At 38.4% G+C, this 243,793-nt stretch overlaps 1 protein-coding gene and 1 pseudogene across 2 annotated transcripts; both read left to right on the forward strand.

Annotated features, from left to right (window-relative positions):
- The first annotated feature begins 41,645 nt into the window (after positions 1-41,645).
- On the forward strand, positions 41,646-42,377 carry LOC113902833 (annotated as a pseudogene).
- Positions 42,378-56,762: 14,385 nt separating this feature from the next.
- Positions 56,763-239,869, forward strand: DNAJC1 (DnaJ heat shock protein family (Hsp40) member C1). 2 transcript variants are annotated; one of them, XM_027559990.1, is made up of 12 exons: positions 56,763-57,438; positions 129,566-129,667; positions 130,151-130,197; positions 136,311-136,476; positions 137,312-137,409; positions 138,354-138,447; positions 148,315-148,405; positions 157,732-157,895; positions 205,124-205,243; positions 235,768-235,816; positions 237,106-237,500; positions 239,640-239,869. In XM_027559990.1, exons 1-12 carry the CDS (start codon positions 57,238-57,240, stop codon positions 239,706-239,708), a joined length of 1,596 nt encoding a protein of 531 aa, XP_027415791.1. In that variant the 5' UTR covers positions 56,763-57,237; the 3' UTR covers positions 239,709-239,869. The 2 variants fall into 2 exon arrangements, with proteins under 2 accessions (XP_027415791.1, XP_027415790.1); XM_027559989.1 differs by having other exon boundaries at positions 56,767-57,438; positions 237,073-237,500.
- Positions 239,870-243,793: the final 3,924 nt, after the last annotated feature.

Raw genomic sequence — 243,793 nt, forward strand, 5'->3', positions numbered from 1 at the left:
CTCTCTCTTCTACTTAAAAAAAAAAAGTGAAAGTGTTAGTTGCTCAGTGGTGTCTGACTCTTTATGACCCCATGGACTGTAGTTCATCAGGCTCCTCTGTCCATGGGATTCTCCACATAAGAATACTGAAGTGGGTAACCATTCCCTTCTCCAGGGGATCTTCCCGACTCAGGGATCAAACCCAGGTCTCCTCCATTGTAGACAGATTCTTTATTGTCTGAGACACCAGAGAAGCCCCTCTTCTACTTGTCTGGCAGTTAAATGAGGAGAGAAATCAAGTCTTTTTGCTCACTCCAGGCCTAGAAGCATACCTCACATGTATTAGCACTCAGTAAGTCTGTTGTATGAATAGCATGAAAATAGCCCCAAATATCAATAAATATAGGTACATTTATATGAATTGAAAAGTGTAGATACAAAGTTACTATTATGCATGAATCCAACTATTTTGACAATGAGGAGAAAAATAGCAAAACTTAATTAGGCTTTTGTTTGTTTACTGGGAAATCGTAAATCATTCAAAGGGTTGTTTTAACTAAAATGGTTAGTTTTTCATGCCATCCCTGAATATGAAATGATCAGACTATGTATGTCAATCTCAAACTCCAATGACATTCTTTTTACCCTCCAAAGTTAAAAAATTTATTGGTTCATGATTTTGAAATATTAAAGGGATTTTCAATTCTGGCTTTGATTGAGTTTTACAGCTTTTTTTAAAAATAAGGAAACTACTACCAAAAAATTAAAATGGAAAGTGTTGCTGATGGTTACATAGTAGGCAAGATAGCAACAGTTTAAGAAAACTAGGAGTATTGTGCTCTATTTTCAGGTGGTTTCTCATAATTTATGTTTCTACTTCAATAAATATTACTGTTTGGGAATTTTTCCTTGCCTGGACTTCATGCAGGTTTAAATGTGTTTAAAAATTTGGGTAGTTAACTTTTATGGTCAGAAACATTTGATTCTATATTTATAATCCTTGGTGCTTTTAGTGAGGTAGACATGTGTGAACAGTCTGGAAGAAAAAATTCCATTACCACATTGAATAGAAATGGAATTAACTCCTTAATTTTCTGTGCAATCTTTTTTTTCTCTGAGCAGTCTTTGTGGGGAATTTCCTCTAATAGCTTGACTTTTCAAACAGAAAAAATTTACCCGGGTCAAATGTTAGCAGTTAGATACTTTGGTGATGTAGCAAAGTACTCTTTAAAAAAATCATGCTAGTGAGTCAGACACGACTGACCAGACTTAGGAGCAGCAACAGCAGTGATTTAAGAGCACTTCCTGTTTTTTGTTCAGGGGGATCCATATCATCCGAAAATAGTGCCTGGCACAGCATGGGCATTTAATATTTGTTGAGTGATAAAACGTATATGTAAGTCTAATTTTAAAAGCTTGATTAATCTATAACATAATAAATCTTTCACTTTGGGAAATTAATTCTTAATTCAGCTAATCTTAATAGCTTTGCAATAAGTAGACCTTCAGGCTCTCATGCTTCAGAGAAAATGGAGGCATATTTCATTTGTAAAGAAGGGAAATTCTTTTCAGTGAGTTTTTAATGTGTAAAAGAGGCTGTGGGCCAGAATGAAATGTTCAGTTGCTTGTGGTTTAATTAATATTCAGTTTATTCAAAGCTGTAGATTCAACTTATAGAAATTGATGTTTTATTTATAAATCTAACACTTGTATGTTAAAATACAGAATGATGATTTTAACTTTTTCTTTGGATGATCTCATAAACTTGACACTTTAATTTCTCCTCGTCTTTTCAGTCAGTCAGTCAGTCAGTTCAGTCACTCAGTCGTGTCCAGCTCTTTGTGACCCCATGAGTTGCAGCACGCTAGGCCTCCCTGTCCATCACCAACTCCCGGAGTTCACTCAAACTCACGTCCATTGAGTCAGTGATGCCATCCAGCCATCTCATCCTCTGTCGTCCCCTTCCCCTCCTGCCCCCAATCCCTCCCAGCATCAGTCTTTTCCAATGAGTCAACTCGGCAGAAGGTGAAGAGGAACTAAAAAGCCTCTTGATGAAAGTGAAAGAAGAGAGTGAAAAAATTGGCTTAAAGCTCAACATTCAGAAAACTAAGATCATGGCATCTGGTCCCATCACTTCATGGCAAATAGATGGGGCAACAGTGGAAACAGTGTCAGACTTTATTTTGGGGGGCTCCAAAATCACTGCAGATGGTGATTGCAGCCATTAAATTAAAAGACGCTTGCTTACTCCTTGGAAGGAAAGTTATGACCAATCTAGATAGCATATTAACAAGTAGAGACATTACTTTGCCAACAAAGGTCTATCTAGTCAAGGCTATGGTTTTTCCAATGGTCATGTATAGATGTGAGAGTTGGACTGTGAAGAAAGCTGAGCACCGAAGAATTGATGCTTTTAAACTGTGGTGTTGGAGAAGACTCTTGAGAGTCCCTTGGACTGCAAGGAGATCCAACCAGTCCATTCTAAAGGAGATGGGTCCTGGGTGTTCTTTATTTATGTTTAAATATCAAAGGTGCAAAGAATGACAAAGTACAAACTGATGCCTGCCACTGGCTTAAGAAGTAAAATATCACAGATAACTTTTGAAGTTCCCAAACTTCTTCTGAAATGTATTTTCTATCCCTATACACCACCACTATCCTGAATTACAGACTATAAATGTTTACTATCTGTAATACAGTATATTGTTTGCATGCTTTAAAGCTCTATGAACAGTATATCACAGGTTGGGCTTTCTAGAAGCAGACAGTGAAAGTGAGTGGCTTGTGGCTTGTCTGTGACTTGTCTTTTCATTCTTTTTTTTTTTTAATGTAGACTTGTTTGCTAGATAGAAGTTTTTTTTACCTTTTAATATGGTCAAATTTGTCAGTCTTTTTCTTCACAGTTTGTATTTTTTGCATCTTATTTTCAAAATCTCTATCTCAAGGTTATAAATATATTCCTCTACATGTTGAAGCTTTCTTGCTACCCTTTATATCTTTAACTCCTGTGATGGTTAATTTTATGTGTTAACTTGGCAGGGTCATAGGTACCCAGATAGTTGGTCAAACATTGCTTTTGATGTTTCTGTGAGGGTATTTTTGATGAGATTGATATTTAAATTGGTGAACTTGAGTAAAGCAGATTGCCTTCTCTAATATGGGTGAGCCTCAACCAATCAGTTGAAGGCTTGGGTAGAACAAAAAAGCTGGCCCTCTCCTGAGTAAGACAGAATTCTCCAGCTTACTGCCTTTATATTTCATCTGCAACATACGCTCTACCTGCATTATGGCCTTCGAACTGGGACATCAGCTTTCCCTGGGTCTCCCATACCATTGGCCCACCCTGAAGATTTGGAGCTTACCAGTGTCTGTAATTGTTTGAGCCTATTCCTTATAATCTATTTATTTATCTATCTACTCATCTATCTGTTTGTCCATCTATCCATCCATCCATCCATCCATTCAGCTATCTAACCATCCATCCATCCATACAACTATCTGGTCATCTAACCATCCATCCATCTATCTATCTAACCATCAGTCCATCCATCCAGCTATCCACTATCTAATCTGTTTGTCTTTTTACCTATCTACGCATCTATATCTTCTGTTGATTCTGTTTCTCTGGAGAATTATGAGAAACATAATCCCCCTTCAACCCAAGTAATTTTTGTGTGTGTATAGTAATTTTTGTGTATGTATAGTAATTGTTGTGCATGTAGTAATTGTTGTGTATGTATAGTAATTGTTATGTATGTGTAGGAGGTACAGATTCAATATTACACTTTACAAACAGAAAACCAAGTGTTCCATCATCATTCATTTTTATTATAATTTCATTGCACTTTATTGATTTGGAGAGGATTGACATATTTATATGACTACATTTTTCTATTCTTAAATTTATTTAGGCTATAAAGTTCTTATACATCTGTTTTTAATATTTATTCATAAGGACTTTTATTTTCATTCCAAGGTTCCCTTTGTTGCTAGTGTATAGAAATGGCATTGATTTTAAAAAAATAATTGATTTGCTTTTTCTATATCTACTGAGATAAAATTTAAATTTTTCCTTTAGTATGGTAGAATGCATTAATTGATTTTTCTAATGTCAAAGTGGTTTTGCATTTCTAAAATTATCCCATGTTGGTCATTGTATGTGTTACTTATCTTTTGCTCTATAACCAGTCATCCCAAAATATAGCAGCTTATTTATTATCTCATACTGTTTCTATGGGTTGGGAATCCAAGAATGGCTGAGCTAGGTGATTCTAGCTCAGAATCTCTTCTAAGGTATCAGTCAAGGTGTTAGCTGAGGTTACAGACATTTGGGGGCTTGACTGGAGTGAAGGATCCACTTTCAAGCTCACTCACAAAGCCCTGGGCAGGCTTAGCTCCTTCCCATGAGAGATGCTCATGACACAGCTGCTGGCTTGACACAAAGTGAATGATCTGTGAGGGAGATCAATAGTTAGAAGCCATGACACCTTTAATAACCATATCTCAGGAGAGACACTGTATCACACTTACTGTACTCTGTTGGTAACATCCGCCAACCTTGATATAGTGGAAACTACCTGGAGGTGGGGATCATGGGGGATCCTGGAGGCTGGCAGTCATAGTGTTTTATCCTCTCTATGTATCACTGGATTTCATTTTGCTAATATTTTACTTCTATATCTATATTCTTCAGTGAAATTGGACTATAATTTTCCTTTCTCACTACCAAGTTTATACTAGCCTTGTAAAGTGAGATTAGTAGTGTTCTGTCTTTTCCTATTCTCTGAAGGAGTTTGTTTATATTATCAGAATAAAATGTTCAGAATATCAGAATTATTTATTTCTTCACTGTTAGAATTTGATGGGGAGTCATTGAGTCCCCTTATTTTCCTTGATTCAGTTTCTTCAACTGCATTGAAGGATCATTTGGATTTTAAAACCGCTCAATTTGTCTATTTCTTCTTGAGACAGTTTATGTAAATTGTACTTTAATAAAATTTGTTCATTTAATCAACATTTTAAAATTTATTGGCATAACATTTTCATAATGACTTTTTATTCTGTATTCGGTATTCCTAGCTTTTATACTAATGTCCTCGTTTTCTGATATTGGTTATTAGTGCTGTCATTTTTTTTTTTATTGGCCTCATTAGATGTTTGTTAAATTTATTAGGTGTTTTTTTTTCCTTAATCAATCTTTGGCTTTGTTTTGATCCTCTGTGTTGCATGTTTTTGTTTATTTTGTTGGCTCCTGTTCTTATTTCTATAATGTCCTTTCTTCTACTTTCTTTGGGTTTATTTTGCTTTTCTTTTCCCATTTTCTTAAATTTTATTCAAGCTTACTAATTTTTAGCTTTTTGCTAATATGACATCTTAGACCATAATTTTTCTAAGTATTGCTTTAGCTAAATCTCTTAAGTTTTGATATGTACTATTTTAATTATTTCTCAGTTCAAACTATTTTTAAAAATCAACTATGATTTCTTCATTGATCCATGAGTAACTTGGATATGTATTTGATTAATTTCCAAACACACAAAAATTTTCTTGATGTATCTTTTGGTGTTGTTGATTTCTAACTCATTGTATTAGGTTAGGGAAAAAAGTACTTGTGTTATTATTTCAATCTAAAGCAATTGTTTAGGTCATATAAACACCCTCTTCCAACAACACAAGAGAAGACTCTACACCAGAACATCATCAGATGGTCAATACCGGAATCAGATTGATTGTATTCTTTGCAGCCAAAGATGGAGAAGCTCTATACAGTCAGTAAAAAGAAGACCAGGAGTTGACTGTGGCTCAGATGATGAACTCCTTATTGCCAAATTCAGACTTAAATTGAAGAAAGTAGGGAAAACCACTGGACCATTCAGGTATGACATAAATCAAATCCCTTACAATTATTTGTAAGTGGAAGTGAGAAATAGATTCAGGGGATTAGATCTGATAGACAGAGTGCCTGAAGAACTGTGGATGGAGGTTCGTGACATTATACAGGAGGCAGTTATCAAGACCATCCCCAAGAAAAAGAAATGCAAAAAGGCAAAATGGTTATCTGAGAAGGGCTTACAAGTAGCTGAGAAAAGAAAAGAAGTGAAAGGAAAAGGAGAAATGGAAAGATATACCCATTTGAATGCAGAGTTCCAAAGAATAGCAAGGAGAGATAAGAAAGCCTTCCTCAGTGATCAATGCAAAGAAATAGAGGACAACAATAGAATAGGAAAGACTAGAGATCTCTTCAAGAAAATTAGAGATACCAAGGAAACATTTTCTGCAAAGACGGGCACAATAAAGGACAGAAATGGTATGGCCCTAACAGAAGCAGAAGATATTAAGAAGAGGTGGCAAGAATACACAGAACTATACAAAAAATATCTTCATGACCCAGATAACTGTGATGATGTGATCACTCACCTAGAGCCAGACATCCCGGAATGCAAAGTCAAGTGGGCCTTAGAAAGCATCACTACAAACAAAGCTAGTGGAGGTGGTGGAATTTCAGTTGAGCTATTTCAAGTCCTAAAAGCTGATGCTGTGAAAGTGCTGCACTCAATATGCCAGCAAATTTGGAAAACTCAGCAGTGGCCACAGGACTGGAAAAGGTCAGTTTTCATTCCAATCCCAAAGAAAGGCAATGCCAAAGAGTATTCAAACTACCGCACAATTGCACCCATCTCACATGCTAGTAAAGTAATGCTCAAAATTCTCCAAGCCAGGCTTCAATAGTACATGAACTGTGAACTTCCAGATGTTCAAGCTGGAGCTAGAAAAGGCAGAGGAACCAGAGATCAAATTGCCAACATCCGCTGGATCATCAAAAAAGCAAGAGAGTTCCAGAAAAACATCTACTTCTGCTCTATTGACTACACCAAAGCCTTTGACAGTGTGGATTGCAACAAACTGTAGAAAATTCTTAAGGAGATGGGAATACCAGACCACCTGACCTGCCTCCTGAGAAATCTGTATGCAGGTCAAGAAGCAACAGTTAGAACTGGACATGGAATAACAGATTGGTTCCAAAAAGTGAAAGGAGTATGTCAAGGTTCTATATTTTCGCCCTGTTTATTTAATTTATATGCAGAGTACATCATGCAAAATGCCAGGCTGGATGAAGCACAAGCTGGAATCAAGATTGCCAGGAGAAATATCAATAACCCCAAATACACAGATGACATCACCCTTATGGCAGAAAGCAAAGAAGAGCTAAAGAGCCTCTTGATAAAAGTGAAAGAGGAGAGTGAAAAACTTGGCTTAAAACTCAAATTCAGAAAACTAAGATCATAGCATATGGTCCCATCATTTCATGGCAAATAGATGGGGAAACAATGGAAACAGTCAGAAACTTCCTTTTGGGGGGCTCCAAAATCACTGCAGATGGTGACTGCAGCCATGAAATTAAAAGATGCTTGCTCCTTGGAACAAAAGCTGTGACCAACCTAAACAGCATATTAAAAAGCAGAGACATTGCTTTGCCAACAAAGGTCCATCTGCTCAAAGCTATGGTTTTTCCAGTAGTCTTGTAGGGATGTGAGTTGGACTGTAAAGAAAGCTGAGTGCAGAAGAATTGATGCTTTTGAACTGTGGTGTTGAAGAAGACTCTTGAGAGTCCCTTGGACTGCAGGGAGATTCAACCAGTCCATCCTAAAGGAAATCAGTCCTGAATATTCATTGGAAGGACTGATGCTGAAGCTGAAACTCCCAATTCTTTGGCCTCCTGATGCGAAGAACTGACGCATTGGAAAAAACCCAGATTCTGGGAAAGATTGAAGGCAGGGGGAGAAGGGGACTACAGAGGATGAGATGGTTGGATGGTATCACTGACTTGATGGACATGAGTTTGAGTAAACTTCAGGAGTTGGTGATAGACAGGGAAGCCTGGTGTGCTTCAGTCCATAGGGTCACAAAGAGTCGGACACGACTGAGCAACTGAACTGAACTGACTGAGGTTGCTTTAATATTGAGTATATGGTCAATTTTTTATAAATATTTTCAATGTGCTCATTATATGCAGTATTCAATATATGCTTATTAGGTCAAACTTTAGTAATTATAATGTTTAAATCCTATATATTTTAAAGAATTGTTTTTCTATTTCTCTATCAATTACTGAGTGGTTATATTAAAATACCATATTATGAATGTGGATTTGTCTACTTCTTTTAATAATTCTATCAGTTTTTAAGGCTAAATGGTTAGCTACACAGAAACTTAATGCTGATGCATCTACCAGTTGAAATGAACCTTTCATAATTATAAGTTACCTCTGTTTATCCTTAATAATGCACTTTGTCTTAAAGGCTATTTAGTTTAAAAGCAATTTGGCTTTTAATCTGGGCCTTCTAGTTTTCCATTTATAGTGTGGTGGATTCTCCTGGATTCTCTTCTTTCCTTATGTCTTCTTTCTACAGTAAGCTTCAACTTTAGCTTATTTCACTGTTCTTTAGTAAAAAAAAATGTTCATCTCTTTCTCCTTCTCTTCAAGTAAAATTGAATCCCACAGGCCTAGTTGTTGCTCTAAGTAATGAATAAAATTTCAGAGTTGACTCTTAAAAATGCAAGTCTTCATAATTACCAAAATGAGCCCAGGAAACATTTAGGAGAGGTGCTTTCTCCCTTGCAGCTACAAAAAAGTGACCATCCTTGTGTCATAAAACATATTCAGAGAATCTGATCTGATGTGGTATTGGGACTTGCATGAATATTTATAAATATATTAACTTGTTCTCTTCTTTATTATTATTATTATACATTTATCCTTGGAAGGATAATACAAACAAAGACTCTGGAAGTAATTGCTGTGTTCTCAATCTCCAAAGTGCTCTATAATTCTGATAAATTGTCTTACTTAATAATCTGATGCTCTCTAGATGTCATGTTGGACATTTCCATATTTCTATACAGTATGAATACTTATAAGATTGTCCTGTCAAACCAGTAGAAGGTTACTAGCATTTTTTTCCTTCCCTCACCTATATGATGAAAAGAGTAAATGCCCATAACTCCATTAGATTCCTATTTAACAAAGAGATCGATCGTCTTGCTCATTTACATTAACCAGCCTAATAGCTGGGCTTCAGTGTTTTTGTATTCTGTGTACTGCCTTTTTCTTGCCTGGATTAGAAGTTCCCAGACCTGAGCATGGTATCAGTTGGTGGGTTTGCTAGACTTTTGTCTTTGTATTCGCATCTATGGTTGTGTTTTAAGAACTGAACCAGATTTTATTTCACCTGCTGCTGCTGCTAAGTCACTTCAGTCGTGTCTGACTCTGTGCGACTCCATGGACTGCAGCCTACCAGGCTTCTCCATCCATGGGATTCTCCAGGCAAGAACACTGGAGTGGGTTGCCATTTCCTTCTCCATTATTTCACCTAATCAGGTGTATTTCTATCTACTCTCATGGGGAAAGGGGCATTGGGGGAGGGAGGAAGCCTACATCCTAATTATGCCTCTAATTTGTACCAAGTCTTTAGACTGTCAGAAACTATTAGCTCTGATGGAGCATTCTGTTGTCCTCTCTTTATCCACCAGCCACATCCCAAGCTTTCTTCTGACCAAAAGGAATGAGCAATGCAGGGTTTCTTCCAGTTCAAGCTAAGACACTATTTGTGTATACATCAGAAGAGGATGGTTTCACATGGGACTTTCCACCTACCATCTGTATTTCCACTAGTTTTTTAATTTTTTCAATCAAAAAATGTTTATGGAAGTATAGTTGATTTACTGTTGATTCAGGTGTACATCAAAGTGATTCAGTTATACATATATTTATTCTTGTATATATATATTCTTTTTCAGATTCTTTTTCATTACAGGTTATTACCTTCTTCTTGCTGTTTACTTTTTCTTTCTCACTCTTGCATCTGCAAAATCTGCCTAAGGATTCCTACAACTTCTGTCTCAAAATAATGCTTTCAAATAACATGGAGGAAATTTTTGCCTCCCTCTAGTTTTATAACTGTGTGTATGTATGGCATTACTCTGTCTTATCATTTGTTAAGATTTTAATGTGAGGGAGAGGGAGATTCTGTGGTCCTGCCATTTTTTCACTGGAAATGAATACATAGAATATATATGTGTGTAATTTGATTTTAATAAACTCTATATAAGTCAGAGTTTTCCAAAGAAACAGACCAATTGGATATAAAAGGAAATTTATTATGAGAAATTGGCTTACGCAGTTATAGAGGCTGTGAAGTCCCCTCACCTGATATCCCCCAATCCAGTCAAACTGACACATAACATTTACTATCACAAATTCTAGAAAAAAATACAGTCCAAAAAAAGAGTTCAGAACTTTTCCCAGATGGCAGTTTGCCAATTATTTACCAAAAGTTTTTGACTGAATAATTTTACAATAGGAATTTATTCAAAAGTTATACTTGCACAGGTTTACAATGGTATAGAAGTAGGGTACTTTGCTGCAGTATTGTTTCTAACTGCAAAAGATTTTTAAAAATATAAGTATGCATGAAGGGCTTCTCTGGTGGCTCAGTAGTAAAGAATCTAGCTGCCAATGCAGGAGACACAGGTTCAATCCCTGGGGCTGAAAGATCCCACATGCCACGATTCAACTAAGCCTTTGTGCCTCAACTGTTCAGCCTGTCCTCTAGAGCCCAGGAGCCACAGCTACTGAAGCTTAAGCACCCTAGAGCCTATGCTCTATAACAGGAGAAACCATCACTCCCAAACAAAACAAAAACAAAAGAGCACAAGGGAATTGGGACGTTTATTACCTTGATTGTGGCGCTGGTATCACATGAGTTTGCATACGTCCAGACTCTTCAAATTGTACACATTAAGTATGTGCAGTTTTTTGATATATAAATTATACCTCAATAGCACTGTTTTTAAAAAAAAAAAAAAAAAAAACTAGAATATTATCTATATGATCTTTTCTTCCAGATAAGTAATCCAAAATTTTCTAACATTTTACTTTACTATTTCTAAAGGTAGGAGGTGGAATTATGTATATATTAAAGACAATTATGGGGCTTCCTTGGTGGCTCAGTGGTAAAGAATCCACCTGCCAGTGCAGGAGATACATGTTCAATCCCTGGGTTGGGAAGATCCCACATGCCATGGAACAACTAAGCCGTGAGCCACAACAACTTCTGAGCCTGTGTTCGAGATCATGGAGCTGAAATTGCCAACTCTACAACAGATTGGATCCAAATCAGAAAAGAATACGTCAAGGCTGTATAGTCACCTTGCTTATTTAATTTATACACAGTACATCATGAGAAATGCTGAGCTGGATGAAGCACAAGCTGGAGTCAAGATTGCAAAGAGAAATATCAATAACCTCAGATATGCAGATGATACCACCCTTATGGCAGAAAGCAAAGAAGAACTAAAGAGCCTTTTTAAAAAAAATTATTTATTTTTTATTGAAGGATAATTGCTTTATAGAATTTTGCTGTTTTCTGTCAAACCTCAACATGAATCACCCATAGGTATACATATATCCCCTCCCTTTTGAAACTACCTCCCCTCTCCCTCCGCATCCCACCCCTCTAAGTTGATACTGAGCCTCTGTTTGAGTTTCCTGAACCATACAGCAAATTCCTGTTGGCTATCTATTTTTCATATGGTAATGTAAGTTTCCATGTTACTCTTTCCATGCATCTCACCCTCTCCTCCCCTCTCCCCATGTCCATAAGTCTATTCTCTATGTCCGTTTCTCCATTGCTGCACTGTAAATAAATTCTTCAGTACCATTTTTCTAGATTCTGTATATATGTGTTAGAGTATGGTATTTATCTTCCTCTTTCTGACTCACTTCACTCTGTAATAGGTTCTAGGTTCATCCACCTCATTAGAATTGACTCAAATGCATTCCTTTTTATGACTGAGTAACATTCCATTGTGTATATATACCACAACTTCTTTATCCATTCACCTCTTGATGGACATCGAGGTTGCTTCCATGTTCTAGCTATTGTAAATAGTGCTGCAATAAACAATGGGATACATGTGTCTGTTTCAATTTTGGGTATATGCCTAGGAGTGTGATTGCCAGCTCATATGGCGGTTTTATTCCTAGTTTTTTAAGGAATCTCCATACTGTCTTCCATAGTGGCTGTATCAATTTACATCATTTACCAACAGTGCAAGAGCATTCCCTTTTCTCCACACCCTCTCCAGCATTTATTGTTTGTAGACTTTTTGGTGAGGGCCATTCTGACCAGTGTGAGGTGATATATCATTGGAGTTTTGATTTGCATTTCTCTAATAATGAGCGATGTTGAGCATCTTTTCATGTGTTTGTTAGCCATCTGTATGTCTTCTTTGGAGAAATGTCTATTTAGGTCTTTTTTTCCACTTTTTCTTTGGGTTGTTTGTTTTTCTAGTACTGAGTTGTATGACTGCTTGTATATTTTGAAAATTAATCCTTTCTCAGTTGTTTCATTTGTTATTTTCTCCCATTCTGAGGATGGTCTTTTCACCTTGCTTATAGTTTCCTTTGCTGTGCAAAAGCTTTTAAGTTTAATCAGGTCCCACTTGTTTACTTTTGCTTTTTTTTCCATTACTCTACGATGTGGGTCATAGAGGATCTTGCTTTGATTTATGGCATCGAGTGTTCTCCCTATGTTTTCCTCTAAGAGTTTTATAGTTTCTGGTCTTACATTTAGGTCTTTAATCCATTTTGAGTTTATCTTTGTGTATGGTGTTAGGAAGTGTTCTAATTTCATTCTTTTGCATGTAGCTGTCCAGTTTTCCCAGCACCCCTTATTGAACAGGCTGCCTTGCCCCATTGTATATTCTTGCCTCCTTTGTCAAAAATAAGGTACCCATAGGTGCATGGGTTTATTTCTGGGCTTTCTATCTTGTTCCATTGGTCTATATTTCTGCTTTTGTGCCAGTACTATACTGTCTTGATGACTGTAGCTTTGTGGTATAATCTGAAGTCAGGAAGCTTGATTCGTCCAGCTCCATTCTTCTTTCTCAAGACTGCTTTGACTATTCGGGGTCTTTTATGTTTCCATATGAATTATGAAATTTCTTGTGCTAGTTCCATGAAAAATGCCATTGGTAATTTGATAGGGATCACATTGAATCTGTAGATTGCATTTGGTAGTATAGTCATTTTCACAATATTGATTCTTCCTACCCAGTAACATGGAATATCTCTCCATCTGTTTATGTCATCTTTGATTTCTTTCATTAGTGTCATAATTTTCTGTGTACAGTTCTTTCATCTCCTTTGGTAAGTTTATTCCTAGATATTTTATTCTTTTTGTTGCAGTGGTGAATGGGACTGATTCCTTAATTTTCTTTCAGATTTTCCACTGTTAGTATATAGAAATGCAAGTGATTTCTGTGTATTGATTAAGTATCCTGCAACTTTGCAACATTCACTGATTAGCTCTAGTAATTTTCTTATACTATCTTTAGGGTTTTTTATGTACAGTATCATGTCATCTGCAAACAGTGAGAGTTTTACTTCTTTTCCAATCTGGATTCCTTTTATTTATTTTTCTTCTCATATTTCTGTAGCTAGGACTTCCCGAACTATGTTGAAAAACAGTGGCAAAAGTGCACACCCTTGTTCCTGATTTTAAGGGGAATGCATTCAGTTTTTCACCATTGAGAATAATGTTTGCTGTAGGCTTATCATATATGGGCTTTACTATGTTGAGGTATGTTCCTTCTATGCCCATTTTTGGAAGAGTTTTAATGTTAAATAGGTGCTGAATTTTGTCAAAGGCCTTTTCTGCATCTATTGAGATTATCATATGGTTTTTATCTTTCAATTTGTTAATATGGTGTATCACATTGATGATATGTGTATATTGAAGAATCCTTACATCCCTGGAATAAATCCAATTTAATAATGGTGTATGAGCTTTTTGATGTGTTGCTGAATTCTGTTTGCTAAAATTTTCTTGAGGATCGTTGCATCTATGTTCATCAGTGATATTGGCTTGTAGTTTTCTTTGTGTGTGTTATCTTTGTCTGGTTTTGCTATCAGGGTGATGGTGGCCTCGTAGAATAAATTTGGAAGTGTTCCTTCCTCTGCAATTTTTTGAAAGAGTTTTAGAAGGATAGACATTAGCTCTTCTCTAAATGTTTGATAGAATTCTCCTGTGAAGCCATCTTTTGTTTTTTGGGAGATTTTTGATCACAGCTTCATTTTCAGTGCTTGTAATTGGTTGTTCATAATTTCTATTTCTTCCTGGTTCAGTCTTGGAAGATTGAACTTTTCTAAGAATCTGTCCATTTTTTCCAGGTTATCTATTTTATTGCCATATAGTTGTTCATAATAGTCTTTCATAATCCTTTGTATTTCTGCATTGTCTTTTGTAACCTCTCCTTTTTCATTTCTAATTTTGTTGATTTGATTGTTCTCTCTTTTTTTCTTGATGAGTCTGGCTAAGGGTTTGTCAATTTTATCTTCTCAAAGAACCAGCTTTTGGTTTTTATTAATTATCACTACTGTTTCTTTATTTTCTTTTTCATTGATTTCTGCTTGGATTTTTATGATTTATTGCCTTCTACTAATTTTGGGATTATTTTTTTTGTTCTTCTTTTTCCAGTTGCTTTAGGTGTAAAGTTAGATTGTCTATTTGATGTTTTACTTGTTTCTTGAGGTAGGATTCTATTGCTATAAACTTCCCTCTTAGAACAGTTTTTGCTGTATTTCATAGGTTGTGAGTTGTCATGTTTTCATTGTCATTTGTTTCTAGAAATTTTTTGATTTCTTGAGTTTGGTTTCTCCAGTAACCTGTTGGTTATTTAGAAACATGGTGTTTAATCTCCATGTGTTTGTGTTTCTTACAGTTGTTTTCTTGTAATTGATATCTAGTCTCGTAGCACTGTGGTCGGAGAAGATGGTTGATACGGTTTCAATTTTCTTAAATTTACTGAGGCTTGACTTGTGACCCCAAGATGTGGTCTATGCTGAAGAATGTTCCATGTGCACTTGAGAAGGTGTATTCTTCTCCTTTTGGATGGAATGTCCTGAAGATATCAATGAGATACCTTTCATCTAATATATCATGTAAGTTTTGTGTTTCCTTATTCATTTTCTGTTTTGATGATGTGTCCATTGGTGTGAGTAGGGTGTTAAAGTCTCCTACTATTATTGTGTTACTTTCAATTTCTCCTTTTATGTCTGTTAGTGTTTGTCTTATGCATTGAGGTGCTCCTATGTTGGGTGCATAGATATTTACAATTGTTATGTCTTCCTCTTGGATTGATTCCTTGATCATTATGTAGTGTCCTTCCTTATCTCTTGTAATATTCTTTAATTTAAGGTCTATTTTGTCTGATATGAGGATTGCTACTCCAGCTTTCTTTTTCTTCCCATTTGCATGGAATATATTTTTCCATCCTCTCACTTTCAGTCTATATGTGTCTTGAGGTCTGAAGTGGGTTTCTTGTAGACAGCATATATATGGGTCTTGTTTTGTATCCATTCAGCCAGGCTGTGTCTTTCGGTTGGAGCATTTAATCCATTTACATTTAAAATAATTATTGATATCTATATTCCTATTGCCATTTTCTAATTTTTGGGGGTTCATTTTGTAAATCTTTTTTCTTCTCTTGTATTTTTTTTACTATATAAGTCCATTGTAGGTGCCCAATATGCTACTGGAGATAAGTGGAGAAATAATTCCAGAAAGAATGAAGGGATGAAGCCAAAGCAAAAACAATACCCAGTTGTGGATGTGACTGGTGATAGAAGCAAGCTCCGATGCTGTAAAGAGCAATATTGCATAGGAACCTGGAATGTTAGGTCCATGAATCAAGGCAAATTGGAAGTGGTCAAACAGGAGATGGCAAGAGTGAACATCGACATTCTAGGAATCAGAGAACTAAAATGGATTGGAATGGGTGAATTTAACTCAGATGACCATTATATCTACTATTGCAGGCAGGAATCCCTTATAAGAAATGGAGTAGCCATCATGGTCAACAAAAGAGTCTGAAATGCAGTACTTGGATGCAATCTCAAAAACGACAGAATGATCTCTGTTCGTTTCCAAGGCAAACCATTCAATATCATGGTAATCCAAGCCTATGCCCCAACCAGTAAAACTGAAGAAGCTGAAGTTGAAGGTTCTATGAAGACCTACAAGACCTTTTAGAAGTAACACCCAAAAAAGGTGTCCTTTTCATTATAGGGGACTGGAATGCAAAAGTAGGAAGTCAAGAAATACCTGGAGTAACAGGCAAATTTGGCCTTGGAATATGGAATGAAGCAGGGCAAAGGCTAATAGAGTTTTGCCAAGAAAACGCACTGGTCATAGCAAACACTCTCTTCCAACAACACAAGGGAAGACTCTACACATGGAAATCACCAGATGGTCAACACCGAAATCAGATTGATTATATTCTTTGCAGCCAAAGATGGAGAAGCTCTATACAGTCAGCAAAAACAAGACCAGGAGCTGACTGTGGCTCAGACATAAACTCCTTATTGCCAAATTCAGACTTAAATTGAAGAAAGTAGGGAAAACCACTGGACCATTCAGGTATGACCTAAATCAAATCCCCTATGATTATACAGTGGAAGTGAGAAATAGATTTAAGGGACTAGATCTGATAGACAGAGTGCCTGATGAACTATGGACGGAGGTTTGTGACATTGTACACGAGACAAGGATCAAAACCGTCCCCATGGAAAAGAAATGCAAAAAAGCAAAATGGCTGTCTGAGGAGGCCTTACAAATAGCTGTGAAAAGAAGAGAAGCGAAAAGCAAAGGAGAAAAGGAAAGATATAAGCATCTGAATGCAGAGTTCCAAAGAATAGCAAGGAGAGATGAGAAAGCCTTCCTCAGTGATCAATGCAAAGAAATAGAGGAAAACAATAGAATGGGAAAGACTAGAGATCTCTTCAAGAAAATTAGAGATACCAAGGGAACATTTCATGCAAAGATGAGCTCAATAAAGGACAGAAATGGTGTGGACCTAACAGAAGCAGAAGATATTAAGAAGAAGTGGCAAGAATACATAGGAGAACTGTACAAAAAAGAGCTTCATGACCCAGATAATCATGATGGTGTGATCACTCACCTAGAGCCAGACATCCTGGAATGTGAAGTCAAGTGGGCCTTAGAAAGCATCACTATGAACAAAGCTAGTGGAGGTGATGGAATTCCAGTTGAGCTATTTCAAATCCTGAGAGATGATGCTGTGAAAGTGCTGCACTCAATATGCCAGCAAATTTGGAAAACTGAGCCATGGACACAGGTCTGGAAAAGGTCAGTTTTCATTCCAATCCAAAGAAAGGCAATGCCAAAGAATGCTCAAACTACTGCACAATTGCACTCATTTCACATGCTAGTAATGTTCAAAATTCTCCAAGCCAGGCTTCAGCAATACGTGAACCGTGAACTTCCAGATGTTCAAGCTGGTTTTAGAAAAGGCAGAGGAACCAGAGATCAAATTGCCAACATCTGCTGGATCATCGAAAAAGCAAGAGAGTTCCAGAAAAACATCTACTTCTGCTTTATTGACTATGCCAAAGCCTTTGACTGTGTGGATCACAATAATCTGTGAAAAGTTTTGAAAGAGATGGGAATACCAGACCACCTGACCTGCCTCTTGAGAAACCTATATGCAGGTCAGGAAGCAACAGTTAGAACTGGACATGGAACAACGGACTGGTTCCAAATAGGAAAAGGAGTACGTCAAGGCTGTATATTGTCACCCAGCTTATTTAACTTTTATGCAGAGTACATCATGAGAAACACTGGGCTGGAAGAAGCACAAGCTGGAATCAAGATTGCTAGGAGAAATATCAATAACCTCAGATATGCAGATGACACCACCCTTATGGCAGAAAGTGAAGAGGAAGTAAAAAGTCTCTTGATGAAAGTGAAAGAGGAGAGTGAAAAAGTTGGCTTAAAGCTCAACATTCAGAAAACGAAGATCATGGCATCTGGTCCCATCACTTCATTGCAAATAGATGGGGAAACAGTGGAAACAGTGTCAGACTTTATTTTGGGGGGCTCCCAAAGCACTGCAGATGGTGACTGCAGCCATGAAATTAAAAGACGCCTACTCCTTGGAAGGAAAGTTATGACCAACCTAGACAGCATATTAAAAAGCAGAGATATTACCTTGCCAACAAAGGTCCATCTAGTCAAGGCTATGGTTTTTCCAGTAGTCATGTATGGATGTGAGATTTGGACTGTGAAGAAAGCTGAGTGCCGAAGAATTGATGCTTTTCAACTGTGGTGTTGGAGAAGACTCTTGAGAGTCCCTTGGACTGCAAGGAGGTCCAACCAGTCCATCCTAAAGGAGATAAGTCCTGGGTGTTCATTGGAAGGACTGATGCCAAAGCTGAAACTCCAATACTTTGGCCACCTGAGGCGAAGAACTGATTCATTGGAAAAGACCCTGATGCTGGGAGGGATTGGGGGCAGGAGGAGAAGGGGATGACAGAGGATGAGATTGCTGGATGGCATCACCGACTTGATGGACAAGAGTTTGAGTGAACTCCGGGAGTTGGTGATGGACAGGGAGGCCTGGCGTGCTGTGGTTCATGGGGTCGCAAAGAGTCGGACATGACTGAGCGACGGAACTGAACTGAACATTTGTTGTAAAGCTGGTTTGGTCGTACTGAATTCTCTTAACTTTTGCTTGTCTGAAAAGCTTTATGTTTCTCCATCAATTCTGAATGAGATCCTTGCTGGGTACAGTAATCTTGGTTGCATATTTTTCCCTTTCAGTACTTTAAATATATCCTGCCATTCCCCTCTGGCCTGCAGAGTTTCTGCTGAAAGATCAGCTGTTAAGCATATGGGGTTTCCCTTGTATGTTACTTGTTGCTTCTCCCTTGCTGCTTTTAATATTCTTTCTTTGTGTTTTGTCTTTGTTAGTTTGATTAGTATGTGTCTTGGCGTGTTTTTGCTTGGGTTTATACTATATGGGACTCTTCGTGCCTCTTGGACTTGATTGGCTATTTCTTTTCCATGTTGGGGAAATTTTCAACTATAATCTCTTCAAAAATTTTCTCATACCCTTTCTTTTTCTCTTCTTCTTCTGGGACCCATATAATTTGAATGTTGGTGCATTTGATACGGTCCCAGAGGACTCTGAGACTGTCCTCAGGTCTTTTCATTTTGTTTACTTTATTTTGCTCTTTAGAAGTTATTTCCCCCATTTTATCTTCCAGCTCACTGATTCATTCTTCTGCTTCAGATATTCTGCTGTTGATTCCTTCTAGAGTACTTTTAATTTCAGTAATTGTGTTGTTTGTCTCTATATGCTTATTCTTTAATTCTTCAAGGTCTTTGTTAATTGATTCTTGCATTTTCTCCATTTTGTTTTCAAAGTTTTTGATCATCTTTATTATCATTATTCTGAATTCTTTTTCAGGTAATTTGCCTATTTCCTCTTCATTTATTTGGACTTCTATTTCTAATTTGTTCTTTCATTTGTGCAGTATTTCTCTGCCTTTTCTTTTCTTTTTTTTTAAAGTTATTGTGTTTGAGGTCTCCTTTTCCCAGGCTTCAAGGAAAGTTGAATTAGTTTCTTGAAGAAGGTTAAATTCTTTCTTCCTTTTGGTTTCTGCCCTCTTAAGGTTGGTCCAGTGGTTTGTGTAAACTTTGTATAGGGAGAGATTTGTGCTGAGTTTTGGTTTGTTTGTTTTTCCTCTGATGGGCAAGGCTGAGTGAGGTGGTACTCCTGTCTGCTGATGATTGTATTTGTATTTTTATTTTGTTTGTTGTTTAGATGAGGCATCCTGTACAGGGTGCTACTGGTGATTAGGTGATGCTGGTCTTGTATTCAAGTGGTTTCCTTTGTGTGATTCTCACTATCTGATACTCCGTAGGGTTAGTTCTCTGGTAGTCTAGGGTCTTGGAGTCAATGCTCCCACTCCAAAGGCTCAGGGTTTGATCTCTGGTCAGGAATGAAGATTACACAAGTGGTTTGCTATGGCATTATGAAGTCACTCAGTCGTGTCCAACTCTTTGCTACCCCATGGAGTATAGCCCACCAGGCTCCTCTGTCCATGGGATTTTCCATGCAAGAATACTGGAGTGGGTTGCCATTTCCTTCTCCAGGGGATCTTCCCAACCCAGGGATTGAACCCAGGTCTCCTGCATTGCAGGCAGATGCTTTAACCTCTGAGCCACCAGGGAAGGGAGAGTAAAATAAATATCCAATAATAAGAAACCAAAGATGAACCCCAGACAAATGGCAGTTACAAAATCAGGCAAATGATAATTAAAATAATGGACTATACACATATACATATATACCCATGAGCAAAGTGAACACAGTCCAATAAAGTACTGTAGATTGATCTGGTGAACAAAGGAAATAAAAAATTATATTTACCAGTTAAGAACAAAAACTCACTTAAGCACAAACTGGAAAACAATACTAAAGCACGGTGCCAATGAAAACAAAACTAACAAATATGTTGAGAAGAAAGGAAAGAAAGAATAGATATACAAAGTTAAATAGAGGTAGATGAAGATTTATATACATTAAAGAGTAACTGCAAGGGGAAAAGAACAGTAGGAAATGCAAATGAAGGAATAAATGTAGAAAAAATAATAATATGTTTAAAAAATTAAAATTAAAAAATGAGAAAAGAAAAAAAAAGAGGAAAACTTCACAGAACTGCAAAAGCCCAATGTAGAGGCAGAGGTTTATGATAACAACAAAAAAATGTGTCTGAGGAAAAAGAAAAAAAAAAGCTCAAAAGCTTAATTGGATTTCTTAGTGCCAATAAAAACAACTACAACAGAGGGGGCAAGAAAGGGGGAAAAAATCCAAAAGAATCTATAGAACAAGTCAAAAAATAAGATAATAAATGTTTTTCTTGAGTCACTGCTGTCAGAGTCCTTTCCCTCGCTGGGAATCACAGTCCACCTTCCCTCCCTAGGATGCCCTCCAACACTGCTGGTCTCTGGACCTACTCTGGAGCCTGCTCACATTCTAATCTGGTCCTACTCCTGTGTGTTCTTGCCTCCAGTGTCCACAGCTATCAGAGATAGTGCGTTTTCTTTTGTGCGAGCTCTCAGTGGCCTTTTATATATTCCATAGACACAGAGTCTGCTTAGTTGATCTTGTGGATTTAAATCTTCTGGATTTAATCGTATGACTTGTACAGCTGGTGGGAAGGTTTTGCATTGTCTTCCTTAGCCACACTGCCCCTGGGTTTCAATTGTGGTTTTATTTCCACCTCTACATGTGGGTCGTCCACTGGGGTTTAGCTCCTGAGGCTGCCCTAGAGGGCTTGGGTTTGCCCCTATGAGAGCCAGGTGTGGAAGTGGTGCAACTGCTTGGGTCACAGGGGTTCAGGGGGGTTGGTGTCTAGGGCAGCAGGAAATATAGTGCTCTAGAAGGGTATGGCAACCAGTATGGGCCAATATGCTCCAGTATTCTTGCCTGGAGAATCCCCTCTCTGACAGGGAAGCCTGGCAGGCCACAGTCTACAGGGTCATGAAGAGTTGGACAGGTCCGAAAGGACCCTGCATGCACAGATGCAAGATTCTTTTTTTTTTTGCCTGTAGCAGCTCTGCCCCAGTGAGGGTTGAGCATGAAGGTGGTGTAGCTACTTGGCTTGCAGGGACCCTGGCAGCGCCAAGTGTGCAAGGACACAGACTGCCTCCGCAGCAGGAGTTACGGCCCCATCAGTCTTTTTTCGAGCCTCTTGTAGCTGGTGATTGGAAGGCTCTTTGGCGAGTCTTTCTCTGTAGCTCTGCCCATTCAAGCACTTAGAGGGATCCCTTGCCTGGGGTCCTTCTCTGTTGTTTGCCAGGTCAGTCACTTAAAGGGGCACTCTGGGTACAGGGAGGGGGGTCCTACTCTGTAGTTCCACTCATCAGTCACTGAAAGGAGCACCCTGTGTGGGGTTCTACTCTGTAGTTCAGTGCGTCAGGTGTTTGGTGGGCCAGCCTCTCTGTTGTTCAGCTGCCGATGCTGGTGTGTGGAGAGACAGAGGCTATGGTGATGGCTTCACCCCTTACGCGTAACTCAGCAGTATCGCCTTGCTTCCATGGCTGCCTGGCTTTCCTCCACAGGCATTTCCCACCACAGTCTCCTCCCTCACATCCCCTTGATCTGTCTATTCACAGTTAACAGCAGCCCTTGCCCTGGGATTGCTCCACAATCCCTAAACTCCAGCTCCCAGCCATTGCCCCTTCCAGGAGACCTGTGTTCCTGCCTGGTGTTTGTATGACTGCGGCAAGGACTGTCTGATTCTCATTCCATTTAGGCTGCCACAGATCAGCTGTTTCACTCTCAGCCTTAAATGTTTCTCCTCTGACTCAGACAATTGCCCTGCTGTGGGGATCGGACCCCTGCTTCAGTTCCCCCACCCGTGGAGGGCAGGTCCCGTCCTACTAACACTCCTGATTTCCCCCCTAGTTCCTTCATCCTACTGAGTTTTGTGTGGTTCTATATATTCTTTTCCACTGGTCAGATACTCCTGTCCACTCTCAGCTGGTAGTCTGCATGCACTTCCTTGTCTGAAGGTATATTCCTGATGTATCCGTGGAGAGAGATGTACCACATGTCCACCTACTTCTCTGCCATCTTTTTCTCTCCTAAAGAGCCTCTTGATGAAAGTGAAAGAGGAGAGTGAAAAAGTTGGCTTAAAACTCAACATTCAGAAAACTAAGATCATGGCATCCAGTCCTATCACTTCATGCAAGTAGATGGGGAAACAATGGAAGCAGCAAGAGACTTTACTTTTGGGGCTCTAAAATCACTGCAAATGGTGACTGCAGCCATGAAATTAAAAGACTCTTGTTCCTTGGAAGAAAAGCTATGACCAACCTAGACAGCATATTAAAAAGCAGAGACATTACTTTGCCAACAAAGGTCTGTCTAGTCAAGGCTATGGTTTTACCAGTAGTCATGCATGTATGGATGTGAGAATTGGACCATAAAGCAAGCTGAGCACCAAAGAATTGATGTTTTTGAACTGTGGTGTTGGAGAAGACTCTTGAGAGTTTCTTGGACTGCAAGGAGATCCAACCAGTCCATCCTAATGGAAATCAGTCCTGAATATTCATTGGAAGGACTGATGCTGAACCTGAACTCCAATACCTTGGCCACCTGACATGAAGAGCTGACTCACTGGAAAAGACCCTGGTGCTGGGAAAGATTGAAGGTGGGAGGAGAAGGGGATGACGGAGGATGAGATAGTTGGATGGCATCATGGACTCAATGGACATGAGTTTGAGTAAGCTCCAGGAGTTGGTGATGGACAGGGAAGCCTGGCGTGCTGCAGTCCATGGGGTTGCAAAGAGTCTGACATGACTGAGCAATTGAACTAACTGACTGACATGCCACAACTACATAAGCCCGAGTGCCCTAGAGCCTGGGCTCCACAGTAAGAGAAGCCTATGCAGCAAGGAAGACCCTGCACAGCCAAAAAATAAGCAAAATTATATATACATGTAAAAGAATATCTTCTATTTCTTATTTGTTATTGGGGGTAAAGCTTAATAAAAGCTTCTGTGAACTATTGTTATCTATTGTCATTCTAGAACCAAACTCTGTGGTCTGGTCCAGCCCAGTTCATCAGGTCTTAGTTAAGGCATAGGGAATTTTAGTTGAGGCATGTGGGGTCTAGTTCCCTGACCAGGGGCCGAACAAGGGCCCCCTGCATTGGGAGCACAGAGTCTTATGCAGTGGACCACCAGGGAAGTCCCTGATCAAACCCATTCGTCCATTTACAAATCAGAAACTACACACAGTATGAATTTACATCATGACTTCAATCCTGAAAGCAGGCAGATCTGAGCTGAACTCTGACCTTACCACATACTGTTTGGGTAATCTGTAAGAATGACTTAATTTTTCTGAAACTTTATAAAGTTCTTCTTTATAAAATTGGGACAGTAATGCTTACCTCATGATATGGTTGTAAAATTAATTATATCTGTGTAAACTGGTAGGCCCTTAAGTACTCAATATTTCATTAGTTACTTTCTCAACTTGTAGTTAATTTGTAGAGCACAGTATAATCTTAGAATTTATATATATCATATAAATTATATCTCTAGTTGTATGTGTGTGTGTGTATATATATGTATATATATATAATATGGAAATATATATATATAGAAAATACTTTCAATTTATATATATATATATATATAAATTGAAAATATTTTCCATTCTTGAACCTGAATAGTGGTAAAGTTTAGATAACTGCTACCAGTTCTTCTACTTTATTATTAATTCTCTTTTTTTCACAAATCATTTTTTTAATGTTTATTGCTTTATTTTTAAAAACTAATAATAGAGAGAGAATATAAAGAACATTTATTTTTATTTTCTAACATAAGATTACCTTGGCCACAAATTTTAAAAATAAAGAGTTCTGAGTTTTATTTATTTTCACATTTTCCAAAAATACTTTTTCTATTGTGACGTGAAACAAACAAAAAAATCCACCCAGAATTATCTCTTCCTGTAATCAGGTAAATAGAATGGTGCTCTGACTGACATACAAAAACAGACTAGAATATTAATAGGACTATTCTTCAAATCAGGGTCTTTAGAAGCTGACTGAGGTCAGTTTCCCTGGGAAACAGACTCTGAGATGAAGACTTGTGTGTAGTAATTGTTAGTGAATCTTACGGGGTTGAAGTGAATCTTACCTGTGGGGAATGGGGAGGAAACAAGATTGACTGAGGGAGAAGCTGACAGGTGGTGGGGTCTCACAGACAGCTCTGGCGCTGGGAAGGCCCTTCGTGAGGCAGTGAAGTGGGTCAGCGTGGCTCCATGTTGTCCAGTCCTCAGCTGTGAGCCATCAGGAAGGTCGGGTGGTTCTTTTTGGCTGAGGGCAGTTCCCAGGGAGGATTTAGCTGAGAGCTGGGGAGTGGGAGGTGGTGTGAGGGGTTCCTGAGTCACTCTCTGCAGCATTCATTCACTGCATGCTTAAGTCAAAATATATTCAGACTTTCTTCAAATCATATTTTAGATGTGTACTGCAAATTACTGTCTCCTGAGTCACAGCAACAACCAAGTTCAGGGCAGGGTACCTTTCAAAATAATCTAGAAGGGGGAAAAAAAAGGAAAATACTAGAATAAAATCCTCATTTGTTTGGAAACAGCCTTTTGTGAACAACATCATTGGTTTTTAAGTTTGTTTTTTTTTTTTTTAATGTGGACCATTCTTAAGGTCTTTATTGAGTTGGTTACAATATTGCTTCTGTTTAATGTTTTGGTTTTCTGACCACAAGGCACATGGGATCTTAGCTCCCTGACCAGGGACCGAACCCACACTCCATGTACTGGAAGGCGAAGTCTTAACCACTGGACCACCAGGGAAGTCCCAACATAATTGTTTAACATACCAAATATTTTTAAAAACAACAACCACAACCCAGAAGACTGTTTCTGAATATACAGGATCCTCTTAGTGGCCTGTTTCTCTTACTGTATCTCCTGAGTATTCAGTTCTAGGGTTACATTACTCGCCACCTCGTAATGCCCTGAAGAGAAGCACATATTCGATGTATGTGACTACAAGTCCTGGGGCTATTCATGCAGAATCTCTGACAGTAAGAAGGCATGAGACTTTCAGTGACAGGTGGGGTATTTCAGAGTCCATGGGAGATGACCTTGGGCTAAACTCTAGTGCAGGAATTGATCACTTTCTTGAATCCACACTGAGAAAGAAAAGCAATAGATGAGGGTAGGAGACAATTGGGGAAGAAGAGAGGGAGAGCTCTTTACAACGAAAAAGTACAGAAAACTGTGACAAAGACTAATCCCCTCCTCCAATATTTATTTGCCCCCTTTCCCCCTACAGAAGTAGAACTGCTGAATTTCAAGTCAGCAAATGACCACCCAGAAGAAAGATGTGATACTTCACCCCTTCTTGCCATTGGTTTTGCAGTAATGGGATTAGTTTTTAATGAGAAGTGAGTGAAAATATTTTGTACAATTTATAGAGTAGGGATCAAACATTGTCCAGGTCTCCCACATTGCAGGCAGATTCTTTACCAGCTGAGCCACAAGGGAAGGCCAAGAATACTGGAGTGGGTAGCCTATCCCTTCTTCAGGGGATCTTCCAGACCCAGGAATCAAACCGGGGTCTCCTGCATTGCAGGCGGATTCTTTACCAACTGAGCTTCTTCCCTGATGGGAAGCCCTTACAATTTATAGAAAGTGTCCTTAAATATGGGTTTCCCCAGTGGCTCAGTGGTAAAGAATCTGCCCACGATGCAGGAGACACAGGAGATGCAGGTTCTAACCCTGGGTGGGGAAGATCCCCTGGGGAAGGGCATGGTAACCTACTCCAGTATTCTTGCCTGGAAACTTCCAGGCACATAGGAGCCTCGAGGGCTACAGTCCATGAGGTCACAAAGAGCTGGACATGACTGAGCACAACTAATACACACAAACATTTATTCTAAATTAATACAAGAAAAGTACTCAAGGGACTTCCCTGGTGGTCCAGTGAGTAAGACTCCACATTCCCAGTGCAGGGGGCCCAGATTTGATCCCTGGTCAGAGAACTCGATGGCACCCCACTCCAGTACTCTTGCCTGGAAAATCCCAGGGACGGAGGAGCCTGGTAGGCTGCAGTCCATGGGGTCGCTAAGAGTCGGGCACCACTGAGTGACTTCACTTTCACTTTTCACTTTCATGCAATGGAGAAGGAAATGGCAACCCACTCCAGTGTTCTTGCCTGGAGAATCCCAGGGATGGGGGAGCCTGGTGGGCTGCCGTCTGTGGGGTCGCACAGAGTCGGACACGACTGAAGCGACTTAGCAGCAGCAGCAGCAGCAGCAGAGGACTAGATCCCCGCATGCTGCAGCTGAGAGTTCACATGCCGCAACTAAAGATCCTGCATGCCACAACTAAGACCCATCACAACCAAATAAATAAGTTCTTTTTAAAAAGTTCAGTTCAGTTCAGTTCAGTTGCTCAGTCATGTCCGACTCTGTAACCCCATGAACTTCAGTACTCCAGGCCTCCCTGTCCATCACCAACTCCCAGAGTCCACCCAAACCCATGTCCATTGTGTCAGTGATGCCATCCAACCATCTCATCCTCCGCCATCCCCTTCTCCTCCTGCCCTCAATCTTTCCCAGCATCAGGGTCTTTTCAAATGAGTCAGCTCTCCGCATCAGGTGGCCAAAATATTGGAGTTTCAGCTTCAACCTCAGTCCTTCCAAAGAACACCCAGGACTGATCTCCCTTAGGATGGACTGGTTGGATCTCCTCACAGTCCAAGGGACTCTCAAGAGTCTTCTCCAACACCACAGTTCAAAAGCATCAATTCTTCGGCACTCAGCTTTCTTTATAGTCCAGCTCTCACATCCATACATGACTACTGGAAAAACCACAGCCTTGACTAGACGGACCTTTGTTGGCAAAGTAATGTCTCTGCTTTTTAATATGCTGTCTAGGTTGGTCATAACTTTTCTTCCAAGGAGTAAGCGTCTTTTAATTTCATGGCTGCAGTCACCATCCACAGTGATTTTGGAGCCCAGAAAAATAAAGTCAGCCACTGTTTCCACTGTTTCCCCATCTATTTGCCATGAAGTGATGGGACCAGATGCCATGATCTTCGTTTTCTGAATGTTGAGCTTTAAGCCAACTTTCTCACTCTCCTCTTTCACTTTCATCAAGAGGCCCTTTAGTTCTTCTTCATTTTCTGTCATAAGGGTGGTGTTGTCTGCATATCTGAGGTTATTGATATTTCTCCCACCAATCTTGATTCCAGCTTTTTAAAAAGAAAAATACTCAAAAAAGTTCTCATTTTCAGAAACTTTTAGAGCAGCAAAAGTTTAGTAAATACACTTTTATTTATTTAAACTCAAAGATTCATAGATAATAAAATAATTTGTTGAACAAATTTGAAACTACCCTGTGCCAAATGCTGTTCTAAACATTGCTGATACCACTGTGAACAGGACACACAAAGTCTGCTTTTGTGACCTTACATTGTAGTGGCGAGAGGCATTCAGTCAACAAATAAACATGAAACATGGCAGAAGGTGGTAGTGTGACCCCCAAGTAGGATAAGAGAGTTAAGGAGTGGCAAGAAATGCTTTCCTAGCAAGATTATATTTGAGCACAGACCCGAAAGAAGTAGTAAAATCAAAAACACTTGGTTATCTGGGAAAAGAACATTCCAGAAAGAAATACCAATAAATATTAAGTGGGAGCAAGGTTGACATGTTTGAAGAATAGTGAGGCTTTGTGGTTGAAGCTGAGGAAGCGAGGAGAAGAATATAAGAGATCCAAGGGTTTCTGTGGTAAGAGCTTAGGGTTTTCTCTTGAGTGGAGTGATTAGAAATTTTTGAGGGACTTCTCTGGTAGTCCAGCGGTTGAGAATCCAGTCTTTGAATGCAGGGGACATAGCTTTGATCCCTGTTTGGGAAACCAAGATCCTACATGCCATGGGGCAACTAAGCCCGAGTATCTTGCAGTGAAAGATCCTGCATGCCACAGCTAAGACCTGACACAGCCAAATATACGAGCAGGAGAAATGAAGTGATCTGAGTTGTATTTTCAAAGCATCCCTGTGGAAAACAGACAGGTCAGGTGGGAGCAGAAAGACCAGGTGAAAGTTGATGGTGGCATAGATCAGGGAGAAGTGGTCAGATTCTGGATATATTTTGAGGGTAGAGAGGGCATGATTTCCTGCTGAACTGAATGTGTGGGGTGAGAGAATAAGGAGTGAGGACTGACTCTAAGATTTAGCCTGATAGGTGCTGTCTTGATAAAAATCCTGCTCACAAATTCCAGTGTGGAGGCAGAGACTGGGGGAAAGGGAAGGCTTTATGGGAAAAAGGGAAGGCACTTTTCAAGACGTTCTTTCTAGTGGTAACTAAATTCACGATGACCTTGCACGTGCTACACTTACATGTATTCCTTCATCTTATTTTCACAGATATCCTGTGGAATGTCTATTACCATCTCCGTTTCACAGATGAGGACATGGTTGTAAGTGGGCTGCATAACTTGTCCAAGGTCACACAACTAGTGAGTGGCACAGTCCCTATTTAAACCCTGACTCCAAACGTGGGTTCCAAACCACTCTGTTACACAGACTTCAGTGTTTCTACTCTTTCATCCTTTTAGAGTAGGGCTAACACATTAATCTCCACAGGCCAAATCTGGCCTTCTGCCTGTTTTTTTATAGCTCATAAGCTAAGACTTTTTTTTTAATCAAAAGAAAAATATTTCATGACTGTTGAAAATTATATGAAATTCGAATTTCATTATCGATAGATAAAGTTTTATTGGAACAGAGTCATGTCCACTTGTTTACCTAATACCTATGGCTATTTTCAGGCTCCAGTGACAGAGCTGAATAGTTGCAGTAGAGACCATTTGACCCACAAAGCCTAAAATATTTACAGTCTGGCCACATACAGAAGACATTTGCCAACCTCTGGTTTAGAGACTGATTTCTGTCCTAACTTTTATGAAACGCCTTTCTTGTGAAACATTTCTATTGAGTTAATTTCTCTAGTGTCAGGAAGGTACCCCTCTGTGGAAGTTTGTTCAGTAAAAGATTAATTACTCATGTCGTTTTAAATTGAAAATGCAATACACGGTGGAAGTGAACCCAGAGTCAAAATAATGGTAATAGCCTTGATGGTTCGCTCTCTCTCTCCTTGCTGTCTCTCTCTCTCTTTCTCTTGCTGTCTCTTTCTCTCCTCTCTTCATCAAATACGGGCTAAATACCACTCAAATAACCTGTACACTTTGAGCTTCCCAGATGGCACTAGTGGTAAAGAACCCACCTGCCAGTGCAGGAGATGTAAGAGAGAAAAGTTCGATCCCTGGGTCAGGATGATCCTCTGGAGGAGGGCTTGGCAACCCACTCTGGTATTCTTGCCTGAAGAATCCCCATGGACTGAGAAGCCTGGCAGGCTACAGTCCAAAGGGTCACAAAGAGTCGGACACAACTGAAATGGTTTGGCACAGCACAGCACAACTTATACATTTCAGGACATTGATAACTCCTGCTATTTTGAAATTATTAAAGAATTTAGGGTCTCTTTTTGAAAGTTTTAAGTTCCCAAATTTCTAGCTTTGGAACTATATCACACACTGAGATATGGACCCAGTCAAGTTTCCTTCTACTGAATGCCAAGAGTGAATAATCCTGATAACATCGATCAAGGGACAGTAGTCTATAGATGAACAGTTACTTTATTTCCACCAGAAACGAATTATGTGAGGTCTACAAATATGGTTCTCCCAGCAAAAAGCTTTGTAATGATCTAGTGTACAGGGAAATCATACAGAAAACAAGATAAGAGCTACATACGGAAGGAGAGTGTTCAATCTGTGCCAAGAACAGAAAGGCTCTCTTAGTCACAGTTTTTATCTGTGAATCTAGAAGCAGCTGATGTTGTGAAGCCCAGCGTGTTTGTGTATTGCTATGATTTTTCTGGCTTTCTCTTTCAATAAAAATCTATTTTATCTGAATTGAGCTGAAACAGCTTTTCATCCATGCCATTTTTGACTCAGAAAGAGGTGATAAATCCCATCCTTAGACTAGACTTGAAAAGAGACTTACCTGAATTGCATTCGAATGTGAATGGTAATGTTACAGACTCCTCAGAGAGCAAAAACACGACCTCTGTGGTCATGCCCCATTGCCTCTTGTCACGCTCAACTATATCTTACATATAAACCATAATGTAGACATTATGTGTATCTACTACTTTTTCATAACGTTTTCTTTGGGACCAAAACTTTTGTTTAAAAATAATTGGACCAGTCTTGGTGTGGGGGGAGGGTGGGGGTTGCGTACGGTATGATTCCATTTATAGCTGTTTAGTTGCTAAGGCATGTCCAGTTCTTTTGCAACCGCATGAACTGTAGCCCGCCAGGCTCCTCTGTCCATGGGATTTCCCAGGCAAGAGTACTGGAATGGGTTGCCATTTCCTTCTCCAGGGGAATCTTCCCGACCCAGGGATCAAAACCCACATCTTCTACACTGGCAGGCAGATTCTTTACCACTGAGCCAACAAGGAAGCTCCATTTATATAGCATTCTCTTTCTTGACAGCTTTTATTGATACATAATTCACATGCCATACAATTCACTCATGTAAAGCATACAATTCACTGGTTTCTAGTAGATACAGAGATGCACAGCCACTGCCATATTGACACTTAGAACATTTTCATTAACTCCCCCCAAAAAGCACTGCACCTTTCAGCCATCACCATCCTTTCCCTCCCATCCCACCCAGCCCTAGACAATCACTTAATCTACTTTCTGTCTCTATAGATATGGCCATTCTGGACATTTCCTAAATGGAATCATCCAGAATGTGATCCTTTGTGGTTGGCGTGTTTTCAAGATACATCCACGTTGTGATGTCAATACTCTTACTTCTTTTTATTGCTGAATAATATTTCACTGTATGATATAGCCTGTGATACTTTTTAAATGACAAAAATGATAGACCTGAAGAATAGATCAGTGGTTACCAGGTGTTAGGAGTGGTGATTGTGGGGGCAGGGGACGCTATGACTGGCTATAAGAGGATAGCATGAGGGGTCCTTGTGGTAGAACTGGTAGTTATCTTGACTGTGGTGGTAGTTACACAGATCTACTGATAAAATGTTATAGAATTAAATACACACACGAGTACATAGAAATAGTAAAATCTGAATAAGATCACTGAATTGTAGCAGTATCATTTTCCTCCATCGGATACTGTATGCTAGTTATGCAAGATGTTATCTTGGGGAGAAACTGGATGAAAAGTATACAGGATCATTGCATTATTCTCTATGACTGCATGTGACTTCACAATGATCTCAAGATAAAAATGGAAAAATAATAAAAATAGAAATATGCCTTCCAAGAATGCAGAGTAAGGACCTCTGAAAATTCATTCCTCTATAAAAGGAAAAAGATCACTAGCAAAATTGGTCAAAATCAACTTTTTCAGAACTCTAGGAATTAACCAAATGCTTGTAACAATTTGAGGAGTGCTTATTCAAGAAAAACACTCAATCGTGGTAAAAGACTTTGAGTTTTGTGGCACTTTAACCTACTCTCTTCTCATCCTCCTCTCCCCAGCTCCAGGGTAGCCTTGAAAGCAAACAAACCTGCAATCATGATGAAAAGCAATAGCAGCCACTGAAAGGGATAAAATGTTGGAGCTTCCCCAATGCTCCATTGCCAAACAGCTGTCATTATGTGACCTGTCGGGCAGTTCCCTGGAAATTCCCACTCACAAGCCTTCTTTTTTTTGATGCAGCTGATATTAAGAGACTTACTCCCTGCTCGTCTTTCCCTAAATTCTCCCCCCAGCATAATCTGATGGAGAAACAGATCTATTAGACATCCTGATAATGGCCACAACTCAGGTCGTTTTTATTTCAGTCTGATTCCAGCATCCTGTTCTCGTTCGGTGGGCAGGCAACTGATCCCCTTGAGCATTCTGTGCTCCCCATGGCAGCCACATATCCTGACGCAAGAAGCTGAGGCTGCCACAGATTCTAGAAGAGTGCTTGGGTTGTGGCACATGATTTCAGTATAAACATTGGGTTCAATTAACTGCTGCTAAGTCACTTCAGTCGTGTCCGACTCTGTGCAACCCCACAGATGGCAGCCCACCAGGCTCTCCTGTCCCTGGGATTCTCCAGGCAAGAACACTGGAGTGGGTTGCCATTTCCTTCTCCAATGCATGAAAGTGAAAAGTGAAAGTGAAGTCGCTCAGTCGTGTCTGACCCTCAGCGACCCCATGGACTGCAGCCTTCCAGGCTCCTCTGTCCATGAGATTTTCCAGGCAAGAATACTGCAGTGGGGTGCCATTAACTGCCCACCCATTTATTCAATATGCCTTTGTTGTACACACTCCGCATACACATTGCTTTGTACAAGGTGATGGAGATATGAAGAGGAACATGATGGATGGGGGATCCTGGCCCTTATAGACCTTTCCTCTGGAATGGAAAGTTCTCTGCCCCTGGGGTCACTACTTCACTTCTAGAGTGGAGCTGGTTGTCGCTCTCAAACCTCATGTTCCTGAGACCAGAAGGATGGGAGAGTCCTCCTTGCCCCTCAGATGCCATCTCCAGGCTTTATCTCTCCCACCTTCCTCCAACGGTCGTATCATCAAACACCTTGCTGTCCAGATCATTGCGCCTTAGTCACTGATGACTTTAATACCTGCCTCATTCTCTGTTCTTTCATCTCTACTCCTGTTTTTACTTTTTGACAACTTATTCTGTAGGCTCATGGATAATGCATCTGAGACAGGGTGAACCTCTAATTTCCTGTGTGCTTTCCATAAATTTCTCCCCTCTCTTGCCCTCTCTAGAAACTTGAAGGCTGTTTTTCTTTCTCACAGCACACAGCAAAGAAGAAGCAGACTCCAAGGAGCATCTACTGCACATGTGAGACAGAAAGATCCAGACATGTTGTTGAGTATGCTGGGGCTCCAGGAAAAGGAAAGAGAAGGTATGCGGATGGTTCACAAGGAAGAGGAAAGTCTAGGAGGAGCAGAGTTCTTGAAATGGGGAAAGAAAGACCCTTAGTTGAAAGAAAAAGGAAGTGAAGTGGACAGGACTTGGTACTGAGCCATCCTTACATGGGAAGGAAGCTCCCACCCACCGGGGCATCCTGCTGTTCCCAGGCTTATATTGTATCCTGGAGCAGAAGGTGGGGAACTTGTTCATCTTGTATGGGGACAGAGCCATAGAGGGAAAACGCATACCTACTGACCAAGATGGAACCAAAGAGGATCAGATTAGACTTTCCTAAGCCCTGTGCAGGTTTGCCAGGTGGCACTAGTGGTAAAGAACCTGTCTGCCAATACAGGAGACATAAGAGATGTGGGTTCGATCCCTGAGTCAGGAAGATCCCCTGGAGCAGGGCATGGCAGCCTACTCCAGTATTCTTGCCTGGAGAATCCCACTGGGCAGAGGAGCCTGGAAGGCTACAGTCCATAGGGTCACACAGAGTTGGACACGACTGAAGTAACTTAGCATGCACATACACAAGCCCTGCACAGCCCTGACACACCCCACTGCCACATGTTTGTGTCATGGCCTTAGTTCCTTGACCTCTCACCGCCAATGATCACTTCCTCAGCGTACTTCAGATGCCCACTATCATGATGACAGCCTCATCATCAGCCAAGACCAAACCTGATCCGCACCCTAATATTCTCTTCCTAGCCATCACCACGCACACCTTGAAATCCGCATGAACTTCCTGGTCTCTCCCTCCCTCTGTTCTCTAGGAAAGCCCCAGCCTAATTAAAACCAACACTCAGCCTGATTTGTGCCCATCCCTGAGCAGCGGAGGAGTGCTGGAGAAAAACATACATCCCTGCTAAATGAAGAGTCTCACTGCAAATCATAAATCACAAATCACAAAAGGATACCCTGCACTAACCAGGATCTTATTTTACATCCCTGGTGTATCTGCTTTCCCAGCTCCAAAATGGCTGTTTTCTACCCTCATTCCCGTCAAATTCCCTGTGTATGCCCCTCCCCCACCTCACTTCCTCTCACAAGCATTCTCTCAGCCTTCCTTCACCAAAGCGACTGTCTTCTCTGCACACACCTCACCCCACCAAGCTCCCTGCTAACTCATCCTCTTGGGCCCCAGATGCCACCCTCTTTCTTGTTCTCAAGGGCCAGGCTCTCACCATTCCCCCAACTCTTCTAGACTTTTCCTGCCAGCATCCAAACATGCTGTGATCTGTCCTATGAAAAATAAAATCAAAACACCTCAAATGACCCCAGAATACTTTTCAATTCCCCTCCTGTTTCTCTGCTCCCCTTCAAAGCAAAATACTTTGAAGGCAGTGGTTATAATCACAGCATTTCCACAACCTCTCCTCAACACACTCCATGCAGTTCCCGTCCACAGCATCCCACCAAGACCCCACCATGACCCCGCATGGCCTCCACATTGCCAACTCCACCATCATGTCTATGTCTTCATCTTACTTACCCAGCACTGGATCCAGCGAACCACGGCAGCTTCCCTCTGCCCTTCGGAAGTCTGAAAAGATAATGTCAGAGCTTCTACTTTCATCATTTTCTTTTCCCCAAAGTAAGGAAGAAACTAAGCTTTACTATTAGGTAACACCTATTTTTATATTGGTGCCCCCACTTGGTTGCTATATCAGACAATTAAGTGCTATACGTGTATGCTATATCAGACATACACATATGCTGCACAGGGAATGCTAGGGGATGCTCCATAATCAGAGAGGTTTCTGTAGGCTCTCATATATTTGTGCACAGTTGATGGGTTTACAGATTACATTATCTTCTTTTATTTTTTTTTTCTAATTTTATTTTTAAACTTTACATAATTGTATTAGTTTTGCCAAATATCATTATCTTCTTTTAAAAAGTGTTTTATTGTGGTACAGTACTCTTGCCTAGAAAATCCCATGGACAGAGGAGCCTGGTGCAGGCTATTGTCCGTGGGGTCGCAAAGAGTCAGACATGACTGAGTGACTTCACTTTCTTTCTTTCTTTATTGTGGTAAAATAGACACAACATGAAATTGACCATTTCAACCATTTCATTTATTTGTTTAAATTTTTATTGGTGTATAGTTGCTTTACAATGGTCTGTTACTTTCTGCTGTACAGGAAAGTGAATCAGCTATCCATATACATATACCCTCTTTTTTGGATTTCTTTCTCTTTGGGGTCACCACAGAGCACTGAGTGCTTGAGTACATAGCACAGGAAACTTGACTGAGCTCCTGATACAGTAGGTTCGCATTAGTTCTCTATTTTACACATAGTGGTGTATACATTGCTCTTAAAATGCCCCATGTAGTAGCATTAAGTGCATTCATATTGTTGCACTATTATCACCACCATCTATCTTCAGACCTTTTTAATCTTCCTCAACTATACCCAGTAATTGAACTTGTCCTTCTTTCCCCTTAGCCCCTGGAAACCATCATTCTAATGTCTCTCTCTCTCTCTTTATTTGACTACTCTAGATACCTCATAAGCAGAATCATACATTATATGTACTTTTGTGACTGACTTCACTTCACCTCATAATGGTTCACTGTAGTCCATATAATCCAGTGGATAAGCATAATGAATAAGATTTACCCATATTGTAGTATTTATCAGAATTTCTGTCCCTTTTCAGGCTGAATGATATTCCATTTAATTATATGTATATAGTACATTTTGGTTATCCCTTCATCTGTCAATGAATATTTGCTTTGTTCTGGCTTTTGGCTACTGTGAATAGTCCTGCAGTGAACATGCTGCACACATACCTGTTGGATCCCCAGTTGCAGTTCTTTTGGGTATGTACCCAGACGTGGAAATTCTGGATCATGTGGTTTTTCTATCTTGAATTTTTTGAAAATGCACCATACTGTTTTCCACAGCAGCTGCACCATTTCACTGTCCTATCAGCAGTGCACAAGGATTCCAACGTCTTCACATTCTCACAGTTACTTTGGTTTGTGTTTTTGGTAATAGCCATTGTAATTGGTGTGAAGGGGTATCTCACTGAGCTTTTCATTTGCATTTCCCTAATTACTAGCAATATTGAGCATCTTTTCATATACTCATTGGCCATTTTTGTATCTTTTTGGAGAAATGTCTATTCAAATCTTTTGCTCATTTTTGAAGGTCATTTGGGTTTTTTTTAGTTGTTGTTAAGCTGTATGAGTTCTTTATATATTCAGGTTATTAATCCTTTATCAGATGTATGATTTGCAAATATTTTCTCCCAAAATGTGGATTGTCTTTTCATCCTGTTAATAGCATCTCTGATACACAAAAGGTTTAAAAATTTGATGAAGTCTAATTTAACTATTTTCCCTTTTTTGGCTGTATTTTTGGTGTTATAGCTAAAAAATCACTGTCAAATCCAATATCATGAAGATTTTCCCCCAAGTTTTCTTCTAGAAGTTTTATGGTTTCAGGTAATACTTTTAGGTCTTTAATCCATTTTGAAATAATATTTTATGTGTTGTAAGATAAGGGTCAAACTTCCTTTTTTTAAATTGGTGGTTGTTCAACTGTTGTGATTTGGCTGTAGTCATGAGAGGAAGTGAGCTTAGGGTTCTTCTACCCTGCCATCTTGTCTCCTGAATTTTCCAACTTCTTTCTTTTGCACCTGGATATCCAATTTTTGTAGTCCTGTTTGTTGAAAAGACTGTCGTTTTCTATTGACATTACTGTCAAAAATCATTTGACCATATATGTAAAGGATCATTTGTGGTCTCTTCTATTCTGTTAACCTGTATGTCTGTCTTTATGCCAGTACCACACTGTTGAAATTACTGTAACTTTGTAGTAAGTTTGAAATCAGGAAATATGACACCTCCAGCTTTGTTCTTTTTCAAGATTGTTTTGGCTATTCAGAGTCCCTTGAAATTCCATATAAATTTTAGAACAGATTTTTTTCTGTCTATAAACAGCAAGGTTCTAATGTATACTGGAGTGGGTAGCTGTTCCCTTCTTCAGAGGATCTTCCTAACCCAGGGATCAAACCCATGTCTCCCACATTCCAGATGAATTCTTTACCAGCTGAGCCACCAGGGAAGCCCAAGAGCACTGGAGTGGGTAGCCTATCCCTTCCCCAGTGGATCTTCTTGACCCAGGAATCAAACTGGGGTCTCTTGCATTGCAGGTGGATTCTTTACCAACTGAGCTATCAGGGAAGTTATTGGGATTTTGATAGGGATTGCACTGAATCTGCAGATCAATCCTAGAGTTTAGGTAGTATTGATATCTTAACAATATTGCCTTTCAATTCATGAAGACAGGATGTCTTTTCATTTATTAGTGTATTCTTTAATTTCTTTCAGCAATGTTTTGTTGTTTTCAGTGTACAAGTCTTTCTTTCACCTGCATGGTTAAGTTTAATAGTAAATATTTTATCCTTTTTGATGCTATTAAAAGTGCAGTTGTGTTTTAAATTTCCCTTTCAGATTGTTCAGTGTATAGAAACACAACTGATTTTGTGTGATGATTTAAAATCCCATGACTCTCCTGACTTCATCTATTTGTTCTAACAGATTTTCATTGTTTTGTTTTTTGTGGATTCTCAGGTTTTCACTTATTTTTGAGTCTTCCTCTTCTCTCTTGCTCTCTTAAATCCTCTACATGCAAACAGTCACCAATTCATTTCAGTTTGTTTTGATTTCACAATGTTTCTAATATGTGACACTTTCTTTAGTATCATTAAAATCCAGTGTGATTGAATGAGTATTTGTATCCACAATGTCTAGGGCAATGTGTGAAGAAATTATTTTCTAAAATAATCCTCTCATCTCTCTTTCCCACTCAAACCTCTAGGAGCTCCATATAGCAGTAGAGGCTCTAGCCTTCTCACCTATCATCTCAGAGGCAGCACTGAAGCTTTGGGTTCAGGAAAACTTAAGGTGGAAGCAGATATGCTGCTCACTAACTGTGTGACCATAGGCATGTAATGTAGACCCTCCTTGGAAACTGATGTTGATAATAATAATAATCTCAGAGGGTTGTTTTGGAGGTATCTTAACCCATTTGGGCTGGTGTAACTAAATATTGCAGACTGAGCAGCTTATAAACAACAAGAATGTATTGCTCATAGTTCTGGAGGCTGGGAAGTCCAAGATTAAGGTGCCAGCATGGTCACATTTTGGTGAGAACACTCCTTCTGGTTCATAGCTGTGTCTTTCTCTGTCTTCACGTGGTAGAAGGGACTAAAGAACTCTTTTATAAGAGCACTAACCCATTCATAAGAACTCCACCCTCCCAAAGGTCCCCCCTTCTAACACTGTCTCATTGGTCCCCAACCTTTTTGGCACTAGGGACTGGTTTGTCAAAGACCGTTTTTCCATGGACCAGGGTGGGAGGAATGGTTTCAGGATAATGCAAGCAAATTATATTTATTGTGCACTTTATTGTTACAACATTGTCATGTATAATGAAATAATTATATTACCATAATGCAGAATGTGATGGGAGTCTGAGCTCAGGCTGTAATGTGAATGGTGGGGAGTGGCTGTAAACACAGATGAAGCTTTGCTTGCTTGCCTACCACTCACCTTCTGCTGTGTGGCTCAGTTCCTAACAGGCTATGGACCTAGGTACCAGTCTGTGGCCCAGTGGTTGGGGACCCCTACACTATCACATTGAGCATTATTATTCCAGCATGTGAATTTGTGGAGAGCCACACAGACATTCAGACCATAGCAGGAGGCTTAAAAAGGATGATGAACATAAAGCACTTAGTAAAACACTCCCCTTTTGCCTTCTCTCTTTCTCTAAAGCCACAGATAGGATCAATCTCCTGAATCCTCTTGTCTTTATTGCTCCTTTGGCTCTTACCATCTATTACCTTGTACTGTTTATTATCTTTTTATGTATATCTGTGTTATCTTCCCCACAAAATTTATAAATTCTCTAGAGGCTGAGAATTTGTCTTTTCTCTTTTTCCCTTTTCTTGTGCTTGCGTCATGTTGTAATACAATGCCTTATACATGGTAAATGCTTAGTCAATATTTGCCTTTTAATTATTTGACATAATGAAATCCTTTATTGCTTGGTTTCCATTTTATTTCATGGAGTTCTCCCCTCCACACTTTGATTTTAAAAAAGCTGACAACTTTTAAAAATAGCAAACAAAAAAGTAATGAAGACATCACTATATCCTGGAAGACTACGTATATATCAACCAATATCTCTATCAAAAGTGGGAAAAACAAAGGTAGACTAGGGTTACCAGATAACATACCCAGTTAAATTTGAGTGTGAGATAAAAAGGAAATAATTTTTGTTAGTATAAGTATGTCCCATGTAATATTAGTTGTTTATCTGACATTAAAATTTAATTAGGTGTCTTACATTTTTGTTTACTAAATATGATGACCCTACCATGAAGGCTTTAAATTTTTTTTAAAAAATTGTGAATAAGCATTATTCTATGTTAAATGAGAATATTCCCATGTGCTTAAAAGAAAATGTTTTGTTAAAAAAAAAGTGTTTTATGTTAAAAAAAATACAGCTTGAGACATCATTATAAAACAAACTTTAACCACAGCTGTGATATTATGTGGACAAGATACGTGATGAAAAACCTAATAAACAGTAACGTTAACTGAAATATCAACACCCATTGCTTTTGAATATAAATGAAAACAGTGATGTTTCCATAAAATGCAACTCTATACTAAATAAAGAATAGGTTGGGCTTCAAAATCTTTTATAGTGAGTGTATAAAATGATCATATTTGCATATCTAAGCCTTCTTGGAAATACTATTGCTCTGCATGTAAGACTTAGAACTTACAGGACAAATCTGGAGGAAAATTAGAATTATCAGTGGCATGAACAATGGACTGGTTCCAAATTGGGAAAGGAGTGCATCAAGGTTGTATAGTGTCATCTGCTTATTTAACTTATATGCAGAGTACATCAATGTGAAATCCTGGGCTGGAAGAAGCACAAGCTAGAATCAAGATTGCCTGGAGAAACATCAATAATGTCAGATATGCAGATGACACCACCCTTATGGCAGAAAGTGAAGAGGAACTAAAGAGCCTCTTGATGAAAGTGAAAGAGAAGAGAGAAAAAGTTGGCTTAAAACTCAACATTCAGAAAATGAAGATCATGGCATCCAGTCCCATCACTTCATGGGAAATAGATGGGGAAACAATGGAAACAGTAACAGACTGTTTTCTTGGGCTCCAAAATCACTGCAGATGGTGACTGCAACCATGAAATTAAAAGACACTTGCTCCTTGGAAGAAAAGCTATGACCAACCTAGACAGCATATTAAAAAGCAGAGACATTGTTTTGCCAACAAAGATCTGTCTATTCAAAGCTATAGTTTTTCCAGTAGTCATGTATGGATATGAGAGTTTGACCATAAAGAAAGCTGAGCACCGAAGAACTGATGCTTTTGAACTGTGGTGTTGGAGAAGACTCGTGAGAGTCCCTTGGACTGCAAAGAGATCCAACCAGTCCATCCTAAAGGAAATCAGTTCTGAATATGCATCAAAAGGACTGATGCTGAAGCTGAAGCTCCAATACTTTGTCCAACTGATGTGAAGAGCCGACTCATTGGAAAAGAACATGATGCTGGGAAAAATTGAGGCAAGAGGAGAAGGGGACAACAGAGGATGAGATGGTTGAATGGCATCACTGACTCGATGGACATGAGTTTGAGCAAGCTCCAGGAGTTGGTAGTGGACAGGGAAGCCTGGAGTGCTGCAGTCCATGGAGTTGCAAAGAGTCAGACATGACTGAGTGACTGAACTGAACTGTCCTGTCACTACTTGCTGCTGCTGCTAAGTCGCCTCAGTCGTGTCTGACTCTGTGCGACCCCATAGATGGCAGCCCACCAGGCTCCCCTGTCCCTGGGATTCTCTAGGCAAGAACACTGGAGTGGATTGCCATTTCCTTCTCCAATGCATGAAAGTGAAAAGTGAAAGTGAAGGCGCTCAGTCGTGTCCGACTCTGTGCGACCCCATAGACGGCAGCCCACCAGGCTCCCCCGTCCATGGGAATTTCCAGGCAAGAGTACTGGAGTGGGGTGCCATTGCCTTCTCCGTATCACTACTTAGGTGAACATAAATATAAATTGTACCTGTCAGCTGTATTTATTCAAGATGTCAGTGAGAATTTTTGTAACACTGAAGAACTTTTGGACCTAGTCTTCATTTTGGTGCCACGTTAGAGTCTAATTTGTTTTTAAAAGTCATTACTCCTCTTTTTCGTGGCGCCTCGGAGGCTATCGGCTGCTTCAGAATGAGCTTCCCGGCCACTGGCTGCCGGAAGCTCATTGAAGTGGACTATGAACGAAAACTTCGTACCTTCTATGAGAAGCGTATGGCCACAGAAGTTGCTGCTGACGCTCTGGGTGAAGAATGGAAGGGTTATGTGGTCCGAATCAGTGGCGGGAACCATAAGCAGGGTTTCCCCATGAAGCAGGGTGTCTTGACCCATGGCCGAGTTCGCCTGCTACTGAGTAAGGGGCATTTCTGTTACAGATCAAGGAGGACTGGAGAGAGAAAGCGCAAATCTGTACGGGGTTGCATTGTAGATGCCAATCTGAGTGTTCTCAATTTGGTCATCGTGAAAAAAGGGGAGAAGGATATTCCTGGACTCACTGATACTACAGTGCCTCGTCACCTGGGTCCCCAAAGAGCTAGCAGAATCCGCAAACTTTTCAATCTCTCTAAAGAAGATGATGTCCACCAATATGTTGTGCGGAAGCCCCTAAACAAAGACGGTAAGAAACCTAGGACTAAAGCACCCAAGATTCAGCGTCTCGTGAGTTCTGCAGCACGAACGCCGGCGTATTGCTCTGAAGAAACAGCGTACTAAGAAAAATAAAGACGAGGCTGCAGAATATGCTAAACTTTTGGCCAAGAGAATGAAGGAGGCCAAAGAAAAACGGCAGGAACAAATTGCCAAGAGACGGAGGCTGTCCTCTCTGAGAGCTTCTACTTCTAAGTCTGAGTCCAGTCAAAAATGAGATTGTTCTAAGACTAACAAATAAATAAGATCAAACATCAAATAAATAAATAAATAAAAGTCATTACTCGTTTATTATATACTGATCAAAATGACTAAGCATGCCTACAGTGTCCCTGGTGAGTCAGTCTTGCTTTAGACTTATGACCCAACCAAATAGTTGCAACCAGTGTAGGTCAGTTCATCCCATCCTCCCGCATGAACTGCTAGGTTCTACAAGGTGAAACATAAAGCTTGTGATGCATGTCGTAGCTTGCCTCAAGAGCTGGCTATTCTCCTATGGTTTGAACTTAGGCATTTCTCCAGTTTGATTGTTTTGTTTTAGGAATCTGATCCATAATACAGTAGGTTATTACCCTCGGAGAAGGAAAGGAGTTTTCTTTTTCAATTCAACCATATTTATTGAAAACTTAATATGGGCTAGGCACTATTTGGAGAAATGAGCTAGACAGACAAAATCAGGCTCTCATAAAGCTTTCATTCTAGTGACTGAAGTCACACAAAAGAAACAAATAATGAATGAACAAGGAAGATAAATAACTAAGGGACTTCCCTGGAGGTCCAGTGGTTAAGACTTCACCTTCCAATGCATGGGGTGCAGGTTTGATCCTTGATTGGGGAAGTAAGATCTCACATGCCCTGGGGCCAAAAAGCCAAAACATCAAACGTAAGCAATACTGTCATAAATTCAATAAAGACTTTAAAAAATGGTCCACAAAAAAAAGATCTTTAAAAAAATAAACGGAGATAACTGAGATTGGTAAACGCTAGGCAGAGGGTTGAATGGGGGGAGGGTGATGTAAAAGAGAGCAGCAGGGCGCCCTTTTAGGTTAGGATCAAGATAAGCCTACCCGAGGCAGTAGCAGCCATACAAAGATCTAGAAGAGTTCTGGAGCAAAGGGAGGGTGAAGGTCCTAAAACAGGATGAGCCTGGTATGCTCTGAAGGAAGATCAGTGTGATGAGAGAGAGGATGGTATAAGGTGAGGCTGCAGTTAGACAGAGGCCAGATTACGGAGGACTTTTAAAAAATGAGAATTTATTCTTAGTGTGATGGGAAGTCATGGGATTTTCCAATCAAAAAATAAATAAACATACAATATCATCATTCAAATAAAGGAAGTGTTTTAACAATGAGGAAAAGTTAAATACTTTGAAATAAAAGTAAGCAATGGATAAAATACTTTTAAAAATTAGCCTTAAAACCAAAGCACTGATTAAATCAAGATTTTCTCCAAAAAAATGAAGAATATTATCACTGTCTATCTTTATTGAGAGAGATACTGTTAAAAATTATGTGTAAGTTTAGAAATGTGGCTGAACATTATGTGATAAATTAAAGGGTAGATTTTAATTTCAATTTGTATGAATGCTTAGTCTGAAGGATGTCATAAGTGAGAAAGATTCTTCACAAAGTGTAAGTAAAATGTAAAGTGTTAGTCGCTCAGTCATGTCTGACTCTTTGTGACCCCATGGACTGTAGCCCACTAGGCTCCTCTGCCCACTCCTCTATTCTCCAGGCAAGAATACTGGAGTGGGCTGCCATTCCCTTCTTTAGGGTATCTTCCTGACCCAGGGATCTAACCCAGTCTCCTGCATTACAGGTAGATTCATTTACCGACTGAGCCAAGAGAGATAGATCCAGATGCAAGAATTCTTGTGTATGGTTGGGTCTGCTATAAGTCATAGGCTCTTTTTGCATTTCCATTAAGCAGTTGTGCAGAGGTTTTTGCTAAAAATTTAGCTTAGTAATTCTCAATCCTCTCTGATGTCAAATAATTGTTCTTGGAAGTGAACTGAAAATGAAAGGGTTTTTATATTTTTAACAAGTGGATTTTTAAATCCAGTGAATATCTACATTTGGAAGATTTAAAACCAGTTCTCAAGTGTCTAGATAGGAGTACTTTTATTAGTGACACGTAGCATTTTGGGCAGAAGAAAAAATATCATATTCGTATAATGATGGGAATATTTCCAAACGCCCATTTCCCTACTTTATCTGTAGTATGAGCTTCTTTCTCACTGTTCAAATATTGTCTTTACCTTACATAAAGATTCTGTGTGGTTGAAAGGTTTTTAGAAAATTGCAGGCAGCGTGCTACTGAAAATAGTTTGCTATTACAAAAGGAGATGAGAAAATTTGGCCCAAGTCAAGGTGCCTTCAGGGCGCACCTGTGGGAGGCTGGTTGAAGCTGCAGGTTAGTTTACACCCAAGGACTTGACAAGATGCACCGTTTCCTAACACAGGCTGTCGCATATCAGAGTGAAAAGTCGAGCCTTCAAGAGCGGTCAGTGGCTGGGCCACAGCTTGAAGACACACGAGAAAGAAGGAGTCCGTCAATTTACATTAAAACAAATAAAAGCAAATTGACAACAGAAAATATATTGCTTTATCTCTACATTTCCCTTTATCACTAATATGAAAAGGGTGGTCATAGGATGTTCCTTTAGTGTGTGCCTCTAAATAAACCCTGAGTGCTGACCTTTTGCAATTTCTTTTTCTCCTTAAGTTTGTGGTCAGTATTTATTTCTATATTTTATTTTATCTGGACAAAAATATTCTGTAGGTGAACATATGGTGGTATCTGGTCTAATTCTGCATCCCCTGGAGATAGCCCTGGTGCCTGGAGGCTGGCAGTGGAGATGGTGACCAGGCTCCGGGGAGCAGTGGAAGGAAAGAACAGTAGCAGATCTTACCAGATCACTGTGGGGTCCCTTCTACCTCAGGCCTGATTTGAAACAGTGGCATTGTTATCACCAATCGATTCAGGGAAATGTGGTCTCAGCAGGTACTTAGAAGCAGGAAGAGGAGATAGAAAATAAGCCAACTGGAATAAAATGTGGTGGTTTGCCTACACCACAGATACCTCGGTTTAAAAACTCTCAGTTTCGCTTCTGTTACCGGGACTTTTATCAACGTACAAGTGAGAAATAATCAAATACGCTGAAATTTCAGAATATAGGACTTGCATGCGTTAGACCAAAATTTTTGAGCAACTGAACTGACTGACTGACTGAACAGTTTACTATACCAATACTTCTGGTTATTGTCTATAGGTTATTTGTGAGTCTGGTACTCTCCCAGCAAATTCAGGGATATCAAGGTCTCAAATGAGATAATTGATGAATTGATGTGCTTATCAGTTATTTATATAATTTTAACATTATAAAATTAACAAATGGCAAAGTATTAATCAAGTCAATGAACCTGATTTTAGAAGAAGGTTAAGACCTGAGTTTATCAGTTAGTCACATTGAGTTAACAAAAAAGTAGAGCCAAAATACATGCTTAGGAAACCATTTGTCAAAAAATATTGTAAGCCAAAGCCATTGAAAGGCCAGCATGCTGCTGCTGCTGCTAAGTCACTTCAGTTGTGTCCAACTCTTTGTGATCCCATGGAGTGTAGCCCATCAGGCTCCTTCCTCCAGGGGATTCTCCAGGCAAGAACGCTGAAATGGGTTGCCATGCCCTCCTTCAGGGGATCTTCCCCACCCAGGGACTGAACACTTGTCTCCTGCAGCTCCTGTATTGCATGCGGATTCTTTACTTCTGAGCCACCAGGGAAATGTGTGTGTGTGCTAAGTCATCAGGGGAACACAGACAAAGGCTAAATTAGTATTTCAAAAGTTCACATTATTCTTTTCTTCCTCTTGTGCAAGGGTTTCCCAGGTGGTGCTAGTCTATGGCGCTGCAAAGAGACAGACATGACTGAAGCAACTTAGCATGAACACTTATGCAAACACATGAAAGAAAAGGGAGGTGGAAAATTTTTTAAGTGTCTAAAAATGATAGTAAATGAAAGGGCACTTGGTTAATGGTAATGTATAATTTTTTCTTTCATAAACATAATTCTTCCTTAACCTTGAATGTTTAGGTTAGTATGTATATCTCTAAATTTGCAGTTGTTGAAATTTTAACAACAAAAACTGTGTTCATGCAAGGTAACTCCTTTCAAATGTCAAAAATAATCTTTGCCTGTAAGCATGTTCTTTGCCCCCTGGTGGTGAAATTCTTAGTATTTAATTTAATTTAATTTTATTTTATTTTTTTAGTTAAAAGACTCATTATGGAGCCTTGGCACTAAAAATCCTTCTGTGGTTTACAAAAAATAAGAGAAGATTATATATTGAAGTGGAGAAAGATGAAGCTAGGCCAAAGGTATAGTTAAAAAAAGTGTTTTTTAATTGCTCCTTTCTGGGGTCGCACAGAGTCGGACACGACTGAAATGACTTAGCAATAGCAGCAGTACCATTTGGAACTAAGCTTCCTTTAATCTGTCTCTTCTTGCTTGCTTGTTGATTGCTAATTCAGTATTTTTTTAAAACACCACCTCCTTTTAATAAATTTAATAGTAAGCATTTCTAAGACTTGGCATTTCTAAGTGTACCCTAATGCCTTCACTGTGTGGCATGTTGGCCGAGGTGATCAGCAACTTTGTACTGTCTCCCTTGTGTTTCAGTTTGGCATCACAAACAATATTAGTGCTCAGCGGCAGAATGCCAAAGCCAGGCTGTTCAGCCTAGAAGAATAGATGATGAAGAGGCCTGTTAAAATTTTCTTTTGCAGACTAATTGGTGCTTTTGTATATGAGGAAAATACAACAATTGCTGTGCTGGGGCTGAATTGAGGTGTCAGTAAGAGAGAATATCCTTCTTGGTTGGTTAGAGGAAAAAGGAGAGAAACTCATTTTCAAATTTAAAAAGTGATTCATGTGAGTTGATGGACACCTTTGAAAAATGAACGATAATCTTGGAATTGTGTCAGATGTTAGAAGAAAGAAATTTTTACATAAGAGTCTACTGAGGCATGTTCAAGTCTATGTAAAGGAGAAAACATCATTATCTGAAAAGACAGAGCTGTTTCAGGGAAAGACAACCACCAGTGAGTCTTTAATGACTTCATCAGTGAATGTGAATGTTTTCTCTTCCTTTTGTGCATTTGGGTAACATGCTTCTAATTAGGTATCTATTGTATGTCCTTAAGCCGAATTTAGCAGGAAAATCACAAATAATATGTTATATGGAGTTGAAACAGAAAAGGAAACTGGCTTTGAGGACTAGTCATTATTTTGTAAAGGTGGTCTTGTTTCTCACCATCTGGGGCAGATAAGTGATTGCATACACTTCCGGTGAAGTGGGCCTTCGCAGCCTAAGTTTAATAACAAATGACTAAAGACAAAATTTTGGAGAAGGCAATGGCACCCCACTCCAGTACTCTTGCCTGGAAAATCCCATGGACCGAGGAGCCTGGTGGGCTGCAGTCCATGGTGTCACTAAGGGTATCGGACACGACTGAGCGACTTCACTTTCACTTTTCTCTTTCATTGGAGAAGGAAATGGCAACCCACTCCAGTGTTCTTGCCTGGAGAATCCCAGGGACAGGGGAGCCTGGTGGACTGCCGTCTATGGGGCTGCACAGAGTCGGACACGACTGAAGTGACTTAGCAGCAGCAGCAAAGACAAAATTTAAACATTTAAGAATAGATAAGCTTTATTTATGGAGCCCTTAATACAAGGTAGGTGGAAGTGAAAGTGAAAATCACTCAGTCATGTCCCACTCTTTGTGACCCCATGGACTATACAGTCCATGGAATTCTCCAGGCCAGAATACTGGAGTGGGTAGCCTTTCCCTTCCCCAGGGAATCTTCCCAACCCAGGGATCAAACCCAGGTCTCCCACATTGCAGGCAGATTCTTTACCAGCTGGGCCACAAGGGAAGCCCAGAAACTTTCCATAATCACAATGGTAATTTTTTAATAGCAATTTCTATATGCATACATGTTTGGTTGTGTCCAGTTCTTTGGGACGCTATGGACTATAGCCCACCAGGCTTCTCTGTCCATGGGATTCTCCAGGCAAGGATACCAGAATGTGTCGCCATGCCCTTCTCCAAGGGATGTTCCCGATCCAGGGATGGAACCCGCATCTCCTGCAGCTCCCACGTTCCAGGCGGATTCTGTACCACTGAGTCACCAGGGAAACCCAGCAATTACTATATACCAGGCTCTAATTATCTCCCCTAACTCTTACAACAATTTTGATAGTATTTTATGGTTTTGGTAGTATTATTTCTTTTTTAGTTGATTTATTTATTTTTGACTATGCTGGGTCTTCATTGCTGTGGGGGCTTTTCTCTAGCTGCAGTGCACTGGCTTCTCATCGCAGTGACTTCTTTTGTTGCAGAACATGGGCCCTAGGGGCTCAGCAGTTGCGGCTCCCAGGCTCTAAAGTGCAGATTCAGTGGTTGTGATACACAGGCTTAGGTGCTCCAAGGCATGTGGGATCTTCCTGGATCGAGGATTGAACTTGTGTCACTGAGCCACCATGGAACCCTGGTTTTGGTAGTACTATTATCCTATTTTCAGAGGAGGAAACTGAAACACAGGGGTCCCCCGGTTTGTAGTAGAGTCAGAATCCAAATTGAATCAATTTGGGCTCTGAAATCTGTATTCATTTGCACAATGAGATTATTTGAGTAAACAGTACATTATCCAGAAAAGTAAAATCCATAGTGTCAATATAATAGAAATACATTGATTATTTATAACATGAAGAAACATCTGTATTTATTTATAAGGACCTTCAAAAGATTAGAATTCAGTACTGCAATAAAAAGGGATTATTTTCAAGGAGGTTTTCCCCCAAAATACTATTTTTCTAACGTTTGTCAGCTCAGTGTAAGACTGTGAATGCTGTTTGGGTAACTAAATTACTGAGTGAAGATAATGTTCCATTAGAGAACAATGATATCTTAAAAATTTAAGTCCATGTATTTGAGAAATAGCCAATAGGTGGGCAAAAGAGAAAATTTCAAGATTTAGTGAGAGCCAGGCATTTCAAAATCACAGGATTTAGAAATGGTGATTTTAAGTGAGATTTAGATTTTTTGCTGTTATAAGTATTATATTCAAGTTTGTTTGATGTAGTTAGATTGGATCTTACCCAAAAGTGAGGGATAGACCACCTCTTTGAGCCCCACTGGTCTATGAAATTACCAATGATGTTTCCTGTTGCCACCTGGTAAGGCGTGGTCATTTTGATGTTCAGGTCCATGTATAATAAGATCAAAACTTCTTCTATCACCCTCTGTGTGGATAACCATCCAACACTCTAGGTGCTCCCTGCTTCCCCATTCCCATGTGTGTGTTAGTCACTCAGTCATGTCTGACTCTGCCATCCCATGGACTATAGCCTGCCAGGCTCCTCTGTCCATGGGATTCTGCAGGCAAGAATACTGGAGTGGGTTGCCATTCATTACCAGTGGTATTCAATATATTCTTACAAAGCTTCTTGGCCACACACTATCATGGTCACACCGTGAACCTTGAAAATACCAGAACCTACAAACTGATAAAAATTTTTAAGAATTCTTCATATAAGGGTTGATATAAGTCCAGCTGACTTGCAAAAGTGTCATGTTGAGAATGATTAGGTGTCCTTATTCAAACTTTAATTCTTTGTTTACTCTGTGGTTATTTATGTAACCCCTTATGTTGAACTGGAGAAGGAAACGGCTCCCCACTCCAGTATTCTGGCCTGGAGAATTCCATGGATTGTATAGTTTATGGGGTCGCAAAGAGTCGGACACGACTGAGCGACTTTCACTTTCACTTCACTTATGTTGAACATTTGGCTCACTAATTTTCTGTCTTCCTTCTTTAAGACATTTAAGGCTAAAAATGGTCTTTGAAGTTATTGCCTTCAGTACATCCCACAAACTTTTCTATAGTTTCACTATGATATACTTAGGCATGATTTTTTTTTGTTTGTTTATTTGCTTTGCATTTATCCTAGTTGAGGTTTGCTAAGTTTATTGTATCTTTCTTTTTCTTTTTTAAACAGCCTTATTGAGATATAATTGACAAACCACACAATTCATCCATTTAAAGTATACAGGTCAAAGTTTTTTAGTATATTCTCAAGGATATGCAACCACCACCACAATCTAATTTTAGGATATTTACATACCCCCTAAAAAATTACATATTCATTAGTAGACAATCCCCAAGCTTCTCCACTTCTAGTCCTCAGTAACCAATAACCTACATTCTGCCTTCGTGGTGGTGGTTTAGTCACTAAGTCATGTCTGACTCTTTGCCAATCCATGGAGTGTAACCCGCCAGGCTCCTCTGTCCATGGGATTTCCCAGGCAAGAATATTGGAGTGGGTTGCCATCTCCTTCTCCAGGAGATCTTCCCTGACCCAGGAATCGAAGCCAGGTCTCCTGTATTGCAGGCAGATTCTTTACTGACTGAGCTAGAAGGGAAGCTTGAACATTTGCCTATTCTGAATATTTCATATAAATGGAATCTTACATGGTCTTCTATGTTTGGTGTCTTTCACTTGGCATAATATTTTCAAGGCTTGTCCATGTTACAGCATGTATCAGTATTTTCTTTGTTTAGTTGCCAAATAATATTCCATTGTATGGATGTACTACATTTGTTTATTCATTCATCAGTTGAATGGACATTAAGTTTGTTTGCAACTTTTTGTTATGAATAATGCTGCTATGATCATTTGTATACAAGTTTTATGCTTTTATCTTTTTGTGTATATACCTAGGAGTGGAATTGCTGGGTCATATAATAACTGTATATTTAGTTTTTCAGAAACTGCCAAACTGTTTTCCTAAGGGGCTGCATCATTTTGCATTTCCACCAGCAATATATGAGGGTTCCAATGTGTATGTCTTCATTAACTTCTTTTTTGTCTCTCTTTTTAATTATTGCCATCATCATGGCTATAAAGTTGTATTTCTTCGTAGTTTTGATTTACATTTTTCTGATGGCTAATGATGTTGTGCATCTTTTGTGTACTTGCTCGCTTTTTTTATATCTTCTTTGGAGAAATCCATTGCCCATTTAAAAAAATATTGAATAGAATGAATTCTTTGCATTTTCTAGATATAAGTCCCTTATCAGGTATATGATTTGCAAATATTTCTACCATTATCTTGGATACCTTTTCATTTTCTTGATGGTATTGTTTGTGACACAAAAGTTTTAAATTTCTATGTAGTTCAAATTATGTTTTCCTCCATCACGTGCTTTTGCTGTCATATCTAAGGGACCACTGGCTAACCCAAAGTCATTAAGATTTACCCTTATTTTTCAAAAAAAGAGTTTTATAATTTTAGCTTTTATCTTTGGGTCTATGATCTATTTTAAGTTAATTTTTTTCATGTTGGTTTCATGTCTTTCATTGGTTTTGCAAAATTCTTGTCCATTGTTTCTATAATTATTTCTTCTGTTTCATTCTCTCTCTCCTTTTTTTCTAGGGCCTAGTTATATGTGTTTTGATTTATTCCCACATGCCTTTTAAGTTCTGTTCTCTTTCTGTCCTTTTTTCTCTCTGTGCTTCAGTTTGGATATTTTTTTCTTGACCTGTCCTCAAAGTCATTAATCCTCTGTTCTGCTGTGTCCAGTCTGCTGTTAAACCCACCAAGTTTTTTTTATTTCAGATATTATACTTTGAGATTTTCCATGGATTCCTTTTTATGAATTCAGTTTATCTGTTAAAATTCTGCATCTTCTAATCCATTCTGTACACTTTTTCTTTTATTTTATAACCTTGTTGTAGCCACGCATTCCAGGAAACAAACTCACTCAGAAGGACAATGCAGATAGTGGAGTGCAGTTTATTACACCGGCGGGCCCAAGGCAGAGTCTCCTCTTAGCCAAGGACCCCGACCAGCATCTGTGAAAATCTTTTATACCCCATGTGTACGTGTCTGAACCCACCACTCCAAATCCTTGAGACTTACATAAACCAAGGAAAATACAATCCTAATAACCCCATCATTCACGTGCTATGTGCTCATGTGCTCAAACAGTCAAACAATTAGCCAATAATCAATAAACCCGAGGTTACACTCCGATAGACACAGAAAAATTTATGGCCTGTCTGGAGGAAGGGGTGATTAGTGTATGTTTTCTCTTAGGCGATGAGTAACCTAGATACGATCTTCAAGGTTCCCCTGTCTGGAGGGGGTCTTATCCTCCTGTTGTTTTCATAGGCACTAAACACAGAGTTCAGAGTCCATTGGAAAGGTGGCCGAGCATGATCAGCATGAACAGGCCTAAGATGGAGTCCGGGCCCTATGAATTCCATCTTCAACCTATCTATTTTATAACAGAAATTTTAAAGTCCTTATCTGGACTCCAGTAGCTGGCTTACTGTAGGTCTTCTATTATCTACTTTTTTCTCTTCATATTGGTCAAATTTCCCTATTTGTCTCACATCTCATAATTTTTTTGTCATATACCAGACTTTTATATTAAAAAATAGGCAATAAAGATGATGATATTTTCCCCTACAGATGAAAATAGACAAATGGGGTGAGGATCAGGGATTGAACTGGGTTGGGATTGGGTTAGAGTTTTGGTAAGATTCACCCAACTTCTGGTTTCTCTGTTTCTTAGGTGTGATTCCTCTGGGATTTTGATAAGAGAGACTGCAAGGTTTCTATCTCCTCAACCCAGCAGTTTTAGTTCTGCTTTTCAGAGGTTTTAAACTTAGATCTTTATCCTCCTACTCATACAGCTTCAGAAATATTGCAGATGTCTTGAGGGGGAAGACTACTTGTATGTATGAAGCAGGCTCCCCTTTTTAGGCAGAGTTCATTTTGCTTGCACTGGTAGAATGTGGGGAAATTTCACGCCTCCTACCCTTCAGTCCTTTGGGCTTCTGCACTACCCCAGGACTCAGCAAATGTTCTGTGGGAAAGCTGGCTGGAAGTTTGAGGCTCCTCTCTACATCTCCAATCCATTACACAACTCACATGACTGTTAAACATTTCACTGGCTTCTCTCTTCCTGTGTACACTGCCTCCACCCAGACTAAGCTTCATCAGTCAATGCCCAGGATCATTAAATGTCACCAGATAAGAAAGCAGCTGTCCATTGGGCCCTCGCTTAGTTCTGGCATCAGCAAATGATTCATTCAGTTGCATTGTCTTTTAGGGCAGGGGTTCCCAAGCCGCAGGAACAAGGCCACACAACAGGAGGTAGGTGGCTGAAACTGAAACCACTGCCACCGCCCCCACCCCCACCCCCACCCCTGCTCCCAGCCCCTGTCAGTGGAAAAATTGTCTTCCACAAAACTGGTCCCTGGTGCCAAAAAGTTTGGGAATTGCTGCTCTAGAGGACAAGACAGAACATGTGAATATGCCAAACTAGAAGTCTAAATGTAAATATCACTGTGGTCTTTGCAGAGACCTAGACCAGAACAAGTAAGGGCATCGTTTCAGAGTGGACCAGTGTTACTGGAACTGAGTAGGAAGAAGCTTCCAGAGCAAAACATCATGGCAGTGAGAAACAGTAACAGTGTTGTACTGAACAGACTCCAGTTCTACTTCAGTTTGGCCTTGGAAAGAGAACCATTCCCTTTAGATGGAGGAAGTCCTTGGGGTTCTTCGACAACGTAAGAATAGAGCTCAGGAGGGAAATATCAGATTGCTAAAATATCAATGGCAATATGGCACAAGTTTCAAATGTTATATTGCACTTAATTTAATGGTCAAATTAGGAGAAAAGATGAATGTTGGGATATTGTGTAAAAGTAGTGCTAAGATCGGAGAAGGCAATGGCACCCCACTCCAGTACTCTTGCCTTGAAAATCCCATGGACGGGGGAGCCTGGAAGGCTGCAATCCATGGCTTCGCTAAGAGTCGGACACGACTGAGCGACTTCACTTTCACTTTTCACTTTCATGCATTGGAGAAGGAAATGGCAACCCACTCCAGTGTTCCTGCCTGGAGACTCCCAGGGACGGGGGAGCCTGGTGGGCTGCCGTCTATGGGGTCGCACAGAGTCGGACACGATTGAAGCGACTTAGCCGCAGCAGCAGCAGTATTAAGATTATTGCTCTCATTTTATTTTTTTGCTTTAGTCATTGAATAAACAGTAAGATAACTTAGAGACTTAGTAAAGTTGCCTTTCATGTTAAGAAAACTGATCTATCAAAAATCAAACTAAAAAACCGTAGGGGGAGAAATGAAGGTGGGGAAGCATTCACAGGATTCAATTCAACTAATTGAATGCTGCTGCTGCGGCTAAGTCACTTCAGTCATGTCCGACTCTGTGCGACCCCATAGACGGCAGCCCACCAGGCTCCCATCCCTGGGATTCTCCACGCAAGAACACTGGAGTGGGTTGCCATTTCCTTCTCCAATGCATGAAAGTGAAAAGTGAAAGTGAAGTCGCTTAGTCGTGTCCGACTCATAGCGACCCCATGGACTGCTGCCTATCAGGCTCCTCTGTCCATGGGATTTCCCAGGCAAGAGTACTGGAGTGGGGTGCCATCGCCTTCTCTGAATTGAATGCTAGCATGTGTTATGTATTGTGCTCAGTACTGGGGAGAAACAGAAAAGGTGATGTCCCTTGCTATGGACTGAATGTTTGTGTCCTACCCCAATTCCTATGTTGATGTCCTAATTCCCTATGTGATGGTATTTGGGGTGCAATTTTTTTGGGGTAATTAGGTTTAGCTGAGGTCATGATGGTGGAGCCCAAGTTGTGGGGTTCAGTTCAGTCGCTCAGTCGTGTCCAACTCTTTGTGACCCCATGAACTGCAGCACGCCAGGCCTCCCTGACCATCACCAATTCCCGAAGCTTGCTCAAACTCATTTCAATCGAGTCAGTGATGCCATCCAACCATCTCATCCTCTGTCGTCCCCTTCTCCTCCTGCCTTCAGTCTTTCCCAGAACCAGGGTCTTTCCGTTGAGTCGGTTCTTTGCATCAGGTGGCCAAAGTATTGGAGTTTCAGCTTCAGCATCAGTTCTTCCAATGAATATTCAGGACTGATTTCCTTTAGGATGGACTGGTTGGATCTCCTTGCAATCCAAGGGACTCTCAAGAGTCTTCTCCAACACCACAGTTCAAAAGCATCAATTCTTCAGCACTCAGGTTTCTTTATAGTCCAACTCTCACACGTGACTACTGGAAAAACCATAGCTTTGACTAGACAGACCTTTGTTGGCAAAGTAATGTTTCTGCTTTTTAATAGGCTGTCTAGGTTGTTCATAGCTTTTCTTTCAAGGAGCAAGCGACTTTTAATTTCATGGCTGCAGTCACCATCTGCAGTGATTTTGGAGCCCAAGAAAATAAATCTCTCACTGTTTCCATTGTTTCCCCATCTATTTGCCATGAAGTGATGGGACTGCATGCCATGATCTTCATTTTTTGAATGTCGAGGTTTAAGCCAACTTTTTCACTTTCTTTTTTCACTTTCATCAAGAGGCTCTTTAGTTCTTCACTTTCTGCGTAAGAGGAAACACTAGATCTCTGTCCCCCTCCCCCACACTGCCACCATGTGAAGGTATAAGAAAGAAGTCCTCTGAAACCTGGAAGAGGATTCTTACCAGAACTTGACCATGCTGACACCCAGTTTGTGGTATATTGTTACAGCAGCCCTTGAAGATTAAGATACCCCTGTTCTTGTATCTTTGAAAGTTAAGCCTCACAATGAATTTAAAATAGGATTAATTCAAGCATTATATTGTATTATTTTTAAGTATTCATAACTATTTAAAAATATTTTTTAAACTCTACAGTAATAAAAGGATTTAAGTAAGATTTACCTCCTGGATACTGTTCTTCTAACCTCTGTCAAACACAACCCTTTTTACTATGAAAGTTTTATTATTATCCTATTGAGCTTAATTCAACTGGTGGGATCCAAAAGGAGAAAAAGGAGATCAAACTTTCAAAACTGCTGAAGCATCCTGAGTTATACAAGCAATTTATTTGTTTCCTTCTACTTCCTCAGCAAGAGTAGGGAGTCAGGGAGGAGAAATGTGAGAAAGCTAAGAAGAAAATAAGCTTCACACAAAAGAAAGCAAGAGTGGTGAGGGGATAAAAAGAATAGGAAGTGAGACACTGGTGGGAAAGAGAGAAGGTTTTTAGCTTAAATGTCTTTGAAAATAGACATCAATTGGAAAGGATCACCAATTGTAAATGGGCTAAGGTCGATAAGCTTCACTTACCCCTAAGATTTTGAATGTCTGTTATGCTTATTACTTTCTACCTGGTTGTCTATTTTGTAGTATTATGCCTGTAAATATTATTTCATTATTAGAAGTATACTTTTTGTCTTGGTTCAAATTTTATTTCTTCTTCACCTCTCTTAAAAGGAAACTTCAGACTGCTCACTAGATTTCCCCCTTTCAAGCCCTGCGTTCTATTCCTCCTTTATTTTGGGGGTATGGAATAATGAAATGTATGAAACAGAGGCTGTAATCAAAAATTCAGTTTTCAAATATGCTTTTAGTTTTCAATATCTGGGGGAGGATAAGAAGGTAGCTGTTTCACGGATACTTGGGACGTTCCAGATAGATGCGCAATGTCTGTAACTGTCCACGTCTCTTAATCTGTGCCAATATCCGTATGGCTCCGCGAAGCAAGTCAGTGACTGAGAAGCAGTTTGCTGAGGCCCAGGTCTGGGGCTCCGGCTACCCTACTTCCGGCCCCGCCTCCTCTCCCGCGGTTGCTAGGAGACGTTATGTCACCGGAAGCGAGGCCTGGGATAGGCTGAGGCGGGGGAAGCCTCTCCCCCACCCCTCGCCGCGCTACCTAAGCGCCGGGCTCTGGCTCGCCAGCTGTTGGTAGGCCTGGGTAAAGGGTGAGGGTCCGCGGAGGGTAGGGCCGCCCGCGGCTCCGTCCGCGCTCTCACTGGACGCAGCGTCCGCCGTCTTCCGCCGCCTCTGCCTTCTGTCCAAGACCGGCCGCTGGGCGGGAGAGTCCGGGGCGGCTGCCCGTGCTTCTGACTGACAAGCAGTGTTCCCACAGTCCGCGCTGCTCGCCACGTCCCCGGGTCTCGGCCGGCGGCTCTGCGCGGCGGCTGACCTCACCGAGCCCGGAGCGATGACAGCGCCTTGCTCCCGGCCGGCCCGGCTTCCTCCGCGCCGCCGGCCGGGACTCGTGCCGTTCCCGCCGCCGCTGCTGCTGCTCCTGCTGCTGGCGGCCGCGGGGCCGGCGCACGGCTGGGAGAGCGGAGACCTGGAGTTATTTGACTTGGTGGAGGAGGTGCAGCTCAACTTCTACCAGTTCCTCGGGGTGCAGCAGGTAAGTGGGGCCGCCCGCTCGCTCGAAGGCTGCATCTCCCGGGCAGAAACATGCGGGTCGGGGCGGAAAGGAGGGGGTGGGGCCGGCTCTGACCCGGTTTTCTCCGAGGGAGCCGGGCTCGCGGGGCAAGACTTGGTCGTCCTGGGCTCGGCTGCCGTCCTCTGTCCGATTGACCACGGTCTTCTCCTAACCTGCTTCAAAGGGAATGGCCTGCCTTCCCCAGTCCCTCACCGCCCGGCTCCCCTTCTCAAGTTCCGGTCTCTGTGACAGGCTGGACGGTGCCACCAGCCTGGGGTGGGGATACCTTCTCTTTCCTCTGCCATTCTGGGGGAGATCCTTGCAGCCTGCTGTGCTGCAGGAAGGAGGAGTGGTGGGGGTAGATCTTGTACTCTTAAACCCTTTCTCTTCCTGCCTCTCTGATTGTGGAAAGGTAGTCGTGTCTCCCTCTAAATTTTCACCTTCCCAGTTACCCTTATCCTTTTAAGAGCCTCCTTTCCTGTCTTTCCGGAAAGGTAGGAATGCCTCTTAGTTGCCGTCTGGGTTGCAGAAGTTTTTCTCGCGCTGTACTTTGTAATGTGTTTAGCCTGTTGGATTAGGCAGTTGTAGCCCCGTTTAGAAATCTGCAGGAACTTGAAGCCTCTACCGTGTTGTTCGGGGAGTCGGGGAAGGAGCCATGAAGTGCTGGGGCAGTAGAAGCACTTGGGGTGCTCCAGGAAGAGGAGCTCAGCCAGTAGCACAGGATCGTTTTCTTTTTCTTTTCGTTTCGTTTTCTTTCCTTCTTCAGCTCGACTTTTTTTTTTTTTCTGATTGCTTTCTCTCTGGGAGTGCTGAATGAGTCCTACTGAGAAGATGCCATTTCACTGGTTTAACGATTATGCGGTGAAAGAATTTGAGACCTTCTGATTGAGCCCTTCATAAAAATGCTTTGAATAGTTAGGGGGCAAAAAGGTATTAATGTTTACCCACAACTGTTATTCGGGGCACACTTGCCGTGACCAGAGGTGAAATGTACATTTCGCCCCAACACGTTATCATAGATGTGTGTGAACTGTTCAGCTTAACACCAAATGGAAATTTACTTTTCAATTCAATATAAATGAATATAAAAATGCTGTTGCTGCCGCACCCTGACTTTAACGAATTGCAATTTTGTAAGAGCTATGAAGTAGTGTAAACATTGCACACTTAAAATTCTTACATGCAAACAATTTTGTGTTGTTTGTATTCATTATTTTAATCTGGTGCCACTTACTGCTAGAGACAAAGTGTACCTTATTTCAAAGTAAATAGTGATGCAATATGTGTAAGAATCATTAGTGAAATATAACTCTGAAGACTCTTAAGAATGCCTTTAATACTGAGAATATTTTTATTAGAATTTACCAAAATTGATTACATTCTGTAGCTAGAGTCTTATGCAAAACCTATCCAAAGATTTTGAAAGATATTTTCTAGTTACTCAAGGAAACCTTTTAAGAGCCCCTTTAAGAGGATACAGAAACTTAGTAGCAGTGGTTCGAATTTTAGATTATGTGATCTAGCTTGCATGTGAAGTCTCTCAGAATTTTCATTTATAAACTCATGCAGTTAAATTTGTAAAGATGGGAAAATAAGCATAAATAATTGAGAAGATTCCATGTAGAGGTTGAATTGAGTAGAAGGATCCAGAAAATTGTTTTCATCTGTGTTTCTCTACCCAATTGTTTTGAAATTGAAAATAATGCAGAAGAAACTTTGTTTTACCTAAGCAAAGAACCTGATTGGAACAGGTTCTTTACATTGACTCCTAATTTTCTTGGAAGACTTTCAGGAGACCAAAAATTTGGTAGAGACAAATGCAGCCTGTCTTAGGTCCATAATGTGTAATTTTCAGGCCAGAGACAGCCAATCTCTCTTGACTAGCCAGACATGAAGAACCAGAGCTAAGTAGGTAGGTTACTCAGAAGTGGTGACCGCATTTAATCAGTTTGGTCGTCATTCATTCAACAGAGATTTAGTTCATGTCTACTAAATTTTAAGCACTGGGAATTGGCCAGTATATAAAATAAAACCCCTGAACTCAAATAAAACTCACGTTTTGGTAGGGGGAAACAGATAGTAAACAACCAAACAAGTAAATGTAAGTGTCAGATGCTGAGAAAAGGCCTCAGAAGGAAGTAAGGGAGTGAGCCATGTGGATAAATTCATTCAAGGAAGGCAACCAGTTAAATGCAGAGCTCTTGGAGCTTGCTTAGTATTGGAGCAGGGTATATGGTGAGGACAGCAGTAGATGATATTAGAGTCATGGCTGGTCAGGGAACAATCTTCTAGGGCTTCAAATGTTATTATAAGGACTTTGGCTATTATAAGTAACTTGGGGATGGAGTGGGGGTTTGAACAGAAGAGGTACATGATTTGACTTAAATTTCAAGGTGATCATTGAGTTGGAAATTATATGTATGTTGTTAATTATTGGATAATTGTGTAAAATATACTGAACCTGTGTGGTGCAAAGTGGTCAGATTCCAGATATAATTTGAACATAGAGTTGACAGGATTTTGCTGATTGTTTGCATGTAAGGTGCGGGGGTTGATAAGTTGAAGATAATTGGAAAGTTTTTTCTAAACCTCAGAAAGTCAATAAATATTTTGTCTAATTGCACTTGTCGCTTATGGAGATGGAGAATCTGGGAATAGAAGTAGGTATGGTTTGGGGGAAAAAATCAGTAATTGAGTTTTGGTCATGTTAAATTTGAGGCGTCTAATAAACTTTCAGGTTGAGGTGGTGTGTAGGCAGTTGGGTACCCAAGTCTGGAATTGTAAGAAGGATTTGGCCTGTAGTTAATAAATTAGGGAGTCCCTGGCACTTCGTAGGTAATTTAAAGTCACAAAACCAGGTAAGTTCACCAGGGGTGTGTGTGCTAAGTTGCTTCAGTTTGTGTCCGACACTGTGCGACCCAATGGACTGTAGCCTGCCAGACTCCTCTGTCCATGGGATTCTCCAGGCAAAAATACTGAAGCAGGTTGCCATTTCCTTCTCCAGGGGATCTTCCTGACCCCTGCAGGGATCATCTCCTGCATTGGCAGGCAGGTTCTTTGCCACTAGTGTCACCAGGGGAGTGAAGGTAAAACAAAGAGAAAAGAGGGGTCTGGGAGTTGGACCATGAGGGGAACCAACAAAGGAAATGGAGAAGGAACAGCCAGTGAAGTTGGAGGCAAACCAAGGAAAGATCGTCTTTTTCTCTTTCAGGTGGAGAAAGTATTTTAAACAGAAGAAAGCAATCAGCTGGGTTAAATGCTGATGGTAGTTCAAATAAGATGAGCTCTAGATGTTGAGTTGAACAGCGTGGAGGTCATTAGCTACCTCTTCTAAAGCTGTTTCAGTGGTGTGATGAGATCAGTAGATGTGTTGTTTGGGGTAAGGAGAGAAGGACAATTGATAGAAAAATCTTTTTGTGATCTCCATACCCCGAACTAAACGCCAGGGATGATTAGAGGCTGAATGTGGTGTCCATTTTATCCTCTTTTCCACCAGGTCTGAAGTAACTTGCTCAATCACTCCCTAAAATCTATAATTGGAATAATCAGTGTCTTTTAAGAACTTGAACCAAACCATTTACTCACTTATGACCTTGTGAAGTTAGTTGCCTCATTTTTAGGACAAATGGTATTTTCTTTATTTACTTCATAGCACACACTTAAATATTTACTGAAAGAAAAATATAAACATGGTAACTAAAATTAAACAGTAATTCACTGAAAAAGTAATTGCTTGACAGTTTTTATGTAATGGGTTATGTTTATTAATATATGACCTTTTATTGCTCTCATAAAGCGAAGGAATTCCTTTCGATGTATTCCTAGGTTTCAAATTGGTTCTAAAAGATTTCAAAGGGATTCCAGAAGTTTTTAGTGGAGGGATGTTTATAGGTGACATGCCAGAAGCTCACTATATTTTAGAATGACTTTAATTGTCCACAAGGCTTTTGTATTTGGATATTGCATCTTTTTAGAGGATACAGGGTAGAAGATTAGAGGAATGTAAGGGGGAAAAGTGTTTATATCTTTCATTAGTAATTAAAATTCTAGATCCCAAACAATATTTATATCTCCTCTAACAGCTCCTACTCCTTGGACACCTGTATTTCTTGTGGGGTCAATGGCAATTCTGCATTTTTTTTTTTTTCATTGTCTTTGGGACCATGACTTTCTTTATACTTTGTACAGGGTTCTAGCCAACAATAAGTACTCCATAGTCATTAAAAAAATCTTTGAATTGAAATTTTAACAGGCTAAGTTATCTTAAATTTTGCAGTGTTTACTTTCTGATGAAATCAGAGTACTTGGTCCCAATCATTACAGATTTCTATTCAGAGAACTAGAAAATGTGTCTCTTTCTCTTATAAATTTTTAAGTAACTGCATCCTTACATTCAGATGAACACTGAAACCTGATTAAAAGAGGAAAACTTTGAAATAGCTCAACTACCTCCACAGGAAAAAAAAATAAAAGAGGAAAACTATTAAGTGACATATGTTTACAGAATGTTGGACTTTAGGTTTTTATTCAGAATTAATCTTTTAAGCTCTTCCAGTCTGTATTTCAGATACACAGATGTGTAAATGCACAAAGTAGCAGCCTGTATTAGGGAGGGACAGTTACATTGCACTTATCCTATATATATCTCCAAGGGGAGCATCTTCCTTAAAGAAACACTGATGATCTCTTGACCCATCTCTTTAATCTTTCCATGGATGAGTGAGTTACCTTGTTGGAGGGTGATGGCCTTACCTCTGATTGGGGTGTGTCAGTCACTCAGTTGTGCCCTGCTCTTTGTGACCCCAATGGACTGTACCCACCAGACTCCTCTGTCCATGGAATTCTCCAGGCAAGAATACTGGAGTGGCTAGCCATTCTCTTCTCCAGGGGATCTTCCTGACCCAGAGATTGAACCCGGGTCTCCTGCATTGCAGGCAGATTCTTTATGGTCTGAACCACTAGGGAAGCCCTTTGATTAGGGAGAGCTAACTAATTACAAAGCTGTAAGTAACGAGGCTCATTCTCTTCTCTGCCCTAGACCAGTAAGAAAGTTATTATCTGGCCCAGACTTCTCTTGAGTGTACTGTCTCAACGCCTAGGATGGAGATGGAAGGGCAAAAATTGCTAGCAAGCCTCTTTGGCTCTCATATATAATCTCAGTTCACCAGTAGCTTTTCATCAGTAAAGGTGCTGTGTGATCTCTATTTGCCTGACCTGTGTGTTCAGGTTTTTGGGTGGGAAAAAAGTGCAGAGTCATTAAAAGGGACTTCTCAAACCCCAGTACAGTGCTTTGTAGAAATAAAGAGGAAGATTTCTTTCATAAATGAGTGGTGAACCCATACTATATCAGTTCTCTCCAGTGATTCTTGTGTTAGATTCCACTGATCTTGTGGTGTTAGTTGAATATAGTTCAGTCTGTCTCTAGTGAGTCTGTTCCCTTAGAAATCTGTCAGGTAATAATCACTCTCTGATTTTCATTGTAGAGTCCAAAATTATTAATTTGGAGAAAGATATAATACAAAATCTGGAATGGTAGATAAACTTCTAGTCATTTATATTTCTGATGTAAAGCATATCATGTCTAGAGTTAGAGCTGAATAAATATTTGTGCAGTTGTATACGTATTTGCCTCAGATTGGACTATTGTAAAATTGGTTTTTCTTATGTACACACTGTTTAGTGGAGATTGCCAGGACATACTTTATGGGGAAAAAGCAAGTCTGTTGGGAAACTCTTGCCACATAGTCTAGAGCTGATCGAACAGAAATCCTCGTTTAATTGTTTCTTTTTTCTTTTTATGCTATTCTTTTCTTTTTTTAAAAAAAGATTTATTATTTTTAAATTATTTTTGATTGCACTGGGTCTTTGCTGCTGCTCATGGGCTTTCTCTAGTTGCCGCAAGTGGGGACTACTCTTCGTTGTGGTACACAGGCTTCTCATTGTGGGGCATGGGCTCTAGGCGCATGGACTTCAGTAATTGTGGCTCATGGATTCTAGAGCATGGGCTCAGTAGTTGTGTTTCATGGGCTTAATTGCTCTGAGGCATGTGGGATCTTTTCATTCCAGTCCCAAAAAAGAGTAATGCCAAAGAATGTTTAAACTACTGTGCAGTTGCACTCACTTCACATGCTAGCAAGGTAATGCTCAAAATCCTTCAAGCCAGGCTTCAACAGTATGTGAACCAAGAAATTCCAGATGTACAAGCTGGATTTAGAAAAGGCAGAGGAACCAGAGATCAAATTGCCAACATCTACTGGATCACAGAAAAAGCTAGAGAATTCCAGAAAAATATCTGCTTCATTGATTAAAGCCTTTGACTGTGTGAATCACAACAAACTGGAAAATTCTTAAAGAGATGGGAATACCAGACCACCTTACCTGCCTCCTGAGAAACCTGTATGCAGGTCAAGAAGCAACAGTTCGAACCAGATATGAAACAATGGACTGGTTCCAAATTGGAAAAGGAGCACATCAAGGCTGTGTATTGTTAGCTTGCTTATTTAACTTATATGCAGAGTACATCTTAAAATGCTGGACTGGTGATGCACAAGCTGGAATCAGGATTGCCGGGAGAAATGTCAATAACCTCAGATATGCAGATGATACCACCCTTGTGACAGAAAGTGAAGAACTATAGAGCCTCTTGATGAAGATGAAAGAGAAGAGTGAAGAAACTGGCTTAAAACTCAACATTGAAACAATGAAGATCATGGCATCTGGTCCCGTCACTTCAGGGCAAATAGATGGGGAAACAGTGCAAACAGTGACAGACTTAATTTTCTTGGACTGCAAAATCACTGTGGACGATGACTGCAGCCATGAAATTAAAAGATGCGTGCTCCTTGGAAGAAAAGCAATGACAAACCTAGACAGTGTGTTAAACAGCAGAGACATTACTTTGTCGACAAAGGTTTGTTTAGTCAAAGCTATGGTTTTTCCAGTGGTCATGTATGGATGTGAGAGTTGGACTGTAAAGAAATCTGAGTGCTGAAGAATTGATGCTTTTGAACTGTGGTGTTGGAGAAGACTCTTCAGAGTCCCTTGGACAGCAAGGAGATCGAACCAGTCAATATTAAAGGAAATCAGCCCTCAGTATTCAGTGGATGCTAAAGTGAAAGTTGGTCAGTTGTGTTGTACTCTTTGGGACCCCATGGACTATTCAGTCCATGGAATTCTCCAGCTGAAGCTCCAGGATTTTGGCCACCTGATGTGAAGCGCTGACTCACTGGAAAAGACCCTGATGCTGGAAAAGATTGAAAACAGGAAGTGGAGGGGCAACAGAGGACGAGATGGATGGATGGCATTACCAACTCAATGGACTTGAGTTTGAGCAAACTCTGGGAGATGGTGAAAGACAGGGAAGCTTGGCTTGGTGCAGTTCAGGGGTTGCAAAGAGTCGGACACAACTGAGGGACTGAACAACCACCGCATGTCGGATCTTCCCAGACCAGGGACCATGTCCCCTACACTGGCAGGAGGATTACTAAGCACTAGACCACCAAGGAAGTTCTTTCCCCTCACCTTTACACTAATTATGAGAACAATCCTAAAATAGTTTGTCTTTTATTTAGCCACATCACTCAGCACGTGGGCTCTTAGTTCCCTGAGCAGGAGGGAAACCCAGGCCTCCTGCCCTAGAAACTTAAAATCTTAACCACTGGACTACCAGGGAAGTCCCAGTTTGTCTTTTATTACTCATAGACACACCCTAAGCTGAACAGGGAAATTGGAATTGTCCTTTATTGCAATTATTCATAGAGATAGATTCTAAAATCTTTTCATAAAAGTCACCACCTTACCCAGTGATTGGTGTGATGTGAATTGTAACATCATATGTTTTATTAATTGTTGGGACTGATACACAGGGGGCTTCCCTGGTGGCTCAGAGGATAAAGCGTCTGCCTGCAATACAGGAGACCCGGGTTTGATCCCTGGGTTGGGAAGATCCCCTGGAGAAGGAAATGGCAACCCACTCCAGTATTCTTGCCTGGAGAATCCCGTGGACAGAGGAGCCTGGCGGGCTACAGTCCACGGGGTCGCAAACAGCCGGACACGACTGAGTGACTTCACTTCTTTCTTTTCACTTTATTGCTATTATTCATAGAGATAGATTCTAAAATCTTTTCATAAAAGTCACCACCTTACCCAGTGATTGGTGTGATGTGAATTGCAACATTGTATGTTTTATTCATTGTTGGGAATGATATGCAGGATGGGATAGAGGTGAGGGTAGATACTTGATTGCCCAGAGGAGAACTTCTGTGGCAGTTGTAAGTAACACCAGGTGATAAAATCCTAGTGTCTGTATTAAGCCTGGTCTCAGCTCTATGTTTTCTATCAATGAACTACGTACTCTGCAGACTGCTACTATATGGTCTTGGGAATCTTTTTCTAAGTCAGGCCTTACTGGGTCTATTTGAACAATGATGACATTAATTAATTTCACCCAGAATTAAAAACACCTCCAAAGCTTTTCTTGTATAGAGGTGTGCAGAGATGGAAGTAAAGGAGTTGAAGTGGAAAGAGACTTCTGATTCGGTGAAGCAAGACCCCATACCCTTTTATAATGAATCCATAGTCCTTTCTTTATTTTCATCAAAACACTTCCTTGTGAAAGATGGGTCCTGCACTAATGGATGTAAAATATGATTATGTTTTAAGTAACATCATAGTATGCCATTTTAAGAGCTAAATTTTTTTAAATATAAATTCAGTAAATTTATATTTACTGAAATTTTTGTGTAATCGTGTCTGTAGGATTTAATTAGAAATTTAATCTAAAATTTGTGTCTCATTCTCAATACTACATTAAATAAGGTTAGGACTCATTCACTTAACATTTCTGATTACCAACATCCAGCAACTGGAATCTTGTATGTAATCAGACATGTTGCAAAAGCAAGGGCATGCCGCAGTCAACATTTCTGTTTAGAGAGAATATACGCATAAAACAATGTGCTTCATTATCAGGCAGACTCCTATTTTAGTGCCAGTGAGGCAGTGGGCATAAACTTATGTGCAACTACACAGTCAGCTAATAGAATTTCAGTTAAATATTAAAAGAGTCTAAGATCAAGAATTAAATAAAGGACACGTCATGGTATCAGATCAGATCAGTCGCTCAGTCACGTCCGACTCTTTGCGACCCCACGAATCGCAGCACGCCAGGCCTCCCTGTCCATCACCAACTCCTGGAGTTCACTGAGACTCACATCCATCAAGTCAGTGATGCCATCCAGCCATCTCATCCTCTGTCGTCCCCTTCTCCTCCTGCCCCCAGTCCCTCCCAGCATCAGAGTCTTTTCCAATGAGTCAACTCTTCGCATGAGGTGGCCAAAGTACTGGAGTTTCAGCTTTAGCATCATTCCTTCCAAAGAACACCCAGGGCTGATCTCCTTCAGAATGGACTGGTTGCATCTCCTTGCAGTCCAAGGGATTCTCAAGAGTCTTCTCCAACACCACAGTTCAAAAGCATCAATTCTTTGGCTCTCAGCCTTCTTCACAGTCCAACTCTCACATCCATACATGACCACAGGAAAAACCATAGCCTTGACTAGACGAACCTTTGTTGGCAAAGTAATGTCTCTGCTTTTGAATATGCTATCTAGGTTTGTCATAACTTTCCTTCCAAGGAGTAAGCGTCTTTTAATTTCATGGCTGCAGTCACCATCTGTAGTGACGTCATGGTATAAGCAGCAGTATTAAAATGGAAAAGAAGCAGTACTAAATAATGCTGCTGAGGGCAAACACTAGAATTCTAAAAGGGTGTAATTTTTTAATTTTAGTTAAAAAAATTCTGGAATACATGCCACTCCTGGTTATAGAAAACACAAGAATTTTCTACCTGAGACCCCACTGCGATGTGTAGTGAGCAGTTGTCAAAATGAGTTGAAACCAGAATAATTTTTGTTGTCGTTTATTGGGACCATCTAAACAGACCATAGAAAAATCCTAGGGTTCATATACATGCCTGCTAAGGAGGGTAGATACTTCATATTCTAGCCAATACTTAAGGACTTCATACCATTAAAATGGATCAGGTTAAGAACGCTATCCCATGACCAATTACAAAGAAGCCTCTGACTTTTTGGGAATGAAAAAAAAAAATTAAAACTTATTAGCAGTTATTTTTAGCTCCCAACTTTTAGTTAACAGATACAAGATTAGTGTTTAGGTTCTTCTCTGACTTAGAGTAGTGTTTTGTGTTAACACTGGTGAATAAATTTGATTTAAGGAAGTGACTATATGTATGTATAATATAGGGCGACTGGAAATTGTTGCTTGTACTTAAGTATGTCATAATGTTCAGATGATTGTCACGCTGTGCAGTTCTACGGTAGTTCCACAGAGTTAGTGTGACTTTTTGTATTATACCTTTGGAAGTATATAAGGTTTAACTCAGAGTTAATTAGATCTGGAAATCAGTTTTTGTGGAAAGCTTCACAGGCTTTCAACAGTGCTGCCACTTCCCAAAACATTGTTGAAACTTATTTTGAATTGCTTTCAAAGCCTGTAACATATTTGGCAGTGTCTTCATTAACAGTGCATCTTTAAGATGAATTTGACTTTTGCCTATGGCTAATAGTCATTTGGAGCCAAACTTGGTGACTAAGTTGGGTTAACAAGCTGGGGTAAGTACCCTTTAGATTGATAAAGAGATCTGAAAATAAATTTCCAGTAAGGCTCATAAACTGTTTTGAGGACTGTTGTCAAAGAAGAATTCCAGGGAAGTTTGGAGGGGTATCAACGTGAAGTATTGGGTTGACTAAAAAGTTCGCTTGGGTTTTTCTGTATGATCTTAAAACCCAAACGAACTTTTTGCCCAACCCAATAAATATGTTGCCTTACAAAGTAGCAGAATGTATTCCAGTAAATGGCTTTTGGAGTACTTATTACTTGGCGGGTAGCAAATTTTTAAAAGAATTCTTACCCATTGGAGAAAAATACGTAAATAAAAATTAATTTAACTTTAGAGGTGGGAAAATATTGAGCTTAAACTATTCTAATTATCTGCCTGCTGTTAATATTTAAAATAAGGGTCATAAAAGTACTCATTATATTTATCTAATAATGCTAGTGAAGGCTGGAGTGGCAGAGGAGCCAGTATAAATGTTAGGGATAGAGACAGTAAGTGAGAATATCACTGAAGGAGAAATAAGACATATACAGAGAGAGGGAAATGTACATGGGAAAAAAAACATCAGTATAAATACTCTGATGGAGTAATATCTCCATCTTGTGGCCTTTTTCGTATATTGTTGTTAAAAATGTTGAGGGGTTGTATTTTCACAACTGTAGGCATAAGTAAGAATAAAATATAAGTCAGATGAAAACAAAGTATGGGTCAGAGATATTTTGCAGTGTTTTGCGAGGCCCTTTGAGCCCAGGCCTCCTGGTGATGTGCAGTAAGCCCGTGTCTTCGGACATTGATGCCCTCCCTGGAGCAGCCATAAGTTAACTTGAGTGTCTTTCAAATGTAATTTTCTTTGAAATGCCATGGTATGGAAAAGGTTGGAAGAGCACTGTGAAGGCAGGCAATTACAGTGTTTTTCTTCTATGGAAAATTTATAAGCCTGTGTATATATATATATGTGTGTATACATATAAACGTAAAATTGTCCTATGTAATTACTCTCATCAAGATCTTTGCTCTATTAAAGATCGTTGTTCAGCTGTTTAGAACCAAAAGCATTACTTAACATATTGGTACAAGAATCCAGATTTAAAAGACATCATTGAATTAGTGTCTTTTCGTTACTTGGTTACTTACTCTGTATGGTGGAATGACCATTAAGCATACCCAGTTTGTAGTAACTCAGAGGAATAGTTTAATGATTTGTAACAATCTTCTGTGTGAAGAGGATACACATGTCTTTGGAATGTATAAATACACAAACTCTGAGTAGACTGAAGTAATATTTTGAGATAAGGAAGTATTTTACTTACAAATCCTGACTGACATATATTTCAGGTTTTAGACAGATGACATTCATTTTAAAGTCGTTGATGTCTTAGAGCACTGTTCAATACATAACACACAAGCCACATGTATAACTTAAAATTTTCTAAAAGCCACATTTAAAAAGTAAAAAACAGGTAAAATTAATCTTAATATATTTTACTTAATCTCATGTATCAAAAATTTTTGAACATGTGTTCACATTTTTTTAATTATTGAGACATTTTACACTTTGGCTTTTTTATTAAGACATCAAAATTTGGTATATATTTTCACTTTACACTGCTTAGCACACTTCAATTTGAATATTTAATTTTGATTGAAAATACTTAATCTGTATTGAGATTTCATAGAATGTGCAGCTAACAAGTAGATTCATGTACTCAGGCTCTTCCAAACATACTTTAAAAAGCTTTACAGTAACTGAAGCAAATGACATTAAAAAAATTTAAATATAAGTGACTCAAATAAAAAATTTGATTTCTGATTTACACTAACACATTTCAAGTGTTCAAATATGGCTAATGACTACCACATTGGAGATCACAGCCTTAGAGAATGAACGTTTCTGTGTTGTATATACCTACATATTTTTGGATAAAATCACTGATTGCTGTTTCCATTTTGTCAGGGACATCATTTGTGAGTTTTGTTTTTGTGTTTTAACTCATGGTAGTTGTTGTTTTGCTTTGTTTTTAGATTGTTCCAGTTGTGCTAGATATCATCTTCCTGTTCTGTCCGATTTACCCGTTCTTCTCTTTGGCCTGTAGAGGCTGTTAGTATAGTCTGTGCTGCTCTTCTCGGGACAGGGGGTTCAGAAGGTCACGCATAGAGGTCTGTTTGCTGAGGGTGTTTTCAGTAATCAGCTTCATTCAAATTGGTCATTTACTTTTGCTGACTTGCCTGTTACATTTTGTAATTTTTTAAAGTATTATTAAGTTAATATGTTAGGTCTTTAATGACACTCTGACCAGGAAATCACCAGTGTTCCTACTTTGTAATTTTAACTTTGAGGTTGCCTGGTCTCCCTAGTTACTCTGAAACTCACCCATCAAATACATTATTAGCTATGAAATATTCAGTACATTCTCTACTGTCAGCTATTTTGATTATTATAATATCTTTCATTAAATAATTTAAAAAGGGATTTCCAGATGCAGTTCTGTTTGTGCCATTCTTTTTGCTCTTTATACTATCAATTAGGGATTCCAAAGGCATTCATGTCCACTGGCCAGCCGCCTTTGCCACCACCACATAGCTCCTAAACATACTGCTTTATTTTGGACTGATTAACTAATTGCTGATCCTTTCCCCTTTTCCTTGGTAATTTCATAAACAAGTAAGGAAAGGAAGTAGATTATTGTATTAGTGGTTCTTATACGTGGCTATTATTGTTTTAAATAGTCCTGGCATAGGAAAGAAATTGCATTGGAGTCAGAGATACTAAAAACTCTATGCTAAGGGGAAAAACAAAAATTAAAGAACCTATATAAAATCCTGAAGTTAAAAGAGACCTCAGCAATATCTAACCTATTTCTTCATGTAGCAGTCTCTTTCTGTAGCTCTCCGAGAAGATGATCATCCATTCTGTTTTATTTATGGCTAACAATGGTGGGAGGGATTATGAAACAACCTGTTAAGTTTTTGATGAAAGTACTCAACAGAAATTTTATTATGTAAAGCCCAAAATCATAATTCTTACACCCACCTTCAACTTTATTTACTGTCTTCTTTTGGAGTACCCCTGAATACATATATATATTTCCTCTAAGTTCTTTTCTTTAATGCCTTAAAATAAAATGCACAAGAGAAATAATTACCTTTGATTCTCTCCACAACAGTAATTTAAAAAAAAATGAACAAACCACGGTTCTTTGTATAGCATTTATACCTCAATAAAGTTGGGTTTTTGTTTTGCTTTGTTTTTTAAATACAGGCAAGCTGAGAAGCCTACTTGATTTCATAATCTTTAGGTATGTTTTAAATCTACCCTGGAGAAGACCCGAGCCACTGTTGTTCCAGTTGTCTTGGAACTACACCAAGCGTGATTTGAGGTTACTGTAAATAATTCTCTGGGCTCATCAAAGTCAGCAACAGGAAATTTCTGAACGTTGTAAACATAAGATGGCTTCAGGTGTGCCCGCTCTGATATTGTGGACCACAGGGTTAGTTTAGTTGTGCCAGAAGTCTCACAGTGAGACCGTGCGTACACCTGTGCAGGTTATGTGTCTGCGTCAAACCTATCAAGACATAAAGATGTTTTAGACTGAGGTTTTTATGAAGAATGACACACAGATAATTAAACTGAATAGGAAATAATTTCTCTTTCATAATTAAAATGTTGTATTTAGGTAGAATTTTAGTTTTCAGGTCTATCCTGAGTAGGTGTTTCTCTCTCCTTTCTATTCACCTGTCCTCCCTAGAGGCTCTGTAGTGGCTTTTACTTCTTTCCCTGAGATACCTAGACAAGCCTCAGGTCTTACATAGGCAGCTTAGGGCTCCCTCCTGAGGCCATTGCAGATCCAGATACCAAGCCTGCAGATTGCTTGGCCTGGTTTGAGCTGTTGTGCAGAAACTGTGGTCTCTTAATATCTCAGATACATAATATTTTATGAGCTGCAGCTTCAGACGGTGGCTTTCTCAACTTTTTACACCTTTTTCCACAAGCGGTGGAGTCCCACTGCACCCCTTGGTTTCCGGCATCATCCTGGCTCTGACCCCAGGCCTTTTGTAGAAGTACTTTCACCCCTCATTGCTCTGTGGAACACAGAGTTTTCACTTCTGCCTACTTCACAGGTGTGGAGTCCAGGCTGTTAGCTTAAGCTCTGTTTGTGGCTACAGGTTTCCATTAGTTTTTGTCTACAGAGATACTTGACTAGTTTTGATCATGGCTGTATGGTTAAGATTTTCTCTTCGTTTCATCTAGATACATATTCAGAGTAGGGTTTAGGAGGAGATCCCTCAAGTATTTGCAGTGCTACTTTGACTCCTGAATATTTTTAAAGCTGCACTTCTTTTAAAATTATTACTATTTTTAATGCCATTTTCCTTTTACCTAAGAGCCTTTTACCACTTGTCATCCAGAAATATAGTCAGGCCTATTATTCACAGCAGTATAAGAGCTGTTAGTTAGGCATTAAAAGGAACAGTAAATCATTCAGTTGTGTCCCTCTTTGTTCACTATTCCTAAGCTTGATCCAAGTCTGGGTGCTAAAACAGGCAAGTAACATTTCTAAAATAATCAGATACGACAGGTTTGAATATGGTAATAAGTAGGTCCGTTTCTTCAGAGTGATGTACATGGCCCTGTTACTGGAAATGTTTGGAGGAGAGTCCTGAGCTCTGTCTTGAATCTAGTTAGATTCAACTGTGCCAGGTGGGGAAATAGTTATTGAAACTCAGGTACATGTCAGAAAAACCACTTCTGGAGGAAATGAATGGTTCTGAAGATATATACAGGTAATTTTATTTTTGATGATTTAAATATATTCCAATCTCATACCTCTTAAAAAGACTGTCTTTTTCTGGATGTGAATACTATTATGTTCTCTTGTGGTCTTCAAAATGCACAAAACAAAAAATAGGACAGTGAGGGTTAATCTCACTGAAAACATTTTTGTAACCAACTTGGTGGACAGTACTAAAATCAAAGAGTTTCAGTGGATGTTAGCTTCATGCAGCATATTTCAAATAGAGTGTTCTTACCTGTATGAGGAGTTGTTCTTTAAATAGGTTTTATTACTTTTTTTAATGTAAAAGTAAAGAAAAGGGAAATTTTAAAAATCCAAAGAAAACCACTTTTTGATGTTTTTAATTATATATCATTTCAAATGTTTTTCCTCATATATGTATATTTTTTTTTACCTCAGTAACTGCTCATACTATTGACTGCCTAAAATTTCTTCCACCTCCAAAAGTACTCTATATGAGTACTTTTATATGAGTAGAGCATGCTAGCTGCTTTTTAAAAGATTGTGCATAACCTAAATATGCATAACCTAAAATTCACCATTTTAATCCTTTTTTAAGGATTGGCATTAAGGAGATTCACAGTGTTACACAACCATCCTCACTATTGATTCCTAGAACTTTTTCATCATCTCAAATAGAAACTATATCTATTTTCTAAAAATGACTTAACCCATTCCCTCTTCTCTCAGGCCCTAGTAACCTCTGATCTATTTTCTGTCTCTAAGAACTTACCTTTTCCAAATATCTCATATAAGTGGAGTCATACAATATTTATTCTTCTGTGTCTGGCTTGTTTCATTTAGTCTTCAAGGTTAATCCATGTTGTAGAATGTCCCTGAATCATATTTCTTTTTATGACTGAATACTGTTCCATTGAATATATACATCACATTTTGTGGAATATATACATTGATTTGTTGATAAACTTGCTTCCACCTGTGGCTAATGTAAATACAGTTGACCCTTGAACAACGTGGGTCTGAACTACCAAAGTTCATTTATGGATGCTTTTCATTAGTAAATAGTATAATATTACATGATCAAACAATTGATTGAATCTGCCAATGTGGGGGCTGAGTATAAGTTGTATATAGATTTTTAACTGCTCAGAGCATCCATGCCCCTAAACACACACCTCCCCCAACCCCACCAAACATTGTTCAAGGGTCAACTGTAATGCCACCTTCAACACTGGTGAATAAGTATTTGAGCCCTTGCTTTTAATTCTTTTGGGATATACCTGGAAGTAGAATTACAGGATCATATGGTATTCTATATTTGACTTCTTGAGGAGTTGCCAAACTCTCCCACCATAGCTGCATCATTTTCCATGCCCACAAGCAATGAAGAAAGGTTCTAATTTTCTCCAGAGTATCACCAGCATTTATTTTTTTATCTATTGATAATAGTCTTCATAATGGATAAGAAGTGGTATCCTTTTCTCTAAATGATTGATGATGTTGAATATCTTTTCATATGCTTGTTGACTGTATGTATATGTTCCTTGGAGAAAAGTGTATTCAAATAATTGGCCCATTTTGGGGGGACTGTATTTTTGTTGAGTTATGGGAGTTGTGGACATATCTTGGGTATTAATCCTTTGTCAGGTACATGATTTGTGAACAGGGATTTTTTTTACTCTCTTGATAGTGTACTTTGATGCACAAAACTTTTAAATTTTGATGAAGTCCAAATTTATCTTTTTTCTCTTTTGTTCCCTGTGTTTTTGGTGTCATGTCCAAGAAGTAATTGCCAGATCCCACTTCAAAAAGTTTTGCAATGTTAGCTCTTACCTTTAAACCTTTGATCCCATTTTGAGTTAATTTTTGTGTATGCTGTAATATAAGGGTCCAGCTTCATTCTTTTGCACCTATTTTTCTGCTTCCTGCTTAACTGTATATATTATCTTATTTAATCTTTAAAACAATTCTGTCAAGTTAGATATTTAATCAGTGAGGAAATGGAATTTCAAAGACTTCCCCAAAACTAATCATTGATGGAGTTAGGATTTACACTCTTATCTTTTAGGTTCAAAAATTATAGCCATTATTCTGTATCATTTCTTACTGTTGAAATGCTATCTCTTCTTTAAAATCTAGCCTAAATTTAATCCCTTTATTAAGATTTTCCCTACTCTTCCAATCAAATATGACCACTCCATGGCAGATTTTTGTATAGACTCTTAATTTGTAATAGTACACTGTGAATGGTATGTATTTAGTGCATGGTGAGTGAGTTTTAGAATTGTGCTTCAAAATAACCTAACTGGTACCCTTACACATAAAATATGAGCAGAAACGAAAAGGGTGGAAATAATCACAGAAAAAGGTAATTCAGTATTTTCCTTTTAAAAATCAATTGCACAAGTATAAAATGGGAAGATCTAATTTGTCTCTAGTAAAGATAAATGCTGAAGTTTTAGTTGATTGCAAACAGGCATCAGGCCAACAGTATTATGCATCTGCTTTTAAAAACCAGTTCTAGGTTGCATTAACATACATACTTGATCATACAAAGTGAGAAATATAAAGCAATCTAAAACAATATATTATGTACCTTCCTGGTAATAAATGGAGCTTTTTAAAAGTGGAGCTATAGTATAGTAGGAGTTCTGGGCATCTTGTCCAATGAAGAACATATTGAATGTGAAAAAGAAAGGCTAAGGGGGTGTATGATCTCTGACTTTGAATATTAGAATTAAGAGATACATAAACTGTTGACTTATGATCTTTCATTTTGGAATAATTTTACACTTAATGAAAAAGTGGCAAAATAATGCAAAGAGTTCCCTTATACCCTTCTGCTAATTTCCCCAAATGTCTTACATAATAAAATGATCAAAATCAGGAAATTAAGATCGATACAGTATTGTTATAGAATCTGCCTGCAATGCAGGAGACCCCAGTTTGATTCCTGAGCCAGGAAGATCTGCTGGAGAAGGGATAGGCTACCCACTCCAGTATTCTTGGGCTTCCCTTGTGGCTCAACTGGTAAAGAATCCACCTGCAATGTGGGAGACTTGGGTTTGGTCCCTGGGTTGGGAAGATCCCTGGAGAAAGGAAAGGCTACCCACTCCACGATTCTGGTCTGGAGAATTCCATGGCCTGTATAGGGGTCACAAAGAGTTGGGCATGACTGAGCAACTTTCACTTTGACAGTATTGTTAACTAATATCATAATCTTATTCAGATTTCATCAGTTGTCCTACTAGCATCTTTTTTTCTGGTCCTGAGTCGTAACATTTTGTTCTTATCTCATTGATATTCTGAACTCTGGGACAGTTCCTTAGTCTTTGTTGTTCTTAACTTTGATACTTGTCAAGAGTATTGGATTAGTTATGTTTTAGAATGTCCCTCAATTTGTTGTTGTTTAGTCGCTGTGTTGTGTCCAACTCTTTATGCCCCCCTGGATTGTAGCCTGCCAGGCTCCTCTGTCTGTGGGATTTCCCAGGCAAGAATAATGGAGTGGTTTGCCATTTCCTTCTCCAGGGCATCTTTCCCACCCAGGGATCAAACCCACTTGGCAGGCAGTTTCTTTACCACTGAGTCACCAGAGAAACCCATCCCTCAATTTGGGTTTGTCTAATGTTTTTCCTTAACTAAACTCAGGTTATGCATGTTTTGCATGAATTCTATGGAAGTGACGTTGTACCCTTTTCAGTGGAACTTATCACCAGGCCTATGATGTCACATTACAGATGAGCTTCACTTTGATTTCTTGGTTATGTGTGCCAAATTTTTTCATCGTAAGGCTATTAGATTGGTACAAAAGTAGTTGCAGTTTTGGACCATGAATTTTATATCATTATAACTAGGCTTAAACACATCTTTATTAATCAAAATAGGAACCATTACAATCAACACATTTTTGCCAGTGAGAAATGTTTCTTCCTGTAGCGTAAAAATCCATGCTTCAGCATTTGACAAACTCTTGGAAGCATTTTCTTTGCAAAAAGTTGTTGAGATGCTTGAAGAAGTGGTTGGCGAGAAGTCAGGTGAATATGGCAGATGAGGCAAAACTTTGTAGCCCAATTCGTTTAACTTTTGAAGTGTTGGTGTGACATGTGGTCCAACATCATGGAGAAAAATTGGGCCCTTTCTGTTGACCAATGCTGGCTGCAGATATTGTGGTTTTCAGTGCATCTCATCAATTTGCTGAGCATACTTCTCAGATGTAATGGTTTCAGTGGGATTCAGAAAGTTGCAGTGGATCAGGCAGGCAGCAGACTATCAAACAGTGACCATGACCTTTTTCTGATGCATGTTTGGCTTTTGGAAGTGCTTTGGAGCTGCTTCTTAGTGCAGCCACCGAGCTGGTCATTGCCAATTGTCATATAAAATCCACTTTTCGCTGCATGTCACAATCTGATCAAGAAATGGTTCATTGTTGTGTAGAATTAAGAGAAGATGACACTTCAAAATGACAATTTTTTTTGATTTTCAGTCAGCCCATGAGGCACCCACTTACAGAGTTTTTTCACCTTTCCAATTTGCTTTAAATGCCGAGTGACCATAGAATGGCTGATGTTGAGTTCTTTGGCAACTTCTCAGCTACGATGATTGCTCTCAATTGTCATTGTCTACTTCCAGTGGCCAGCCACTACTCCTCATCTTTGAGGCTCTCATCTCCTTTGCAAAAATTCTTGAACCATCAGTGCAGTGAACCTTGGTTAGCGGTTCCTGGGCCAAGTGAATTGTTGATGTTGCAAGTTGTCTCTACTGCTTTACGACCCATTTTGAACTTGAATAAAAAATTGCTCAAATTTGTTTTTGTCAAACATCATTTCTATAGTCTAAAATAAATATAAAATACACAGCAAGTAATAAGTAATTAACAAAACAAATCGAGAAATGTACATTAAAATGATGTTTAACATAGCCACATTTATTTAAGACTGTATTCCAATATTGACTGACAAAGTTCAACAGTGTAAAACAGCAATTACTTTTGCACCAACTTAGTACTATTTTCCCTTTATTATTTTTCTTGTGGGAAAATACTTAAAGATTATGCAGATATCTTATTTCTCATCATTCTTTTGCCCAGTAATTTTAGCATCCATTGATGATTCTTGCCTGTGGTCAACATTACCATGCTACTATGGTATTTACCAAATGGTGATTTTTTTTTTTTTTTGTCTCCATTATTCTTTCTATATTATAAGCAAGAGCTATCCCTTCTCACTGTTTGGTCCGTTACTTATGTCAGTATGGACTCATGAATATTTATTTTAATCTATGGGTTATGCTCCATTACTATCATTTTCTTACTCATACCACATTTAGCCATTAAGAACTTCTTCACATCAGATCCCTTGTCCTTTGTCTCACTTCTCTGTGGTGTTTTTCAGGGCATTTATTTTCTGGCAACACAGGATATTCCAGATTTATCTTGCACTTTCGATACCCCAGGCCTGGCATCAGTCATTTCTCCACAGAGCTCTGGTTCTTTTTATTAAAGACTCATATTTAGAAACCAAAATATGGGCACCAAGTGTGCTTGCTGCTTCTGCGGTGTCCTTGTGTCTAGTATTGCTCATTGGACAGACTAGGAGATATATGTACATATGGTTTGTCAGTATCTGGATTTTGTGTCTTTTTTGTTGTTTACTGCTTTAACATTTAGCACACTATTTATCACTGTGGTTAATAGATATTTGTAACACACAATATAGAAGGGATTCCTCATGTATAGAAGGTTAGATAGATAACTTAAGGACTTTCCAGTCCCATAAATCTGTTATGTTTTGATTCTGAGAAAGGTAAGCTGGGGAATTAGACAAAAAATCGATTCAGAATAATGAAAATCAAAAGCTATGGGAGAAGAAAGTTTTGATTATTATCAGAAACAGTCAAGGAATTGAAGGCCTAGAACAAACTCTGCTCAGCGTAGTAGGTAAGCAAGAGAAGATTGATAGTCCTTTTATCCATTATGCGTTTTTGACTGACTTGAATTGCATCAGTGAGCCTTGAGACAAATCCTCCAAGAAGCAAATGAGGATCTCCTCTTGACTAGAATTCTGTCTTTAATTTGCTTTCCATTATTTTCTACTTTATCCAGGTGGACCAGATCTATTAACAGTTATTTAATACCATATTTGGCTTCTCCTTTTGCAAAATCAGCCCCTTGAAAGTAACAGATTTTTAGGAGAAATAGGATTGAGTAGATCCCTCAAAATCGATGGAACTTTATAATAAGCACTAACGAAAACAAAAAATACTTAATTCCCACCAGCATTTGTATCTAGCAGCCAGTTTTTAGAACTCTTTTAAACCCTTTTGTTCCTGCTCTGTTATTTAAAATGTACATTTTTTAGGTCATTTGAATAAAAATTCAAAATATGATTCAGAGCAGAATGCTTTTCATTGATATACAGGTTGAAAAATGGAGGAAATGTGCTTCTTCAACAATATTCATAGCTTCATCAGATAGCTTTACATAGTTGAAATCATAGATGTTCTTAGAGCTACTAAACTAGGTACTGTTACGTGCTAGTTGCTTAGTCACGTCCAGCTCTTTGCAACCCCATGGATTGTAGCCTGGCAGGCTTGTCTGTCCATGGAATTCTTCAGCAAGAATACTGGAGCAGGTAGGCATTCCCTTCTCCAGGGGATCTTCCCAACCCAGGAATTGAACCCAGGTCTCCTGCACTGCAGCCAGTTTCTTTACCATCTGAGCCACGAGGTGTTCTTCTCTGATGGCTCAAACTAGGTACTACTTACATTAAAGGGAGACATTTCTGTGAATTTTTAGCTTTTATTTTTTTTAAAGTTCTTCATAGGTTGCTAAGGCTTTAATTGCAAGACAGCTCATCTCCATTTAAAAAAATGAATGAGCTGGTTAGAGATCAAATTGGGCTAACACAACGTCTGCAGTATAAGGACATCATACCACTCTACTAATCACATAGAAGGTAGTTCAAGGTAAAGAAGCACATGTCAGCAGTAATTAACCTGCAGTAAACTTAGTAATTGATTGCTAACAAAAGTGCACTTCAGTGACAGTGTTTAACCAGAGTTGATATTTGCATTTTCCTATAGCCGTAGATGTTTCTGATACAGTCTTTGAGTAGAAGATGGCCCTGTGATGTCTGTAGTACTTTAGCCTTCAGATTCTCGTGTTTTAGAAAGGTGCTTTTGGATTCTGGTTTTGTATTTTTCCACAGTCTTTTATATTCCTTTCCCTTTTGCCTGTACCTTCTTCCGTCTATTCTATTAGTCCCTGGCACTGTGCTGGTTTTATGGAATCTTTGAAAGAAGTATATAATGCCTGCCTTTAATAGAGAGGAGGTAAATTCGGTTGCATTTCTAGACAAAATATAACAGCTGATGGACTGCTCTGAGATGCGTGTAAACAGTAGGCCAGCCTGTGCTCTGGCATTGTGTAGTTTGGCTGAACATACTTCAACCTTAAGAAGTTGCTTACCCCAGTCTGACCAGGTTCTGAGTCAATCCTTTCACTTGCTGATTGACTTTCCCACTTAACAGAGAAACTTTCTGAATTTTGTAAATTACTGTATCAGTATGCGAGTACAACAAAATCTTGCTTCAATACCTAATGGAAACTCATGGAGAGTTTGCCTGTTTTATTTCTGTCCTTTACTCCCTATTAAAATTTCCCTCCCTAATGGAGATGTGTTTCCAGGTCGCTACTGGCCTTTTATATTTTACATTTTTCAGTCTTCTTGAATATTGTATTACCTATTAAAAGTTAATGAAAATACTGAATTAATATTTGGTTGGTGAGAAAAGAGAAAGGTGGAAAGTCTTGAAGTAGAAGAGCTTTAGAAAAAAAACTTTTGATGTTTATCTAACTTACAAAATAATCCAAATGTTCCTATACAGAAACTAGACAACATTTAAAAAGAAAACTTCTGCAGTTTTGTATTATCTAAATGTTGACTTGATGTACACAATGTAGAAAAATAACTTGGGCATGGATCTTTTCCCTTGTCACTTTGAAAAGTATTTTCTTCATTTATTTATTACTTCCCTGTAGATTTTTCAAAGAATTTTTATATTAGATAACCTTGTCATTTTTCCAAAATAGAGAAAAGACTGATTATCATTCCTTATTATTCCAGGTGGGGACATGGACATCTATAGTCATTAAGGACTGTTTGTAGGGTCAGTACTAGAACAAAACCTTGACTTAAAAATGTTATATTGGATGTATTAAGGTGTGTTTGTTTTATTTAAGGTGAAAAAATCATCATAACTGTCTGTTGTCTTCTGGGTATGTATCATTTTGGTCCCATGTACTGGGGATCAATTCTAAACTCAAGACCAAAATTGGCTCCAGAGATTAGAGGTTTCAGAAGAGAAACAGGAAGAGAGATTTGTACTTCTTTAAATCACACAAATACTTGCTTGGGCTAAATTAATAATTACTACTTTTGGAAACCATTTCTCATTCAGAATTTTATTTTAATCATATTATAGTTTATGTGTTCATAGAATAGAGAAGTCAGTTCCTGAAGAAAACCTAATAATAGTTGTTTTAGAGAAACTGAGCTTTGTAAATTAGACTGTCTATATTTCCACTTTAAGCTAAATGGTATTTACATGATATAGTCTATTTCATTTTTCTTTTACATTTGGTGATTTTCTTTTTAAAAAAAAATCACTTAAGATAAAATGTTGAATCTTGTCTGGCATTGAAGTACTAAGCACTGTGATTTACACTTCCGAGTGTGAAAATATGTGGAGGGAGTAGGAGGCCTGCTGTGTGAGTGACCACCACATTCACTCCTACCTACAAAGAAGTGTCCTGTGCCCTGGCTCACTCCTGAGAGCAGATTTGGAGTTGTCACTGCTCCTTACCACTGGCCCCGTTTCCCCCTCTTTGATGATGCTGGTCTCCATGTGCTGCTTTGCAGTGGCTGTGTTGTTGCTTTTATGGAAGAAAAGAGAAGTAGGGAAACCTGGCCTAAATTCAGGAACAGACTTAGAGAAAAGCAAAGCCTGCTAGCCCTCTCTTCCTCCACTGGTTTTATCACAACTCTTCGGTGAACAGCTGCCGTGCTAGATGAGGGCCGAATTCTCCAGCCCTTGCCTTTTGTTACCCATTGAGAAGAAACGAGAAAAGCCAGAACTGGGAAGGGTCCCTTGCTCCCAAAAGCAAGTATAACCTTTCAGACGGGTATTGATCTTTGTTAGGTTAGGAAATAAAGTATGTATTCCTTTAAACCCCACTTTAAAACCATCTGTTGGCATTTCCCCAGTATTCAATTAGCATTTAAAAAATTACTGCTATTGAGATTCGGTGATAAATAACATGGCCAGGAGAAGTTTGGCATGGAATTTTAACTAATAGTGGGATGATACTGGTACCTTCAGGAGCTAGGGGTAGTAGGGAAAAGAGTGTTAGGATTAATGAATAAATATTTATGTAAATTGCCTTAATTTACTATTCAACAGTACAGTTCTGTACTTTTACCATTGGCCCTCTTTATCTCATAGAAGCAAGACCTTTTACACATACTAAACAGTTCACAACGTTAGTCATTACCAAATATTTGCATGCCTAGTATATGATACTTTTCATAGAGTATTATAGAGTATGGAAGATATTAATGCGATCCTTGCTCTCAAGTATCGTTTAAAGAGGATACCTGGCTGTATTTTGGAATCGGGAAGATGAATACAGTTTCCAGTGATAAAGATATTACTGTCTTTAAAAAAGAAAATCCTATTTTATAGCCCTTCAAGATACAAAGTTTCCCTTCCAGTAGTAAATTATAATTACTGATACAACTGCTTATGCAGCAGCCAGTTGATTTGCAAACCCCTTCAGTGTATTTCTCTATCACATTTTTACCCATTTAAATATGTTACTTTTTTCCTGATTTCCCCCTAATTTGTCCAGAAAAAATTTGAAGTGAACCTAACCTAAAAAAATCCTTTAGGCCAAAAACCCTGAGTAGTAATCAATTCATAGTTTAATAAAGGACATGTGTACTTTGAATTTCTGGATAACCTCTCTTCCTTTGAAAGTGTTCCTTAATTAAATCCAGATGAGAGTAGCAAGGAAGGTATTCAGAACACTAAATAAAATGGATGTGCTTCATGGAATTCGCAGAATTCATCAATACATGTAACAGTGATTTATAATTGCATTTGGCCCTAACACATATCAGTGTAGATCTGACAGAGGCACAGTGAGTAAGATAGCTAGTGTAAAACGCTGAGGTGAAAGGGTTAATTGGCCTTGCACAGTTCAGTTTGCCACTCTAGTGGCACTTTCTGTTGTCTGTGTAAACACAGTTGCTAAGTACTTTCCCGCTATGCTGCCACCCTTTTATTTATACAGTTGACCCACCAGTGAGGAATGGATCAGTTTACCAGTTGTTAGGCCTTTTCTTTCTGCCTTTTCAGCCCACTTCATCCTTTCCCTCTACACACCCCACTGCCCCCCAGCTGTCTCTACATACTTCTCTAATCTTTCCTCAGTTTTTATAATTTTTGTGAGTTTTTTTTTTCCCCTGCTTTTTCTTACTCATTGATTCAAGTGTATGGGTTTGTACACCTGGTTCTGCTCAGCTGTACCTCATCCTTTCTCATCCCTACCCCCATTCATTCATTCTATTCCAATTGCTATCTTAAAATTTTTTTCAAGTAACATTAAAATATTCTTTAAAAATTTAAACATTATGTATCTAGCTAAAGGCTTCTCTAGCTGGACTTTACCTTCTAACCCCGACCCTGCTGTGAGTTAATATATTAATATACATATACTCCTAGACCATTTTAGTTATTTGACATATGTATGTATACCTATCCATAACCAGAATATGGTATTGTTGGTATCATTTATGGAATTTGCATATTCTGGAAATACTGTTCTGCTTGTTGCTTTTTTCACTCTATATTTTAAAGATATATGCGTATTATATAGATCTAATTTAAACAGTTGCTTCATAATATTACATTGTATTTTATATTTAAATTATCCGGTTGTGTGGATGGATATATAAGTTGTATCTAGTTTTCTCTCTATTTTAAACAATGCCACAGTGAACAGCTTTACAGATGTTGTCTTGAATAGCTACAATTTCTTAGGGCAGCTTTCTAAATAGCAGGTAGTAAAATCAGGTTAGTAAGTTGGGATTTACATTCTGAAAAAGAATAGAAAGTGTCAAAGTGAAAGGCACCTATTTTTTCATGAGCTATGTCACAACTCAGAACACAGTTACATAGAATGCATTTCCTACTGTAGGTCTCAGTCAAATATATATTTTGTACTGTGTATCTCAGTCTGTTTGGGGTATACATGTACTCAGAAGTAGAGTCTCATGGGCTGGATCATGGGCTACATAATATTTTGAATTTTGTTAGACACAGCCAAATTGCTTTCCATACTGGCTACATTAATTTATACTTCTTAGGCCCTAATTACTATTTTATATTTTAGTCAGAGTTTTACATTTTCTAGTCTTAAGGGTGAAAAATTCCATTTAATTTTAAGTAGTGAAGTTCAGCATAACTTCCTTTATTACTAAAAAGAAAAATATTAAGACTCATTTGGTTGGTAGATCACTGTTCTTGCAAATCATATTCAGACTAGAGAGACATCCATCTCCACAGTCTTTGCTGACACTGTAGAGTAGTGAACATAAAACTGTATGGCCTCAGTAAGTAATGACTCTGAATATAATTTTGTTAACTGTGCCACATTGTGCTACATTCAGGTTGGTCTCAAATTTGCTTTGAAACACAGTTCTCTTACCCAATGGGAGTAACTTCGGATAAAACAGCATATTTGAGGAATCCTGATAAGGATTAGATTCATTTCAGCAAAATTCTATCTATCATGCCTATTCCTTCTGTTGTGGAAGAGTTGTAGCCAAGTGCTAGGACATAGGTCATCATTTGTGAGGATTACTGTGGACTGATATGATCTTAATATCGAGCAGAACATTAGAAAATAATGTTAGTTTAATTGTTATTACTTATCTGCTTGTTTGATTTTCTCTGGTAATAGAGATACTTTCTTTCTAGACAGTCTTTTTCATTGTTAGTGTTGGTTATTAACATTTAACCTGATGCCTATTGGTTTTATTCACTGGTGCCTTCAAGAGTCACATAGGAAAGACTATATGCTTCTTTAATTATGACAATTCAGTGTTGGAAGCAATAAGATTTCTTCTTTGTTATGGGAATTTTGATGTCTAGAGAGTTGAGAGACCAGAACACACAACCAGTAACACAACTCAGTTTTTAGAGAATTGAGAAAATGGAACACACAGCCAATAATACAACCACCAACAACAGCACAAACTATCATTTCTGGGTTTATTACTTCCTAAGACTTACTCCATAAATTGCTGGTTTTAAATATTACTTCACTTCAGTTAAGTATGTGGTTCGTAAAGCTGTAAACAAAGTTGGAAGCTAATTTGAAAAATGGGGTTATATTTTGAAGAGACTTTCAGCTTCCTTCCTTCCTTCCTTCCTCCATCTCTCTTTTCTTAAGTGAAGACTTTTTTACTGAATGTATTATGATATTTAGATGATCTGGTTCTGTTTTTAACCTGAAATAACCCCATTTCTATTTTCTTTGTATAGAGCATGAAATATACCAGCAACTATTCTCAGGTAGTAGAGACAGGGCAGAAGTAGTTCTGAATTAAAACCAGCAGGTAATGATCTGGGGCTTCCCAGGTGGCTCAGTGATAAAGAATCCTCCTGCAGAAGGATTGGGGCCAATCCCTGTTGGGGGGAAGATCCCCTGGAGGAGGGCACGGCAACCCACTCCAGTATTTTTGCCTGGAGAATCCCATGGTCAGAGGAGCCTGGCCGGCTATAGTCCGTGGGGTTGCAAAGAGTCAGACAGGACTGAAGTGACTGAGCGCACACACAGGTGACACGATTGATCCATTTCATGCTATCCATGGCGATGGCCCCCTGACCGCTCATTTAGAGCGAATAATGTTTTAAACTGGACAAGTGGGAATTGTGTAGAAGACTGCTTGGACAGCCCAATGTTACTCTTGAGGGAAACAGATTAGGTTAATTTATAATTTTGTTTATTTTCGAGACAGTATTTTTCTTATTTAAATTAATTGAATGCTCAAAATCATTCACACTTGGCACTTGCCTTCAAATGTGATAGAACTGCTTCTTAATTTTAAGAAAGTTGTAATCAATGCATTTATTTTAGATTTAAATGTGAACACTGAAAAAGCAAATTTATGGAATACTTAGCACTTGAATAAAGCTTTAGTCACTAATTCCTAATTTTTGGTTGTCACATTCTGAGATAGTGCTGCTCAAAGTGTGGTCTGTGGACTGATGCTGGTTTGTAAACTGTTACTTGTTTGCTGTGGGATAAACAGAACTGAGAGTAAGCATTTAGAAATTTTTATAGCAATTGACAGAAATTTTATGCCTGTTGAATAATAATAACAATTTGTGATTATATTTTATATATATCCTTGTCTTAAAATTTGTTCTTCCAGTGATTGATTTATATTATATTTTTAAAAATCTCCGTGAAAGCAAAACAAAGATTAGGTCACACTCCAATAAGGAAATAACTACAGTAGAGTGGAGTTCTTAATTATCTGCAGATATATATTAAATAAGGAAGATAAAGGGGAAGGGGAGATGATGAACTTAAATTATAGTTTCAACTCCTGAAAACTTTTCTAAGAACAGCATTTTATTTTGTGTGTGAAATCTGTTTACGTGATATATTTAGTCATGTTGCCATATCTCAACATGCTCCAGTTACTGCATCCAGCTTGTAATACCAGCCAGGTTGTTCTAATATTCTAAAGTTCTGTAAATTATTGAGTTTTTTTAAAATGCTATATATCTGTGCCATTTGCTCTTTGGTTTTAATGATTACTTTCAACAAACATAATTTGAATAATGTCAAACTCTAAGTTCAAAATATTTTCCAAATAAGTTTTAGAGGAGTTTCTAATGTGAACAGAAATCAGTTATGACAAGTTACTTAAAAAAAAGAAAAAGTACAACATACTTTGTTTCTCAAAGGAAGAAGCTTAAAAAATGACTCTTGTGTTTCTTTTATATCAATTTTTCTAAGGTAATATTTCTCATTTAAAAATTCACATTCTATTGCCTGATGTCCTTTTCTCTTGAATTCTCATAAACCTTAAAAATTCCTCTTTACTTAGTCCTTATGTGTTAAAAAAGAGAAGGACAAGATATGACTCTTCAAAATGATTTTGACTTCTAAAGGTGAAATATATTGTTAAGGTAATTCATTGATGTAAATAAGTTATTTGAATATCTTTTATTTCATTCCTAGTTATTATTTAGTTGTTGATGAGCCAAATCTAACGTTTGAAGGAAACCATTCATTAGTAGTCATTTTTTTCTAAATATCTCTAAACAAATTATAAAATTAAAGGCATTACATCACATGTATGTTAAGACTGTTGTTATATATACTTCTATGGCCAGAGTCATATCAGGATATACTAAAATACTTATTCTAATTAGTATGGGATAAATGTTTAGAAGCTACATTTCAGAACATTATTGTGATATAAAATATATATGAGAGATTAGCACTATAAAAAAAAAATCAGGGTATGAGTAAAAAAAAAAAAAAACCCTCCGAATATTTAGGATAAGATTCCAAACTCTTAGGTTGATAATTTTATCTTTTCTTCCTAACATTGTCAGTGACCTTACTAATTATCCTTGAGAAAATAATTTTAGGAATTTTTTTTGTGGCGGTAGCACAGCAGAAATCAACTCCATATTCTGTTGTGGTCCATGTTTGAAATACATCTTTGGTCTGTCAACTTTAGATAGAGCTGCTGATGTAGGAAGGAGTCTGTCAAGGTTTACAAACAAAAACATTCTTTATGGAAGGACAGGAACAAGTATTTGAATAGAATTGCAAGTACTTTCTCCCCTCTTGATAAACTTCAAATCCTTTATTTAAAGGTGTTTATTAGTCTGTCTTATAACTGAGAATTTCCTGCTTCTGTTTGCTTTCTGGTTCTAGTGTTGTTTCTGCATTTTTCCATTAAAAAAAACCAAACATATTTTAATACTTATAGAGAAATATGCAATATTTTGTTTTTTTCCTAGCCTCCTTTAAACAACTTAGGGTAGGAGGGAAAAGAGGCTATTAATTTATTAGGTAACTTTGCTTTCAAAATAAAAATTGGAGGGCCACAAAAAAGAGAATTTACCTAATTCATAATGTTCATTCCATTTTTATTTCATAGTACAAAAATCATATTAATATAACTTTGAATTATGTTCTTTTTTACTTTGTGTTTTGTGATAAATCTACCTGATCAAGAAAACTTAGAAATATCAAAATGCTGAGTAGCAAAAAAAAAACTGATTGAAATCAATGCAATTGTTAAAATCTTTCATGGTAACATGAATAATTTAAGAGAGTAACTAAATGCCTATTTTTAAGTTGTTTCCCAGCCTTGCAAATTATATATAGGTTAAAAAAAATTATATATAGGTTAACATAAAACCAAGAATTGAGTAAGTTTGAAACTCATCAGAAAACATTATACTTGATAAATTGGGAAAAAACTGTGAAAGTGTCAACGCATATGATTTGGGTTAAACATCAGATTTTTATCCTGCATAATGCATGAACTCCTGGTCAAAAGATGAGGTTGGGAGGAGGGGGCATGATTTTATTGATGTTCTATCTGAAGCTCAGTATTAAGACGTCCCATTGTGAATTATATGGTATGCTGCTTTTCTGTCATAGCATGTTGTACCATTATTTTATACATGAGTTACTCACAGAAAACACTGTCATTTTACCATTTAGAATTTTCATGTTCATCAGAAGAACTCTTACCAGAATTAGACACAGATTTTATTTATAACTCTTACATATACCTGAAAATGGAAAATGCATGTGAAATAAATTGGTTAAGTGATCTTTAAAGTTCTTTACATTCAGACTCAAGCTCTTTTGAATCACGTTTTGACTCAGTCACTGATGTCTAGTTTTTCTACACGGAGTCTTGCACTGTGCCGTATTTCCAGAAGAAAATCAGGCACCATTGGTGCTGCGTTCTTCAGTCAGCTTTGCAATTGTTTGGCATTAACCTACTTTTGATATCCACTTTGGAAATGCTGGTTTTTGGGGGTTGGGAAGATCCCCTGGAGAAGGGAAAGGCTACCCACTCCAGGATTCTGGCCTGGAGAATTCCATGGACTGTATAGACCATGGTGTCGCAAAGAGTCAGACACAACTGAGTGACTTTGACTTCACTTGGAAATGCTGCTGAGAATGTCCAGTTTTCCCCACCATGCCCTTTCCTCACAGTTGTTTACTTCCTAGGGATTAAAAAGAGTGATCCAAGATCATTTCTAGGATTTTCTTCCTACACAAATTCTGGAGTATTTTGGAGGCTCGCACACACATGAGGAGTGACAGCTGCCTCATTACTGTCACTTGGAATTGCTACCACAGCAACTGTAATACACCAGCAAGTTTAAGATTCACCCTGAATTTAAAGAGTTTCAAGTGTAGGGGAAATGTTTATTTTAAAACAATGGCCAAAGCTCAGAGTTGGGTTGTTCTAATATTTACTTGTTATATGATCTCAGATAAGTAGCATAAAGTCTCTGAATCTTAGTTTTCTCATCTATGAGATAAGCAGCCCTTACCTTATAAGATAATTGTGAGTTTTCAGTGTTATGATATATGTAGCATATACTACTTAATAAATGTTGCTATTTATCTTAGTTTTTATGAGAATATAGTTTTATTAAGCTCCTTGTATATTCTTTTATTTATGTATGCTTTTACTTTGAAGGAAGCAATGACTTGTGGAGAAGATAAGATACAGATAAATTTAGATACTGAGTGAAAATTCTGGAAAAAAAATTACTGGAACTTTAAGTGGTGCAATATAAAACTATTCAAATATGCATTTAAAATTAAACAATGGTATTGTATATAATTAGTCATTTTAGAAACTTGACACTAAGTTATTTCTATTGTTTTAGAAGCTAGTTAATGATTTTAAGGTTATAGACTTTGAAATGCTACATTTTGTAACCATTGTAAGGACGAAAGCTTAAAGCTGTTTTGTAGACTTCATCGAATGGTGATCATTTGATGCCATTCAGTTGCTACCTTGCACGATTTAAGAGAGTAGGCAGTAAATACGGTTTGTAGTGTGGTGGACTGATCCTGAATGATCCTCTCAACTGAAACAGTTAATATACTGAATAAGTAAATAGAGAAATATGCAAAAAAAGAAATATGCAAAAAAAGTTAAATGCATTGCTCAGCTAGCCTAAGTTAGCGTTCCTCAAAGTTTCAAAACTTGCCATCTCAACCCAGTTGCTTAGGAGAGAGGCAGAAACGTCTCCTCTGAGATTTTGTAACCAGGAGTGAGTCCTCATAAGTTGGTGGTCCTAAGTTATGTTACTATGTAGGACAAAACCTCATGTGGGGAATTTAATGTGAGTTGCTCTAATTGGCACAAGTCTTTTGTGCTAGTTATCCACCAAGAATTCCTAGGTTGTAGATGAATATATGGCTTATAGTCCCCAAGCTGAAAACTATGTTCACTAACTTCCCTTGAAGGTGGATGTGGCCAAGGCTAAGATTTTGGCAATTGATTATGAATCAGTCATGTGTGGCCCTTCTGTGCTCTGCCTTAGGAAGGAATGCCTGTGTACTTCCTCTACCCTCCCTCCCCGCCTATTTTCCTGTGTACTACTAGTTGATGAAAACTCGAGGCAGCAGACTCTGGACACAGAGATTGTAGTGTGTGCTGCGCTGCCCTTTCAACTCTGCATGGCTTATTTCTAGACTATCACCTGAGAAGAAAATAACCTATCTTATTTAAGCCACTGTATTTTAGGATCTCTTTGTTACAGGAGCTTAGCCTGTATCCTAATGAATGTCCTCTAAAGAATAGCTAAACAGATTTGAAAAAGGACCAATTATTATTTATATAAATGAAGAAAAAAATTTGAAAGAAAAACTCAGTAAATTAAAAGAACCAGGGCTGCATGGAGAAATGGTTGATTTCAGAGCTAGATCAGGAAAAATAGAAAATGAATCTAGAAGATTGTGCTGCAAGAGAATAAAAAAGTACCTAAAATATGATAAAGTTGGAATACTACTCAGTAATTTTTTTAAAAAAATGAACCTCAAAAACATGCTGAATGAATAAAGCCAGATACATAAGACTACATATTGAATTATTCCATTTATATGAAATTTCTAGAAAAGATAAAATTTAAAAAACTAATGAAAATAAAAAGTAAATTTGTGTTTGCCTTGGGTTGGAAGTTGGAGTTGGGGTTGACTGCAGATGGATTTGAAGGAATGTTTGGGATAATAAGTGTGTTCTAAAACTAGATTGTGCTGAAAGTTGCATAACTGGATAAATTTGTTAAAAGTCACTGAGTTGTATACTTCAGTGCTGTTAAAAACATTTGAGAGATACTGTGAACAAAATGATAGGGTTAGCAAAAGCTAAATTAATCATCAGATCAGATCAGATCAATCGCTCAGTCATGTCTGACTCTTTGCAACCCCATGAATTGCAGCACGCCAGGCCTCCCTGTCCATCACCAACTCCCGGAGTTCACCCAGACTCACGTCCATCAAGTCAGTGATGCCATCCAGCCATCTCATCCTCTGTCATCTCCTTCTCCTCCTGCCCCCAATCCCTCCCAGCATCAGCGTCTTTTCCAATGAGTCAACTCTTCGCATGAGGTGGCCAAAGTACTGGAGTTTCAGCTTTAGCATCATTCCTTCCAAAGAAACCCCAGGGCTGATCTCCTTCAGAATGGACTGGTTGCATCTCCTTGCAGTCCAAGGGACTCTCAAGAGTCTTCTCCAACACCACAGTTGAAAAGCATCAATTCTTTGGCTCTCAGCCTTCTTCACAGTCCAACTCTCACATCCATACATGACCACAGGAAAAACATAGCCTTAACTAGACGGACCTTTGTTGGCAAAGTAATGTCTCTGCTTTTGAATACGCTATCTAGGTTGGTCATAACTTTCCTTCCAAGGAGTAAGCGTCTTTTAATTTCATGGCTGCAGTCACCATCTGTAGTGATTTTGGAGCCCAGAAAAATAAAGTCTGACACTGTTTCCACTGTTTCCCCATCCCCATGAAGTGATGGGACCGGATGCCAAGATCTTCGTTTTCTGAATGTTAAGCTTTAAGCCAACTTTTTCACTCTCCACTTTCACTTTCATCAAGAGGCTTTTGAGTTCCTCTTCACTTTCTGCCATAAGGGTGGTGTCATCTGCATATCTGAGGTTATTGATATTTCTCCCGGCAATCGTGATTCCATCTTGTGTTTCTTCCAGTCCAGTGTTTCTCATGATGTACTCTGCATAGAAGTTAAATAAACAGGGTGACAATATACAGCCTTGACGAACTCCTTTTCCTATTTGGAACCAGTCTGTTGTTCCATGTCCAGTTCTAACTGTTGCTTCCTGACCTGCATACAAATTTCTCAAGAGGCAGATCAGGTGGTCTGGTATTCCCATCTCTTTCAGAATTTTCCACAGTTTATTGTGATCCACACAGTAAAGGGTTTGGCATAGTCAATAAAACAGAAATAGATGTTTTTCTGGAACTCTCTTGCTTTTTCCATGATCCAGCTGATGTTGGCAATTTGATCTCTGGTTCCTCTGCCTTTTGTAAAACCAGCTTGAACATCAGGAAGTTCACGGTTCACATACTGCTGAAGCCTGGCTTGGAGAATTTTGAGCATTACTTTACTAGCGTGTGAGATGAGTGCAATTGTGTGGTAGTTTGAGCATTCTTTGGCATTTCCTTTCTTTGGGATTAGAATGAAAACTGACCTTTTCCAGTCCTGTGGCCACTGCTAAGTTTTCCAAATTTGCTGGCATATTGAGTGCAGCACTTTCACAGCATCATCTTTCAGGATTTTAAATAGCTCAACTGGGATTCCATCACCTCCACTAGCTTTGTTCATAGTGATGCTTCCTAAGGCCCACTTGACTTCACATTCCAGGATGTCTGGCTCTAGGTGAGTGATCACACCATCGTGATTATCTGGGTCATGAAGATCTTTTTTGTTCTTCTGTGTATTCTTGCCATCCCTTCTTAATATCTTCTGCTTCTGTTAGGTCCATACCATTTCTGTCCTTTATCGAGCCCATCTTTGCATGAAGTGTTCCTTTGGTATCTCTAATTTTCTTGAAGAGATCTCTAGTCTTTCCCATTCTGTTGTTTTCCTCTATTTCTTTGCATTGATCGCTGAGGAAGGCTTTCTTATCTCTTCTTGCTGTTCTTTGGAACTCTGCATTCAGATGCTTATATCTTTCCTTTTCTCCTTTGCTTTTCGCCTCTCTTCTTTTCACAGCTATTTGTAAGGCCTCCTCAGAAAGCCATTTTGCTTTTTTGCATTTCTTTTTCATGGGGATGGTCTTGATCCCTGTCTCCTGTACAATGTCACGAACCTCATTCCGTAGTTCATCAGGCACTCTATCACATCTAGGCCCTTAAATCTATTTCTCACTTCCACTGTATAATCATAAGGGATTTGATTTAGGTCATACCTGAATGGTCTAGTGGTTTTCCCCACTTTCTTCAATTTAAGTCTGAATTTGGCAATAAGGAGTTCATGGTCTGAGCCACAGTCAACTCCTGGTCTTGATTTTGCTGACTGTATAGAGCTTCTCCATCTTTGGCTGCAAAGAATATAATCAGTCTGATTTTGGTGTTGACCATCTGTGATGTCCATGTGTAGAGTCTTCTCTTGTGTTGTTGGAAGAGGGTGTTTGTTATGACCAGTGCATTTTCTTGGCAAAACTCTATTAGTCTTTGCCCTGCTTCATTCCGTATTCCAAGGCCAAATTTGCCTGTTACTCCAGATGTTTCTTGACTTCCTACTTTTGTATTCCAGTTCCCTATAATGAAAAGGACATCTTTTTTGGGTGTTACTTCTAAAAGGTCTTGTAGGTCTTCATAGAACCGTTCAACTTCAGCTTCTTCAGCATTACTGGTTGGGGCATAGACTTGGATTACTGTGATATTGAATGGTTTGCCTTGGAAACGAACAGAGATCATTCTGTCATTTTTGAAATTACATCCAAGTACTGCATTTCGGATTCTTTTGTTGACCATGATGGCTACTCCATTTCTTCTGAGGGATTCCTGCCCGCAGTAGTAGATATAATGGTCATCTGAGTTAAATTCACCCATTCCAGTCCATTTCAGTTCGCTGATTCCTAGAATGTTGACATTCACTCTTGGCCGTCTCTTGTTTGACCACTTCCAATTTGCCTTGATTCATGGACCTGACATTCCAGGTTCCTATGCAATATTGCTCTTTACAGCATCAGACCTTGCTTCTATCACCAGTCACATCCACAGCTGGGTATTCTTTTTGCTTTGGCTCCATCCCTTCATTCTTTCTGGAGTTATTTCTCCACTGATCTCCAGTAGTATATTGGGCACCTACTGACCTGGGGAGTTCCTCTTTCAGTATCCTATCATTTTGCCTTTTCAGACTGTTCATGGGGTTCTCAAGGCAAGAATACTGAAGTGGTTTGCCATTCCCTTCTCCAGTGGACCACGTCTGTCAGATCTCTCCACCATGACCCGCCCATCTTGGGTTTCCCCACGGGCATGGCTTAGTTTCATTGAGTAAGACAAGGCTGTGGTCCTAGTGTGATTAGTTTGACTAGTTTTCTGTGAGTATGGTTTCATTGTGTTTCAGTGTGTTTGCCCTCTGATGCCCTCTTGCAACACCTACCGTCTTACTTGGGTTTCTCTTACCTTGGGTGTGGGGTATCTCTTCACGGCTGCTCCAGCAAAGCACAGCCATTGCTCCTTACCTTGGACGAGGTGTATCTCCTCACCGCCGCCCTTTCTGACCTTCAACGTGGGATAGCTCCTCTAGGGCCTCCTGTGCCCGTGCAGCCAGGGCTCCTTGGATGTGGGGTTGGTCCTCCCAGCCACCACCCCTGGCCTCGGGTGTGGGGTTGGTCCTCCTGGCTGCCTCTTCTGGCCTCAGGCATGGGGTAGCTCCTCCCGGCCACCGCCCCTGACCTCGGACTCGGGGTAACTCCTCTCGTCGCCGCCCCTGACCTCCGACGCTGGGTATCTCCTCTCGGCTGCCGCCCCTGATCTCCGACGCTGGCTATCTCCTCTCGGCTGCCCCCCCTGACCTCGGACGCGGGGTAGCTCCGCTCGGCCGCTCCTGTGCCATCTCAGTCTGGTACTCTAGGCCGCTGCCCCTGACCTCTGACGTGGGGTAACTCCTTTTGGCTGCCGCCCTTCGGGCATGGGGTCCTCCCGGCTTCTGCCCCTGACCTCGGACGTGGGGTGGCTCCTCATAGCAAAAGAAAAAAGTTAATAGTAAAGTATTATGCTTTAATTGTACATCAGACTTCAGAGTAAAATTCTAATTTCTAGGAAGGTGCTCCAGTTTCTAGGAAGGTGCTCCAATTTCTAGGAAGGTTTAAGAAGTGACATGTCTTAATAGTTGATCAATAGTCTTATATTGGTGATTAAAATAATTCAGTATTCATTCACTCAGGAGTGGTGATTTCTTGACTGCTTACAATGTGCCTGGCACTGTTTTAGGGTCACAGCATTGAATGAAATAGGCAAAATTCCTGCCCTTCTGGTGTTTACATTCTAGAGGAAGAAGATGACAGTAAATTTGTGGTTTTACACACACACACACACACACACACACACACACACACACACACACACCCCCCCCCCCCCCCAGATGAAGTGCTGTGGAGGACAATAAAGTGGAAAAGAGCTAGGACATGTTGGGGGAGGGATAGTCAGGGGGCCCTTATTGAAAGGGTGCTGTGAGTGGAGACCTGCAGGGGGGAGGACGTGAGCCATAAGGTGAGGGGGTCTGCTACAGATAAGGGATGGCAGCTGGAAAGGTCCTGAGCAGGACTCTTGCCTGTGTGTTCAAGGAACAGCAAGGAGGTGTGGGTGGAGAAAAAGCCAGCGGGACAGTGGTTGCTGACGAAATCAGAGATACTGGTGACTTTGTAGACCTTTTAAAGGATTTTGGAGGTTTTAATGTGATTGTAAAACCTTTGGCTTTAAAAAAAAAAGTGTGGTGAAAAGTAAAACCAAAAGTTTGCTTTTTAAACCATTTTTCAGTGTACAGTTTAGTAGCTTTCACAGTATTGTACAGCCCTAACCACCATCTGTTTCCGAAGTTTTTTCATCACCCCAAACTGAAACTCCATACATACTAAGCAGGAACTTCCCACCCTCCTTCTATCCCAGCCCCTGGTAACCTCTAATCCACTTTCTGTCTCTGTAAATTTACCTATTCCAAGTACTCATATAAGTGGAATCATACAATATTTGCCCTTTTGTAGCTGGCTTGTTGCACTTAGCCCAGTGTTTTCAAGGTTCATACAGGCTATAGCATATATCAGTACTTTATTGTTTTTATGGCTGAATAATTTTCCATCATATATATATAGACTATACTATATAGTATATACATTCATCTCTTTGGTGACCTTGTGTTATTTCCACTTTTGTAAATAATGCTGCTGTGGACATTGGTTTACAAAATATCTGTTTGAGTCCCTGTTGTTAGTTTTTTTAGGGTGTATCCTGAGGAGTGGAATTGTTAATCACATTGTAATACGATGTTTAACTTTTTGAGGAACATATTTGTTCCATAGTAACTATCATTTTACTTTCTCACCAGCCATGCATAAGGGTTCCAATTCCTCTATATCCTTGTCTACACTATTTTCCAGTTTTAAAAATTTCAGCCATCTTAGTAGTTCTGCAGTGGTATCCTTTATGGTTTTGATTAACAGTTCCCTAATTATTAGTGATATTGAGCATCTTTTCATGTACTTTTTGCCATTTGTATATCTTTGGAGAAATGTCTATTCAAGTCATTTCCCCAATTTTTAACAACTTGAGTCTTTTTGTTGTTGAGTTGTAGGAGTTCTTTATGTATTCTGGATATTCACCCCTTATCAAGTATATGATTGGCAAATATTTTCCCTCTTTTGTGGTTGTCTTTTCACTCTTTTGATGGTGCCCATCAACATTATTTGACTATAGCTTATGTTTTTTTGTTCCTTAATTTCTCCATCACTGCCTGGTGTTATATTTAGTTGACTTTTTGCAGTGCACCATTTTATTCCCTTCTTTCTTTAAAAAAAAAATTTTTTTTTTTAGTTATTTCTTAGTGGATACATAAGTTGTTAAAAGTTAAACTAGATTGTTAGAAGTTTAAGATGTTAATTGCAATCACTAAGGACTTGGACTTTTGATCTGAGTAAAAGGGAAAGAAAGCTGTTGGAGGTTTTTGACTAGATCTGTATTTAGTTTTAGTTTAGTTGCTGTGCTGAAAACAGACTATTGAAGGAAGAGACCTGGCTAGGGCTGAAGTCAGGAGTTGTGTTAGAAGTTTTTTTTTTTTTTTTTTTACAATATTGTATTGGTTTTGCCATACATCAACATGCATCGTGTTAGAAGTTTTTGTCATGATCCAAGCAAAAAGGATGGTAGCTTTGGACCTTTGTAATGGTGAAGGCATTAGTGTTCAGATCCTGAATATAATTTGATAATAGAGCCATCAGGATTTGCTAATGAAATGGATGTGGACTGTGAGAGAGAGTTCAGGGTGACACCAGAAGTTTTTGGAGGATGGATTTCTATTTGGACGTAGAATTCCATTTGAGGATAGAATTCCAAATTTGAAAAGACCTGTATTAAATGGACTTCTCATCAGTTTTTAAAAGTGTGTTCCACTTTAGGAGAAACTAAAACATCTCAAGGACGTAATATGTTTATATGCTGGATTTCTGTTTTGTTTTTCATTAATCTATCAGAATATGTTTTGGAGTCTGTACAGAAAAGTCCTTTTTTTTATACCTTCCATGTATGTTGTTGTTGTTCAGTGACTGAATTCTGCTCCAACTATTCGCAGCTCCACGGACTGCAGCGTGCCAGGCTCCTCTGTCCTCCACTGTCTCTCAGAGTTTGCTCAAATTCATGTTCATTGAGTCAGTGATGCTATCTACCTTTCTCATCCTTTGCCACTCCCTTCTCCTTTTGCCTTTCATCTTTCCTAGCATCAGGGTCCTTTCCAGGGAATCAGCTCTTCCCATCAGGTGGCCAGAATATTGGAGCTTCAGCTTCAACATTAGTCCTTCCAATGAATATTCAGGACTGATTTCCTTTAGGATGGACTGGTTGGATCCCCTTGCTGTCCAAGAGATTCTCAAGGGTCTTCTCCAGAGCCACAGTTCCAAAGCATCTATTCTTTGGTGTTGAGTCTTCTTTATGGTCCAACTCTCACATCCATACATGACTACTGGAAAAACCATAGCTTTGACTAGATGGACCTTTGTCAGCAAAGTGATGTCTCTATTTTTTAGTATGCTGTCTAGGTTTGTAATAGCTTACCTTTCAGGGAGCAAGTGTCTTTTAATATCATGGCTGCTGTCACCATCCACAGTGATTTTGAAGTCCAAGAAAGTAAAATCTGTCACTGCTTCCACTTTTCCCCCTTCTATTGTTATGGGACCAGATGCCATGGTCTTAGGTTTTAGAAGGTTGAGTTTCAGGCCAGTTTTTTCACTCTCCTCTTTCACCCTCATCAAAATGCTCCTTAGTATCTCTGCTTTCTGCTATTAGAGTGGTGTCATCTGCACATCTGAAGTTGATGGTATTTCTCCCGGCAATCTTGATTCCAGCTTGAGATTCATCCAGCCTGGTATTTCGCATGATGTACTTTGCATATAAATTAAATAAGCAAGATGACAGTATACAGCCTTTTCATACTCCATTCCCAATTTTGAACCAGTCCACTGTTCCATGATGGTTCTAATTGTTGCTTCTTGACTTGCATACAGGTTTCTCCAGAGACAGGTAAGGTGGTCTTAAATTCCTATCTCTTTAAGAATTTTCCACAGTTTGTTGTGATCCATACAGTCAAGTGCTTTAGTGTAGTCAGTGAAGCAGATGTTTCTCTGAGGTTCCCTTGCTTTCTCTGTGATCCAGGGAATGTTGGCAGTTTGATCTCTGATTCCTCTGCCTCTTCTAAACCCACCTTGTACATCTAGAAGTTCTCAGTTCACGTACTGCTGAAGCCTAACTTGAAGGATTTTGAGCATAACCTCGCTAGCATGTAAACTGTAGTGAGAAACCATGGTCTATTAACAGTGGTGATTATTAAATACTACAAGAGTGAAAACTGGCAAAAGGAAGAGAGGAAGGAAATGAAGGAGGGAGAAGAAGGAGTTCAGTTATATTTATAGCATCCTTACCAAATGAGCAAGATGAATAACTTCAGAAAAGATTTTTCAGCAAAATCTTTATGCAAAATATTTTTGCTGCTAAATCTGACATGTAAATATATCAGAAAACTAATCCCTTCCCTATATATGAAATATTCAGAAAAGGCAGATCTGTAGAGATGTGTATGAGAGGTCTTTTTGGGATATTGGAAATATTCTAAAACTGAATTGTGATAACCTTTACATTTACTAAAAAAATCACTGTACTTAAAATGTGACTTTTATGGCTTATATATCAATAAAGCTGTTTAAAAAATAAATATACCATAAAGGAAGTAAAACCCTAATTCCTTTATCATTCTGATTAATATTTTAATACTGACATGGAATATTTTTGTTAAAACTTTTAAATCCAATAATAGTTTTAGTTTCAGGTCACTACTTATATACTTTATGTGTTAGGATTGTGTGTGTTTCACCCGATGGTATTTTCAATTAAATATTTCCAGTAGTAAGCCAAATCCTTGATAAAACTAGTGTTAAGTAGCATATCTTATATGAAAATGAATATTAACATGAAAGCCCAGCAAAGCAATATGTGAATGGACAAAAGCAGATAATTATGAGGTCTTTTTTTGAATACAAGGAAAGTACTTTGCTTAATGTGGTATAAAGTGGAAGATTTCTACATGTACACATATGTGAAAGTGCGTGCTCCGTTGGTGAGTCACGTCCAGCTCTTTGCTACCCGGTGGACGGTAGCCTGCCTGGCCCCTTGGTCCATGGAGTTTCCAGGCAAGAATACTGGAGTGGGTTGCCGTTTTCTTTTCCAAGGGATCTTCCCAACCTTGGGATCAAACCCATGTCTTCTGCATTGGTGGCAGATTCTTTATCACTGAGCCACCGGGGAATCCCATATATGAAAGTAAACTTACTTAAAAAAGAAAATCTAGAACTATTTATGATGTATATGCACCAAACTGATAACCATAATAACTTCTGTTGGAGGAGTTGCATTTGCCACGGAGAATAGTTAAAGAGGATGTTTTACTCTGTATTATTTAAATTTATGTAAGAAGATATGTTTACTTATTCATGTAACCCACTCCAGTGTTCTTGCCTGGAGCACCCCATGGACAGAGGAGCCTGGCGGGCTACAGTCCATAGGGTCACAGAGAGTCAGACACGACTGCAGTGACTTAGGTAGCAGGCGTGCACACTGTTTCTATAGCTAACAGCAAAAGTATAGAGAGACTAACGACCGAAAAGAACAGGGAAAGGAGAATAAGGGCAGGGAGGATAGAAAAGAAGGCGAAATGTGGAAAATATTTATGTGCTAAGTTGATACAGTACAACATCATTGCAGAGATCAACAGAGAATGGCTAAGTAGATAATACTAAATTAAGTGAAGCTATGAACATTACTTGAATATAAACATTATAAACATTACTTCATTAAATTTATAAAACAAAATGGAAAATTGATATATGTATACTGACTGAAAGAAAAGGATACAATGTATGTGCAATTTAGTTTACAGTAGTAAAAATAAGTAGAATGAAGGAAAAATTAAAATGACAATGAGAGAATGTATAATTAAATGAATAGAAGAGCACTTATTACTGTTTTCTTTAAAGGATTTCTGAATAATCAAAAGTAATTGGAGCAAAAATTTGCTGTAATTCGGGACTGGCAAAATGTACATGGTTAAAGTTATTGGAAAGAATTCTAGAAAAAAAATTGTTTGAAAATTATATGCCCACTGTTATTCACATCTTTAAGCAGCAGTCTTGAAAATATATATCTCTAGTATCCTCTTAATTATTACTAGTGTAATAATAATAATTATTATATAATTAATAATTATCAATATATTTATAATATTTATATTATATAGTTATTATTATATAAATAATAATTATTAATAATTAATTATTACTAGCTTTCAGACCCATGGCTAACTAATTAATATTTTTGTCTAGTTAAGCACGATTATTTTATCATGAATTTGTTGTATTTCCTTTGTTAGCATAACAGGGATATATATGGGGAAACCAGTGAAAGCAGCCTATGGGAAAATATCAATGAAAACCTGGAAAAAGATTCCTCCAGACCCAGCACAGAGCATTCGAATCACTGCCTGGGTTGGGCGTGGGGGTTCCCAGGCCAGATGTGACCACATGGGCTCTGCCAAAGCAGCCTGGCCTGAGCTGTGGACTGAAGCCCTCAGCGTGGGGGCACTGATGGAGATGTGTCTTTAACAGCCTCAGCAGACACCCAGCTGGATGGGTCCTTTCTCAGTCTCCCCTCTGTCCCATATCAGACCCTACAGTTAATAAGTCATACCCGAAATGCTGATGTCAGAAAGAAAAAGGTTTCCCTAAAATTTGGTTTCTAAAAAGCTTTGCAGAAAACCAAAATGTTTGAAAAAAAAAAGTTAACACAACATCAAACTACGTAAAGTGAAAGGCAATAGTCCCACACTTTGTCCCTCAGTCTCATTTTCCAGAGGTAACTGCCTTTATAAATTTGGATGGAACTTTTATATCTGCTCATTATTTTCATGTTTGCCTACATAAACCTTGTATTATGAGATTTGCCCCCCCCCCGTATTATGATTTTTAATTATGTGACATGTCATCCCCTAAATAGTAAGACTCAGAGTATTGCTATCCTAAACCTCCTTTAGATCTAAAATTTTCTGTATTGTGGTAAATAATTTAAAACAGAGGAAAACTAATTCCAGATTAATTGGTCATGATTTGTTTCTGCAATGTTCTAACAGATTAAATAATCTTACATATCAGTGATTTTTAACTAGAGGCAATCCCCCACCCCAACCTCCCTCCACCAAACTTGGGCAGTGTCTGGAGACATTTTTGGTATCTTAACTGGGGCGGGGGGTGAGGTCATGTTAGTGGCATCTGGTGGTAGATGCCAAGGATGCTGCCAAACATCAATAATACACCAAACAGCACCCTCCCCCCAGATAAAGAATTATCTGACCCAAAATGTCAATAGTGCTAAGATTGAGAAAACTTGCCTTATACCCAGGCATACCACTTAGGTGCATATCTCATCCCTGCCCCTTACTGTGTGACTGTGGGCAGTTATTTCATCTCTCTGTGCCTGTTTCCTTATCTGTATAATATTAATAATACCTATCTTAAAGGGTTGTTGAAAGAGTACTTAATACACGTGAAACATCTTGAAAAGTGCCTGGCACATATTAGGAACTCACTGAATGTTGGCTGCCACTGTTAATTTAACATGGTAATTCATACCTACAATCGAAGCTACAAAATTTTCAGTTTCTTTATGACTTGTGAGCAAGTGTCTCAGTAAAAATTTAAAGAAAGAATAAAATCACAGTATTCTATAATTTTCATGTTACAAATATATAAAACAACGAGTGGTCCGTTAATAGCTATTTTAGCCATGTTGGAAAGTTTCTAAACATGATTAAGAGACTTACTACGTTAACTACATTCCTACCTATTTTGTACACAAATAATATTTTAAAGTTAGGTCATGAGTGATGCATCTCACAGAGCAGCATTCCTTGACCTCAGCCAGTATTTCATTGGTCTTTTCCCTTAGGTTCTGTGGCTTGTAGTTTTGTTTCTTTGACAGTCTTAACTCCTGTAACATAGTTCAGGAAGTATGTGCTCATTAAAAAAAAAAAAAAGTAAAGATATTAAAGTCAGAAACTGAATTCAAATCTAATTTGTTTTCTCATGGTTAAATTTTTTTTCTTTTGCTTTTCACAGTGTTAAATCCTTATTCTGATCTTTCTCCATTCATAGGCTGTGGAAGACATTTTTGGGACATTTGGCTATGACCACATTCTGAGAGTACAATGAGAATGTTCAATTTATTAAAATCTAGATTAGTTTTAGAGGTAATGCTACTCCGTCCATGGGATTTTCCAGGCAAGAGTCCTGGAGTAGATTGCCATTTCCTTCTCCAGGGGATCTTCCCGACCCAGGAATCGAACCCGGGTCTGCCGCATTGCGGGCAGATGCTTTACCGCCTGAGCCACCAGGGAAGCCCTTTCACTTCACTTTCACTTCATCCTGAGAGTACAATGAGAATGTTCAATTTATTAAAATCTAGATTAATTTTACAGGTAATAGAAAATCCTTACTTTAGGTCATCATGGTTTCTTTCTTTTGGTAGCTGTTGTAATGCACTGTGAAACTCACTGATCTTAAGTACTTCTTTGTGTTTCTCACTGCTGTCCCTGTCAGTGAAGTCGTTTATGAACTCTGCTTACATTCAGTATATCACTAAACCGCATAATATTTAATTCAAAGTGTTTTTGTGTACCCTGTAAATGGACAAATATCCAGAAAAGTTTCTAATTTACAGGTAACAACTATTTTCTAGAAACAGATGGCAAATCTGTTTTCTCCATAATTACTGAGAGAGTAAATGACACAGGAAAAAAACAACAACTCAGTTCTTGAACCAAAGAAGGAGGTTATGTAAGTGGTAGAGAGTACATAATTTTCTTTTTCCTGGGTGTTTCCCTCCCCACCTCCACCCGCTTCTTTTTTTTCTTTCAAAGTTCAGTTTTAGTTTTTTACCACTTGATGGCAGTGATGGTGCTAGAGCTGCCCTAAGAAGGTTAGGGCAAGAACTCGTTATGAATAACAAAAGAGTAAACACAAAAGACATCTCTGACATTTTAATATTATTCACATTTCTAGGTGATATTACTTATATTGCAAGTGACAGTAATAGGGGGAAAAGCCTCTAGATGGAGCTTCAGTACTTTCTAAGGGAGAACATTTGCTCTGTCTTTCCAAATACATGCTTTATATTGTTTTACATAATATATTGCATGCAGAGTAGATTAAAAAAAAATATTTAAAGATGAATATGTCAGTTTTAACTAGGGAAGCCGATTCACCAAGTGCAGCAATCATTTGAAAAAATGGCTATTTAAGTATCTATTTCATTGTTAATATTTGTTGAAAACAGTATGTTAAAATTGTTAGTCAAACGTTCCTAACTAGTATTAGAATAAGCTTCATATCTAACAAGTTAGTAAAAGACAATTTGTTAATAGTAAATCAGGTGCTTAAAATCAGTATTGCTTCATAATTAAACATGACCATCTATATTGTTAATTGCTATGCTTATTATCTATCATTCAGCATTTAAGCTCTTAACAAATTTTTCCAATTCAATTCCCCAGTTTTAAAAAAATTAAATCAATTTAAATTAACCCAAATACCAAAATATTTTTTGCTAAAATATTCTTTTCAAGAACACACGTGTTCTTTAAGTAGTAAATGTTCTTACTCTCATCAGAAATGATTTTCTTTTATAGTCAAAGAGTCCATTATCGCTATATGTAGAAGTCTTTTTAATAGAGAAAAAATATGGATGTTATTGTTCTCTGTGCATTGTTGATTTGTATCTAATTCTTTTAGAATATAAAAAAACTGGAAATAAGAGTAGTTAAAGTTTTCTTACCTTCCTACTCATATACCATTACCTGGATTAGTTTTGATGTCTTAAAAAGCATTTCAATAAGTATGTGCTATTGGTTTGCAATAGGTATCTTTAGCCTTCAAAATATTAGCAAACCATGAGTAATATTTGGTTTGATATTTACATGAGATATTTGTTTTTTGTTGAAGGAAAATGTATAACTGGAAAATCTTATGAGAAGCATGAAAAATGATTTACAGTGGCTTTACTTTCTTTTAGTTTCTTAAATTCTTATTCTCTATTGAGACCAAAACACTCACTGAAACAGTCATTGCCAATAAGTCTTTATAATTACATGTAACGATAGTGTTAGCATTTCGGGGTGTGTATAAAGTCAGCTAAATTTGCAGCATAGTTTGCTTGTAAATCACCTTCGTAGTAACAATCTCCTAGAAAGCCGTGTGTTGCTTTGTGCCTTATCTTATTAAGTTTGTGGACTCTGGTAAGAAAGAAACACATTTCAAAAGCCTCTTGTAATTTTTCAAGCATTTCCTTTTGTTATTAATACCTCCTAAGCCAATATAATTACTTTAAATTAACTTTCAGTTGTGTAATGACTTGGACTTGAAAAGATATGGTCTGTTTATCAGGGATAGGAAAACTCCAAATCAAAACTTGTTATGCTAAACCACAAATATCTATAAATGGTAACCCTATAATAGTAGTTCCTAATGAAATAAATTCATTTAAAATAGTTATGGTTAAGTTTCAGCTTAAATTTTACCTTGAGGAATCTCTTGACAAAGGGAAACTGAAACATTCTGCGTCTCTCTGAAGCACTTGCCCTTGAAGAAATCAGTTATACATATATCAAGTTAATTTTACACGTCAAACGTTTTTTAAAAGGAAAAACTGTAAAGGCGGTTGTTATTTGCTACACACAAGTTTAAAACTTTTTAATTCTGTGGAGGAAAAATTCCTGTGTGTTACACTGATGTTGCCAAGTTGCCTTTTCTCCTTTATAACCAGTGTGTTGGTGTTAGGTAGTATCATCTCTAGCATTTAAAGTTGACTTAGATTACTTGTTTTATCTTGCTGGTAGTAGCAATCGGCAGTGAAGCACTCCTGTCAACCAGCACTTAACTGATATATTTAGAGTATTATACTCACTTGCAGTATTGAAAGTATTGAAAATGTTTACACTTCAGTAGTTTAAACATCATTAGCAGTGACTTTTGTCCACAAGACAAAAATAAAATATCAGTAGAAAAGGACAAACTTCTCATTTCTTTTTGTAATTTTTTTTAATGTTTCTCTGAAATGTAGTCTACGTAACAGGTTTTTATTAAACTGTATGTTGAAAGTATAATAAATGCAAGGAAATCTGTAGCAGTTATTATAGTGTCTAATAAAAATCTTTTGTCAAAGCATTTTGTTAATATACCAAAAAAAGCACTGACACAACCCCTGCTGCTAATACAGACTTCAAACAATGCAAGTTATGTTTGTCAGTTCTTAAAATGCGTCTGGACAGCTCTGGATTCCCATTAGTTATGTGTTCTATTACTGTTTGTCTTTTCGCTCTGTGGTGAGGTTTCGATTTTACATTATTATTGGATAATTTTCAGTACTACCTAAAATATAGCATACAGCAACTTGAGAAACAATTTGGCTCTCTAGTTATTTTGTTTCAATAACAATTTTATTCTTTTCATATATTCTGTCATTAAAGAATTCCTGCTTTATTTTGCTTTTGAAAATTATATATAGTTAAATAAGTTTCAGTAAGTTTCACTGTATCTTATACCATGTGGCTACCTAAATACCTATTGAAATACTTCCCCAAAGCTCAGTTTCTATTGTAAAAAGGATTTTTTAAAATGAAATTGTATGACACAAATTACATCTTTGGGTTGTTCCCCCTCCCTGGGTCTATCCCCTTTCCTTAAATTTTTCATTAGTAAGCAGAAATAATATATGGTTATTCCTCTAACAACACCATGGCTTTTTAAACTAAAAAACAAAATATATCAATGAGTAAACTCTCTGAATTTTGTCTTTTATTTTCTTTAAGTTTTTATGAAGGTAATTAAGGCCATATTAATATAAGTGTAATTTTTATAGTAAAGGCATTATTTTACTTTAAAGTATAAATTTTATGGTAAACCATACTCAAACCATACTCTTTTAAATGAAGTAGCCCTGATTTATGAAAACAAATTTATATGCATCCAAATACAAGTTTGTTGTGCAAAAATTGTAGTTGTATATGTATCTCAAATTTATTGATATGTGAAAAAAAATTAGCTGAGACATATAAAGAAAATTCAGTTATGAATTTGTAGCTTATTAATACATGCGTGCTCAGTTGTGTCCTACTCTTTGTTAACTAAATAATAAGGTTTTACTGTGTGAGGCAAAGAGTATACAAAGTGTGTAGAGTGGATTATATACATATATGTAATTGTAGTATGTAAGTTATATATTTTGTGACACATGAGGGTAATGAAATAGTTATCAATAAGAAATAATAGTAGTATAAACATCAGGAACTGTGTAGAAATTTACCAAGTTTCTGTTCATCTGTTTTATAAATGTCAGCTGGATAGTTTCTTTTAATATTTTGGTAAGGCCTTAAATAAATCTGTTGACCTAATCCTCTTGCTAGCATATTCATTGAACTGTACCACAAAAGTAATAATAGCCAAGTAAATTTATGTAACTGAGGATGACCTGTGAGAAGAAATTGAATGGGCATTTATTATGTATATGTAAAGAAACTAATGAAATAACTTTTAGGGTTCTTTCATAAAGTTTATTTCCTTATAGGGTAGCATAAATACTGCATTTAAAACTGAATACATTTTATCTTAATAGGTATGATGTTTTGATATGAAAATCTGTAACTTAAACCCTTTAATACTAAAAAATCTTAAGATGTCCAAGTTTATCTGTAAGTTAACAATACTTAAGTAATTAATCAGTAGTAATTACTAAATATTTCATAGCGATACATCAAATATTGTGGTTCCAGAATAATAAGAATTTAAGCACAAAGTGAAACTTAAATTGACCAAGCTTGCTTGATGTGCAGTTTTGCATTTAGTCATGATTGTTAGAAGAGTTAAGAGCAGAGGATTAAAGAAACTTTTTCTTGTCTGAATTCCTGACTTCTTGATCATGAATACTTTTCTCTGCATATACTAATTCCTCTTTCTGATTTATTATATACAAATAATCATTACAAAAGTATATGATTGCCGAGGTTTTTGAAGGAGAATGTTTTGTTACCAATATAAGTTCTAATTTGTCTTTTAAAAATTAATTTGGCTTGACTTAAAATTTTTTTAATTAAATTGACTTTAATAGAGTTCCCGGAAAAATCATGTAGTCTCACAGAACTGTTATTTGTTAGTTCGCAAAGTAAGCCTGAATTATTCAGATAAGGACCTGTAAGTATAGTTAATTATCATCATTCTTAGTTTTGTCAGCTTATCAATGAAATCATTTCACACATAATTGTAATTTTAATCAGTAATAACATCCAGAGGTTGGTTTTGTTTTAATTTTGAGTACAAATATTTTTCCAGAAATTGTTTTCCAAGTTATTAATTTTTTTATTAGTTTTTGATTGGAATATAGTTGATTTAAAATGTTGTGTTAGTTTCTGGTGTACAGCAAAGTGAGTCAGTATACACATACATACATCTCCTCTGTTTTGGATTTCCTTCCCATTTAGGTCACCACAGAGCACTGAGTAGAGTTCCCTGTGCTGTACAGTAGGTTCTCATTAGTTATCTGTACAGATATCAATCCCAGTCTCCCAATTCATCCCATCTCCCTGTTTCCCTCTTGGTATTCATACATTTACTCTCTACATCTGTGTCTATTTCCACTTTGCAAATAAGTTCATCTGTACCATTTTTCTAGATTCAACATATAAGCAGTATTATTTGATATTTGTTTTTCTATTTCTGACTGACTTCACTCTGTATGACAGTCTCTAGGCCCATCCACTTCTCAGCACAATCTGTTTCTGTTATATAGCTGAGTAATAATAGTCCATTGGGCTTCCCAGGTGGTTCAGTGGTAGAGAATCCACCTGCCAATGCAGGAGACACAGGTTTGACCCCTGAGTTAGGAAGATCCCCTGGAGGAGGAAATAGCCACCCACTCTAGTATTCTTGTCTGGGAAAGCCCATGAACAGAAGGAGCCTGCCGGGCTATGGTCCATGGGGTTGCAAAAGAGTTGGACACAACTTAGCAACTAAACAACAACAAATATTCCGATATTCAGTTCAGTTCAATTCAGTCGCTCAGTCGTGTCCGACTCTTTGCGACCCCATGAATCGCAGCACGCCAGGCCTCCTTGTCTATCACCAACTCCCGGAGTTCACTCAGACTCACGTCCATCAAGTCAGTGATGCCATCCAGCCATCTCATCCTCTGTCATCCCCTTTTCCTCCTGCCCCCAATCCCTCCCAGCATCAGAGTCTTTTCCAATGAGTCAACTCTTCGCATGAGGTGGCCAAAGTACTGGAGTTTCAGCTTTAGTATCATTCCTTCCAAAGAGTACCCAGGGCTGATCTCCTTTAGAATGGACTGGTTGGACCTCCTTGCAGTCCCAGGGACTCTCAAGAGTCTTCTCCAACACCACAGTTCAAAAGCATCAATTCTCCGGCACTCAGCCTTCTTCACAGTCCAACTCGCGCATCCGTACATGACCACTGGAAAAACCATAGTCTTGACTAAATGAATCTTTGTTGGCAAAGTAATGTCTCTGCTTTTCAATATGCTATCTAGGTTGGTCATAACTTACCTTCCAAGGAGTAAGCATCTTTTACTTTCATGGCTGCAGTCACCATCTGCAATGATTTTGGAGCCCAAAAAGATAGTCTGACACTGTTTCCACTGTTTCCGCATCTATTTCCCATGAAGTGATGAGACCAGATGCCATTTCCCATGAAGTGATGAGACCAGATGCCATTGGGGTATTCCAAATACTGGGGTACCTGTATCTTTTGGAATTATGGTTTTCTCTAGGTATATGCCTAGGAGTGGGATTGTTGGGTCATATGGTAGTTCTATTTTTAGTGTTTTAAGGAACCTTCAGACTGTTCTCCATAGCAACTGTATCAGTTTACTTTCCCACCAACAGTATAGGATGTTTCCCTTTTCTCCAGACCCTCTCCAGCACTCATTATTTATAGATTTTTTGATGATGGCCATTCTGACTAGGTGTGAGGTGATACCTCATTGTAGTTTTGATTTGCATTTCTCTAATAATTGGTGATGTTGAACATCTTTTCATGTGTTTGTTGACCATCTCTGTCTTCTTTGGAGAAATGTCTGTTTAAGTCTTCCACCTAATTAAAAAAAAAAATGTATTTATTTTTGGCTGTGCTGGGTCTGCCATAGGGCTTTTCTCTGGTTGCGGCAAGTGGGGGCTATCCTCTAGTTGCCGTGCGCTGGCTTCTCATTGCGGTGGCTTCTTCTGTAGAGCACAGGCTACAGAGCACTCAGGCTTCGGCCGCTGTGGCACGTGGGCTCAGTAGTTTTGGCTCCCGAGCTCTTAGAGCACACAGGCTCAGTGGTTGTGGCACACAGGCTTAGTTGCTCCAAGGCATGTGGAATCTTCCCAGATCAGGGATTGAACTTGTGTTTCTTGCATTGGCCGGCAAATTCTTTATCACCAAGCTACCAGAGAAGCCCCTTCGACCTAATTTTTTATTGGGTTGTTTGTTTTTTTATATTGAGCTACATGAGCTGTTTGTATATTTTGAGGGTTAATCCCTTGTCAATTGCTTTGTTTGCAAATATAGTTTCCTATTCTGAGGGTTGTCTTTTTGTGTTGTTTGTGGTTTCCTTTGCTGTGCAGAAGTTTTAAGTTTAATTAGAATTAGATCTATTCTGGGTGGGGGTGGAAGTGTGTTTAACTGTTGAAGCTAGTTTGATTTCTCAGATATTTCTATGTCATAATTCAAAGAAATGGGATATAATAAAAGTATTAGTAGTAACCAGTCCTTATTTCCTTACCAACTTGTAATCTTTAATATTTAAGTTTATAGTTATGACTATTTGAAATTCTGTATGTTTACTGCTTTTAAAGAATGTCAGAAACCATTGTACAAAGTAATTTTGGGAACAAAATAAATGACAAAAGAATCACTTAGATGTAATATCACACTAGTCTCCAAATCAGTGCTGATGGGAACTTTCTAATTCCAGACAGTGTTTGGTGACCTGTAGTGTACAGTAGGAATCAAAGGTCAAATATGCTAAGGTTAAGGACAGGTTAAGGGCAACCTCTTCTTTAAAATACTTGCCACTATTTCAGCTTCATTCTCCACTTCTTCCCAATTGGGGATTTTCCTAACAAAGCAGTGTTACTAAAAACACATTTAATTAATTTAGAAGAGTAGCTCAAAGAAATTATATCTGTTTGGTGAGAGGTCAGACTCCACTATTTACACTGAAGGCAATGTAATTTTAAATCTTTCACTCACTGTCAGTAGTTGAAAGTTTTAAAATTTGGGTTTTCCTTCTCTTATCTTTTTCTGCTTTTTAAAAACAAAACAATCAAAAAACAAAAATAAAACTCCAGAAAGAGAAGTGAAATAACCCTAGCCAGTTTGAGAATAAAGTTTCAAAAAATTACCCTCATGTTACCCATATATGAGAATCAGTAATAAATTGCTGAAATAATTTCTAGATTAATTTGAGTATAGGGTTTTTTTTTTCTCTACCCTTAACTGATTTAATAAATAATTTAAAGTTATCTCCAGATTCACAAGCCTTATGTCCTATTCTCTTTTGAAGATATAACATATGTAGTGCTATCTCCTTAGGACTCTAGTTTGCTTTTCCCCAATGATTAATGAAGTTGGATACTTGTTCATTTGTTGGCCATGTGGATATGAAATGCACAGATCATAAAGTATTATCTGTTTCTGTGTAATACTGTTACATAGTGAAGCTGGGAATTTGAATTTACTGATTACTCAGTGATCATCTAGTATAATTTTGATTTTTCATTTATCACTTCTCAGATTACTAAGTAAACAGTTATCTTTCATAAAACTGGAAATACGAAGAGACAGTAATGTTGAAGAAAGACTTAAATGTAAAAATAACCACCATGTACTTCATATCTTCTGATATAGAATGGCTTGGCAAAACTATACTGATTGAGTTACTAGTTCTGTTTCCCCTCTGTGTACATGTCCACTTTGTTCCTTAGTATGACCTTCCTAGTACCTGTAATGAAGAGTTCAAGCCTAAAAGAACTCTCTTACCATAGCTTGCATCTTTATTCCTGTTAATTCAAGGAATGCCCTTCTCTACTTCTATGAGTCATGACATTTCTGTTTTGTTAGGATTTCTAACATTCAGAGTCAGATGCTTCCAGCTTCCCACAGTCCACCCTACCGACTTGCTTCTCCATCTATCATCTTCTTCCTGAAGGCTAGTTTTTCTCTTATAATTTGGATTCTATCCCCACCTGCTCTGAAACATTCTCTCAATAATTCTATATATCACCTATGTTTAAATTCTTCTATCAGCAGGCACCTTCTCATTAGTGTTAAAAAGGAAAAAAAGCCCTTTCTCAATCCCACATCTTCTTCCAGTAGTCAGACTTCTTGAAAATATGTCCTCATTTCCTAACTTCCCATCCATTCCTCATTCCCCTCCAGTTTGGCTTCTGTACCCATTACACTAGCAAAAAACCCTTCCTGAAGTCGTTGGTGAACTTCAAAATAGCAAATTCAGTCAATACTGTTTCAGTGCTCATTTTACACCAGTAGCAGTATTGATACTGCTGACTATTCTTTTATTCTTGGAATGAAACTAAGCTCTCTGATTTTCTGCCTAACTTTGGTTTTCTGTCATTATTTACATTCTTCACAGGCCTTTGTATCTTATCACTCCATACTTTTTTCTTTAAGCAATCTTATTCGTGCCTGGGTTTGATTCTTTTTCATGTGCCAGAAGCTCCTAAATTTATATGTCTAGCATTAACTACTTCTTTGAGGGTCAAATCTGTATATTCAGATGCTTAATTAACAGCTCCACTTGACTATTTCAGAGGTACTTCCTGCCTGATAAACTCATGATCTTCTCTACCCTCTAATCCTACCCTTTCAGTGTTTGCTATTTCTACGATGGTACGAGTATCCTTACTTGTGCAAGTCTACACTACAAGTCACCTATCATTTACATCTCCTTAACCTAATTCTCAGCAGAAGTTCTTTTAGTAACATTTCTTGAAGACTTTTTATTCTTTCCCCAAAGATAAACTAAGGTAAACTCATTGCTACTCTTCTATACACTGAAGTTCTGTCTCTTTTGTGATTATCCTAGTCTTTTGCAATATCTCTTACTTGAACTGTACTGTGATTGCTACAGTTAGGAAGTCCTCATGATCGGGGAACTATGATGATCAGTTAGTTACTGCTGTAGACCTGCTCCACTCAAAAAACTGCCCAATGGCCATGAAGCTAGTGGTTGAAACAATACTTTTAATACTGTCCCCCCAAAAAACTACGACCCTGTTTTCTAGCAGAAGTGGTTTTTGCCTCATTTTTGCATCCTAGATCCGAGTGCATCTAACTTCTTGAGTATGAGAAGATACTCTAGAAATTCACTGTTGAATATAGACAGAGCTGGATTAGAAAGAAGGTGGACTGAGTATCACTTTATATGCTGGAGGAGCCATGATGTTTGAAGCAACATATACCTTCAACAGATCCTCATAGTAGGGCCAAACATAGGGTGCTTGCCCAAGGATCAGGGGAGTGTTTGGACACGTGGCATATTATATAAGGAGGCTGAAGGAAGGAAAATACTCAAGGCTTACCCTTAGATTTTTGGCTTTGGCTACTGAGTAGATAGTAGTGTCATTTACTACACTAATGTATATTTACCCAGAAGGAAAAACTGGGAAATGAGGAAATTTTAAGAAACTGTATTATTTATGCTTTTGTTGTTGTTGTTTAGTCGCTAAGTTCTGTCCGACTCTTTTGTGACCCCATGGACTATAACTCGCTAGACTCCTCTGTCCATGGAATTTCCCAGGCAAGAATACTGGAATGATTGCCGTTTCCTCCTCCAGGGGATCTTCCCAACCCAGGGATCAAAGCCATGGCTCCTGAATTGGCAAGCAGATTCTTTATCACTGAACCACCTGGGGAGCCCAATTGTGCTTTCTAGTGGGAACTTAGAATTGATCTCTGTCTTCAGGGATTTACAGTCCATACTACAAATAACTTGGAAATATATCCTGACAGTCCTTGAAGAAAAGGATTACATGTCTGTTTATTTGGAGATAGTTTTTAATCCTAAAATAAAAAAGGAATTAATTTCAGAAAGCCAAATAAAAGCATTCATTATCATTCCATTGCATTTCCTGCTTTGCACTTTTACTTTGCAAATTGAACCACTTTCTTAAATGCTGTAGGAGATGGTCAGTACCAAAATCAGATTAATTATATTCTTTGCAGCCAAAGATGGAGAAGCTTCATACAATAGTCAGCAAAAGTAAGACCAGGAACTGACTGTGGCTCAGATCAGGAACTCCTTATTATAAAATTCAGATTTAAATTGAAGAAAGTAGGGAAAACAACTAGGCCATTCAGGCATGGCCTAAATCAAATCCCTAACGATTATACAGTGGAAGTGACAAATAGATTCAGGGATTAGATCTGGTAGAGTGCCTGAAGAACTATGGATGGAGGTTCATAACATTGTACAGGAGGCGGTGATCAAAACCATCCCCAAGAAAAAGAAATGCAAAAAATCAAAATGGTTGTCTGAAGAGGCCTTACAAATAGCTGAGAAAAGAAGAGAAGCAAAAGGCAAAGGAGAAAGGGTAAGATACACCCATCTGAGTGCAGAGTTCCAAAGAATAACAAAGAGAAATAAGAAAGCTTTCCTAAGTGATCAATGCAAAGACGTAGAGGAAAACAATAGAATGGGAAAGACTAGAGATCTCTTCTAGAAAATTAGAGATACCAAAGGAACATTTCATGCAAAGATGGGCTCGATAAAGGACAGAAATGGTATGGACCAACAGAAGCAGAAGATACTAAGAAGAGGTGGCAAGAATAAGAAAAACTATACAAAAAATACCTTCATGACCCAGATAACCATGATGGTGTGATCACTCACCTAGAGCCAGACATCCTGGAGTCGGAAGTCAAGTGGGCCTTAGGAAACATCACTATGAGCAAAGCTAGTGGAGGTGATGGAATTCCAGCTGAGCTATTTCGAATCCTAAAAGCTGATGCTGTGAAAGTGCTGCACTCAGTATGCCAGCAAAATTGGAAAACTCAGCAATGGCCACAGGACTGAAAAAGGTCAGTTTTCATTCCAATCCCAAAGAAAGGCAATGTTAAAGAATGTTCAAACTACTGCACAATTACACTTATTTCACATGCAAGCAAGGTAATACTCAAAATTCTGCAAGCAAGACTTCAATAGTACATGAACCAAGAATTTCCAGATGTTCAAGCTGGATTTTGAAAAGGCAGAGGAACCAGAGATCAACTTGCCAACATCCGTTAGATCATAGAAAAATCAAGAGAATTCCAGAAAAATACCTACTTTGGCTTCATTGATTGTGCTACAGCCTTTTGTGGATCACAACAAACTGGAAAATTCTTAAGGAGATGGGAATACCAGATCACCTTGCCTGCCTCCTATAAAACGTGTGCACAGGTCAAGAAGCAACAGTTAGAACTGGACATGGAACAACAGACTGGTTCCAAATCGGGAAAGGAGTACGTCAAGGCTCCATATTGTCACCCTGCTTATTTAACTTATTCGCAGAGTATATCATGCAAAATGCCTGACTAGATGAAGCACAAGCTGAAATCAGGATTGTTGGGAGAAATATCAATAACGTTGGTCATGCAGATGACATCACCCTTAAGGCAGAAAGTGAAGAGGAACTAAAGAGCCTCTTGATGAAGGTGAAAGAGGGGAGTGAAAAAGCTGGCTTAAAACTCAACATTCAAAAAATGAAGATCATGGCATCCGGTTCCATCATTTCAGTTCAGTTCAGTTCAGTTGCTCAGTCGTGTCCGACTCTTTGAAACCCCATGAATCGCAGCGCGCCAGGCCTCCTTGTCTATCACCAACTCCCAGAGTTCACTCAGACTCACGTCCATCAAGTCAGTGATGGCATCCAGCCATCTCATCCTCTGTCATCCCCTTCTCCTCCTGCCCCCAATCCCTCCCAGCATCAGAGTCTTTTCCAATAAGTCAACTCTTCGCATGAGGTGGCCAAAGTACTGGAGTTTCAGCTTTAGCATCATTCCTTCCAAAGAAATCCCAGGGCTGATCTCCTTCAGCATGGACTGGTTGGATCTTCTTGCAGTCCCAGGGACTCTCAAGAGTCTTCTCCAACACCACAGTTCAAAAGCATCAATTCTTCAGTGCTCAGCCTTCTTCACAGTCCAACTCTCTCATCCATACATGGTTCCATCACTTCATGGCAAATAGGTGGGGAAACAATGGAAACAGTGATAGACTTTATTTTCTTGGGATCCAAAATCACTGTGGATGGTGACTGCAGCCATGAAATTAAAAGACACTTGCTCCTTGGGAAAAAAGCTGTGACAAACCTAGACAGTGGATTAAAAAGAAGAGACATTACTTTACCAATAAAGCTATGGTTTTTCCAGTAGTCACGTATGGATATGAGAATTGGACCATAAAGAAGTCTGAGAACTGAAGAATTGATGCTTTTGAACTGTGGTGTTGGAGAAGACTCTTGAGAGTCCCTTGGACTGCAAGGAGATCAAACCAATCAATCCTGAAAGAAATCAATCCTTAATATTCATTGGAAGGACTGATACTGAAACTGAAACTCCAATACTTTGTCCACTTTATGTGAAGAACTGACTCGTGAGAAAAGACCCGGATGCTGGGAAAGAATGAAGGTGGGAGGAGAAGGGGATGACAGAGGATGAGATGGTTGGATGGCATCACCAACTCAATGGACATGAGTTTGAGCCAGTTCTGGGAGATGGTGAAGGACAAGGAAGCCTGGCGTCCTGCAGTCCATGGGGTCACAAAGAGTCAGACACAACTGGGTGACTAAACAACAACAACATGAAAAAACAAAGCTTCTATGTGGTAAATGGGCTTCTCTGGTGGCTCCGTCGTAAAGAATCCAGTCCCCCTGCCAATGCAGGAGATGCAGGTTTGATCCCTGCGTAGGGAAGATCCCCTGGAGAAGGAAATGGCAACCCACTCCAGTATTCTTGCCTGGAAAATTCTATGGACAAAGAATCCTGCCAGGTACAGTCCATGGGGTCACAAAAAAGTTGGGCACGACTTAGCAACTACACACCAACAAATATGGTAAATAGAGTGGATTGGTTTCAACATTTATTCCTTCCTTCTAGTGTGCTTTATTGCACAAAGTGTGTAAAGTTAATAACTTTCTCAGACTCACTTGCAGTAAGTATGCTAGATGTAATAGAGCTTTGGCCAATAAGATATACTTTGTAAAATTTTGGAAGGTGGAAATCAGATGGAGGCTCTGCTTCTGCTGCTTTTGCCCTTTCTGTTAGTAGGCCTGGGTGCCTATCTGCTTTTTCCGTTGGTGTGGCATGGATTTGAAATCAACACTTTCATTGATTGTAGCACCTCACTTCCCAAGTCAGGGTGGAAGCATGCCAGTGGGAAAAGGGATAGACCATTTAGCAATAAGTCAGTTGACTGCCATCTAGATGTCTAGCCTCGGCCCTAGGAGACTATTTTCTGGGCCCACATTGAGCAGTCAGGGCTTCTGTCTTTGAAAAGAAGAGCAAGATACAGACTAGCAAGAACCATAGTGGAGAAAAGGCCCGTAAGGGGAACTGGTGCTCTTGGATTAAGGGCCAGTCTGCCTCTGAAATGGAGCAAATGCACAGTTGCATTATGTGAAGGACAGATTTTGAAAGTTCTCTGGATTGTCTTGAGCACTTGTCTGGGCTGAGCTTTCAGATGCGATCATTTGGCCCTGCTCTTGGACAGCACAGGAGGGAGAGGCAGCAGAGAGGAAGGTAAAGCTGATACGTGACCATTTTCAAGGTACAGAAACCAAGATTTTAAGGGACTGTCAGAGCATTCTGGGTCTGGTACGTTTTTTTCATCTTCCCAAAGAACCAGCTTTTTTTTTCATTGCTTTCCATTTGTATGTTTATTTGTTCTTTCTTCCTGTTTTCTTTTGTGTACTTTTGTTTTTTTCTACTTTATTAGGCTGGGTACTTCATTCATTTTCAGATTGTCTTATTAAAAGAGTATTTTAAACTACAAGCATTACCCTCTAAGTAGAGCTTTAGCTCTTAAAGGTTTTGATGTCATATATTTTCCTTTTCATTAATTTCCAGGCACTATGTAATTTCAACTTTTATTTCTGCTTTGTTAAATTTTTTTTTAAAGCATAATTTGGTGGTTCTGTCTGTCAAATTTGTTTAATATAGAACTGTCCCTCCTGCTCTGTACCTCTGCCACTGAATTGGTAAGGAGACCTCCTTTTGAAAATAAATTAGCTGCAAAAATATAGTATAAGATAACTAATCTCATTACCAGAAATGGTGATTTTGTTTTGTGAATAGTTGATCTGATGTTCCTGCCAACTCAGTCCCCCAGTAATTAGATATCAGAAGCAGCTGTCTCCTGGGCTGCAGTATTTTGTTTATCTACATTTGGAGAATGCTTGCATTTTTAATCTTATGGGGAGGGCAGAGGTGTGTTCAACTTAAATAAACATGTTATTAATCCAGATTTATTTTGATGCAAGTTAAAAATAAGAGGGTGCAATGCATACCTCTTACTGCATTGGAAATTATCAGACTTGTCAACAAATTATTCTTATCTTGACTGAAAAAAATAATAAGATATATGTTCTACATGAGCATCAAAAACCAGGATTTTGATATAGACTAACCTTTTATGGGTGCTTATATATGGTTTAAGGCTAAGAAAAGTCAACTAAAGCTATCATCTTACATAAATTTTAGTAGTTTCCTCCAGAGGCAATTGACTTTTAACAGTCATCTCCAGTGGAAGAACCCCTGCTTCTTTTGTATCAGGTCAACCATAGAAGCCCAGGATTAAAATTTATTCTGAAGTTAGTTAATTATTTTGCCCTGAAAAATTATTTTTTAAAAATATTTTCCTTTTTCCATTTATTTTTATTTTTTTCTAATTTGTTTTGAATTTTATGTCAACCTGGTATAAAATCCCATAGTTCTGAAGTTATGCTGAGCACAGGTTTCCTGCCTCAACCTTCTGGTCCTTACATGCTTCTGTTCTTTAGTTCTTTTGCTGGTAAATGCACTTTTATCCAGGCACATAGTTTTTTGGTTTTTTTGTTGTTATTGGCTTTTTTGGGCAGGTGAAGAGTGGGAGTGGACTATGTTGACTGATAAATTTAAATGCAAAGGCCAGGGTAAAGAGGCTGCTACTGCTGCTAAGTCGCTTCAGTCGTGTCCAACTCTGTGTGACCCCATAGACGGCAGCCCACCAAGGCTCCCCTGTCCCTGGGATTCTCCAGGCAAGAACACTGGAGTGGGTTGCCATTTCCTTCTCCAATGCATGAAAGTGAAAAGTGAAAGTGAAGTCACTCAGTCATGTCTGACTCTTCGTGACCCCATGGACTGCAGCCCACCAGGCTCCTTGGTCCATGGGATTTTCCAGGCAAGAGTACTGGAGTGGGGTGCCATTGCCTTCTCCGAGAGTAAAGAGGACAAAGTATTAAGAGTTCAGCTTGGGCTTTTTACTCAGTAACATCAGATAAGAAAATGACTCAGGACTTAGAAAGATTACATGGGATGACTAACTTTGAGGCAGTTAACCTTGGATAATAACATTTCACAAATTAAGATATCTAGATGTCCACCAGAGTTTGAAGTTCTTCAACTATGTGCCTAAATATATAGTCTGAATAACTGTAGTCTTGCCTCTTTACTGAATCTAGGTGTTCTTCTCTTGGATTTAATGTTCTTGAGTTCTTTCAAAGCAATAGGGGGTTTTATTAAGAACACTGTACTTTGAAAGGTCCTGAGTAAGGTCTTCTAATGTTTTGTTAACCATATGGTTATGTTATATATAACCATATAATGTTTTATATGTATATAAAATATACATATACATAGATGTGTGTGTGTATGTATAGGTGGATGTCAAATTTGCAAAGACGCTATAAATAGAATGAGCTTTAGATTATTGACAATCCACAGATAGGAATCAGGGGTCAGCAAACTATGCTGCATGGGCCAAAACCAGACTCCAGCTGTTTTTTAAAATAAAATTTCACTGGGACAGCATCACACCCATGTTTATGTGTTGTCTGTGGCTGCTTTCTCACTGCAGTGGCAAAGTTGAAGAATTGTAGCAGAGCCTCTTTGGCCTGCAAAACCTCAAATATATAGTCTACCCCTTTACAGAAAATATGTGCCAGTCTCTGATGTAAAGTAAAATAAGGAACCCCTCTTGGGCCACTTAAAACAAAATTTTCAGTGCTCTTACCTTGCAGAGCTTTTATGAGGATAGTGATTGGGTTTATTTTGTTCACTACTGTGTCCTCAGTGCTTATAAGTATAGGGACTCAATCAGTTCAGTTCAGTCGCTCAGTCGTGTCCAACTCTCTGTGACCCCATGAATCGCAGCACGCCAGGCCTCCCTGTCCATCACCGACTCCCGGAGTTCACCCAAACTCATGTGCATCAAGTCGGTGATGCCATCCAGCCATCTCATCCTCTGTCGTCCCCTTCTCCTCCTGCCTCCAATCCCTCCCAGCATCAGAGTCTTTTCCAATGAGTCAACTCTTTGCATAAGGTGGCCAAAGTACTGGAGTTTCAACCTCAGCTGAAAGGGACTCAATAAATATTGTCAAATCAATAAATAAAAACCATCCAAATTCATCTTACTCTTCTCAGTTCCTTACTTGTCATGGTCTAAAGTACAAATCCAAATAAACTGCAAGTCAAATTTGCCAAGTGTTAAAATGAAGAAGAAATAGTGACTTTTTAGCCTACACTTTATAACAGTTTTCATTTATTCAGCACTACTATGTGCCAGATGCTATAATAAGCATATTATATACATATATATGTATGTATATATTTGCATGTATATGTGTGTATTCATTTGTTTCAATATTATCATTCTTATTTTATAGATAAGAACTTGAGACTTAGATTTGTCCAAAATTACATAGCTAATTTTGTAATTAGCTATGGATTGGTTATTTTCAAGCCCATTTTCATCCTAAACATCATAGTAAGTGGAAAAGGGGGCTAATCTAATAAAATCTAGAATGTGAACAAAATTTCTCTGAGATTTGTCCCACATCAAACAGCCTTACCAGATCTGTTCATAAGTAAATTAGATAAGAAATTTTTCATTTAGATTACTATATCTACCTCTAGAAGAGTGTTCCCAGCAACAATCTATACATTTTTAAGCATCTCTGGGTTGAACTGTATCAGATTATTACTAATCCCACTTTTCAAACTCCCAGAGGTAACTGGTTCCATTTTGATGAATAACCTAACTTACATTAGAAGATAATTGAGGAGTGGCCATAAGATATGCCACTTTAATTCTAGAAGAGGTAGCATGGGATGTAAAACTAAATTTCTGGCAGGAAATTTCTGCCACCTAGTACCTATGCAACATTTTTGCAGATTACTTAACCTTAGATTAAGTCCCAGTTTCCTCATTAAAATAGAATAATTATACCTATCACCAAGGGTTGTAAAATTCAAGGGAATTAACATATATAGTGGCTAGAATAGTGCCTAGCACATAGCATGCAATAAAGATAATTCTGTATTGTTTCACTTTTTAAAAATTGAGATATAATTCATGAAACCAAGTTCACCATTTTAACCATTTAAGTGTACAATTGCATGATTTCTAGTATATTCACATGTTATTCACCAGTCATCTAATTACAGAACATTTTCATCACCCCAAAAGAAACTCCGTATGTATTAAGCAGTCACTCCCCATCCCCCTCTCTCTCCAGGCTCTGGGAACTACTGAAATGCTTTCTGTATCAATAGATTTGTCCATAAAGAGCAAATGGACAATTGAAATGAAATTATATAATACATGGCTTTTTGTGTCTGGTTTTTCTTCATTTGGTTTTCTTTATCTGGTTTTTCTTTATTCGGCTTCCTTGGTGGCTCAGACGGTAAAGCGTCTGCCTGCAATGCAGGACACCCAGGTTTAATCCCTGGGTTGGGAAGATCCCCTGGAGAAGGAAATGGCAACCCACTCCAGTATTCTTGCCTGGAAAATTCCATGGATGGAGGAGTCTTATAGGCTACAGTCCATGGGGTCATAAAGAGTTGGACACGACTGAAGGACTTCTCTTTCTTTTTTCTTTCTTTTCTTCATTTAGCAGAGTGTTTTCAAGATTCATTCATATGTAGCATATAAAGTACTTCATTCCTTTTATGTTTGAGTAATATTAATTATTTTGATATACCTTCACCACATTTTGTTTGTCTGTTCATCAGTTCGTGGACGTTGGGGTGTTTCTATTTTTTGGCCACTGGTGAATAGTACTGCTGTCAGCATTAGCGTACAAGCTTTTGTTTGAACAACAGTTTTCATTCTCTTCAATAAATACCTAGGAATATAATTACAAGGTTGTATAGTAATTCTTTGTGTGTGTGTCTGTGTGTTTTAAGGAACCATCAAACTTGCATGTGCGTGCGTGCAAAGTCACTTCAGTCGTGTCCAACTCTTTGTGCCCTCATGGACTGCAGCCCACCAGGCTCCTGTGTCCATGGGATTCTTCAGGCAAGAATACTGGAGTAGGCTGCCATGCCCTCCTCCAGGAGATCTTCCTGACCCAGGGACTGAACCTGTGTCTCTGTGTCTCCTATGTTGGCATGTGGGTTCTTCACCACTAATGCCACAGGGGACTGCAAAGTTTTAAAATCTGATTAAGTACAATTTGTAAATTTTTTCTCTTGTTGCCTATTATTCTTATGTCCTAGCTAAGAATCTGTTGTATTCCGAGGTCATATAGATTTACCTCTATGTTTTCTCCTAAGGGATTATAGTTTTAGCTGTTATATTTGGGGCTTTGACTCATTTCAAGTTAATTTTTTTATGCAGTGTGAGGTAAGGGTCCAATTTTATTTTCTACATGTGGATATCCAATTATATCAACATCATTTATTGAAAAGACTCTTCTTTCTTTATTGAATGATCTTGGCACCCTTGTTGAAAATGTATTGACCAGAGATGAGAAAGTTTTTTCTGGGTGCTGAATTTCTTACATTGAGCTATTTGTCTGTCCTTACATCATAACTGTGCTGTCTCGATGACTGTAGTTTTGAAGTCAGAACATGTGACTTCCAGTTATTGCAAGTTATTTTAGGACTTTTTTTTTCAAGTTATTGTAGCTATTTGGGGTCCCTAACATTTCCCTATGAATTTGAGGATTAGTATGTAAATTTCTGCAGAAATGCCAGGCAGGATTTTGATAGGGATTGCATTGAATCTGTAGATCAACTGGGAATTATTGCTGCTTTAACAATATTGTCTTCCAGTCCATGAACATAGATGCCTCTCCATTTATTAAGATCTTCTTTCATTTCTTTCAGCGATGTTTTATAGTTCATAGTGTACAAACAGTACACTTTTGTTAGACTATTCCAATTTTTTAAATTCATTTGGATGCTGTTGTCAAGGATTTGTTAATTTCATCTTTGGATTTTTTAATTGCTAGTATACAGAAGTAAAGCTAATCTTTATATATTGACCTTGTATCCTACAATTTAATACATTTATTTATTAGCTCTAATACTTTTTCTGTGATATTTTTGGATTTTCCATGTATGGGACATATCATCTGTAAATAGAGGTAGTAGTATTAGTTCTTCCATTCCAATCCGAATGCCTTTTGTTTCTTTTTCTCAACTGATTGCTCAGGCTAGAACAAATATCCCTCTTATTGATCTTGGAGAAAAGGTTTCAGACTTCACAATTTAAGTAGGAAGTTAGCTGTGGTTTTTTTCATAGATACCTTATATCAACTTCAGAAAGTTTTCTTTAAGTCCTAGTTTGTTGAGTGGTTTGTTCCTAAATGCTGTTGGGTATGCTTTTTCTGCATCAGTTGAGATGATTATGTGATGCTTTGTTCTTCATTTCATTAATATGATGTATTATATTGACTGATCTTCATACCCTGAACCACCTTTGAATTGATTGCATAAATCTCACTTGGTCATGGTAGGTAAGTCCTTTCTCTATACTGCTGGATTCAATTTACTAGAAGTTTGCTGAGGAATTTTGCATCAGCATTCATAAGGGATATTAGTCTATAGGTTTTTTGTGGGGTTTTTTTGTTTTTTTTTTTTGAGGTGTTTGTCTGGTCTTGGTATCTGGGACCCATAGAATAAGTTAACATTCCTTTCTCCTCTATGTTTTGGAAAAGTTTAAAGAGGACTGTGATTTCTTCAGATATTTGACTGAATTCAGTCATCTGGCTTTGAGGTTTCAGGCTTTTCTTTTTAGGCCATTGGGCTTTTTTTGGGTTTTGGTTTTTATTAACTAATCGATCTCTTTACCTATTATAGGTCTGTTCACTTTTTCTGTTTCTTCATGTGTCAGTTTGTGTGTTTCTAGGAATTTGTCTGTTTTATCTGGGTTTCCTAATTGTTTGGCATAATTGTTCACAGTATTCATAGTGTATTATTTGATTTGCTTTTTCTTTTACAATAGATTTTAAATCTAGATTTTAAAATAGATTTATTAGTATTTGCCATGGAGATTATACAAGTGACATTAATTTGTAGCAATCTAGTTTGAATTAATACCAAGTTAGTTTCAATCATATTAAAAAATTGGCTCCTAAATAGCTGTGTTTCCCTTCCTCATATAGTTATTGTCACAGATTACATCTTTATACATGTATGTCTATGGACATACATCTATATTATTGTTTTATTTAAGACATAGATTTATTATTGCTTAGTAGTCTTTAAAATCATGTAAAAAATTGGAGTTACTAACCAGAAATACATGAATATTGACTTTTATATTTATCTATATAGTTATCTTTATCAGTATTTTTTATTTCTTTGTATGAATTACTATCTAGTATGATTTCCTTTCAGCCTAAAGGCCTCTCTGCGGTGCTTTTTGTAGATTAAGACTACTAGCAATGAACTCTTTAGTTTTTGTTTACTTAGAATGTCTTGATTTCTCTTTCCTTTTTGATGGATAGCTTTCCTGGATATAGAATTCTTGGTTGACAGATTTGTTTTTTTTTCCTGAAGCACTGTGAATATGTCATTCAGTTAATGTCTAGCGTCCATGATTTCTGATGAGAAATAGATGTTAATTTATTGAGAATTCGTTGTACATAATGAGTCACTTCTCTCTGCTGTTTTCAGGATTCTGTTTGTGAACAGTTGGAATATAATGTTGATAGGTGTGGATTACTTTGTGTGTACTTAGGATTTGTTGAAATTCTTAGATGTGTATATTCATGTCTTTTATGAAAGTTCAGTTTTCAGTCTTTTCCCCTTCCCCCCGCTTTTCTCTAGTCCTGTCTTGAACTCTTATGTATGTGTATGTTGGTATACGTAGTGGTGTCCCACAGGTCTTTTAGGCTCTATTAATTTTTCTTTATTTTTTTTCTTCTTCTTACTTCTCATATTGGATAATCTCAATTGATGTATCTTCAAGTTCACAGATTTTTTTTCTCTGCTTTTGGAATTCTCTAGTGAATTTTTAAATTTCAGTTATTGTGTTTTTCAAGTCCAGAATTTCTCTTTGCCTTAAATTTTCTCCTCTGTTGGTATTCTCAATTTGGTGAGACATCATTCTTATTCTATTAGTTCTTTGTGCTCTTGAGCATGTTTAAAACAGTTGATCTAAAGTCCTTCTCTAGTAAATCTAATGTCTGATCTTCTTAGGGACAATTTCTATTCCTTTTTTTTCTATGTGTGTGGGCCATACTTTCTTGTTTCTTTGCCTCCTTCATAATTTTTAATGAATACTGGATATTTTGAATATATAATGTGGTAATTAGATCATTGTACCTTACCAGCTTTGTTTTGTTTTTGTTCCTTTGGTTTTTGCCTTTTTGCTGCTTGTGGTTGGTGTTGTTTGTCTAGTGATTTTTCTGAATTAATTTTGTACAGTGTATATTCTTTGCCATATGTGTCCACTAACATCTGTTTAATTAGCTTATGCATCAGATGATGATTCAGCAAAGATTTCCTCAAAGATTTGGCACAGGAAAAAAACGAAAAGCAAAAAAAAAAAAAAAAAACCTCAAAACCTTTGGTAGAGGATTTTGCGTGTATGTTAGGACATGCCTTCAACACTCAGCTAGGCAGTTTACAACTCACTCTTAGTCTTCACTTTCTACTTGTGTACAGCCTAAAGCTCAGCCAGAAATGAGAATTTAGGGCCTTTTCAGGTCTTTTTGATTATGTACTCCACTTTGGGCATACAGGTGTTGGTCGTCTAGTTTCCAAAGAATATGTGGGAGCATTTCAAATACCATATTCCCCAAAGCACCTCACTTCCCAGTCTCCTTAGCTTTTTGATGTGCGTGTTGTGTGCCTAACTGCCGTCCTTTGCCTCATTTGACACCAGGTGGTAAACTTGCTGTAAAATGTTTTTGACAAATGTCCTGAACAGTTGCCTGTCTGCCCTGGGATAGGTCAGAGTTTGGTAAAAAATAGAGGTAAGACCTTTACCAGTCTGTCAGGGAATCAAAGGATAAGCCTAAACAAGCAACCACAACTTCTTTTAGAACAAAGTCTACCTTACATACTCTTAACACTAGAAACTGGTGGCTCAGAGGTTAAAGCGTCTGCCTGCAATGCAGGAGATCTGGGTTTGATCCCTGGGTTGGGAAGATCCCCTGGAGAAAGAAATGGCAACCTACTCCAGTATTCTTGCCTGGAGAATCCCATGGACAGAGGAGCCTGGTGGGCTACAGTTCATGGGGTTGCAAAGAGTTGGACACGACTGAGCAACTTAACTAACTAACACTATAAACCCACACCAATAACTCAGATTGATAACTTCAAGATCCTTACAGAGAATTAGCTACTTTTTCTTGACTGAGTGCTTGACTGATTACTGGAATCCTTTGACTAGTTTGCAGATAAGGTTGATTCTGACAGTTTTTGCCAGGTTATTTGCCATTTCTTTTCAGGGAGAGGGACAGGCCCTTGGAGTTCCATACTCTGCCACTTTTGTTGATCTCTCATCACATTTTTTTTTTCCCAATTTTGATGGACATATTTTTGTAGTTTTTCTTTATTTTTGTTTTTAAAAGAATAACCATATATCTATTCTTTACAGAAGTCATCCAGGTATTAAGATAATTCATGTCCAGCTTGTAAAAAAAAAAAAAAAAACAACAAAAACCGTATCACATTTAAAAGGAAAAGAATTGAACCCTATAGATGACCAGTTCACCCATAGTCCTATCAAGAATCCCTGCAAGCCAGGGAGACAAAAGGTTTCATTCATTGTGTATGTGAGATAAATGTTCTAACGTTTGGGTCTGTAGTAGAAATGTGGTGTAAAATGTGCTGTAAAAGCCAGCACGTATCAGGATATTAACCTTTAAAACTGCAGTGGACCATGTTTACATTGTAGTTGTGTGATGTTTTCTGTATAGTTTATCAGATCAGTAGAAGTGTAGCAGTTGTTCTCACTGCCTTCCCAAAACTGTAGGCCCCTGTGCAGTGAGTCAGCTGAAACCTACTAACTGAATCTTAAGAACCAACATGGAGAGCTATGATTCTGATGCAGTATTTTCTGGGTTTGAATTCTGTTTTCCTCTATTTGCCAGCAGTCTGGAATTGAGCAAATTACTCAACTTCTTTTTGCCTCCTTTACCTTGTCAGTAAAATGGGCCTGCTAACAGCTATAAGCTTTGCTATGAGGATAAGTTAAAATTCATTGATTAATTAACTAAAATGTAACACATACATAAGCTAGTTTGAGATGCAGCTTTTCTAGAGCATATCTTTTAGATAGGGAAAACTCTGAGTTTTTCAGTTTTGTCCACTTAGGGTGAAGCTTATTGGTGAAATAAATTACTGGGCAGATCTCATGAGAAAAATAGGCAGTCTTTCTGTGCAGCCTGAGAGGTGCATTCCTAAGTCAGGAGAGAACTGTATCTACAGCTGGATGCAAAACAAAAACATAAGGTTGGGGAACAGGATCCTATTGTGTGATGATTTGGGGGACCAGGAAGACGGATCAAGATGGTGCAATACAAAGTTAAAAAGACTGGATAAGACAAATGATGAAGGTTCTTGGGAGTTACTGAAGAGTTTGAAATAGGAGAGCCATCTGATCACATTTACAGTTAGTGTATATACTGTAGCAGAAAACTGGAAGATTGGAGTCAGGTTGGCAAGACTGGGTCTTAGGTGAGTGTTAGTAAGTCATAGATGTTCCGTAATGAGCATGTATTAATTTTGTAACATAAGCAAATACATTAGATTGTAAGAAATCTACTTTTGAAATTTCTCTATGTTATAGTCCCAATTAATAAAATCTACAATTAAAGCCCCAGTTAGACAATGAACATTCATTTGACATTTGACCTCTTTGCTGAACAGAATCTCCATCACAAAGTTTCAGAAAAAAATAATCATTCTTTTCTACTACTTGTTAGCTAGCTATCATTCAAGTATAAAGAACAAAACAATTCCATTGGGCATGTGAGAATGGAAATTATAATCATATTACCTGCAAAACTTACTCTGCTAATTTTTTAGCTCTTCAACCCTCCATGAGTCAGAAAAATATTCACACCTAAGCTGAAACTTTAGAGTAGTGGCCTGGAGCAACAAGTCCCAGAAAATTGGTAATGAAAGTAATGGTTTATAAGAGAGAGCTTGACAGACTAATTACAGTCTCACTTTGCCTTGCTCCAGCTCTATTTATTTAACAGCTATTTAGTTCCAGGAACATGGACTTTTGTTATGTTTGTTTTTTTAGTCATTTGAACTTTTTAGTATATCAGTTTTATCAATTAATTGAACAAATATTCATTTGTAAAACACGATAAAATTTAATAAGCAACTTTATTCTCATTTTGCCTCTCTATGAATATGTTAGTGTTTGGAATAAATTTTAAAGTTAATGGAGATCAAGTTTTATACTTAACAGTGTGTTGTAATTTTCATGTATTTTTTTTTAAACTAGGTATGTAAAATGATGTTCTCTGAGTTTATATGTACAAATAGGACAGGATTACATAAAATACAATTTTAATATTCATTGAATCCAAAGTACTCTTCCTCAACTGTCCTTTTAAAATAATATTTTAACTATGTTAATAACACATAAATAGTGGGCAAATTTATTTCTGCAAACCAGACTATGGAAACTGGACACTATTGAAGATATCCTGTAACATACTTTAAAAAGTTGAGGATAATATACATAACTATTTCTAATTATAATTATTTTGTGTAAATGCAAATTTAACTGCCTTCAAATAGGCATACTTTTTGACATGTTGAAATTGAGATTCCATAGGTGGCTGCTCCATGGTAAATTCAATATAAATAACAATGAAGGAACCACATATGGTAAGCCTGGGCTTCAGACATTGGCTTTAAGATTCTCAAATAATAAAGACCTTCTTTGAAGGCACACGGATGTATTAATTTTTAATTTGTTTCTTTTTGATCTCTTAATTACTGAAAAAGATTTATTGGTTAATTTTAGGAAGGCAAGTGTTTGAAAAGTTTTGCCAAATACTGTCTTCTTTAAATGAATGTATGGTAATGAAAAGTTAAGAGGAGAGCCAAATTAGATTGAATAATTGTTCAGTCATGTGGGTCAGGCTAGTTGCATAGCCTGGTTGTTAGACTGATTGCTCAAATTACATTGCCTGGGGTCCTGCATTTGGTTGGCTGTCTTCTCAGATCTTAACAAGGTTCTGGGAATTTCTTTTTCTGACAAAGTTTGCTTTGTGTTTTTCCCCTCCCCCCCACTACATCCAGGATGCTTCATCTGCAGACATTAGAAAAGCATATCGTAAGCTTTCACTAACTCTGCATCCAGACAAGAATAAAGATGAAAATGCAGAAACTCAATTTAGACAAGTAAGTGAAATATGCTGTTATATATTTTTGTGATAATTTATAAATAAATGTTTATGGTAAAAACAGTAACCTATATGTAGAATGTTTCCATTTAAAATGAGATTGTAGTTTAGAAATATTATGCATACATATTTATTCAGTTTAAAGAAAATAACGCTTTTACCAGCATTTTTTATATTGGAGTCTCAGTTCTTGGGGGGGAGGGTCATAATTGTCATAATTTTCTTCTCTAAATTACAGTTTTAAAAAGCACATGTTAAGATAATTATTACTTTTGCATCTTTCTCAAAGATATATTTTGGTATCAAGCCTTTTTTAACCTCTTAAGGTGCTACCAAAACCATAAAATGGTACTTATAATTAAGATTTTATCTGTTCACTGAGTGCATGGGCTTTTTGCATGTGCATTATAGTGTGTCTGTCTTCCTAAATGATTTCTTATAGGTGAAAGTATTTTTAACGTGATGCTTCTGTTTTATCTAGTTGGTGGCCATTTATGAAGTTTTAAAGGATGATGAACGAAGGCAGAGGTGAGTGTTCATCTGCTTTTGAATTAAGATGTTATACTTTGATGTCTGTTTATAAAGAAAAGAATTGTCTCATCAAACATTTTATTGTGTTAGTATTTTTATTTTCGTTCCTTTTCAAGAAATGCATTGTTTTTAAGATGTATGTTTAGAGCGGAGTTAATTTCTACTGAAAATATTCACTAGGTTTATTTAGTACTTAGAGACTTCAGGATCATGCCTTCATTAGCTAATATTTTTAACATGAGTATCTATGCCCTGGAAAATTCAAATACCACTTGACTTCAAACAAATGCCTATTCATTTTTGGTATATCAGTAATTGCTCCTGTCTGTGCTTGGGGGTCTTTCCCCCCTCAGTTTCTTAAATGTTTTTCAATTAGGCGACTAGAGATATTCAAGTTATTACCTTTTCTCGGTGTTTCCTCATATTCAAAATAATAAACCTAATTTGTGAGTGAGAGAGCAGAATTGTGTAAGTACAAGATAGGAGTAGAAGAAAAATATTTGCTTCTTTCTCCTGTTTCTTTTGCCTCCATCCTTCCCTTACTCTCCTCCAGCGATTCTGTATTTAGGGTTGAACGTCAGACAGGAGGCAGCACCCTCTCTTTGAGATGTCTCTGGGTGCCTTTCAGAAGAGTAGTAATAGATTTTACAGTGGTTTATATGCTACTGACTTAGGAGCTTGCAGAGAAACCCTTTCTTCTGCTCTTCCAAGTGTACGCAGTGTAGACACTACTGCGACAGGTTTCAGAGTTCTTTAAGTCAGACTCATGGTAAGAAATACATTTTGCATCGTGCTTCAGGACACACAGACACAACTGAAACAGAAATGTCACAGAACACTTCTTATTGTGTGTGAAAGACATATTTTTCTATTCTAAGCTAGTCTAGACTGTTCTTTTTTCTTTTTGAAAACAATGCTGATTGTGGTCTGCTAAATTGGTTTCATGAGACACTAGTGAGCTACCCTCTGCAGTTTGAAAATATTACTCTATTAAAGCTAGTTTATCTTAAAGAAAATCCAAAACATTATGCCATGTGACATTCTGATTCTTTCTTCAAATGTGTTACCTGGAATTATTCTGTATCCTACAGTGTCAGCTCCCACTCTTGGTTCTCATCTTTAACAGTTTAATTTGAATACCTCAGTTTGTCAGATTGCAAAGCAAGGTACTCAGGATATTCTCTTGAAGTGTTCTTTGCTTTATAACAAGGGCTGGCATTGGTCCAGGTACCATAGCAGACATTCCTCTGGTTTGAGATAATCCATAGTGTTGAAAGAGTCCTAGAAGTGTGTTGAAAGAAGTGTTGGTCATTCTGTGCATATTTTCTAGTTGGTTTCTCTCACTGAGCCCCTAGTTGTGTTTCACACATCAAGAATGTGTCTGTAAAGATAGCTTTATTTAGTCTCCCTGCATCTCTGGCATCAGATTTTGTTTTTTTGTTTGTTGTTATTTTAAGTCAGTAAACTTTGTAACAATTTCTTCCAATTACCAAAATTATTTATATCTTTTCAGAACAAATCACTTCTCATGTATAAATTGTTTCTTCATTAACACAGGCTCATCAAATATTTTCTTTTTAGGATTAGTTCCTTTTGCATTTATTGTAGAGTGTTAGTAGAAAAAAATGGATCTGACAGTTACACAAACAGCTGTAGTATTTATACCCCTTGAGGCACAAGTAACTCTTTGGTAACTGGTTTTCCTTGAGGCAAAAGTCGTAACTAATCAAGCTGAGAATCACTCTTCCAAAGCTTGCGCCTGAGGCCAGGTGACCTATGAGTATTTAAACTTATAGGAGAAATGCATCTCTACAAATACCTAATGTTTATAATTCCTTTAGAAAAAAAAAAGCACAGTTTTATCTTTTGAAAGAAGATTGTCTTATAGTGATATTAACAAATGCTCTTTGGTATCAGTCATTTATTATAAATATTTATTAATAAGTGCTTTTAAATGTGTAACTTTCCAGGAATTGTAATGGACCTATTTATTTCCCTTATAAATAATTATCTTTTCACTGAAAGCAACCTCATTTAAAAATTTTTAGTAGAAAAGGGAATAACAAGGAAGCATATAAAATAATAGATTACCTTTTTTTTTTAAGTAACAGGCAAACTTTGTTAAACAGCCTTATTTAGGTATAATTTGCATACCATAACAGTTAACCTATTTTAAGTGTACAAATCTATGATTTTTAATAAATTTACAGAGTTGTGCAGACTACCACAACCAGTTTTAGAACATTACCTTCAAAACACTCCCTCAAGCCCATTTGCAGGCACTTAGCATTCTGATCCCAGCTCCAGGCAATCACTGATCTCCTTTATGTGACTATAAATGTGTTTTTTCATATTAATTAAATCATCTAATAGTATTTTGTATTTGGCTTCTTCCTATTATCAACATATTTTTGAGGTATGTCCATATTGTAGCATATACCAGTAGCTCATTCTTCTTTATTGCTGAATAGTATTCCACATTCCACTTTCATTTATCCATTCATCAACTGATAGACATTGAGATCATTTCCGCTTTTTGGCTATGACTAACAATGCCGCTGTGTATATTCACACAGAAGTCTCTGAACAAATGTTTTTCATTTCTCTTGGGTAGATTCTTAAGAGTGTTACTGTGAGTAAACTTCTAAGCCATTTTTTTCTTCTAAAGACATAGACTACAGCATGAAAAAACAAGTTTTCCTGGTTAGTATAAGGGAGATTAGTAAAGAAGTCTTTTCTAAACTCGTTAAGTAATTTCCTTATTTTAGGAAACAGCAGCTCAGTTATGTTCTGCCATATTATAAACTGTTGCCAGTGTTAGCTGGAACAAAGTACCAAGACAATACTAAGCACTACATACATACACTAGATTGTGCTTTAGTCATATTAGGACATTTACTTTTATTTAAAATCTGTTTTAAAATTCTTTTGGTAACTCGCTTGTGCAACTTAGTTTTTTGGGTCTGTTTTATGGTATATATTTGTAGAAGTTGAATGTAAGTGCTGTGTACCACAGCTTTTGGCACATATATACATTTTATAAAGGAAAGATCAATTAATTTAAGCTTGTTTCCTATTTATGCTCTTTGTACAGTTTTTACTCAGGTTCAAAATGTGGCCTAAATAGATGATGTTATTCTTTTAAGCTAAAAATTCAAACTTTTACAGTGAGAGATTCACAATTTAGGCAAATGATAGAATTATTTGAATATTTATTTGCATAATATACATGTTTTCTATTTTAATTTCATAGTTACTATTTTATATTTCAAAGCATGCTAATAATTTACATAATTTTTCTTGGAATTTAAACATTTTTTGATTTGCTTTTTATGTTTATATTGGGCTAAATATATTTGAATTGAATATAGTCATTTGATGACTATAGAATGGAACTCACTGATGATTATATAACCATTATTATGTTCATCATGTACATTTTAGAAAATCAAATGAAATAAACATATATTAGGCTATATGTTGGATGTATGGAATAGATCAATTAATATTTTTAATTTCTAAAATGATGCCTTTATAGTTTCATATTTTTTTTACATTTAGTGATATTTTCATCAAAGAAATTTACTTTTGTATTTTCTTATAATATTCATACATGTGTACATTCTTAATCTGGTTTTAACAAATTGTTAAGAGCAGTTTATATGAGCTTAATTATTTTAACAGTATTATGTGTTAGATATAGAAAAAGAATAACATAGTGATGTTTTGTGTTATCAACACATTTTTTCTTAAATAACTTATGAATATATTGTCTGTATATTTTAAGGATATCTTTATTTTTTCAGTGTTTCAGGAAAGCAGTGATTTATCTTTTAACAGCATATACTCTAAAAAGTGAACTATAATAGAAGCTATCTTCCGTTAAAATGGCCAGTCGTGTGAGCCATAATGTTCATTGATAGTAAAATCAATAGAGCATTGATTCTAAGCTTAATCCTTGGAAACTGTTGTTTAGAGTGGCAGACATAGCCTACTAAATATCTAGTTTTGTTTAATGTGTTCAGTGCATGAGATTCTGCTGTCTTGAATTTAGCTGTGCACCAAATACAATTTATATGTGGGGTAGAAAGCAGTAGCTATTAATAGATACATAGTATTTCAATGGTGATAAAATATTTGATACAAGATTCATAGCTATGAGTTTAGCTGGGTTTTCTTCTGATACTATTTAGATCTAAAACAAGTTTAACAGTAATGCTCTTAGGGAACTGTCACCACTTTCTTAGATGTTCTTTATTAATAGCCACACTTTTTACTTGAAGTTATTTCCTGGGAGAGATTAGCTGAAAATAATTATATTCTCCCCTTTTTCCTCAACAAATCTGAAGTAGACTGTAGATTTTAGAATAAATTCAGGCCTTTCTTTATTGGACCTCATTCAGATATTGTAATCTTACGTTATATCACTTGAAACCGTTTTTACCAATATGTTGGTAATTTAAAATGAGTCAGTTTTTAGCAATAGATTTAAACATAAATTTTGAAGGACAGGAATGATAACTTTTGATGAAATCATGTTATATATTTATTTGTGTTCAAAAATAGCTATATAAATATTAAAAAAGAATATTTAACATCAAACTTTGGCTCAGCTACTGCGTAACCATATTTTAATTACCAGATTCTTGTATACTGTAAAGTTTGCCTGCCTTTAAGAGTTTAGTACCACTAATGTCCTTTACTTTGAACATTGGTTATTCTAATCTGCCGTTATTTTTAATAATCTAAGTTGATCCTAAAAGTCAGGTTTTCTAGATAGTCCAATAAAATATATTTTGAATTTATAACCAGTATTTTTCTACTGAAAAAAGAAGTTGCCTGTAATAAATGCTCTGCTTTATTTTTTTAAGCATATCTCCAAGGTATCAATTTAATAACTATCAAAGTAGCTACTGCAGTTGTTGCATTTAAATTGATTTACATGTCAAGACTGGCAGTTTAGCAGCTGCGCTATTATTCGTAGATCGGTCAATTTACTTGAGAAAAACCTACTACTGAGTTCTACTGACCTGCCTGACAATATAGGCCCTATTTCTATTCCTGTAATTAGGCCTGCGACTAACTCAGAATATTTTTAATTAAAATATTTTGGTCAATGTGTTGCACCAAATTAGGCCTTTCAGTGAAGATTTAATTCTGGAAATAGTGTGATTAGAATATTTAATGAGTTGTGTTCAACTAAGATTAACAGGTTGTGTGTTTTGAACATACAGTATTTGCATGAGACCATTTTGAGTTTTACAGTCATAAATGTTACTCCTTATTTTTAACGTTAAAAATATCTGCCTCCATAATGTCTGATGGGTAAATTTAAATTCAGTTGGAATTTTATTCTAAAGAAAGTAGATTTAAAGTGAATTACCAGGAAATTTGTTGTGTTTTTCCCTTTCAGCAAAGACAAAAAAATGTGAGGAAAACTGCCACCTAAATGTTTACAAATAAACAGTTTTATTGAGAAATTGGTTGTTTCCACATCTCCTGCTAATTTGGTATTGTTTTTAATTCTTAAAAAGAACGTGAGCAACATAAAATTAAAAGGTGCCCCTTTTTAATAGACTTTTTATGTCTTTAAGAAGCTTTGATAAAATAAATATTTCAACCTTGAACCCTCGTACTGAGATTCAAATAAAAGCACTAACTAGAAAATTTATCCTGAATGTGATTCAATTAATATATAATTCTTGGAAGCAATAGTGCTCTTATCTTGATTTTCTCCCATTGAGATTCTTCCTTTTGTCACTGACTTTCATGGTGGGGCCTCACTGCACCCTGTGATGGAGAGGTGGACTATAAGGCTCCTTGAGTTTGGATGTCATTCCAGGAGTCACGTCGTTGGAGTGTTTAAAAACACAAGATCCGTATATCAGATCTAAAGTATATCACTGAGTGCCTTTTTGAAGGTTGTGTATGATTGAATGTAATGTTTTGATTTACAGACCGTTGTAATGCTGGTAATCTGTATAAATGTTATATATTTTGGAGAAATTCTTTTCTCTTTCCTCTTTTTAAGTGTAAGTATTGATACAAATAAAGTTTTTTGCTTTTATTTTTAAACTCCGTATGAAGAACTATTGTATTTGCTTCTGTAGGTATGATGATATTCTGATCAATGGACTTCCAGATTGGCGACAGCCTGTATTCTACTACAGGCGGGTGAGGAAAATGAGCAATGCTGAGCTGGCATTACTTTTGTTCATTATTCTCACAGTGGGTCATTATGCTGTGGTTTGGTCAATCTACCTGGAAAAACAACTGGTAAGTATTGGTAATAAATCAAGTGACCTAGCCTCCTTAATTTTATATGGAATTTTAGACATTTAGTTTTTCAGCTGATAAAAATTTCAGCTTTCTTATATATATTCCTTATTCTAGTACTTTTGTACTCAACATTTAGTATTTGATGCTTCTATTTCAAGAACCAATGATATAAGAAGAAAGTGTTTCTTTTTAAAAATGTGTCATTTTGAGTTTGTTACAAAATTTTGTTAAGGTGTAAATATCGAGCTGAAAATTAGAAGATAGAGCTATGTTTTCCTCATTGTCACCTTCTAGACATGCATGTTTTTTATGCAAAATGATTTAGAATGATGACTTTAATAGCTTTTAACTCAGTAAAATTTGAAATGAGTATAATTTTATAATTTCAGAGATAAATTGGTTAAAAAATTATTACATTTTTGTTAGACTGATAGTTTATTCTGCCTGCTGTGGGCTTTTATTTATATGCTAAAGAGAAACATATTTATCAGTATTCATGAATTAGCATCTGTTTACTCATTCTTTTTGAAGTGACATTATTAAAGTTGGATGAATGAGAAAAAGTAAGTTGAATGCCTTCTCTTCTCAGAAAACTTTGATTGCTGTGGAGATACACATGACTGACAGCGCCGAACTTCATGTGTGTTTAAGGACCGGATACCATGACAACAGTCATTGTTAGAGATTGATGATTTTACTTAATCATGTTGGACCCTACATATATTTGCATAAATGTTCTTCTATAATGTTTACCCTTCACAGAAGACTCTTGATAACATTTGAAGAGTACATGTTAATGATAACCTGTAACCATAATTTTTTCCACATTAAGGATGAACTGCTCAGTAGAAAAAAGAGAGAAAAGAAAAAAAAGACAGGCGGCAAGACTGTGGATGTATCAAAACTTGGTGCTTCAGAAAAAAATGAAAGGTGGGAACATATGAAAACATGTTTATAATTCGAAATTGTTTTAAAATACGTCTTTAATGTGATCCCACTTTATATGTATATCCATTTCAAATATACCAACATTTATATCTGTATTCAGTTTATAAAAGACTAGTAATGTTCCATAGTTTTAAGAAACAAATTCTAGTCTTAAGCACAAGTTCTACAGGTTTTTCTGTTTGTAAAAGTATTCATATATATTTAAATAATTAAGCCCCTGAATTCTTGTTTAAATTTTTCTACTAAACTTCAGAAGCAAAATATTACTAAAAGAATCTATCACTGTAGCGTTTAACTCAGGAGTGACAATATGTAGAGAGACAGTAATATGCAGTGCACTCAAAGAGATACCACCATTTCTCCTATTGATTCATAGGAAGAAATAAAGGGTTTAAATAGTTCACACAGCAGGGCAGGAACTGGATCAATGTGAGATGGAGATCAGAGACTATTCTGCCTGTCTTCTGTCCTGATGACATCAGTGAGTAATGCTTCAGTGAACTGCAAATGACATTAATTTTTATGTATTGGTTTGTTTATGCTACAGTCTTCATATCTGCTTGTCAGCACTTGGGGACACTGTGATGCTGTTGAGTCTTTTCTAGCTGAAGTAATCATAAGGTCTAAGAATTCACTTTGCCAAACTGATGAAAAGTCCAGGTTAGAAAGAGGGCTTTTGTGCCTTTATTTTTATAACTTGATTATTCAAGTCTCCTTCCCCAAAACTTTAGTCTACATTCTCTTACTTACTGTAAATAATTGCATTTGTTGTACTAATATATTTCATGATGGAATATGTCAGATTAAGTGATAACTGTCATAAATATTTCATTGAAAAACTTTTTTGTTGAAATAGCCATTGAAAACAGAGTTCATGATTATTATAAAAATAATTTGTTTTTCAAGTTTCTATACTTTGCTTTTAGATTACTGGTGAAACCTCAGTGGCATGATTTGCTTCCCTGCAAGCTGGGAATTTGGTTTTGCCTTACCCTAAAAGCATTGCCTCATCTAATCCAGGTAAAAAAAAAACCTACTTCTTTCATATGATACTACTGCTTTGATTTTAATTATTCATGAAATAATTTATGCCTGCTATCTGAAGGCTGAATATACAGTAGATGCTTCATAATGCTGATTGAATGAATAGTATTTTATAAGTATAAACCTAGTTTAGAAAAGTTCTAAAATTTTATTTAGATATCTATTCTTTTAACTATCTCTTAATGTTGCTTTTAGAACACCTTAGAATTCCAAGACACTGAAAAAGGAAAAAGCAATACTATCTTTAAGACAGATATAAAAGCAATAACAATTTAATCATTTAAGGCATATCCAGTAAAAACAGAACTCAGATACCTTGTCACCATTATTTTAGAAGCATTTAAGTAAATAGTGTGGCAAAAAACACTTTGTGTAAGTATTTGTATAATTAAGCAAAAGTCTACATAGGTTACCATTTTGTTTGTAGCTTTAAGAGGAGTGCAGATATTTTGTCTTATACTGTAATCGAAGTTTCTGTTGCTAGTCAGGCTTGCTCAAGTGATAGAATGTACATACCGTATTTATATGGCAATTCTCCTTTTTTTTAATATTTAGCATAACAACACATTTCATTAGACTATCGTTTTGCTAATTTTAATTATTGCGTCTGGTTAGAAAATTTCCAACACATAAACAGAATATTTGAAAGAATATATAATGGTTTGGTGTACAAATTTTGAAATTCTTTGAAGTTGTAATTTTGGAGGAAATGTTTTCATTTCAGAAAACACAAAGAGCAAGAGCGAGAGATAATTTCTGTTTAATTACTTTTTTTCGTATAGTGGCTGTTTTTCCTTATCGTTTAAGGAAGTGAGTGACCACCTTCTATATTTCATTCTTTTCCTCTAATGATGGAAATTATATTTGGAGGGAAAATTAACTAAAAGTTACTAGTGTTTCTTCCTAACTTTTGAGAAATTATTTACCAGTTCTTTGTCAAAATAGTTTATCTTAATAGTTATTGCATACAGAATCATTTATTTTGTTTACATTTAATAGAGACAATTGAAGTATTTTGGTAATTTAAAAGTTTTTTTCAAGTTGTTTAGCGTACTGTTTATTTGGATAAAAATCCACAATCCTTGTATGCTGTATATGTAAGACTTAGTAAGAGAGGGAAAATGTGTTTATCTTACTGGTATATTTGTGAGAAGATGTGACAGAAAAATATTTTACCACATGATTTCTTACATTTTTAAGAGAATGATTATTTTTTGCTAGCTTTAGAATCTGTGTAATAGGCAAATCAGAGTACAGATCAATTTAATCATGAGGCAGCATAAATATCACATAAAGTGTCAGTCTGAAACACTTTCTTTTTTTCTTTTTTTTTCATTTATTAAAAAAAAAAACTTTTGTTGGAGTATAGTTGCTTTATGATGTTGTATTAGTTTCTACTGTACAGCAAAGTAAATCAGCTATATGTATACATATACTGCCCGCCCCCCACTTTTTTGGATTTTCTTCCCATTTAGGGCACCACAGAGCACTGAGAAGAGTTCTCTGTGCTACACAGTCGGTTCTCTTTAGTTATCTGTTTTATACATAGTAGTGTATATATGTCAGTCTCCCAATTCATCCCACTCACTTTGTAATTTTAATCTAAGTCATTTGAAACAAAGTTTATTTGGTAAAATTAACATATTTCTTGGTTAGCATGCAGAGTAATTTGCAAAAACAATCAATATATTAAAATGACTTAGATTCACAAGTTATTGTTTTGCCTCATTGCAAATTTGTAGAAAACTTGTAAAAGTAAGGAATTTTGTAAAAACATTTTAGCCTCTTCAGAAACCTTCTAAAACTGTTGAATCAATTGGAAGTTTAATGTCTTTCTCATGTCCACTACCAAAACAATATAGTTGATTCTGATCCAAATTGTAATAGTGAAAATATTTCAGATCCATAAACATAACAGCTTATACTTTCACAAACATCAGCAAAGCAATACTGAATAGTTGCTATTAGGATTAGATTTTATCTGCTTTTTTTTTTCTTATAATATTCTTTGACCTTTGTATTAATTTATCATTCATAGAATTGTGTAAAATGAATACATATGCCTTATCTACAACACTGAAGTTTTTATGTGACACTTGTATGAGATCTTCTTAAATAAGGTACTTATGAAATTTATAGGAAGCCCTCTTTACCTGAAATAGTCTGGATGGGTAACTAACACAGTGGTGGTAAGAGTCCTACTAGAGCCCTCAGTATTTAAAAAAATGATACACATGGCCTTCAGTGTTTTCTACACCACTTTTGTGGTACAGGGCCATTGTTTTATTTTTAAGTAGGAATCCTTTTTCTTGCATAAACCATCCCTATCTTCTTGACTGAGAGGTTCGAAGACTTCCAGTGAATGGCCTTCATACTTGCAGAACCTGTACCCAAATTTAGTTGTCATATCAACAGCTCTTCATTTCTAACCTTTTTCTTCCCATTCTTCCTCTAAATATCCATTCTTTATTACAGTTCACATGCATGTATGGTTGGTTATCCAGTAGGATTAGTTTAGCAGGTTCAGTAAAAATTTATTAAACACAGTATCAGAACAAGGCACTTTAAAAGCCCTACAGTCAGAGTTTATATCACATAAATTAAAATAATTGGGACACATTATGATATATAAGCTTCATATCTGTAATATAAACAATGACTTCTATAGATGTTCTGAGAAGTAAGATTGTCTCTATTTAAGATAACCAAGGAAAATTTGAGCCAAGTCTTGAAAGATGAATAGGCCATTCGACAGTGAAGTGCCTACTCTGTGTCCTAGTTGTGTACAAAAATAATTTCATAGATACAGTAACTCCCATAAAAATACACATGTGGAGACTGAAAAAACCTGAGGAAGAATTGTACGATTGCTCTTTTAAAAAAAAAGAAAATACTACATAGCTCATACTGTCATCCAAGACTATATCCCAAGTCAGCAGACTCTGAATATAGCCATTTAGGAGTTTAATAGGTAAATCTGACAAACCTGTTAAAGAACATTGAGACAGAAAAGTGTTTCTGTCACACGGGTCTGTCAAAGATATGTATACATCGTTAGGAACGGGAAAGTTAAAGCGCATAGTGGGCAGACAGTACTCAAAATGGTTCTGTGATCAAGCAGGGTAGAAGTAAAAGTATTTCTTTGATAGTTCCCCTTGCATTTTGAGAAGGTCTTTATTACCTCCTTTAGTACCTCTTTTAGTACCTTTATTACTGGGTTTTATTCCTTTCCTTTGCTCTGAAGAAAATATTGGAAAAACTGTAATATGTAGTGGATTAGAAGAATGAGCCCAGTAACTGAAAACAATTATACTTGACACATATGAGATATCTGATGTTAAATTAGTATCAAACATTTCATAGATTGGAAAATCTTGAAAGAAAAGACATATGGATATTACTATATTTAGCAAAATGTGTATCCCCATATCATTCATGTACCCACATAGGCAGAAGTAAGAAGTCAAATGAGAAACCAAAGAAAAAGAATATGGAGAGTGTTTGTAAATTGACGTGTCCATAGAGATTGGAGAGAACATTACATTAAAGAGGAGTAAAATGCATGACTGTTTGCAGAGAAACTTCAGAAACTTGAGAAGAATGTGTTTATACAGCAAAAAAGGCAGATGGAGTAATCAACAGAAGACATGCGGTGTGAATTAGAATGTAACAAGGAACTCGGTGTGTATCAGGAGAGGCATAGTGTGCTTTCAGGCTAGAATTTAATTTTACCATTAAAAGTATAGCCCTAGTGACACTCCGTATCTTCCCAGTCTGTGTTCTCAAAGAACAGAAGGGAGTACACAGTCTCTTGGAATCTGACTAAACCAGTCTTCTGTGTGGACTGTACTCAGCCTGTGACCCCAAGAAAATTTTCTAACCTTCAAAATGCCCTTAGATATTTTTTATTTGATCATATATATTCTGAAACATATTCATAGCAATGTGAGTAGCAAAAACTGATGAAATATAACCAGTGCTGTGTGCATATTTTCAGTTTAACTGGCTGTTTGTGTTGGAGCTTCATTTATTTAGGCCCATTAAAAATTTAGATTGCTAACAGCACCGATTTCTCATACAAATCAGTAAGTACCAAATATCCCAAGTAATTACAAATTACCAGTCTAAATCATAGTTCATAGTTCTCTACCTTTTCTGAGGTGGAAAGATCTTAAGTATTCAGAATTTATTTGCTCGCTTGTTTGTTTGATGTTTCTGGGAATTCACCGTTTAAATTGCTCTCTACCTGCTATGTTACATTTCTCAGTAACATTATCTATAAAACATGCAACTCCTTTAGGAGTTCATTGCCTAAATTGTTCATTTTTCTCATCGTTAAGTCCTGGTCCCCCATCTTTTCTCACTACCAAGTTGATCTTATATGAACACAGACTAGAAATCATTGTAGAAAATTCCCAGTGTGCATATGTCCACCCCATCAGGATTTATGGGCTTCTGAGGAGCAGTGGCTGAGAAAACAGAAGAATCTTCTCTGTGGTACTGTGGCTTTTACCTTAAATTGAAAGTTGCCTGAGAGTAAAGGGAATACTGTACTGTATACAGCTGTTTATAAAGGGAGGCCTCCTCCCTCCCAAGAAGCTTCTTCCATGGAAACAGCTCTGGACAAGCCCAGGGGTTGCCCTCTCTACAGTCATGGCCCTTCATTCTAACCCCTTTGCTTCTGCTTGCTGGGACAGAAACCAAATAAACAAAACATTCACAGCTAATTAGCAGAAGGAAAAGCTTCTAAAAGACTAGGAGGCATTTGCAGCAAGCTTAGTTGCCTGCCCTTCTGCTCAAAGTTAAACACAGATTTTCCAAGGGATAAGGAAGCTTACTTTTTTAGTATTCTTAGAACTTTTTGAAAAATTTTGCAGACAAGCGCACTTTACATAGAGAATACATAAACCAGTGAAAAAGTTTGGGAAAACTCATCTGAATTTTTATAAGGCTGAAACTGCTGCTGCAGAAGGACAAAGGGATACAGGAGAATTGGAAAGACCTCACAACATAACAAAGATTCCATTCCTTCCACCCTCTGAAAGGAGGCCATAAGATGCAATTATTCAGAGGTCCAAAGACAGAATATAAAGTAGAGTTACGTAGAAAAGATTTTAAAACCACAAAATGTTAGTTAGTTAGGATGTTAGAGACACACAGTCTCATCCATATTTTATAGCTGAAAAAATACTTAAGACTCAGATTGGTGAGACCGTTTGCCCAAAGTGACACAATTAGTTCATGGTAGAAATGAATCTTAAAGCAGAGGAAAATAAATTTAAAATATAAGAAATATAAAAGCTTAGGCTAAGTTTTTTCAGCTGCTGGATAGTGAGCTTGGTAACTAGTCTCACGGTCTGTGAGTAAGCTATCTGATCTTACATTCTCTGTACGGATATTGAGGCAGATTGTAATTTTTATAAAAGTTGTAGAGGATTCTCACATTGAGTTAGGGCTGAATAGATGGCTTCTGTGGTCTCTTCTGTCTCTTAGCCCAAATGGAAAAGTCACTTTGGGCCTTCTATCTCTTAGAATATACTGACTCAGGCACAGGAAAACAGCTTCTTGTTCTCTGTTTTATTTTTATTACTCTTGTGAACTTAGTATTATTATAGTTCTATACAAAGAAAAACTGACTCTTACTCAAATTATGAAATTTAGAAGTTTTCTTATATTCTTCACTGTAATTTTATACATTGTATGTAATTACATATTACATATAACTCTTGAGATTATGTGCATGCTAAGTCGCTTCACAGTTGGACATGACTCTCTGTGACTCCATGGACTCTAGCCCGCCAGGCTACTCCATCCATGGGATTCTCCAGGCAAGAATACTGGAGTGGGCTGCCAGTCCCTTCTCCAGGAGATCTTCCCGACCCAGGGACTGAACCTGGGTCTGCCACATTGCAGGCAAACTGTTTACTGTCTGAGCCACCAGGGAAGTAATTTTCTACATTGTACGTAATAACACATTACATGTAATTCTGAGATTATAGTATCAGTCAGTTGGAGAACAAAATGTAATAATAGAGCAGTTGAATTTGTGGGCAGATTTTCAAAACTGCACTTAAACGATATTCTCCTGTGTTGAAGGTTGTATGTAAGCTTCAAACAAGAGGTACATGCTGTCACACAGTCAAAGAGCAATGGAGTGTCCTCCATCCTTCTTGCACCTGCCTCTCTTCAGAGTTCTTCCTGGAGGAGGAAATGGCAACCCACTCCGGTATCCTTGCCTGGAAAATCCCATGGACAGAGGAGCCTGGTGGGCTACAGTCCATGGAGTCGTGAAGAGTCACACACGACTGAGCATCTGAGCAGAGTTCTTCCATGGTGGTACTGTTTTCCTGCTCGTACCACTCTGAATTTAACCCCCTTCTTTCCTAAGACTTTTTTTTTGGATGGTTTACTATTTTAAAGTTTATGTGGAGAAGGAAAAGTAAACTGAAACATGACAAGCAGTGCCACCTCAGCATGGTATTTTTATCACTTAAATATGTTCCAATAATGTTAAAGAGAAAGGTTTGTAATAAGGGATATCTTCCATCTCATAGCTAACTAACCTTGGGAATACTATATCTTCACAGTTTAGCTAAATTATCATCATTATGGAGCCTTTCCTGATCAGGCCAACTGAAAATTTCCCATTATATATTCTCTGTACTAACTCTGTAGCACTTGGTATTTATATCAACCAGGATAGACTATGGTAAAGTGCAGATTATCTTAAAATTCCAGTGACTTGAACTTTGTTTCCAGTGTCTTCCACTTACGTATCATAAGGAGACATGCTGCCCTAACTTGCCACTTAGGGACTCAGAATAATGATGTCTTTACCATCTTTTGGCTGAATGCATCCAGGGCCTGTGGCCTCCTTGCTCTCTATGACAGGAGTTAGAACTGGAGGTTTACACAGCCTTTTTTGGTATTTGGTTTGAAGTGACGCATATTTCTAACCAAAGCCTGCCCAGAACTAGCCCCATAATCCCATGTAATCTCAAGAGAATAAGGAAATGTGGGGAAACAAATAGAACGTTGGGTGAGCACTACTCTCTCTTTACATATTGAGTTGGCCATAAAGGACTTTTGCTTTTTAAGTAAAAAGACACGTTTTTCATTTAAACTAAGAACTTTATGAGCAGTGTGTTCCACTACCTTCTGCCATTTTTTCAGGCAACTTCATGATTCCATCTTCTCAAAACTTCTTATCTTTTTGAGCAAAAAGCTGTTCCAGGTGCCTTTTTGAGTCTTCCAGGGAATAGAATTTTTTTCCCTTAAGTGAATTTTTAAAGATCAAAATAAATGGAAATCTGAAGGTACAATGTCTGGTGAATACTGCAGATAATCAGAACTTCTTAGCTAAGCTATAACAGTTTTTGCCTGATATTCAGAGAAACACGTAATCTTGTGGTATCCTGATGGAATATTATGCATTTTCTGTTGACTAATTCCAGGCACTTTTTGTCCAGTGCTGCCTTCAGTTGGTCTAACTGAATGTAGCACTTGTTGGGATTAATCATTTGGTTTTCCAGAAGGAGCTCATAAAAGAGGACTCCCTTCCAATCCCACCATATACACAGCATTACTTTCTTTGGATGAAGACTGGAATTTGGTGTAGTTGGTGATGGTTCATTACTTACTACAGTCTCTTGTGTTCCAAATGATTGAATGGTATCCACTTTTAATTGCCCGTCACAAGTTGTTTTAAAAATGAAATGTCTTTGTTAGGTTTCAATACAGAATCACATGCAGAAATATAGTCAGGGTTTTCTTTGCTTAACTTGTGTGGCTCCCAAACATCAAATCCATTAACATAGCCAAGCTAGTACAAATGATTTTCAGCACTTGATTTGGATATTTTGAGTAGGTCAGCTGTGTCCTGCGTGGTACAGCATTGATGTTATCAATTAATGTCTTGATGTGATCACTGTCAACTTCAACTGGTCCACCTGACCGTGGAGCATCGTCCTGTAAGAAATCTCGGGCATGAAACTTCACAAACCATTTCTGACATATTCGATCAGTCACGGCACCTTCTCCATTCATTGTACAAATCTTTTTTTTGCGTTTCAGTTGCATTTTTACCTCTCTTGAAATAATAAACCCTAATATGCAAAAAATGTTGCTTTTCTCCTTCCATCTTCAATACTAAAATGACTACACAAAAATTCACCAATTTGATGTTTTTTTAATTAATCCAGAGTGATATGACAGCTGTCACAATACAATCTAACGATTGTTTCGAATAAAGTTTAAGACAACTAAGTGCTATTAAAGCTGTCTTATAGGAAAAAAAAACTGAACAATCTTTCTGAGGGTGCAGGGAATGTTAAAGGACTGTAAATTCTTAACCTGAACCTCTGTTGAAATTTTAAGTATATATGGGCATGGGAGGATGAGTAAGTCAGGTGTATGACATCTGTGCCCTTCAAAGACCCCAGGAGAAAGCTTTAATTTGGATAGGCATGGCTGAAAAGGGAGAATCCCATTCTGTGGTTTAAGTGTTGAGGCATTTCCATCTGAATTGTAGTAGACCAAGGATTGAGTTTATTCCTTCACTTCCTGCAGAAATAAAACCCTGTCAAAAGGGTCTATAATTTATCTGCTCTAGGAATCACAAAGTCTGGGAATGTTACCCTAGAGTTATCCTTGATATCTCTCCTTTTCTTATTCCATACCAGTCAGTCATCAAGCTCTTTCATTTCTTTCTTTACAAATTTCTCACATCTTTCAATCTAGTTCAGTTCAAAAACACTTATTGAGTGCCTTCTGGATTCCAGATACTGTCCTCTGAGTATACAAGTTCCCTTGTCTCAAATTTCTCATTTTCTAGGAGAGAATACTGCGATACAAGCAACCATAGAGATAAGTTTAAATACAGAAGCAGTATACAGGAAAGGATTAGTCTTCCAGGGAAGGTCAGAAAGATTTGCACAAGAGGAGTGATTCTTGAATAGGGTTTTCAAGGATGAATAGGAGTTCTTAAGAAAGATAGGGGAGCAAAATACTCTAATTAGAAGGCAAAGCATATAGAAAGACATAGAAGCATAGCACAGTGTAGCCTGGCAGCTTGAGGTAGTACTGTGATAGAATAGATGAAGTTTGAGTCAAGAGGTGTTGAAAATGATCTGGTTTTGCTTTTCTCACTGTTAGGAGCTTCATGTGCCTGGAACACCAGCTTGTTTATTCCCGTGTCTGTGATTATCGAAGGCCTAGTCTTTTTTTTGGTACTCTAGTCTCACCTGTCGTAAATGCCCCTCCTCCAGACTTCAGCCGCTGTGCCTTGACGCCTAAGTATTTGCATACAATGTGTGCTCTCAGTCCTCAGCTCTCAGTGGAGTGATGTCTTTCACTTGTATCTACGTGGTCACAGATGTTTCATAATCAGATTTGCATATAGTGATTTTGAAAATCTTTTGGAGTTAAGGGACTAATATGAAAATACTGTTTGTACTTTGTCACAATAATATAATTTACTGTACTATCAAATAATTCAGTTCAGCAAGTGTATTTTTCTGATTTCTGTCCACACACAATATTGAGAAAATATGCAATAGAAAAAAAACAGGAAGAGAATATCTCCCTTACGTTTCTGAGAGAAAAGGCTTTACTTAAACATGTTTAATACACTCATATAATTTCTGGCTTTCATTAATTCTCTGAGAGAGACAAATCATAGAGAACTGCTTATTCAATTTCTTCTCTTCATCATTAAATTTGAAAACATAAACAGAGGAAAACTACTTATTAAATGAATATGCTGCTTTAACTTGAACTTATATGGAAAATACCATCAAAGGAAACTGATTTTTATGTTAATTTATTTGTAACTTCTTTCTTCAGGATGCTGGGCAGTTTTATGCTAAATATAAAGAAACAAGATTGAAGGAAAAGGAAGATGAATTGACAAGAGCTGAACTTGAAACCCTTCAAAGTGAGTTTTAAACATTGTCTTACTATATTAACTATATTATATAAAGCTGATTATTTAAATTTGGATTTTTCCTTAAATTCAGTAATAATTAAATTTTCTGTGCTTCCTGCTACTCTCTAGACTTACTTGCACCTCATGTACTACATGTGCAAAATACTATATTAGTAATTTCTGAACCACCCACAACTCAGTATCAGAAGGAGGGATAAAGTTATCATGGGGTCATATATTTCCTTTCATCTGTATGTTTGCGTGCTTAGTTGCTCAGTTGTGTCTGACTCTCTGTGACCCCATGGTTCCTCATTCATGGGATTCTCCGGGCAAGAATACTGGAGTAGGTAGCCATGCCCTTCTCCAGGGGATCTTACTGATGCAGGGCCTGAACCTGGGTCTCCTGCATTGCAGGCAGATTCTTCACCGTCTGAGCCACCAGGAAAGCCCCTTTTAATCTGGGAGGCATCTAAAATCTAGAAAGTCCTTAAACAACTGCAGTCCAGTGCTGCAGTTGTCATTAATATTTAGTGGTGATCACCAACTTGCTGTAAGCCTGAAAATGTCAATGATTTTTGTTTTGAAAGTCTTCGTTTCATTTGTATTATTGTTATATAACATGAAAAACCTTGACTAAAGTATCAGTATGTTGATGACTTCCACCAAACACTGGAGACAGTTCTTGCTGATTTTAGGAAGAGTTGAACATACTGTTAAAGAAGGCATTTTCCCAGCCCTGGTCATTCTAATTTTCTATATCTACATCCTTCTCATACATTCTTCCTTTTATAATGTTTTATTTTTTTAACATGGTTTTATTTTTATCCAGAGCATTTAATACTACTTAACATTAATTAATTAATTTTGTTTACCATCTGGTCCTCCCAATAGAAAGTAAGCTTCATGAGAGTAAGGATTGTATCTATTTTCTTTAATGTTATGACTATCTAAGGACCTTAAAGAATCCCTGGCACACAGTAGGTGCTTAATAGGTAACTGTTGATTGAACTCAGGGAGGGGAGGTCTTCTGTTTTATTTTTAATTTCAATATGAATGTTCTTGGTTCAAACTTCATTCCCCTCCACCTACCTAGATTCCTAGAGAAGTGATATGGACTAATGTGGGCACAGAAAACTGTACAAACACTCTTAATACTCAGTCACTTCACACTTACAAATGTATATAAATACACAGCATGTGTGATTTACAGAATAACTTGCATGCCTTAGCTATTTGTGCAGCCCACAGAAGTCATTTAGCCAAGTGAAGCTAGAAAAGAGCAACTGTGTTATTAGTATTCCCATGCAGTTCACACTTGGAATATATAGAAAAATAGCTATGGCAATTACCCTTCATAAAGTGAAAGTCTAGCTTTCTGCCTTTACCTAAACACCAACCATAGTTTGAGAATAAAGGAGGACTAGGTTGTCTCCAAAACCAGAGTCCATTGCCACTACCTAAATGTGTGACTTTGAGGAGTTTATTTTCGTTTCCTTATCTGTTATAAAAACCATGTGGGACTAGATGATCCCAGTGTTAGTTTTCTATTGTTGCTTAACAAATGGCCACAGATTAGTGGCTTAAATACAAATGCATTATCATACAGTTATGTGGGTCAGAAGTCAGACATGAGTCTCACTGGGCTAAAGTCAGGGTTATCACGCGAGGCTGATTCCTTTTCCAGCTTCTCGAGGCCCCCATGTTCCTTGGATCATGGCCCCCCTTCCTCTTCCTTCAGAGCTAGCAATGTTGCATCTCTGATTATTCTGTAGTCACATTTCTGCCTGATCGTAACGGGGAAAAGTTCTCTGCTTTTAAGGACTTGTGATTAGATTGGACTAACTTGGATAATTCAGGATAGTCTCTCCTGTCTTACGGTGCTCAAGTTTAATCCCATCTGCAAAGTCTCTTTTGCCATGTAAGGTAAAATATTTGCAGGTTCTGGGCATCAGAACACAGTCATGTTTAGGGGACCATTTTTACCCTCTACAACCTTCTGGTATCTGGGTAGCTTTAGAACAGGGACTTTCTTTATCATCTTTGTGTCTGCAGCATTTAATATAGCATCCTGGCACATAGTAAAAGTTTAATAAATGGATGAATGACTAAATAGATGAATTAATATAACCATGAATATTAATCAGTTAATATTAATGATGCAGAAAACAAACTTATGGTTACCAAGGGAGAAGGGGGAGAGTTGATTTGGAGACTAGGATTGACATATACACAGTACTATATATAAAATATAGATAACTAATAAGGACCTACTGTATGGCACAGGGAACTCTTCTCAACACTCTGTAATAGGAAAAAAGTCTATAAGAGTGGGTATATGTATATATGTATAACTGATTCACCTTGTTATACAGCAGAAACTAACACAACCTTTTAAATCAACTATACTCCAATAACGGAGAAGGTGATGGCACCCCACTCCAATACTCTTGCCTGGAAAATCCCATGGATGGAGGAGTCTGGTAGGCTGCATGGGGTCACGAAGAGTCGGACACGACTGAGTGACTTCACTTTCACTTTTCACTTTCATGCATTGGAGAAGGAAATAGCAACCCACTCCAGTGTTCTTGCCTGGGGAATCTCAGGGATGGGAGAGCCTGGTGAGCTGCCGTCTGTGTGGTTGCACAGAGTCGGACACGACTGAAGCAACTTAGCAGCAGCAGCAGCATACTCCAATAAAAATTTAAAAAAAAAGTTTCAACAAATACAATATAATATTCAGGTAAACTGTATAACTGTTTAAAGCAGACTCTGCTTAAGAGGGGGAAATTTAGGATGCTAGAGGATTACATATTGACTGATGTGTGTTTTGAAGAGTAAGAGTGGACAAATGATTATTACTGCTATATTAATATATCCAGAGATGCAAGCTGGATTTACAAAAGGTAGAGGAATCAGAGATCAAATTGCCAACATCCATTGGATCATAGAAAAAGCAAGAGAATTCCCTCAAAATTTTTACTTCTGCTTTATTTGATATGTCAAAGCCTTTGACTGTGTGGATCAAAAAAACTGTGGGAAATTCTTAAAAGAGATGGAAATACCAGACCACCATATCTGTCTCCGGAGAAACCTGCATGCAGGATGAGGCAGCAGTTAAGAACCGGACATAGAACAATGGGCTGGTTCAAAATTGGGAAAGGAGTACGTCAAGGCTGTATATTGTCACCCTGCTTATTTAACTTACATGCAGCAAAATGCCGGGCTGGATGAAACATAAGCTGGAATTAAGATTGCCAGGAGAAATATCAGCAACATCAGATATGTATATGAAACCACTTTAATAGCAGAAAATGAAGAGGAACTAGAGAGCCTCTTATTGAAAGAGGAAAATGAAAAAGCTGGCTTAAAACTCAACATTCAAAAAACTAAGATCATAGCTTCTGGTCCCATTACTTCATGGCAAATAGATGGGGGAAAAGTGGAAATAGGGACAGTCTTTATTTTCTTGGGCTGCAAAATCACTGTGGATGGTGACTGCAACCACAAAATTAAAAGACGTTGCTCCTTGGAAGAAAAGCTAGTACAAACCCAGATAGCATATTAAGAAGCAGAGACTTCACTTTACCAGTAAGGGTCGATATAGTCAAAGCTATGGTTTTTATAGTAGTCATGTGCAGTTGTGGGAGTTGGAGTGTAAAGAAGACTGAGCGCTGAAGAATTGATGCTTTTGAACTGCGGTGTTGGAGAAGACTCTTGAGAGTCCCTTGGACAGAAAGGAGATCAAACCAGTCAATCCTAAAGGAAATCAGTCCTGAATATTCATTGGAAGGACTGATACTGAAGCTGAAGCTCCAGTACTTTGGCCACCTGATGCAAAGAGCCGACTCATTGGAAAAGACCCTGATGCTGGGAAACACTGAAGGCAAGAGGAGAAGGGGTGGCAGAGGATGAGATGGTTGGATGGCACCACTGACCAAATGGACATGTGTCTGAGCAAACTCCAGGAGATAGTGAAGGACAGGGAAACCTGGTGTGCTGCAGTCCATGGGGTGGCAAGAAAAGAGTTGGACACTGCTTAGTGACTAAATAACAAAACCAAAGATTGAAACGGAAGTTGGTATTATAGCAATTGTTGAAACAGCTTTAGTTAAATTAAATCCATGAATAAATGAAACTTTAAAGGTAACTTTTATATAATTGTTATTTTTAAGTAAAATTGTTACATAAAATTTTTCTAAGCCTTTTCAGTTCAGTTTAGTCTCTCAGTCATGTCCGACTCTTTGCGACCCCATGAATTGCAGCACGCCAGGCCTCCCTGTCCACCACCAACTCCCGGAGTTCACTCAAACTCATGTCCATAGAGTCAGTGATGCCATCCAGCCATCTCATCCTCTGTCGTCCCCTTCTCCTCCTGCCCCCAATCCCTCCCAGCATCAGGGTCTTTTCCAGTGAGTCAACTCTTCGCGTGAGGTGGCCAAAGTATTGGAGTTTCAGCTTCAGCATCAGTCCTTCCAATGAATATTCAGGACTGATTTCCTTTAGAATGGACTGGTTGGATCTCCTTGCAGTCCCAGGGACTCTCAAGAGTCTTCTCCAACACCACAGTTCAAAAGCATCGATTCTTCAGTGCTCAGCTTTCTTCATAGTCCAACTCTCACATCATACATGCCTTTTAAGACTAGTCAAAAAGTGGAGGTGAAGGGAATCCACATTTACAGGAAGAGAAAAATGTCAAACTAAACCAAAATTTACCTGTGGAGACAGTTTGAATACACTAATTTCATTGCTTTCATAGTCATGTTTTCATGACTGTTTTTCCAGAATTGTTCAAAGACTTTTGTTCTCCCTAAGAATTTGATAGCAGTTCTCATGCAGATTTAATAATGCTTTCTTTTAAAAAAATTTTTAATTGAAATAAAGTTGATTTACAGTGTTTCAGGTATGCAGCAGAGTGATTCAGCTATATATATACTCTTTCAGATTCTTTTCCATTATAGGTTATTGGAAGGTATTTAATACAGTCCCTTGTGTCATATGGTAGGTCGTTGTTGGCTGTCTGCCTTACATGTAATGGTATATATAATATGTTCATCTCCAAGACCAAATTTATCCCTCCTCTTTTTTCCCCTGTGTAACGGTAAGTTTGTTTTCTTTCTCTGCGAGTCTGTTTCTGTTTTGTAAAAAAGTTCATTTGTATCATTTTCTAGATACCACATGTAAGTGGTATCATATGACATTTGTTATAGTAATTTGTTATTGTTTAATTAAAATATTATGTAAAGAAACAATTTACAATAGGTGAATATCTGAAAATTCTCTGTATGCCAGCAAAAATGTGTGATGGTCTTCTGAAAAGTTTGAAAATTCCCCATGGCTGATTCATGTCAATGTATGGCAAAAACCACTATAATATTGTAAAGTAATTAGCCTCCAAATAAAATAAATTAATTTTTTAGAAAGTTTGAAAATTCATTACCTGGTTATGGTTTCTTCAAACTGAAAATGATGAAACTAAATGCCAGAAAGCTTATTAAAAACAATACTCATCCTAAACTCTGAGTAATAAGACTTTTGTTGCTCATGTTTTGGTATCAGTTCAGTAATAAATTTATTAATAGAAAAGGTGAAGGTATCAACATTAACAAAGTTAAAGAACAGTCACATTGCTGTTAATAATGTCAAAAACTGTCATGTATTTTTAAATGTCGTCTCTCATGGTTACATGCAAAGAATCTTTTAATTAATTTTGTTAACTTCATTACAGTGTTCTACATTGTATACTTTAGAACTAATACATCAAGGCCCCAAATCCCCCAGTGTGCATTTCATTTGCCCCCATCCTTCTTAATTTTAAAGACCATCACTGGAATACTGAGTTCATAATAACATTTCCATCTGCCTAATTGAGTAAATGCATCTCATGCAGATTAGCAATAGCTATTTTATGCTGCCTGTTTTTCATGACCTAATTGCTAATCTGCCCTCAAGTCTTCTGCTTTACTGCCGAGACTGTGTGCAGTGTCCTCTGAGGGCTACCCCAGAGTTACACTGAGTGGGGTGTGGTAGTCTTACTAAAATGGTGTTTTAGGGGGGATGTCTGAAACGGGTAATGTCTTAAAAATAAATATGTATCTTTCTCTTAGGAAGTCTTTATGGGAAAAAATGTGATCTATTTGGAAATTTTTGAGCATTTTCTTTACTACAAACTTTTAATCAACTTTATGTTTTTGCTATAAATAAATTGAATATGTATTGATATAAGGTTTTTTCAGTGTTAATATTTTATACAGTCTGAGTTTTAGTCTAAGTCAATAGATGTGAGTTCTGAGTACTATAATGAAAACCCATATTGTGAATGGAAAAAAAAATGAGTAATTCTATAAAGAAATTGATTGAAAGGTTAAAATTTAGACAAAGAGGGGATCAACGGTAGAAGGAAAACTCATTATTTCCCTTTTTTCCCCTCTGTACTTATATGAGTTAAGAACAAAAGCAAAAGCAAGTAATCAAAATCCTTCTTTTTTAAGAAGTAATTTTTTTTAATCTGAAGAAACAATTGTTCCAGACATTATGTTTTTCTTCTGGCTTTGTGGTCCCCACCCCATACCCCAGTGATGGGCCCAACTAGGGTTGCCAAGGGGACAGTAAGAACACGGTAGACAGAATTTGCCTCTTTAGGGTGGCAAGACGGGAAAGCATTCACCTTCCCTAAGGTAATGGAAGACAGATTTCTATAGAAAACTCAGGCTCATGACAAAAGGAGATGCTAGTGCTTATTTTTAAGTTGATTCAGGGACTGGTGGAGAAGAGGACAAAGGAGATAGGGCAGATGTAATCCCAATGGGTTAGAACATTTTTCCTTTGATGATATAGGATGCTCGTGGATGGAAGATTCCTCTCTGAGATAACTTATGAAAAGGTAATATAACAAATCACTAACTCCAGTACGTTTGGAAACATGACCAAATAAAAACTCTGTACCTTATATAATATTCTCTTGTATGTGTATACCACATTTTGTTTATCCATTCATTTGTCATTAAACACTTGGGTTGCTTCCAATTTTTAGCTATTGTGAATAATTCTGCTGTGAACTTGGGTGAACAAATATCTCTTTGAGCCCCTGGTTTCAGTTCTTCTGGATATATATCCAGAAATGGAATTGCTGGATCATATGACAATTCTGTCTTTACTTTTTTTTAGGAACTGCTACACTATTTTCCATAGCACTGTACAGTTTTACATTCTTACCAACAGTGTACAAAGTTCCAATTTCTCCATATCCTTGCCAGTGGTTTTTATTGTCTGGTGTGTATGTATGTGTGTGTGTATTTCTTGTAGCCATTTATTTTCTGGTTGGGGTGTGTGTGTGTTTCTTGTAGCCATCCTAATAAGTGTTTCTTTGGAGAAATGACTATTCAAGTCCTGTACCCAATTTTGAATCAGATTGTTTGTTGAGTTTTAGTAGTTTTCTGTATATTCAGTATATAATCCCTTATCAGATATATGATTTACAAATATTTTCTCTCATAATATGGGTTGCCTTTTTACTCTATTGATATCTTTTGATGCACAAAATTTTTAAATTTTCATGAAGTCTAATTCTATTTTCTTTCATTGTCTGTGCCTTTGGTGTCATATTAAAGAAATCAGAGTTTTAGATCTTACACTTAGGTCATTGATCCGTTTTGAATTATATTTTTATACCTTTAAATTAGCCTCATATGTCATTTAAGTTACTAATTTCCTTTTACGGTATCAGGTTTTTTTTTAAGACACCATTTGAAAAGCTTGGATATACACAGGTACTGATGCAGTATAGGATAATACGGTACTCAATACCATGTAGATTTTTAGGTACGGTAACAACCTTTTAAAGTAGAACTGTTCCCATAACACTGTATTCTTAATACACATTTTTTTTTTGGGCCATTTTTTTCTATTAGGCTGCTTATCCTGTCAGGTTATAAGATCTCTTTATGTATTCTATATATGCATATCTTCTGTTTGTACTCTGCATTGTAGATTATCTTCCCAAATCTGTTCTCTCTTGATTTGTTTATTTTGTCTTTTATCTTTGTAGCATCTGGGTTTTCAGTCTTAGTTAAGATTTCTGCTTACTTTAAATAGTATAGTTAGTATTTTAGGTTTCTTTTTCAATATTTTCATTGTTTTGGTTTTTAAATTTAAGTCTCTTATGCAACTGTGATTTATTTTTGGTATACATTGTAAGGTTGTGTCCACTTTTCTTTCAAATGGATATTCATTTGTGCCAGCAACATTTATTAAATCCTCCTTCCACTGAACTGAAATATTTATGTTCTCTGATCTGTTCTAGGAATTTGTCTCTTCATATGCCAACATCATATTGATTTTATTATGTTGGTATTATAGTGCATGTAAACACAGATACATACACATACACAGGATGGAGAAGATATGGTTCTAAGGATGGATGAGTTTGACAGTAGTGACCAAGAGTAGAGTTGCTTCTCAGTGTCAACGCTAATCAAGAAGGGATTTAATGGAGAGGCTAGTTGATAAACTGATAATCATCTGCTGATAACTACCCTTGATGCTGCCAAATTATATTTTGCCTTTGTAAAATATTGAAAAGATGAATGTATACCCTTAAGAGCTAGTTTTCTGCCAAGTAATGTGTTGCTGCTGCTGCTGCTGCTAAGTCGCTTCAGTCGTGTCTGACTCTGTGTGACCCCATAGACGGCAGCCCACCCTGTCCCCGTCCCTGGGATTCAACAGGCAAGAACACTGGAGTGGGTTGCCATTTCCTTCTCCAATGCATGAAAGTGAAAAGTGAAAGTGAAGTCGCTCAGTCGTGTCCGACTCTTAGCGACCCCATGGACTGTAGCCCACCAGGCTCTTCCATCCATGGGATTTTCTAGGCAAGAGGACTGGAGTGGTAGAGTATATATAATTTTTCCTCACATCAACTTGATGAGGTTAGATTTAACTCCCTTTTACAGAATGAAAGTGGACACTTGTTCTAAGGGTTAAGTTACTTGCCCTGTATTATGCAACTCTTAGGTAGTAAAGGTAGGATTAAAACACTAATGCCCAGGCTCTTTTCACTACGGCTATGACCATGAGTGTTTCATGAACAGTACTTTGAAAACTAAAGATACACACAAATTGATATGGGGATTATATAATAAATCATCTGTCATCAACATCTATGAGTTTTATTTTAAAACAATGCCATGGATAATGCACAATAAAACTTAAAACTGATATAAGTAAAGTAATTCTATTTTTATGAAAGAACAATATATATGTTCTTTCAAGATAAGGTCTATGAATAAAATTTTAGTTCTTTTTATTATTATTTTAATTGGTGCTTTTAAACTTTTTTTTAGAACAGAAGAAAGTTAAAATAAAAAAACCAAAACCTGAATTTCCTGTATATACGCCTTTAGAAAGTACATATATTCAATCTTATGATCATGGAACTTCTATAGAAGAAATTGAGGAACAAATGGATGACTGGTTAGAAAACAGGAACAGAACACAGAAAAAACAGGTAAATTTAAAATATATATGTATTTATTTGTCTGTGTCGGGTCTTAGTTGCGGCTTGTGGGATCTTTAGTCGCGGCATGAGAACTCTTAGTCGTGGCGTGTGGGATCTAGTTCCGTGACCATGGATCCAGTCTAGGCCACCTGCTTTGGGAGCATGAAGTCTGAGCCACTGGATCACCAGGGAATCCCCAAAACAGGTAAATTTTTTGAATTTTGCTCTGAGTAAAACACATACTGAAAAGTACTAAAATATATTAATAGATATAGAGCTCAGTAAACTATCTCATGGCAAACCCAGTTAAAACCTTTGTACACTAGTGTATTAAGTCACAGGGTCAACAAGTAAATAATTCTTACATATATATATATATATATATATTTTTTAATGTCTGTATCAATTTCTAGCTCAGCAGCAGGATTGAAAACTTTAGTTACTTTACATTCTTGCCAACACTGGGTCATGTCCACCACAGTAAGTGTAGTTAACATTGATCACCATACATGTTTACAAAATTTTTTGGTAAACTTTTAAGATTTACTCTCCTAGCAACTTTCAGATATGCAGAACACTATTATTAAGTATCATCGCTATGCTATTGCATCCCTATGACTTACTTATTTATACCCTTTCATCCATTTCATCTACTCCTCACTGCCACAGCCCTACCTCTTTTAAAAATCAGTCTGTTCTCATTTTCTTAAGCTTATTAGTTTGGGGGGGGGTTGTTTTTTTAAGATTCTTCTAGAAAAGTGAGACCATCTGGTATTTGTCTTTCTCTATATGATTTATTTTACTTAGTATAATGCTGTTAAGGTCCATCCATGTTGTCACAAATGGCAAGATTTCCTTATTTTTATGGCTGAATAATATTCCTGTGTATGTCTGTGTATGTGTGTGTCACATTTTCTATATCCATTCAACCATCAGTGGACACTTAAGTTCTTTCCATATCTTGGCTATTGTAAATAGTCTGCAACAAACATTGAGGCGCATATATCTTTTCAGATTAGTGTTTTTCATTTTCTTCAGATAAACACCCAGAAGTGGAACTTCTATATCATCTGGTAGTTCTATTTTTAATTTTTGGAGGAAACTCTATACTGTTTTCCACAGTGGTTGGACCAATGTACATTTCCACCAACAGTGCACAAGCTTTCCCTTTTCTTCATATCCCTGCCAACACTTGTTATTTCTTGTGTTTTTTATAATAGCCGTTCTAACTAGTGAGAGATGATATCTTATTGTGGTTTTGATTTGTATTTCCTTACTGAATAGTGATGTTGAGCATCTTTTCATGTGTTGAGGATGACGTTAGCTCTGGGCTTGTCACATACGGCCTTTACTGTGTTTTGGTGCATTCCCTCTATACACAACTTTGTTGAGAGTTTTTACCATAAATGAGTTTTTGTCCAGTTCTATCAAATACATCTATTCAGATGATCTTACGCTTAATCATCTTACATTTGTGATGTTTTTTTCTTCCTGTAAATGATTTCTAATGTCAGTACCAATGTAGTAGGAAAAGAATATGATTTGATTTCAGTCTTAAATAAATTTAAGAGTTGTTTTGTGGGCTAACATATGATCTGTTGTGGAGATCCATGTGTATGTGAGAAGAATGTGTATCTGCTGCTTTTTGATGGAATGTCCTGTCTATGTTTATTAATTCAATCTCATCTAACATGTCATAAAGGCTAATTTAGGTGCTCAGATTGACTTTTTTTTTTTAATTCATAATATGCCTTTAAAATCCCTCCAAATTCATAATATGCTCTTAAAAATCCCTCCAAGTGTTTGAGTGTATCTGTAGTTTTTATTTTTATCACTGAATAATAATCCATTATATTGAATAATAATCCAGGACAGGGAAGACTAGCTTGCTGCAGTCCATGGGGTCGCAAAGAGTTGGAGATGACTGAGCGACAACGACTGAACTGAACTGAATAATGCATAGTGGGTTAGTTCGCATGATCTAACGTATTATTTCTATAGGAACATATAGTGCATACTCTATTTGAGATTTATCCATATTCATGTTCCTACAGTTTTCTCTTTTTAGTGCTGAGTAACAGTCTAGTGTACGGGTACACTACAGTTTTTAAAATGTATTAGTGTATGGAAATTTCATTTGTTTCTGGCCATTATAACTAAGTTTTCTATGAAGATTTGTATACATGTTTGTGTGGAATTATGCCTTCCTTTCGCTTGGGTAAATGCCATGTAGTAAAATGAAGTTGCCAAACTGAGTTCCAGAGTGGTGGTAAGTTTTACATTCCACTACTAGTGTGTGAGCCCTGCAGTTGCTCCACATTTTGGCCAACCTTTGGTGTTAGATATACAGATCGATTTTAGCCATTCTGTATATCTATATTTACACCAGTACAATTTGTATTGATAATAAGCTATGTAATAAGCCTTGAAATCAGATAGTAGAAATCCTCCAACTGTTTTCTTCTTTTCAAGATTGTATTGACTATTCTAGTTATTTGCATTTCTTTATAATAAATTTAGATTCAAGTTGTCAATTTGTACAAGATTCTGTTGGAATTTTTATTGCAGTTGAATTGATTTATAGATAAATTTGGGGAGAATCTGACATCATAAAAATATTGAGTCTTTTGACCCACATGGTATATATCTCTTATCTACATCTTCTTTAATTTCTCTTAGGAACATATTTGGTCAAATTTATCCCTAAATATTTCATATTTTATACTATTCCAAATTATATTTTTAATTTCAGTTTCTGATGGATTCTTAAGATTTGAAGACCTAAGTTCTAGTTTTAACATCACTGTTTATTGCCTATATCATGTGGATTTTCATTTTCTTGTTACTTAACACCATACAAATAGTGTGAAATTATCTTTCTACCTTAGAGATAAAAGTATGTGTGTTAAAACATTTTGTAAACTGAGAAACCCTAAAACAAAGAGTTTTCCTTTTATTCCATCCTTCTTTTGGATCTTCCTGTCATTTTCAAAGTTTTCGTCTACATTTAAATTTTTATTTTGTCCTTTTATTAGTGGAAAACAAATGAAGAGAAAGCTATGTCCCAGTTGGCCTCTATGTTGTTTGTATTAAGAAAGTTGATTAACTTTGTTCAAGAGCTTCTCTGATAATCTCCCTAATTCGTTTTTGTTTTATCCAGTATATATTCAGAGTAGTTTTAAGTACTGTGTCTGTAAGCGCTCATAAAATATTGCTTTTAAATCATGTAATGGAGAGAGGATTTTATCATCATCATCTTCCTTTACATCTTGTGTGAGATATTGCCCCATGTTCTACTATACATCAAGTTGCTCATTTAACTCTCATAAGAACCCTAAATTAGTAATATTTTTTCCATCTGGAAGGAATGTCTGATTATCAGGAAGACTGTAATATATTTAGTTCAGTCATATGGGATTGCTGTTTTTTAAGGAAAAAACATTCGTTATCAGGAATTTTAGATGGCTCAACCAGTGTAAGTAAATAGGCATTAATCCATCTATGGAATTCCTTAACCTTTGTAAGCTCTTGAAGGGGTTAAACCCAGGTAATTTCTCCCAGAATTTGCCATAGCTTTCATTAGTGGCAGTGCCGAAGCACTTTGAAGCAATAAGTGAAAGATGACAAATATTAAGAGTAGGAATATTGGATGAAAAGTGAAATGGAAAAGTTATTTCTGATTATAATTGTCTGACATAACTTTGTCATAGTCATTTTTTTAAAATTTCTTTAACAATGTAGTTAAATATTTTTAAGTCCAATAGCAGATGTCCCAAGTGGCTTAGTGAATAAAGAATCTGCCTTCAATGCAGGAGATGTGGGTTCAATCCCTGGGTCAGGAAGATCCTCTGGAGGAGGAAATGGCAACCCACTCCAATATTCTTGCCTGGAGAATCCCATGGACAGAAGAGCCTGGTGGGCCAGCATCTGTGGGGTCATAAAGAGTCTGACATGATTGAAGATACTGAGCATGCATGCTGAAATATTAGATGAAAAAATAAATGTAGTTACTTCTGATTATAATTGCCTGACGTAAGTTGGTGATAGTTATTTTTTTAACATTTCTGAAACAGTGTAGTTAAATATTTTTAAGTCTAATAGTAGATTTCAGACATTTTTTATGTGAAAACAATCATTCGTGTGTATGATTTTAAAAAGTGAGGTTTTAATGAGGCAAAATAATTTCCCACCATAAATACTATAACAAATAAACTCTTCTAAAATAGTTTCTTCTTCATCCCCCTGGTGACCTAGTGGTAATGTTCTGCAGTGTTTTATGTAGGAGACCTGCATTTCATTCCTGTTCTCGTTATCTCTCTCCCTGGGGCTGCAATGAATAAAATAAGAAATAAAATCACTATCCTCCATCCTTATTGCCATGGGCTGTACCTTGTCAGATTTCATAAGCTAAGCTAGATGGGACCTGGTTAGTACTAGGATGGAAGACCTCAAAACAAAGTCTGTGGAACACCCATCTTCTATGTAGCCACTATTTCATCTTCCTTGAACCCTTGTCTTAAAGTCATTATTGTACTTTCGTCTTTACTATTTGATTGATTTACTTGCTCTAGGGGGGGAAAGAAAGGTCTTTAAAGTAAATGCATTTCTAGTCATTTAAATCAATGCATTTATTTATTTTCCCTTTTCAAACTTGAAAGACTATTTAATTCAAAAGGTATTTGGCTGTATTCTTGGAAAAGACAGTATTCCATCTAGCGTTGTGTTTTATTGTTTAAAGTTTGTTTTCTCGGGGATTTCTCATTTTATTTATCTCTGTCCAGTATTCTGTGTTTCTATTTGTCTTGAGAGATAGTGTTGCCCTTGTTATATAAATAATATACAACACTTGGTATTATTTTAAAAACACATATAATGTAACCGTGTGAAGATTTGAAACTTAGAGAATTGTTTCCTTAAAACCTAGATTATCTACATAGCCTAACTTTAAATTTTAATTTTAAAAAATTCAAATGCTAGCAATTTAAATTAACTAGATCTTTGTGTGTGTGTATATATACAATATAATGCCTATAATTCAGTTAAAAATGCACTGATGTTTTAACCATGAATAAACCCAATCTGCCTATTGCTATTGTATCCAAAATACACCCAAACACACCTTTCATAATTACAGATGGTACATGTGCACGCATGTACCCACACACAAACATATGTGCATACCTAAGCTCTCTAACACACTCGTTTTCTTTCTTCCTTGCATCTTTCCTTCCTTCCTCCATCCTTTCTTCCCTTCCCTCTTTCCTTCCTGATGACATTTTAAACAGAACCCCAATATATGAAAGACAGATACAAAAGGCTGAGAGCTTCTCTGGTTAATGTCAAAATGAGGGAGGCTAGAGCCCCATCCATCTAGCCTCTTCCTCATCGCATAAGGCAAGACTCCTCAGATAAACCCGAAAGTTGTAAGAAACATGGCTGCGCTGCCCTCCTCAGTTTCACATTCTTCCATTATACACAGAAATTTAATGTTTTGAAAGAGTTATGGTGAGTGCAGAAAAATGAGTAAAAAACAACAGAAATAAAATCAGGTTATTTTGAGAAAAGAGATACTTGAATAGAGATAATAGGTGGGTGAATGTAAAAAAGAGAAAGTCATTTAATTGATAAAGAAGGACATATATATCTTTATCAGGGAAACAACTTCCAGAATGTTCCTATTGTAAAAGGTTGATGGCTGCTGTGAGCATGGGCCTGAAAAGTATTCAACAATGACTTGGTGTTTTCTTATTCTACCATTATGCCAAATCCTCTTCATTTCTGTTTATAATGACTCCAAACCAAAACTAAACCCCCAGAGTCATAGCACTCAGTTCAAGAGGGATGGCATATTTTCTTTATGAAATACAATGCACTTTTTATGTTAAGGAAGTATTCCAGAGTTTATCTAATTTAGTACCATTTAAGATAACAGTCCCTATATGTCATCAATGATATTTCAGAAAGTCATTTTAAAATTATTTTATATTGTTACTCATTTTAAAATAGCCATCTTCATAAAAATTTTTTAGACTACCTCACGGGAGTATTCTCTATGGGAGTGGTAGGTTGATAAATTTTTTTTTTAATCGACTCTTTGGAGAGAATAAAGAAGCCTCTATTTTAATGTTTGCCAAATTAAGTGGTAATCTACTCCCATCATGGCTGATTTGTAATTGTCAACAAGAAGTCACTGAAAGTGGAGTTGGAAGAGATATGCAGTGGTGATGTTACCATTTTGTAATACTCCCATCATGTAGATAAACTTGATGTGTATATCCTCAAGGGCATACATAATAAAATGTAGTAAAATAATTAGGAAGCAATGAATCTTGACTATTACCTTTTTAGTATAATTTAATTATTTGTTTGCGTTGATCACCAAGGAAGGCTTTCTTTTTTTTTTTTTTTCAAGGAAGGCTTTCTTATCTCTCCTTGCTATTCTTTGGAACTCTGCATTCAAATGGGTATATCTTTCCTTTTCTCCTTTGCCTTTCACATCTCTTCTTTTCACAGTTATTTGTAAGCCCTCCTCAGACAACCATTTTGCCTTTTTGCATTTCTTTTTCTTGGGGATGGTCTTGATCCCTGCCTGCTGTACACTGTCACAAACCTCTGTCCATAGTTCTTCAGGCACCCTGTCTATCCAATCTAACCCCTTGAATCTATTTGTCACCTCCACTGTATAATCATAAGGGATTTGATTTAGATCATACCTGAATGGTCTAGTGGTTTTCCCTATTTTCTTTAAGTCTGAATTTGGCAATAAGGAATTCATGATCTGAGCCACAGTCAGCTCCCAGTCTTGTTTTTTGCTGACTGTATAGAGCATCTCCATTTTTGGCAGTGAAGAATATAATCAATCTGATTTCGGTATTGACCATCTGGTGATGTCCATTTGTAGAGTCTTTTCTTGTGTTGTTGGAAGAGAAATGGTATGGGCCTAACAGAAGCAGAAGATATTAAGAAGAGGTGGCAGGAATACACAGAACTATACAAAAAAGATCTTCATGACCCAGATAATCATGATGGTGTAATCATTCACCTAGAGCCAGACATCCTGGAATGTGAAGTCAAGTGGGCCTTAGGAAGCATCACTATGAACAAAGCTAGTGGAGGTGATGGAATTCCAGTAGAGCTATTTCAAATCCTAAAAGATGATGTTGTGAAAGTGCTGCACTCAATATGCCAGCAAATTTGGAAAACTCAGCAGTGGCCACAGGACTGGAAAAGGTCAGTTTTCATTCCAATCCCAAAGAAAGGCAATGCCAAAGAATGCTCAAACTACTGCACAATTGCACTCATCTCACACGCTAGTAAAGTAATGCTCAAAATTCTCTAAGCCAGCCTTCAACAATACATGAACCATGAACTTCCAGATGTTCAGGCTGGTTTTAGGAAAGGCAGAGGATCCAGAGATCAAATTGCCAACATCCATTGGATCATCGAAAAAGCGAGAGTGTTCCAGAAAAACATCTATTTCTGCTTTCTTGACTATGCCAAAGCCTTTGACTGTGTGGATCACAACAAACTGTTGAAAATTCTGAAAGAGATGGGAATACCAGACCACCTGATCTGCCTCTTGAGATATCTGTATGCAGGTCAAGAAGCAACAGTTAGAACTGGACATGGAACAACAGACTGGTTCCAAATGGGGAAAGGAATACATCAAGGCTGTATATTGTCACCCTGCTTATTTAACTTCTGTGCAGAGTACATCATAAGAAACGCTGGACTGGAAGAAACACAAGATGGAATCAAGATTGCCAGGAGAAATATCAATAACCTCAGATATGCAGATGACACCACCCTTATGGCAGAAAGCAAAGAACTGAAGAGCTTCTTGATAAAAATGAAAGAGGGGAGTGAAAAAGATGGCTTAAAGCTCAACATTCAGAAAACGAAGATCATGGCATCTGGTCCCATCACTTCATGGCAAATAGATGGGGAAACAGTGGAAACAGTGTCAGACTTTATTTTTTGGGCTCCAAAATCACTGCAGATGGTGACTTCAGCCATGAAATTAAAAGACGCTTGCTCCTTGGAAGAAAAGCTATGACCAACCTAGACAGCATAGTAAAAAGCAGAGACATTACTTTGCCAACAAAGGTCTGTCTAGTCAAAGCTATGGTTTTTCTAGTAGTCGTGTATGGATATGAGAGTTGGACCATAAAGAAGGATGAGCACTGAAGAATTGATGCTTTTGAACTGTGGTGTTGGAGAAGACTCTTGAGAGTCCCTTGGATAGGGAGGAGATCAAACCAGTCCATCCTAAAGGAAATAAGTCCTGAATATTCATTGGAAGGACTTATGCTAAAGCTGAAACTCCAATACTTTGGTCACTTGATGGCGAAGAACTGACTCATTTGAAATGATCCTGATGCTGGGAAAGACTGGAGGCAGGAGGAGAAGGGGACGACAGAGGATGAGATGGTTGGAGGGCATCGCCAACTCAGTGGACATGAGTTTGAGTAAGCTCTGGGAGTTGGTGATGGACAGGGAAGCCTGGCGTGCTGCAGTCCATGGGGTTGCAAAGAGTTGGACACGACTGAGCGACTTAACTGAAAAATTCGTTTATATAATTTAAATTTTTATGCCGGATGTGTTTAACAGCCAGCTCACACAGTTCCTAAAACTTTGGCAGCTGGCTCTCACAAACTGGTATAAGTGGGATCCAGCATTCCACTGTCCATGGGGGACTCCATTTCTCTACCTTTTACTGTATGTCTGGTTTAGCCATCCTTCATGTCTCCAAGATTCACTGTAGTTATGCAGATTATTTTGCTATTGGCATCTAGGGGATATTTAGAGACTATAAATATCATCCTGTTTTCTGCTTCCTTTTATCAGTTTGTCTGTATTAAGGTATCATACTATTCTGCAGTCATTTAATATCTTCCTGTTACTTGTCTAGCAAGATGACTTTAAACCTGTCAAAATGATTATCTTCCCCATGTCTTAACAACAGAACCAAACGAAACGAACCCTAAGTACATTGGAGATAATGGTGAGAGATTTTTGTTGCTACATCTTCACCTACCTAAAACTGCCTAGATTGATCTGTTTTATTGGTAAGAACATGGTTTTCATTTTTAAAAGCTTTTTAATGTAATTAGCTTGATAACAGCTGGAGTCTCCAATGAGAGGTCCCAATCTGTTACCCAGCAATTAACTATTTGTAGTCATCATTGATAATAGCAGCTTGCCACTGAATATTTTCATCATTCATCAGCTTACCCTTTAATAAAATTATTTTACACATGCTTTCTAAAGTGTATTATATTTTCAAAATAATTTAGCCATGGCATTATTAGATCTAGACTTTCTGCCTTTTTCAAAAGATAACTTTTAACTTTACCTTTGGTTAGAAAATCATATATTTTGCTGAGTTGGCCTTTTGTATTAAAGCTGTTTATCACTTAAGCTTCAAAAGAAAACTTTGTAAACACTGTCCCTGTCTATTGTAGACTGGCAGAAAAGAAACCCCAATAAATGATGCTATTAAAAGTGCATTTCAGAGTTCTCTTGATCATCTTGATGGAAAATGGCCAGTAGACTTGAAATCACAAAAAACCTAAGGTATTTGTTCACTATTTATTCTGGTATTCTTAATTTATTAAAATTTATTTTAAATCTATTAAAATCACTTTTACAAATACTAAGCACCTATATTTTGTGAAATTCTTTTAGAGGTTTAACTTGTTTGATAACACTAGAGTACAAAAGATGTCAAACCCTCAGTATTTTTCAGAGACATTTCTGACTTGAAGCCCTTCCCCATCAGGGTCTGTGCGATGTCCACTGTTAGCCATTCTTTGGGACTCTGTTCCTTTCCCACTTGTCTCTCCAAGAAGAGTTTTCCAGTCTGAGATTACTGCTCTGTTGGTTATCTGAGTAATGCCCTCCAATTCCTTCTGAAGTGAGTCCCGCTCGCTTGCCCTGCTGGTTTGGCCAGTGTGGTGTCTGTAGTCTCTGATACAGCAAGAAACCCACTGGCAGCTGCTCCCCTCATGCCAGGCTGCGCTCCCCCTCACTCAGGCTAAGCAGGGGCCTTGCTCCCTCTCTCACGCTTGCCTCCATACAAATATATCATCACTCCCTTCCAAATCCTGTCACCCCAGGTGCTGCACACAACGTCAGAGAACCCAGGTACCTATCCACCTTTCCCAATGTTAGATACCCCCCAAAATTATCTTATTCTTTTCTTCAACTCCCTCATTCACACTCAGATTTTCTTTTCCATACTCTTTTCACACAAATGGAGCCTAACGGCCTCAGTAAGCACTGAATAGTTCTGAACTAGGACGCATTTGGTTAAGCAGTAAAAAAAAAAAAAAAAAAAAACTATAGCAGATTTTTGTATCCTGCTGTATTAAATTTTTAGTAACTCATCCTGTTATGGAAGTTTTCTCTGAGTGGGAAAAGAGAATGAATATCACAGTCTTCCATCTTACAGACTAAGATAAAATGAAAGCACAAAATAAGAAGCTGCTTTTGTTGCAGACTGAAGTCTGTACACAAGATTTACATATCAGTTTGTGTATATCACATTCATGCATCTATTCAAGTACACAGATGAGTAGAGAACAAGGAACACTGTGAGAATTATATCAACAAATACATAAGGTGGCAGGCCCATCATAACCCTTCAATAAAATTAACCTCAATTAGATGATTTTCTAAAAGAATTCATGGTTTTATGGTTAAGGTGGGTGCTTATCAGCATGTTTTATTCTAGTAATACTCCAACACTCTAGTTTCATAGTGTCTTTCAAAGACTGTTTCTTTGAGAAACTTTTTTTTGAGCACTCATTTCTTTTGTGATGGCTCTTTGACTTTAACTTATTTATAAAATGACTTTTTAAGAAACTCTCTACAATAGAAATAGTTTACAATCTTTTGTTAAGCCTGGGTACCTTATAATTAATGACTTCTACCACACCACCTGCTCCCTTCTGCTTGAATCTTACCATGTCAGTGTTGCTTTGAAATCTGAGAATCCTTTCCTCTTGCTGCCAACTAATATGCTACTTGTTTTAGTCCAACGTCATATTACTGATTAGCTGAATGAGCATTATTTCCTGGGTTTTTTTTTTTTTTTTTTCCTGTATCTCTAAATAAACCACTTTGGTCTTAGTAGGATTATGATGTTATAGAAAACATACTTAAATATGTTTTTCTGCAGAAAGGAGACCATAGAAAAGATGAATCATAATATGCTAAAGGCTTTCTAAAAGTCAATCTTTGATGATATTTAAACACAACTAGGTATACCTGTGGAGAGAGTGTTTTTAAAAATCCAGATTCGTTTCTGATCTTCCTTTAATAATGAAAGAGCTCTTTAGCATCCTGTAGTCTAGGATTTCGTTTTCATGCTTTGTATATTTCCCTTGCCTCTAGTCTTATTAATAATACAAGTATTTCAGGACCAAGATGAGATAATTACCTGGTCTTATAGTTCTCATAATTACCTGGTCACTTATATTATTCCATTGTGTCACTGTAAACCACATGATGGTTGAGCTTTTAACTTCATATCCCCTGAAGTGTCTGTCTATAGGGTAAATGTTAATTGAATTGAATTCACTTGTTGGATTAAACTGATCCCACTAATTTACTTCACTCTATCACTCAATACCCATTACATGTTTTTACCCTTTGTGTGTTTATCTTTGAATAGATTATCTTACTTCTATGATTTTAAATTTTCTGGAAGTATCTCACCATATTTGCAACTAGGAATCACAGGGATAGGGCCAGTTTATTTTGATACTGGATTAGATTCAAGTTTCTGGACCAGAAAAGCAGTTTTCCAGTGTTGTTCTTTTAAGAAGAGATATCCTGTTACAACAATACTGTTAGTATTGAGAAAATAACAACTTGCTCTATCTAAATAAAATGCCCACAAGGCCAAAGTGTGTTCCCAATTGCTAATTTAGTCATCTGTCATGTGGAGCAGACTACTCCCACAAATGTGATCAGTTTATTCTCTCCCAGGCTTAATCTGTATGTTAAGCTAAGTTACATGTAGAAGAGCCTTTATCAAATATACTGTGAAAATCACTTTCTCATGACTCAGAGATACTCAAGGAGAGAAGAGAGTGAATTCCTAAAAGAAAGACATGTTGAGCAAAGACATAGGGGTGAGACATTTCAGAGCATGTTCAAGGTAAGATGGCAGGCCGCTGTGTCTGGCTTCCAGAACACAGTGGGAATATGCTGTAAGATAGGCTGGAAAGACAGGCAGGTAACAAAATACAGAAGTTTAAGTTTACCTTTTGTATTTTATATAGTACAGAATCTTTGGATTTTGAGCTGGAAGTAGTGAGGTTTGTTGTGCTCTGTTTTTTAAAGATGACTAGCGGCAATAGTCTGAAACTGTGGACTGAGAGTAGAAAGACGTTCCAGAAATGACCCAGAAAGTTCAGATTTACCTATAATCATAGCTAACTATGATTCTGAATAACCCTGAACATTCTTTGGAAGGACTGATGCGATACTGAAGCTCTAATACTTTGGCCACCTGATGAGAAGAACTGACTCATTGGAAAAGACCCTGAGGCTGGGAAGGATTGAAGGCAAAAGGAAAAGGGGGCAGCAGAGGATGAGATAGTGTCACCAACTTAATGGACATGAATCTGAGCAAACTCTGGGAGATAATGAAGGACAGGGGAGACTGGTGTGCTGCAGTCCACCAGGCTCCTCTGTCCATGGGATTCTCCAGGCCAGAATACTGGAGTGGGTAGCTGTTCCCTTCTCCAGGGCATCTTCCCAACCCAGGAATTGAACCCAGGCCTCCCACATTGCAGGCGGGTTCTTTACCGTCTGAGCCACCAGGGAAGCCCAATAAATACTGGCACCAAAACTCAAATTATCTATCTGATTCTAAAAACCATACACCATCCTCCCCCTATAATATAAATATAGTCATCCCTGAGTATTCATAATGGATTGATTCCAGGACACCACTCCCAACCCCAGGAGACCAAAATCCACAGATGCTTAAGTCCCCTGTATAAAATGGTATACAATTTGCATGTAACCTATGCACATCCTCCCATATATTTTAATCTCTAGATTATTAATACAATGTAAGTTCTGTGTAAACAGTTGCTAGCATGTAGCATATGCAACTTTTGTCTTTTTGGAACTTTCCAGAATTTTTTTTTCCTGATTATTTTCAATCCAGAGTCGGTTAATCTGGAGATGCAGAATCCACAGATATAGAGAGTTATCTGTATATTGTATTTTAATTATGTAAATATCTGTTAATTAGGAGAGAACCATTTCTTTTCACTTTTATGTCCCAGGGTCTTAGTACAGCGCCTGATAAAACAGTGGGAACTTCATTAGTTTAATCGGTAAACATTTGTTGAGCACCTTCTAGGCATTGTGCTAGGGTGTGCATATGACTCAGCTCTAGTAGATTATTGCCAGTTTCCTGAGTAACTATAACCAAGGTAACACAGCAGTTTACAAGAGTTCCTGTTGTTCCACATACCTGCCCACACTTGGTATTTGTCATTTTTTTCATTTTAGCTCTTCTAGTGGATGTATCAATGTGGGTTTTTTAATTGAGAAATTCACATAATATAAAATTAACCTTTTAAAAGTGAACTATTCAGTAGCATTCATTCACAATGTTGTACAATTACCACCTCTGTCTAGCATAAAACACTTCATCATCTGAAAGGAAAATGTACCCATTAAACATGTATCCCCCCATTCCCTACCCTTAACCCCATCACCTATCAACCAGTAATCTTCATTTTGTCTCTATAGATTTACCTGTTTTGAATATTTCTTACAGTTGGAATCATACAGTATGTGAACTTTGTTTCTGGCTTCTTTGACTTCACAGGTTTTAATGTCCATCCACATTGTAGCATGTACCTGTCCTTTTTATGGCTGAATAACATCCATCTTATGTGTATACCACAGTTTATCTGTTCTTCAACTGAGGGACTTTTGGACTGATTCTGTGTTTTGGATGCTGTTAGCAGTGCTGTAATGAACATGTGTGTACATGTGTTTGTTAGAGTGAAAGTGAAAAGTGAAAGTCACTCAGTCGTATCTGACTCTTTGTGACCCCATGAACTATACAGTCCATGGAATTCTCCAGGCAAGAATACTGGAGTGGGTAGCTTTTCCCTTCTCCAGGGGATCTTCCCATCCAAGGGGTCAAACCCAGGTCTCCCACATTGCAGACGAATTCTTTACAGCTGAGCCACAAGGGAAGCCCAAGAATACTGGAGTGGGTAGCCCATCCCTTCTCCAGAGGATCTTCCTAACCAAGGAATTGAACCAGGGTCTCCTGCACTGCAGGCAGATTCTTTACCAACTGAGCTATCAGGGAAGCCTGTTAGTTAGAGTACTTGTTTTCAAATCCTTTGAGTGCGTGCCCAGGTGAACTCACTGGAGTATATTGTAATTCTGTGTTTAGCTTTTGAGGAACCCGTAATCTGCTTTCCATAGCTGTTGAACTATTTTACATTCTCACCAGCAGTGTACAAGGATTTTTGTTTTCACATATCCTCACCAACACTTGTTGTTTTCTGTTAAACCATCCTATGGTGTGCGATGGTGTCTCATTGGGGGTTTGACTTGCACCCACCTAATAACTAATACTGTTGAGCATCTTGTCATGTGCTTGTTAGCTGTGTGTATCTTCTTTAGAGAAATGCCCCTTTTCTGAGTTGGGTTGTCTTTTCGTTGTTAAGTTCATTATATGTTTTGCATATTGGATACGTGATTTGCTTATCAGATATGTTTATGATTCACAAATATTTTCTCCCATTCTGAGGTTTTCTTTTCACTTTCTTAAAGATGTCCTTTCATGAAGAAACTTTTAAAGTTTTGATGAAGTCCAGTTTATCTAGTTTTTCATCTGTGGCTTTGGGTACTGTAGCTATGAATCCACTGTCAAATTCAGTCATGAATTTGCTCTTTTGCTTTCCTCCATACATTTTTTGTTTTTAGTTCTTAAATTGTTGATCCATTTACATTAATATTTTTGTATACTGTTCGAGTTAGGAGTCCAGTTTCTTTTTTTGCATGTTATATATAATATATGATCACAGCACAATTTGTTGAAAAGACTTCCTTTTCCTATTAAATGGTCCTGGTAACCTGTCAAAAACCATTTGACCATGTATGTTAGGTTTCATTTGGGGGCTCTCTGGTCTGTTCCATTGGTCTATATGTCTGTCTTTATGCTAGTATCACTCTCTTTTGATTACTGTAACTTTGTAGTAAGTTTTGAAATCAGGCACTGTGAATCCTCCAGCTTTCTTCTTTTTCAGTTGTTTTGGCTTTTGGGTTCACTTGAGATCCCATGTGAATTATAGGATGGATTTTCCCAATTGCAGGGTATTTTGATGGAGATTGCATTGAATCTGTAGATTTCTTTGGGTAAAATTCATATCTAACAACATTAAGTGTTTTAGTTCATGAACATGGGATGTTTTTCCATTTATATGCCTTTAATTTCTTTCTCTACAGTGTTTTATAGTTTTTATTGTATAAAAATTTTCTTTCACTTCATTGGTTACTTCCTAAGTTTTTTATCCTTTTTGATGCTATTGTAAAAGGATTTATTTCATAATTTCCTTTTCATATTGTTGATTATTAGTGTATAGAAATACACCCGAGTTTGTGTTTTGGTTTTGGTTTTGTTTTTTTACTTCTTCCTGTTTTTATAAACCCATTTTTTCTGGCTTTGTTTTTTTCTTTCTGTTTCTCCTCCTTTTGAAATCCCTCAGTGCTAACCATCCTTGTCCAAGACCTCATTATCTCATGACTGCTAATAATTTCTTGACTATTATCCTATCAGTTCATCCTGTTTGCTTCTCTCCAATTAGATCTTTAAAAATACAATTTCATTGGGGAGTCAGTCTTTCCTAAAGTATTTTCTTATTCATATTACTTCCCTTATCTGAATTCTTACAGCACTCTTTCTATACCACTTAATCTTATACTGGAGTATATAATGCATTGAATTAACTACTGTTTTACTATAATTTTTTGAGTTAAAAACTTACTGACTGCTCTGTGGGAAACAGTGTCACTGGGTGACACAATGATAAATTTTAATAAGACATATCCAATTTTTTCCTTAATATTCTCTAACATTAAGTGGCTCTATGTGTCTGATACTGCTCTAGGCACTTTATGTACAACTCATTTAATCTCAGAGCAACCCCATATAGTCTATACTACTATTTTCCTCATTTTACAAAGGAGAAAACTGAGGTAGAGGTAAAATAGCTTTTTCCAAATTAGTTATTAATAGCTAGTAAGTGACAAAACCATGATTCAAATGTAATTTGCTAACTTGGGAATCTGTGCTCTTAGCCACTACCACTAGCTGAAAACGTAAGACAGAAACTTACTTCCACTAGGAACAAAAACAGAAGCCTTCTGAAGGATTTGGAAGTGGCGTGGGGAGAAACATTCCAGAAAGAAACTTGCTTAATATAAAGCACTCCTGAGACAAGACTGTTAAGAGCACATTACCAGGCACAGTGAGTAATGCAGTTAACGGAACAAAGGATGCTTGAGACGGTAAAGGAAATAATTTATAAAAGTGGGTTGCAGCCAAGTCATAGTTCCTGAATGTAAGATTAAAACATTTAAGTCATATTTTCTAAGAAGTACAGAGATATTTTTAAGTTTGTATCATAGAAATGTTTGACTGTAATAATGTAAAAGGTCAAAGAGAGGAGAAGGATTGATTAGAAAGTTATTGCAGTAGGCTAAGTAAGAGATGATGAAGCCCTGAAGAAGGTAACTAGTAGGGAAAGCAGAGACCAGAGGAGAGATCTTGTGACTCTTCTTGAATTGTCACGATTTGTCACTGATTGGCTACACAGCAAAGGTGGGGCTGGGAGACTAAAAATGATAGTGGATGGTTGGAAGAGGTGGATACCATTAACAGAGATAAAAAAAGAACATGATAGTTTAGGAAATGATAGTTTGGAGAAAGATACATAATCAGTGTAAGACATGCCAAGTTTATGATGCCGGTGGAAGGAAACATTCAACGATAATGTAGAATTTAAGAGATGAAAATTACAGAGGAAACTATTAGAGCCCTTGATGTACATTAGAGACCTAAATCCAGGAAAGCAGGTAGAGGAAAACCATGTTGGGGACATATAGAAAAACCAATACCTCCAAAGGCATATTCCCAGAGTAAGAACTGGAAGATTATGGTAGATAAAATAATAAGTGAGAGAGGGGGATGTTTTAGAGGGTAAAACAAATGTGGCAAAACATCAGCATTTATGAAATACAGAACGTGACTGAAAATCTCTCAGTTGTGTCCGACTCTTTGTGACCCCATGGCCATGGGGAATTCTCCAGGCCAGAATACTGGCATTGGTAGCCTTTCCTTTCTTCAGGGGATCTTCCCAATCCAGGGATCGAACTCAGGTCTCCCACATTGCAGGCGGATTCTTTACCATCTGAGCCACCAGGGAAGCCCAAGAATATTGGAGTGGATAGCCTATCCCTACTCCAGAGGATCTTCCTGACCCAGGAATTGGACCAGGGTCTCTTGCATTTCAGGTGGATTCTTTATCAACTGAGCTTTATATTCTTTTTCTCTTATATTTTTATTTTTCCTTGTTTCTTTAATTGGCTGTTTACTTGAAATCACTTTTTAGTTGTTATATCTTATAGTAAATTCTAGATCCCTTCATAGCACTCAGAAATCACAGATTGACTGTGGTATCTACACATTTATATAGATACGGATAAAGTGAACATTAGGTTATTAGACTTAAGAGTAAATGTAGACTAGTGGAGGTGATAGAATTCCAGTTGAGCTATTCCAAATCCTGAAAGATGATGCTGTGAAAGTGCTGCACTCAATATGCCAGCAAATTTGGAAAACTCAGCAGTGGCCACAAGACTGGAAAAGGTCAGTTTTCATTCCAATCCCAAAGAAAGGAAATGCCAAAGAATGCTCAAACTACCGCACAATTGCACTCATCTCACACGCTAGTAAAGTAATGTTCAAAATTCTCCAAAGCCAGGCTTCAGCAATATGTGAACCGTGAACTTCCTGATGTTCAAGCTGGTTTTAGAAAAGGCAGAGGAACCAGAGGTCAAATTGCCAACATCCGCTGGATCATAGAAAAAGCAAGAGAGTTCCAGAAAAACATCTATTTCTGCTTTATTGACTATGCCAAAGACTTTGACTGTGTGGATCACAATAAACTGTGGAAAATTCTTCAAGAGATGGGAATACCAGACCACCTGATCTGCCTCTTGAGAAATCTGTATGCAGGTCAGGAAGCAACAGTTAGAACTGGACATGGAACAACAGACTGGTTCCAAATAGGAAAAGGAGTTCAGAGATTTCTAGCACCACAAAAGACTGAGCTGATATGAATGAGCCCTGCCCTCCACTACAAGATTAAGTTATTATCAAAAAACAAACAGACCAATCATAGCCTTGATTAAAAGAATAAAAGGGAAATTCAGTTTTGTTTTAATGCCAGTAACGGCTCAAAACCATAGTCATAAGCAGGAAATGACACCACAGAATCTAAGGCTTGGTGCCTGGGGTTTTAAATACCTACTTGAAGCAAAAATTGTGCCTTTGGGACTGCAGGCAGCTGGAATTGAGCCTCCTGCATAAAGCCTAGTCTCAAAAGGCTCCCATTTTGTGAAAGAAGAATGAGAAAAATTCAATGGTCCAGAGATATTAAAACCCTTAGGGCCCTGACAGAAGCCAATGCAAAAACTGTTCTCTACCACGAAACGTAGGGCTTTGGGAGCTCCTGTTAAGGAACTGTTTTTAAAAGGATCAAAAACTTCAGTGAAGATGTGCTCACAATATAGTTATGAACTGTGAGGAAAGTCAACAGATGCCGCAAAGAAAACTGTCATTCTGAGAACAGAAGGTAAGAAACCTAATCTGAAAGATACCATAAAACTAATCAGTTTAAAATAAATAAAAAGATAAAAGAAGGGATAAAACCTTAATGAAAAAAAAAAAAGAAAAAAAGAAAACCTTAATGAAGAACATGCAGGATAAGAGGGAAAAAAGTATAAATGAATTTATACTTTTCTTTTAGAAAATTTACACTGATTTTCTTTTTAATGGTTGGATTAAACTGCTGAAATGAGAATTAGTGAACTAGATGATCTGGTCAAACCACCCAGAATACAAAACCAAGAGATCAGGAAGGAAAATATAAGAATGGTTAGGAGACATGAAAGATAGATATAGGTTGTACTTTACCATTCTATCAAATGACAGTTTTAGGAGGAGTGAATGGGGAATGCAATATAAAATAATAGAGTAATGGTTGAGATTTTCCAGAACTGACAAGAAAGATAAGTACACAGTATCCTGAACAGGATAAATAAAAATTCACGCTTACACAAACCATGGAGAAGCTGTTCAAGATTAAAGCAAATAGAAAACGTAAAACCAATTACAGAGCAAAAACTAAGAAAAACACCAGTTACGATTGCCTTCTCATCTGCAACAAAAGATGTCAGAAAAAGTAGAAAAATATTTCTATTTCTAATTGCTTAGAGAAAATAATTGTCAACTTAGCATTTTATGCCTTGTCAAAGTATTACTTGAGAATAAAATAAAGATATTTTCAGGAAAATTAAGACATCAGTTTCCCATTCATAAACCCTTACATTGAAGGCAAATAAAGGATATACCTTGGCAAGAAGAAAGTTGAATACAGAATAAAGTGTTACTGAAAGATTGTAAGTAAAGGGGTAGAAAAAATAAGAATTCTGACCCAATAATCTTTATGCATCTGTCTACATAATCCAAATCTACATGACAAAATACACAAATACCACACCTTCAAGGACCAGATCATCTTTTATATTAATATTATAATATTTGTAGAGGAAAAACTCCCAAATTTCTTTTATATTCCAATCCCAAAGAAAGGCAATGCCAAAGAATGCTCAAACTACCACACAATTGCACTCATCTCACATGCTAGGAAAGTAATGCTCAAAATTCTCCAAGCCAGGCTTCAGTAATACGTGAACCATGAACTTCCTGATATTCAGGCTGGTTTTAGAAAAGGCAGAGGAACCAGAGATCAAATTGCCAACATCCGTTGGGTCATGGAAAAAGCAAGAGAGTTTCCAGAAAAACATCTATTTCTGCTTTATTGACTATGCCAAAGCCTTTGACTGTGTAGATCACAATAAACTGTGGAAAATTCTTCAAGAGATGGGAATACCAGACCACCTGACCTGCCTCTGAAGAAATCTGTATGCAGGTCAGGAAGCAACAGTTAGAACTGGACATGGAACAACAGACTGGTTCCAAATAGGAAAAGGAGTTTGTCAAGGCTGTATATTGTCACCCTGCTTATTTAACTTAAATGCAGAGTACATCATGAGAAACACTGGACTGGAAGAAACACAAGCTAGAATCAAGATTGCCGGGAGAAATATCAATAACCTCAGATATGCAGATGACACCACCCTTATGGCAGAAAGTGAAGAGGAACTACAAAGCCTCTTGATGAAAGTGAAAATGGAGAATGAAAAAGTTGGCTTAAAACTCAACATTTAGAAAACGAAGATCATGGCATCCAGTCCCATCACTTCATGGGAAATAGATGGGGAAACAGTGGAAACAGTGACTGACTTTATTTTTTGGGCTCCAAAATCACTGCGGATGGTGACTGCAGCCATGAAATTAAAAGACGCTTACTCCTTGGAAGGAAAGTTATGACCAACCTAGATAGCATATTCAAAAGCAGAGACATTACTTTGCCAACAAAGGTCCATCTAGTCAAGGCTATGGTTTTTCCTGTGGTCATGTATGGATGTGAGAGTTGGATTGTGAAGATGGCTGAGCGCTGAAGAATTGATGCTTTTGAACTGTGATGTTGGAGAAGACTCTTGAGAGTCCCTTGGACTGCAAGGAGATCCAACCAGTCCATTCTGAAGGAGATCAGCCCTGGGATTTCTTTGGAAGGAATGATGCTAAAGCTGAAACTCCAGTACTTTGGCCACCTCATGCAACGAGTTGACTCATCGGAAAAGACTCTGATGCTGGGAGGGATTGGGGGCAGGAGGAGAAGTGGACGACAGAGGATGAGATGGCTGGATGGCATCACCGACTCGATGGACATGAGTCTGAGTGAACTCCGGGAGTTGGTGATGGACAGGGAGGCCTGGCATGCTGCAATTCATGGGGTCACAAAGAGTCGGACAATCGGACACGACTCAGCAACTGAACTGAACTGAACAAATCTTAATTTCAAAACAAAATATGTATTATGAAAATTAGAGAACAGTGTTGTATATGCACATAGGTACAAAAGTTTCATAAAAAATGTTAGAGACTAAGTTTTAGAAAGTTGTTTTTTAATACCTGAGGTTTGCTTTAAAAGTTTCTGGTCCAGTAAGTGAGTGTTATAATACCTACTAGAAACATGGAATATGGGCAACCCAGCTGAGGTAACCCAGCTTAGATCAGCCATCTCTGAATGTCCCACAGATGCATATGCTAGATAAATGCGTGTTGTTTTAGGTACTGACAAACAAACTAACAAGGTACAAACAAACATTTGTTTAGTTAAAATTTAAATGTTGGCAAGTATGTGGAGGAAAAATGGGAAACCTCCATTGCTTTTGATGGGAATGTGAATTTCATACAGTTGTTGTTGTTCAGTCACCAAGTCGTGTCTGATTCTCCGCAACCCCATGAGCTGCACGCCAGACTTCCCTGTTCTTCACCATCTCCCAGAGTTTGTTCAGACTCATGTCCATTAAGTCAGTGATGCCATTCAACCGTCTTACCCTCTTTCACCCCCTTCTGCCCTCGATCTTTCCCAGCATCAGGGTCTTATCCAGTGAATTGGCTCTTCCCATCAGGTGACCAAAGTACTGGAGCTTCAGCTTCAGCATTAGTCCTTCCAGTGAATCTTTAGGATTGACTGGTTTGATCTCCTTTCTATCCAAGGTACTCTCAGGAGTCTTCTCCAGCACCACAGTTTGAAATCATCAGTTCTTCAGAACTCAGCCTTCTTTTTGGTCCAATTCCCACATCCATACATGACTGCTGGAAAAACCACAGCTTTGACTTTGGTTGTGATCTGTTAAAGGTACATACGGACTTTTATCGGCAGAATGGTGTCTCTGCTTTTTAATACGCTGTCTAGGTTTGTCATAGCTTTTCTTCCAAGGAACAAATGTCTTTTGATGTCGTGGCTGCAGTCACCACCCTCTGTGATTTTGGCGCCCAAGAAAATCAAATCTGACAGTTTCCACTTTTTTCCTATCTATTTGCCAAAAGTGATGAGACCTGCTGCAATGATCTTAGTTTTTTAAATGTTGAGTTTAACCCAGCTTTTTCACTCTCCTTTCACCCTCATCAAGAGGCTCTTTAATTGCTCTTAGCTTTCTGCCTTAAGTGTGGTTTCATCTGCATATCTGAGGTTATTGATATTTCTCCCTGCAATCTTGATTATAAACTGTGCTTCATCCAGCTGACATTATGCATGATGTACTTTGCATTAAAAAAGCAAAGTGACAGTATACAGCCTTGATGTACTCCTTCCCCAGTTCTGAACCAGTCCATTGTTCCATGTCTGGTTCTAACTGTGGCTTCTTGACCAGCATACAGATTTCTCAGGAGGCAGTCTCTTTAAGAATTTTCCACAGTTTGTTGAGATCCACACAGTGAAAGGCATTATCGTAGTCAATGAAGCAGATGTTTTTCTGGAATTATCTTGCTTTTTCTATGATTCAGTGGATGTTGGCAGTTGATCTTTGGTTCCTCAGCCTTTTTTAAATCCAGCTTGTACATCTGGAAGTTCTCGGTTCATGTACTATTGAAGCCTAGCTTGAAGGATTTTGAGCATTACCTTGCTAGCATGTGAAATGAGCGCAGTTGTGCAGTAGTTTGAACATTCTTTGGCATTGCCCTTCTTTGGGATTGGAATGAAAACTGACCTTTTCCAGTTCTGTGGCCGTTGCTAGGTTTTCCAGATTTACTGCCATATTGAGTGCAGCACTTTAACAGCATCAGCTTTTAGAATTTGAAATAGAAAAATTAAATCAAAGTGGATTTAGACTTTTTGCATCCTCTTCCTTATCCTGGGAACCATGTTACAGATGTACTATTTGTCATAAGGAAATCTGGATAAAACATGACAATTTAAAGCCTTTACGAAGAAGCACATCTTCAGTGTACACTTCATCTATGTTTTTATTTTTACCTGAAATGTTTCTAATAGATTTGTTTGAGGTTTTCTAAGATGTTCGTTCAAGTCTCCTTGAATTTGATGTGATTAGTGAAGACCTAACTAACATTTATTTTTAAAATTATTATGATTTTATAAACTATTCCCCTATTATTGTAATTTTCCTAGCTGTATTCTTGTTTTTATCCCTTTTCTGGGATAAAAACAGGGATTTTTATCCCTTTTCTGGGATAAAAATTACATAGGTCTTCTCTTGGTGGTGGTTAATACTTGAGACTAACATATGGTATTTTTTCAGTCAATTGAACAACTGTTTTCTGAGTACCAAGAATGTGTCTAGTGTCAACCCAAAAAATAATGCAGGAGGCTGCAAATAAGAAAAAGTGGGTCTTACGGATCACAATTCAGGAAAAACAGATTCAGGTAACCCTGAAAGAGTGTTCTGAGGAAGAAAAAGAGTCAGGGGCTTACTAACACAAAGAACAGATTGCTGAAAGTTGCCTGGTGAGAATTATAATTGACGTGAGACAATATTTGTCTGTAAGGGATCACAAGTTGCTTTAGGGGTCTGTTAAGTAGACAGACAGTCACAAGTTTTTTAAGGGTAGGAGTCCTATAAGTAAGTTGAGTTTCTGGCAGGTGTTTGGGATGATTTCATCAGGTCCAAAGGTCAGTTTCCATCCAGCCCAGGCTAGGCTTGTGTAAGTCATTCTTTCTTAATGGCCTCCCAGTTCCAGTTAAGTGAGCTATCTGAGCCATACTGACTCTATTCTTATTTTCCTTTCACACTAGGACTTGGCTATCAGATGACATAACAAAACTGGAAAGGAAATTACAGTACTTATACTGATCTATAGAATTTGCAAGTATTGTCATGACTGATGCTGTTTAAAATTGTGATCCTGCTTTAATTTTGTAGAAACATTTAAGAGATATCTCACATTCAACAGTTTGGCTTAATATATTGAAGTTTTTATGACATTTCATTATTCAATATATATGCCCACTGTGAGTGATAACACTTTTATAATTAAAAAAACTGAAAATGGATTATTGGGCTAAAATTGGGAAAGCTGAGGTCTTATCCTCACTCCAAAACTGATTGCTCAGTGAGCCTGAAGAGGCTACGTCAGCTTTCGTAGGCTTCAGTCTCTTCTATCTTGAAAAGAGTGTGTTGAGCTAGGTTTTCTCTGTGATATCCTATAACTCTAGAATCTTATTAAATATTACAGCATGCAGATAAACCATTGGAATGCAGCTCTTGTAAGGGAATAAAACTACTACAAGTGTTACCCTTTAAGAAAGCTAGTTAGAGGCCAGTGTACATATTTGTCCAGTTACTAAACTAGAACCAGGTGGCATTCTGTTGAATAATACGACCTTTCACAAATACTGGATGCCTTATAGTTGAACAAAATGGAAAGAATATTACAGATTTCCAATTTTCCCCATACTACATACTACTTACCAATATATCCTTTTATCATATGTCCTGGTTTTTTAAAAACCTCTCCAGTTTCTTATGGTTTCAGTTTTATTTTCTCAAATAGGATAATACAGAAAATTTTCTGCCTGTAGACAGAATAGTTGGTCCTTGAGGTCACATTTAATGTTAATAGCTATGAATCTATAAATTAAAATATCCCATGTCTTTGGCAGAATTTTAACTTTACTAAACAAGAGATCTACCTTTTGAGCATCACTAATCCTGGAGAAATATGTAACTATGGTCCACTCATGAGAAGTTATCCACATTTCATAATACATCTAGAATTTATTCCCTGCCTGGTATGCTTCCCATCTATTTTTCCTTTGGGTTCTTCTACTTTTTCCAGAATCCTCATTCAGTAATTATTCACTGACTTTATAATGTGCTCTTGGCACAGAGAATATATACCTGAAAAGCCTAGTCCCTAAACTTTAAGAGACTATATTTCATACAAATAAATAGTTATTAAAGAGATCATCATAATTTCTGTAAAAAGTGTATACAGTTATGGAGGGAGCATAGCAGAAGAAGTACTTCAGTATCTTGGGTGTTAGAAAGGCTTCACAGAGGAAACTTAGTCTTTTTTCGGGCTGTTCCAGATCTTAGTTGTAGGACATGGGATCATCATTGCTGCATGCAGGATCTTTTAGTTGTGGCGTGTGGGATCTCTAGGATCTCTAGTGCAGCATGTGAGATCTAGTTCCCTGACCAGCGATCAAACCCAAACCTCCTACATTGGGAGCAGAGTCTTGTGTGCTCCCACAAGACTGGACCTCCAAGTCCCAAGGAAACTTATTTTAATATAGGAGTAATTTAATAGGTAGGTAATGAACAAAAGGCACAGGGAAAATATTTTAAAAGGCATAGAGATATGAAACACTCTTGATGTGCAGCTAGTATATTCAGATATCTGGAGCATTAAGGTAGAGGCAGAGATTAAGATGAAGTAAAAGTGGAGAGGTAGGCAGGGGCCAGATACCCAGTCTTGTAGATGCCTTACATAGGAATCTGGATTTCATCCTAAAGGAAATGAGAGACATTGGTGGATTTTTAACAGTGGATCAATTTGTGATGTCAAGGAGCTTACTGCATCTGTTGTCTTCTAGGAGTTGTACAGTTTCAAGTCTTACATTCACGTCTTCTAATCTGTTTTAAGTTTTATATGTGGTGTAAGGTAGTGGTCCAGTTTCATTTCTCTTGCATTTGGCTGCACAGTACAGGCAAATGCAACAGAAATGAAACTGGACCCCTGCCTTACACCACATATAAAACTTAAAACAGATTAGAAGACGTGAATGTAAGACTTGAAACTGTACAACTCCTAGAAGACAACAGATGCAGTAAGCTCCTTGACATCACAAATTGATCCACTGTTAAAAATCCACCAATGTCTCTCATTTCCTTTAGGATGAAATCCAAATTCCTCCCCTGGAGAAGGAAATGGCAATCCACTCCAGCTCTATTGCCTGGGAAATCCCATGGACAGAAGAGCCTGGTAGGCTACAGTCCATGGCGTCGCAAAGAGTCGGACACAATTGAGCGACTTCACTTTGTACAGTTTTTTCAGCACCATTTATTGAAGAGACTGTTTTTTTTTTTTTTTTTGGTATGTTCTTGGCTCCTTTGTCATTCATTATTTGACCATATATGAATAGGTTTATTTCTGGGATCTCTGTTCTTTTCTGTTGATCTATAGATCTGATTTTATGCCAAGACCATATTGTTTGGAGGAGGGGCTCCATTTTTTAATGCAATTTTTAAAGGTTATTTTCCATTTACAGTTACCACCAAATACCAGCTATATTCCCTGTGTTGTACAATACATCCTTAAACCTCTCTTATCCCCATAGTTTGTGCCTCCCACGACTCTGCCCCTTTATTGATGCTCCCCTCCCTATTGTGTGAGTCTGCTTCTTTTTTGTTTTATTCACTAGTTTGTGTGTTTTTTAGATACCACATATAAGTGATGTCATATAGTATTTGTCTTTCTCTGACTTAGTTCATTTAGCATAATATCCTTCCAAGTCCGTCCATGTTGCTGCAAATGGCAGAATTTCATTCTTTTTTACGGCTGAGTAGTATTTCCTGGTGTGTGTGTTTTTACCACATTTTCTTTACTCATTCATCTGTTGATAGGCACTTAGGCTGTTTCCATATCTTGGCAATCATATGTTATGCTACTGTGAACACTGAGGTGCATGTATCTTTTGAACGAGCGGTTTTGTTTTTTTCAGAGGTATACCCCGAAGTGGAATTGCTGGGTCACATGATAATTCTATTTTTAGTTTCTTTGAAAACCCCCATACTGTTGTCCACAGAGACTGCAGCAATTTACATCCTCGCCAGCAGTGTACAGGGTTCCCTTTTCGCCACAATTCACCAACATTATTAATTTGTGTTCTTTTTTGATGGTAGCCGTTTTGACAGATGTTAAATGATATCTCGTTGTGATTTTGATTTGCATTTCCCTGAAGATTAGTGATATGATCATCTTTTCATACGCCTGTTGGCCATCTACACTTCCTCTGTGGGAAAATGTCTAGTCAGTTCTTCTGCCTCATTTTTTAATAAGGTTGTTTGTTTTGTTGAGTGTTATGAGCTGTTTATATAGTTGGATATTAAACTCTTATCAGTCATATCATTTGCAAATACTTTCTCCCATTTAGTAGATTGTCTCAAATCATACTGTTTTGATTACTGTAGGTGTGGAGTGTAATTTAAAATCAGGGGTCATGATGCCTCCAGTTTTGTACTTCTTCCTCAGAATTGCTTTGGTTATTTGGGGTTCTTTGTGGTTCCATTCAAATTTTAGGATTGTTTTTCTGTTTCTGTGAAAAATACCATTGGAATTTTGGTAAGAACCACATTGAATCTATAGATTGCTTTGGGTAGTATTTACATTTTAACTTATTTTTCCAGTCCATGAATACAGTCCATCTTTCCATTTATTTGTGTCTTCTTCAGTTTCTTTCATTAATGTCTTACAGCTTTCAATATACAGATCTTTTACCTCCTTGGTTAAATTCTTTTCTAGGTATTTTATTTTTTGTAAATGGGATTATTTTCTTAATTTCTTTTCCTGAGAGTTCGTTATTAGTGCATAAAAACACAACAGCTTGTTTTAGGTGATTTTGTTTCATGAAGCTTCACTGAATGTGTTAGTGGGTAAGAAAGCTGGGGTACCTACACTTATATCAGACAAAGTAGACTTTAAACAGAGACTATCATAACAGATGGAGAAGGGCATTAAATCATTATAAATGGATCATTATCTAACAAGAGGATATAATTTTGCATTATGTCATTGGTTAATCAATACAGTTTTTAAACTTGAATTTCAAAGCATGGCTGACAAGCAGGTAGACTAATACTTGTGCTCGAAAACAAACAAACAAACCAACAAAAAACTAATTTGTACTGCCTTTTCATGAGGTCTTAAAGTCAGTGACATGTTCTAAAATTTTTCTTTTAACATCATGTTAGTCTTAAATATGTATGGATGTGAAAGTTGGACTATAAAGAAAGCTGAGTGCTGAAGAACTGATGCTTTTGAACTGTGGTGTTGGAGAAGACTCTTGAGAGTCCCTTGGACTGCAAGGAGATCCAACCAGTCCATCCTAAAGGAGATCAGTCCTGGGTGTTCATTGGAAGGACTGATGCTGAAGCTGAAACTCCAGTACTTTGGCCATCTGATTCAAAGAGCTGATTCATTGGAAAAGACCCTGATGCTGGGAAGGATTGAGGGCAGGAGGAGAAGGGGACGACAGAGGATGAGATGGTTGGATGGCATCGCTGACTCGATGAACATGGGTTTGGGTAGACTCCCAGAGTTGGTGTTGGACAGGGAGGCCTGGCATGCTGCAGTTTATGGGGTCACAAAGAGTCAGACACAACTGAGCGACTGGACTGGACTGGAGTCTTAAATATGATAAAACTTTATCCTAAGTAGTGTAATAGTGATATATCTAACTTTGACTTTCTACACTTTACTATTCTTCATTTTTCTCAAGACAATAAAGCTTCAGGTAGTAAATAGTAGTGTAATTCTTTATAAAGATTTTCCTACTTTTCAGCATTAAAAAAGAAAATAAATTATAATGACTGTACAGATTTTTCAACAAAAGTTTACCAATGTGCATTTTCAGAGTCTTTTTAAAAATAGTATATACATGCACATGTTATTTAGTTGCTAAGTTGTGTCCCACTCTTTTGTGACCCTGTGGATTGTAGCCAGATACTACAGGAATGATTCATGCAAAGATGGGCTCAATAAAGGACAGAAATGGTATGGACCTAACAGAAGCAGAAGCTATTAAGAAGGGGTGGCAAGATACACAGAACTATACAAAAAAGGTCTTCACAACCCAGATAATCAGGATGTTGTGATCACTGACCTAGAGCCAGACATCCTGGAATGTGAAGTCAAGTGGGCCTTAGAAACGTTACTACGAACAAAGCTAGTGGAGGTGAAGGAATTCCAGTGGAGCTATTTCAAATCCTGAAAGATGATGCTGTGAAAGTGCTGCACTTAATATGCCAACAAATTTGGAAAACTCAGCAGTGGCCACAGAATTGGAAAAGGTCAGTTTTCATTGTAATCCCTAAGAAAGACAATGTCAAAGAATGCTCAAAATACCGCACAGTTGCACTTATCTCACACACTAGCAAAGTAATGCTCAAAATTCTCCAAGCCAGGCTTCAGTAATATGTGAACTGTGAACTTCCAGATGTTCAAGCTGGTTTTAGAAAAGGCAGAGGAACCAGAGATCAAATTGCCAACATCCACTGGATCATCGAAAAAGCAAGAGAGTCCCAGAAAAACGTCTATTTCTGCTTTCTTGACTATGCCAAAGCCTTTGACTGTGTGGATCACAATAAACTGTGGAAAATTCTGAAAGGGATGGGGAATACCAGACCACCTGACCTGCCTCTTGAGAAATCTGTATGCAGGTCAGGAAGCAACAGTTAGAACTGGACATGGAACAATAGAATGGTTCCAAATAGGAAAAGGAGTACGTCAAGGCTGTGTATTGTCACCCTGCTTATTTAACTAATATGCAGAGTACATCATGAGAAATGCTAGACTGGATGAAGCACAAGCTGGAATCACGATTGCCAGGAGAAATATCAACAACCTCAGATATGCAGATGACACCACCCTTATGGCAGAAAGTGAAGAAGAACTAAAGAGGCTCTTGATGAAAGTGAAAGAGGAGAATGAAAAAGTTGGCTTAAAGCTCAACATTCAGAAAACTAAGATCATGGCATCCAGTCCCATCACTTCATGGGAAATAGATGGGGAAACAGTGTCAGACTTTATTTTTGGGGGCTCCAAAATCACTGCAGATGGTGACTGCAGCCATGAAATTAAAAGACGCTTATTCCTTGGAAGAAAAGTTATGACCAACCTAGACAGCATATTAAAAAGCAGAGACACTACTTTGCCAACAAAGGCCCATCTAGTCAAGGCTATGGTTTTTCCAGTGGTCATGTGTGGATGTGAGAGTTGGACTGTGAAGAAAGCTGAGTGCTGAAGAATTGATGCTTTTGAACTGTGGTGTTGGAGAAGACTCTTGAGTCCCTTGGACAGCAAGGAGATCCAACCATTGGAAGGACTGATGTTGAAGCTGAAACTCCAATACTTTGGCCACCTGATGCGAAGAGCTGACTCATTGGAAAAGACCCTGATGCTGGGAAAGATTGAAGGCAGGAAGAAAAGGGGACGACAGAGGATGAGATGGTTGGATGGCATCACCGACTCAATGGACATGAGTTTGAGTGAACTCCAGGAGTTGGTAATGGACAAGGAGGCCTGGTGTGCTGCAGTCCATGGGGTCACAAAGAATCGGACACGACTGAGCGACTGAACTGACTGGACTGTAGCCTGCTAGGCTTCTCTGTCCATGGGATTTCCCAGGTAAGAATACTGGAGTGGGTTGCCATTTCCTACTCCAGGGGATCTTCCCAACCCAGGATTGAACCCAAGTCTCCTGCTTTGTCAGGTGGATTCTTTACCACTGAGCCACACACACATATACATACATATATCTTTTATATAATCTAGTAAATAATATACTAAATGTTAGGTCTTAGTCATTTATAATTTTATCCAAAATACTTTTTTTGTTTTTCTTTAAGAACTTTGAATCTTTGGCTTCTTGAACTGACTTTCTGGGTAGCCTTGAGAAAATTATTACGTCTCTTTTTTTCAGTTTCTTAACCTTATAGGTGATGATAGTGTCGTTGTTTTGGGAAGAGTAAGACGGGATATAAGACAGGATATGCTTTTGTAGAGTATTAGAGAAGTGTAGCTAAAAAGAGACCACAAAGGTCACAGGTCCTGATTTGGGTCCTTTTGCCCACTATACAGCCTCACTCCACAAGCAGGGATAGAGATTTAACTAGATGGAATATTTATTTGTAAAGTAAAATAGTTTTAATACCAGAAAAAACCCAAAATGCTATGATATGCTGCATCTTTAAAAAAATAATAGCACAACACTATAATTTCCTTTTTCTGTATAATGGAAATTATATGTCATACAGTAGCTCAATGTAATATTAAGAGTCCTGAAATAGACATACACATACAATTGATTTTTGACAATGATATCAAGACAATTAAAAATGGGAAAGAATATAGTCTTTTCAACAAATGGTACTGGAACAACTGTGAAATAGTAAATGAACCTTGACCCCTACCTTAACGTTAAGACTGGCAAAGCTTTTAGAGACAGAACACTCAAGTCACTAGCCCTAAAAGAAAAAATGGATAAATTGGACTTCATGAAAATTAAAGACTTCTGCCATTCAAGAAGTGCCATTAAGAAAATGAGAAGGTACATGCTGTCAGCTGTGAAGCGTCTGCAGTTTCACTCTGTGTAGACTAACAGGTCAGCCTGCCATAGTCTCATGAATGGTGATAGAAGACGTAAGACAGTTTATTACTACAGTTTACTACTCGTAGCAACAGCAGTAGCCAGAATATCAGCAGTTTTTGTATCAAGCCTGTGGTATAGAGGATGCTTTAGCAATGGCAGAACTTCCACCTTGGCTTCTATGGCAGTTGGGTCACCAGGCTGGCCACCTGGCCAGAGAGCTGAGGCTGAGCTGAAAGTCTTCCACCACCATGACAGGTAGTTTACCTGGTCAGTTCGAATAATCAGAAACAAATTTCATACCACCTTTTTCAGTTAGATGGTTCCAATTACAGGGATAACTTCCTCATGGAGGACATGAACTACCAGTCAGTTACTTCATTTTGGAGAGATTTTCTCAATATCCTGAGGGCTACATAACCTACCAGTGGTGTTTCCCTTAACAGTTCAGTGTCTCTTAGGACTCCTCCCAGGGTGCAGGTTTCAGGAGTTGTTGTTGTTCAGTTGCTAAGTTGTGTCCAACTCTTTGCAGCCCCATGAACTGCAGCACACCAGGCTTCCCTGTCCATCACTTTCTCCCTGAGTTTGCTCAAACTCATGTCCATTGAGTCGGTGATGCCATCCAACCGTCTCATCCTGTCATCGCCTTCTCCTCCTGCCTTCAGTCTTTCCCAGCATCAGGGTCTTTTCCAGTGAGTCAGCTCTTCACATCAGGTGGCCAAAGTATTAGAGCTTCAGCTTCAGCATCGGTCCTTCCAATGAATATTCAGGGTTGATTTCCTTTGGGATGGACTGGCTTGATCTCCTTGCATAATGGCTTGCTTCCACACAAAGAGAGTAGTCCTGAGGTGCATGCAAATGATGACCTTGTAAAGAGAATTTGTTTACAATTGTTAGGGCAGTGGGAATATATTATTGGATACATATGAGACTTCTTTGAGTACAGGGAAGAACAAGTTGACACTGCTTCCTACGCTGCCTCCTGTCTGGGCCAGTTCAGTTTTATATTTATTAATTTGGCTGTGCTAGGTCTTAGTTGGGGCATGTGGGATCTTTTCTTTGTTGTGGCTTGCAAACTCTTAGTTGGGGCATGTGGGATCTGGTTCCCTGATTAGAGATCGAACACGGGCCCCCTGCATTGGGAGCACAGTCTTAGCCACTGGGCCACCAGGGAAGTCCCTGGGCTAGTGCAGTTTTCACAATGGGCTCTAGTCTTTGTTCTGTTGAACAACTACCTAAACGTAGTCAGCCCAGCCTGTCCTGCGGGTCTGTGCCACCAGCGGGGTCACATTTTCCTTCCCCACAGAATGAGTGATGGCCATGGGGATGAGGATGGAGGTGACACTCAGAGGTGTTGATGGATATTTTAGCTTGGGAGGCATAGGATCTGGGCTATCTGCTGTTTTTAATAGCATCATCAGAAATATTTAAGGGAATAATGATCAAATTGTGGTACAGCCAGCTAAATTTAAGGCACTTGCAACCATTTGAGAGGGTAATACCAGGGCATTTCTTTCACGAGAGTGTTCAGGGCCTATTCTAAAAGATAGGATTACGAACACTCCTCCCTTTCCCCACATCTCTCAGGATCCAAGCTGTTTCCTTTCCATATTTTGAGATGGTTGTTCTTCCAGTGCCATAAAATTGGGGTATCTCATTCTAGTAGCTTTAGCTTTCCCATTTTTAAATCCCTGACTGTGTACCAAGACCTTTTTCCTGGAAGGGTCAGGTACAAGAGGAAAAAGTAATTTTATACAACTTACAAAGTTCCATTAGATCCCCCACTTTGCATTGAATTGGCGACAAGTATAGATTTCCCTGTAGCTCAAATGGTAAAGAATCTCCCTGCAATGCAGGACACCAGGGTTTGATCCCTGGGTCGGGAAGATCCTCTGGAGAAGGGAATGGCAATCCACTCCAGTATTATTGCCTGGAGAATCCCATGGACAGAAGGGCCTGGCAGGCTATAGTCCACAGGGTCATAAACAATCGGACACGACTAAGCAACTGACACTTCTACTTACTCAGTGAAGTGATCATGACCTAAGACCGAGTGACTCTAACAGGAGAAGCTCGGTATCTGGACCAGAACTGAGGTTGAAACCCTTATGCCCCCTTTTGGCTGGACTGCCACCCATAAGGCATACCAGCCAGACTGGTCTGAGATTGTCAAAAGGGAAGGAAGCATCATGCCAGAATCGGAGTGGGAATCCCAAATTTTCTAAATAAATCTCAATACCCGGCCTCTCCTTTCATCCTAATCATTACCCATTACCCAGGAAGAGGCTCAGATAGGATTCCTTTCTGGGGAAAGTGACAGTTAGTGACCAACTGCCTTACTAAGGTGTAAAGACCAGGAGGAGGTGAGAGAGAGTCACAAATCTTTTTTAATCAATTTTTGAGTTCCATCAGATACTTTAACTCTTGGCCCACTGTTGAGTGGCTTTTGCAATAAAAGGCATACTGTTGACAGACTGCAAACGGTCTAGAAAGCTGGAAATATGACAAAGATTACCTTCAAGAGCCATAATGATGTGGCTGATCACATGGGAATGGCAAAACAATAACTTGGAAGAGGGTCTGTGGTGAGGAGGCAGTTCGCAGTTCTACTTTCTGAGCACAATAAGGTCCTATTGTTTTTTCATAGCTGGTCCTGAGGTTGGATACTCTCAGGTTTATGACTGGCTGAGCCATCAGTGAAAAAAGCCCGGGCAATGTAGCGAACCTTTGTGCATCAAAGGCCCCACTGCGCCAGCAGCTTTGCTTCAGGTGGAATAGAGAGGATAGCTGCCACTTTTTCATGTCGAAAGCAGGTGCCAAAGGGGTGAGGCCAGCTGGGTTCTTGAACATACCATTTCCATTTAATCAGCAATGCTTGTTAGGCCGTTCTCAACTTATGAGTCCCTGAATCCATGTTGACTCACTCCAAAATGCGGTATCAGACTGGAGAGTCACAAAGCTTCCTTAAACCAGGCATTCTTTTTCAAAGTAGTTCAATAGCAAGCTAAAGGATGCTTTTCAAAAAGGATGTGCTTACCCGATAGCTGTCAGGAGCCAACAAGTCCAAAACCCAAGAGATGCCTCCAGGTTGAGGCTGTTCTCTTTTGTCTTGGTCTCCACTTGACAGAATCATTAGTCATAGACTTATAGCTCAAAACAGTCATGAAGATGTGGGACTTCAAAAGCAGACCGCGTGCCAGCAGCTTGCAAGTTGGGTGCAAATGCAGCCTTGTGGGTTTGAGTCCCTTCAAAGTACACTGAGAAGCAGTTTAGTCCATTTAAAGTACCAGATGGAATGCTGAAACGAGACACATACTATATCCCATACTCACAGATTTGAGTGCAGGTCACTCAGTCGTGCCCAACTCATTGTGACCCCATGGACTATACTGTCCATGGAATTCTCCAGGCCAGAATACTGGAGTGGGTAGCCTTTCCCTTCTCCAGGGGATCTTCCCAACCCAGGGATCAGTCACAGGTCTCCTGTATTGCAGGAGGATTCTTTACCAGCAGAACCACCAGGGAAGCCCCTGATTTGAGTAGGGTGCTTTTAAGTTTTGATTTGGACAAGCCAAATGCAACTGTAGAGTTTTGGGTGACCCGTGATCTATATCAAGTGGTGAGGTCCTTGTCACTGACACCATCTATTTCATCTTTTTTTTATTTGGCTGTGCCAGGTCTTAGTTGTGGCATGTGGGCTCTTTGATCTTCATTGCAGCATGTGGGATCTAGTTCCCTGACCCGGGATCGAACCTGGGCTGCTTGCATTGGGAGCATGGAGTCTTAGCCACAGCGCTGTTGCCACAGTGCTTTCTAGCTGAGGTCACGGGGTGTCCATTGGCTGGCTCAAGCTTACACAGTGCTGACTTTCTTTGTGGAGTTCACCTTAGTCCAGAACGATTGCTCTCCCATCACTAACATCTCTTAATTCTTACTCAGTTTCTACATAAGGGCTGAGGACTTGTCCAGGGTGGTAGGCTGATCCCAGAAATTTACCTAGATTTCTTGGGGTTAATTTCTCATTCTCTAGTTGGTCACTTACATCAGCATTCTAAATCCAGTCTGAAGTAATAAGAACCTGAATACTAATCAAGGCCTCATTCTTGGTTTCTTACAAGAGTTTATCTGTCTTGCGTAGATCTCCCTGAAAGGATAAAAGTACCCGTGGGTTGTGTTGTGTTGTTACTCACTCAGTCGTGTTCGTCTCTTTGAGACCCCATGGACTGTAGCCCACCAGGCTTCTGTCTTTGGAAATTTTCCAGCCAAGAATACTGGAGTGGGTTGCCATTCTCTTCTCTAAGGTGTCTTCCTAACCCAGGGATCAAACCAGGGTCTCCTGCCTTGCAGGCAGATTCTTTACCATCTGAGCCACCAGGGAAGCCCAAAGTAGCCGTGACCCACTTCCAAAACCTCTAAGACCTTTTACTGTCATTTGCAAATAGACCTGAGGTCGACAAGATATAGGAAAGAGCCCAGCTATTCCATTTGTCCTTAAGAGCAGCGGTCCCCAACCTTTCTGGCCCCAGGGGCAAGTTTCATGGAAGGCAGTTTTTCCACAAACAGGGCAGGGGGATGGGGAGGAGGTTCAGGCAGTGATGCCAGCGGCGGTTCGGGCAGTAACACCAGGGAGGTGAGCGGCAATAAAGCTTCGCTCACTCGCCCGCTGCTCACCCCCTGCTGTGCAGTGCTGGTCTGTAGCCGGGGGCTGGGGACCCCAACTTAAGAGCGTTACACACCCTGCCCCCTGAACTCCCAAGTAAACCAGACATTGTTCTAATGATTGGCCTGATTTACGCCCATGAATTTCTCTTCTTTCGTGGTCATTATAGATGTGTGTGTCTGTCATTATCTGAAAGAGAGCAGAACCTTTTGCCTGAACAGGAACAGCACTAGAGTAAATTTCAGTACTTGCTGTTCCAGTGGTGTAGACCTGAAGCTGATTTAACAGAGTGGAGGAGGTAGTGCCCCAGTCTAGACGAGAGTTAGGAAGAGAGAGGCCACCTGTCAGGCAGCTGTCTTGAACCTGTTTCCTGGTGTTTAGCCCGCAGCCACCTCCACGATTAATCCTTGCTAACAGGCAGTAATGGAAGGGCCATTTGCCTCCATCATTGACTGTATGATTTGACCAGCATACTCACTACAAGGTTCCCGTGGCCTTCCCTCAGGTCTGTGCAAGGCTCTCACGCTTCCTCTTTCAGAAAGTCCTGTCTCGGGCAGAATCTTATCCTTGTTACCAAAACTGTAAAGAACTGGAGATTCTACCCCACTTGCAAGTAAATAAGTTAGCTGCCAATTTCACGGATGCAGTAGAAGACACGAGACTCCTCACCCGGAGATAAAGGACAGTTTCATCACTCACAGCAATAGCAGTAGCTAGAGCGTTGCCATTTTCCTGCTGGTTCCCACAGAGTGAGGCAGAGGGGCAGATGACCCCCTCGTCGACCAATGGGTTGGGTTACAGAAGAGGAATCCTGAGCTTAGGGAACCCAGATTTTTTTTTATAACAGTAAGCACGACTGTCTTTTCCTACAGAGGGAGGCAATTATCTCCCCTATACTAGACAGTAAGAATGTTTGCCCTTTGATCTTGAGGGCGACGCTATCTCTTCCTATCACTACCCACCTGGGCTACCTGAGTGTCCTCAGTGCTTTGGCAGCTGGCTTTCCCTAGAGCCGAGTGATCCAAAAGAGAGCGAGACAGAAACTGCACAGTGTCTTCTGTAACTTACCCTTGGAAGTCACACACTATCATTCCTACAGTATCTTATTAGTTACACAAGTCAGCCCTAGGCGTGGGAGGGGCCTGAACAAGGGCATCCGTAGGTGGAGGTAAAAATCACTGAGGGCCGTCTTGGAAGCTCACAGTGAGTAATCACAGTGGTTACGTAAGCCGTTAACATCGTTATTAGCCAGACAAAGAGTATATGGAAATTATGTAAGTCGAAAACTATTTCAAAATAAAAGTTGAAGAATTTTACATGAAAATACAAGTTACAAACTAGAAGAAAATATCCAGAACACATATATCTGACAAAAATCTTGTGTCCACAAAATACAATGAATTCTTACAAGTGAATAATAAAAAGACAAACAACCCAGTTAACAAACGAACAAAAGAAATGAACACATACTTCACAAAAGTAGATCATCAGTTGTCCATTAAACACATGTAAATACTCAAGATCATCTGGTATCTGGGAAATGCAAACTATTACAAGAAGATAAAATTCATTCCCACCAGAATGGTCAAAAATAAAACAGCTGGTACCATCAAGTGTGAGTGAGGATCTGGAGCAATTTTTTGCTTGTTAGAGTATAAAACAATACTTTGGGGAAATACTTACGTAGTTTCTTAAAAGGTGACATGTATACTTTCTGTAGGACCTAGCAATTCCACCAGTGGGTATTTAGAGAGAAATGAAAACATATGACCACTGAGAGTTATACACAAATACCACTATATTAATAATATGTGATATCCAAGAGCTAGCAACTACTCAAATGTTTTTATCAGTAGGAGAATGGATATATAAATTGTGAATCAGATCTTTTTTTGGATATTATGAATGTTTGCTCCCAGTTTGTGGCTTTTTCATTTTTTAAGCAGTTTCTGGAAAAGACCAAAAGTTTAATTTCAGTAGTCCAGATATTTATGGTTTTACCATTTTAAAGCCATTCCATCTACATAGCTAGTATTCTGACACCAGGGAAGGTTGCCAAAACTTCTGCAGTGAAGGAGTCTCTGGGGGACACTAACAGAAGTATGTTATTTTACAATTTGGACAGATTCTAGAACCTTTTGTTAGAGGGGGCCCCTTTCGAGGTGAGCTAGTCTGCAAGTAAACAGCATAAAGTACAAGTTGTAAATGAGAAATGTTTCCTCTAGAATATAAAGCCTAAAAAGAAGTTGTGGGTGGTGAGAGTCCATAGCTATTTCTTGACAGTGTCAAATAGATGGAGCAGCCTTCAGTTTCCCAAATACTTCTAAGGAATTTGATCAAGGTGACAGGGCCCCACCCTATGTGTGAGGCAACAGCTCATCCCCTTTTTCGTGAGCTCCTTGTATCTGTATGTCCTAAAGGAGTGTGCCAAAGAGAAGATCATAAGTCACGCCTGAGCTCCTGGAGAGAGCAGGCTGCGGTTAAGAGCTCGCCCTCGGAGCCTGTGTACAGTGACAGGCGGTCCCATGTGCTCAGTCACTTTAGTCGTGTCCACCTTTGTGACCCCGTGAACTTAAGTTTGCCAGGCTCCTCTGTCCATGGGATTCTCCAGGCAAGAACACTGGAGTGGGTTGCCATACCCTTCTCCAGGGGATCTTCCCAACCAAAGGATCAAACCCGTGTCTCATATCTCCTGCATTGGTGGGCGGGCTCTTTACCACTAGCACCACCTATGAAGCCCAGGTACCCCATATGGGCTGGGTAAAGTGTGTCCTTTGGAGGCAAAGGCAAACTGCAGTCAAGGGACTGGTAAAATAGGCACGGACAAAAAATATTCAACAAATCTGCAAGAGCCAAATATTTACCAGATGCTGACTGGACGAATTTGGTTTCAGTGGGGCTGGCTATGGGGACCTTAATGATCAGATCAGATCAGTTGCTCAGTCTTGTCCGACTCTTTGCGACCCCATGAATCGCAGCATGCCAGGCCTCCCTGTCCATCACCAACTCCTGGAGTTCACTCAGACCCATGTCCATGGAGTCAGTGATGCCATCCAGCCATCTCATCCTCTGCTTTTGAATATGCCATCTAGGTTGGTCATAACTTTCCTTCCAAGGAGTAAGCGTCTTTTAATTTCATGGCTGCAGTCACCATCTGTAGTGATTTTGGAGCCCAGAAAAATAAAGTCTGACACTGTTTCCACTGTTTCCCCATCTATTTCCCATGAAGTGGTGGGACTGGATGCCATGATCTTCGTTTTCTGAATGTTGAGCTTTAAGCCAACTTTTTCACTCTCCACTTTCACTTTCATCAAGAGACTTTGTAGTTCCTCTTCACTTTCTGCCATAAGGGTGGTGTCATCTGCATATCTGAGGTTATTGATATTTCTCCCGGCAATCTTGATTCCATCTTGTGTTTCTTCCAGTCCAGTGTTTCTCATGATGTACTCTGCATAGAAGTTAAATAAACAGGGTGACAATATACAGCCTTGACGAACTCCTTTTCCTATTTGGAACCAGTCTGTTGTTCCATGTCCAGTTCTAACTGTTGCTTCCTGACCTGCATACAAATTTCTCAAGAGGCAGATCAGGTGGTCTGGTATTCCCATCTCTTGAAGAATTTTCCACAGTTTATTGTGATCCACACAGTCAAAGGCTTCACGACCCAGATAATCACGATGGTGTGGTCACTGACCTTAATGAAGCCCACGGCATTAAGGTTGAGGTAATCCACACTGTGAGGCACATTCATTCTTACCAACACTAAGAGCAGGCCAGACGGGGCTATTAAATAGCAAAGCAGTGGGGAAGATAACTGCTTCTACATCTTGTCTAAGGGGTCTCCATCATTAAAGACTTTTAATTTACATTGGGCCATATTAACTATTTCACTGGGGGAGGAAGAGGTCCATGGGTTTCCATTTTATCAAGATAATTTGTAAGTGACAAAGATTTAATTTTATTACTTGCTGAGTCAGAGCCATGACCACTGTGGCATGTTTTAGGACAGTGGGTACTCTGATCATTAGGGATTTAGGCAAGACCGTAGTTCCTGTGGTTGAGGTAAGGCATACCTGTTTGTCCTCTTTATCACGTTTAGTAACTTCCCAACAATTATGGGAGCCACCTTATTTAAATTTAGCAGGATGCCCAGTGTAACTGTCATTTGAGCCCCATTATTGATTAAGGCCATGAAGGTTTGCCAATTGTTATATTTCAGCAAATATTAATTCAGAACCAGTGTTATAGATGTGCAGAAGCCAATCTGCCCTTTTTATCCTTTTGTAGAAATTCTTTTCAGTAAAATTCGTTACTGACTGTGCCACATTGTGGACTTCCATTTCAGTTTTTGTTCACTTCTTTCTTGTAGTGATTGAACTGTGTTCCCACTTCATTCACTGAAGCTCTAATTCCCACGCAACTGTATTTGGAGATGGGACCTTTAAGGAGGTACTTGGTGCGTGCTTAGTCGCTCAGTCGTGTCCAACTCTGTGACCCCATGGACTACAGCCTGCCAGGCTCCTGAGGTCACACCAGGGCCCTAATCTGATAGGACTGATGTCCCTATAAGAGAAGGAAGAGAGACCAGGGTGCACTCTCCCTGCGTGCACACGCAGAGGAAAGGCCAGTGAGGATGCAGCGAGGAGACCATGTGCAAGCCAGGAGGAGAGGCCTTATCAGGAAGCAGCCCTGGTGACACCTTGATCTTGTAGATCAAGCCTCCAGGACTGTGAGGAGACAGACTTCTCCTGTTTAAGCAACTCTGATTCCAGCAACCCTAGTAGGCGAGTGAACTCCCCATGTGTCAGGGTTTTTTGTTTGTTTTGGTTTGGTTGTTTTGTGGTGGTGGTGGTTACTGGATATTCTTGAGAAGTCTTCTCTGCACTGCTCAAATTTATAAATTTCTTCCTCCAGAGCCTCATATCAGTGTGATCAGGAGTAGGGTCCTTGGCCATGACAGTGGTTGTATTTTCAACTTGGCTGTGCCACAGGGATGCCATGGGTGTTTCTCTGTCTAATCCTCTGATCTGAGGATCAAGACACATAGGCAGCAGATGCAGGAAAAGCATCTTACAGGGTCCTAGTGAGCTGTTTGCTTTCAGGAGTGTGAATCTCAGTAAATCAGCTCTTCAAACAGGAACTGCTGGTCTCCCAAACAAGTGACCACCCTGTGGGTCTATGCAATCTGTCTTTTCCCCTGAGCCCTCTTTATCTTTCAATATTTAGGTATTTAGCTTCTCTGGGTCTTAGCTGCCGCATAAGGGATCTTTAGTTATGGTGTGCCAACTCTTAGTTGTGGCATATGGGATCTAGTTCCTTGACCAGGGATGGAACCTGTACCCCCTGCATTGGGGACCACCAGGCAAATCCCCGAAGTCCTCTTCAGGACCAATGCCTGGTGAAGACACACAACCAGTAGGTCACAAGGCCTTTCTGAGTCCATCAGTCAAGACACACAATTCAGTCTAAGACACAAATGAATCTGGGCTAAGATGCAGGACCAGAGCTACTTCAGGGAGGGCCCTGATTCCATATCCTCTCTGTAAACACCAGTCATTGATGCTTCCAACTGTGGTGGGTTAAATTTATGACAGAGGCTTGGTAGAACTCAGCAAATGCAGCATCAGGCAGTACACCAAAGCAAGAGAAGAAAACCCCAGGTAGTGGTGATCCCTTGAATGTCCTGCTTCTAATGCCAACTGCTGTGGCCACCTAGCGGGGACAGGGTCACCACCTCCACACCCGAAATTTGGTTCCAGTGTCAGGACTGATGTCATGCACACCAAGATGATACAAAAGAGGCTTTCCCTGTTGGTCCAAAAATTACTTGAGAGAGCAAGAAAAGGAGGCTGGTTTGGGGCTTTTTATTGTGGGGTGGGGCGGGGATAAGGGTTCTTGTACACAGGGAGGGACTTGCAAGGTTTCAATCTTCCAGGCTTCCAGAAAAGCTTACCCAGATGTGGTGCATAAGGGGAAGAGACAGAAGTGAGACTTCAACGCTTTCGGCAATCAGACATCATAAGATGGAGCCAGCTCTTTATTACAATATTAAATTATGAAGATGATTCTAGAACACACTGGGTTACAATTTGAATATTGTATATCATAGTTTCAAGTAAGACTTCACACATTTTTCCATGTAAAAACATTTCTGGACAAATATATCCCATCCCCTTGATTACATTTATTTATGATTACTCCTTTCTGAATGGCCACAGAAGGTGAGTGACAGAATAAGAAAGGCAGAGATTAGTACTCTCATTAAAGACTTAGATTCTTCTCACACCCCCATCTTACTCCTCATTACTCAACTGTTGGGGCTGTGCAGTAAATTGTCACAAACCAAATTATCCGTGGTTCCAGATGTGGTTGTCATGGGCCACCTGTGTCCCTACACCTGGTTTCACTCCACCTTCGAAGGAAGGTGACTCTGTGGGTGTCTTGCAGGACTGAGCTATCAGCACTGTCCGTGCAGTGGCTTGTGTGGGTCCCCTCGACCCACAAGTTTGTAAGTAAGCCTTCCTCAATGAAGAAAATAAGCACTCAACCAACTGAAAGGGGAAAAAAAAAAAGTTCTCCAATGACTTCGTGTGTCGGGCAGAGTTAATGAGTCCCAGTCCTTGCAGTGGTCTCTGACCCTTCTGTGACTTTACCTCCTGCCCATCGGGCCTTGTCTCCTCCCCCTGCCACCTTTGCTTGCTTTGCTCCAGCCACCCGGGTCCTATTGTTCCTCAGACAGAACCAGACAGACTTAAAGGCACTCTGCACTTTGCTGTTCCTCTGCCTCATCTTTTACTAGAAGCTGAATCCCTCCAACACTTAGCATAAAATATTTTGAAAAGGAACAGATCAAATCTCTTTGAGTCCATTTCTCAAGGGCCCATTTACTACTGCTTAAAAAAAATTTTTTTGAACTATTTGCATTGTCTTGAGCAGTGTTTCTCAAATCATCTATAGTAAAGGACCAGGTTTTAAAAGCTGACCAAGCTGTCATCCTACCATGCTAAATAGGACTGGATTTCGCATTTGGTGTGAGTCACCTTGCTAGTTTGACAACTAACACGACTGGCTTATACTGTCTAAAGGAAGAGCCTGCACTTGGTGGTGGTGGCAGGGTTCAGTTGCTGTAAGTTTCTGAACTGTGTCACAGGAGGTAAACAAAACTGGTTTGCTGGTTGGCACTGGACCCCACTTTAGGATCACTGATCCAGAGGGCATCTCTCCTTTGGCAAGATAGCTAAATCATAGACGAGGGGACCTTCCTGGTCACGGTGGTGCTCCTCAAGGGTCACAACACTGTAGTAATACCTTAGAACAGGTTGCAAGCTTTTCTTCAAAGAAGAGTTTCTTTTCCTAAGAGTGAAAAGACATTTGTGAAGTGATTTGTTTTTAATTTTGTTGTTTGGTTTTTTAATATACTGTTTATCCACATATATAGTCAATTAACTGCTCAATTTTCCAATTTGGAAATCAAAATTTAATAGCTGAAAGCCAAATGCATATTCTAAAACACAGTGTCAGTACAGATTATAGAATTAGAAGGTAGCCAGCTACTGGATCATTAGATACACCAACTACATTATTAGATATATATCTGATATTTTTAACTGGTTGCTGCTATGTAAGGGTATTATTTCTTAGGTAAATTCTGGGCATTTATGAGTTTAGTTGAATATTAAAAACTGTTCATTCCAAAATTGTAAGGTCTGTAATTGCATAAATAAGGATCATTAATAAGTTATTTCAACAAATATTCATTAGTTTCACTACTATTTATTAAACAGAAATAGATTTTGTCATTAAAGTATGAAAAGGCGATAAGTACATTAAACATTTTTAATTGGGTCATAAGTTTTCAGTACCAAATAAATTTCATGGTAGTTTATAATTAACATTTTATAGTCTAACTCTGTGAGGGGAAAGGTGTGTGTGTGTCAGTCACTTAGTCACGTCCAGCTCTGCGATCCCATGGCTCTTCTGTCCGTGGAATTCTCCAGGCAAGAATCCTGGAGTGGGTAGCCTTTCCCTTCTCCAGGGGATCTTCTTGACCCAGGGATCAAACCCAGGTCTCCTGCGTTGCAGGCAGATTCTTTACCATCTGAGCTATAGGTAAGTCCCAAGGTGTATATAGGTTACTTTAAAAATATAGCGTGCTTTCCCTACATCCTCCAACTCCTATCCCCAAGAATATTACGGATTTTCAAAGGCACTAGATATTTGAAGATAGCTTGTTTTATGGCAAAAATCTATCCCAAAGGGGTAGAAAGAATACAACTGAAATGTTTTATCAGTTCTTACTTTAGTAGATCTATTAAATATTTTGAAAACTTTTTATTTTTTATCCAGTATGGAGATTTATTCCCAGAGCACAGCTTTTCTGATGCAAAACTGGAATGCTTGTGTAGTCACAACAGCTGTGCCCACACCATGTGGTATCTTCCATTACTTTGCTGTAGAGATGAATTTTTGGCCCAGTGTCTCAGTAATATTGCACATACGTGGTTTTAAGTGGCAAAGCAGTATTCTTCTGCATTCATTTGACTTTCACAGCTACAGTTGGCTCCAGATTAGAACAAGGAGAATACATTCACACTGTGGCCACCCTCACGGCGGCCGTGGTAGCTGGATCACAGTAGGCTCTGTTGCTTCTAAAGACACAGCCGACTATTACTGAGGAATTACAGTCAGCAAAGTGCTGTACGGCTGGAACAGAGAATAACGAACTGCTAAAAGGATTCTCTTCAAATATTTCAGATTATGGTCTAGTTATTACTGATCTGGTTTTTTAATATTAATAATAAAATGGCTGTGAAATAACAGTGAAACTAAAGGGAAAGATTTTCAAAGTAGTTGATGATTTTTAGGATATCTGTCTAAATATTTGATTTAAATTTTTCCCTTTCCAGAAAAAAGTGGCACAGTCCTTTTAGACCCATTAACAAGGGATTAAAATCAGGTTAATTCTTAATGCCCATTGTTCATACATGCAACATATTTGGAAGGCCAATCTATTAAAAATATGTTATTTTAGTTTACTGTATGAAACAATGGCATATATTTTTAACATTTTAGACAATTTTATTTGCTCCAAGAATGTTTGTTACAATTAATACAGAAATAAGATGATTTACTGTGAAATTGCACTGATGGACGGTTTGAATACTGTATCTCTGTGCAGCATCAACTAGATGCTTTTTATGGTATGACTCTAGACTATTAAGCATATATAAAGTCTTCGGAATGCATGCATTTCTGTTACCAATCGGTATAATTATTAAAGTTGCAGCTTTTTAGCAAAAATGATTTCCTAGAAAATCCAATTATGTCCCTCTAAATAATATCTGAATAATACTTTTCCCCTAAAGTAAAAACAAACAGTAAAAAAATAATTTTCAGTGTACATGCTTAAATGATCTGTTATGGAGAGTTAGATTTCTGATATTCATTAAATATCAAAGAAACTACGACCATACTCAGTGTAGGCCACCTTTTTTATAGAAGTGAATTTATGCATGTTTCATAAGGGTCGTACTGATGAATATGTTTGAGGCTTTCAGCTTTTAGTGGATACAAAATAGAATGATTGATAAAATCCTCCCTACTATTGGCTATTATTTACTGACTCTTAAGTGGCAGGTTGTATTTATGCCAATTTATCTGCTTCAGGGAACATTCTTGATAGCAGAACAAAGTGAATAAAAGTAGTTTGCTTTGCAAATGAATGCAAATAGGAGAGCCTTTCGGAAAGCCCTTTAACGGGGGCAGTGCACTTTGATTCTGAGTGAAGCTGCCATTTGGACATGGTGAAAAGAGCACGCTTGAACCATTGATTGGGGGAGACAGTAAGAAGTCAGGAAGGGCCCGTTAAGCTTGCAGTGAGGCGGGCGGATGTCAGTGTGGTTAGAGCGCAGTGGGAGAATGACAGGGAGGATTAGTGTCAGGGAGACGCTGTGCTGGGGCTGCGGAGATAGTCCCTGGGGTCACTCACCTCCGACTGTTGTTCTGTGCTGATGGTTCTGTAATGCAAACGGCCTGATGTATGCCTGTTCATTATCGGAAATGGTGATTAGAAAAGGTATTTGTCTCAAAGGTTTCCTTCCTTCCTTCTGTCTTTTTAATTAAAGGAAAATAAGGTGGCTTCCTCCATCTCTCTGCTGACTCCTAGAGTCTAGTATAACACCAGCATGGCTACTGCCTCTGGTAGGAACCAGTGCTGTAACATAAAATAATTGTAATGTCATTATTTGTTATTTGATGATGCTCTTTTGCTTTTCTCAGCTTTGGCTCTCACCAAGTGGTAATGCTCAATAAAATGCAGAGAATATGCACACTTTTATAATTTTGGCTTTTGCAAATAACATGTTTATAATCTTTGAGGTATTTTCATATTCGTTTAACCATTTGACCAACTTTTAAGAAGCTGTTTACCTTCTCAAAAAGGAAGTGTTGCTTTCTTTGCATGGATCGGATGGTTTAAGTCTTGGTTGCAGGCATTTCTGTTCTCAAATTTTATGAAATGCTAGCACTTGCTAAATTAAACTCCTTGACAACATGATTTTTAGACTTACTGTTACATAGAATGAACAAAAAATTCTGTCTGTCTCAGTTCTGATTTGGAATTAGTACATTTACTTGTTCACATTTTCATTTACATTAAAAAAGCGAAAAACTTCTTAAACTTCGAGAGCTTCTATAGGAACCTCACATGAGGTATCTGTGACACACAATGCCCTTCCAAACGACTGTCTTACCTTTTTTTTTTAATGTCTTTAAAAGCTTGGGTTCCCAATGCTGCTTCTTCATTATTTAGTATATACGGGAACATTCTAACGATGTTCATTCTAACATACATTCATAACGTTAAATATGCAACTCAGACCTTTCATTCAAACTATAGATACATTTTAACATTGTTATTTTTGCAGAAAGCATGGTGCTAATACGTAATTTCACAGGCTTATTAAATGTTTTAGCAAACATTGTTGTTCTTTAATGTTCTGCAGGCACCTGAATGGACAGAAGAGGACCTCAGCCAGCTGACAAGAAGTATGGTGAAGTTCCCAGGAGGGACCCCAGGTCGATGGGAAAAGATTGCCCACGAATTGGGTCGATCCGTGACAGATGTGAGTTCATTCAGATTTGCATTGTGTGGAGAGTGACAAACCAGAGAGAGCCACCTATGTAGAGGCAGACATGGACACATCCAACATTATTTTTGGAGAAAGGCTCCAATCCTTTTAGGACCTGGAAGTAAACCATTAACGAAATAAGCAAGAAGTAGATGTCAGCCGGTCCCCTGATCTACAATTAACAGCTGTGTGAGGAATTCTAGTGTTTGAAGACTTAAGCTTTTTGTGTTTAGAGTGACCCCTTTAGCTATGGGAAAAAATATTGGGTTGGCCCAAAAGTTCGTAAGATGTTATGGAAAAATCCAAATGAATATTTGGCTAATCCACTAGTTCTCTGATCAGAACTAGTTAGATTTCAGCTGGATCTTCTTAACATTGAAGTACACACTGCTATAAGTAGACTGGTGGTTTGCATTAGTTAAATGAGCAATATTCCAATTATGTTTTTATTTAAAGGATGATACCTACTATTCATTTTCACAAGTTGTTTAACAAAAAAATTTATATGCATGTAACTTTGTAATTATATATAAAATAATTATTTATATATACTTTAAATATAAATAATATATAATCCTATATAATTTAATCTATATGATTAGTTACACCTACCATTTAAAAAACCAAATGTTTATCTGGAAAGTTTTAGATTTAACACTGGAAATTTAGGGCAGAGAATCTTATAAAAGTACCCATTATAGCACCAGGTATGTACTATATATTCAGTAAATGTTTAATTTGAAATGGAGACATCTTTATTTTCATCAATATGATCCTTATTTTCATAAATGACTAAATATTCTTTACTAAATTTACTTTAAATCCTATAGATCTAAAATATTGAAGGAGATTCTGAAATGAAAGATTCAGATTTCTCACGTTCAATTCTGTTACTATACTTTTGGGTCTTTGATAATGAACAATTTTAAAACCCTGCAAAATGATTAATAAGCACAACTACCAAAAAAACCAAAAACCCACCTGTTGCATAAAAGTTACTTTTCACAGTAAACTTTTCCATTTTTTAATTCAGAAACAAAACATTCTTGTCATTTGGACAGGAGCTGCTTTGAGAATTTCAAATTGTATATTAATGTATTTACTACCATATAGTAGGTCTTTTTAAAATCACATTTAAAAGACTTAAAATTTTTCGTGAGATGTTTTAATTATTTTAAGAGTTAAAGTCTGATCATGTGCTAAGTCAGCCCTTACTTTTACCTTTATAACTTTGGGGGATTTTTTGTTGTTTGTTTTTTTTGCTTTTTCAAGATAAGACCAGTTATCTTAAGTGACTAAGAATGTTAGGGTATATGCATTTTATTATCTTGTTGTAAGGTTGTTTGTAAAGATAAGTTAATAATGCCTTTGCCTTATCAGTAATCTGACCAGATTAAAGATGTTCCATGGTTACTAATGTTTTAAGTACTATGGTCTTCTCTATAACTACTGTTATTAATAACTGCTAAAATACTTTTAGAGTTATAAAACAGGCATTGGTTTAAAAGGGCCCCAAACCTTACAGTTCAATTGGCTGGTAAGTGTCTCCTTTGAAGAGAGGACTGCCTTTAACTTTTAATAGTGCCCAATTGCAGATAAAAAGTAGAGCAGTATTTTAAGTATTGTCATTAAAATCTTAGCCTTTATTCTCAAGAGGAGAGAGATGAAAGTTTAAACATTAATATTGTTGTTGCTTAGTCACTATGTCATGTCCAACTTTTTTGAGACACCACAGACACTATGCCTGCCAGGCTTCTTTGTCCATGGAATTTTTTAAGCAAGAATACTGGAGTGGGTTGCCATTTCCTTCTTCCGGGAGATGCTAATATACACGTAACCAACAGAGCCTTGGGATGGCTATTTAGTATCATAGACCTAGAAAATTGAGGTAATTGTAGAGAGCAGCCTTGGTGTAGATAAAGACATCTTTTCACACTTTTGCAAATTCATCCCATAATTTTTTTTCTTTTAGACTTACCCAAGGGAGAATGATTCCATGACTATTAATAGATATTTTTTACTTTTATCATGGAAGTAGCAAACATGACTGAGATTTTTTTCCCCTAAGTATTTAGTTGTATTTTCATAATACCAGAAGTATCTTGGAAATAAATACTTAATAAGCCTAAACTTTTGGGGCACTGAAAGTGCCATGGTAACTTTTCTCTTAGTATACTCATATATAGACTCACATTGTATTTTCATTCTGTGAGCATCATCTCCATAGCTGGATTGAACGTTTCATTTCAGTAACACACACACAAACTGTAAGCCACTCTGTCTCTAAAAGAGAAGTGTCCAAAGACAAAACTTATGTAGTGGAGCAGCTGAAATGGGTCTGGCTAATACAGTTCTTTATTTTTTTATTTTTTAAATTTACAATATTGTATTGGTTTTGCCGTATATCAAAATGAATCCACCACAGGTATACATGTGTTCCCCATCCTGAACCCTCCTCCCTCCCCATACCATCCCTCTGGGTTGTCCCAGTGCACCAGCCCCAAGCATCCAGTATCGTGCTTCGAACCTGGACTGGTGACTCATTTCATATATGATATTATACATGTTTCCATGCCATTCTCCCAAATCATCCCACCCTGTCCCTCTCCGACACAGTCCAAAAGACTGTTCTATACATCAGTGTCTCTTTTCCTGTCTTGTATACAGGGTTATTGTTACCATCTTTCTAAATTCCATATATATGTGTTAGTATACTGTATTGGTGTTTTTCCTTCTGGCTTACTTCACTCTGTATAATAGGCTCCAGTTTCATCCACCTCATTAGAATTGATTCAAATGTATTCTTTTTAATGGCTGAGTAATCCTCCATTGTGTATATGTACCACAGCTTTCTTATCCATTCATCTGCTGATGGACATCTAGGTTGCTTCCATGTCCTGGCTGTTATAAACAGTGCTGCAATGAACCTTGGGGTACACGTGTCTGTTTCCCTTCTGGTTTCCTCAGTGTGTATGCCCAGCAGTGGGATTAATGGATCATAAGGCAGTTCTATTTCCAGTTTTTTAAGGAATCTCCACACTGTTCTCCATAGTGGCTGTACTAGTCTGCATTCCCACCAACAGTGTAAGAGGCACAGAACAAAGGACTGAACAGTAATACAGTTCTTTAGTAGAATGTTAAGTGAAAGCTAACCACCCTTTAGAAGATCACTTATTTTGCCTTATGGTGTTAATTAGATTTGTTTTCCTTAAGTATTCGACTGTTGAAAAGAAACTAAGTTCAGTTTGCTGTCACTGGAGCCTCTGCATACTGACCGGATCACCTGTACCAATTCTCTTCAGTGCTGCACATCTGTTCTTTGACCTGTTTTCTTGCTAAATGTGTAGCTTCAGGCAGAGCTCTTTCCTTCAAGAATAATTGACCTTTTTTAGGGAGGGGTTAGAGTGTACCCATGGTGGAATGTATATGTTCTTTATTTGGGTTGACAGATTACAATGAAAAACTCATTTTGCTCCTCAAGGACTTTTCAGTATTGTCATAATTACGAGTTAAATTGCTAGGTTCTAATCTGGATAAATACAAGGAATGTTACTAGCTTTATTTTTAAAAAATACAAAATATTTTAACTCAAATATACCTAAACTATAAGACTTAACCTTATTACAGATGAACTATTTTAAATATTAATATATGCCTTTCAGCAAGTAATTGTGGTAACCAAAAGGACACTCAAACTGTAAAAACAACAGAGGAAACAAAAAACTGGCATAAAATCCATTTTAATGTGATGATTAGCTGCAGGCTTTTTAAATTAAGGTCAGGGAGCTTCAGATTTCTTGCTTGTGAAGTAGTATCCTTTTCTCTTGCCTGAAAAGGATATAAACTGATTCTGCTTCTCTCCAGAATCATAATCTCTTGCATTCTGGTTGTGATAACAGACTGATCGGAGATTTTCTGCCTGCTTGGAAAAGGCCCAGGTAGGCAACAAAACAAAAGATAGGTAGATATGTTTAAACAGACTTTAGTAATTAGCTTAGTGCCAATATGAGAAGTGTGTAGTTAGATAACTCTCCCATATGCAGGTGAAAGAGAGTATAATAAAATTCCCGATTTTATTCTCTATAGCCACAACTAGAGAGGAGATACTTGTTGGGGGAACTTACATTTTTTGAAACAACTGTCATAATAACAGATAAGTGACATTCAATAGAAAAATAAGACTTTTATCAGTGAACTAAGTATATTGTGTGTGTATATATATAATGCTGAAAGGCATATATTAACATTTAAAATATTTAACATATTTCATCCAAAGTAGGTGTTTCAGTTTAGATGTATCTTAGTTAAAATATACTTTGCATTAATTTTTTAACAAATTAAAAATTTAACAAATAACTTTCTATGTATTTATCCAGAGTAGAATTTAGTAATTTAACTCATACTTTGGCAAACATGTTATTGTTGTTACTTTTAGAGTCAAACTACTACTACAGAAGTTGTAAAGGTCCTCATAGTCTCATAAACACAACATTTTTTGTTTCTCATCATTGTTCACATAAAGTATGTGAAAAGTTCTCTTGACAACCAGCCTTGTCTATGTTCCTCTTCCTCCCTCCCTCACCCTTTCAACCCTTAAAGATATTAAATTTTAGAAAGGAATGGGTCCATTATTCCATTCTTCTTGCTAGATGAGTCACTAGCTAATCTAATAAATTTTCAATCTGATAGTAATAGATAATAATGTGTTACCAAATCTTTCTCTCACACACATCTGTTGTATGTCATTCCAGACTTCAGTCTTCTTCTACAGGCATACAATTACATAATTTTAACAGTATTAGTTTGTATTCTGCCCTTTTCACTTTGCTGTGAAACACAGGCTTAGACTTCTTTCATGGCAACAAAGATCCACATCATTGTTCTAAACACCTACACACTCCCATGTTGTCTCACTATAATTAAGGAGCACCCAACTGATTGTCACTTAAGTGACACTTTTTTTGCAATTTTATTGGGATTTTTTTTTTAATTCATTCATCTTTCCATTTATGTATTTCCTTAGCTTGTATGCCTAGGAATAGAGCTGCCTGATTCAAGAATATGGATGTTTTTAGAACCTTTGGTGACTCTAAAATTGGCCTCCAGAGAGCCTGTAACAATATACAATGTCCCTGGTGGTGTGAGAGAGGACAGTTTCTCATAGTCTCTAAACAAATTTTTTTGTTTTTCATCATTGCTCATCAAATAAGTGAAAAGTGCTAGTACACCGATTTCTGTAACTTACCTCCTCATTGGCCTCATTTTGAATACAGTTTGTGTTAATTACAGTTTAAGGATAATCTTACCTTCTGCAGATGCTTTGCCATTTTATCTTTTGTTATCTTTGAATATATTAGCTAACAATTCCAAAGAAATATTATATTGCAAATAATAGTGATTAGACTTTTTGCTCAACATTTTAATAAGAAAACCCAATGTCTGATCAATTCTAGTATCAGTCTGATATGAGAAATACATTATTATGCTAGGGAAATTTTCTTCAATTCTTATACTTCTGATTTTATTACAGTTGTATTCAGGAATAGAAGTGAAATTAAAAAAAATTTTAACATCCCTTGACATGATCATATAACTTTTCTCATATGACCTAATAAGGATGAATATATTACCAAGGTCCCCCTTTGTATTTCCAAGATACACTTTACTTGATCATGTTATTTTAATAAACTGGATTTGATTTGTTATGTAGGATTCTTATATTTATGTATCACAGTAAAAGTATTACAGAATTCTTAGTGTTTTGTTAATTGGATATCTTTAAGTAGGGTTATACCTGCCTTCTAACATCTAAAAAGTCGAGAGAAACAAAAGTGTGCTGTGAACAAAAGGAGAACAAAAATAAGTATCCAAATAAATCAAGTACAGTGGTTGAAGCTGTACAGGAAAATCCCCTTGAGAGCAGAATAAAAAGACAAATAATTTTAAAACACTATAGAAAAGAGAAGAAATACAGGGAATCAGTCCAAAAGCTAGTTCCAGTGAGAGAGACACGGAAAACAGACACGAGGGCATTATTCAATGAGAGAGACAAGTTCTCCAGGATGAAGAAACGAACACACACCTGAGACCAACTTGTGAGCGCCTTCTAAAGTGGGGTGGAGTACCTGGAAAAGATCCTGGGGAGCATCATGAACAGAGACCACCAAAGAAGACCTTTAAAGCTTCTCAGGAGAAAAACTCTCCAAAGTAAGGCATTTCAGACTGACAGCCAAGCACTTAGCACAGGATTCCGAGACAAGTGACCAGTGGCCTCACCCCTCAAGGGAAATGGTCCTGAATCTAGAACAGAGCAGTTCTGATGGTAAATACATAGGGGAAGGACTCTGCCCATTCTAGAAAGTTTCCTGAGACGGCACTCCAGGAAATGAGGGATAAATCAATACAGAGGAAGACACGGAACGCTCGAAAAAGTGGACCAAGCCCAGTGAATAGAAATCCCAAGTCCCTACGGTGATAACGGCTAGTGAAGAGTCCAGGAAGTCCATGCTGGATCCAGAGAACAAAAGACTGTGTGAGAGAAGCTGCAGAAATTCATGTGTGTGAACAAAGACCAACTAGAAACTCCACAAACAGAAAACCACAGTCCAGATTTAAGTTCAGCCATATCTCGGACTCAATTTCAGGCCACCAGATTAAAGCAAATACCACAGTAAAGTGACCCATACAAATTTTCTGGTTTTCCAATGCATGTAAAAGTTATGTTTACATTATATTGTTGTCTGTTAACTGTGCAATAGTAGTATATCCAAAAAACGCACATACCTTAACTAAAAATAATTTATTGCTAAAAAATGCAAACTGTCATCTGAGCCTTCAATGAGTCATAATCTTTTCTGCAGTAGTAACATCAAAGATCACCATAACAAATATAATAATGAAATTGTTTGAAATATTGTGAAAATTACCAAAATGTAATTGGCACAGAGACACAAAATGAGCAGATGCTACTGGGAAAAGGGTACCCGTAAACTTTCTTGGGTGGAGTGAGTAGCCACAAGCCTTCAACTTAAAAAACCAGTCTGCCTGTGTACTAACAAATGGAATGATAGAAACAGCAGAAGAACCTGATAGTGATAATATTCTCTAATAATTATCACTATTTTAATAATTATTATATTATTACTAATAATTTTAGTGACACAAGAAACATGATCACAGTGCAGTACTTGTTTTTATAGTGAGTATTGTTTACCAGATTGCAGTTATATGAGATCTTACATATTCTATAAATGGTTTTTCAATTTTTTAAATCAATTGTGGAAGATGATCACAAGTTGTCCATCAAATATATCCTCTCCTTGTCTAGTAATAGAGAAGGCAGGCCCATATTTGTCCAGAAACACTGCACTTCCCAGCGCTCTAAGCTCCGCAGTGGCTCAGTCACCAACTTCTTCTCAGAGGAACGTGAGTGAAGTAACACACAGCTCCCTGTGTTCCTGGGAGCTCTTCCGCCCTTTCCCTTCCAGGGCTGGACCAGCAATAGTCGCAACCATGCAGATAGGGATAGTTGCCCTAAAGAACGGCAGAGAAGCATGACGGAAAGAAACTGAACATATGGAGTAAAAGAGAAACTGTAGATAGTGACAAGGTCTGTGAAGAAAAAGCAGAGTAAGAGGTTCCAGTGAAATTCTGAGGAAAGTCCTCTCTCAGGTAATATTTGAGTAGAGACACAAAGCAACTGAGGGGAGTGAGGTTGTGTGAGAAAGAGCGCTCCAGGTGGAAGAAACAGTGCTTGCAAAGGCCCCGAGGCAGGAGCATGCTTGGAGCGTGCAGAGCACAGCAAAGGAGGGCAATGTGGCTGAGCAGGAGGGGATTAGAGAAGAGGAGGCCAAAAGGTAGTGGAGGACCATGCAGGACCTCACTGGTCAAGGTAAAGATTTTGAATTTTACTCTGAGACAGGAAAGGTTTGAGCAAAAGAGTACAAGATCTAAAACGTCATTCTGACTTCTTTGTGGAGAAGATGCTGTGGCGGGGCAACTATGGGAGCAGGAAGGTAGGCCAAGCAAGAGGCTATTTCAGTTGTCCTCACAAGAGACAGTGGTAGTTTGGACCAGGGCTTATTGGTAGAGGTGGGAAATACAGGTTGAATAAGCATGTTAGTTGGGTATGTCTACTTGTAACCAGTACTATGAACATACTGATGGCCAATAGGCACATGAAAAGATGCTCAGTATCACTATTAGAGAAATGCAAATCAGAACTACAATGAAGTATCACCTCACACCAGTCAAAACAGCCATCATTAAAAAGCCTACAAATAATTCTGGAGAGGATGTGAAGAAGAGGGACTCCTCTTGCACTGTTTGTTGGTGGGAATGTAAATTTATACAGCCACTATGGAGAACAGTATCAATTCAGTTGCTCAATCATGTCCAACTCTTTGCCACCCCATGGACTGCAGCACACCAGGCTTCCCTCTCCATCACCAGCTCCCGGAGCTTACTCAAACTCATGTCCATCAAGTCGGTGATGCCATCCAACCATCTCATCCTCTGTCATCCCCTTCTCCTCCTGCCTTCAGTCTTTCCCAGCATCAGGGTCTTTTCAGATGAGTCAGTTCTTTGCATTAGGTGGCCAAAGTACTGGAGTTTCAGCTTTAGTATCATTCCTTCCAAAGAAATCCCAGGGCTGATCTCCTTCAGAATGGACTGGTTGGATCTCCTTGCAGTCCAAGGGACTCTCAGGAGTCTTCTCCAACACCACAGTTCAAAAGCATCAATTCTTTGGTGCTCAGCTTTCTTTATAGTCCAACTTTCACAACCATACATGACTACTGGAAAAACCACAGCTTTGACTAGACAGACCTTTGTTGGCAAAGTAATGTCTCTGCTTTTTAATATGCTATCTAGGTTGTCATAGCTTTTCTTCCAAGGATCAAGCGTCTTTTAATTTCATGGCTGCAGTCACCATCTGCAGTGATTTTGCAGCCCAAGAAAATAAAGTCTGTCACTGTTTCCATTGTTTCACCATCTATTTGCCATGAAGTCATGGGGCCAGATGCCATGATCTTAGTTTTCTGAATGTTGAGTTTTAAGCCTACTTTTTCACTCTCCTCTTTCACTTTCATCAAGAGGCTCTAGTTCTTCGTGAGACAAACAACTTCTTTGAGAACAGTATGGCAGTTCCTTAAAAAGCTAAAAACAGGACTGCCATATGACCCTGCAGCCCCACTCCTGGCCATATACCCAGAACAGACAAAAACTGTAGTTCAAAAAGATACATGCATCAGTGTTCATAGCACTATTTACATGCATCCCGATGTTCACAGCAGCACTGTTTATTTTTTTTAGTTTTTAAAAATAATGTTTATTGTTTTAAGATAATTTCTAGGGTGATGTCTTATTCAGTGATAGGTAGCTGGTAAAAGAAATAAAGCACTGTAACTCACCTGAAGGTGATACTTTACCCATGCTGTCTCATGGTGAAAACTGCCACTGTATAGCAGCTCTGCTTATAACAGCCAAGACACAGAAGCAATCAATCTAAGTGTCCACTGACACATGAATAAAGATGTGATATGTGTACACAAACGGACTATTACTCAGCCATAAAAAAGAATGACAATGCCATTTGCAAAAACATAGGTGAACCTAGACATTAGCATATTAAGTGAAGTCAGACAAATATGATATCACTTATATGTGGAATCTTAAAAAATTGTATAAATGAACTTATTTACAAAACAAATAGACTCCTAGACATAGATAACAAACACATGGTTACCAAAGGGAATAATAGTGAGGGAGGGGGATAAATTAGGAACTTCGGATTAACAAACACACTATTATCTATAAAATAAACAAAGACCTACTGGATAGCACAGGAAACTATATTTAATATCTTGTAATAACCTATAATGGAAAGGAATCTGAAAAATATATATATATATTTATAACTGGGTCACTTTGCTGTACACCCAAAACCAACACAACATTGTAAACGTACTATAATTCAGTTTTTTTAATAGCTCAGAAAAAAATTTTTTTAAAGAACTGGACAAAAATGCATGCCTCTTGAGTGTAGGGTACATGGTTTTTCATAAGAAGCCCTTGTTGTAAACTGCTCTTTTTAGAGTTACGTATATATATTACCTTCATTTTAAAAACACTTAGAAATTTAAAGTCGAAACATTTTACTTTTAGTATCTTTCCATGTCAATATATACATAGGTCTACCTCCTTAATTTTTATTATAAAAGCTTTATTGATTTACAGAAATAGAAAAACAGTCCTAAAATTTGTATGGAACCACAGTAGATCCCAAGTAGCCAAAACAATGTTGAGAGAGAACAAAGTTTGGAGACATCGCATGTCCTGTTTTCAAAATGTTATAAAGCTACAGTAATCAAAAGAGTAAGGTACTGGCAGTGGCTCTCTAGGTCAGGAAGGCAGGGGGAACCTTCAGCCTCTACTGAAAAACACTTGCCAGACCATCCCCTCAACAAGGACAGCTTTACTAGAGGATTTCTAGAGTCATCTATTAATATGCTTGCTGTCTGTATTTCCCTGTCACAGGGCCTTGAGGGCTGATTTGATTGTTCTAGCAAAGGAATAACTCCTTACCGACCCCTGTCCTCCTTTCATTTGGTCCTTCTTTCATCTGGGTCTTCCTCCACAGAGGACACAGCTTAAGGTCGGGCAAACAGAATGATGAAGGGAGATGAACAAGGTATTTACCCAGCCTGCGTACACTTCAGCAGGGTGACAGGTATCACCCACAGGTCTCTCTGACACACTGGGGAAATCAAAGTACAAAGGGCTTGAATCTAGTAAATTCACCTAGTTGGTGATTGGCTGTAACTCAGGTACAGCAGTGCAGAACTGGCCTTCTTGAGAGGTGAGGCCAAACTCCTACACTGTCAATGCACAAGCCTGTTTTTGATTGCTCTTTTCCTTACTTTAGCCAACACTGATATTGAAGTAAAAAACTTTTAAAGCAGTGAACAATGATTTTCTTTCTTATAGGCAATAGTCCTAGTTAATTTGAAATCTGTCGAACAAGTATGCAAGAAGTAACCACACTGGAAGCTCCTTGAGGTGGATAACACTAGATCTTTTGTATCAGGAGTCCCCAGTCTCCTGGATCTCAAGCCTGATAATCTGAGGGGAAGCTGATGTAACAGTAATAGAAATAAAGTGTGCAATAAATGTAATGCACTTAAACCATCCCAAAACCATCCCCCCAACCCATCCACAGAAATATTGCCTTCCACAAAACCTATCCCTGGTGTCAAAAAGCTTGGGGACCACTACTGTATGTACACCACTGTTCTCAGTACAGAGACAGGCCAAGTCAGCACTTAAGAAATCTTTGGTGATTCAACTGAAATGAAAGCTATTTCATTAAGAACATCACACCTAGGGAATTCCCTGTTGGTCCAGTGGTTAGAACTCTGCACTCTCACTGCAGAGGGCCCAAGTTCAGTCCCTGGTTGGGGAACCAAGATTCCACAAGCCACATGGTGTGGCCAAAAAGTAAATAAATAATGTCATATCTAGTAAATCACAAAATATTTGCTCTAAAAAGAAATCATTAGTGCACGCTTTTGTTTTATGGGTAAAGAAATGGGAAGAGAACAAAATTTAAAAGAAAACCTGGCTTTGGTGTCCTACCACCACCATTTATGGGCTGTGTGATTCTGTAGGTCCCCATATCACTCTGAGATTCAGTTTCCTTGTCTATCATCTGAATTTCAGTGGGCAGCTAGAGGGTGACCTATGAGAGCATTATGAAAATACTTTGTTATTATGAACCATTACACAATTGTAAATCTCGATAATAATTACATCACAGGCCACAAAGCTAGTTAACAGCAACCTGGGACTAGAACCCAGATTGTCTTATTTAAGTTACACCATCATCTTGGTTTAGCAAAGACTTTTTTTTTAACCCTGTATGTAGGCCGCACTATTTGTTTGTTGTGCCTAGATCAGGTATTCTCTTCAAAGTGAAATATTTGGGTTTTCTGAGGTGACAGACAAATTTGAGAGCCAAGTATTTCATGTCCCAAGATACTGGCCAATCCATGGGGCTATAATTCCACAGAGCTCTAGAAGTGGTTGCTTTCCTTTGACTACTCGAACCACAGAAATAGTCAGCATCTCATTAAGCTCTCACTGAACACTGTTCCTCTTCCTTGGTGATTCATTCAAGCAAAGCATACTTGCAGACTACATGAAACATTTTCTGCATAGACTCCCATTTACCATTCTTTTGTTTTTCCCTGGATCTTATTTAGTGTCCTCTATTACTACTGTACTGAGTTTGTAATTTCTACTCACTCATCAGAACCTTATATCTTACCAAAAGGACAGATCCACTTTCAAGTCTAGATCCAATTTACTAGTTACAATGACATCCACTTTGAATACCATGGATGTTTTATTCATGAAGGGAACTGGTTTTTCACAGTATAATCTATGGTCTGGTGATAGCATCATACTTTATGGTGGGGATTTATTTTATTATCATGAATTTTTTGTTTAACTCTGTCTTATGTATAGCTCAGAGATACAGCAAGTCAATAGATGGTGAGTGACCCTTAGGCAGATGCTAGTAAGTGTTAATGCAATTTAAAACTGCTTCCTTGTGCTAAAAATCTCATTTAAAAAAAGAGGAAAGTGGATGAACAGATGTTGGGTTGTTACAATATCTTGCTGGTAAGACTAAAAATATTTGCAAAACTACACTCCTGTCTGTTGACATTAGTATATTCTCTCAGTAAATGGGCCATCTACATTACTTATAGAGGTAATCCGGAAGTTAATGGAAGGCCCTCTTTGTTAATGATTAAGATGAACACTATTATTGTTTCTTGTATTTTCTATCCAGACAGAGAATCCAGAGAAAATTTTAAAGACACTGGAGAAATAATAAGAATGAACAGCACTGCTTTCTACCAGTTGGAAACATTTTTCAGGTGGTTTATTTTATGTTCAGGTAACAGAGTGCCCCTTTCATTTGAAATCACAATAGTTCCTGATTATAATGAGTGATAGATTCAGCAGAAAGTTGGCCAAAATTAAATACAACCGAATGAAAATACAGTTGATCCTTGAACAGCATGACAGACATACCGATGCCCCACACAGTTGAAAATCCACATATAACTTTACAGTCAGCCCTCTGTATCCACAGTTCTGCCTCCTCAGATTCAACCAACTGTGAACTGTATAGTACTTTAGTACATTTTATTGGAAAAAGCCACTTATAAGTGGTTCAGACCTGTGCAGTTCAACTCAGTGTTTACTTGAGGGCCAACTGGAATGAACCTCACAGTTACATAATTTTTATTGTTAGAATACTTAAAATGTCACTAAGTCAGCCAGAATTTGAAAAATATAACTTGAGGTTATCACTAATAGCCAATATTTATTTTCTAAGTTATCTGAGGATGCCAGAAATATGAGTAATATACTTGATATAGCTCAGAAAATTGGAAAATTCTTCTGCATATTGAGTAGAAATGTGCCACCATGTAACTGTTCACCGACTCTAACTGTACCCTATGAATATAATTTTCATTTTGTTAATTTAATTTTCTGTTACTTTCATCAGTATTTTCACTGGAAGGAATGAAACCTATTTTAGGTATTTTTCATTCACTCCAGCTTAAACCCACATATCCCAGAATTGATTATAAAGCCCCTGTTTCATAAGAAATTTAAAGATAACTTTAGGTGTAACTACATGAAGAAACAGGATTATAAAGTATTTTCTGCTTGGAATCAGAACATGGTGAAGCACATTTACCTACAATTCTACAGTCCAGGTAACTTAATACACACGTGGACAGTGTTATCCAAAAGCCCACCTAAGCCAATAGCCCACAATATTATTTTTTCTCATACTGAGGAAGAAGAGAAGCCTTGTCTGTATGCACCTGTGTAGGAATATAGGTCTTCTCCCAAAAGGAAGCTAGAAAAAAGCCACAAATCTACATTAAGACAGACAGAGACCATATCTAATATCATTGTATATGATATAAAAGCAGAATGAGTAACTGGAAAATGCATTCTAGAATATGCTAGTGAAGTAATACTAAACACTCAGACTAAACTGGCACTCATGTTTTCAAAGTCGTCTAGATCTATCAGAGAAATGGATTTAGTGAAAACCAAGTCACTTCCAATGTCATCTCTATTTTCAGATGACATGATATTACATGTAGAAAACCCTAAAGATGCCACCTAAAAACTGTTAAGAATAAACTATTTCAGTAAGATCATAGGCAACAAAATCACTATACAAAAATCAGTTGTAACTCTGTACACCCACCAACAGACTATCAAAAATAGCAATTAACAATTCCATATACAATAGCATCAAAAAGAATAAAGTGCTAGTTGTAAATTTAACCAAGAAGATGAAAGATCTATACAGTGAAAACTATAAGACATTGATGGAAGAAACTGAAGGAGACAGATAAATGGAAAGATATTTAGTATTCATGATTGCATGCTAAGTTGCTTCAGTTGTATCTGACTCCTTGTGACCTATAGACTGTAGCCCGCCAGGTTCCTCTGTCCATGAGATTCTCCAGGTAAAAACACTGGAGTGGACTGCTGTGCCCTCCTCCAGAGATCTTCCTAACCCAAGGATCAAACCCGTGCCTCTTACATCTCCTGACTTTACCACTAGCACCACCTGGGAAGCCCATGTTCATGACTGGAAGAATTTAATACTGTTAAAATGTCCATGCCACTTAAAGTGATCTACAGAGCCAATATAAAACCTTTCAAAATGCTAATGGCATTTTTCACTGAAATAGAAAAAATAGTCTGAAAATCCCAGATAGCCAAAGTAATCTTGGAAAAAGAAAAAAAAAAAAAAAGCTGAAGGGATCACATTTTTGAGTTCGACTTATATTGCAAAGTGATGATAATCAGAACAGTATGGCACTGGCATTAAAAAATAATAGGCCAGAAATAAACCCATTGGTTTACTAATTACAACAAAAAGTTTTACCATTAGTATGGAAACATGAAAGATCCCTAATAACCAAAGCTATCTGGAGAAAGGAAAACAGAGCTGGAGGAATCAGGCTCCCTGACTTCAGACTATACTATAAGCTACAGGAATCAAGAGTATGGGACCGGCACAAAGACAGAAATATACATCAGTGGTACAGGATAGACAGCACAGAGATGAACCCACCTACCCTAACCCTGTGCCTATGGTGACCTAATCTATGAAAAGGAGGCAAGAATATACAAAGGAGAAAAGATAAATCTCTTCAATAGGTGGTGCTGGGGAAACTGGACAGCTACATTTGAAAGAATGAAATTAGAACACTCCCTAACACCATACATAAAAGTAAACTCAAGATGGATTAAAGACCTAAATGTAAGACCAGACACTATATAAAACTCTTAGAGGAACACACAGGAAAAACACTGAGATAAACCACAGCAAGATCTTTTTGTGACCTATATCCTAGAGTAATGAAAATAAACAAATGGGACCTAATTAAACTAAAAAGCTTCTGCACAGCAAAGGAAACCATAAGATGAAAAGACAACCCTCAGAATGGGAGAAAATATTTACAAATGAAGCAACTAACAAAGGATTAAGCTTCAAAATACACAAACAGCTCATGAAGCTCAATATTAAAACAGCCTAATCAAAAAACTGGGCAAAAAACCTAAATAGACATTTGCTAATAAAAAAAAAAAAAAAATACACAGATGGCCAAGAGGCACATGAAAAGATGCTCTACATCACTAATTGTCAGAGCAGTGCAAATCAGAACAATAATGACATATCATCTCATACTATTCAGAATGGCCCTCATCAACAAATCTACAAGTCAATGCTGGGGGTGGGGGTGGGGTGAAGAGAAGGGAACCCTCTGGCACTGTTGGTGGGAATGTAAATAGATGCAGCCACTATGAAGAACAATATGGAGGCACCTTTCAAAGACCTAATATAGAACTACCATATGACCCAGCCATCCCACTGCTGGGCATAGACCCTGAGAAAACCGTAATTCAAAAACACACATGTACCACAACATTCACTGCAGCGCTATTTACAATATCCAGGGGATGGAAGCAGCCTAAATGTCCATCAACAGATAAAGCTATAAAGACGTGGTACATACATGTAACGGAATGTTACTCAGCCATAAAAAAGGAATGAAATTGGGTCATTTATAGAGATGTGGACGGAGAAGCCTGGTGGGCTGCTGTCTGTGGGGTCGCACAGAGTCGGACACGACTGAAGCAACTTAGCAGCAGCAGCACAGAGATGTGGATGGCTCCAGAGTCTCTCATATAGAGTGAAGCCGGTCAGAAAAACAAATATCGTATAATAACACATATATGTGGAATCCAGAAAAATGGTACAGATGAACCTATTTGCAGGGCAGAAATAGAGACACAGACAGAGAGAACAAGCATGTGGACACAGTGGGGGAAAGAAAGGGTGGGACAGATTGGGAGATTAGGATTTTACACATATATACTGCCATATGTAACAGCCAGCCAGTGGGAAGCTACTGTGTGTGTGTATAGCACAGGGAGCTCAGTTCAGTGCTTTGTAATTACCTAGATGGCTGGGATGGTGGGCGGTGGGGGAGAGCGAGGTCCAGGGAGGAGGGATATATGTAATACAGCTGATTCACTTTGTTGTACAGCAGAAAGACAACAGTGTAAAGCACTTATACTCCAATAAAAAAATTTCTTAAAAGAAATAAACCCACTGGTTTATTTTTATTAATATGGGTAACTAATTTTTGACAAAGCCAAGAATATACAATGAGAAAAGGATAGTCTGTTTAATAAATAGTGTTGGGAAACTGGACAGTCACATGTAAAGGATGAAACCAGGCTTCTGTCTTACACCATACACAAAACTAACTCAAGACAGAATAGACTTGAACATGAGACCCAAAACCATAAAACTAGAAGAAAATGTAGGGAATAAGCCCCTTGACATTAGTCTTTGTGTCGATTTTTTGGATTTGACAACAAAAGCAAAGGTAACAAAACCAAAAATAAAAACAAGTGGGACTACATAAAACGAAAAGGCTTCTATTCAGGAAACCATCAACAAAATACAAATGAAACCTATGGGAGAAAATACCTGCAAACCAGATATCCAGTAAGGGAGTACCATCAAAATATACAAGGATCTCATAGAAATACAAACCAAAAACCCCAAATAATTCATTTTTAAAATAGGCAAAAGTCCTCAATAGACACTTTTTCCAAAGAGGACCTATCAGTGGCTAACAAGAATATGAAAAGTGTGCAACATCATTAATCATCAAGGCGATGCAGATCAAAAATATAGTGAGGATCACCTCAAAACCTGTTAGGGTGTCTATTACGGAAAAAATGAGAGAACATGCTGGTGAGGATGTGGAGAAAAGAAAATTCTTGTAGACTTTGGGTGAGAATGTAAACTTGTACAGCCACTATGGAAAACTGTATGAAGGTTCCTCAAGAAATTACAAACAGAACTACCATATGATCCAGCAATCCCACTTCTGGGTGTATATCCAAAGGAAACAAAATTGTTATCTCAAAGACATCTGCACTCCCATTTTCTTAGCAACATTATTCACAATAGCTGGTGTATGGAAACAAAGTGTTCTTCAGCTGATGCACGTGTGCACAAAATGTGTTTATACACACACGTACAGGGGAGGAGTATTCAGCCCAAAGTCAAAACTGGTAGAAAAGTTGTAGAAAAGCAGCTGCCAGGACTAGGAGATGGAGATACGGAGAGGTTGGTGAAAAGGTATAAACTTTCAACTACAAGTTGAATAAGGTTTGAGGATCTAATGTATAATATGGTGACTATAGTTGATAACACTGTATTGTATAATTGAAATTTGCTAAATGAGAACTTAAATGTTCTCAAAAAAAACTAATGAAGAGAAATTCTCAGGGAAAAAAAAGCATCAACCATTTTGTGGCACCAGGAGATGTGTTCTTCACAAAGAGGATAGAATACTAAAATAATTGTTGAACCACATAAAATTGGAAAGTTGACCAGTTGTTTTCTTACATGTTTAAATTGCCTTTTTAAGTAGAAGTATGGCCCCTAAATGATTATAGTGATATTTACCATTCATTTCATTATTTAAAACTGAGGATCTGAAAGACTCAGATTATATTAGCTATTTTTTTTGTGTGGTATGGATAGTCCATATTGTGATTTATGCAGATAGTCCCCGACTTACAGTGGTTCAGCTGGACTATTTTTCAACTTTATGATAGTGCAAAAGCAATAACCTTTAGTAGAAACTATACTTTGAATTTTGACTTTTGGTCTTTTCCCAGGCTGGTGATATGCAGGACAGTACTCCCATAATGCTGGCTAGTGGCAGTGAAGTGATTATGAGTAAACAACTGATACACTTACAACCACTTGCCGTACAGTATTCAATAAATTACATGAGATATAAAATACTTTATTATAAAATAGTCTTTGTGTTAGATGATTTTGTCCAGTTTTAGGCTAATGTAAGTGTTCAGAGTATGTTTACGTGAAGTGTTAGTTGTTCAGTCATGTGTGACTTTGTGACCCCATGGACTGTAGCCCACCAGGCTCCTCTGTCCACTGAGTTCTCCAGGCAAGAATACTGGAGTGGGTTGCCATGCCCCTTCTCCAGGGGATCTCTCTGACCCAGGGATCAAACCTGGGTCTCCTACATTGCAGGCGGTTTCTTTACTATCTGGCCAAAAGCTTTGGTGTTCACATTCAGTAGGTTAGGTGTAGTAAAAACATTTTCAATGTATCCTTCACAGATCACTGCCTTGTGGTGGTGAAGGGGCTTGTGCAACTCAATGAAGCTATGAGCCATGCCGTGTAGGGCCACCCAAGACAGATGGGTCATAGCGGAGAGTTCTGACAAAACGTGATCCACTAAAGCCTTTGACTGTGTGGATCATAACAAATTGTGGAAAAAAGCTCTTAAGAGATGGGAATACCAGACCATCTTACGTGTCTCCTGAGAAACCTGTATGTGGGTCAAGAAGCAACAGTTAGACCCCTGTATGGAACAACTGATTGGTTCAAGACTGAAAAAGGAGTATGACAGGGCTGTCTGCTGTCACCCTGTCTGTTTAACCTATATGCTGAGCACATCATCAGAAATGCTGGGCTGGAGGAGTTACAAGCTAGAATCAAGATAGGCGGGAGAAACATCAACAACCTCAGATATGCGGATGATACCACTCTAATGGCAGAAAGTGAAGAGGAACTAAAGAGCCTCTTGATAAGGGTGAAAGAGGAGACTGAAAGAGTCGACTTAAAACTAATATTAAAAAAAACAAGATCATGGCATCCAGCCCCATTACTTCATAGCAAATAGAAGGGGAAAAGGTGGAAGCATTGAGAGATTTCCTCTTCTTCAGCTCTAAAATCATTGCAGATGGTGACTGCAGTCATGAAATCAGAAGGTGATTGCTTCTTGGGAGGAACACTATGACAAACCCAGACAATGTGTTGAAAAGCAGACATTACTCTGCCGACAAAGATCTTTTTGTCAAGGCTGTGGTTTTCCCAGTGGTCATGTACAGTTGTGAGCTGGACCATAAAGGCGGCAGAGCACCAAAGAATGGATGCCTTCAAACTGTGGTGCTGGAGAAGACTCCTGAAAGTCCGTAGGACAGCACAGAGATCAAACCAGTCAGTCTTAAGGGAAATCAACCCTGAATACTTGTCAGAAGGACTGATGCTGAAGATGAAGCTCCAGTATTTTGGTCATCTGATACAAACCTCCAACTCACTGGAAAAGTCCCTGATGCTGGGAAAGATTGAGGGCAGGAGGAGAAGAGGGCATCAGAGGATGAGATGGCTGGATGGCATCACTGATGCAATGGACATGAAACTGGGCAAACTTCGGGAGATGGTGAGGGAGGGGGAGGCCAGGTGTGCTGCAGTCCATGGGGTCGCAAAGAGATGGACACAGCTGGGTGACTAAACAACAAGAAGCCCAGTGTAAGTCAAGAAGACCTATGCTGTATTCAGAATTCTCTGTCAGTACAAGGAGTAGCTAATCACATATTCTCAAAACCAACACATGGAAAATAACTTCTTCGGGAGGAGTCTTTCTGGAGTCATAACAAATACCCAATATTACCTCAGAAACCATCCCTTCAAAGGAACCACAATTTGATTTTATTTCTTTGTGGAGTAATTTATGCCCTCATGCATTTTGTAGAAAACAGAGCTTCAGCCAGCAATTAATGGACTTGATTGTGGTCAGGTAAAGAGAGGAAGAGAGTCCTACAAATACTACTAGACAAGCATCCCAAGATGACTGGGCATCATGCCACACCTACCGGAGGAACAACATCAGAGCCTAATGCTGTAGGGGCAGAGGGCAATAGGCCTCACTAAGGTAATCTAGCCATCCACTACAATAACATGCAAACAAAACAAATCTTCACTGGGGACGGGTGTGGTGAGGGCAAGTCACTAACCAGAATTGCTGCAATATATTATCCAAAAGTTCAGTTTTGAACAAAAATAATGAGTCATGAAAAGACAGGAAAATATGACCCACACATTAGAATAGAACGCAACAGAAACTGCCCTGGAAGAGTAACCAAAGGGGACTTTCCTGATTGTCCAGTGGCTAAGACTCTGAGCTCCCAAGGCAGGGGGTCAGGGTTCAATCCTTGGTCAGGGAACTAGATCCTTTATGTTGCAACTAAGAGTTCACATGTCACAACTAAAAGACTAAAGATCTTGTATGCTGCAACTAAGATTTGACACAGCCAAATAAATAAACACTTTAAAAAAAAGTGACCAAATATATGATTTCACAGAAAAAGACCTCAAAATAACACTTGTAAATGTGTGAGATATAAATTAGTTTTTAGAATAATAAAAGAACCAGCAGAAATTCAAGTATAATAATTACAATTCTAAAAATTCACTAGAGATGCTCCACAGTAGATTTAAACTGACAAAGGAAAGAATTAGCGAACTTGAAGATAGGCCAGTAGAGAAATTCAAGCTGAGGGACAGAGGGAAAAACAAAAGAACAGTGAACAGAGCCTCAGAGAAAACATCAACATATGCATAATGGGAGTTAGGAGAGAAAGGAGGGAAAAAAGTCCAAAGAGTGTGTGGGTGAACACTTTCCAAGTTTATTGAAAAATGCTAACCTAAATACATCAGGAAACTCAGTAATTCTGAGTAGGATAAGCTCAAGAATGTCAACAAAAGATGCATCATAATAAAAATGCAGAAAGTCAAAATAAGGAGAAAATCTTGAAGGCAGCAAGAAAGAAATGACTTGTGACTTAGAAGGGAAACCCCTGCCCATAAGATTAACGGCTTTCTTCTCAACATAAACCATGAAGGCCAGGATGCAGTAGAATAACATATTCAGAGTACTCAAGAAAAACTTGCCGACCAGAAATCCTACATCCAGCAAAGCTATTTATCAAAAAAAAAAAAAAGCAAAAAAACTTTTCAGTGTAAACAAAAACTGAAGTTCTTCAATCTGAAAACAAGTGACCCCAGATGGTAATTTGAATCTACCTGAAAAAGAGCACCAGGAAAGGTAATTAGGTAATTATAAAAAAACAGTATAAATACATGTTTTCTCCTTAACTGATTTAGAAAGCAGTTGTAAATAACAGATACATGTTATTCTCAGGTCTGTAACATACAGAAAAGTAATATTTGTATAATATATTTACCAATGAGAGCACAAAGGATGTGAGTGGGAGCAAAGCTGTATGGGCTGAGTGAACCACTACAGAAAGTAAAGTAGTAATTTTAAAAGTATTACTAGATTTGTAACATGAATAGATACAGTATATATAATGGACACACTACAGTGCAGGGGTAAAGAGAACAGAGCTTATAGCCGTAATGTTTCTATATATCCCTGAATTAAGGCAGTATAAATCTGAAGCTGACTGTCATAAGTTAAGATGTATATGGTAAACTCTCAAGCAACCTCAAAAAAAAAAAAAATAAAGTACAGTTAAAAAAAAAAAAAGCTACATTAGAAAATATTCACTTATGCAAAAGAAAGCAATAATAGAGGAACAAAAAAAGACATTAAAAGTTAAATTCAACTATATCAATAATAACATTAAGTGTAAATGGATTAAATAATCCAGTCAAGAGAGAGTTTTTCAGAGAGGATTAAAAAAAAGTCATGATTCATCCCTGTGTGGTTTACAGGAGACACACTTTAGATTCACAGAAATAAAAGGAAGGAAAAAATATCATGCAAACAGCACCTTAATAAAGCTGGAGTGGCTATACTAATATTAAATACACTTCAAAACAAGAAATAATTGTACAGATAAAAAAGAACATTTTATAATAATTAAAAGGCCAATCCAAGAAAATATAAGTTACAAGCATGTGCATCTAATAGCAGAGCACCAAAGTACATTTAGCAAAAACAGATAAATGAAAACAGAAACAGGTGATTCAACAATAAAAGTTGGAAACTTCAGTGCCCCCTTCTTTCAATAATGGAGAAAACAAACCAGACAGAAGGTCAACAAGATTCGAATGATACGATAAATCAGGTAGACCTAACAGACATCTATATAACACTTTATCCAACAACAACAGAAAATAAATTCTCCCAGTAAATATGAAACATATTCTAAGACAGACAATGTGCTCAGTATAAGTTTAAAAGGACAGAAGTAATATAAAGTATACTCTCTGATCCCAAAGGAATGAGACTGGAAATAAGTAGCAGGGGAAAAATAGGGAAAAGCAATAAATATGTCTAAATTAAACCTCAGACTATTAAATAGCAAATTAATCAAAGACAAAATCCCAGGAATTCCCTGTCAGTCCAGTGGTTAGGACCCTGAGCTTTCACTTCTGGGGGCCTGGGTTCAATCCCTGGTCAGGGAGGGTCCTGCAAACCACGTGGCACAGCCAAAAGTAAAAGAAGAAAAGATACCGCAAGGGGAATCAAAATTCTTAAAGATAAATGGAAATGAAGACACAGTACACGTAGTTTTAAGGAATGCATATAATGAAGTTAATAGAAATTTATAAATGTCTTTATTAAGAAAGAAGAAAGATCTCAAACCAATAATTCAAACTACCACCTTTAAACACTAGGAAAACAACAACCTATACTTAAAGCAAGCAGAAGGAAAGAAATAAGAAAAAAGAAAAAATAGACCAGAAGTTAATGAAATAGACTAGAGACTGGAAAAGTAGAGAAAAGTCAATGAATCCAAAAGCTGATTCTTGGAAAATATTAATAAGATTGACAGTCATTTAACTAGACTGACAAAAAAAGAAAAAACATTAACAGAATCAAAATGAAAAAAGATAGCTCTTCTAACAGAAATACAAAGGGACTGTAAAGGAATACTGTGAAATGTAGGCCTAGAGTCTGGATACCTATTTCTCTTAATAGGTATCAATGAAATGGACAAATTCCTAGAAAGACATAAACTACTAGAACTGAATTAAGAAGAAATAGAAAAGCAAAAGAGACCTATAACAATTGAAGAGACTGAATCAGTAACTTAATTAAAAAAAAAAAAAAAAACTATTCACAAAGAAAAGCCCAGGCCCATATGGCTTCACTGCTGAATTTTACCAAACATTTAAAGAAGAATACCAAAACTTCACAAACCTTCCCAAAAATAGAAGAGGGGGAATACTTCCCAAAGCATTTTATTAAGCCAGTATTACCCTAATAGCAAACCAAAGACATGAGAAGAAAACTATAGACTAGTATTTCATGTGAAGATGGATATAAAAATTCTCAACAAAATATAGCACACTGAATCCAGAAACTAATAAAAATAATTATGTACCCTAATCAAGTGGGATTTCTAAGAATGCAAAGTTGATTCAATATCTGAAAATCAATAAATGTAAATTCATCATCAATTCATAGATCTTCCCTGTAGCTCAGATGGTAAAGAATCTGCCTGCAATGCAGGAGACCTGGGTTCGATCCCTGGGTCAGGAAGATCCTCTGGAGAAGGGAACGGCAGTCCACTCCAGTATTCTTGCCTGGAGAATCCCATGGATAGAGGAGCCTGACTGGCTACAGTTCATGGGGTTGCAAAGAGTCGGACACGACTGAGTGACTAACACACACACACACACACACACACACACACACACACACACACACACACACAATCAGTTGAGGTCAGTCAGTTCATGGGGTTGCAAAGAGTCGGACACGACTGAGTGACTAACACACACACACACACACAATCAGTTGAGGTCAGTCACTCAGTCACTCAGTCGTGTCTGACTCTCTGACCCCATGGACTGCAGCCCCCCAGGCTTCCTGTCCATCACCAACTCCTGAAGCTTGCTTAAGCTCATATCCATCAAATCAGTGATGCCATCCAACCATCTCATCCTCTGTTGTCCCCTTCTCCTGCCTTCAATCCTTCCCAGCATCAGGGTCTTTTCCAATGAGTCAGTTCTTTGCATTAGGTGGCCAAAATATTGGAGTTTCAGCTTCAGCATCAGTCCTTCCAAATGAATATTCAGGACTGATTTCTTTTAGGATTGACTGGTTTGAACTGCTTGCTGCCCAAGGGACTCTCAAGGGTCTTCTCCAACACCACAGTTCAAAAGCATCAGTTCTTCAATGCTCAGCTTTCTTTATAGTCCAACTCTCACATCCATACATGACTAGTGGAAAAAACATAGCTTTGACTAGATGGGCCTTTGTCAGCAAAGTAAAGTCTCAGCTTTTTAATATGCTGTTTGTCATAGCTTTTCTTCCAAGATCTTTTAATTTCATGGCTGCAGTCAAAATCACCATCTGCAGTGATTTTGGAGCCCAAGAAAATAAAGTCTCTCACTGTTTGCCATAAAGTCTCCCTGTCTATTTGCCATGAAATGATGGGACTGGATGTCATGATCATATTTCTTTGAATGCTGAGTTTTAACCCAGCTTTTTCACTTTCCTCTTTTACTTTCACTAAGAGGCTCTTCAGTTCCTCTTCACTTTCTGCCATAAGCATGGTGTCATCTGCATATCTGAGGTTATTGATATTTCTCCCAGCAATCTTGATTCCAGCTTGTGCTTCTTCCAGCCCAGAATTTCACATAATGTACTCTGCATATAAGTTAAATAAGCTGGGTGACAATATACAGCTTTATAGTGTACTCCTTTCCCAATCTGGAACCAGTCTGTTGTTCCATGTCCAGTTCTAACTATTGCTTCTTGACCTGCATACAGATTTCTCAGGAGGCAGGTAAGGTGGTCTGGTATTCCTATCTCCTTATGAATTTTCCATTTTGTTGTGATCCACAGAGTCAAAGGCTAACTCATCATAAAATCATATCATCCCTGGTGGCTCAGATGGTAAAGAATCTGCCTGCAATTCAGGAGACCCTGATTCAATCCCTAGGTTGGGAAGATACCCTGGAGAAGGGAATGGCAACCCACTCCAGTATTCTTGCCTGGAAAATTCCATGGACAGAAGAGCCTGGCAGGCTACAGTCCATGGGGTTGCAAAGAGTTGGGTACAACTAAGCAACTAACACTTTCACTTTACTTTCATCATATTAATAGAATAAAAAATAAGATTATCTTAGCAGAAGCATCTTACAAAATCCAACACTCCTGCATGATAAAACAACAAATTAGGAATAAGTGGGAAGTGCCTCAACCCAATAAAGAAGATCTACTAAAAACTTCAGTTAAAAGCATGCTTACTGGTGAGACAGAGGATGTTTTCCTACTAAGATCAAGAATAAGACAAGGATGTCTGCCCTCACCACTTCTATTCAAAATTTATGAGGTTCTAGCCAGAGCAGTTAGGTGAGATAAGTAAGACTAAAAAGGAAGAAGGAAACTGCCCTTGTTTGCTGATAACATGATTTTATACATACAAAATGCTAAGTAATTAACTAAAAAACCAATGGAACTAATAAAATTCATCAAGATTTCAGGAAACATAAATGTACAAAAATACTTTATGAACAATCTGAAAATGAAATTAAGAAAATAATTTCATTCATAATAGCATCAAACAATAAAATAGGAATAAACTTAACAAAAAGAAGTACACACTTCAAAAACTAGAAAACATTGTTGAAAGAAATTGAAGATCAAAACAAATGGAAAATTATCTTCTTTTCGTGGATCAGAAAATTTAACATTGTTATTTAAGGCTGCTATTCCCCTAAATGTCAGAGCTAAAACTATAAAACTATTGTGTTGGCAAAAAAGTTCATTTGTTTTTTTTTTTTTCCCATGACATCTTACAGAAGAAATCAAACGAACATTTTGGCCAACCCAATCTTAGAAGAAAATAGGAGGCTAAGTCATGACCTTGGATTCAGCAAAAGTATTCTTGGATGGGCCAACCAAAGTCCAAGCAATGTGCATATCATCAAAATTAAAAACGTTTATGGTTCACAGGACACCACTAAGAACCTGAAAAGACAACCTACACAATGGGAGAAAATACTTGCAAATCCTTTATTTGATAAAGTACTTATATCCAGAATATAAAAAGAACCAACCCATACAACTCAATAATAAAGACAAATCTGGGGCTTCCCTGGCGGTTCAGTGGTTAAGACTCCTGAGTTCCCACTGCAGGGTGTGTGGGTTCAGTCTCTAGTTGGGGAACTAGGAGACCACATGCCACATAGCACATTAAAAAAAAAACAAACCCTTACCCAAATAAAAAAGGAAAAAAGGATCTGAACAGACATTTCTCCAAAGAAAATATACAAATAGCCAATAAACATGAAAAAAAGTGTTCGGTATCTCTCATCATCTGGGAGATGCAAATCAAAACCACAGGATACCACTTTACACCCACTAAGATGTGGAATAATACAACAAAATTGGATTATGAGTTTTAGGAGGGATGTAGAGAAATCAGAAGCCTCATATACTGCCGATGGGAATGTAAAATGGTGCAGCCATATTGGAAAGCAGTAGGGCAGTTCCTCAAAAAGTTAGACATAGAGTTACCACATGACACAGCAGTTCCACTGCGAGGTACATACTGTCCACCCACAAAAAGAAAAACGACAAACGAAAACATGTGCCCACACAAAACTTTATACACAAATGTTTATAGCAGCATTATTTATAACAGCCAGAAGATAGAAATAAATGTTTATCAACTGATAAAGGCATAAACAAAACGTGGTGTATCCACAATGGAATGCTATTCCCCAATAAAAAGAAATGAAGTAATGATATATTACAACTTGGATGAACCTGGAAAACATCACCTTAAGGGAAAGAAGCCAGCCACCAAAATGCACATATGATTCCACTCATATGGAAGTCCAGGATAGAGAAATCTACAGATCCTCAAATCCACAGGTCTGTAGAATCTCTGCAGGGATTCATAGTTGCTTACTGCTTGATGAGAAATGGGGTGGGATGAGGAGGATGGAGAATGATAGCTAATTGGTATAGGGGTTCTTTTTGAAGTGATAAAAATGTTCTAAAATTGGTCATGATGATGGCTGCACGTATCTGAATATACTGAAAACCACTGAATTATACACTGTAAGTGGATGAACTGTATAGTCTGTGAATTATATCTCAGTTAAGCTGAAAAAAGTCTTCGTGTACTGTTGTAGAATAATCTCCAAAATATTTTGTTAAATAAGTTGCAGGAGTTTAAAAAAAAGTTATTCCATATCCTATATGTAGGTTGTGTATCCTGTAGTTACATAAATCCATAAATATGTTAAAATTCACAGAACTGTACAACAAAAGAAAAGGTAATTTTATCGTATGATGATGTAAAAACATAAAATCTTTAAAAATACAGTAGAATTGAGAGAGGCGAGATATTGTCACCAGAGTTGGTAGTTCTGGTGGTGGACATTGGGAGAAGCTTCAAGAAGAAGTTATACTTGCAAGTACCTTGAAGGATGGTTTGGCTCTGGACAGATATTTAAGGAGAGGTTTGCTAAAGAAAAGAAAATAATTTCAGACAAATGTTAACAATGTCTAAGAGTACAGGGTAGGGAATTTCTTTTTTTTTTTTTTAATTGGAGTATAATTCCTTTACAGTGTTGTTAGCAGGGTGGGGAATTTCTGACCATCTGGGGAGCATTAAGATAGCTCAGTGGTTAAAGAAAAAAAAAATCCACCTGCTAACGCAGGACACACAGGTTCAGTTCCTTGGTTGAGAAGATCCCCTGGATCTTTCCACTGTGGGATCTTCCCACTCCAGATTTCTTGTCTGGGAAATCCTTTGGACAGAGAGGAGCCTGGTGGGCTACCGTCCACAGGGCTGCAAATAGTCAGACGTGACTTAGCAACTAAACAACAAAAGGGAGCATTAATTGTTCAACAGGATGCATACAGGAAAGAAAATAGATTGTGGATTTCCCTGTGTGTCAGGTTAAGAATTAAACACTTTGTTGTATGGTCACTGGTGAGCCATCAGAGGTACTTGATGAGAACTCAGCCTTAGGGATGTTATTCCATAGAACTGCTAACAAGTAAGTTTAGACCCGTTAGAAGGCTGTAATACTAATTTAGTTAGAGAATGAAGGGCTAATACAGGTGATGGAGACCTGAGATGGGAACAGATGGAATCAATATCGTGAAGAATGTGGAACTGGCTGGAGAGGAAGAAAAAAGCCCCCAAAATTGGCCCTTCGATTTTGAGCCTATGTGACTGGGATGATAATACTGTTAGGAAAAGGAAGGAAAAGCAGAGAAGTTGATGAGTTTAGGTTGGAATTTGTTTAGTTTGAGGAGCTAAGAGATCTCTAAGTAAGGGACTTAATGGCAATTAGACAGGGAAGCCCGTGGTATGGTCAGCACCACACCCACAGATTAAACCAACCTTGCATGGAAAATATTTGGGGGTAAAAATCTAGAAAGTTCCAAAAGGCAAAACATGAATTTGCATCACACTGGCAACTATTTACACAGCATTTAGATTGTATTAGGTACTGTAAGTGATCTAGAGATGATTCAAAATATACAAGAAGATATCGTACGTTATATAAAATGTGAGAAAGATATATGGTGATACAATCAGAATTTTGAATTGGGAAAGCTGGAAGTCAGGGAAGCTTACATTGGATAACCTTAAGTTTTTTTCCCATAAAATAAGCAAGGTCATTCATAGAGTGGAAAGTAGGGGATAGAATTAAAGAGTGTTTCTAAGCAGCTTTAAATATTTTCTCTAATTCTGCCCTTTGTATGAATGAAAAACAAATGATCCACATCAATTATAATAGGTAATATTTACTGAGCCTTTAACATCTGCTAGGTATCATGCTAAGAGCTTATTTCAAACTTAAAACATCCCTAACAGACAAAAGGTATTAGCAGTTTTATCCACATATTACAGAGGGTAATACATGAGACAGACAAAGGATGGAAATAGCTCAAGGTTACCCAGCGAATCAGAGGTGGAACCGACCGAATACAGGATCTAACTATGAGCTGGTCACAGGATATTTTCTGAGGTTTTACTTTCAAATTTCTTTAAAGCAATGAAATATTGGTTCAAGAATTTACGTGGATTAAGGGGAACAGAATACAAAGTATGTATTCCATGTATACAATGGAATGTAACCTCAATAAAGTTAATAAATGGAGAGAGGATGACTTGTTTAATTAGTGCACTGAGGCAGATAACTATCCATTTTAATTTTTGTATTTAATGTTGATCTCATGTTTAAAGTATATATATAGCAGCAACCAGAGCAGTGGTAGGGCTGAGATGGACTCAGGGGCACAGGGAAAACGTTCTAGGGTAACAGGAATGTTCTATAATTCGATTAGAATGTTGGCTACATGTTTTGGTCAAAATTCATTGAAATGTACACTTAAAGTCTGTACATTCCACTCTGTGTAAATTTTATAGCAGTTTTAAAAAGGGAAATCTATAGACCTCTAAGACATCATTAAATTAAAAAAAAAAAAACTATTCTGAAAAGAAAAAAGCAAACTGTAAGGTGAGACATACAATATAATACCATTTGTTTGTAAGAAAGGGAATAATTCTTTCTGTGGATCACTCACGTATGTATGTAAATGTCTTATGGTTCTTGGGTCAAACTGCCCTACTCCACCAAGAGGTCCTTCCCCCGGGATCAATCTTAGTGCCCTCAGGGTTTCTGGGATGCAAGGACAGACTCTTATATTAGCTTAAGAGTAAATCTCTCCACTGTTCATAATATTCATTGGTATAAGTCTCCAGTGAAGAAACATACTCTTTCAGGAAGCTGTACCTAAAAATCATGATGTGTTTGTATAATGATTTTGAAAACTAGTACATCTTCAGAAGCAGCCTTGTATAAGGGGGCTGAATGGGCTGAGTTCTTGTCCTGACTCTGCCACTTGATTAAACTGATATTTTGGAGCAACTCCTCTAATCTCTCTGGGCTTCAGTTTTCTTTTGGTTAGAAAGAATGGACTGAGCTGATGCCTGAGGGTCCATCCAGGTCTAAGATTCAATAAGCTCTTTTCCTTCACATGGATCTTGTATGAAATAGGTCACCTCACCTACAATAAACATGTGCAAAGTCAGCTTTTCTCTTTTATATTTTGAAACAGGTGACAACCAAAGCCAAGCAACTGAAGGATTCAGTTACTTGCTCCCCAGGTGAGTCAGCACCCACTCCATCCCAGTAACCTCAAGCCATGTCTTCAAAATAACCCTCATTTCACAACTGCTTAAAAAATGATGGTGTTTAATAGTTGCGCCCAATGGACTCTACCAGTTGTCTCTCTGAAAAGGGTCCGTTTACAATCACCCACCAGCCAATCCAGCCCTGCACACACAGTGGTGCTAAGATGTACTTAAATAAGTTTGAGGAGCTGTAGAAACCTTGTTGTTCTTTAGTATGGGAGAAGCTGGGGGCAGGGGACACATGGGAAAGCCAGTCTGGACGGTTTTTCCACACTGACCACAGTTGCCACCGCACACACAGAGCATCCTTGAGAACAGATCAAGCAGTTTCCCCAAGAATCTGTGTTTTTCAGAATCCATTTTCTCAAAGACTAAATGGAATTAGAGCCCCATACTGTTTGCTTGAAACCAGGAAGTGCGCCTTCAACCTTCCAACTCTACTTAAATACAGGTCCCTGTACTCGATGTAACCAGCCAGCAACCAGCAAACCCTGAGATCTGGAAACGTCTCCCTGGGGAGGACAGGGCGTGGATGCTAAGGACTCAGGGGGGAGGGCATTCCCGATTGCTTTCCCACCAGGACAGCTGTTGGTCTGGCATGAAGGCAGGGACCGGCTAACAGCGTTCTGTGAAAGATGCTCCCCTCTAAGACGGTGTCCAGAAACATGCTCTTGAAAAGGCAGCGAGGAGTTCGGTGGGCCGTGGACAGGTCTTTCTAAAGAGTAGGAGGGGTCAGGAGTATGTGAGGAGGGCAGGAAAGGCGTGGTTGAACATTTGCGGGGTCTCTGAGGTGACGCCTGTGGGTGGCGGCGGCGCAGGGCCCCAGGCAGTCAGCGAGCCCAGTGAAGGGTCTGACACAGTCTGCTGACACTCGTGGAGTTAGCAGCAACCCTGGGTCCTGAAGAACATCCTTCCTAACCTAGAAAGTAGGCGGTTAGTCCTTGCACTTCCTCTGATCACAGCCGACTCTGGAGGCCCCTGTTCCTTAGAGTGGTGGAGGGACCACGGCCCGGAATCAGACAGAGAGTTCGGATCCCAGCTCTGCTGCTGCTGAGGCTGATGTCCCTCCATGTACAACTGCGGTAGTGATGGCTATCCTTGTAGAATACTGGGAACGTTCAGTAAAATACACGCAAAATGCCCCACCACTGTCTGCTGCGGCGGCCACACCACCGCGGCTCTTGTTCCCTGAACCGACCTTGCCTGTCCCCACGTGTCCCTCCACACAGGGATGGTCAGGCTCTCGGAACTCAAATCCACAGCTCAGAACCCCAGGCCCACCAGGCCCACCGCAGCCTTGCAGGACAGCATCATCACCCAGCGGGAAGAGGCCCAGTCGGCCACGGAGGAGGAGGAGGAGGAAGCGGCCGAGCTGGGGGCAGAGGCCGCGGAGGAGAGCCGGCCACGGAGGCGGAGGCCGGCCCGGCCCCTCGAGCCGGAGGAGCGGGTCCGGGGGAAGAGGCAGAAAGACTTCGACCTGTCAGAGCAGCGCGAGTCCAGTGACGAGGAGAGCCAGCAGAGAGAGCGCCCGCGAGCCTCAGAGGAGCCCTGGACTCAGAACCAACAGAAGCTTCTGGAACTAGCGTTACAGCAGTACCCGAGGGGATCCTCTGACCGCTGGGACAAGATAGCCAAGTGTGTCCCGTCCAAGAGCAAGGTGGGTGACGCCCGGAAGGCAGGCCTCTGGGGGCTCCAGACACAGGGAAGTGGCTTGTGGCTGCACCCGACCGTCCCTCATCTCACGCCTCCTCCTGTCCTTTCTATCCAACCCATCCTTCTCCTGCCAGCTGCCTTCCAGTAGGCTGCCTCTGACAGTGTGTGAATCTGTGCACTCGACTGAGCATAAATGAGGTCGAGAGTCTAAGTGTCATCATTACACCGACCAGTTACTTTTTCTCATTGAAAACCCCATGCACAGAACATTAAGTTCCCTATGACAGTGCTGCCAACCTTCTGGAGCCTTCGTTCTGCCAGTAGGGGCTAGGCCGGGGGAGGGACTGACAGGTGGACACCAGGACCAGGATCCAGCTTGTCCCTGCAGCGCTGTCCGCCCCGTTTACAGCTCCTTAAACACGTCCGTAGAGGGTTCCCAGACACCAGCTCAGGGAGTGGGCTGCCCCTGTGGAGAAGCAGGCCCCACCCGACGCCGGCTTCAGCGCTGACAGTGCAGAGCCTCCCATGTGATCTCAACTCTGGCCCTCCCTGACAAACACAGTCTCCTGTGCTCCTTTCCTCGTACCCACACCCTTTGAGACACCAGGAACACTGAGAAATCAAAAGAGCCAATCTCTGCTGCCTTCTGTGCCCACCACTCAGAAGCCTGTGGGCACACTGATGTTCATTTACACTTTTTTTAAAATTGAAATTCAGTGTTGGGAAATCTAGCTTATGGCCACGGATGTCCCCATGTGTATAGGTCTAGTTTATCTTCTTTAAAATAATGAAGTTAAGAATTCCTGAGGAGAAGAATAAACCATTAGCTGTTTAAGAAACACAGCTCCTTCCCAGCCCCTCTGACTGATTTGCCAGAAGAAATGATTCTCCCTGAATTCCTCTAGCACCTGTGAGTACACAGGTATTTACAGGTAGGATGAACTGACAATGGGTTAAAATGAAGGAGCTGCAACCATGGATTCCTAGAGGTGGGATGCTCAAACTCACTGCCTTGGGGGTTTGGAAACCTTCCTGTTTCAGGGAGGAATGTCCTGCAAGGGTTCCTTCCCTTTAAGCCTGACATCAGAACGAGGTCCAGGGGAGGTTCAGCCACCCCTGCTGGCTCGCTGCCCCTGGGTGACTCCCCGGAAGTGGCCCACAAGCCACTGGGTGACTGGGGCCTAAGAGAGGAGCCAGGCCCCCGGCGCTGCCCCGGCAGGCCTGCTGCTCAGAGCCCAGAGCTCCCGCGTCCTCCAGTGGAGCTCTGGGCCGCTGAGCACCACATCTCACGCTTGGCTCTGCCAGGGGCAGAAGAGTTAGGAAAAGGCTGATGTTTTAGGCAGGTAGTCCTTGGGGAGAAGGCAATGGCACCCCACTCCAGTAATCTTGCCTGGAAAATCCCATGGACGGAGAAGCCTGGTAGCCTGCAGTTCATGGGGTCGCCAAGAGTCGGACACGACCGAGTGACTTCACTTTCACTTTTCACTTTCACGCATTGGAGAAGGAAATGGCAACCCACTCCAGTGTTCTTGCCTGGAGAATCCCAGGGATGGGGGAGCCTGGTGGGCTGCCGTCTATGGGGTCGCACAGAGTCGGACACGACTGAAGCGACTTAGCAGCAGCAGCAGTCCTTGGGGATGCAGAAGAGGCACCTGTTAGATGTTTCTCTCAGAACGCTGCTAAAGCCAAAACCCCAGGAGGAGAGTGAATACTCGTTCTTTGTCCCGGGCAGCTGATAAAGTCATTTACAGCAGACCACAAACCAGTGACCTGGTTTCCCACATGACCTTAAGTTAGTGAAGGGTTACGGTGCCTCCAGGGTGTTTCTGAGCAGAAACAGAGATGGTTCTGGAAAGTACCCTGTGATACACAAGGGAGCAGCGAGGCCGATCCGTGCTTCATCAGGGTCCTCACCCCAAGGAGTGGCAGCCACAGGCAGCTGGGTCTTAAGCTGCCAGTTCTGCAGCCTGAGGGGCTGGAAGACCAGCCGGTGCTGGGACGCGTCCAGGGAGAGCAGAGCATGTTCCCCGGGAGGTCCAGGCCGACAGGACAGCCCTTGGTCAGGACTGGGCATGGCGGGCTAACCCCACAAGGGGCACGCTGATTGTAACTGTCACCCCACCACCTCTTTCTCTCTCTCCAGGAAGACTGTATCGCTAGATACAAGCTGCTGGTTGAACTGGTTCAAAAGAAAAAACAAGCTAGAAGCTGAATCCTCTGGAAGATGTTGTTTACCTCCATTTTCCAAAAGGATTATTTTTTAAATCTTATGCAGAAATTTACATTTTGTACCTCAGTATTTCTATACGTCATGTGCCTTAGTGAAAAAAAAAATTAAAAATCTAAAATAAACGTTGTGCTACATTGTTTAAACGTATTGTGTTAACAGAAAAACAAATTTGGGTATTTTATAAATTATTTTCTCTCTCATCACTGCAAAGCTTAATTTCCTGGGGACAAACAGAATAGTGTTTTTCTAACAGTCAGGCGAATACATGAAGGAGCATGAGTGAACTAATGTGGAATTAAAACATAGTGTTTCTTTGACCAAAGAGCACACCAGTTGATGAGTAGCAGGATGCTGGTGTTTTGGGAAGAAAAAAACCTGGTTGGTATATTGAGCTAGCTAGTAGTAATGTGGGGTTATCTTAACTCTATGTATTAATATGTAGATTAATATATGTAATTATATAAAATATGGATACATTATATGTATCTAAAAAAAAGTCTAGATGCACACGGACATAGGTAATAAACTGTGATTTGCAGAAATACATCCCCAACTATAGAATTTCCAGAGAACACATAGGCAAGGTTTTTAGGATCTGATGACTTTGGGTCCCACTTTTCAATATCCAAGTTAAAAATCACTATTTTGTGCTGTTACTTTTGAATGAACCGTCACCATCAGCTGTGCACTCCTTTTTAAATATGTCATTTGCTCAGGACTTGGAAATAGTTTGCTAAAGTACAAACTGCCTAAACTTGAAAACCATTAAGATCACCAGGACACATTTCAGGGAGGTGCTCTGATAAAATATCCATACAGACATGGTTTTTCTCTAATGATTGAAGTGAGGTTCCCAGAGCAGGCTCAGGTGGCACTGGCTCTGTAACCTTCTAGCCTGAGCAGGACACACGTGGCCCCAGGTCAGCCCGCCTCTGATGCTGTGAGGGACCAGACCACTCGAGACGTCAAGAAGAGCAGTGGAGAAAACAGCTCCAGGTCGTTGTTTCCACGAACTGAGTCCTCGGGCAACAGCCCTTGAGTCTCATCTGGGGGTGGGGGTGGGGTGGGGGGGCACCTTGCCTGCAGGTCAGGAGCCTGTCACGGTGGCACCAGGGCCAACAGTTTCTGCCCCAGGACTTTCTCCTGGAGCCAGTGGGGCTGTGACTGCATTCAGTGAGGGACAAGCCCTGCTCCCTGTTCATATGGGGTGTCTCAGTGAAAAAGTTGATTCACAGAGGGAACCATGAAGGGACGGTCCTAGTAGCTTGCCAGGCCCTGGGTCCATTCTGTCTCTGGTCCAGCATCAGCCTGTCTTTCACACAGCTTGCCTGTCCAGCTGTGACATTCTGTATCACGACCACCCTTTTCACTTATGGTGCTTTAAACTGGGTCTCTGTTACATGTATCCCCAAATCCCATTACAAGGTTTCTGGGCTTCCAGTGTTGGGAGAGCCCCACACGGGCCCAGTGATGCCTTAAGAGGTACGGTTCAAGATAAAAGGTCCTAATTTGCCTACATCGTTATCTTCTGCACACTCATTAAGGAGGTGTCCCAGCATGGTTTGTCCTGACTGCCCCTGCCACCAGCCCCTCTAAAACCAGAAAGCGGCCCTTTCTGCATGGCCGGTCCTATTCAGGGGACACAGAGTGGCTAGTTTTGTTGAGGTAGGACCAGTGGGCCTGGTGGGGAGGGTTCACGAGCATAGCAGGACACAGGAGACCCATGGGTACTTCCAAAGGAGGTTTCTGACAGGTCATGTGGGCACCAGGCCTGGCCTCCCTGCCCTTCCTGACTCCCAAGGAATCCCTCTCCAAACCCATCCCCTCAAAGCCCCAGCTTGTGATCTGTCTACTCACACCTCCAAGGCCAAGCTGTGACATGATCAGTGCCTTGTTTTACCTCTTTGTCTCAACTCCTTGTCTAGAAAAAGAGAGACTAATGGTGGCTGCAACACAGGTTGTTAAGATGACAGTCTGGCTTGTTGAAAACAATAAATGTTCTTTTTCTATCTGACCATCCGGACTTCCTGTTGCTATCATTTTCAGTGGCTGCTGACACGCGTGACAGGGCTGACAGGCCACCAGCCGGTCACATGCTCACTTGGCCTGTCATGGGTGGGAATCTTGGGCTTGTATGGATTCTTGGGGGTCTGGGAACCCTACTACATGGTATGCACAACCTTTTCCTTTTGGATGTGTGGTCCACATCTTTCACTAGGTGCCCCTGAAGGGTTTCTCTCCCAGAAAGGTTAACTCTAGCCTCTGCTAGTGTGTTTACTCTAATGATATCCATGGAGGACCCACATGGTACAAGAAGAACCCCCAGACTTGGCCTCTGACAAAAGAGGTCCAGGACTTTACCTGGGAGCTCCATCCCACTCAGACCCCGGCAGAGGGATGGGCAGCAGGTATCTGCTCTGTGCAGTACTTGCAAAGCACTGGCCTGGCCCCGGCATACCCCCCAGCTGCAACCCCAGCCCCACGGGCTTCAGGGTCTTGCCCCCATCCTCCCAGAAGGAGGCCTTTTCTCCTAGAGTGATTTTCATTTATTTCCTCCACCGGGGCAAGGGCTTATGGTTCTGTTGTGTACACCAGTGACAGCGCCGGTTTTCAAGTCCCGTCTCACGTTGTGTGTGTGCTCACCAAGCCCCTGCTGTTGGAGCAGGTTCCCACCAGAGCCAGCGCTGCTGAGGCCAGGTGCTGTCACCCGGCACGTGGACTGGCAGAGCTGGCTGCTTTCCTGACTGCGCCTGACGATGCTTCTTCACTGAGACTCCAGGCGGATGACGGGTTTTTCTGTGACACTTACCATGGGAACCACCAGAAGTCTCAAGCTCTTGTCTCCTTGATTGACCCACGAGTGCCTGGCCAACATCCTGGCCCCACAAGACGAGCTCTGTCTCGACTGGAATACTGCTGCCCATAGGCCAAGTCTTCCCCTGAGCTCCCTTCTCACAGTTTTTGAAAAATCATAAGCAGCGTTCCTGGTCAATGTTCTGGATGGCTTAAAATTGCCTCTTGCCTCTTGGTATGTGCCAGCCCCACCCCCACAGCAAGTCCACCCACCCCCTTGAAAGTGGAGAAGGAACCCCTTTAAAATAGGAACCACTTCAGCCCCTTACACTTACAGCCAGGCTGCAGTTGTTTGCTTCAGCAGTTACATTTTTTCCTAAATCTTAAAGGGCACAGCTTAAATTGTGACGTTCTGTACTCACGGGGTAACTGCGTGTCCCAAGCAGCCAGGGCCAGCCCGTTTGAGTTGGGTCCTCCCTGGACCCAGTTCAGAGTGCACCTCACATGGTCACCTCTGTGAGGTCCGAGAGGTCCCGCCTCACCCCTACCTCATGAGTGCGCGGCTTCTGCATTTGTTTTGCCCAGTTTGGGCTGAGAAAGCTGGAGGACAGAGGGCACGTGAGCCCTGGCGCCCCCTAGGACACGGCCGCCTGCGTGGGAACCATCCCGATGGGGTCTCCTGCCGCCAGGCGGGCCCCCTTGCTCCCCCCTCACCTCCCCGCCACCCCCACCGGCCCCTTCAGCTGCTTGCCGCAGGCGCCCCCCTCCCCGCCGGCCGCCTGTGCCTCCACCTGTAGCTCGGATCACAGCGCGGCCTGGAAGCCACCCCACTGTCTTGGCAGGAGTCCCAGCCTCCTGTTTGAGTAAACTGCTTGGCCTTCAGCCTTCGACTTTATTCACCAGGGAGCTAAATTAACACGCTGTAAAACTGAGCGGCTGCGATTATTTTCCTCTGGTCTGGGGGAAAAAAGAATGGCTTCGTGTAGAACAGAAAAAGGGAAACCACTTTAGCAATCAGTTCCCCAGGGGGAAGCTACCAGTGTTTCAAAGAGCCGTGTCCAAAGAGCGCCGCGGCCCGGTCCCCCGCCGGAAGTGGGGTGCGCAGGCAGCTCCTCCCCCTCACCGGGTGCCCCGCCACTCGGACACCCCGGCCCCAGCCTCGGCAGGGACCCTCGAGCCCCGCTCCCTTCCTCATGCTTCCCATGTCCTCCCACTCCAGAAAGGAAAAGACAACAAATTCTTCTGCAGGGAAAGTTGACTGCTCATCTCTTGCC

The sequence above is a fragment of the Bos indicus x Bos taurus genome, chromosome 13 (assembly GCF_003369695.1).
Source record: "Bos indicus x Bos taurus breed Angus x Brahman F1 hybrid chromosome 13, Bos_hybrid_MaternalHap_v2.0, whole genome shotgun sequence".
Lineage (NCBI taxonomy): Eukaryota > Metazoa > Chordata > Mammalia > Artiodactyla > Bovidae > Bos > Bos indicus x Bos taurus.

Coding starts and splice junctions, on each gene's coding strand:
- DNAJC1 (XM_027559989.1), top strand. CDS start 57,238: ATGACAGCGCCTTGCTCCCGGCCGGCCCGGCTTCCTCCGCGCCGCCGG. Junction 129,668..130,150: donor CAGAAACTCAATTTAGACAA/GTAAGTGAAATA, acceptor TGTTTTATCTAG/TTGGTGGCCATTTATGAAGT. Junction 205,244..235,767: donor TGGGTCGATCCGTGACAGAT/GTGAGTTCATTC, acceptor ATTTTGAAACAG/GTGACAACCAAAGCCAAGCA.